The following is a 222622-nucleotide window of genomic DNA, read 5'->3' as shown; positions in this document are numbered from 1 at the left end:
AGCTGTTTAATTTGGTGGCTGACCTCGAAGAGTCATTCTCAGAGCTGCACTCTGAAAGCGTGCTTGATGTTTTGGACCATGTTAATCAAAAGCAGCAAACCGAGTTTGTTTGGATTCCCTGAGCACGCTCGAACCATAGCTGCAGAAATAACTGCATTTTACCTAACAACTCGTCTGCATTTCTTCACGAAGAGCATTCATGGAGCCAGCGACAGCAGGCGGCAGGCATCTGTGTTGTATGCGTCTTTCTCCTTGTACCGTTTTGCGCTACCTGACATACCGCGTCAAAACACCTTAAATTGAGTAGGTGCTGAACAAGTGAATGGCAGGGAAGTTGTGGATTTCTGCAAACAAGATTTTTTTCTTATCATTTCTGCACTGAAGTCTGTTGCAACTTCATATGGTGTTCATGTGTACATATCTGTGAAATCAATTTTATAATTATTACTAAATCAAAGACAACACCAAAACTCACATCACTGCGGTAAATGGATCATATTTACAAGCGCATTGACTTCTCTAAACCATATATGAGCTCAATATGCAGCATAAAATTTAGCTTAGACGGCTTACTTCTGAAAGTGTGTAAAGAATAAATGGCTGTGGGTATACACTCTAAATGACATTGCTTTCGAGTTTTGATCTTCGAATCACAGTAATGGTCGCGCAAATAATTTTCTCTGCATGTGATGCCGACAGCTTGGCATTCTGCGATGGCGTTTTGAGCTAGAAAATCACTCTGCAAGTCAGAATTTAGCCGACGACGCGACAGTAAGAACGTGTCTCCCTGCTTAGTTACGTGGTTTTCGGACACGCGTTTTAATCCTTAACAAGGCTAGTCATTGTAACTAAGAGGTGGAGAACCGCAAGAAGGAATAAATGAACGATTCTAATTAGTAAATGAGATGAAAAATGCAAGATAACAGACGAACTTTTCAAAACTCCGCGAATTCCGCGCCGCGCAGCAGCTGCGCGGCGCGGAGCCGCTCGTTGTGATGACGTCACGCCAGACGGAGAGAAAACTTGGGCCCCAGCTCGGCTCGTCAAAGTCGTCCCAGCGGATCCACGCCGCTTCTCTCGTGCTCTCTGTCTCTTGTGCTTTAAGGGAAGAGCTCGTACTGCATGGGTGTTTCAACCAGGCCATGTCGACCGACACGTACAAGTTGAAGCAATCAATTGTATAGCATAATGATAATGCCATGTAAAACAAATGGGCAGAACTTTGATAAGCATAAGCTTTACTAAGAGCACCACCAAGACACACCACCAGCCAAACCAGGCGCCGCCATGGCTATTGCTTTCGCAACTTACCGGGCTTAACCAAGCTAAGCCTCTGCCAATTTTTTGCGAGGCTTACTTTCGGGAATGCGGTTCTGTGCTTAAGGGTGGAAGCTCAGTCGAGAGTAGAAGTAAATCAGAGAGCTGTCGGAAGATTAGCACTAGGTGGCCACGGCAAAACCACCAATGAGGCAGTAGAGAGGTATGTGGGCTGGGCATCGTTCCGAGCACGGGAAGCTCAGAGTGAAATTCTATATAAAGAACACCTGATGAAATTGGATTGTAGCAGGTGGGCAGCTAAGGTATTTAAATACTTATACAGGAAGGGCGTTGACCAATATTGGCGGAAAAAAACTAGGAAACTAAGAAGTGAGTATGCCGACACGAGGACGGAGAAAGAAAGAGCATTAAACGAAATGTTAAAAACGCGGAAGGTAAACATTGGATTATTTGAATGGAAAAGAAGATACTGGAAAAGGCAGATAGGAACGAATCGTTCTATGATAATCAAGAGGCAGTGCCCTATTCTGCGAAGCTAGGTCACGGTGTCTAGAACGCGCAGCTACAAAAAGAAACTTAACAAAGAAGATGACACGTGCTGTGTGTGGTATATCTGTGGAAACAATTGAACACGTCATATTCAAATGTGATGGTATCCATCCGGATGTTGATGCAGGCACAGTCACTCTTCCCGAGGCCCTAATGTTTAGAGATAACAACGGTCATATAAATAAATCTGCGTTGGTAGTTAGCAAAAGCGATTGGAAAATTGCTGACTGAAAAGCAGGGAGGGGACGTGAGTTTAGCAGTGTACGTAACGGTTCTGAAAGAAAATGGTGAATTTTAATAATTTACAACACAGTTAAACACAAGTAAGGAAAAAAAGCTGAGCATGGTGGCAATTTCTACCATCCCGTTTCAAAGAGGACGCTGCTATCTTCCATCCATCCATCGTAACATCCTCGCGCCAGCTTGTCCTGTCCGGCCTCGTTGTTTCCCTCTTGCCCTGGCGTGGGTGAACGTTCGCTCGTAACCTTTCTTTTGAGTCGGACGTCCTGTATTCCTTAGCGTATTTTGTCGCTTGCTGGCGTTATTGTTGTTGTAGCAATAAACGACTATTTGTGTAAGCCAGAATGTCGCTCTTTTGCTCCCTCAGAGCAAGGGCCTCCGTGGTCGGTGTGCGCTCGTTAGCGTACGCGATCACGGGGTGGGGTCCGATGGTTTTCAACTGCCTCAGCTGCGGTCAAACGCGGAAAACGTATTTATCTCTCCCATTACAACCCCACATGGTTAAGCGCCCGACTTGCTCCAGCAGTACACCTGCTCTTGTCGGCATAGAGTTCTTGCACTAGCGCTTGGCATCTATGTGAGAGGCTGGTTCACCGGCGGGAGCAATCCATGCGGAATATTAAAGTTTCTTCGTACTTGACGGCTTGCACCGAACCGCACTCGTTGCCTGTGACAGCAGGAGCCTAAACTGGAGTTCCAGCGCTGGCGACTGGTTGCGATTTGAGGGACCGGTACACTGCCGGTGCATGGCATGCTGGGCGCCAAGGTAGTCTGCGTAGTCGTTTGTAGCTTCTGATCACGCCCAAACGCACTCGTTGCACTCGTTGAGGCAGTATCATATACCTGTCACGCAGTAGCCAGTGACGTTTTTCTGTTCGTGCCGCCCCAGGTTAGAAAGCCAGGCGCGGCGCAGTCGCGGCCATATTTACGGCTTCCGACAAACAGAAAACGGTTTTTTTTACTATATTCGAGCCGTTACTGCTAGCGCACTAAAATGGGCGACACCATCTGTCGGGCTAGTTGGTTGCGATCCATATGTTTTAGCAGCGCGAGCACCACACAGGAAGAAGAAGGAGAAGAAGGTAAAGAGCGCTGACCTTTACCTTCTCAGCGCTCTTTACCTTCTTCTCCTTCTTCTTCCTGTGTGGTGTTCGCGCTGTTGATACATAAAAATGGGCGTATGCTGCAAAGAATGAAACAATTAAATTGCGCCTAGATCAAAAATGTTGTTATGTAAGAACATGAAAAGGACGGAGAAGGCGCAGTGACGATTGAATCCGGAAACAGTTCCAGTTGTATATCGTGCGGGGGTAAAAAGGAATATTTAAAACATCTAGTCGGCAGTTATACTATCCATTTTTTTACAGTTTTCCACGCGGGCGGACACGATAAGCGGGCTCTTTTAAATATAAGCCAATTTTATTTTTAATAATGTTAGAAAGCGATGCTAGTCGTAAATACTTACACCAATCCGAGTCTCTTTGGGGATTGCTCACCGTGGTCCCTTCCTTGAGCCGACGCGTCCAGAGTCGCTTTGATGGCGGCGATGAGCGCGAGGTGCCGTCCACCTTGCTCCTTTTTCTTTGTTTTCACTGCTGCGGCGGAGCATCAACAATGGCACCAGCCGCGGTGGCTCAGTGACTGGCTTCTAATACCGGCGACTCGGCTTCAGTCTCTACTGCTCTAACCGCGCTCCTCAGTGCAGGCGAAATGCGAGATGTCCGGGTATTTTGAAGTGGCAGGGCATGTGCAAAGAACCACATACATCAAAACTTTTTCGGAGTCTTTCACTACGGCCCCTGTTCATCGCTTGCCCTCTTCCGTTCTTCTTTCACTACTTACTTACTCTCTTTCATCGCGGCACGGTTGAGATGTTGACCAAAAAGTGAGACTGTTACTGAGCCTTTCGTTCTCTCTAAGTAACTTTTATACGCTGGTGCTCTTCGGCAACGCCTTGCGCTACAACAGTCGTCTTCGTGTCGGGTGGAGCGCTGGCTCTTGACCAGGAGCCCACGTGTACCATTAATTGTTTTAGGCGTGCGAAATATGGTGACGGGGAGATGCGTTAATCATTCTGAAAGGCCTCCCATACAGAGATTTCCCTCCTAAACAAGGCCCACACGGACATCACACGTCATGCTACGGTGTTCATTATGTTCATACACATGGCCTCCAAGACGGCGACGACGTGCCATGATTTAGTCAGGTTCAACAAGCCATCTATTCCTTCCTGTTATGAATATCTATGGACTATAACTGTCGTCCCCTCCGGCCCCTCCTCTGACATGTCGGGCTAATTTCTTCCCCTTCGCTATCAGTAGCAGACGCTACTTATACGGAATCATCTTATACGGATGACTTGATAGTCAGAAGTGTTTATGAACTGACTTCGTTTTGTGTTGCGTTACAGAGTTACTTCGAATACTTTGCAGTGCGCCGTTTACCATTGTGCATGCGATATTTCGATATTTTTTTTTTTGAAACGCCTAGGTCTCTTTTGACGAATTCAGTTATGCGGGCTACATTTCAAGTCACTGCTTGACTGAATATTATGGCCATTTAGCCTAGTACCTAGGATTAGTGCCTAGAAAAAAATGATCGGTTTTAAAAAGCATGGAATAAAGACGACGTCGCGAAGTTTACTGTGCGCCTCAGAAATGCTGCCCGGTACTGTAGCTTTTTCCGTCTTTCCCGCGCTGGCATGTATCAGTAAAATATAGTGTAGCTGAGTTCTCGTTGCGGAAAGAGCTTTGAATGTTACAGAAGATGAGCAATTCACGATAAATGTGTTTTTATTTTTAAGAATAGGGCTGAAATTTGGTAGTCGTGGAGGTTGCTCGGCGTGCGTGAATTGTTAAAGCTTTGGAGCCACTCATGTCATTTTTACCAAAAAGGTATTAAATGTTCACAAATAAATTTTGAGATTTCGATCAATAGCAGAACATAATGAGTGTCTGATAAGGTTAAGGGTGTCGGCGGGCACAGAAAACTTTTCAAGACAGCAACTTTTTTCGTAAATGCATTCTGCTGTTGGAGCGCCCTTACGTAAGAGAAGCCTGATGAATACTGGCCCATCGACTGCTAATAAACAGATGCTTTGTGTGCCGAAGAACAGTACGGCTCAGGTAAAATCAGGAAACAATAAAGGAACATACCGCTGCGCTTGTGGTTATGATGGAATTAAATTACTGCCAAAGTGAGCGTCACAGGTAATATAAGTCTGCTGCACAAGCTGCCAATCCTGCAACGCAATCCTGCACTCCGTAAGACCATCGCGGCTTTGTTCGCTGAAACGCATCGTTCTGTATTAACAGTTGTTGCCATATCAGACTGCAGTATTGTACGAGTGCGTTTCAAACAAAAATTACATAAAAAAAGAATTTCGGGACACTTCTAAAACAGGCACGCTAGTTTCTGTTATGTCGCACGTGCAGGTAAAAAAACTTGCAAAAAATATTTTTCTGTTTATCACCTAAATACATGCAGTTTACGCAACAAAGAAGATGAGATCCACGCATAGCTTTTTTCTTTGGCTTTTGAATTCAATTTTCTGGCATTATGTGAGGTGTCGTAGACTAGCGTCAATGACATTATGCATTTTGAAGACTTTAAGAGGAAAGCTTTGCACCCGGAAGTAAAATGAGGGGGGGCGTTGCTCTCTAAATAAAAAAAAACATTTCATACGAGATTATTCCTTTGCACAACGTTATAAACCCTGAATTCCAATTTATTTTTTTCTCAGTAGTTCATAGACAATTGGTGTTGCTTATCGACCTACACTTGGTTCTCTGGACGAGTTCGTTTTTTGACGACCTCCGAGATCATCCTTCGCCGTTGAAGACGTACAGCCTTTGTCAAAAGTTTAGAGCCCAGGGGGTTCACTTGTTAGCCTTGCAGTGGGACTCCTGAAGCATTCTGGGAAGTCCTACCCATTGAAGGAGGCAGAACCAGAAATCTTCTTACCCAGAGGAAATTTGTAGCGCTGGAGATGCATCACGAACCACACAGTGAGGCTCGGAAGCAAACCCCCTGGGCTCCAAACTTTTGACAAAGGCTGTACGTAGTAATTTTGGGAGATTTTAATATTGACGTGCTGAAAGCGTCATCCATGGCTGACAAGTTTAGTGACATATTGTCATTAGCTGGTTTTCATAACTGATATTCCTACTCGTGACACAACTCACAGTAAAGCATTACTACACTTATGTCTAACTAACTGTCAGCGAAGCGCAACAAACACAGGTGTCCTTTTATTTGTTGACATTAGCGACCCCCTCTCATTATTTTGCTTTATTCCAAAGGATTCTGCGCAAATAAATAAACAAGAACGACTACCACGTGAACACTGAAAGAGGATAAGGTTGAATATTTTCGCGCACCACTATGCTCCGTAAACTGGTCAGAATTCTTAGTAGTGAGAAATCCTATAGCCCCGTGTGATAACCCGTGTTAAGCCATATGGATAGCTTTCGACCACATAGCACACTTCCGCTTGATTTTAAAACTATAATCTCTCCAACTATACTGGTCGACGTTATCTAGGCTTCGTAACTTCCGTTCGCCAACGGCTGATATTTGTCAATAATCTTTCCCGTAATCTTTCGCTGCTCATATCCGGTGTACCGCGGGGCAGAGTGCTCGGTCCTTTATTGTTTCTTATTGATATAAATGATTTACCTAATAACATACCTTCCTGTAAACGCATCGTTGCGGATTAGTGCATTATATATCGCCCTACACCACCAATGACCACCTTACACTCCAATAGATTTTCACCTTATTTAAGGCTGCTGCACCGCATTGGTAAAGACCCTGGACGTATCAAAATATAACGTCAGCTCATTCATCCGCAAAAGTAATAATTATAACTTTACGTACAATACTGATGATGATTTAGTGGGTCAAGTATCTCATTAAAGACCACGGAGTTAACCTCTGTTAAGAACTTTCGTGGTCCTTCCGTATTACATTCATATGCGCTGCCGCCTGAAAGTCTTTAGAGTACTAACGCCGTAATGTCAGAACTTCTCCTGCTAATATTCATAAACTATCTAACTTTGCTTTTATTCGCCCACGATTTCAGGTTAATCATCGTTTCCTTATCATACCAACTTGTTCACGATGTTAGAATCTATTCAGAACCCGGATGCATGATTGATTTCAAGAAACTGTAAGTAAAATTAAAGTGTCACTCAAATTAAACAAGCCTTTCACTACACTCTTTAGCAACACGCCATGACATCGCTCTGATAACATTGTGTCACCAGTATCACCACATCAATAGATCTTGCTCGCTTCACGTCAATGTTCCATCTCCCATGTATAAAAGACTGCACAATCACTTAGCTTCACATGGATAAACGGCGGCACATTATTTTCAATTCATCGCCAGTTCCTTGATGCATTAGATTATAGAATGCTTTACCAGATAACTCCGCTTCACTTTCTCATCCACATGCATTCTATTACCAACTCATGACACATTTTCCTGAAGTCATCGCTTAACATGCGTTTCGGTCACATCTTTTTAGTATCTTTTTTTTGCTTTGCTTCAGCTTTTAAGTGCCATTTTGATGCAATTCGCTTAGTAATGTTTATCTCTTATGCTTTTGATTTTCTTTTTTTAATGTCTGTTTGTAGTGTTTTGCGCACTTTATCATAAATTCAGCAATATCAGGACCTGCTGGATTGAGCACTGATAATAACGTCACCTACGTGCTTTTTATTTCGTTGTAATGTTGTGATTTAACCTGTATTTACGTATCACTGTTTCCTATTAATTTGTGGTTTGGTCTACCACTATGTTCTTTTTTCATGTGCTGAAATATTCTTGCTTTCTATTGCATTTTTTTTTCATTCCCATTCTGCTTATGCTATTACAATTATGTCGTTCGAAATTTGACACCCCCCTTACTAAATCCCTTACGGGTGTCACCCAACTTCGCGCACTTTTGCGCGGCGTTCCCATACACCCTTAGAACGTGTGGGGGTAGCGATCTCGGACTCAGAGGAGATGCCCTCGACTCAGCGTGGCAATCTCAGCGGAGACCAGCTACCAATTGACACGAGGTTTTTGGTCGTTTTGTGCCCAGCTTTCGCCGGTCGCAAGCCAGAGATTGGGTCGGAGCCAAAGGTTGACAAACGAAACAAAGTTTATACAGTTAAGAGACGATACAGAGGATTTCACAATCACTAGTACAAACACATACAAAGTGATTAACGAAACAATACAACTCGCGCAAAGTTGCACTCGAGAGAATACAATACAAAGAAAATATTGCACCTAAAACGCACTAGCACAAGAGAGAGGCAAACAAACAAAACACAATTTGTTCACCGGGCACGGCGACAGTCCGACGACCAGAAGCCCACGACGATGCCGTCCCGCAGACTGGCGTGCGCTGCCTCGTTGAACCGCGGCTGGGCGAGTGGTGTGGTCCCGGGAGTCGAGCGGGCGCATTTCGATGAAGCTTAAACGGCGGCTCGGGCTAAACTGACAGCGGTCAACGCCCTTTTTATATAGGCTCTCTCCACGTCTGTCTGTTCATCGCGCCAGGGCTGGGGCGCACATACCCACAGTATAGGCCGTGCAGTCTCCTTATTTATCTCGCGCTAGGCGCGCGTCTCTGATTGGTGAAACGCAGGGAATGGTTTCCAGGAGCTTCCCGAAAGTTCTGTCGTGGCGCCGCCGCCGACGTGCCAGTGAAGAGGGGGAGGACATCTCTCAGCGCACGCAGGGTTACGCCCTCTCCCTCAGCATCTAGTAGAAACGACTCGGACGGTATAGAGCAATCGACGCCATTCCTCCCCCGCCGCGTCGGTCGAGCGGTGGTGGAGGGGGCAGCCACGCACACAAGGCCAGTAGCTCTCCGGGGTTTCCTCTCCCCCGTTTTACAACCTGCGCTGGCGAGATGCGTCCGCGCGGCGCTGTTTTTTTTCTTTGTTTCAGAAATGCGCCTAATTTTGTGACAACGGGCCTTGTAATGTAATACGCATCATTAGAAATAAATTAAATTACTGAACACAATTATTTTTCTATATGAATACGACTTTCCTGAAGGAGTTATAAAGCAATGTAAAGGAGCAAAATAACGGCGGATAACTCGCCACTTCCTGAAAATAATAAAGGCACGAAATAAGCAGTTCTGTAAATTTATTAAATCTAAGTATATTACAATACTGATGGAATATAAGACACCTAAAAAAGAATTAGCGGCGGACATAAAACGCATTCGTTATTTTACAGGGAACGTTGCTGATATGTGATACGACCCCCAGAATACTTGGCGTGTATTGAGAGATTTATTACGATCTACTCACACTTGTACTCCAGCGAAATGAATATATCTAGAGGAACACGAAGCGGTAAGGCACTGGCTGATTAATTTAATCGCCATTCCTTAATAGCGGGGTAAACTAATGCAGTCAGTTGTGATGAATTACAATAACATGTGCACATTGATATGTCGCACTATTTCTTTTTTCCAGTAGACCATCAGAAATTACTAATACTATTAAAAAGCTGAAAAAGAGCTCAACCTTTGGTTATGATGGCATAAAAGCTGCTCCTGTTATTACGGTTTCTACCTTACTACATGATCCAATCCGGCGTTTAACGGATACCGAATTAAGTATGAGGATTTTTTCTGAAAACATGAAATTTTCTATGATACCTGTGTTGAATAAGGGCGGGGCGATTGATGACAATAATAACCGACAAATGTCCATACTCCCATTATTTTTTATAATACTAAAGAAGTCAATTAATAAAAGGATGGTTAGACATTTCCGGGAATACAATCGCGCATCTTCTTGGCAGTACGAATTTCAAAAGCGAAAATCTACAGAATCGGTACTACTGCATGTGAGGGAGAAGCTTCTCACGATTATATATAGAAAACTAGCTGTACTCATGTGGCCTTTTCTTGAACTTCAATAAACTTTGCATCCTCTATGATGAGATACATCTTATAAAAAAAGAAGATTACGGTTTAAAAGAGTCTCACTTTGCTTCGTAATTTTGTGACCGATCACCATCAGTTTGTAAGTAATACGATAATAACCTGAGACACACAACGCATATGATTTAGTGTGTCCCAGGACCCATATTTAGGCCGGTTTGTTTTTCTTTTTATATACCAGTGGCGTTGTATTAGAATCAAATACGTGACATATCTGTCTTTACGCCGATTATACGTACGCTTTCTTTTCTTTTCATGAAGATCCGTCTCTTTATCATAACGCCAATTTTTGGCTTAAAAACTTGTCCAAGTGACATGATAAACCTGCCTTTAGTCCTGTTAATAAAACAAAATATATTGTTTTTCAGCAATTAATCGGTCTTTCCAACATACTGGATATATGCTTTTCCAATCCCATTCCCTGAGCAGGGTTGCTGAACATAAGTTCCTTCGCGTAACTTTTCATGAAAATATAAGCTGGACATCCCATGTAAGCTATATAAGTACTCAATCAGAGCGAGGTATAGGCATGCTAAATAGATTTCGTACTTTGGTTTGGTTTTGGTTTCATGTGGATTAACGTCCCAAAGCGACTAAGGCTATGAGAGACGCCGTAGTGAAGGGCTCCGGAAATTTCTACCACCTGGGGTTCTTTGACGTGCACTGACATCGCACCGCACACGGGCCTCTAGAATCTAGCCTCCATCGAAATTCGAGCGCCGCGGCCGGAATCGAATCCGCGTCTTTCGGGTCAGCAGCCGATCACCATAACCACTGAGCCACCACGGCGGACAGATTTCATACTTTGATTCCTATAAACCTCAAGCTGTACTTCATTTTAGCGCTCACCAAACTAGACTGAAATATTATTTGCTCGTTCGGGGTGGGACAACCAAACTAATACGAGTGTTGTTTGATAAGTGTGGTAAAAATACAAAAGATGGCGCTACAATTGTGTTTTCTTCTAGGTGGCACGCGAGAAGCACACTGCATATGATGTCAGAACGTGTTTAGGCTTGTACCGACGGTTAGTAAGCTTCCGAAAGCCATTGGCGCAGAGCTTTGTGGTGATTCCCGCCAAAATGGAAAATTTCGAGCAGTGATCAAACATTTTATTTAAAGCAGTGGACGGCGGCCCAAATTAGTCGACTTAATCGAAGTTCATGGACACTCTGCATCATCACAGACGACCATTTACTACTCGATAAATGAATTCACACATGGCTGAACTTCGACGCAAGATGAAGCAGGTCCTGGGCGTCCAGTGGTAGTCACCACGCCAGAAATGGTGTCGAAAATTCATGGAATTAACATGGAAGACCGCCTAGTGAAGGTAAATGAGATAGCTGAAATTGTAGGCATCTCAGAAGAGAGAATTCACAATATTCTTCATGAAAAATTAGAGATGAAGAAGGTCTGTGCACGTTGGCTGCTGCGACTGCTGACGATCGACCAAAATCGCATGAGGACAGACAACTCAAAGGAATTTGTATCGATGCTTGATCGCAGTCCTCAGGACTCTTCGCCGAGATATGCGAGAGCTGAGGAGGCGTGAGTGAATCACTATACTGCAGAGTCTAAACAGCAGTCAAAGCAATGGACTGGGCCTGATCAAGTGCGCCAAAAAGGGCAAAGACTGTTTGTTTAGCGGGAAAGGTGATGGCGACCATCTTTTGGGATTCACGTGGAATAATCTTTGTAGACTACTTACAAAACAACAAATCGATAACAGGCCTACTATGCGACACTCCTAGAGCAACTGAAGAAAGAATTGCGGACTAAACAACCTGGGTTAGCGCAGAAAAAATTCCTCTTTCACCAAGAAAATGCTGCACCCCACAGATCACTTGTTGCAATGGCCAAATTGCACGAGTTATGCTTCGAGGTTGTGCTTCCTTCACCCTGTTCTCCGGATTTGTCCCCATGCGTCTCTTTCCTTTCTCCAACCCTAAAGAATTGGCTGGGTGGAAAAAGTTTTTCTTCAGATAAAGAGGTTATCTCTGTGGTGAATGACTACTTCAAGGGCCCCGCACCATTCTTTTTTTCTGAGGGAATGAAAAAATTCCAGCAGCCCTGGAAAAAATGCGCGGAATTGGAAGGGGACTATGTTGAAAAATAAAATATTGTTTTCAGCACACTTGCTATCTTTAATTGCGTTTTACCACACTTATCAAACGACCCTCGTACGTATTGAAAGCCTCCTCCTGATGAATAAATGCAAACCAGTGTTAGGTTTATCGAAAACATATCAAAATCGGACTCTACTTCAGTCTTCTTTTAAAAGCTTGAAATACTGACTATATGGAACCTCTACCATAAAAAATTGTAAGGTTTAATCTTCTGTGAAGTTGGAGCCGACCCCAAGCGCTTACTCTCTACATACAGACATACAAAACCCACTCATTTTCAAGGTACGGGCATTTTAAGAAAACTAAAATTGGTACGAACTATAGCATACGTGTACAATGGCTATCATGGCAGATGCCTGAGCATTTAGATCGCCATTCTTCATTACTTGAAATAATGGTACGGTCTGCTAGCATGCCTGCTTTTCGCAAACAATGAAGTTATACCGGGTGTTCCAGAGAAGACTCAAAAATTTTCAGAAATAGGCTTTTTGGTGTAAAATATGGCTTTTGCGGCGTAGTATTACCTCTGTTGGTGGACATCAGCAAACCGGTGAATCGTCTGAAGCAGCAAGCTGGTTAACTAATTTTTATTGATTAACTTTTAACTAGTAGAGCTAGGCCCCTAGTTGCTAAACAGAGATTTGTAGCCTGTCGTTAGCAACAGCCATATAAATTTATAGAATGCCGAAAACGCAGCTATCCTTTGGCGTTGTGGCTAAGGACGGTCTGGCTACATCGTGCCAAAATGCATGCGCCTTCGAAAAGCGTGTTGGTGAAGCAACCTTTCCAGTGCCTGTAATTAGTCGAAAACGCCAAATTTTGTCGACCTACAGAACCCATGATAATCGCGTTTTCGAAATTCTAACAACTGATACGACTACTACCAAAGACCGGCTAGACATCCCTGATTGCAACTGGGCACGTAACTCTAGTAGTTAAAAAGTTCGTTATTAAAAATTAGTTAACCAGCTTACTAGTTCAGAAGATTCACCAGTTTTCTGATCTCCGCCAACTCTAGTAATGCTATGCCGCAAAAGCTTTGTTTTTACCCTAAAAAGCCTATTAAAAAAAATTGTTAGTCCTTCCTGAAAACCTGGTATTATCTGTCTGACCAACGAGTGCATTTTCTTCCTTTCACGCGCAGTGAAAGCTATTTACTTTCGTCTCATGCACAAAAGTTTTGCTTTAATTGTGCACTAAAATTTCTTGAGTGTTTTCTTTGTAATGAATGCGTTACTTGTATCTCACTAACAGTAGAAGCGTGCATTATTTGTTGTTGCACTGAACAATAATATTTTACAGTTGCTTCTGCTGCTTGCGTTACGACCGCTGTATTGTGACATGGGCGTGATGAGGCAATTTATTTCTTCCTTAAATCCCCGGCACCTTGGCAATTGTCAAAATTGCTGTAAGCTCAAACTCAAGACGGGCTACGCATATAGAGACTTCCGTACCCTCATTACACGGCATAGTGCAATCTACAACAGAAAGAAAAAAACAAGTGTTCTAATGATGCGTTCAACGCAAGTAATCGTACGAAATAGTAAATATGGAAAAAAGCAATAACTATAATCGAGTTAAGTAACACACAGAGAACGTGGTATGACCTTTTAAGGGACACCATGCCCATTTAAACAATTCACAAATTACATGAATCCTACTCATAACAGAGCATCTTTGTATGTTGAAAAGTTATCTAAATTTTCTTCACTGAAATGTTTTCATATACTTTGCGATTTCTCTGTTTTTACGCTCTCTGTTCATTTCTGAGCACATTATCCGCGCACTTTTATCTTCATTGTTCAAAAGGCCTCTTGGGCTCAAGCCCCAAGCTAAGCAGCTCCAAGCATTTCTTTGAGGTAAAATAGAGGACGCCCATGCAAACACATTATTCCGAAATTTGAAAGTAAGAAAGCATTCGATTAAAAATGGCTTTCTTGACACGCGTGTTAAATAACGTGAATCAGCAAGAACACAGAAAATATTGCTGAGATTTTTGCACAGTGTCAAGCCAGCGATTAATTTGATTAGAACCATCTGCGGCCGGGTTGCAAGGATGATAAGTTACACTTCACTGTGAGTATTCATTAGTATTTTGCTTTCCGACGCCAACGCCTGATCTATTGATGTTTTTCCACGGTTTCATCTAGCGTTAGGCTCGCCTTACCATGGTCTGGAAGAAATTCTGCGATGTCCATAAAGTAGGCTAATTTCACACCACGTCACTGCCTCAGCGAGCGCCGACGGCTTGCTGCCCTGCAACTTCGTTCCCACATCACAGCGAATACCAAAAATTGTTTGCTCCCTCGTACTCTGCTGTTGAGATCCTTCTGTGCGGATATGCAACGTCCTGGAACTGACCTGCGTAGCACTAACGCGACAACGAAAAACACGCACCGGCGGCACTTTACCCTCTCTCTCTTCCGCACAAGTGAATGCTCGGCGAACGAGCCGTGATTGGCACGCCGGCCGAAAAGTGCGCTCCCCCCCTTCCCTCCCCTCGCCACACTTCTGCGGCCTGGAGCGACGCCTGGCGGTCGCTGCTGGAATCGTGACTGGACCTCTTTAAAAGACAGGGCCCGCAGCTCCCGGGATCGGATCGCAGGTGCTGCGCAGTTGGCGATACGGCGACACCTCTCACCTGCTTGCACCGCCGCCACCACTTCGCCGCTTGCATACGCGCCCTCTTCGTAGCTTTCCTCACGCAGCCTAGCGCCATGGTGAGCTCTCTGCGCCAGCAGCACGCATAGCACGAACGTGTGTTCTGCTGCAAAGCAGCTTCGTTTTGCGCCTTTTATGGCTCTTTTTGTAATCGTGGATTATACTGCTCTGCTGTTATGCCATTGACCAGATCGCATAATTCGCCACCATATATGTCTTCCATTAGGTGAAAAAAAGAAAATTCCGCAGAACTGCGACTACTACTCAACATAAACCTAGTAAGCTCAGTAGATTTTATGTTTAGTTGATTTAAAACTTCAAGATGTCTCTAAAAAGAAGAAAGTCACCAAAGCAACGCTCTTTTGGTTCGTCCCAAAACCGTGTTTGGTGTGAAGAAGACAGCACCAAAGCTAGTTGCCTTCTAGAGGCCTAATCCTGCGGTTTGTAATGGCCCCTTTTATTTTTATTTAAGCGTCAACGACATGCTTGAATAGAACTACACTTGGCTTGGCTAGAGACGTGGTGTCCTAAGAGCTAAAGTAAGTGCCACATAAGGAGGCAAAGTATTTTTAACAAAGCCAATGACAAAGCATTCTTGAAAAATGTCAGTTGATAGCAAAGGATCAGCGGACACAAGATGTTGGTCCAACAATGCCTGCTAATTCTCATCGGACGAATAAGTGACGCATTCGCTTCTCCGTCTTTCGGAGAGTTTTTGTGCTTGGTGCCTGTTTGGTTTGAAATTCAGCCGGTGTTGACATCATTTCAAAGTTTCCACTGCTTCCTTCTGACCTACGTGAAGAGTGATCATAACGCAGCCGACTCTCTCGCTTTTCGAAAAAGAAAAGGCGTTCAAATCCAACTGGTCTCGTGGGAGTGATTGACAATGATCATGTCACTGCCTTGCTTAGTAGTATTACGTCATGGCCACATCATGCTTTTTGTGCGTGTGGCAATGTCCTTTAGTGCACACTCAGAGTAGCACCTTCCAGTGGGCACACGTGAATGTTCGCATGAATACCTTCAAATGCCCATCGAGATGGAGCAGGAACACATTTCAATGACACCGGAACAGGAAGCCCTTCCACGTTGGAATATAGCCAGCAGTTGCGTTTATAGCAAGAAGCTGTAACACCAATTAAGTATGAGGTTTATTTGTTGCGAAAAAGAACAAAAAGAGGATGAGGAGGGATAAAACAAGTGCAAGTGCCAACTTAACGAGGTTTGCGATATCCATGGGCAGTGCAATTCAAATGAGCAATTTCGCTTATCTGTACAAAGGAAAACTAGTATGAAATGGCATGGCAGAACTTTTGCGAAATATTGTTAAACATGCTCTGTCTTGTGCGACAAATGAAGCCTTCAGCATGTTCTTACTGTTATTTTTTTACAAAATATTGTTATGAGGTGACGCTTTAATAAGCATTAAGATAACGACGCCCCGCTAAAATGAAAAGTGAAGTCGCTATCGCCATCTCTAATTCGACATTAAGCTGAGTTCAGTAGCTATTGGGTTTCTACTTAAGGAGACGTTAAACATATAGTATGAAAAGAAGACTGCTCTTTTTGAAAAATATTTGCTTTGTTGAAGCGCGTAAGAGTTTGAGTAAATTTTGGAAGCCCCCTATTGGCACGACTCTGAAATTGTTGCACAACAAAAACTTGTTTACAGTGCGCTTATATGCATCAGGCGCACTTTTGAAAGAAAACTGGACCGTATAGCATAAATGGACCCGCAACACGCGGAAAAACATCGGCAATAAAAAGAACACACGAAAAAGGGACATGGACTGGTTGTCAACTAATGATAACTGTAGAAGGAAAACAAACTTAGATGCCAAAAGGCGATAGTTTTAAAACAGTAACGAAGCTCAATCAACTATTTCAGCTTTTGATGCACTCTTATTACAGTTCGCGATAATTCGTCTGGAAAACAGGCATGCCTTTCTATGCTCTGGGGCGCATAAAAAAATTCAGCTAAAACCAATTACAGGGCAGGTCCGCGATAAAGTCGTTCGCCTCTCTTTTAACAGACATCTAAATTCGAGGAATTCTTATTTGTTTGGTCAGTCTGAAAGGCTTCTTTCAAACATATAGTAAGGTTGATTGAAATGGCAAAACAAGACGTAAGTTCCAGCAGGAACTGAAGCAAAGAGGAACCCTGATGTGAAAAGAAATTTATTCACATTAAAGCTTCTTAGTTTTATTTAGGTTGAAAGTGCTCTCCGAGCCTAGTGCTCGTTGCGCTCGGCCCGCTCAGCTCTAAAGGCACAGTGAGGAAAAACTGAAGCTTGCCTTTTCGGATAAAATACAACATTCCAACGACAAAGACACTACTCTCACTGAGAGCAGAGATTCTAGAAGCTAGAAAGGGGCAAGAAAGGAAACACAGGTGCCACTATCCCTGTCCGATTTCGGATATGAACTGCGGTGTGTGAGCGGCTTTTGTTCGGATCCCAGAGGCTTGGCTCCACCGGTATAGCCACTTCGCAACGGTAATCACGGAGTCCTATTTGGAGCGGACTCCATGAGTTTGAATTGAGTTCCCGGCTAATTTTTAAGTGCAATTTACCCCCAACACCGTTGAGTCCTTTTCTCTAGGACAAACACCAGCATCTTCAAAAAGAAGCATAGATTTGTTTTTCACTCGAAAAAAAAAAGTGGATGAAATAGTCCTGAGCGTTCCTTTAAAAATTTTGACGCCGTACTCGTTGTCTGGGAATCAAGTCTTCAAGGGTGGAAGAGAAACATTTGAATCGGACATCTAATTGCAATCGCCTACTGAACAGCGCATTTCGGTCCTCATATTAGGGGAATTTATTCAGACGATAACGCATTTAATAGATGATCGTGATTGTAGACTTGGGTATTCTGATTTTTCAAGAGTGTTTCAGTAAACTTCGACTACTATGTATGGAGCAAACCTCTCAGATTTACAAGGGGCAGTCAAAAATTAAGTATTTTTTTTTGTTTAGAAAATGCGGAGTTCGAATTAAAAGTATTTTTCTATTTTTTTAGACAGAGTAAATAGCTCGTTCAATGCACGTGCTCCAAAAGCTTTGCCGATGGCTTCGTTCCGGAAGAAAAAAATTCTTCCCTTGCGGCCATAAGCGTGTACCTCATCGTCCGTGCTGAACTTGTTGCCAGCGAGCCCGTCATTAAGAGGCCCTAAACTGCCGTAGGATCTAGGCCTTGGGTCGAGTGGTTACGCTAGGTTCAGAAGTGGCCTTCTCCGTAGTTGCAGAAGCTTTATGTGACTGTGCCCTACAGAGCTGCGACAAGCGTTCCAGAAGTCAGGAAACTGTTGTCTTTTCAATTGGTTGTAGGTTTTAGGAGGTTCTCTAGCAGGTCATAGTACGAACCACTATTCACACTGCGTGCCACGAGCACACTCCCTGAACAGTGCCAGTGTCAATTTTCCAGACGACGGTGTTGTTCGTAGCTTCGGTTCCGGTCACGATGGATGTCACACCTCACTTCCTCGTTTGTTATCTGGCTAAAAGTGATGCATCCAGCCTTCGACTCCTGTTAAGATACACTTTAAGAAGTCATTTTCTTCAGCTTTAAAAACGGCATAGCAGCGCCTCACACGCGTCCTTGTGGTGTTCAAACTATTGGGAGGGAGGGCTGTTGATGTCCACCTAGCGAAAACTTTCTTTCAGTAGGAGTCGTCGCAGATTAATTGGCAAGCCATGAAGTTACTATTCCCAATTCCTTTCCCCATCTCTTGGGTAGGCAGCCACCGCTGGTTTTGGAAGAATTTTGCACATCAAAAACATGCGGCGTAGTCGCATTATGGACGCGTCCTGAGCGTGTTATGTCAGCAATAGTTTTGAGTTATTTCAAATTTGATACTGAAAACAAATTTTAAAACAATTCCAAATTTAAAATTTTTTATGCCACTCCCACATCTGCTCAAGAGACAGGCAGGTGGCCACTGATGTGCCTTTATTCTTTCGTAATTGCCAGCTAAAAGTTTCAGCTTTACTTGTGAAAACACCAACTATCGCATGCTTCTCCTCTCTGGTGTGTGCTACCAAGGAGGTTATCACCTTAAGCATTCTCCAGTGGACCCATCCTTTCCACCATGGTAATCAACAGCGCCACACACCACCTGGAGGTGAGAGATAATAAATCTAGGGTCGCTGTACAGCGGGGCTGAGATTTTTCTACCTGCATAATAATGTTACTTTTGAGCTACTTTTTGTCTCAGTCTCGTGTATTCAGACAGTGTAAAGCTCTGAAAACAACCACAATGCCAATTTTTTTTTTTTTTGAAAACGTCTGCTGAAGATGGTTTTAATGAAGCCAGTGGTGGACAACAGAGGTGATAGTAACACGACGAAGTTTTAATAAAAGTTACGCTCATCGCTTAGTTTTGCTATTTTGAGCGTCCGGAATTTATTTCCGTTATAAATACCTCTAGCCTTTTACGTTATGACTTGCTTAGGTAGAAGCGCGGTTTTTTCTGGCCTGACGTATTTTAAGCTTGGGTTTGGGGTACGCTCTCTTTTTGCAGTCCCACTAATCGCTCCTTTTTCTACACTTTTCTTTCGGTTTTTTTTTTTTCGTGCCATATTGAGATATCACTTTAACAATGCTTCAGCAAGCCGTATGCAATTTAGTATATTAAATGCAGCCCCTTAGCACTTACAGGTCTTCCGTCAGCTTCAACGGCTACCCTTAAACCTTTCATGATCACTGTCCTAAGTGCGGTGCTACCTCAGCCGAATGCCCCTGTTATTCATGGCCATCAATTTCGTGTGTCTTCCTCCCGTTGTTTCATTCCTTGAGCGCAACACGTTGGACTGCGTTATTTGTATCATTCCTGTTGGATCTACAGTTCACAGGGTAAAAACCTATTTCTAGACTGACTCAGGAAACAACTTAGTTGACCATTGCCACCAGATCAGCCAGGAGAGTTGGCGAGTGCGACCCGGATACACGGTAGTAGCTCTTATAATTCCCATAATTTGTAGCAGTGCTAGTCTGTCATTTGCCCTAATGAATGCCGCCTCTGCTTTGACTCGTTTCTATCGTACTTCACATGGGACTGGGGAGGTAGGTAAACAAATATTTTGACTCATGGGAGAATCAAGTGGAGGGGAGAGAGAGAGAGAGAGAGGAAGCAGACGACGACAGGCCCTCGGGTCACCCTAGAGATGGCCGCCAACTTTTATGCTTCGGGGACCCCTCGGGCCGAGCTCACTTTCCGAAGCTGTAGCTCCGGCAGCAAGCTGTGCCGAGCAGCCTCTCATCGCTTCTGTTGTTCTGACCCTTGCCACGGGGTCTTGGGTTTGTTCGGGCTATTTATGCAGACTGGGCGGCTTCTATGAGCATTCCGGCAGATCCTACCTTGTTTCAAACCCGGAGTATTCCAGCAGCTGCTGTCGAAGGAACATTGCCGTTATCAGTTCCGCTTCAACACTCACGAGGTTGTAGTGACACTTCTCTAATACTCTGTCCACTCGTTTGCTTTTCGCTGTGACATACGACGAGGCTACAATGACCAACAAGCCCGCACCGAACACAGTTAAGAAAGTCTTCGCAACTTCAACAATATTGCAGGAAACAAAGAGATTAAAAAACAACAGCCCTCATAATGTAGGTCAGGTCTCAGATGCTTCGCTGCTTCTAGGGACCAAATGGGGTGTCTAAAATTTCTCCAAACATTCTTCTTCGGACACCCTCAGCCAATGGACAACTTAAAAAAAAACATATAAAGCCACCTTCCTAGCATAGCGGCGCGCTCATGTAATGGAGGAGAAGCCAATAGTTAATTAATCATAAACAGGCTCAGCCCATGTGGTTGATTCCGAATAACATCACGACCATAACACGCGCTTGTGTCAAGCTCTGACAGGCGTGTTAGAAATTTTTCAAGGCGCTATTATTGCTTGACGGCGCAACGGAAATCAGTAAAACTTTGTTCTTGGCGCTTTGGTTCGTTATGCTTTCTTTGAATGCACGCAGCGTGACAAAGGGGACAAAAGACGTCCTTTCTTCTCCTGTCTTCCGTTGCCGCTGACGCGCTGCATGCATTCCCAAACAGCGTAATAACGGATGTTTGTCCGTCGCCTTCAGCCCCTGCACTCATTACTCTGGAAAGCAGACTAACGTGCAGACTTTTAAAGAACTTCTCCACAGAAATGGCACCGTATTTTTTGCAGAAGCTTGCTATCTGGGTTACTGTCATTTACTCGTGGATTACGTACTATCATTCGACATTCATTGGTGATGTTAACAAGGGTCGCCCCGCTTAAAGCAAATATTTTTTGTGTCATACCTTCTCGTAGTACTGCTTGAGTGCCAAAATGTTTAAGTTACCGTTATTCTGTTTACATTAAACGCTCTCTGCTGTAGCACATTGTGCTTTCACTACACGAAAGCAGACTCGCAACGCGCTGTAATGGACACAAATATTGCAAATGAACCAGTTTTTATTTACTGCGATAGAAACTTGATACTCTTCTTTCTTGCAGAAAATAGCTCTGTCAGCTTCAGCACAGTCGAAAGGGCGATGTGCTATGGCTAGCAAACGAATAAAATTTTGTAACATTTTCCTAATAAATATCTTTATCTTCGTAATCAGTATACACTAGACTACGCAAATGCTAATCAAATGGGTTTTTAAGAATTCACTGTATTCCGAACAGCTGAAAACTAAATGTAACTTCTTCCGTGGAGTCCCTTAATTGATATTTTGCCTTCATTTTTGCCAGTATCAGCCTAGCCAATACCATTTATTTAGGGGCTGAAGATCTACAAACTTTACCTTTTTTTAAGTTGCTCCTTTATTTACGACCTTATACTGAATACGGCTAGAGCAAAAATCTGCTCAAGGTCTGCGAGAGCCTTGCAGACCGATAGCACGGGCCTGGCTTAAAAGGCATATTCGCAGCTGCAGTCTGCAAGAGGAAAAGAAAGTTACGCGCCAAAGAGCCTAAAATGACCTCTATTCATCACCGAAAAACGTCACGAACGCTTCCCGGGTCGTTCTCCAGCACGAAGTCGTCCTGTCGTTTGTGCTTTGCTTTTAACGCAACTTTTCCTTCCTTTGACGGCCAAGTTGTAAGTGAAACGCGGCGCCGCTGTGGCCGCTTACAGAATGTCGGGAGGGCACGAGCGTTTCAAGATGCGTGCTCTGCGAGGGAGTTAGTAGTAGATGCATTCAAATGGTGTGTCTCGAAGTGTATAAACTTCTTTTTAGTTGTTCGAATAACAGAATGAGTACGATTATATCACACCGGGTCAAAATGCAGCACGAAGAGTTCTGTGGCGCGCTCGAATTGACGCGGTCTTTCGAAAACATTTTCGAGCTGTACATGACGACATACTAGTTGGTGCCGTTTGAGCACGACGAAGAAGCATGACGAAAGAAGAAAATATAAAAAAATGATAACGCGCGCCTTTAGTCTAATATCTTCCAAGAAGCAAAAAATATCTGCAGCTATGAACCATCTGGCGCAATGCACTCTTTCTCGTCTAGCTTCTGGCAGGTTTTCGCTTCGGTACTCTTTCGTCGTCCCGCTTTGCCAAGATCATGGCCAGAAGCCTTCAAACCTAATTGGGGCAAAATGAGGTCCAAAAACATTCCATATTACTCATTGTTTTTGTACTTATGAGGACCATTACAGGAGATAGATCAAGACACCGGATAATAATAACAGGCCCCCAGAGCACATCAAACAGCATGACGTACCGAAGCCCAGAAGCAGCAGCAACGAGCAACAAAAGGCGACATCAGGAGAAAATTTTCTCTAAGCCTGCCACACGACTTGAATAAGCGCTGAAATCCTTCCACCTTCTATCAGCAACGGCGCAGTCCGGAAGGCCGTACCACCAGTGAATACAAGAGATAAAAAAAAAGAGTTCTGAAAATTCGGCAGGGTTAGAAAGGTTCTATGAGGCGGTAAGGTTCGAACCGATGCTGTGTTTCAGAGCAGGCTGGATATATCTATTCTTTTTTTTATTTGAAAATATGTTAAATAACAGTTTCGATCGTCGTTATTCTCGCCTTGTTTCTAACCATTCTAGACCACAGAATTTCGCTCGTCGCTAACAGATTCAGTTCCTCGATAGCGCGAACAAACCAAACGCACTCTGCTTCTATCACAGTTTTGCACTAATCTCACAAGGCTCCAGATGAAGGAGTCAGTAAATGAAGTTTCTCACATTGCAGGTCGATTTGCACCTCATTCGGCGTTTTGAAAAATGGGCGTCGTGCAAGCATAGTTCTGAAATAAGTGAGAAGGACTGTTATTTGTAGATTATTAAGCTTTCTGGTGATATAAAAAGTACAGCAAATTAGACTAAGGAGCCGCAATGCATAGGAAACAAACACGCCATCTACTGTGAAAAAAATCTTTGGTGCAGCTGCGCATGGCTTGCCATGATGTGGCAACTAATTGTGTGCCACATGTAGCCTGTATTGCACAAGGGTAAGCAGGTGCAAACACTCGTTACAGAAGCTAGCTGCCACACGTATGCACTGCAGTTGAAGAGCCCGCTGATTTTAGCAACTTTCGAAACATTTAAGTTTCTGGGAGGACTGCCGAACACAGTGAAAGATGGCAGTCTTACCCGAGCCTGCAGTGTTGTTGTCGAAGGTGAGCGGATTATAGCTGCCGACCAGCTAATCCTAACCCGGCTGGCGAACCACCCCGATGGCAATATCGAAATTGGCGCGATACGTGTAGAGATTTCTGGGCAGATTTCTTTATTTCTTTATTTCACGCACTTGCCAAGACCCGAGGCACTGCCTATAGTATTTACAAAAGTAATCACTAATATACTCAGGGCCACCTTAGACTTCAATCGATCAAATCATCATTCAGCCTTCCCAAGTGGGTGCACAAGAATAGACCATACTGACACAATCAATCCGGTGATACACGAGTGCGCAGAGTATAATGAACCCCTCTGTATATATACCCTTTGCACATTACCACAAAGAATTTGACTCAGTGGAAACTTCAACAGCTGTGCAGACACTGTGGAATTAGGGTGTAGAAGAGGTTTATGTAAAAATCCTGGTAGATATCTACAGCGGGTGCGCAGCTACCATAGTCCTCCATAATGTGAGCAATAAAATTCCAATAAGAAAGGGGGGTCAAACAGGACAACATGATCTCGCCAAGATGTTCATCGCCTGTTTCCAGGAGGTATTCAAATGCCTGGATTGGGAACAGTTGGCGATAAGAGGCCATGGAGAATACCTGCGATTAGCTGTTAACGCTGCCTTGCTAAATCCCTCAGGAGATGAAATACAAAACATGATCATTGAGTTAGACAGGCTGAGCAGTATTCTGGCACTAAAAATTAATATACAGAAAAGCAAAGTGATGCTCAACAGTCTGGGAAGGTCACACTGTTTACAATTGATAGCGAGACGCTGGAAGTTATAAGAGAATACGTGCACTAAGGGCAAGTAGGGATCGCAAATCCGAATTACGAGAGCAAAATAACCAGAACAATAAGAATGAGGGTTAGCGCACTTCGCCGGTTTTCTCAGATAATGAATGACAGTTAACCCTATCCCTCAAGAGAAAAAGTATATGATAGCTGTATCTTATGATTACTCACCTACGGGGCAGAAAAGTGGAGGCTAGCGAAAAGGGCTCAATTTAAGTTAAGGACTGTGCAGCGAGCTATGGAACGAAAAATGAAAGGTGTAACGTTAAGAAATTGGAAGAGGGCACTGTGAGTCAGGGCTGATACACGGTTCATAAGATCCTAGTCGGAGTCAAGAGGAAAAAATGGTCGTGGGCAGGACATATGTAATGCGGAGTCAAGATAATCGCTAGTCCTTAAGGGTAACGGAGTGGATTCCAAGAGGAGGCAAGCGTAGCAAAAGATGACAGAAAGCTAGGTGGGCGGATAAGGTTAAAAATTTTGCGAGGATAGGGTGGTCGTAGCTGGCAAACGACAGGGTTAATTGGAGAGATATGGGAGAGGCCTTTGTCCTGCAGTGGACACAGTTAGGCTGATGGTGGTTATGACGATGATAAGTTCTGTAAATAAATGACCCAGCCTTAAAAAAGGGAAGGCCAGGCCGCAGGAAGGTGTTTAGCATAGAAGTAATGCTGGCGTAGCGGCATGCCTACCAGGATTAAACAAGTCGTGCGGAGTTACATGCTTTGATGAAAGGACCAAGGTCACTGTTCCTTTTTTTTCTGAATCAAGTTTTTGATAGATAGGAGTTTCTAGGGAGGTCGTGTGGTTTTATCGGGAACAAATGAATGACAACGTGGACTTTCCTGCGAGAACAGAAAAAATGGATTGCATTTGAAATCTTTCGGCGTTCGCTCTTTCATTTTTCGCCCTTTACGCGGCGGGATCACGAGGAGTCCAGTGCTGAGATGGCATTTTACACGGCACGCGTAACGGAAAAGAGTGCGTTTCTATCCGGAGATGAATCAGCGGCATCTCGCGCCGGCCTGCTAGGCGACGATTAATGATCTGGAGTTGCGAATGGCTTTGGCGCTATCAAAGAAAGCAGGAGCAATCAAGTCTAAAGGAATGACTATAGCAAATACGCGTTAAGAAGTTACGGCAGAAATGGAAAGATCCAGTGTGACGTTGTAAGAGTTAAACTTAGTAATATGGATGAAACACGGATCTGTACCATTCATTTGGAATTGAAAATCGCAGCAAACAAGTTGATGGAACATCATGCGTTGACATCTTGCTCTATCAGCGTATCCCACCACCTGATAACAACTTGGTAAAATATTACTTATAGGCTGTTAATGGACAGTATTTTTTTTCGTTCAGACGTGTTTATTATACGTATTTCACTATACAGTTTGCTCTATAGTGTGCACCATTCAATTGAAGGGAACGCTCGCTTCGCATCTCGGATGAAGTTATTTGGGGTTTTCTCAATAGATGGCTTCGCAGTATTTCGCATTTCGTCGTATAGCCGCTAACCACGGTGCACTAAAGCAGTCCTCGGCAAGGCGCACGTTAAGTGCCGTAACACCTTTCAGTGCGAAGATTCAAATAAAGGCTACGGTATACCCCAGCTGTCGAATTAGTGTCTGGTGGCTGTGACAATAGGTTTTTAGTTTACTACTTTTGCCGGCATATAATCGCTATCGGGCTCGCTGATCATGGTTTCGAGCATCGGCATACCTTAAAGCGGCCGTACAGCTGATCGAAAAACTCTGGATAGAGATCTTCTGCGGCATTTCTATAGCAACGGTTGCAGACTCGAGCACCTTCTGCAATATCTTTACCGCTGTCCTTAAATACTCTTGTCCTCAAAATTTAGTTCCCGGTCCATTTCATCTGCCGCCATCTGGATAAGATTTTATTGATTCTATGAAGAGTAGCAGTCCGATAAATTTTTCTCGAGCTGGAAACTACCGGAATCGTTCGAATGCAGGACCTGTGCGTGACAAAAGGAAGCAATGCGTTCCCAACTGAACGGATCAAGTTCGCACGCTTGATATGGTACTTCGAAATTACGGTTAAAGGCGAAATCTTCAAATAATTGAAAACTAGTGGCAGCTTTTCTGTATTCGAAGCTTGTCGAACTGCCGACGCCTACATAGAAAGAGGCAGCAGAGAGAACGTGCATTAATACTCCGAAAGCCTCAGATTCATGAAGTGTAACTGCTAAAATAAAGTGTCAGCAAGCCGCTGCCTTGCACTTTGGCTTCGTAGACAACCGAGACAACCATGAAGACGATTAAGCAACTGTTAGAAAATGAAAGTACTCTTTTGAAACAATTTCTAGGAGGTTTGAAACAAATTATGGTAATGCAAATTCCGAAGGATGGAACCGTACGCCTAAAAATTACTGAGTGCAGTTTATTGCTTGATAATGCGTCCACGTTTGTTTAGTGCTCGGTCTATATGTCTTGGTGCAAACGGTACTCAAAGCCTCGTTGAACGCCTGTCCGCTACCATGGGCAGCTCGTGAAAAAACTATGCGAGATCGGTGCACGTTTGTAGGCTCCGTTGAGCGTTTTTCTCTGTTGCAAGAAATATGTTTTTCTTTTTTAAATTCCAGGCTTAACTGCGAAAAGTCTATGCACTGTCTAGGCTGCCTCTTCCAATGGCGCAAGCCCAGGTGATGCAGATTTCTAAGTTGTAAAGACGCCTGCTCTTAGATCTGAAGTTTATGGAGAACCACCTCTAGAACGAGCTGTTTCCGTGAGCTGGGTACGCTCACTGTTTCACCGTATTTCTTCGGGAAACACACCTATCGTGTTTTCTTGTTCTCTTCGCCTCGTCAACGCCTGTTGCATCCTTTCTGAGCTCGTCAGTAGGTTTGGCAACGCCAGTGTCAAGGTGGCAGAGCGGAGTGTTTGCGTTTCCTCATGGAAAAAAAATATCATCATGGGCGTTTTATAGAATTTAATGTTAATACAGCGCATGGCGAAGAATACAACCGAACAATCGCGGGAGTTTATCTGTTTCTAAACAATAATTTTTGAGGTCCCGAACGCGATCGGTACACAAAAAAGTGATGCAGCGATGCGTAGCGCCTAATGACCTCAACAACGGCAGCTGATGCTCATTAGCGGCCGAGAGGCCTTAAATGAAAAAAAAAACCCTGCACACCCTGTTCAGAGTTGTCCGCAGATAGGCCTCAAACGAACGCGGCGGCTTTGCTCTCTTTCCCGCATGTCATGCTTAGACATGAGCGCCCACAGCGACAACATGACGCACACCGTGAAGCCGTAAGCATCCGCAGCGTGACACGGTTGCGAAAGCGGCTCCGGTTACAGGCTCGGTCGACGTCTTTCAAAGACTACCTGCCACCCTTCTCCGACTCCCAAACGATCATAAAGAAACCGTATCACTAATATTTGAGGCGCCTTTTTGTAGGTAGCACATGCCCGCTCTCCTTCTACGTTCAACCGAGAAGCCGCCTGTTAGACGCCAAAATATACCTGTGGGACGCCAAGATGGTCCGATGAGATACCCTACCGGGCCGGCGCCAGTAAGATGCCCACATAGGCCTGTCAGACGCCCAATCAGGCAGTCGCCTAAGAGGCGCCAAAGGCTTCGTCGAGACGCCACGACGGGTCTCTAAGCCGGCCAACCAGACAGTCGCCTGTGGGACACCGTGCCAGGCAGTCGCCAGTGAGTCCAAATGGGCCGATGGTGCGCCCTGCCGGGCTGTGGCCAGCGACATGCCCAGCTGGGAAGTGGGCTGTGAGACGCCAAAACGTGTCCTGCTGTGCAGTCGCCTGTGAGACGCCCCAACGAGCCTATGAGTAGTAGTTGTATTAGTAGCAGCAGCAGCATCAGCACAACAGAAGGGGTTATCCGTGGCGCAACGCACACACACAGCTGCGGTACCGAATTTTCTCTCTGCCCTGTACGCTCTGACTCTCTCCGACGCAATCTGATTCTGCTGCGGCGTAGCTGTCGGAAGCTCCGCTGGACCACTCGGCACATTCGCCGTGGAGCTTTCTAGCCAGCTGCGACGCTCTAACTGGACCCCGTCGCAAATCTCAGCCCAGTTATGGCGAGGCCCGGCCTAAGCTGAAGCCACGTGCACGGCGGAGCCACCAGCAGCGCTCGATGTGACAGCCCTCGCGGTAAAAATACTCTGCAAATACTCCCAAGCTCTGCCTCTTCTTCATCAAGAAGGGGATGAACGAAAGCTATGCCAGAGAGCGGGTCTCTGTAGCGGTTGTCTCCGTTCTGCTGCTACATGCGTCAGATACTACCACTTCCCATGAAACAGAGGACGCGCAGGTAAAGAACTAAAGTGTACGCAAGTGTAGCTTGTCTTCTATATCATCAGGAGCGCAAGCTGTCCGATGGTGCCTCAGGCGGGGACTGCAATCATTATTCTAATAAACAATAAAGCAAGTTTACTTCATTGCTAACCGCACATAGTGAGCAAACTATTGATATCAACAGAAAACTACGAAATCAAGAAACCAAAAAAGACACACATGTTTATCGAAAAGGTGAATGCGTGGGAAGCTGATGCAATTGGCGTTGTTATTGGTAATGCTGTAGTCATTGCAAATCTTATTCCTTGGTTCTAGATTTTTCTCTTTTACGATCTGGCAGCTGCCAAATTTAGGAGCGCAACCGCTTTTTTTTGCGAACAATTGCCAAGGGGCTGCCGTTCCTTGCTTAAACATAATGAGCATGGTAGCCCAAGCGCTCAATAAGCCACCAGCCAGTTTTGCCGGTCTGCCCATTTTTCAGAGTCAAGAGGACCGTAGTCAACCAACCGCTTCTCCATACAGGGCCTCACCGTTTTTCCCTTTCACTGAGTGGACGGCATAGGTAGTAGTTGGTGTCTCCGGTTCTCCAGCGGCTGATCAATGCCGTGTGGCATGGACGGGCGCTATCGCAATCTCAGCAGGAGCGTGTGCCCAGCTTGCAGTCGACTGCTTCATTGGAAAGTTGCGTCTCGCAATGAAACAGTCACTTAAGGCACTAGTTACGCTGTGACATAGGAGAAAAAAGCGCAGGGGTTTGCTCTCACGGATACCTTTGGCGATTCGCAATCAAAGCACATTTCAATGCCCGTCTTATCGTGTCATGCCGAGCAAAAATTCGCGGCTTCTTGTCCGAGACCGTAAAGTTTGTTGTAAGGCGCTTATTATTTCGCGGCACTTGGAAGGAGAAGTGGCAGCGACTGAGATTGCCCTCGCGCTGCCGTGGGCATTTCTGCCAGTCGAATTACCCAGAAGGTCGGAAAGCCAGCAGTTTCTCTTTTCTGAAAACGCATGTGGCTGGGGGCTATTTCTTGAAATGAAGAAGTCTTCAAATGTAAATACCAGTGATGTTAACTGCATGCTGTCTCGTTGCAAGTTGAAAGCTCTTGTTAGAAAGTGTAGTCAGAGCTGCTGTTGTAATTCCTATAGATGTCACAGGCTCATGCAAAGTGCTCAGCTGATCTGGGTATCTGAATGAATGAAGGTTTATTCCACACAATAAATAAATCAGGTTGCTATCCATTAAACGTTATGATTGATATCAGGTGTAATTTATGAAGAATTGTATGCGATGTTTGAAACTACACACTACAAGGACTTGAAATGAGGCACTAAATCCCTATCGCATAATTTTTATTTGCCCGATTCTCCAACATAAATTTCCCTGGAAGCAAAGTCATATAGTAAAACAGTGGAATGTGATGTAGATCGGTTTGAATTGACAAGTGGGATGAGGTATTTATACTGGAAACATGATCTATGTCACTGGTTCATGTAATGCAATTAACGTGTGACGCAAACAAAGTTAGGGGAAAAACGGTGCAGCAGTAATTTTTTTCATGTTTATTCATTGAAAGAAAGGACATCAAGCAACACGCTTCCTATGGTCTGTACATTTTTTATAGACTTTTCCTGAATTTTTCTCGAGGGTGTGGGTAGGCGGGGATAAATGTGTGGTGAGTGAAATTTCTAAACGAAGCAGGTGGGGTAAAGAGATCTGTTGAAGTTGGCGATGGATATTTGGGCAGCCCCATTCTTATTGAGGCAGTGTTGGCAAGTTGCTGGTACGGGGAGCCTCAGAGCACAGCTGGCTTTCACAGTGAATCTCTGAATTCGATTTCGCGGACGTTTTTCAGTGCGAAAACAATGTATGCCTCATGCGAAGGAAAAACTACACAGAATGTTTACTACATTCGAAACGGAGCGAAAGCACGGATTTGTGCTACGTAGAAGACGACGGTGAGCCGGCAGTGCCGCGGGACGGAGAAGATGGAAATTGATGAAGACGACGCTCTCCAAGGCACAGCGCGAGAGTGTGGCGCAGTTTAACAGGAGACATGTTGGCTGCGGCGATAGCCTACTGGAGAGAACGGGTTCCGGCCGTTGAGAGTTATGCTCAGTTATGCTTGTCCCGCATCGGGTTTGAATTTTAGGTCAAGCCCAGGCTTGCAACACCTTTCTGTCAACCATAATTTATTACGTACTCCAGGTCCTTCACTGCACCAGACATTACATATAGCGTTTCCATCCCGTATTTACGAAGTTTATTTGGTCTTCTAATTTTAAACCCATGCGGCGTGATAGCCTTTTCAGGGCTGTTTGTGTAGGGGGTTCAGGTCTAGAGCACCTGTATGCCGTACAGTTGGGTGCCCGTTTCTTGTTTTTTCATGATTGTTCCCATCCGATTATCCGAGCATTCTTGCAGTTTAAGTTCATGTCTCTACTTCCGAACTTAGTAGTTTCTTCCAATTGTACTGTACGCCCCTGTTTACTAGGCTTTATGCAGGAAGTTTATTCCTCCGTGCTGTTTTTGACAGTTCGGTTTTCAAATGAGTACTTAGTCTGTTGTTTTTCAAGAATAAATCTGTTGTTTTTCAACATGACATCGCGAATTCAATATATATATATATATATATATATATATATATATATATATATATATATATATATATATATATATATATATATATATATATATATATATATATATATATAAGGGATAACAAAATCTTCAAGGCAACTGATTAAAAATATAATAAGTTGGGGAAGTCACATTGAAAAACTTAACAGATTTATTCAACGTTTCGACCAGGGACTGGTCTTTTTCAAGACCAGTCCCTGGTCGAAACGTTGAATAAATCTGTTAAGTTTTTCAATGTGACTTCCCCAACTTATTATATATATATATATATATATATATATATATATATATATATATATATATATATATATATATATATATATATATATATATATATGTGATTTCGGTACATAACCATGTAGAAGAAGTACCATGAAATAAAAATTTAATAGCCTAGTGGTCTCGCTTAGAGGCCCTTAAACGAGATCTGTTCGCGCAGCCGCAGGGGTTCGAATCCCAGTCATGGATATTGATTCAATTTCTTTTTGCATTTTTCAAGGTTTCCCCTCTAACTCATCTGAAGGTCAAAGCTAGGCACCCGGCTATCGAAGCACGAGGCCCCTAGAGAAGCTTGCGCTTCAGAACCCGTCAGCGGAAGTTTTACCCAGAAGTTGTCCGTAAAATGTGTCCATAGGAAGTGGTACCTCTCACGTCACCTCATTGGAAAAAAGAAGTTCGCCGGCATATGGGTTCGAACCCAGGCCCTCTTATGCCAGGCGGGCGTGCAACGCCTATGCCACGAAAGTTTTTTTTCGTACAGACACCCCCAACCGTAAAGAAACACCCGCAACCGTGTCGATTAGTATGACATAGAAATTCCAAAGCGTGATCAGCAAAAGAGCGCGAATCTCGGATGCTCTCTGAGCGAAGATGGGGGGGGGGGGGGGGGGGGTTAGAAGCAAGCGCCGAAGAGGCACCTGAAAGCCTGGCAGCCGGCCCAGTAGCAACACAGTCCGGTTATGAAGAAAATTGGTTTATTTGGTGAAGACTTGTGACAAAAGGCCTGTTAAACATAACCACTTTCAAAAAGACGGGGAGGAAGAGGTCGGATTCAGGGATCATTGTCTGGCCTGCTACTATGCACTGGGTAAAGGGAAGAAAACTGTTGCAATTATGATAGCACATAATGATATTTGAACTGACATAAAGACATCCAGCATGTGGCACAGAGCCTCAAGATGTACCGGCGACTGTGATGCGAAACTGCAGTTTAATCCTTTATTTTTCACGGTGGCGTCAAAAAGCAAAATAAATATACCAATTGCTTCAATTTAGAGGTCCTGCATATTTAAACAAATGCGTCTTCGGTGTCAGAACAGCGTCTCTTTTGGCATAGCATTTTCAACTATATAGCCCGTCAGAATACAGGTAAGACTTGCTCACTAGTAGGCTCGTTAAATAATAGTCAATAGTTAACTTTTTACCTAGTGCTGTTGGTCTTCTCACTTCTTTAGCGGAATGTAGCCGGCACAAAGTAATATCCACATGAGTTTTTAGAATTTCGAAAACGCAGTTAGCCTCGACGTCCTGGCCCAACAAGTTTTGGCTATTTTGACAATTTACGTGAACTTGAGGGGTTGCTTTGCCTGCAAGATTTTCGAAACTACATGTATTTTGGCTTGATTTTGGCAAAATTTGTAGCGCGACAGCGCCGAGAGTATCTGTGTTTTCAAAATTCTAAAAATTGAAATTGATATTGCTTACGGTGGGCTACGCACTTCTCAAAAACTAAGAAGACTAACAGGGATAGGAACAAGTCGACTATTTATGATTAGTCAACTAGCCTACGAAATAGCGCGTGTTAGTCGCATTGTGACGAGCAAACCGTTGACACCGCTATGCCGAAAAAAAGGGCTCTTCTTAAACAAAAAGTATTTTCTTTTCAATTTGCAGAGTATCTCAGGCTAAACGCCTGGGAAACACCTTGATAAATAAAAGTCGAGAACATAAGCACTTGACAGACGATCGTATCTCATTTTCAATTTTTCTAGGGTTGTGGCTCTTGAAAGAGAAAACAGTGTAATTAAATGTCTGATTGCTTTTCATATTAAGGCGACTTTATATTTTTACTCTTGTTATCATGCCCAGTCAAGATGTGTCATTCCCATCTTTTAAGAACGTTGCCGTTACATCAGAGGGATGATTTTCAGCCATGCCTAACTGCTCTTTTGAGCTATCCTTTATATAATGCTCACTTTCAAAGCGCTTGACAGGAAATGGCCAGTTTCGCTTGAGGATGTGAGCGTAAAGCCGCGAAGGATGCGACTTTTCTTCGAGTCGACTCGCGGGCAACGCTGGCGTGATCAATGCAGCAACTGCAGCGTTTTTTTATTGTTTGCTTTTATCACTGTGTAAGTGCTCTAGTGCTTCCACTCTCCCCACTAAAGCTTTAACTTACTTAAAGCAGAAGACGTTCCATTGTTTTTACTCGTGCTCTGCAGCGCGGTTCTCTCGTTTTTCACGTAGCGCGCGGGGTATTTCGTGCCACTTTCCGCTTCCAGCGGCGAGTCACGACTCGAATCTGTGCGCCTTGTACGGTCCTGATTGCTGCCACCCCTTCTGAACAGCCTGCGTCCCGAATTACTTTGTGAGTGCCACCAACTTCATTTAAAAGTGGGCACGCCACGTCACACGCTTAAGTCGTGATTATTTCGCAGAAGCGCAACAGCAAAACAAAGCAGTCTAAAAAAGAATGATAACAGGAGCCAAGCACGCACTTCGGTTGTAGCTACCCGAGCGCAGCAATAAAGCGAGCAGTAAATCGCGACGCTGTCTACCGTAACCCTCGCGTACAGTAAGTGACTTCCAGGCTGGTCTTAATCCCAGCTGATGAAGTGTGACGTGGCTGAAGAGAAAATGCCATGGCCAGAAAATTTCGGTAGTTAAAGTGTCAGCTTTCTGACTGACTTGCTTTTGGAGCAAGTAGCCTCAGTGTCGTATTCCTGACGCCTGAAGACAAACGAGCCTATTGTTAAAAAGGGCTCGCTTATTATTCCGGCTCGCTTAACTCCTAGACTGCACAACAACACGAGAAAGAATACACCTTTATACAGTTGGTAATGCAAAATCTGAAATAACAACTAAACAATGTGGCCCAGAGTTTCCGACCTCTGTGCATTTTTGCATGAAACAACAAACAAAAGTTTAAATGACTTTGAATATGACAGCATGTAGCTTTTGAAGACATTTTAAAGCTTATGTGATCTACACTGCTTTGAGAAGGCAAGGATAGACGTTTGTATTCAGAAAGATCGTGATTAAATACATCAGTGCTTTGGTTCTATACTGCTCTCTAGGCATGAGGTATAACGTGTAATAATCGGCAAGCGCAAGCCAGATATTCTACACGGTTGTAGTTAATTTTCATTCCAAATATGTGAAGCATGTTTGAGCTCCTATCACTGGTTGATTTTAGGGAAGTTATTTCCTAGCAGCGAGCTCCCCGAGCATTTCGAGCTCCCCAAGAGCTCGAAATGCAGCGGTCAGGTGCTGTTTTCATATGTATCAGCAGCGCAAACTCAACCAGGAAGATGATTCAGATAGGTCATAGCGCAGATAGGCTACCGGCAGATCGTGTTATTCAAGCTCATGTTTGGAGAACAACCAATGTCAGTCTGTCAGTGTTCGACTGCGTTGTTGGACCCCAGATCGGTAAACAGTAATAGGTGACATTTAACAAGCGCATAGTATAAATGACGCTTTGACCAGACAGGGATCAGTTCCTTAATTTTATGTCGCATGCTAACAAATACCCAACATTTCTGGAGAAAAGCGTTGTTCAACAAGGAACCGTTTAAAAGGCAGTTTTTTCATATGATGTAAGATCTCACGATATCAATCAATATATTGGCAGATTACCCGACGGCAGTCTTAGTTTCTTTCTGCTAACGTTTTGGCTATTAATTTTCTAAGGCAGTCTTAACTGTTCGATGAGATCGGTGGAAACACTTTAAAAGAAAGATTGTTTGTTTTACATATCAGAAGGATTGACCATTACTTCAGAAATGGTTTTCCAATTTTCTTAATTTTTTCCGAGAATGTTGGACGTTACTTGATACACCCGCATGTATATTATTTATCTGAGGCGTTCAGCTGAAATGCTTTTCGAAGTGGAGAGCCTGAAATTTAAATGTAGAAACCTTCACTATTATAGAGTAACTAAAAATACTGTTCACATTTCTGTATTGTGGGTTATTTCTTGATTTAAAGATTACGTATTTTCTTTTTTTTTAATGTTTTAATGTTTTTTAATGCGATAGGTTTTTAGAGCAAAAGAAAAAAGACTAGTGTCAGTAGCGTAGACAATGAAGTGTTGAGTAGTGGTATATGTATAACCGCTTTATTTAAATAGAAAACAAACAGGGGCCCAAAAATGTACTGATTTAGCAGGGAACGGACCACAATACGGCATGTGTATGGCAATATTCAAGATATATAGGTGCGAATTTACCTGAGCGCTACGCCCTGAATATCATAGAGCGGGAGTTCCTGGAACGGAGTGTGATGCTTCACTGAATCGGTGGCCTTTCAAATACCTAAATGCGGATCCGTTGTAAATAGGTTACTGTCAAAATTATTAAGCAGTTTTTTTCGCATCATAACAAAGCAATTCCATTGGATGTTTTGCCCTGAAACCGTATTGATATTCAACGAAGGCTTTCTTTTCTCCAAGGAAACTAATTAATCTCATTTTCAGGCAGACACTCGAAATCTTCTGAAAAGACAGGCAAGACTGAGATAGGTTGGTAGTTATCTAATACTATCACATCAGCGTCCAGTATGTACAACCATAACTTTGGCTATCTTCATGTAATGAGTAAAATTGCTGCTAATAAAAGCATATTTACAAATATGTCGCAAAGAAGTGCATAAAATATCGGCAGCTGTGATTGCCTCAACTGTCATGCCATTATCCCGAGCTGATGTGCTTCTTTTTAAAGAAGTAAGCAAGGCGAATATCTCAACTTCCGTGCAAGGTCGGGAAAAATAGAGTTTGGAGTATCAGCACATGTGTATTTTTCTATTTCTTGTCTAGTGCCGTAAGAGTCGCATGGTGTACCGGCATGGAAAAAAGGGTCATTGAATTTATCTCTTCGAGAAGTGCTTCTATACTCAGTGCGCTTCTCGCCAAGGGTTGCCATCAATGTGCGCAATGAATAGAAGAAAGGGATAACATGTGAAAAAGAGAGGAACGAGTCAGGGTACCTTATCAACGTTCTCATCGAACTAAATGCGAGAGCCCGTTCGCCTCAGGTTTCCGCACGAAGCACTTGCTGCCCCTTTGCAAGGCAAACTGACAGCATTTCTTGTTTTTGTGCCCAAATTCTCACTGCTTTAATGCTGCTGACTGGGATGATGGGCGTTAGATAGGTTAAACACAACATTCTTTCATTTCCACTAATATAACACGGTTTGTCCAATATATCGGCGTATCTTCCTGTGAGAAGTCAACACCTTTGACTTTTTCAATATGGCGATTTTTCGTAATAAGTGGAACTGTCACCAAGGCAATGTGTAAAGCACTGCCTCATCGCACTCTTAACTACCGTGATTTAAACCAGTTTTTGGAAGTGGTTCAGTGTTTTTCAACAAAATTCCGTGTACTTTTGAAAGAACTTGCGGTAGAAGTCACCGGGCGCAAGGAAGGTTTTTCCTAAACCTGGCGTTAAACTCCACACGAGCTGCTTACGTTGCGTGCAGTCTATATCAGGCTTCTTGCTTCGCCGCGAATTTCAAGCCGCGGCGCGCGGCAGCTGCTGCGATCTAGGCGGACGTATTCAAGCACGCACTTTTCTGCTAGCGAACGTGTGCCTTGTGCTGTACATTTCGTATTTCGCAATAGGCGCCGTGTCTCTGTCAAAAACGCTTTCGCACAGCCACACAGGTGCTGATCGATGCAATAAAATATTTTACGTTCTCAAAAAAAAAAACGCTCAAAATAAACACGAAGCGTGGAAGGAAATCAGTTTTCTTCGACGTGATGTATACATAGGACGGCAGAACATGCATGTAAATTCTGCCGGTACTGATAATGAGACGAATACGGCGAGCAATTTCCCCCTTATTGACGAATAAAGTTAGGGTTTTCGCGATGCGGATGCACTGACAAGCATCGTTCGCAGACATGTGTATCCTCGGCCTCTTCTCTACACGAAGTATAAAAAAGGCCGCTTGCTACATCGCGACAAAGGAAGGAGCCGGAGTCAAACTAAACTGGCTCTCGATAGCGCCTTTCGTCGTACGCTCGCTGCTGAAGCAGGATGATGCTGGCATGGCCGGCGAACAAGGGCGTTCTACGAAGCCCTGCTATTGTTCAGTACTTTCTGCACTGCAGTTTTCTGGGCCGCCAAAGCCGGAATTCATTAAAGATTGGCCGCGGCCTCTTCTCATTCACTCAGATCGTGCACGAGTAAGTTTGGAGGAAAACGCGGTCGGCCTGGTAACGTGGCACAGCACACGGCAAGGGGTGTCGCAAAAGCGATGGGTTTCAAGGCACAGTGCGTTGAGACAGACAGGTTTCAGAAGGCAAGTCGCGAAATTCACTTTCCTGTGCAAGCAACTACTGGCGTTCTGCCAAAATGAACAAAATCGAGCGGCTGGCTCGCGTGGCCACGTCTGCAAGTATTATTCCATCGTGAAAATTCGGAATGAACCAATAATATTCAGGGAACTGATGCGTTCGTAGTACACAACTGGCGAAATTACCAATAATAGGTATGTCTGAAATCTTAAGAACAAAGAGGAATAGCCCGGAAGAGCCTCCGAACAACGCGCAGGAATGAGAACGAGATCAAATCTAACATTCATTGAAAAGGAGAGTCCAAACCGCGAGCATTAGTTTGAACCGAAGTGACAGAGCGCTCTGTGCAACAGCAACTCTATTCAGATGACACACAATAAGGTGTCAATGTGTGTACAGAGTCGATCACACTTATGAAGAGTGCTCCTGTGGGTGCTGCGAATTGCGCATGCGACGCCTGGCGGCTATCAGTGGGATAGAGATAGTTCGGCCAATAGCGCCCCGAGCCTGGAGGCTGCAGAATTCGTTGCCGGCCAAGAGTCCAGCATGTGTGATTTGCGGGTCGCAAGCACCGGCTCTCTATGACTGAAAGAGCACACTGCCAGCTGAGCGGGAAACGTGTCGTCCTGCGCTCTGGCGGTGCGCTGTGGCCTCGGGCCATGCAGTAACGCCTGGAACATGCATGTTTGCGTGCCTTGTCATGAGCTGCTCACTCGCCGGTGCTCTGTCAGTGATACAGAGCCGGCACTCGGTACACACAATCCCTCCGGCCTGTATCTCAGTCGGCCACGAATATCGTAACATTCACGCTCGTGGCGCTTTTGAGCAAAAACGCCGGCAGGCGTCGCACGCGCGGTTCAAAGCGGCCGTTGGAAGACTCCAGAAAGTCTGATCGACTCTGTGCGGAGCTCCACACAGTCCCCAAAAGGCAAATGCGCATTACCACGGATACGTGGAGTCCTGCCTCACATTAGCCACTTGCGTCTTTACAGAACGAGTCGCGTGTACGGGCATCCACAGAGGGACACCACTGGTGGTGACATGTGTTACCATTGTCTTAGGCACAGTATACGCCACGCGCGGCTGTCAACTTCCCCGTGAAAGCATACGACCATGGAGTTGAGGTATAAGGACAGAAGCTACAAGAAGCTGATCACGCTGCTGGAGTTCTGGAACTTGGTTCATTCGGCCGAGTCAATACAGTCGCTGACTACCTAGCAGAGAACGTCCTTTGGAAGGGAGTAATACAGCTCTTTGATATCTACAGAGAAGGGCAAGCCTTCCAGAACTTTCGTTTTCTTTCAGAAGCCTCGAAAGTATCTGCGGACTTCTGACAAGGAACGGATCATCCACTAGCAATAGAGAAAGCGAGAACTGCAATTATCTGCTCAAGTGCGAGTGCAAGTGAGGCCAAGTGCTTCTTCCAGAGACAATAGTCCAAAACGGTCAACTTTCTTTGTTTCCTTGTTTTTGCGGTAAAGACACACCTTTGCCGCAAAAAAAAATACTTAAAACATGAGTCACGGGTGCCTACACACCTGAACCCAGTTTTTTCAACGCTGTTGAATCCCACTGCTTGGATTGCATCCGGTTTCATCTTTGGTGGTCGTATCCTTTTTGTGACCTGAGGTTCGAATCTTCTGCCGATAGCAGCGCGAAAGCCCCTTCTCTTTCTGACAAAAGAAGCTTCAGGTCCCCTTGTCTGAGCGAAGCTACCGCCTTGCGGCCGCCGCGGTGGCTCAGTGGTTATGGTGCTCGGCTGCTGACCCAAAAGACGCGGGTTCCATCCCGGCCGCGGCGGCTGGAATTTCTTCGGAGGAGAAATTCCAGAGGCCCGTGTACTGTGCGATGTCAGTGCATGTTAAAAAACCCCAGGTGGTCGAAAATTCCGGAGCCCTTCACTACGGCGTCTCTCATAGCCTTAGTCGCTTTGGGACGTTAGACCCCAAAAACCAAACCAACCTAACGCCTTGCGAGTGTTGATGCTTCTGGCGCTGTGTTCCTAGTCCTCAAGGTGCCGACGTAATCTGAGTGCACCTGTTTATTTCGTCGGAGCTGGCTTTTAAAGTAGTTTTACTGACAAATGATAGGAGCTCGGCCTTGTTAAGGTTCTTCTGCGTGCAAGTGATTCCCAGAAAAGCTGCTTGTTGAATAGCAAGGGAAGAAAGCAGATGACGGTACATGAATATTGGCAAGGTTGTCGGCACAGCCAGCACTCTGATGATTTGTTGTTGATGTGTTGCTGAATGATTTCCTGCTTTGTCATGCGGCCAGCAATAAAAAATGGTCTGCTAGCTTTTTTGCGACGATGACTTCGCTGACAGAAGAAAGAATAGATGTGTGAACCTGCGAGAGGAGGCTGCCTTTAGGTACTAATCTGAACTGAACTGTAAAACAACTTTTAAAATTAGCTGCTGAGAACGACTGTATATAGATGCCCAATTACGTTCTATTAAATCATTTAGAGCTGGGGTTTGCTTCCAGAGCAGCTAACCAACTAGAGAAAATGTTCTTTCTATACTGTGCGAAGTATTTCGAAATTAATATGCGTAGAATCTTCGTTTCGATAAGCGAATTAATGAATTTGCTCTCTTGCATTTTGCAGCAAATTTTCCATAATCGTCTGAAATATTTCGGATCTTCACAATATTTTCTGCAGAGCACTCACTTTAATCGCTGAAGGTACATTAGCCGTCAGCCACTGATAACCGAGGTAGAGCTTTTTACGATTACTTTCCTTTGGCAAGCTTCTGTTGAAGTTCTTTTGTAGTAAAGCTAAGTTTCATCCATCAGTGTTTACGATATTCTGATGGATGAAAGAAACCCACTTAAAGGAGCATATTGTATTTACGAATTTATTCTTATCTAAAAATGCGGTAATGGGCATGGTGTACTCGACTTATCGAACGCGTTCGGGCTTTGCCATGTGGCAAACCATATAACAAATATCTGCTAACTTTTGTATGATGGTGGCATCCCTGACAAAAGAAAGAATAGATGTGCGAACATTGGCATGATAAATACATGTACTGTACAGGTTCCAGCTCAAAAATTCTTCTGTAGGTCAAGCAAAACTACGGCTACAATGCCACAACCAGTTAACAAGTTCAGATAAATTTCCGCGGTTGATACCGTTGGTTTTAGCATATCACTATTTGTGTCCCTTGACGGACACATTACCGGCAGTGAGATTGGTTGTAAAGGCGTAGTGTAAATCTTTCAGAAAGTAGGTACTACATTAGTGGATGGCAAACGGTACACTACTTACTCGGAAAAATAGTCTAAACACTGCTGTTTTTGATTTTAAATGTTAAAACTTCCACAGACATGAAAATGGCATTGACCGTTTAGACCGACAGAGATTTGCAGCAATATGATGGTAAACCTGCGGATTCGCCAACTTTATGCCAAAATTATTCCGAGAGCCCAGAAGGGCAAAATTTTTTTGCAAACTCGCAATAAAAATTTCAGTAAATACAAATACGTCAGTTACATCGATGTGTTTTTAGCGATTACTCTTAAAGGGTCTTTATATTTTCTAACACTGTGAATACAAATGTGTCGAAACGGAATTGAACAAATGCGGAAATGCTCAAAAGTTTGCAGTAAAAGATTCAAAATGTGGAAGTGAAGCAATTCGAGCTCTAGAGCCTATGCTATTCTTTGAAATATCTGAGAGTGACAAATTTTTCAGTGCTGGAGCTCTCTGCGTCCTAGAAATCATCGACTAAATAATCTTTTCTAATAGCTTAGAAAACCGCGGTGAAGTGGATATAAACCTATTTCTTACGTTATTTCTTTGCTCGCTTTGAAAAAAATTATTACTTTAGTTGTCTTTATGTTTTGAGGAAATATGCCAGTGTACAAAGCAAGATTATAAATACACGTTTTACATGGAGTAAGGAGGTATGGGACTAATACTGGCGGTTACATTTTGGGAACAACAATGTGTTCACACTTGGTGTAGCACAACATTTTTCAGCTGGAGTTGGGAAAATGGACACTAAAAAGAACCTAAATAACCAAGTAAAACAGGAGCATGGAAACTGAAGAAGAGATGTAAAATATTCTTTGAATATATAGCCAGCTATTCTCCATTTAATGCTTTATGGCCTACACCTACCTCTTTCAATTGAGCGCTCGGTTTACGAGATGAGGAAGAGATGTAAAATATTCGTTGAATATATTTGCCAGCATTTCTCCTTTTAACGTTTTGTGGCCCATAGTTACCTCTTTCAATTCAGTAGTTGGTTCACGAGATGAGACAACTAAGCACATCTGCTGCCATAAATATTTTGTTTCTTTTATACCGTCAGACATGCCAGACAAGTACTTGCATTTACCACGGCTGAGATTGTTACTCACAATAATTTTGTATTCTTCAAGCTCCTCCTGCATCTAGTTTTTGATTTTTCTGAAACATATTCTTATGGACTTGAAGAAGCGGGCAGCGGCACGGGATGGTGCGCTCGCGCTCAGCCATGAAATCATGCCATCACCATCCGTTATGTCGTTCTGTCTTTATCTGCTTGCTACCACGTAACACTTGGTAGAGTTGCGAGCTTCTGCAATCATGCTGGCCCCGGAATTTCAACGCCCTGCGTCTGCCTTCGTCGTCGGCTGCATGTTCCTGGTAGGCGCCGTGCGGCTTTACGCCAGCCTTCAAAGTCAGAACCGACTTCGCCGTCCATTGAAGTATGGGGAAAAATATGTGCACCAGGCAAAGAATTACTGCACCAGTCTTTCTAGATAGCGTACTTGAATGATCTCAAGAACAGGTCATCAATTCATTCACAGAGAGAAACATTTCGCAATTACAGCATCAGGATTGTTTTTAACCGTTTTCTTTTCTCCACTTTCATCTCCAAACAATTTTTAGATGCATAAGTCAGGTTTCGGCCAAGAATAGTGAGAAACACCTCTTCTAGTGATTTTTCAAGAAAGCCAGTTATGACGCTTTCATTCATTCAGGAAACGGATGACACCCATTTCATTGGCTTCCTTAGATGGAAACCTGTGAAGTTCTCTTAAGCTAGTAGGGGTGAGTTCTGGCACGCCAGTGTTCTTGGCAACTTTCTGTACCTTGCTCAACAAGACCTCATTGCCTCTTTTAGGAATTCTATGAATTCCGACGTAGAAGCGTCTTCCTAGACATTTTGATATATTAGTAGGCGCCGGAAGCGCAGTAACATCCGTGTTGTCATTTTGGCCCTTTCTTTTCTCAACTGAGTTCGCTAAAAAAACCTGCTTTTCATTTTTTTTAAGTGCTAGCTCTTTACGCAAGAAACTTGGCTTTGACTCTTCGTAATGTTAAGAATTCTACGATACTTAAAAGACATTATCAAACTGAAGAATCTTGCATGGCATAGTCCATTCACTTTATCATGTAACACCTAATGTCTATCTTACCCCTGATATTCACCGATCAATCTGAAGTCAACACAGCCTTAATGTTAAGCCATACTTCGCCCGTATTAATAATTTCAAACACAGCTTTTTTCCTCGCACTATTGAACATTGGAACTTAATTCTTGGCATTACGCGGTCTCTTCCATAAACCTCATTTTTAACAGCTATCGGTGCCACATGTTGTTTTCTTTATGTTGTGTTCATTGTGAATTGTTTCAATTTATTAGTTACTGCCTATCACTTTGTCCGCGCTATGGATTCAACCATGTTAGATATAATCTTTTTTTGTGTGTGTGCTGTACATTGCTATTTTTACAAATCGTTAACCCCCACTCCTGCATCAGCCCCAATAGGGGCTGCAGTGTGTAAAAATAAATAAATAGATATTGTGAGCCTTCTGCTACAAGAAGCCCAGAGAATCTATCTTCGGGATAATTATGGCGAGTGTAGTTTGCACATCAAGCTCTTGACTTGCTTTGTAATTGGCGCCTCCGCACAATCTTCCACTGCTACAAGTAGGGCATGTGCATGAATATTTTGGCGAATATTTCTTTTTTGCTTTTATCATCGCCTCGATCAACAAGAACATTTCCCTGGGTGCTAACGACGATGTCACTCCCTGCACTCCAAGAAGCCGGTAACTGGATGCCTTATTTGCAGGCCAAACAGAAGTCTTCGTTTAAAGCACATGAAAATCAAGTGAAACAGTCAAAATAAAATAATGCAGCCACAGCGGATAGGTAGCAGTAGGAGATAAAAAACGAGGTTTGTTCGTGCACCACGAAAAAAGATTTTAATAACCATTAAAAGACAAATTGCCGCAGCACTCAGCAGTCTTCTTATTTCGCCACCTTCACTGCCGCAGTGAGATTCCATGGCATAACACCAGTGGAAAAGGTCGCGTTGCATAAACTTCGTTGGTGTGGCAGAGGGGCTGTCGATTCTTATGTAGTCGCAGTGATAATCTGTACATATTCGCTGACAGCGTAGAGCGCAGTAGACAATATCGGGCTCAAGATTGCGCTGGTAGAATGAGCCAGCAGCTAGGGCATCGCAAAAGGCAGAAATACGCGTGGAATCTGGCCGTGTCCTTTCGTCGCCGCCCCCGCTGCCAGAGTTTGACATGTGTTATATCAAAAAAAGAAGAGGACCACACGAGCTAAACCTTTTCTAGCTACTCGAAAATGGCTGCCCACACACTTTTGATGTAGTCTTTGGCCGCTTGTATCAGACTGATGATTCCGTTTGTTGTCTTTATCACAGAAAATACGGATGCACATGTTGCTAGTATCATTACCAACTGAACGATTCACTATGATCACCACAACAGTTGGCTTCTGTAAAATTTGGAATCTGAGTTTGTTTTTTTGCAGCGCTAGCTCTTAACGTGAGGGTTCCGGCCTTTACGTAGTAGTAGGGATCTTGTAACTTCGACGTTCGGCGGACGCCAAGACTACTCCGTGAGAGAAGCGAGTAATGAAGAGAGTAAAGAAGAAGACGCGAAATATACGTGGTAAGGAAGGACTCCAGATTGATTTTCATCACTTACCGTTCTTCAACGTGCATTGACATCGCACAGCAAAAAAGCGGCTTTTTACATTTCACCTCCATCGAAATCCGGCCTTCGGGGCCGGAACTGGCCTTGCATGGCGTCAGGGCGAAGAGCCGGATGCGACAAAAACAACAGACGAACACTTGATTCATAGCGTTGTTCTCCGTAATGGGAGGCCCACCTCACTTATTCAGCCACGGCACAGTCTGTGTCCCCCCTCTTTGGGATTGTTATAGGGAATTTTATTTCCTTATAATTACTGATAAACAGGACTTAGACGCGCACTCTCTGGCTTGAGCTTCCTTTCCTGCTATATGCAAACGCATGTAGACTGCGGAGAGAAAGTACGCTCGTGCTTTTCTACGCTATGGCTATGCTATATTCTGAAAGTTGCTTCCTTCGGTCACTAGGCTATACGGTAGGGCCCTGCCGTCAGCTTGGTAAGCTCCATTGCTGGGGAACACTGGCCTTTCGCTGCCCATCCCGGAGTTGCCAGGTGCAATTGCAGCTCGTGTGAGGAAACAATATTGTGCAGAAGCTCAGGTGAAGTTCGCGGCGTGCAGACAAGCGGCCAGAGCCCGCAAGCGGGAAAAGGCACGACAGGGCCGCGCATACATAATTGACTGCAGTTTCGCTCAACAATCATCTTGACTATAGGACTCAGGTGTCTGTTATTGAGTGTTTATTTAGAAAGGAATAGAAATGAAAATGGCCATGACCTATAAAGTTCAAAACACAAAAGACAACAGGTAATCTCTATTTGCGTAGTTTAATCCACAACCCAAGTGAAACAATGCAACGTTCACAGGTTCCAGTAGTCTTTTCCGCTCCATGCAAGATTTCTGTGCTTCGGCGTATTAGCAGTCCGCGGGCAAAGCCGAACGATGCATGGAAGGCAAAACAGCAAAATAGTTTGGTTCATTGCACGGAATGAATGTTTCATTTGCTACCGCTAGCTTGCGGAAAGATGTACTTGGAAAGGATAGAGTGTTGCCTGAAGACAAATTCAGGTGACAAAAAATTGACGTGCTTATTTCCAAAGACCACGACATTCGACTTTGTTACTCAGAATGCAGAAAATAAACACAAAAGAGATTGCAAATCATTGTGTCGCTGATGGTGATCTCTGCGTTCGCATCCCGTCGTATGCATTATCAGCGAAATAACTTAGGTACTGGTCAGTGGATGCAAACCACGAATAATATCAATTGTTTTCCTTGCTTGGGCACTGTAATTTTTTCCAATGGGTTGCGTATTCAGCCATGTAGCGTACACGTAATATTTTCGCAATAAACGTGGTTTAATGTCCGCCCCACGTGTGTCGCTTGGTCTCGTCCGCGCTATTAGTGCAGCTTGAAAAAGTTAGCACCGAGGCAGCGACTGAGACCATTGGAACCAGCTAAAGACATTCAACGATGATGTCAGGTAGCAAACGTTCTGTCTGCAGTAACATTTCTGGTGTTTCGTTCGCTGAAAGTTCTTGCAGGAGGGACGACGAGGGGTAAGCGGGGCGGGGATCGTCATTGCAACAACGAGGCCTTATCCTTCTTCAGCTATGTTTTTTTTTGGACACAAAAAGGTATGCTTTCTCTCCCCTTCAGCCCCTCGAACCCGTTCTCAGCAAGAACACCAGGGCAGCAGAATTTGGAAGGCACATTTCCTTTTTTCCCCTCTCGCTGCAGCCAATTTTCGCCACATTTAGTTAGGTTAAGTAAGCCTCATGAAAACTTCACGAACTTCATTCTGGAAGCTGTTTGCAAAAGGCAGAGACCCTAATGCCGATTTTGTAATCTGAGTATGTTTCCTTCTGCACGTGCAAGTTTGATCCCACTCGCGACCGGTGGTGTCTGAGTCGTGGTGCTGTTTTCAGGCACGGGTGAAATTAAATGTGCCGACTTTGTAATTAGAAAGGGAAAATTTACGATCTCGGCCAACTAACAGCGCTCCGCCGTAGCGCACGTCACCTAGCCACCTGCTGCTTGCTACGCTCTGGCCTCTTGCCAACAACAGCGCCTGCCGACTTCCTGACAGCTGCCACGCCGAGTTGTTTCAAAAGCCAACTTGCCTCGGGAGCTAAACCGCGTACTAAAAAAAATGCGAAGGAACCGAATGCCACGGCTAGGAAAAAATAAGAACTTTGAGCTGTTTAGCGTCTGCCACCCGGAGTAGTTTTTCGCTTGGGAACTCTGGCTGTTTCTCTGTGGGTATAATCCTGTAATCTTGTTTCACGCCCAGGAGACCTGCCTTCTGCGACGTCTACGTCATGTTTCTTCTTGTCCAGCCCTCTGTCTAGAAGAGGTCTGCTGTAAGTGAACTACGATAAAAAGACAGTGTCAGGTGTTTAGCACCGCTCACGATACACTTTAGCTGCGCTCTTGTTTGCACTTCATTACCTTCTCTACTGTCTATTACGCTAGATGCGTCCACGACGCGGTAGCTGCGATTTATACGCTCGTGAACTGTTTCCTGTAAGCTGTTATCAGAAAAGAATCGGCAGACGTTCCTTTCAACTGTAGTCGGTCAGCCGCCGGCTTTTGCTGCGGGCAAGGAATGCACGCATAATCTCGACAAAAGCGCATATCAGATTGTTGAACTTTCATCTAGAACAAGCTGGTGTACTGTACAAATTAGCTGCGTGTCGTATCTGTAATTCTACAACTTTACCGCAGAATGAAAGGTGCTACAATCAAGCCCTGCGTGTTGGCACCTCACGTACCGCGTGTGCTTGCATGATGGTCAGCGCCGGGAGGTCTTTTTATCTTTTTAATGAGCCAAACGCGAGAAGATGCATGCCTGAGGTACAGTCATGAAATTTATGAGCGTGAACACGGCAGCGCGTGGCAAATAGCCTCCAGCCCTACTTGTGGCAATACGCGGCGGCTGCTTTCCGCAACGTGGTGGAAAGGGTTATGCCGCGTTGCCAGCTTCCGGCAAGCCGAAGGACAGACCTCCGTTTCCACTTTGTTTACGAAAGCGGCCGCCGCGTATCGCCACGAGTAGGGCTCGAGGCTATCTTCCACGCGATGCCGTGTTCACGCTCATAAATTGCATGACTGTACTTCTCAGATATTTTAAGCACAGGTGGCAGAAGACCCGAGCAACAAGCTGTACAACAGTTGGGGACGACAAAATCAGCATTCGCCTCGATCGGCTGCCGTAACTGGCAACTGTGTGGCCATATATGTATATGCCCTCAGAGATGCCTCGAGCAGTGTGCTCGTGAGGGCTTTTAATAAAGGACATGTTTCACTAAAGTGTTTATGAAAGCATATCCGCCTTTGCACTGCGCCGAACGCAATGAAGACCATACGCTCTCGCATCACGCTCAACTAACACATCGCAAAGCACGTTCAGCACAACCATATGCGAGCGTCTGAGCGCGTACTCTGAGCTGGAGTCTGCGGCTGCTTTCGTGAAAGGCCTCGAACACCATCGCAATATCACCCGGGTGCACGACATTAACAACGAAATATTTTGTGAATCAGGAGTATGCGATCGTAATATGAAGCGAGCATTTGTGCTTGCTAGGTGGTGAGACGATCGAAATACGATCGCACATACGCACGCAAAACATATCTATAAACAGCGAGAACTACCGCAAAAGGTGCCATTGCAGGCAACACACACAATATGCACCGTGGCCTAGTCAAAACAAACGCCTGCATCGCGCAAAACATCGCACGCAGAACTGCGGTCCTTGTAAGGCCATATAAAAATTTGAAAAAAATTGAAAAAAATTGTGTTCGACCAAAAGATTCCCAGCTCAGTTCGGTGGCATTTGGTTCGATGACATTATAAGCGCGCGTGTAGTGCGGGGATTTGATGACGTAGCCTGTGTAATCGAATTGCGTATCAGCAACTGCTTTTGAAGAGAAAGAAAAGAGACAGAAAAAAAATTATGGCTGCGAGTTTAACTCGGCGGCATTGGCTGTCGAAGTATGTTGAGTTCAGATTGCAGTGTATCTGGAGCATGCCCACGTTTTGCTTTGTTATTAATGAGAATATTTAAATGCGCAGCGTCTCTACAGACAGGGAAGACTGTGGCTCTTGGAAACTTAAACAATGGTCTCACGGCGTGGATCCTTGAAGAGACTTCACGTCACAGTTAAGGAACGGCCATCCAAATGGAGTAGTGTATTCTATAGCGATAGCTGTTTGCTGTTAAAGCTATGGCAGAGGCGTGGTTACTGTGGAACAGCTTAGTATCTGTGCAAAGCTACATGCTTTGAAGCAGTGCCGAAAGTTGCGCTGTACTATCATCCCTCATGTCTCTGGAGCTTTGGAGCGTCTGACCAACCGTGTGCAATGACAAATGAACGGCAAAGTGACCATCTCTATACTTATTTTTTCTAAACAAGTGTCTACTAGCAACCATGAGGCATCATTGTAGGAAGTATTAACTACATGCAATGCCACTTCCAAACAAGCACTGTAAACGTGACAGCAAGGTAGTGCAACATACGAAAGGAAACAGAAAAAATTTTATGACTAGTAATATCAACAAAAGCTTACTTGGACACAGTGCTTGAAAAATACAATCTGAAGACCTGCAAACGGAAGATCGAAATACAGTTTCAGCAATTGTTTGCAAATTGGGCGCACAAGCCGCGTAATAGGGAACATTGATGCAGTCAAGAATGGTGATAGGGAGAAACAAACGCTTACGTATATTAATACGGCATTGATAACTGCAAATTTTCTTAGAATTGTCTAGTCTCTCTGATATGCAGTCTGGCTACTGTAGATTAGTGCTCTCATCAGTACCGGTACAATCGTTATACTGTGTGTATACTCCCTAATAATTTCAGCCAGTAAGCGTTTCGCCAGAGAGACAAAGTCTGCCAGGCAATATTGCCTCGAATTTTCGTCCTCTTCGACTAACGTTGTAATTCCTGATTATAAGCCTTGCAGCGCGTTCCTTACTCTTTTTTTTGAGACTGCATCATGCTTATTTATTTATTTATTTATTTATTTATTTATTTATTTATTTATTTATTTATTTATTTATTTATTTATTTATTTATTTATTTATTTATTTATTTATTTATTTATTTATTTATACATACTGCAGCGCAATTTATATGCGCTATTAGTCATGGAGAGTACCTATCAGATTATATTGTAACGTTTGCCTGACATTTGTCAAGTGCGGCGTTTCTTTCAGTACCTAGGGAGCGCTTCTAAAGTCCCTTTGAAAAATATACAGAAAGATCAGAAGCTTTTGCAGCTATCATATCAATGCGGCCTGTACTGTCTAGTTACGCTGTGAGTATAACAACGAAATATTTTGTCTTATTTCTGGTCCGGATGGCATCATAGTTAACAGGTATGATGTAATATATTTTTTGCTAGGAAAAACACATGGTAACAGTAGGATATAATCAGTCGAATGCCGCACTTCAGGCACCAGTCAAAAGCTTTGTAAAAAGGCGGTCTGCAATAAAATCAATTTATCTAGTCACTTGAGAGCGGCATAGGAATAGTAATCGTCAGCATGCAGTCTTACAATGCATGTGAGGCCGACAGGCAAATGATTCAACAATATGAGGAACAACAAAGGTACCCGCATGGAACCATCTGGCACTCCACATGAAAAATCGCAGACAAAGATGGCGAACAATTTTTAACCACTCGCAGCTGACGTCCGCTTAAGAAATAATTTAGCGAAAAAGAAAAGTATTCTGACTAAAAAGGCATGATAACTTCTACAGGAAGAGGTGCTCTGGCTCCACATCACAGTCCTTTTTAAAATTTAAAACTAGAAAAATGACACCTATTCGAAAACTATGGGCTCGAGTGTTCTTCACGAAACAGATGTCCAAGATCTGGACCGGAAATTGCCGACCTCATTACGGTCTTCATTCCTGCGGATGGGTGCGACATTCGCCGTATTTCAATGTACAGGAAATTTCTCGCACTTTAGAGTCATATGGAATCAAGGAAGCAGTAAAGGATTAATGTGATCTTATCACGACCGTTGTTGTGGTCCCACCTCGAAGTAAGACCCGCTGCCATCTGCAAGACGTGCCCCCTTCCGTTCATGCTGCAGACCTACGCACAAGTGGATTTTATAATAGAGCAAAAGCGAAACGCGGCCAATGAGAGCCAGAGCAATAGCCTCACCAAAGTACCCAACCATTCACTTTCTACTGAAAGGCATATAGGCAGGAAACATTTGCAAATCTCCAGCAGTCAACAGTGCTTTCATACCCTCCCACTTTATGACAGCGCAGACGGAGAACGAGTGTAAGCGATGGCACAGCGCAGGATAAAAGTAATTTTATATCCGTTGATCGTATATGTTGCCGTTAAATAGCCCCGTAGAACTGACAGTATGGTCTCTCACCTGAATCCTTAGTGAACAGCGCGTCTGCCAGGCGTATGAAATGGTAGCCTGAGCTAAATAAATTAATTTTTTTAAATAAATGAAATGGAAATTAATGAACTGTGTGTCGTATTGGTCTAGTTGGTCTGCATGCACTTCAAAGCGTTAGCGCGACAAAAACGAGACATAAAAAAGAAAGTCGACATGGGCACTGACTGGCAACTGTATGCTTAATAGAAGACTTACAATCATGTCAGGAACGGAAACCCGCGAAAGCAGCTACTAACATGAAAAAAAAAACCCATCACGTACTACTTTGAACTGACTGGAACTTGTCCAGTGAACTGTATGAACTATCTGCCGGTAGTGCTGTAGCAGCAGTAGCTACACACGTGTCCGGTTTCTTGACGATAGAATAGGACTCGAAGGTTTCGCTGTAGATCTGGTTGCTATGATTGTACATAGTCGTGATATACGAGGTCTGTTAGAAAAGTATCCGAATTTATTTTTTTTTGCGAACACCTGATGGATATGAGACAAGCGCGCTTGCATCAGGCGACCTTGAACCTTCATGCGCATGCATGAATTTTTTCCCGCCTGCCGATAGCGTCAGTCGCTGGGAAGCAGCGTTTGAGTGAGGCAGTGTGCAGTGCTCTCGTCGGTTTTTTATTGCAAGGAAAATGGCTGAGTGAAAGGAGCAGCGCTACTGCAACAAATTTTGCCATAAACTTGGCGACAGCCGAGTGGAAACCATTCGAAATATTCAGACGGCTTTCGGTGAAGATGCTATGAGCAGCACACAGTTTAAGCAGTGTTACATTTGTTTTAAAGATGGCTGCACATCGGTGGAGAACGAGCCACGCTCCAATCGGCCATCAATATGCCAAAATGACCAGGTCATTGCCGAACTGAACGCTATGATGATGCGGGACTGTAGCGTGACTATCCGAAAAATTGAGGAAGAGGTGGACATGAGCAATTTCTCCGCACATTCCATTATCACCGAAGATTTGGCCATGGAGAGAGTTGCGGCGAAATTCGTGCCGAAGCTGCTCACGGTGGAGCAAAAGCAGCTTCGTGTTGAAGTCTCACAGGACATGCTGGATTCCGCAAACAGTGACCCCGACTTCATCAACATCATAATCACTAGTGACGAGTCTTGGGTGTACAGGTACGACCCGGAAACCAGATCCCAGTCGTCAGAGTGGAAGCATTCCACGTCACCAAGACTTAAGAAGGCCCGCCAATTGCGCAGCAATGTGAAAGTGGTGCTGACTGCTTTCTTTGACACCCTCTGTGTGGCAGACCACGAGTACGCACTCTACAGGGTCAAACAATGACCAAAGAGTACTACAGGGATGTCCTCCGTTGCCTACGTGATGCTGTGCGGCACAAGAACCCGGAGCGGAGGTCAACAGGAAATTGGCGCACCCATCGCGCCAATGCTCCTGCACATTCCTCGCACTCGAATCAGATTTTTTGGTGAAAAACCAGACTCCTGTAGTTCAACAGACTCCTTACTGTCCTGATATAGCCCCTGCGATTTCTGGCTGGTTCCCAAAATCAAAAGGCCATTGAAAGGAGCGCGATTTCAGACAAGGAAGAACATTATGGCTGCAACGACAGCTGAGCTAAACTCCATTCCAAAAAGGGCCTTTTCGGAATACTTCCCACAATGGCAGCACCGCTGGGAGAAGTGTGTGGAGTCCCAAGTCGACTACTTTAAAGATGGCTAGGTTTGCAACGCTCCAGTTATGCAAGTTTTTTTTCAACGGCCAAAGGTCGGATACTTTTCTAACAGACCTCGTATAGTAATGCGGCGTGCATGCGTGTTTCTCGCGTTTGGTACACTCCCGACAGTGCAGCACGAGATTGAGAAGAAGCTATTCTTTTATCATTCGATTAGTTTGGTACTTTTTTAGCGGCGCAGTTATGCACCCTGCCGTTAGGGTACAAATGTTCTTTCTGCAAGACAAAAGAAGTCCGTGCACAACACCTTTCCTGTAAGCAGTAAATTTGGTGGCCAAATATTATGGCATTCGAGTTGGTCTATCTTCTAGGGAGTTAAGTCGTCAAGTCAAAGTATTTTATTTCAACAACACAGTTCAAGTTGTCTAGGGGGAAAACCAAAAGCCAGAAAAATGCCTGACGAAGAGTCTGCCCCAATCTTGCTACCATTTCAGAAGCACAGGACATTCTGCGCAGAAAACACAAACTAAAGACAATACAGACTGCGTGGTTTACGTTCTAATGCTTTATATTGCACAGCCATATGCCGTTAAACAAATTCACAAAAAAATGGGAGAGAACACTTAAGCTGCGCATTTATGGTATAACGCGATAGCTTTAACTGGTTAACACCCAGATATTCCCGAATAGGTCACTCACAATTTTACACTCGTAGGTCCCTGGAAATCCTCGTACCACTTCTGTCGCAGCGCATTAAGCGATGGCCCTGCGATGGCAGGTGCTGCCATGGGTGGTGCTTGTGTGGCCCAGGTTGCTCCTCTTGGGCAACGTCTCGCGACCAGTCATTAACTTAACTGCCACCTGCCATGGTGCCATTTCGCTCACAATGGAGTGGATATGTGGTGATGACGCCAACAAGGTCACGTGACCCAGGTGGCCCCCTGGGTTCTTTCTCCGCGGATTTTTCGCTCCCGAAGCTCACAAAGCCGGAATTTTTGCTCTACGGGATCCTTTACACTTTCGCATTAAAAAGCCACTTTTTCACTGCTGCGCAGAGAGTACCGGACTTGTGCACAGCAGAAAACACAGCGTGCACGTTGTGCCTCGCTATCTTTTCGAGCCAATATGAGACTCTGTGCAGACACAGGATGCGCACCACCTTCGTTGCCGCAACCAGCGACAACGCGCTGTATTTAGTGCGCTTTCCCGCAGTGCTGTCTCGGTGCACACGAGCACTGTAATCATGCAGAGAGTTAGGTGCGCTTCACCACAGAGCAAGCACTGTGCGCACTCGCGCTGTAGCAGACGATCCGAAGCACCGCCTCCAGGCCCGTGTGCGCCTGCGCTGCAAAGCTTCGATGCGCGACCGCGCCGGATGCGCTCGCGCCCCGCGGAGCGCGGCCACGCTGCGCCGTGTTCGTATTAGAGTGGACGACCCTGTACATTGCACAAACCGGAAGGTGCGTAAACAGTATATTAGGGGAACACGCCAACACGTGTCATCAGATAACGCTCTCCGGCAGTTTGGCTGCCCACTGTCACCATTGCAAAGAGAAGCCACGCCATGACAGCCCAACCATCCCAGGTCATGCAAGAACGGAAAACTAAAAAGGACACAAACCTGATCTGGGCGACACTGCCGTCCTAGGTAACGCAAAAACAGAAACCAATGGAGAGATTTTCGAAGCATTGAAGATAAAGACAGCCGGAACAGAAAATTGCATCAGCGCACCGTCAATATCCCTTCAAGATAGCGAAATCTGATGGTTGAGGTCATTGGCCAGATTATAGGTAGAAGGCTGACAGTGCTCCTTTTGAGATGCCAAAACAGTTCACTCTCTCTTATTTCACTCTTTCTAGTTCTGTGTAAAAACGCTGCATCCTATTCAATAAACTCTTTTGAAAGAACGCAATTCGTCTCTTCCTGTTCTTCGTATACGGAATCTGTATAAGCTAGCGCCCTATCTCCACTCTGAGGAAGTTGTAAACAGCACATGCGCCCCGAACGACTCTAGTGACAGGAGACACAGTTTCAAAGTACCCCGTCATCAAGCGAAAGCAAGCAAAGTGTCTTTTATTGCGAAAGCAATATCGCTAGCACTTTTCTGCCGTCGGCAGAGGTCGTTCCATCACTGTCACGTGGCACGACCACGTGACAGCATTACGTCACGACCAGAGGAGAGCAGGGGCCCTAACTCGTCTCTTCGGCCGTAGTCGTTCCTTCGCTCGGCGCGGCGGCTACCACGTGACGGCCTCCTCGGCCCGCCGCGTGAGGGCGCTCGCTAGGAGAGGATAAACGGGGCGCCGCAGGCGCGCTCCGCTTAGTCATGTCTGAGGAGTTGTACAAGGCGTCGCTGGAGCGACGTGCTGCGCGCAAACGCCGGCGCCGTTCTGAGGAGACAGATGAAAGAGAAAGGCAAGAGCGGTTGGCTAAGAAACGCGCCTATGCCGCAGAATGGCGAGCCCGGCGGCGTTCTACAAGTTCTCTTTCTTTCAGTCGCAACAACAAGGCATCGCGAACGGGTGGTGGCGTTCCTCCCTTCCTTTACGGTGCGATTAGGGTGTCCACCGAGATGACATAGAATTACTGCGCCATTTCCTTTCCTCAAAAAGCCGGTAGCCACGCGTGACCTGTAGACGCGGCGCACTGTGTTCCAAGACGCTTTCAGTCCTTGCGCAGCGCCGTCCGGTAGCCACGCGTGACCTGTAGACGCGGTGCACTGCGTTCCTTCAGTTGGAGGCGCTGTGCGCTTTCGAAACCTACCAGGCTTAACCAAACATGGGCCCCCGCCAATTTTTACTTGTTTCCGGCTATTAAAAGAAATTTCTCGGCAGGCGGTGTGTTCAAACCGACGGGAACATAATATGGAGGAGTGCGGTCTCCATACCTGGTGCGCACACGAGCCACCACATATAGATCATCTGGTCAAAGAGCTCGAACATGCGCATACTGAATTCAAAATCACTCTTGGGTAGCACTGTATCCAATTCCAAATGCCGGCAGAAATGTAATGGACAGTGTGTGACAAACGCTAAGGTTCATACGAATTTATTTGCTTTCCGAGGCAGCAGAATAATATTTAGTTATATTTATTTATTGCCGGGATTATGCATATATATAGCAATTTCCTCGCTAGCGTCCTAGAACCCTCCTCGCAGCGCCGCCCCTCCTCCTCCCCTCATCCTCCTCTTTTTTTCCCTTCTCCTCTTTTTTTCTTTCACGGCTGTTGCGCTCTTCGGTCTATTACTCCGGCGAGTCTGCCTCCGCGCACCGCCGCCGCAAATCTGCGCGTCTTCTGGACCACGCGGTCTGTGTTCTTTAATATTTTTTTATGTTTTTTAGTTTAATTTCTTTATTATTTTGTTTCTTTTCATATTTGAATTCTTTTATTTGTTTTATTTCACTCACGAAACCCGTGCGCTCACTAGATGTGCTTTTTCTCTAATATATTTCGTGTTTTATGATCTAATTTCTTAAAGTTTTGTTTCTTTTCATACTCGCAATTTTTTCATTTGTTTTATTTCACTGACGAAACCCGCGCGTTCACTAGATCTGCCTTTATTCTTGCTCAAACCGTGTTCGTGGCGGAATGGCAGCGATTACCCTTGAAGTGCCAAACGCCCTGGTTCGATTCCCAGTCTCAATAAAGTTTTTTTTTCTTCGCCGGAACTCGAACACACTTGCTAGCATTCCCTGCTCACGACAGTATGAGGCATTAAAGGCGATTCTAATAAAGCGCGATTCTGCTCGTATTTTCTTTCACAGCTGTTCTGCTCCTGGCGAGCTTCTAGGGCGGCCGGCTCGCGATATTCGCGTTGCCCTTCGAGCCATTTGTGTGGCCGGCACGTTCCTCGCGCAAAGAAGGCGACTGCGCACGTACTTAAAATGGCGTTAAAGGGCGATTCACACGACGGTCCGTCCGCCCGCGGCCCGCGCACTACCTGGTCTCCTTCCGTGATATTCTCTCGTATTACCGAGACAAACGAAGGGAATACGCACCCCCCGCTCCGTCCCGCACCATAGCGCAGGCTGCACATTGGCGACAACTACAAACCCGGACTGCTCAATAATACTGCTGCATGCCCGATACCCAGACCAATTCTCGTCATCATGCAAACTTTTGCGGCAAACCAGGCGCCCCTACGATTTACATCATTGGCAATAAACGTTTCCACCTCCACCTACGTGTTCACGCGTCAGCACATTGAGAGGCGCGCTGACCAGGCCGCGGTCCAGAAGACGCGCAGATTCGCGGCGGCGGTGCGCGGAGGCAGACTCGCCGGAGGAATAGACCGAAGAGCGCAACAGCCGTGAAAGAAAAAAAGAGGAGGAGGAGGGGCGGCGCTGCGAGGAGGGTTCTTGGACGCCAGCGAGGAAATTGCCCATATATCTATATATACGAAATTGGCAAACGCTTCATTTAGGTAAACATTTATTGCGAGACGACGTTTCCGACAGAGGCTCTCAATGTCGCATTTTACCTCTAGCAACCAAGTACGTTATCTTTCTGTGCTATATATATATATATATATATATATATATATATATATATATATATAAGGAAATAGTTGAAGTACACTCAACTTTACAATGATGAAGGACGGTCCACCGTCCGAAACCGTCGGTAAATAAATGTTTCTCTAAGAAGTGTACTTCAACTCTTTCCTTATGTTATCAGCAGTCGAGCAAGTTTTTTCATCGTAATATATATATATATAATCATGTAGTGCTGACTGCGGTGTTGCAGGCGAAGACGTTGTAAGGCAGCATGTCGGCGATGGTTTTGTTCAGGCACTCAGTCAGTCCCTGTTGGCCTGCATATGGTATGCAGTTGTCCTCCTGTGGCTGGTTTGGCCGCAACGCAGGATGGCTTGCGTCAGTTCCGCTGTAAACGCTGTTCTGTCCATGATGAGCACAGCGGGAGTACCGTGCCGCAGAATAATGCGCTCCACAAAAAATTTCGTGACTTCTCTTGGTGTTCCGTTCGGTAGGGCTTTTGCCTCGGCTTAGCGGGTCAGGTAGTCAGTCGTTATGACGATCCACTTATTTCTAGACGTTGACTTCGATAAAGGGCCAAACAAGTCCATGCCAATCTGCTGAAAAGGCCTTGAGGGGGGTTCAATAGGGTTCAGAAATCCTGCGGGTCGGGTGAGATGGGTCTTTCGTCACTGACAATCTCGGCATGATTTCACATTATGTGCGACATCGGCACACAGAAGGGCCAGTAATACTTGTCTTTTATGCGGCGGAGGGTGCGAGAAAGCCCCAGATGTCCAGCTGTCGGCTCGTCGGCTGAAGCCTGAAGAACTTTCCGCATACTTGCAGGTTCAACGAGACGGTAGGCTGTTTTGTTCGCAGCAACGTTCTTCTTCACGACGACACCATTCTGTACACATTTTTAGACAATCCTAGCTTGAAGCATGCGACGGATGAAGACATCTTGCCATCCAAGGAATCGATGAGGCGGTTTAGGTCGGGGTCCGAACATTGCTACTGTGCAAAAGGGCTGGAGTTGATGGGTCCCAGGAAGGCCTTCTCATCGTCGTCCGGTGGTGGTGCATGTACAGGGGCTCGTTACTGGCAGTTGGGGTCAGAGTGCTTGCGTCCGGAGTTGTAAACGACGGTAACGTCAAACTCCTGGAGGCGCAGGGTCCATCGAGCGAGGCGGCCGGAGGGGTGCTTCAAACAGGCAAGCCAGCAGAGTGCGTGGTAATCGCCGCCTACCTTGAATGGTCGTCCGTGCAGGTAGGGGCAGAATTTCGGCGTAGCCCAGATGATGGCAAGGCGTTACTTATCAGTTATCGAGTAGTTAGCCTCGGCCTTGGAGTGCGAACGGTAGCGTATGTGGTTAGTTTCTCCAGTCCGTAGGTTTTCTGAATGAGGAGAGCGCTTACAATCACGATGCTTGCGTCCGTACGAATTTCATTCTAGGTGTTTAATCAAAGTGCGGTAGGATCGATGGGGACTCTAAGCGTCGCTGAATTTCCTTGAAGGCTTCCACTTGCGGCGCTTCCCATTTAGATGGCGCTTCTGCCTTTGCCAGTTTCGTCAGAGCATCAGCGATGCACCAGAAATTCCTCACAACGCGTCAGCAATACGCACACATTCCGAGGAATCTGCGCACAGGTTTTGTCTCGGCTGGTGGTTAAAATATTGCGATAGCAGCTGTTTTCTGTGGGTCTGGCTGTTATATCTCCTTGCTAAAGATGTGGCCTAGAAACAGCCGCTCTTCACAGGCAAAGTGGCACTTCTCTGCTTTCAAAATTAGGCCGGACGACTTGATTATGTGTAACACTGTTCGAAGCCGTTTTTAGATGCGCTTCAAAGTTCAAGGCAAAGAAAACGACTTCATCTAAATATACCAGACAAATTTGCCACTTCAGGCCCGCCAGCGCTGTATCCATTGCTCGGTGAAACGTCGCTGGTGAGGAATGGAGATGAAATGTCATCACTTAGAACTCGAACAGGCCATCCGGAGTGATGAATGCGGCTCCTAGGTAGTGAGAGGCGACAGGGACATCCGTTAGCACCTCTACCATATGTCACGCGGTGGTGACTGCAGTGGGGAAAGCAGGAAAATAGCGAAAATGTCTTTTAAACAGAACTATATTTGGGCTGACTGGCACCCGTGAAGAACTTTATGACTCGGCGGTGGCGTACCAAGACTAACAAGTGTGCTCGGCGGTCGTCCAAAAGAATGCCCGCCGCTATCAGCCATGCGGAATTTAAAGCTGATAGCGAACTTTTGAGATACGCCGTGAACAGCCTGTCACTGCATGGTATTACAATTTTCCTTAGAAGACGATTATGCCTTGGCAACGTCTTCATTGCAGGTTATCATCCAATCCCTTGGTAGTTGGGTCAGCTGAAGTCTACGATATTATGAACTATCACTTCAAAGAAGCACGAAACAAGAATTTTAAACCTCGTTTAAGAAACACGTTGTGCACTTATGCAAGTATCAGAAGTGCAGCTTTGGATAGACGGAAACCGGTCGGAAGAAGCGAACAAAGAGCGGCGAAAAGAGAGCCGGCCCTCCATTATTACCCCCGAAAGCATAAATTTGATGGCTGCTGCCGTACAGAAGTTGGTAGAGCACCGTACGCGAAATTTAGAGGTCGTGGGTTCAGATCCCACTTGCGTAATGTTTCTTGCATTTAGTTTGTAATAAGTCATCTTTTCGCCATAATATTACACAATCTATTTCTCATTGATCAACACCACAAATCGTAAAGAAATAAACTTTCACCTATGCGTTCCTTGGTTTCGGTAACCGCTGCCTTCCTTTATTTGTATGTCATAATGAGCCTCGCAATTTCCTACCCTTATCTGCCCGTGTACACAGTGAGATATAGAGGAAATATGAAGCATATACGCTGCTAAGGGGCGAGCACGTACTACACTATCGTGGTGTAGCGTAGACAAAGGATTTCAGTGTGGGATTCTTGATCAGTCAGGACATAGCTGGCAACAATCAGGAATCCAACGGCGTTTAACAGATGGTGTCAATTATCGTACTCAAGCTTAATAAGAGGTAAGCATTTGAGGTGGTAGAGTCGTCGACGTCTTCAGCCAGCCAAGATGACCAGATATTCGAAAGCTTCTGTGAAAAGGTGGAATCGGCAACGATTAAGTAAAAACACTATACCCTACCGACGGAAGACTTATCCCATAGTGGCACAGTAGGACACATGCGTTACATTTTGTTCCCTATGCTAAACGGCTCTTAAGAGGCATTGGGGCGGAGAAATTCCACTTAAGCTGTGCTCCTACCTATATTAAGGTTTCGATGATTTGTTTAAAAATGGTTTTAGTGATATCCACTAGATCAGGTAGCTAGCCGAGAGCTTAGAACGTCTTTTTTTTCGGCGTGTAGCAAGTTTTTGGCTATATTTGATCTGGCAAAAGAAAAAACAAAGCGTCCGTTGAGTAATTTCTCTTTTCTGCGTAGAGAGGAAAAACTCCAGATGACAACGGGCACTTCCCATCGTGAAAATATTTGGGTCTTTAACGACTGATGATTGAGTGGTAATTCTCAAATATCGCATACAGAGTTGGTTCTTCGGCGCCAGATCATCAATAGCTAAACATTCAGAACCTCTAGCAGCAAGAAGCTCTTACAAATGAGCATGAAGGGCAAAAAATATGGCCATAGTTGGCGTCTCGGATGAACTTTGGCTCATCGGCAAAGAACACAACCTTTTGGAAGTGGAACAAAGGCGTAGACGTCATTGGCGTTCCGCGACGGAAGAAGCCGTGCGAACAAGGTGAACGGCAAGAGAACAAGTGCGAAGAAGTTGTGGAGTGGTTAGTAGAAACAAACACAGTGAGGAAACTCATGTAGGTCAATTTAACAAATATGTTCCATTTTCTTTACCCCCATTTATTTCCAACAGGAGAAATATGTCCCATTTTTTTCAACTAAACTAATGTTACTAAAATTGTGAAATTTGTTTAGAGCCGTTTCTGAGCATCTCATCAGGTTGTGAAAGCAAACATGTTTGATCAATTTTGTAAAAAAAGAGATGCTGTTCCACAAAGGGTTAAATGCCAAGTTCCAAGATAGGCAAGAAGCTGGCTGGATACCAAGCCGTTGGTGACTGTGTTATAGGTTCTAGGAATAATAGGGTAGAACTATTAGTAGAGTTCGCAGAAGTAGATAATTTGCGGGCAAAGAATACCTTCTTTCGCAAACGTGAGAACTGAAAGTGGACGTGGAAGAGCCCGAACGGTGAGATCAAAATTTAAATAGCCTTCATAATCGGCTCTCATTCTGGCATTGTGCCTGATGTGGCGGGGCTCAGCAGGGTGTGATACAGTGACTATAGAATAAGTACAATAAGATTTCGAATTGGTCTGGACCTATAGAGACCACAGGAAACTAGTAAAGGAAATAAGCCCACCAACGAGCTGGCGGTAAGAGAGAGAAATGGGAGGGATTGAGGATCTTACTCCAGAACAGATATTCCGCTTTAACGGAGGACGACGACCTTGGTGTTCAAGCAGTTCACCATAATCTTGCAGACATCATTACAGAGTGCGCAATAAAAGTAAGAAGTGACATAGATAGACGTGGTACTGTTAAACTCTAAAGAGGCGAAACAAGTTGCTGCGAAGCACCGAAGTGTAAAAGCCTCTAACCGAACAGACTAAAGATGGCTGTGATATCAAAGTTAATCAATAAGCGTAAGGTGCCAACATAGGGAAGTGTAAACTGGACAGAATCACGCTTGCTCAACAAAACAAAGGTAGCCTTAAAGCGGTGAAGAGAAAATTAGGTAGAGGCAAAAATGGGATGTTTGCGCTAAGAGACAGGCAGATAAATTTCATTAGCAATATGGATAAGGTAGGTAAAGTAGCCGAGGAGTTTTACTTTTGGGCCAGTGGGCTACTGACGTTAGCCCTCCGTCTTGGTGTCGTGCACGAGGAAGCGGACATGCGAAGTTGCTGGAATAGGTAGAGCGAAAGAGCTGGTACATGTTTGTGCGCTCTGTATAAATAGAGCAAATGTTCCACAAGTTGTCCCACAGTGTACCTTTCCTTTCACGTCGCAATAGGTAGCCGTGGGAGTATCAGTAGGACCGCTCAGGATTGAAGGGCAGCTTGGCGCGGGTTTGTTTACGAGCCGCGCAAGCGGCGGCTCTTCGTATGTGTCATGCCATCTGCTTGGAACAGATCGCGGCATGTCGCGTTCTTTCCGCCGCTCGGAAGACGGCCCTGGCTTGGCGGCTTGGCCGTGGCACGAAAAAAAAAATAACAGAGCAGAGCAGTCCTAATTGTCGCCTTAAACAAAGCTTCAGTCGTCGCCCATTAGCCAGCTTCTCGTTCTGGTCGAGATCACGAAGACAGTTATAAAATCATCAAACGTAGCCTAGAGTCGATCCGATGTGCAAGATGCTGTTTGCAGCAACTCCGTTGGAAACACATTGGGCAGGCGCCGCGGTGAAATCTCTGCCCGAGCATAACACAACCCAGGGCCATACAGTAGCTGATATAATCAGGACGATAATGAGTGAGGCAATAGTGCAGAGCAATCGGACACTACGCCGGTAAAAATCAGTCAATCAATAAGTTAATCAATAAAACTGCCGTCGTGGTCGCTCACTGGTTATGGCACTCGGCTGCTGACCAGTAAGACGCGGGCTCGGTCCCAGCCGCGGCGGTTGAATTTATATGCGGGCAAAATTCTAGAGGCTTATATAGCGTGCGATATGCCATTGCAGGTTAAGGAATCCCATATAGTCGAAATTTCCGAAGCCTTTGACCACGGCGTCCCTCATAGTCTGAGTCGCTTTAGGACGTTAAACCTCCATAAACCAAAACCCAATTACTTTATTTCGGAACTTGCGAAGGTGAAAAAGGTGGCCAGAGAAAAAGCTGCTTCAGTGCAGCCTGGCTGTGCTTCAGCCACCCTCCAGCTGTCGGAACGCGATGTATATGCATTAATTATCGCACCAACCATGTCTAAATGAATCGAATGAAATAAGAGTGCGAAAACAATACAGCAACACATCATAAAATAAGAATAGTTTTATATGAACGTACAGAAATTAAGAATATTAATGTGGTTACAGTGAAAACGACTGGGTCAAGAGGATTATATCTTATGCAGAAACCAGAAAAGGTTAGGCACGTGAAAAAAATGATATAACGGTGACAATCACTATCGTAGCAAGCATGGAATGGAGAAATGTACAAGAGACTGATAAGCGAAAAAACGGACAGGGCGTATGCAGATATCTTGAAGAAATGGGCATATGATAGCATTACCTCTCAGAATGAAATTAAGCAGTCTTGGTGTAATGAAAAACTTATTCACGCAAACAATAATATTTTTTTCTCACTACGTGAACAAGATTATTGCCTTTTTTTTTGGAAAATTAGATACGTCAATATGCAGCGAGTCATGATCATTTAACGCAGTTGGGCAGCAAATTCTGAATTTCTCGTTGGCCGTACTGTGCTCGCGAAAAACGAAGGCGGAAGTAAGGAAAGGCTTACGCGCAATGCGAAGTGGGAAAGTGGCTGGTGAGGATCAGGGAACAGCAGATATGTGAAAGAAAGGATAGGGGATTGTGCTAGAAAAATAAGGCCCTGTATACACTATGCCTAATGATGTCGACCGTTCCGGAATCATGGAAGAACGCTGAAATTCTCAGTCATTAAGAAAGCGAACGTCAAGAACTTCAAAAATTACAGACCGACCACCTTAGTCTCCATGTCCTGCAATGCATTCACTATGGTAATTGCTGATACAATTAGGAGAACCTTTGACTTCAATAAAGCAAAGGACCTCGAATGCTTTGTTAAAAGCTACTTGACAATAGATCATATTTGAATTCGAATTCCAATTTATGTTGATTTTGACAATACAGCCATGGAGCAGAGGCAAAAGGCGGTAACGAGGACCGCCTAACTAGGCCCCTGCACCTTTATAATTCAGTAACACAAGCACAAAAGCAGCCGTAACGTAGGGGTGGAACTAACATCTGGTACTCGACATAAAATTAACACAATACAAGAACATCATTTCACTTAAGAGGCAAGGGTAGCAAATTAAACGAGATCGAAGCATGCAAGTTGCTATATAACAATCTGTAATAAAACTCATTTGGTTTATACCGGTAGCTGTATAATATCTTCACTTTTCTTGGCCAGGGACATTGCTTCTGTTATGAACATAAAAGCTAGCCCTCCGAGTGGTCTCCTAGCAGACTACCGATGAAATGCTCCGTCTGCTGCGCCATTCCCCACCCTCTTCATAGCTTCGTCCTCTTTGCAACAAGCGGCGCTGCGGTGCCGGAGTTCTCATCAGTCATTCCGCGCGACACAGCGCCTTTCCTTCAACACCGCCCAACGTTGAGCGCGTCCCGTTTAGAGTGCACAGTCTAGTCTAACCCCACCCTGGCGGCCGCGTTTCTGTGGAAGCAAAACGCAAAATTTAAGAGGACACTTAAGCTCCGCTTTGAGGGTATGATGCGATAGCTCTAATGGGTTAATTCTCATATATGCAGAATTGGTCATTCTCGACTTTGCATTCATAGGTCCCCGGGAGTCCCTTATCATTCCTGTCTCAGTAGTGCAGTGGTTAAGCGAGGCGCCGCTGCTCTGCTATAACGTTACTGTATGGTACCTACAGTTTCGCGTAGGTCTGCTGTATTGCTCCCCCAAGCATCCAAATTATGAGGGAAAGCCGCAACTCTTGCAAGCAGGAGGCGGACTTGTTGCAGTGGTTAGAGCTTGTGGAGGCTGACTCGGCTTCATTCAGGCTGTCGAACTTATTCGAGGCAGAGTACTGCCGCATTGAATCACAGTGCTTCCAACTAATGCGTCTGGTGCACCAAGGCTTATCTCAACGAGTTACGAACAAAATACTCGCCATGTGGTTGATCAGTGGCGCCATCTGTTGTAAACGCCACAAATCAGAAGAATTTTCCTTTTAACAACTGCTGGACACTTGTGATAAAATTGCGTGTTATGCATAAGAAAACATTGTTTTCAGTGAACATGCTGCTAGCAGGTGCCGCGTCAGCCAGATGAACACAATCGAGTTGAGACATCATACAATTTAGTAAAACGAGCTTTTGGCCAAGCTGGTTACTTTGCTTCCACAAAACTGCAGCGTAAAAATGACGAGCACAAAGGAAGAAACACCTGCGACACGTAAAAAAAGCAGCGTTTGTCTGTGTCGTAGGTGTTTCTTCCTTTGTGCTCGTCATTTTTTACGCGGCAGTTATGTGGAAACATCATACAATGAGTCGTAGGACGATACAGAGGTAATAAATTAAAAAAAGGCGTGCTACGGTGATAAAGTAAACATAGAGCCAACTACAACTGCGAACCGTAGACTTGCCCATGGCACTTTCACAGTGTTCATGAACTCCCTTAAGGCGGACCTCCAAACCGATTTGGTCGCTTTTGGCAAATTTCTGTGGCGCAAAAAGAACGCCTGGCGGTTAAGCATTGCTAACCACAAAATATTGTGCGAAGACAATTTTTAGCATATGGGCACCACTGCCACGTATCTGAAAGTGCGATTGAGGTGTCCACTGACCCAGGGATTCAGTTGATGATGATGATGATGTCCTCAGGCTTAGTGACATATAACCACGGCGGGGCATTGGCCAGGGTGCATAGCGGTATGGTGTACTAGAAGATAATAGCGGATACAAACGCACTCAATGCGCGTCTTTACCTTCTTCATCCTCGAGCGGATGAAGGTGAATTTCGGTGAAGGTGAAATTCTGAAGTGCCGTGAGCTGTACGATGTCAGTGCACGTTAAAGAACCCCAGGTGGTCGAAATTTCCGGAGCCCTTCACTACCGCGTCTCTCATAGCCTGAGTTGCTTTGGGACATTAAACTCCATTAAACCAATCAATAAACCAATAACTTCTTCATTCTCCATTCCAATGCACGCCGGCGGCTCATACCCCAGTGCCGGGTTTCTGCAGTAATGTTGACGCCAGCGCATATTGCTCTAGTGCCGGGTTTCTGCTACAAAGTTGTCTACGCCAACGCAGGCAGCCCACTTGTCGCTGTCACTACTGCCACATGCCTCGAAACACGAATATTAGTTTTATAGTAGTATCAGTTGATGAAGATGAAGATGTGGAATGCTCAGCATGAGGGTGTGTTGCAGGCTAACACGAGGCGTGTTCGCCTGCGGCGATAGCGTAGCCCTCTCGCACAGTGGCCAGCGAAGCTATCTGTTCGCACCGCTGCGGGTTCGAAGCCTAGCCACGGATATTTGTTTTATTTATTTATTTCACTTGACATGAACCCGCAAACACCGCAAGCATACAAACATCGTAACATCTTGCTAGAGGTATACCTATCGTAATAGTGCTTTCGCAATAATAGCAGCCATAGTGACGCGCATCACACCTACAGCTATCAGTTACAAAAAGCTCGAATAGCTCACATGCTTTCGATGTACGCTCCATGAACAGCTGCAGTGCTATTCAGTCTAAGCGTACCCGTACACCCTTAGGACCCCTGCATCCTGAGAAGCTGAAACGCCCATGCACCTGTGCGCCCTTAGAGGGTGCACAAGGGGATTTATTGCGTCGAAGGGTTCAGCGCGTCTTTTTCAAGGAGAGAATAAGAAAAATTAAGGCTCCGTAAATGGTGTCTTTAACACTGTCTAGAGTCTAAAAGACATTAAAGGGGAGTGATAAGTCAGACTAAACTGGTGGCTTACCGTAAGCTACAACGAATAAGCCATTTTACCAAAGACAAGTTTTTACTCCAGAAAATTGCGTAAAATGATGTGAGCAGATACGTTTGATATTCAGAAAAATAACGAATTTGTATAGGCTCCTGTGCAGTCCCCGTTCTTTGTAATATTTGTTTTATCTGAAATTGACCAATCATTGAGTGAAGCTTTTGACACAGACTATATAGGCCACGTCTTTAGATATGTAGATGGTTACCTAGTATTGTCCAATGGAAGCGATTTTAGCCGTGAAGAAGCCGTAGCTTAAAGCCGTAGTCACCTTCACTCATGAACTCTCTAGCAGCGATAAACAGCTCCAGTTTTTATATATCATCATAGCATTTCACCCGTCACAATTTTGCTGGAGATACTGTCCACACGCAGGGAAAGCTTTGCTGCCATATCATTCCAATCATTCTAAGACTGTCGAGAGGGTTATCGCGTCTAAGTGTACTTTATCCTCACCTACTAAGTCCTGTCACCATGCTATGCACGCAAGCTTTATGTCACAGGCTTCCAGGCTGCACAAGGCAGGCTTGCCTCCTCTCTCATACGCGCCGTAACGCAGTCCTTGCTGAAAAGTTAAAAGCCAGCAAACAGAACAACCTTCCACAAGACTAAAGGAAGCGATCAAGGCCGGAGGTCGTACCTTACGTTCACCAAACCTCCGACAACCTCAAGAAGGTGGCCAATAGGTAGGAGATAGAGGTGGTAGTCTCTGCTCTGCGAAAGCTCGCCGGCATCTACTCACGCATCAGTAGGAAAAAAGAAAAAGTGCAAGAGTGCGTCGTAAAACATCAAAAACACCACGTAGCTTGCAAGGAAGGAGTTGTGAGTTCCCGCTTACATGCGGCAAGGCATACGTTGGGCTAACCGGACGTTGTCTTAATTATCGGCTGTGTGAGCACCAGAATTCAGTAGCAAAAAAAGGTTCCCATGTTCCACACCACTGCCTAGCTTGCGCGAAGGAGAATCGGGTCGCCTGCGGTCCTCGCTTAGCGGATTTCAAAGTGTTACTGAAGAGCTTCGTCAAGACAGAAAGCGAGCTTGTAGAAGCGTTTTATATCAAGAAAAGAGGAGACAACTATACCGTTGATAGTTTTGCTATGTTTCGCGGGAGTGAAATGGCGTTTCTTGTCACATATCTCTAAACGCGTGTAATGGCCCCTCCTCTTGATTCAGATCTGTTAACACGTGACTGTTTGGGGCCCGAGCCTTGGTGCATGGGTAGAAATGAAGCTATATAAGCGATATTGGTGATCTATAGAGCCTGTTGCAAGTAAAGCGCTCGTCCTTTTCCCTCAGTACGTCTCTGTTAACTTTTTCCACTACTGCTTCTTTCCTGAATATATACCCATACGCCCAGCTACAAGTGATAATCTCCCATTGATGAACACCACAGATTTAGAAAAAAAATCTCCAGTGCTGCTCGGTTTCGGTGACTGTTGACTTCCGTCATTTATGCCATAACGAGCCCCCCTTTTCCCATCGCTAGTGTGCTCAAAAGTGAGCTCGAATCTCGATTCTAGCAGTCTTGATGCCATGGGTAGCGTAAGAGGGTCGTCCCACAGCTTCCCGCCCTCCCCGTTCGACTACGTTCCAACGTGGCATTTGAGGTAATACTCGGCGTACTACGTCCACCGCTATGGACGAGGGTGGCGCTGAGGAATAAATATCCCAAAATCAGTGGATTGAAGAGCCGTCGTCGTAGATCAGTAGGTAGAGCACCGGACGCTCGGAGGTCTCATGGGTTCATATCCCACCGGAGGAATGTGGTTGTTCTTTATTGCGCTTTCTAATGAATTATCTTTAAAAATGATCGCCCATTTAATCTCCCAATTATGAGCGCCACAAATAAAAGCACATCCCTTATGCTCCATCGTTTCGGCGACTGTTGGCGTCCTTCATGCGTGTAATTACGAGCCCTTCTTTTCCCTTCCCTTGCCTTCTCAAGAGCGAGAATAGTTAGATGCAGGAACGAGCGCTGAATCGTTGGCCTTGCATTCTGCGCACTCAGGCTGCGTGTGGCCATTGCGCACGTGACCTGCTCTGAACCGCAAGCTCTCACTGGCTTTCACCCTCTGTTAGGCTTGGCAACCGGCCGATCAAGCAGCTGCCTTCTCACTTCAGGTGTTTAATCGGTTACTTTTGGCAAGCTGTAAGTTGACTTCGATTTCCGGCTGCGTTTTTGGTCTTTGGAAGTGGCGCATCTTATTGGTCGTAGGGCTCAACTGCAAATGCTGCATAGAAATTACGTAACTGGGGTGCTATGCTGGAAGACCCGAGTTTGCTGAAACTCGGAATCTTCCCGAGTTCTGGCGACGCCCTCAGATGAGTGAACTAATGGTAGCAAGACAAAATCCCACCCTCGTCACGCCTCCAGCTTCATTGGGTTATCTGGATATATTCCGTGCTTTATCATCACATCGGCGCCACCTCATGGGCTTCTTGGGCGGTCTACAAAGAACTGGTCACGTGAGCCAACCGCCGGTGCACTTTTCATTTGTCTATCGCTCCACCAAGTGCATTGCGTGTCCAATTATACAAACGAGGTTTGTTGAATTTTATTATGCACTTAGTACACCTTTATAAGCATTTTATAGTGTGCAAGATTTGGATTTAAAGCGCTTTAGTGTGATTCATGCATTATTAAATTTTGCTTTGTACCGCGAGGGAACGCTACCAGCGCTACATTATGTGCAACGCTGTGAAGGCTACGGAAGTAGTCCGCAAAAAAAAAATAAAGAGGCGTGTATCACTCCGCGCTGTTCTGTGGCCGTGTGGCCTAACGCGTCGCTCCGGAGAGTCGACAGGCAATGGCAGTGCGTGGGTTCGAATCCTGAATGGTGAAACGTTTTGTTTCGCCCATTTTTTTTTTTCATCGCAAGTTGAATTTCGCGTGACTTGAATGAGAAAACTCGTTTTGTTCAGAATCACTTAAATATTATGCCGTGTTCTGAAATGAACTGCATGCATCTGTTCATTTGATGCATACCGCGTTAATGTGAGCTGTCCGAAATTTGTTGTCAATGAGCTCGCACCGGCTTTTGGTCAGCAGTGGCGGTTTTCTTCCCGATTCAGCAGCATTGTGACTATACTTTTTAGATGCAAGCGAGAGGTTTGTGCGCAAGATGACATTCATTCGTCGGGTTTAATTAATTAGCACAGTGGTGAGTGCTCTGAAGTGGCCCGATTAACAAGTGGCCGTCTGCAACTTTCGATTTCGCCGTTGCCGAGGAGCCCACTTTTTTGTGGGCCTCTCTTAAGGTACCTGCATGTTATGAATTGTCCTGTGCAACCAGTTAGCGGCTGATCCAGTCTTCGCCAAAAGAGTCTGGGACAGACTTTGGCACTGTGCTGTAGAATAGCCCAAAGGACTTGGCGAGAACAATTATTTTTTACTGATCGCAAAGTTCAGAAGCAAGATGTCTGTTAATTTAGAATGCTGGTTTATCATGCAGGAGCGCAGAACACATGTTCTAGACTTCTTAATCGCCTATTTTCTGACTGTATATGTGTCACATTCTTGTGGTTATCTGCAATTCTTTTGTTTTTGTTAAGATATCTATCGTTCTTAAGCAAAGCGCGTTTTCCTTTGTGATTGAAGAGGGCTCTATAACTTGGCTATTATATGCGGCAAAAGAGCAGTATATTTTAGCTGATTGGTCAAATTATTTTTACACACACCACCTTGGTATGGCCTGTTTTCCCGTGTTAAGTGTTAAATTTTGAACATAGTGTTGATTCCCACAGTGACAGAAAATAGTACTGCTTCAAGAGTCAGCTTGGCTCGATTTCCCTGCTCTTCTAGAAGAGCAGCAGCTGCTCAGGCAGGATTTTTATGCAGCCAGGTAAAAAGAGTTCCAAGCTGTGGTAGCGTCAAGTAAGAATGAAGAAAAAGTTGTACAACGCTAGGAAAAAATATTTCCAAAGAGCAAACAATAAATGAGATAGGACAATAAAGAATGCTGACCCCGCAGTGTTTGCGAGAAATGGTTTATTCTGGAAACAGCCCGTGGCATGAATCACAGTGCATACAGATTAAAGGACACGTGCAGTGGATGTACACCAACACACAAAAAGTCAAGTGCTCCAAAACGGAAAAAAATGTGGAGCCATTGAACAACACTATTTGATAAAACGAAAACCTGACCAATGTACTAACAAAGACATGACTTGAAACAAATTCACACTCAACTGAGCAAGAGCCAGCTTGAAATCATTCACACCTCCGAAAAATTAAGGACAAAACATACAGTACTGGCTACCTCAACACTGGCACTGCATAACATGTCAAAACGACCAGAGATTGACAGTAATGCACGACAACACCAAACCAGAAATTCCTTTTCAGGACATGAAGATCAGACACCCATACATACCATTCTCAACCTCCACACACAAAATGAGGACAATGCCTAGGGGTTTGTGAATGTTCGAACTTTTTGAACAGCATAATTGAATAAATTGCTATTCAGTTAGTCGAACGAATCAAACAATATATGTTCAAAATTATTTTAAAGGAATCCAATTTGCTCTCACATTTTGAGATACTTTTCGAATAATTGACACCACGCTTGATTAAGCTCCGCCGTATTTTTCTGCTATTAATCTTCCATAAACTGCCCACATTGATGACGTGTACCAGTATACGTATTCTAACTGGAAAAAAGTACTATTTGCACTCCCTTACAAATTCTACTTCTATACAGACACTATTAACACGACCACCTCACCACCTACACAACAAGTTACTGCCCGATACAATTTGATGCAACGAATTACAATGATGCAATGATTTGATGGAAATATTACAATTTTTGATGGAAATGTTACAATTTCCTCCGTAGACTGATTAACACACACACCCACATGCACACATATTTCAAATTTACACCCACACACGCACAAAGGTGATCACAGCAAGCCGATGAGTCCTCTCTCTTTCCTCGGTAGCATGTGTATTACACATCAATTCGAAGTCAGACGTCTAAGTTCCTCGATGCCACTCAAATCTCCATCACTGGAATCAGTGCTCGACTCATCAAAGGAGGAGTTGCATGAGTCAGAAATGCTGAAGACAACCGGCTCAATTTCAGCGTCAACAATCATATCGCGTTGCCATGCTTCAGCCTCAACTTGCTCCACATGAACACAACAGTTTTGCCAGTTTTCCTGTCTTACAGACGCCAGTGCTTCCGGCAGGAGCTTTTCCACTTCAGCCAAAGAGAAACATTTATTGCGGCTTGCGATTATGAATATTGCATAAGAATGCAATCTGCCAAGTGAACAAATGCTACCGTTTAAAAACCCATCAAAATGCATACATGAAATAGTTGGAAAAATGCATGCACCTATTACGTGCGCAAACATGAAGTAAAACAAAAAACTATCCACACTGTGTGTAAAACTGCTCAGTTACTGATAAACGGAAGCGGTTTTTGAGGTTTAATGCCCCAAAGTAACTCAAGCGATGAGGCATGCCATGGTGAAGGGCTGCCAATAACTTCAACCATATGGGGTTCCTTAACATTCACTGACACTGCACAGTACACGGATCACTATCACTAATAAATGGGAGAACATTCCATTAACCATGACATGCAGGAAAGCAAAAACAGAGAATTCTTACAACCATTGTGTTCAATACATAATGTGCCTTCCTGGTGAAATAGTTGGCCTTCACCACGTCAGGGCTCGACTTCGAAGGGGTCTTTACGCCAATGTAGGTCCAGTCGACGCATCCCACGACGTCTGTGATGACGCCGCCCAGAAGGAAACGCTCCTTAACATACGCACGCTCGGCCGCAGTCGTGGGGAAAGCGAGCCATTGCTTCTGCACAGCCGCGTCGATAAGCGCGTCGGAGACGTCCCTAACACAGCGGCTCACAGTGCTTTGGTGGCGTCCAATAAAGCGGTCTGCGCCGACGCTCCCCTGGAACCTCCCGGTCGCGAAGAACCGGAGGGCGCGGAGGACTTGCTCTTCGACCGAAAGCGAATGAGGCCCCGGTACGCACTCTCCGCAGGCGTGGGTCGTCGCCTAACTCTTTACACAACCATCGTACCGATGTTTTGGAGAGGTGAAAATGTCGCTGGAATTCGTCGTCGGCCATGGCAGTAAACGGGTCCAGCCGGCCGTACTGACATTTGCCGTCAGAGGAAGCGATGACCCAGGCTGCCGCTGCTGCCGCCATGACAGTCCCGAGATGAATTCGGGGCACTTCACCGTTCACGAGTTTAGCTCCGAGTTCACCTGTCAATCAATACCATTGGTCACGCCCCCGGCGTGCCACACATAAATTATAGGCGTACGCGCTATGGGTGGGCCACTCCCAACATCCCTGCCGGCTACAGGTATGCTGCGCGGCTGTGCTGATTGCTGACAGACATCGACGATGTTGACCATCGAAATATAACCGGCAAAACGGACGTCATCGCTGATTACTAATCTAAGCACCTCTGCGAAGGACACGCAACGTGGCGACAGCCGCCGATTTCTTCGCTCGCATACCAAGATTGCACATTACTATAGCCTGTTGCAACCACGTAAGAGACAGCACAACGCTGACGGCGCGTCACACCTGCTTGCAAGGCGTCAAACACGGAGCACGACGACGAAACGGTGCTTGGAGCACGTCCTACTCCAACAACATGGCATCACGGGTGTTTGGCTTGGCCGTGCTTTCATCGGTGATAAAGCTCAGCATCAACGTGTCATACACATCCGAGATCGACAAACGGTCGCTGCTCTAGACCCAGTGCAATAAAGAGTTTGTAATTTCCAGCACGCAAGCATTGCGTACTTCACAACCGTAACACCTTTCTCTGTTATAAGTCCGATTCCATTATTACAAACAGGATCCCTCATCTGCCCGAACGATATTACTGCGATGTCACTGCGGTATACAACGGCGATCGACGTTAGTGACAAAACCAGCCCGCAAAACCTTGAAGTGCGCGACGTAAACAAATACTACGCAGATACGCGCGCCACCACCTTCACAGCTTTTAGTCAGTGTCTGATGACATAGGATAAGTTGTGTCGCTGAGTAGCACGCTCTTCGCATCCGCAGTGCACTAAAGAGGCATCACACACAACAGGCATACGAAATGAATCATTGAATACAGCCTAACAGCAATTTTTTTCTCACACCGCATCACAGCCGCTCGCACGGCCAATTTCTACCGCTGAGATTCGCCAAGAGCGTACTAAACGAAATGGTTGGCCATATGCATAGCGGGGTGCGGCAGCGGCCGTAGCAGCGGAGAACTCCACCTGATGTCACTGCAGAGAGCAGCAATGACGCGGGGGTGCAGTGAAGTTCAGTTTTTTGCTTTTGTGTATTGTGCAAGCCAGAAGATGCATGACTGTTATATTTTGATATACTACACAATAAAATATATTATCACAATGGCCGAAAAATAAGACAGATTCAGCGTGTAGTAGTTGCCCAGTCTTTCCAGTCGAAGGCAGCGCTACCGGCGGCGTGTCAGCGCAGGAGCTCCCTCGTTTTCGGCACGGTGGGCTGCCGCTCTATTTCGTATGCAAGCCACGCTGCAAGCAATGGCCTCACTATCGCCACTAGCGGCAGAAAGTGTCAAATATTTGTTAATTTCCTAAAGTTATGCTTTTCAACAACGCTTCATTGGATTCAGATTTTAAAATACATTTTGAAATGAACAAAATGTTCATAATATTATCTGTTGCCTTTTAATGTATTCGAGTGGAGAGAAAGGGTTGATACAAGAGTGCACCTAGTGCGCACTGTTCTTCTTCGGAAATGGAGAGACAGATAGAGCCTGAAAGAGAAGACACGCCTTTGACGCGCCCGAAAAGGCGTGTCAAACAGCTAGCGGCGAGTGTGCAGATAGATAGCAGAGAAGTCACGATTTCGCGATTGCTGATATGGCGCTGATAACTTCAGGTAGCGCTGCGGCTTGGTATTGCGCAGTGTATTGTGTTTGAAGTGTGAAACAGGCGCGCAGGGTGCGCTTGTATCGCCTTTACGTGGCTTTATCTCTACATTTTATTGTCCACTGCCTGCGCACGTTCCGCGCTATCTTCGTTCACTGACTGCCGTCATCGCAAACTCGGATGAAACTCGGGCGAGCGCCAAACTCGGGCCTTCCGGCATAGCGCCCCTGCTCATTTTTCATAGGCGACTTGTGTGTGTAAGGTGTTAGGGACTTTGATTTGCGATTTTCTCGGGCACGCAGGCGACGTCGGTAGCGTTTCCAAGGGATAATCGGTCTATATTGCTTAGTTTGTCAGTTCCCTACAGTGTGCTTTTAAGGGTGCAATTTTTTTTTACACTGTGGCGTCCCGCCCGAGGGCTGCATCCCGTTCGCGTATTTTGTCGGAGCAGCACATGAATGTAGGCGCCGTGTAGCATTCAATTTATTTTCATAGGCACATATTCATGAGTTTACTAGTGATGTTTCTTTAAGTGCGTACGTCTATATGTCCATATATTGCACTTTTTGGCGCACTATTTTCGGTACGGAATGTAAACTGAAGAGAGAGTCACGCGTAGCGTCCCTAGTTACTAGCGCATGCCTAAACTGCAATTTTTCTTCTAAAATGGCACGCTACAAACGACATGTTGTATGTTTGCACTGAGTGTGCAACATTATAATGAAATGAAATACGTCTAGGTTGGCTCCTGGTTGGCAGCAATTTGGGGAAGCGCTCAGGCGCCTCAGCTTTTCTTTAGTCCGTGGTAGCCTTGAATATTCCTGCTTCTCTTCTTATTCGGAGCTTATTGGTGCGCCCATTTATCTTTAAATGGCCATCACACACACAAAAAAAAAGAGAAATGTGCCAAGTGCGTGTTCGAGTGGTGCCCATCCCCACCGTGGATACCTCCGCCACGAAGTCGAGCATGCGTTTCAACATTTCAGGCTAGCCATTTCGGTCACGTACACTTGGTTCTCACCGTAGCCCCAGAGAAAAGAGGTGTGAAATCGGGAAATCTTGCCGGGTGCGGGAAAGGGCCATTGTATCATGTCGGCTTGCACGGCAAAGTGCCATGTCAGTACTTAGTAGTGCACTGAACAGGAGCACGAATGCGACGGCGTATACAGCTGCAGGGCGGCAAGTTGCTTGCGACCTGTTATACCGTATCATTAGAATTTTAGTGCCAACGCACTAGTTCACGCGGTTTCAACAAAAAAAAAATGCGTCAAGCCTCGGAGTAACTCGCATTACTTCATAGGCGCCTCGCGCAAGCTGCAGCCAATGGTTGAAAGCTCGGGTAAGTTCAGACGAGCGTCGCACTAGCTGTCGCTATTTGGAGGGTGTCCTTGGCCAACATGGAGAAATAAAACAGATATTGGCGCGACTTCATTTCCAACAAGCGGCGGCGCGAACAGCTTTGTTTTCTGGTCTCTGCACGAGAGCACTAAGGCTATCACCGCAGCCGAACACGCCTCGTGTTAAACTGCAACACACTCTCGCGCTGTTCATGGCACGCCGCCCTATTTAGCGACTTCCGTCTACTGCGCGAACAGATCAGATCAGCTTAAGCTCGATCAGAGCTTAACCACAGCCTAATTTCGCAGCCAGACATGCCGACGATTCCGCGAAGCAAAGCCAGGAGCCAAACAGGCTAAACACATACTTTCTCATGATGACCCCGTTTCACTACGTTCAAACCCTACGAATTTGTTTTTTTTTTAGTTTAAGGTGTCTTTCAGTGTTTCTTCAAACAGGCATGCTCCCACAATTCGAACGCCCCAGTATCAGGCGTTCACAGATCCCGTACCAGGCGTTCACAGACCATTGAGTTGGTGCTCATGTTCGTTCAGTTAGTGAGGGTTCACATCAGACCGATTCTGAGAAATTTCGCAGGATGACAAACGAATTTCGACAGAACTGGGACACCTTGCTCATGAATTCAGAGTCGTTAGCTGCCGGATTTTACGCTGAGTGCTGAAGTGCAACCACCTTTGAAAATCGATGCAATTTAGCTCCTGATGCCAATTCCCTAAACATTACGAACACATTCCGCGCTCTAAAAGAATCCTCCAGACGCGTGCGCGGTTTGCCTCAGAGTACAGTTAGATTTCACAGGCTGTCGCCTCCGGCGCCACACCCAGCAAAGCAAGCACAGTTGTTTCAAATGAGTATAAAACATACTGGTCCCACCCTTTCTCTGTGGCCACGGAGCCAAAATGAATATAATTTACATATACAACATCATGTGCGCGGAATTAGACGCCCTGCTTATACACCAGGAAAAAAAAAAGATGATACGATTTCGGCTGATCGATAGAATGTTGTAGAATTATACTCGATAGCCTTCTGCTTTGAGACTAATCAGGAATCACCCACACAATTGTTTCGTATCTGTTTTCATCGTGATTTTACAAGATTCCACCGTTTTGTGCTCGTTGCACATTTTCTTTCTTGGCTCCTGTATTTCTTAATACTTCGTGCGAAGACCCTGTGGAATCGCAAGGTGCTTCTAGTGACACGACTCGTCACACGCAGAGCATGCGTAGTCAAAGAACTGTTCCCAAAATCTCGAAACAAAAGCACTGTAGGTGCCTTGTCTACAAACCTGTTCACTGCCTCTTGTTCAAGCTTCCTACTTTGGGCGTCGGCCTTTGTTTTGTACAGCACATGATCCATTTGACGCCTACAGAGCGTTGCCGCTGGACTTGCCTGGGAACGGTTCTCATCTCTGTTCCATTTCCTGGCTTCTGCCTAAGCCTGTCACTGCACTTCACTCGCCTGACGAGCACGACCCTCAGATTAGGCGTCCTTCTCTAGGCGAAAACATGCCGCGCATCGAGTTTTCGCAGTGCGCATTTGGCGACGCCCTTCTGCTGCTGCAGCCAGATGGCATTGTAGTCCTTCTGCACTTTGTAGGGTTGTATTAGGGGGATAATACTTTCTCCCCGCTAAACTGCGGCTGGTACAGTTCGAAACCGCAAGACCACACCCCGTGAACACCCGCAGTACCAAGCGCAGGCCGACCACGCCCGGTCTTGCTCTGAGCGGAAAAAGTAATGACACTGTGGCTGACACAAACAAGGTATTTATTGATACAAAAACAGTAACGCCGGCTAGCAACAAAATACGCTAAGGAATCGAGGTCGTCCGACTCACTAGCAACGTTACAAGCGAATGTTCGCCTATGCATGCTAGGGCAGAGGAGGTACTCCGAGGCCGGGCGGGATGACCTCGCGGAAAACGTTCCCCCCAAGAGGCCTCGCCCCGATGGCGGAGCGCGCAGAGCCACTCCGGAACGTCAGCTCGGGTCGTGTTCCCGAGCCGAAGATAGACTGCGCTGTCTCCCGCGCGCGCGCTGCAATCATGCCGACCTTGGCGCTTGTGTCGCTGCGATGCAAGCACCCTCTCTTGTTAGTCAAGGTAACTAACTAGGGAAGATGCACTGCAGGGAAGAAAATGAAGGGGGGGGGGGGCGGAGGGAGGGAGTCCCCACATCCCTAATTTTAAACAGACCCACGCGCCTGGAAGTATATGCTATGGAGGCTTGCCCTCGTCTTTATCAACTTAAATCAGCTCCTGCAACGGAGGTCACGCCGATCGCGTCTACGCAGCCCACCGTGGCGTTCGGAAGGCGCGGTGAAAGTTTCTGCTTCGGCGACTCGCATGGCCTGTAGACTACGTGTCCACAGACCCGCGAAGAGCAGGCGGGTTGGAAACTGCAAGCCATGATTCTGCTGTAGACGCGAGAGTAACAGCAGCCGGACATGAATGCTGACGTCTCGCCATTCCTGCCCTGGATGGATGCGTCGAACACGATGCAGGCAGCTCAGTTGAGTCAGCCGGCCGCGAGCCGTTGTGCACTGGGCAGTACTCCTGGGCGGCTCCGGTGGATCTGCATGATTCCCAAAACGCTCTTTGCATGCCTCTAACTTGGGTCACGGGAGGGGACACGGCTTCCACAAGGGCCTCGTGGCGCAATGGTTAACCCGCTAGCAAAACCTGTCGGGCGTCTCTGGAAAGGTAAACTTCGAATGAATAGAGCCTTTTCTTGAGTTAAACGAGAACGTGCGAGGTTACAAAACTGGTGGGTAACAAGGGGAAACAAAGGAAGATACTTTGATAGATACAAACCAGACACTTATTGCTACAACGATAACGCCGGATAGCAGCAAAATACGTTTAGAAATCGAAGTCGTTCAATTCACCAGCAAGATTACGAGCCAGTGTTCGCCCACGCTAGGGCAGGGGAGATACTTTGAGGCCGGAAGGGACGAGCTCCGGGAAAAGTTCCCCCCACCAGGCCTCTCCCCGATGGCGGAGAGTGGAGGGCCGCACAGGAATGTGAGCTCGCGTCGAGTTCCCGAGCCGAAGAGAGAGTGCGCTGTCTCCCGCGTGCGCGTAGCAATCCTCCCGACCATGGCGCTCGTGTCGCTTCGGCGTGGGCGCCCTCTTTTGTCAGTCAAGGTAACTAGCTAGGGAAGACCCGCCGTGGGGAAGCAAACGAAGGGGGACGGAGCGGGGCGAGTCCCCACTTCCCCTATCCTTAAATTGACCCACGCGCCTGGAAGTTAATGCTACGGAGGCTTCTCGCATTGCCGCTTCTCTGCAGTTTCAGAAACACGTTTTTGACGACTTGCTTCTACTAAAGTTGCCAAACGACATTGTCGTTTTTCGTGGTTTTCCGCTGCACGCCTATTACGATCAGCTCGAGCCTTCTTGCGCCGTCGATCTACTGCTGCGTCCATTGAAGTCGTAGGAATCGACCCCGTCCGTGTCATACACGCAAGTGAAGATACTAGAGACGAATTGTCATGAAGTGTTTGTATTTTCTTTCCTCCCTGTCTTATTTTTACGTGCGCAGCGCTCCGCCTACATCGTATGCCGCCTTCATGCCCTGGCACTTGTCCCCAGCATCCTCCTTTCACAGTGCGCAGAACCCTTCCTCGAAACCTCAATTCCGCTTTTCATTATGTCCATCCGCTTACATTTCACTGACAGTCGGCCCCCACCGCAGTCCTTCGAAGCGACCCTTCTAATTCTAAAGTATTAAAAAATGAGTAGCGATAACCTTACCGGCTTAGCGCATTAATCAACGAAGGCTGTTTGCAATTAGCGGCGTTGTAGGCACGTAAGGTCGGTCTGGCGCATTCATGCAACTAGGACGGTAGCGCTGGCACAAGCGTATTTACAGACTTTTGTGTACACGACGAGCAAACGTGACACAAGAACAGATATTTGGTATTGCTTTTCTGTTTCACGCGCGTTTAGCTGCATTGATTCGCCTCGATTTTCTAGCATATTGTGGTACTTGGCTCTGACTTGTTTGTTTGGAGCATTTTTGGGCTACTTGGCTTAGCCTCTCTTCTGGGAACTCGTGGCCAATGGGCTTCACCGCTTTATGAGCCAGCACCATCACCAGCGGTGCGGTCTTGCCCGGTGAGCTCGGATAGCAGCACGTTTTCGACTTGCCCTTCGGAATGGAGAATATCCTCTTCCGCCGGCAAGGCGAATATAATAGTAACCCAGGGCGCACACTTTTCGCGAGCATCCATCGTGTCTCCTGTTCTTCGCAAGGTGCGTCAACGCAGCACTGAACTCCAAAGCTAACTCCTTCCGATGTTCGCAAGCGTCATGCGGCTGCTGCTGCTTGATAGGCTCCTCTGCCGTGTCTAGCGTCCTGTTCGTCGCCTCATTCAACCACGACGCTAGCCTCTGCATTTCCTTTCCGTGGGCAAGCAGCGGCACCACTTTCTCTCTTTCTTCTTTCACACCGGCCTTCCTGCCTACCGCTTGGCGCGGTTTTCTGTCCTTTATATCCTCCCTCCTCCTCTCTATACCAGCTGTGGCTGAGCAGGCTCTCTCTCTCCTCCTCGACGGCGTGCTCCGCTCGGACGGTGCCATAGCAACGGACGGTGGTCATTCTCGGCTTTCACTATCTTCACAGGAGAGTGACACCTTTACCGCAACGCATTATGGCCGCTGTTGTACCCGGTAAATGGCTTGTACTGAATAGCTTCTATAATGATATCACAGCTTTCACTCTAAAATCGCATAAAGCAGTAAACGACCGAGTTACATAATCGGCGTGCACCGGCCGCGGCTGCTGCTTCGCGCTCATGCTTCCTACGTTCCCCATTCAGCGCGACCCTCCTAGCACGAACCTCCTCCGAGGCGGCAGTCATGACGGCAGTTCCGAAATTGAAGCTTCGCTCTACACGCGCTGTTGGCTAGGCCGCTCTCGCTGCTGCTAGGTCTTCGCCGTTCGCCGTTCCTCGGTCTGGCTACGCCATCGATCTGCTGCTTGCTCGGTGGCGAGCACAACTCGATCAAGTCGAGGGCGAGCCTCGCTAGCATGAGCGCGATGGGCGTCTTTTTCATTTGTTGAGTAGGGACTTGAGCCCGGCAAAGCTATGCTGATTGATGCTGCCTCTCTCATATCTGTTTATAATGCAGAAGCATTTCTTGCCTCATGAGTGACGTGTACAGGACCTGTCGCCACAGTTTGTAGGCGGAAAGTATCCGCACGAAATCACTCATCCATTATAGAGGTAACTAAAAGAATACTTGATTAAAGAATTCTGTAATTAGCATGAATTAACAATAAGGCAGCAAATGATTAATTATATGGGCAATTAATTGACTGTAGTAATTAATAAGTTAAATGAGTCCATTACTTTACAAAATAATCTGTAATATAATCAAATTTATGAAGTAGTTTCTGTTTTAATTAAATGAACGACTAAATTTAATTGCATTCAACTAAGTCGCCAAATGACTAATGACTGGGGAACAAATAATTGGTCGAATTAAACAATTACTTCAATTAGCGAAGTAATTTACACTTTCATGTGTAATTTATTCGGAAGATCAATTAGTTAATTAATATAGCAGTTCATATCAATTATTTATTGATATTTTGGTGTGCTTACTAGACGCTCTAGCAACGAGACCGACGTCTTCGAATGTGGTAGAACCGAAGTTCGAGCGAAACCACGCCTTAGAAACGGCAAAGGCAAAAAGAAACGAACACGCAGCTACAGAATCGGCAGCAGAAAGAGAAGTGCTATCGCATTACTGCACCTAAGCAGACTAAAGTGCCCCTCTGGAATATTTTTAACTGTATCTTTTGAGTGCTAATAGATGGCAATACCAGGCAGCTGCTGTGCCATCCGCGCGCGCAGGTTTTTCGGTTCGTTACTTTGTTTCTCCGGCCGCTCACACAGGGAATATTGGCTGAAACCTCCTCTCACCGAGCACTCCCTTTACGAGCTGCAACCACTCGAGCGGAGAGAGATCGGACCTCCGACAGCCCGGCTTAGATAGCGAGTGGTGGCATCGCATTGACAGCTAGCCCTGTAGCTTCACATTCAGATCTCTATCACTCTCCGCATCCCTTGATTTTAATCCCGTGCCTTTCTTAGGCCGCCCTTATTGTTGTCTTCTTTATCCTTTCTTTCTACTTCGGCCAGTGTTTTTTTATCTCTTTTTTATTCTCTGTGTCGCCAACAGCTCCCCTCCAATTTCTTCCCCACTTCTTCCCTTCTTTCTCCCGTTGCCACCCTTCCATTCGATATCTCAAGTTCTTCTGGGCATCTCCACCGGTGACCTCAGACGGGCTTCATCCACGCCACGGCTGGACCAGGGCTCAAGATATGCGCTCACGGGGTAAACTTTAGCCACTAAACGTCCGTTTCTTTCCACTCCTCCATACACAGTCACCAAGTGCGTTTTTCCGCGGACGGAACACTTTTTCGCTCACCAGCGCCATTAAATGGTAAATATTTCCACACACAGTTAAATGTTTTTTTTTTTTTTATCGCAAAACGTAGGAAGCAGCGGAGCAGCCTTTGCAGGCAGGCAGCCAGCGCGGTGACAGGCCACGTCTGGGTCCAATGCACGGGCGATGATGCAGAGATGCCGGCAGTGGCAGACAACGCAGTCAGCCATAACGCGAGGCCAGCGTTTCGCGCTGCCGCCGAAGACAACAGTGCGGCGAATGCGGCGGGGGTCGACAGACGTTCGTCATCGGCACGACGTGCCCTAATATTCTGGTAGTGTTCCTTACAACTGCACTTCATATCAGTTGTTTTTGTTGGTATCGTTTTTACTAGTGTGGAGCTCCCCCTCTGGAAATGTTTGATGCCCACAAAACTAATAATCCGAACGTAAATGAATATTACTGTTGACATAATGAATTTTTGAATTGCGAGATTGAATGGGCCGCACTTCACTCTGTAATCTTCATTGTGTAATGAAAACTGCCTTGAGGAATGTTCAAAACTTTTGTGCGACGACAAACGCTGCATTCTTGCCTTGCTTTTTTGGATTTGTGCATGTTATTTCACAGTGGACGCCATAAAAAAAACACAATTTCAAGGCAGTGGGAGGAAGAATGCTGCTGGTTGTTCGGGGTCTAACATACCACGCATTTTGCGCCTGTAATAAAGAAGTTAGGGAAGAAATACGTCGACGCTTCCCTGCTCGCCTGCCTTCCCATCCTCGTCTCTTCATTGCGGCTCAAAGGCGCTGCTTGTTTGAGGGCAAGCTTAGCTTCTGCAAAATTTCTGACGGGCTATTTTGTCGCCGCGGAAAAAACAGTGTCGCCGCTCCTGTTTAAAGATTCACTGCATTGACCGTCTGAACAGAGATAAGGAGGGCAAAGAGTATCAAGGCAGAGAATGAGGAGAAAGAATTGTAGTAAATGGTAACGATCAACAAAACAAATGACAAAAAGGTCTAGGAGAGAAAAAAAACGAAAGGGGCACTTTTCTGCCTGGGCGCCCGTTTTCGAGCGTAGCGCCTCTCGCAGGTGGCCGACCGCACACACGACCGCGTCGCCAACTGCGAATGCCACTTCACCGACCGGCCCGCGTGACACGGCCGGGTGACGAAGGCGTCGCAATGTCACGTCCACGCGACTGTCGTCTCACACTTGCGCCGTCGACGTAGGCGGCGAAGAGCGCTGCTGCTCGTTTTCAGTTCGTGCCTCGTGCATCGTCGTCACTCGTCCGGCCCTTCTTTTCTCGCAGCCTCGTAGCTGTCGCGGGGCCGCCTTGTTTCGTACCAGGGAGTCGGCGTCGCCTTCTGCATTGGCGAGCTCGCCCCATTGACGCCCGCCTCGTCCGCTGCCACTTGTTGGCTGTCGCACTCAATCGCCGCTGGCGGGCCTTTTCTTTCTTTTCTCTCCGGTCTGGTTTCACTAACTGGCCAGGCGAGCCATAAAAAAGCCGGCTGCCGCCGCAGACAAGTCAGAGCTGGTTAAATGGCGATGGGGAGGAAAAATGTGTCGCGACAGAATATTTTATGGAGATGCAAAACCATATTTCTCTGTGTTACTTTCTTCCACATTTCCTTCTTTTATTCGTCGCCACAGCTTTCTTCCTTTCGCTTTAAACACATAAACGTTTTTCTCTCAATATGTCTCCTCTCGTTAAATTGAGTGAGAAGAGCATGAGATAAAAAAAGTTTAGGAACACCATTTTGCGTTGTATTTAAGTCCTCAAAGAACGAAGCTTAAGGGCTCTTGTTAGCTACTTCGCGCTAGGCGTTAGGACAATGCACACGGCTAACAATTGTTATAGCTCGGGGAAAACAAGACCACTTCCATTTCATGAATTACCGCTTTCCGTTCTCTGAGTTGCAGGATAACTGCAAACAAGAGGTACTTGGCTCACTAACCATTGTTTGCTATTTTTTTAAACATACAAATATTTTGCTCAACTTCAAGCCCTGCCTGATTTTCTCCATTTGTTGCCGGAAAACATTTGGGAGGTGCAGTGAGGGCCTCTTGATTACGGAATGGCAACCCATATATCTCTAATTCGGTCAATCGCAGCATCTGTCGGTGCCTGGCTTCTGGATATCCTGCTGGCGTTAGCAAATACAACAACCTCTTCAATGTTCTTCGCACGCCTGTCGGTTCGTAGAATATTCAGAAATTGCTTGAGCAGTATAATGCGCCGACGCTTTCACATGATGCCCGCCATCTAAAGAACGTGCTTAACTTCGCCCAACTGCGGTTTTTTAATGTGCAGAGAAACCTCAACGGCGTTTCCGCCCTATTGACTGCCTCCACAGCCAAGAATACAACCCGCGCTCTTGTGCTGGGTTGCGGAACGCCTCCAGCGTTACGCGAATGAGCGCAGGGACAGACAGGAAACCAAGTGTGCATTTGCGATGTTTTAATGGCTACTGCAGTGCACGTCTAGCTACGCGACACGAAAAATTCAGGGGGGGCCCTTTGTTGACCGAAAGTGCGGTGAGGAGAAAGCCTTAAGCGCGGTGTTGCTGCTTGTGTCACTGATGTGTGTTTAAGATGTTAAGCTTCGCCTCTGAAGAGAGGAACGCGACAGCGTCTTGCAACGCTGCCGGGAAGTCCACAGAACGCCATCGCCCGTTCGGCGGTACGCCTTGCTCGTCGGTAAAACGGTTTTTGAGGAAAGGAATTGTATCTGTCTCGCATATGTCGGTGGACACCTGAAACTCGCCGTAAGGGAAGGGAGGAAGATTGGAGTGAACGAAGACATCGTATTCACTAGACGCGCCTTTGTTCATTCCAAACCATCGAGCTGGCATGGCGTATTGGTTAGCGCGCTCGTCTCGCACTCCGGAGACCTTGGTGCGATTCCCCAACTCGAGCGATTTGTTTTTGTTTATTATTCTGGTTTTTGTTTATTATTTCGGTTTTGTTTATTATTGTGGTCTGACTAGAGAATTAGGTAAATTAGGCTAATTGGTTAATTAACTAAATGACTAACCTCAGTCCTGCTAACTTGGAGCATCACTATACCATCCTTTTAATTGGTTGCATGGTTACTAGTCAAAGTACTATTGGCCCAGTTTGAAATTCGCGCACTGCGACGTCATGACCATTTCAACCAATTTCAAAGCGTGACATTTCTGTCGACAACTCCTGCTTACAACGATGAGGCATTAAAGGCTTCTGCCTTAATATAGTTAGTGAAAATTACCCTGGCGTTACTCCTTCCAAGCTCATCTTTTAAGCCGACACCGACGGTGCTGAGCTGTGTTGTCTCCCTTAAGGAAAGACCGCCGTGCACGCGCAGAGGTGAAATATTTACGCGGCCCTAAACTGGGATTGGCGGATGTCAGTGGAGAATAATTCCAGCGACTTCTTTACCTCAGTAATATTCGGTCACGAAATCTCCATACAGCGTTCTAGGGTACTGAAAATTGTGCAGCTGCATATTTGTTATAAATATTACCGGCATGTCTTCCTTACCGGTGTGTCTTTTGCCTTTCATACCACCACGTTTTGTGGCACCAAAATGTACAGCGGCCATGTGATCACCGAAGGAAATTAAATGCTCCTCTGCCACGGCATGTCGCATCTAGTGTGCCCCTGTAGATGCTTCTTCAAAAAGTGGCTTCCTCCACTTAGAAACAGAGAGCTCAGGCCTCCTTTAGTAACTTCAATTATTTCATTCGCTTACCTCGGACCTCCAGAATTTTAAGCCTGAGGATACCTTAATGGCTAAGAAACTCGTCTACTGAGCCGGAGAACCAGGATTGAATGCCGGCTGCGCCGGCCGCGAAACACCGCAAAAGGGCTTTGTTGGTGCACAAGGACAAGACAAAGGAAGACAAACGCAGGCACGAGACAGGCTCGCTGGGCGCGAACTTTCAACAGCTAATCTGGAGCAGAGCCTTCCTTACGTCCTGCAGCAACGCCATACGTCGTTCATATATCCCTAAAAACACAAGCGCAAACATAAAAAAGGCAACCCTAGTGAACCCGACGTTCACCTTCATTGCTGCAGATGCGATTATAGAATCGTCTTCCATCATGCCAGAATCATCGTATGTTCACTAACACATTCTTCGCCTTTTACGCGCACATACCATGGTCTATACCTCATAAATCACTCGTTAATTCCTATGCCCGGAATATGGCAATACTTTCGTGCCGTGCTTCGCAATCGCATCCCAACACATGCATGGTTAAACTAACAGGGTGTTACTAATTGGCTCATTGCTGCACGCTGTATGTAAAATGGTAGCGTAACTTTCCCCACATGTCCGAAACGTGGCCCTACGTGGGGCGCATCATCGCCCCTTTGAAAAGTGCGGACAAATCACTATAACCGTAAGTTGCGTGACATCTCAATAACATTTTTTTTTGGCACGTAATGTTCAAGTCACCAACTCGTCTTTTGCTGTTCTCTGCGTGTTAGTCAGGCACATGTTAGTCAGGCTGAGACCCTTGCATTCTTAAATAGGGCAGGAGCAAGGGCCCCTTGTTAACGTATAGGCGTTCTCACCAGAATGCAACACGTTGGTTCGAAAAGTATAATATAGGCATGCAAATGTATGTAGGAAACAGAATTCAGCTAATAGTCGGACACGTAACGAAACGCTCACAAATCTAGATTTGTGTGGCGTCGGGACCAGGGCGGGGTGTACGCAAATACCGTTTCATTTCTTGTGAAGGAATTAGAATCCATGTTTTCATCTTCCAAGCGGTTTTCACCTGTCGTCACTTGTCGTGAGCAGTGACTCAGTGGTTATGGTGCTCGGCTACTGTTCCGAAAGACGTGGGTTCGATCCCGGCCGCGGCGGTCGAATTTTCATGGAGGCGGAATTCTGGAGGCTCGTGTACTGTGCGATATCAGTGTACGCTAAAGAACCCCAGGTGGTTGAAATTTCCGGTGCCCTTCACTAAGGCGTCCCCCATAGCTTCAGTCGCATTGCGATGTTAAACCCCCATAAACCAAACCAAACATTACAAATGTCGAATCTCGCACCTGGCCTCCCCAATACTTGATTTTCAAATTTAAATACAAGTTGAACTGAGCACCCAGCCAGCTATGGCTTGCATGCCAACTATACTGACGTTTATGGGCTAAAAATGAATGTTGAAAACTGAATTGGGCGTAGTTTTATCCTTTGTTTTCGTTTCGAGTCGATAGTCCAGTTCTTATTTATAACTAAGATCAACTCTACTTTTGGAAACAAACACGACAAAAAGAAACGCCTTGTGACATCGAGGTACTACGTGCCGACAGGTGAGAACCGCTTGGAAGATGAAAACATGGATTCTAATTCCTTCACAGGAAATGACATGGTTTTTGCGTACAGCCCGCCCTGGTCACGACGCCACACAAATCTAATTTTGTGAGCGTTTCGTTATGTGTCCGAATATTAGCTGAATTCTATTTCCTACCTACATTTGCATGCCTCTATCATACTTTTCGAACCAACGTGTTGCATCCTGCTGACAACGCCTATACGTTAACAAGGGGCCCTTGCTCCTACCCTATTTAAGAATGCAATGGTTTCATTTTCATCTTCCAAGTGGTTCTCACCTGTCGTCAAGACCTCGATGTCAGAAGGCGTTTCTTTTAATCGTGTTTGTTTCGAAAAGCAGAGTTGAACTTCGTTATAACTAAGAACTGGACTTTCGATTCAAAACGAAAACAAAGGATAAAACACGTCGAATTCAGTCTTCAACATTCACTTTTAGGCCATAAACGTCAGTATAATTGGCATGCAAACCATAGCTGGCTGGGTGCTCAGTTCAACTTGCATTTAAATGTGAAAATCAAGTATTGGGGAGGCCAGGTGCGAGATTCGACTTTTGTAATGTTTGATTTGGTTTATGGTTTGGTTTATGGTGGTTTAACGCCCCGAAGCAATTCAGGCTATGAGGGACGCCGTAGTGAGGGGTGCCGGAAATTTCAACCACCTGGGGTTCTTTAACGTACACCGACATCGCACAGTACACGAGGCGCTATAATTTAGCCTCCATGAAAATTCGACCGCCGCGGCCGGGATCGAACCCGCGTCTCTTGGAACAGCAGCCCAGCACCTGAACCCCTGAGCCACCGCGGCGGCTGTCGCATTTTTGCTTAGGAGCGCAGCTGTGCGATTTCCGGTGTCGTGAAGCCCTCTTATAACAGCCACAGTTGTAACTAACGCCGGGTTATTATGAACGAGGGAGGTGCTGCCATGAAAATGTGTTAGGGCAATGGCATTGCCTCTGAGGTACAATGATCACCTGTGGGTGCTCAGCTCTTGACTCGACCCCGCAGCCGAAAACCACCGCTTCTTGCAAGATCGCAGTGGAGCCTCTCCTAACATCTTTGTCACCCTCTCCCTACTTTCTACGCAAATAAAGCGGTCGCCCGAAAATGAAAAAAAAAACAACAAAAATAAATAGTACCTAAGAAATATGGGACGCACGGAATGCGAACGAAATGTTTTACAAGTTGCGGCCGTCAAAAACGCATGCCTTGAAAGGCGACACCTAGCGCCGGTGGGAAGTGCAGCAAGCGTCGCGTTAACGGCTTCTTTGCTCGGGCATGAACGGCAGCGACAGGCGGCCGCAGTTTGTCATCGGAAAGACTCACAAGGCGCAGCGCTTTGAAGGCTACGTTCTCGTACACTACATGCAAGACACAAAGGCCTGAATGGTGCGCGACTTTCTTTTTATTCGACGAGTGCGCTACAAGGCGTAACTTTAGAGAGCATGGAGATGACAGGCGGTATGCTCGTCGAGTGCCTTGTTGAGTTTCACCATAACATAGAAAAAAGAAATAGGAATGTCTCCGTGCTCGACAACCGTGCGGCGAACCCCGTCCTAGCTTCCCTCACTGCTGCGAGCACGCTCTTCTGCCACCCATCTTGAAGAGCAGGACCAGTCGCCTGAGGTGAGTATAATTCGCGTGCTCAAGGTGTCCTGTCGGCGGTGTGTCACTGGCGCATATTTATAGCAGTTGACCTACCAGGTGCCGCGACATCCCAGTTCGAATTTCTCTGCTCCCCGGCATGGAATAATAAGGTCCCGTAGCTGGAAATAGCTGTGGAGTGAAAAAAATTTAAACTCGTTTTGAGGAAAGGACGTGACGTAGTAACTGACTCACATATCTCGATGGACACCCGAACCGCGCCGTAAGGAAAGGGAAGAAGTTCAGATACCACTTAACTGAAGTGGTATCTGAACCGACCCGCGTTGCGAACATCCTAGATCTAATCCTGACTACCCACCCGGAAGCCCTCTCATCTCTCACTTATCTACGCGAAATCAGCAACCATAAAGTGATCCACGCCACATTTGAGTTCCACCCATCACGACGCCAAAATCAAAACAAAACTATTCGCCTCTACGACAAAGGAAACTATGAAGCCTTTAGTCTTGAATTAAGCCAATATAGCACAACATTTGAAGCATCTTTTCACGATCATTCAGTAAATGATAATTCGTCCCGTTTTAAAAACAAGGTTAGCGAACTGACCGATAGATACATCCCCAAAATAAGCTTCCACTCGGAACGCCAGAAACCATGGTATACCAAAACGATCAAAAGGCTCGATAATAAAAAGAAACGCCTTTTCCGTGCGGCAAAATTAAAGCAATACGACGAGTGCGCGTGGGAAAAATACTATGCAGCCGAACACACGTACCTGTCTGCAATCCGCAACGCAAAATACTCTTTCCTTCAAAACGACCTCCCAAATTGTTGACTTCCAACCCCAGAAAGTTTTGGAAGGTAATAAGTGAGCACCCGGCACATACCATCACTCTAACTAATGATTCTGGAGAAGAAGCTGATGACAGTCAGTGCGCTGACATTTTTAATAATGCCCTTTATCTCTATTCACTAATGAAATTCACCCACCAACTGCAGCTGTCGCCGTCAATGTAGAGTCCAGCATGCCTGCTAACGCGTTTTCTGAAGCCGGCATTTTCTCGCTCATTGAACACCTTAAAACTTCATTATCGGCCGGTGTCGACGAAATTAACTCCAAAATACTGCGCAACACTAAGAATATTTCTGCAATGTACTTATTGTTTTTGTTTTCACAGTCGCTTTCTACAGGTTCCATTCCTGATGACTGGATTGTGGGAAAGGTCATTCCCCTCTTTAAGTCCGGTAACAAAGATACTCCTTTAAATTACCGTCCGATATCATTAACCAGCATACCTTGCAAAATCATCGAACACGTCATCTATTCTCAAATCACGGACTTTCTTGACGCTAACAACTTCTTTCATCCCTCACAGCACGGGTTTCGCAAGGGTTTGTCATGTGAAACTCAACTGGCCGTCTTTCTTCATGACATTCACTCTAACCTCGACCTAAATTTACAAACTGACGCTATTTTTCTAGACTTTGCTAAAGCATTTGATAAAGTTCCCCACAGGCGTTTACTGCTAAAACTAACCATGCTAAAACTGCATCCTAACGTCTTATTGTGGATCGAAGAATTCCTTTCTAACCGCTCCCAGTTTGTTCACGTTAACAGCCACAGTTCCAACCCTCTTCCAGTAACATCAGGCGTACGCCAAGGTTCTCTACTTGCTCCCCTCCTATTCTTAATCTATATAAACGACTTACCCTGAAACCTGGTTTGCAATGTTTGTCTGTTTGCAGACAACTGCGTTATTTACCGCAAAATTTCAAACACCTTTGACCATTCACAGCTCCAAAACGACATTGACACAGTGCATGCCTGGTGCGATGACTGGCTAATGTCGCTTAATCCTAATAAATGTAAACTCGTATCTTTTCACCGCCGGCGTAACCCCCATGTTTTCACTTACTCGGTTGCTAACCTTGCGCTAGAATCCGTATACTTATACAAGTACCTAGGCGTCACCTTGTGCCAGGATCTCTCCTGGCGCTCTCATGTAACGAGCATCGTCGCATCAGCTAACCGGTCATTGGGTTTTTTTGAAATGTCATCTACGGCACGCCCATCAAAGTATCAAACTTCTCGCCTACCAATAACTCATACGACCAAAGCTAGAATACGCATCTGCTATCTGGAGCCCGCAACTAGCATATCTCCTCAGTTCACTAGAATCTGTCCAAAATCGCGCCACGAGGTTCATTCATTCTGCTTATTCGTACGACATCAGTGTTTCGTCACTTCAACGACAATCAGGTTTATCAACGCTTCCCCATTGTCGTCGCATTGTTTCTCTTAGTCTGTTCCATATGTTTGTTTTACAGTTCCCTCGGCAACTACCCTACATCACACCGCGAGCTCGCATATCTCATCGCACCGGCCATCCACTGCGTTTCATACCAACGCGCCCGCACCGTCACTTTTTGCGCATCGTTTTTTCTTCGCGCTGCAAAAGACTGGAATGGCCTTGCCCACGACGTTGATGCCACCACCTGCCAATCGAGTTTTGTTAACAATTGAAATATGCACTTCATAAATATCATGTAGGCAATCTTATTCAATCTATATTTGTGCTCCCACCTCTTACGCAATACCCCTAAAGTGGGGTGCTTAAAGTACTAAAGTAAAGTAAAGTGAAGTGAAAGAAGAAAGGAAGAAAGAGTTGCCATAGAAGAGGTCTCCGGAATAATTTAGACCACCTGCGGGTGTTTGACGCGCACTGACATCGCACAGCACACGGGCGCCTGTTGCGTGTCGCCTCTATCGAAACGCGGCCGCCGCGGTCGGGTTCGAACTAGAGTACTCCGGCTCAGTAGACGAGCGCCTAACCACTGAGCCACAGCAGCGGGTGGCTGGGGAGTGGGCCAAGAATTGCATCCGTAAGGCAGTGTTTAGGGACCCAGCGCTGTAAAACACCACGTTTGGGACGCATGTGGATTTTTGGCAACGCGTCGTCGAGGCTGAGCTGGCCCGACGTGATGTCGCCTGTTAAGACTTCGCTGGGGCGGATGATGACACCGAAAATGGTAATCCATACACTGTCGAAAACAATATTACGTAAAGTTCGAGAACTCTCGGAGTGTAAGGAATCTGACGGGGACGATGGTACGGAGGCCGACTTATCACCTGCTTCGGTGAGCGATTTCACCAAGTTTAGTTAAAAACAAGCTAGTTGGTAGCAAGGGTATGTGTGAAGGGCATGCAACTGCGCTGAAGGAGTTGGAAAGTGCTGTAATAACATCTACTTTGCATAAACAGATGAACATGAGGGACTTACACTTTCCAGATCTGTATTTTTGGCTGGTACATGGGCAGTCGAATTACTACAAGCCTTGGTCACAACGTACGCAATCCGCGTGACCATCAGGTTCGGTATAAATGGGCTCTACTGTATTGATCGGCCAGTTTACACCTCTCCGGAGACCGGGAAGTCATATCTCCTCGCCGCCTCCAAGCTAAGAACTTCTGATTCAGCATCATGACCCGCTTAGAGCAGCTAGTCTGTGAAGTAAGCTTATCTTTTGCATGTTTGACACTCACACGAAGCTGTACTTGAGCGTCACAAAAAAAGTGTCATGTTTTGGCCCCCGCGGCGACTGAGCGGCAGTTCCATCGCTGACATCAACATGTCATCCCTGAGTCCATGCACCCCGGCAGGCCAACAATAACACGTCAACATAGTTCACAGAAGTGAACTTCCTTGTGCGCTTCAACACTACAGCGTGGAACGTCCCGTTCGGTGGGAAGCGCAGCGTCCGCATTGGTCTAACTGGAAAGCCCTGCAGTTGAGTAGGGCAAGCCCAGGGAAAGCCCTGCAGTTTCAGCAGTTTCACTGAAATAAAAAAAGGGGTCAAGGGGAATCAAACCGATGTTCATGCGGTCAGGGGCAGGGTACGCTACCTCTACACCACTGAAGACCCTTACCGATATAAATGAAGACCTTTCGCGAGATGCTCAAAACGCACAGTAGGGGAATTACATTGAATTAACAATTAGTTCTTTGGGGTCGCTAACTGGTGCCACCAAATTATACGGGCGATTATGTGTAATAGAGCAGTATATGATAGCAACAAGGGAGTCGATGTCTGAGATAGGGTGTGGCAGAGGACCCCCAAGCGTCTGTGGGGAACCTCTAACGGTATCGCTTCACACTGCTATGGTGAACTTGAAAATTTTCCGTTTTATCGCTTTCCTTAACTTGCGTTCCTTTTTCAATGGCGAAAAGAATTCCTTCTACAAGCACAGCTGCTGAAAGCACGGCCATTTTATTGTTAATTATCAATGAATAAACTCTTCATGCTGACAACATGCCGAGATAGACTCTGAGCTACTTTGGATCACACTGGTTTGCCAAGTTAAATTATCGACAAAAGTTAGCAATTCGTGCGTCGAAGACAATATTCGCCCCGAAAAGAACAGAACTCGCATTCTAAACTAAACCCCGAAAAGCGGCCACCGCATTCTGAGATCATAAAAAATGAAACTTCCAGCAAAAAAAAAGTGATAACGATGTCGAAGTGCCCCGCGATTCTTTCGAGGAATTACAAGACCTTGCTTGCAACTGACGCATGCCAACGGTCTTACCTGTGACTCTGTACATCGAGAACAACATTACTGGCCTTTAGTGTGCCGCCGATATACGTTGCGGGGGCCTTCAGCACGCTATCCGAGGGCCCACCATACGACCTAGTATTACGTACACCCACCATATATATCTTCTTTGCCAACACTCACCAATTTCTTCTGCAGCCTCTAGAGGTTTTTCATGTATTGACGAATGAATTTACAAGCACGGCATAGTTGAGTTCCAAAATGAGGCAGGCATCTCCGTAGAAGGATTTTTAGAGCTACTGAAACTGTATTTAGAATCTATATTTACCTCCTGGAACGCCAAGGTTTTCTTGCAAAATCAAGGCGTTTATATCGGTTCCTGAATAGCGCGTGTGCTCAGTGACCTATACTTAGCAAAAAAAGAAAAGAGTGCTCAAAGAACAACTGAGAGGCTCCAAGGTTCTAGAATGCTTCCGATATCTTGACGATTTTCTTGTCATATAAGGAACTCATGTCCGTGATTTCAATGCTGTCTTCTCACAAATCCAGGGTATTTTTTGTTCACAACTGTTTTACTCTTAAATTAACTAGTGAATTGCCTCAAGATCATTCCATCAGATTTCTGCACCTGAAACTTTCTGTTAAGAAGAACCACACCTGCTGGTCGTACGAAGTGCGTGGCATAAGCCACTGCTTCTTTTTTCTTCGTGTCATCTTAAAATGGTAAAACGTTCCGTAGCTAAGTCGTGCTTCACCAGTGCACTAACTAAATTTTGCATTCACTCATTACGAGACAGTTTCAATCACCAAACCCCATCGTCTTTTGAGGGCTGGATACCCCAAACAACTGCTTATCTCTATATCAGAATCCATTCTTCGAAGTTTGAACGAAAAAGAAAAGCCGGCTGATTTCGTCAACAAGAAAAAAAAGAAAAGACCACGGCCCCGCCGCGGTGGGAGAAGTGGTTACGGCGTTCGGCTGCTGACCCAAACGACGCGGGTTCGATCCCGGCAGCGGCGGTTGAATTTCGATGAAGGCGAAATTGTAGAGGCCCGTGTGCTTCGCGATGTCAGTGCACGTTAAAGAGCCCCAGGTGGTCGAAATTTCCGGAGCCCTTCACTACGGCGTCCCTCATAGCCTGAGTTGCTTTGGGACGTTAAACCCAATAAACCAACCAAACCAAACCAAAAGTCCACGGTGGTTCCCTACATTCATCGTTTCGCGCACAGGCTGAAAAAGATTTGTAAGCGTGCAGAAGTTAGGGTTGTCTTCTCGGCTCCAGAAAAGCTAGGTAAGATATGTAAAAAGTTAACTCACAGTATGTCGCGCAAGAATGTACCACTAATCACGAGAACTGTTTCGTGGCTTGCAAAGAAGGTGTTATCTCTGTCATCCCACTGTTATGCAGTAAGCAATATGTTGGCCAGACGGGCAGATGCGTAAACCAACTCCGCAAAGAACACACCACCATGAAAGGGCATTTAGGCATTCATTCCAGAGATCGTGAGAGCAAAAATTGCTAGCCGGACTTCAAGAAAACCAAGTTGATAAGTAAGCACAAAAACCAACTAACGAGTGCAAACCATTGAATACGAACCAATCACCCTGTCAGCAGAAACTTTCGTCAGCAACCCCTCTTTGACAATTTCATCTAAAGAATCGCACTTTTTAACCACACGCAAGTGACATAGCGATAGGCTTCTTCAGTGTCATGATTGAATGGGCATGTAGTTTCTTTTTGTCGTTTGGTGGGCACCTATTTATTTCCTCGGTCCAAGCAATAAAAATTTCAGTTGCACAGCTCCTGCCTGTGTGTCGTCCTTAAGTCCTCGTCTAAGTTCGCGCCGTTCTGCAGGATAATTCGTTATCACCGTTTTGCTATAGTGAGATCTGCTGCACTAGAGCGTACAGAAGGCAGCCAATGCAGAAGGAACGAAGCGCCAATGTGATGAAGGCGAATGGAAAGCGCAGTCTCTTCAACTGGTTTTACTTTAATCAAGCTAAAAAAAAAGCGAAAGATCTTTTCGGAGCGCGTTGACGCGTGTGCCTGAGCGTATAAGCAGAAAAAAAAAATATATAAGCGATTGTCTCGGAGGTTGCCCCGGCAGCAGCCTAAAATCAATAAAGTAAAAAGTAGCATGTATAAAGGACGCCTCGTTGACGCATTTGTCTATAGGTTCAGAATGCCGGGACCAAATTGCAATCAAGCGTTCATTAGAGGAGCTATTCAAGGTCACGCCTAGCGAGGTCACCGCGCAGTTGTTCGAATGCCGCACAGAAGCCCAGAAGCCCAGAAGCACAGACGCTAACACAAGCGGTTGTCAGGAGGGCGCAGCGATAACAACGTTCTAGCGACACCCCGCATAAATTGTAATCGAGTTTCCGCAAACTTTTAGGCACGATGGACGAAATGCAACAAGATGTTTCGAGCGACGGATGAGGACTGCCACGTGGTTTGCTGGGCGAGCTTGACTTCGATCTTTCCTTCTGTATACCCTAAGTAGAGCCCCTAGGCGTTGAACGCCGTCATAGCCACCTCAAAGTTTGGGTTAAAAGCTATGTTTTTCCTACCGATGAGGATTTTCGTCTTGCTTTAACCATATCAAAAGCACTGCGACGTTTCCATGAACGCTGTTTATTTCGACTATCATTAGCGGACCGTTGTTTACACTGATAGCGTAAGAGTGAGAGTGCCTAGGCTAAACCTCATTGGCGTTGTATGTCGTAGCTGAAAGTTCTAACATTCAACTGTTCTCTGCGAGGAGGATAATGTATACAGCAGCACCTTGGGCTAGTTGGGGATGGCTCAGGATCGATAGAACGTGGCTGCGCTGCAATACAAGGTCTTCCCATATCCTGCTGTTTTTTCATGTTGTTTCCGCGCCTTGCAGTGCAATAGCATTCTATTGGCCGTGAATGTATACCGACCTGAGCCTCTGGAGGCCGGTCAGTGCGCGCTGTTTAGTCTTTTCGTAACCATACGGTTCATGGGGCAATGGCAGTGTCACGGAACTTCTCTGTTGGTATTTTTGTCTCCGCAATCGAATCGCCACTTCAGCAAGCGGTTGTCTGGAGCTTCCAATTCTTTGTCTTTGTTTTTACCCATATGGGATACCTGAAAACCAAATAATAACAATTACCAGTGTAGCATCTTGAGGAAAACAGCGCAGGAACAGGGACACGAGAAAAAAAGACGACGGGACAGGCGCTGACTAGCAACTGATGGTTTGTTGCACCGTGCAATAAACCTTCAGTTGCTAGTCAGCGCCTGTCCCGTCGTCTTCTTTTCTCGTGTCCCTGTCCCTGCGCTGTTTTCCTCAAGATGTAGCAACTCGCTCAACTCGCTGTTTTACCAGTGTAGCAGTCACTGCAGCTCACCGTCAGGCAGCACGGCAGGAAATCTATGAATGGGGGAAATTTTCTTCAGTGTTTTTCAGTTACACGGCTGCTTTCCAGCTTTCGTACACAGATTGTAGTTGAGGCATAAAAATGAATAAGAAAATTTGCCTCTCCCGCACCATCAGTAAATACTGCGAAAAAGAGTATTCCTGAAGGTCTGTGAAGAAAACATTGTACTGATGGAAAACGCGGAAGGAGAGTTTTGGCTTGGCAAAAAGTTAATGGCGTGAAAAATGAGGACGGCGCCAGGGAGGCCTACTGCATACCTGCTTGCGAATCCATGCGCCTACCGGTTCCAACAGCCACACCTATCGAGTTTCAGCGTTTTCTAGTTGGCCAAGAATGAGCCTAAATTCAAGCGCACATGTAAGTTAGGCAGGCTTTAAGGTGAAGGATAAGAAAAAATGTTACAAAACTTTTTTTTAATCTGAGAATTTTTTCCTCGCGACATTTGTTGGCGCACGAGTAATAGACGATTTATCATCCAAGGCATTGCATTGCCGCGCCTCAGCCCAAATTTGCGCGCTCTGTTAACCAGAATACAAATTGATTGCGTGCCGAAAATAGTGCGACCGATGACTCAGTAATGAAAAGCACTACGCTACAGAATATTGCCCTAACATCAGCTTGCTGAACGTGTACTGCTGGGCCAGTAGGCTAAACATTCCTTTTACGAAAGACCGGTAAAAGAGACATGCAGGCAGAGCAGAAATAGGCAAGACACTCATGCCGGCACCGAGGTGTGTGTCGTGCGTGTTTTTTTTTCTGTGTGTGTTGTTCCCTTTCACTGATCTTTTTGAAAAATTGAAATCAGGATATATGGGCAACTTGCTTCCACTTTTGTATTTACTAAGCATCTGATCTGTCAAATGTCAATCCCGCATCGCTCTTCTTGATAACCTTCTAGCATTAATTCTAAAATGTCTATATATCACTAACAGATCGTTTCGTTATTCATAGCGAATAAGTTGAATGATTTCGTTTAGTATCACTACTCGCATGCTGATTCCGCATTGCTATTAAGTGTCGAATATATTACTGATAACTTAGTTAATGATTAATTGTAAATTTCTTGCCATTGCAGGAAATAAGATTACTTTGTTTTTTTAGCATTTCGGCTTTCTGCCCGGTATGGCTAAGTTTGCCCTCGAATGATGCTTTGCATGCAGTCAAGGGGTATGACTCTTGCCTGTCGAACGAGGCCAAGGTGTTGTCATGACTATTTAACTGACAAAAAAATGAATGTTTTCTTGCGGTGAAACATATATCTGCTGAAAAATTTAATGGAAATGTCTCTGGAGTAGTCATATTAGGGTATTGAAAGATTTTTCTTTTTCATATGTGTAAGGGCGGTTATTTTTCACAACTTCACAGCTTCCTGGCTTATAGGAAAGTGGCGTAGTTGTCAGCGCCAGTGATTCTCGAAGAGGTTATCGGCCAATTATCTCTCTTGCCATCCATCTCGCTGTCATCACTTTTGGTTGCTCCATCATTCCACCGTGTAAACCAAGAGCAAACATCTGCGGCACTCCCCTCGGCTTCTGCGTCTGTGACGTGGTGGGCCTCGAAAATGTAGTACACGCTCACACATGGCCACGCACGCCGAAGCAATGGTACAGCCGCGGCCCCATCCAGTTCTTCTTACCTACACCCCTGTGAACGCCTATTCTCCTTGGCTCCCTACCTTAGCTTCACTGTCGCCACCACCTCCTCGTCCGGTGTCTCAGCTTCGCTCGACCTCTCTGAACCCGTGGCGCACACCGAATAAACGACCCATATGCTACGCATGCGGTCTCTTGGGACACGTGGCCAAGCTCTGCCGCCAGTGGGTGCCGATTCCTTGCTGTAGGGCTCCTGCACGACCGTATGGTTACAATGCACATACACCGCCATCTTGTGGTCCTCTTCTGTCGCTCCTTTCCTCGCACTGTGGCTCTTACGGGACCCGCCAGTCACCTTCTCCTCGACTCCGGTCACCTCCTCTCATGGTCGGTCGACCCACGCAAGTTGCTGAGGTAAACTGAGCCGCAGTGCCGGAGGCAAGCACTGCACTTTTGTAGAACTTTACAAGTGCGCCATTTTGCCCTGCCAATGGTTCTGCCTGTGCATGTATAAGGTATTACCATTTTTTCGCTCGCGACAACGGAGCTGAGGTGTCGGTTCTCAGCGAAGCACTCGGTCAGAAGCTTAGCAAGGCCACTGCACTTGTCTTTAACGTTCCCCCACGCACCGCAACTTAGTAGCACATAGACCTCATCGCCGCATGCACTGCCCTAGTGACTAATTAGGATGTTCTATATGTTAGAGTTTAATGTTTTTCCGCGCTGCTAACATGACATCATCTATGCTGTGACGAACTGCGCGCGGAAACTGTTGCCCCGTCTCCGCTTTGTGACCCACCCTCGAGCGACTTCCCTCTGTTTCCGCCTTACTAGTCGTCGATGAAGACACCGAAATTCCTCCGTTCTAATCTGCCCTCGTGCCTCCATTTTGTCCTTCTACCTCTGATGGCATCTTTATATTCAATCCACTGGAGCCTGGAGTGCATCGCCGGAGCCAACTACTTCCGTTCGCTATTCTGATGATCTTCAGTGGCTGCGCAGCAATGTACGTTTCCAACCCGTTCTCTTGCCCGTGGTGAATGCCTCGGCCGCATTGAAGAATTCGACCTCGTCTGTACTTTGCGGTCCCTGACGCCCCACATCCTCTTCATGTCGACGCCATCAGTCCTAGTGCTCCTATGCCTGCCTCGGATTCTTGTTTTCGACCACCATTAACGGTAGCCATTCACCCGTCACACGGCATCAGTTCGTCCTCCTACTTCAGCGTTTTCGCGCATCGTTTGCTCCCCGCAGACGACCTTGCGCCGGACGTCCGCCGTCATCCACCATATTTACACAGGTGCGCATGCCCCAATACGCCAGCTCCCATATCGCCTATCATCTGTGGCGCGCCAAGTAATCAACACCCACACCACCGATATGCCCGAGCGCTGTGTCACACAGGCTTGCCATACCCCGTCGGCCTGTCCGGTGGTCCAGGTCCACGTCAAGAAAAAAGATGGTTCCATCAGGTTTTGTGCCGAATACTGAAGGCTAAACAGGATTACTTGCACAGAGCTTTACGCGCTTCCGACTACCGACGAAGCCTTGAAGTGACTGCGGGAAGCCGAGTTCTCATTCTTGGACTTATTATCTGGCTACTGGCATGTCCCAATGGCAGAACACAACCACGGAAAAGCAAAAATTGTCACGCCCGACGCCTGATTCAACGTGACGCCACGACGGACCCTATTTTGAGAGGACTAAAGTGACACATATGCCTGTGTTACCTTGATGATATTGCTGTGTTCTCCAAGGACTTCCCTACCAATCTCTGTCGTATAGAACGAGCCCTTGCTTGCTTGACTCACACTGGGCAGCAACTAAATTTGAAGGAGTGTTGCTTCACCGCAGGGCAGCTCAATATATTGGGCAATTTAGTCTCAAATGCTCATGTTCTTCCCGATCCAGCGAAACTTCGTGTTTTTGCTGATTTCCCAAAACCATCAACTCTCAAGCAACTACACTGCTTCGTCGGTTTATGTTCTTATTTGAGGCGATTTATTCGACACTTTGCTTCGACAATAGCTCCGTTAAGACAAATCATCGCTAACAGCGACAACCTCTCGGCGTGGACACCAGCCGCCGATGAGGTCTTCACGGCCTTATGCCGCCTTTTCGTCTCACCCTCGATTCTAAGTAATTTTTACCGTACCGCACCGACCGAAATCCACACTGACGCCAGTGGCATGCGTCTGTGCGCAGTGCCCGCCCAGCTGAAACCGGGTTCTGGCGAATACGTGATAGCTTATTCGAGTAGCACACTGAAACAACCCGAGTCAAATTATTCGGTAACAGAAAAAAAATATTGCTTGGCCATCATTAGGGTGATTGGAAACTTCCTTCTTTACCTCTATCGTCGCCCATTTTGCGTCATAACGGATCATCACACTCCCTGTCGGCTGTCTTTTCTGAAAGATTCGTCTGGGCGTCTTCCCCGTTGGGCCGTCTGCCTACAGGAGTACGGCATTACTGTCGTTTACCGCTCCGGTCGCAGGCATCCCGATGCTGACACCCCTCCCGTTCGCTTACTCCACGTCACCCGCCTCAACAATCCGTCGCCGCTTGCGATTCGTCCTCCCTTTACATCTCGGACAAGCCGTCCGAACAGAAAAATGAGCCATGGATTGATTTCCTTATCGCTTTACTGCATGTGCTGCATTTCTGCGTCTCGGGCTCTCCAAGGGCAAGCTTGTCCCTTCGCCGTTCGGCATCATTTGCTCTACCCTCGTAACTAGCTCTCTGAGGGGTGAAAATGGCCGCTAGGTATTCCCCGTCGCGTACGCTCTGATATCTGCTCCTGTTTCCGTGCATATTCATAGTATTATCAAACCGAAGTGTTGAAAACATGCACGCTTGCGTCGGCGGTACTATTGGCGAGGCATGTACCGCTTTGTATATCAATATGCCCGCCCTCGAATCGCTGATGACATTGCCTTGGTAAGCCACTCAGGACAAGAACTGCAAAGCATGATCAATCAGTTAGACAGGCCGAGCAGAACGGTGGGGCTAAGAATTAACATGCAGAAAACCAATGTTCAACAGCCTAGCAAGGGAACAGCAGTTCGCAATTGGTAGCGAGGTGCTGGAAGTAGTAAGAGAATATGTCTACTTAGGGCAGGTAGTTACCGCAGATCCGGATCATGAGAGGGAAATAACTAGAAGAATAAGAATGAGGTGGGGCGCATATGGGAAGTTCTCTTAGATCATGAATGGTAGCTTACCAATATCCCTGAAGAGAAAAGTATACAACAGCTGTATCCTACCGGTACTCACCTATGGGGCAGAAACGTGGAGGCTAACAAAGAGGGTTCAGCTTAAGTTAAGAACAACGCAACGAGCTATGGAAAGGAAAATGATAGGTGTAACGTTAAGAGATCGGAAGAGGGCGGAGTGGGTGAGGCAACAAACGCGAGTTAATGACATCTTAGTTGAAATCAAGAGGAAGAGATGGGCTTGGGCAGGGCATGTAATGCGAAGGCAAGATAACCGCTGGTCCTTAAGGATAACGGAGTGGATTCCAAGAGAAAGCAAACGTAGCAGGGGACGGCAGAAAGTTAGGTGGGCAGATGAGATTGAGAGGTTTGCGCGGATACAGTGGCGGCAACTGACAAAGGACAAGGTTAATTGCAGAGACATGGGAGAAGGCCTTTTCCCTGCAGTGGGTGTAGTCAGGCTGATGATGATGATGATGACCGCCCTTCCCCAGCCTGCCAGCGCCGAAAAAACATTGCTTTGATTTCTCAGCTCACCCATAGAGTCACTCTCGTGTTCTGCCCGCCCATTAAACCGCGTTGAGATCGGCCTTTACTGTCCCCTTCCAACAACTCCTGACGGCCATCGTTTCGTCATCGTCACCATCGACTACTCACGCATTGTGCGAAAAAATTCGGTGTTGCATCTGCCTGCGCGAATGACGATGCGCCGTTCATCCTCCATCATCTCATCTTTCGATGCGGACTCCCCAAAAAAACTCTTTCGGACGTCGCGAGGGAGTCCTGAAGGAATGCCGAATTATTCATCGCACTGCCTCTAGTTACAATCCCCTGCTCAACAGCTTAGTCGAGCGTTTCAATCGAATTTTTGCAGACATGCTGGCTATGACCGCCACCATTGTAATTAGCACAGAATTCATCATTTTGTTAACTGATCTCATAATACTACAATGCAAGCTACAACGGAGTTCTCGCCATTCTTTCTCTTCTACGGTCGGTGCGTACTTTGCACGTTGGACACTATCCTCCACTGCCATCCAGACGTTTCCGAGTCGACGCCACTTTCCCAGGCGGCTCAGCACGCCGATAAATGCAGCCAGCTTCCATGTGCATTAACAAGAGACGCAGGACCGCCAGTAACCAGCACCGCCAGGAGCCAGTAACTAGCTCCCTGCTGCCCTCCAGATTCCCTCGTTTGGCTCTCGGTCGCTTCATCTACACCTGGCCTGTGGACGAAACTTCCTTCTCGCTATAACTGTCCCTACAGGCTCATTCAGCCAACCTCGCTGGTCAACAACCTCGTCGAGCCGCTCGCCTCCTCATCGGATCCACGTCGTCGTGGGCATGAAATTGTCCACGTCGAAAACATAATGCTATATTAGACCCACAGACTGTGTGTTCGCCTTCAGTCTCTAGGATTGCCCCTTCTTCGCCAGAGGGTGTATTTAGTGCAGCAGACCAGAGCAGACTGAGTGGAGGTATCCGCCCAAAAGGACGAGGGCGCAGGTGTTTCAAGTTAGCGAGTCCTGCCTTCTGGACCACCGCTAAAACTACCTCGACGTCGCGTTGCTGCCGCCTTAAGTGTCGCTGCCTTCTTGTTCTAACCCACTCCTCCCCAGGACCCTTACAACATAGAGTCGTTCGGTCTCGTGCGGTATGCTACACAGAGGGCTAAACGCGAAGGCGCCAACCCTTGCACCCTTGAGGCTGTAAACTTCATTCCCAACACTGGGCAGGCCCCAGACATCTGCAGTCTCTGGCCGACTGCGACGGCGTTGCTGGAAGCTTGAACGAAGCCTACGTTTTCTGACAAGAAAGGAAGCTTCCTTGTCGTCTCTAAAGAAGCTTACTCTGAGAAAACCAGAGCCTCCATGCAAGCCAATTTCATGGAATGCCTAAGCGTCATTCGCACCAAATTAAAAATTACTGGACTTTCACGCATCTGATGTAAACATTCTGTCAAAGCTGTGAGATTTCCCCTAGATGCATTGTTCGATGCTTTTGTCATACGCCTAGGCTTCACATAGTAGACAGAATTGATCTGTAGCGTGATCAATGACTGAAGCGAGTCGAAGGTGGTGGTGGATGGGTGAGCTGCCTGCTAAGGGGATGGGGTAGGGAAGTGCCTGCTGGGTGGTGTTCGTAAGGGCAGCTGCCACCGCATTTAAATTCGACTTGGCCGTCGCTGTTACGCTCATCTGCTGAGTGAGTGCAGGCATTCTGGAGGGAGGAGGCAGGTTGGTTGCTGCAGGACAACGCTGTGGAGAGTTGAGGTGATGGGCGCTGGATGGCGCTTGTGTAGGGTGAAGGTGGGCGGGGGTGGGACGGGTCTGTGAATCTAAGATGGCGGCGGATGGGTGGGAGCCCCTTATCCAGGGTGTGCGATTGAGGAGGGGTGCGTGGGCTGGCGCTGATGGAGGGGAAAAATAGAGGTGTCATGACAACAAACATTGAATTTATGGGGGCGGGGTGACTCTGGCACAGGTTTCACAGTAAAAGAGAAGCATACAGTTTCTCCAAAGGAGCTGGGCTCACAAAACTGGTAGCCTAAACCAAAGCCTGCAGCTTTGGTTTAGGCTAAGTCACCAATCGTCCTAGACGCTGAAAACGCTCAAGGTGTGCGCCATCTCGCGTCACCGTATCCTAGCGTGGCGCGTCAGAAATGCTGTAACCATCTACGAGTGCTTACACCTCGTGCACCCAGGTGGCGCTGGTACGTTTGGTGTGCACTACGCCGACATTTACCACTGCTTACCAAAAAGATTAGTGCGCGACGTGGCAGGAGGCTGCATCGATTGTGATGGGGTGTCGAAAATCCAGACTTCTTGCAGAGCTGTTGAGTTTCACTTAATTTTCACCTGTGTGAACCATGACGGCCGACTCCTTTTTACAGAAAGAATTTTTATTGGTTCGAGTCTCGCACAGGCACGAAGTAACCCTGTTTCGACCGGGTTTTATGGCTCCCCTTTCTCCCTCAAGCATAGTGAAAATGTTTTGCGGTGTCTAGTATTTCTTCGTGTTTCATTGCAATGACGACACAAAACTGAGCGTAACTACCGATAAGATTTTTTACGTTTTCCGCGCGGAGTTACAACTTCTTAATTAAAACTTCGCTGACAGCTAATTAACGCTTTCCCATGGGGAATTCTTCTGCTGTCGCATGTGGAATCTGGATCGCAAGTTTGCTCATAGCAGGCTCGGTAGCCCTTAAAAAACCTGCTGCCATTCACCTCCTCGCAGTCGAAGATCGCCAAGAGGGGCGTCATCAAGTCGTGTCTCGGAACCTCCCTAAGCAGGTCTTTCGCCCACCTGTTTGAAGGCAGCTTCTGCTGTCAGGTAAAAATGTTTGGTACTGCTCGCTATGCAAAAAGACTGCTCGCTAGTATGGCCGAATCAACCCTAACGCAAATAAAAACAGGCGAAACGTATTAATCCCCTCCGCGTCACCAAGAGAAGGGGGCAAGGCTGCCGTCATTTCATTAGACCACAAGGTCTCTCACAACATAAGGAAGATTTCTCTGCCCCTAACAAACTCGGCACGCTGTGCAGAGCAGTAAGTCAAGATGCCAAGAAACAGTCTTGCCCCATGCAAATGGAGTGTGTTTTCGTCAAATGTACCTCCCGCGCTTTGTATGGCACACCATCGTCACCCAGGCTCTGCTATATCGGAATTACGGGAGGATCTATCAACGAGTGAGTGGAGCAGAACACAAGATATCTGCAACGTGGCACGGCTGCCGCACATCTACGCACCGACCACGCCGGCACAACTTCATTCATCGAGTGCAAGCACGCGTGCATTGTCCCCATTTCCCTGTCTGGTTTTTTTCCCACATTCATTGTCTGTGGAGCAAGTTTGTCGCTTGCTTTTGTCGGCGTAGTCCTCAGCAGTTCTACGTTTTGTGAACTTTATGGAGTACGACAAGGGTAGAAAATTCCGGCAAGTTTCGGTTCGAACTAGTTCTGCGTACCTGGCGGTTGCAAAAGAACTGATTCTTAAAGCGCAATGATTCCTGCGCAGGCAAGTAGCGCGAAATGTACGGGCGGTGGAAGAGTTGTTTGAGGCACTCAGTTACCAAGATGCTTTAATTTCGCCGTCGGTGGTTTGAACCCCGCTTCGATATGATTGGCTTTGTTTAGTGCGGTTCAACATCCCAAAGTGGCTGGGGTTTGAAAAAATTCAGGGGCCACTTTATTGACCGAAAGTGCGGTGAGGCGAAAGCCTTAAGCTAGGTGTTGCTGCTTGTGTCACTGATGTGTGGTTAAGATGTTATGGTTCCCCTCTAAGAGTGGAACGCGACCAGGGACTCCAGAACGTTTTCGGGAGTGGGGGCAAGTATTGTCTTTGCTTCATCATCATCATCATCAGCCGGACTAGACCCACTGCAGGGCAAAAGCCACTCCCATATTCCTACAATTAACCCGGTCCTGTGCTAGCTGCATCCACTTGACTCCTGCAAACTTGTTACTCTTATTAATTCTTAATGTTTTAATTCATTGTAGCCGTTTCAATTTTCCATAATTGCATCCTCGCTTATTCTACATTGGTATATACACTTGAAAAATAGTTGGAAATTTCATTATTACTGAAACCTGCGGAGACCGCGCAAGTGAGTAAACGGATTCGAAAGCTGCGAAAAAAAAACATTTTTAAAAGTTCCAAATTCGCGCTCGCACTGAAGCAAATGTGAACTCATATATTTATGCCAGTACACATGAAAGAAGGCACTAGGTACAAAGCTATAGTATCGCAGACAGACGACCTTCAACGCTAGCATGACAAGAGGACGTTGGGCAGGAGAGGTTTTCAAAGGAGGCCGAAAGTTGCTGTTCGTTCTTACGTTCTAGATACGAACTCTTTCATAACGGCATCCAAATGCAGTTCCGCAACTCTCTTCTTGTGCACGTGGAGGAGGAGAAGGTGTGTCAGCCTCCTCTGCGTCATTCGATTGCGCAAAATGTTTTTACTCTCCTCAGATCACTGAAAGATCGCTCTCCTAAAGAAGCTGACGCAGGCACAGAAAACACGAGTGGCAGATAACGGACAACCTGGTCCATCAAAACGCGTTTAATTGCGACCGGACCCTAGTCATGGAGGAGCGTTGGGAGAAGCACGACTTGCGCTGAAAGCCTGCTGATGTCAAAATCTGCAGCGTGTGCTCCTAAAAGCTCATTTAGGTCGTTTGACGCGAAGTTTCGACCTTCAGCAGCGTCAGTCAAAATGCGCTCGAGGCTAATCAGCTGCTCCATGCCAGGCTGTTCAAATCGACGTCGGATCTCAGTGGTAATACGATTGATAGCGGGAAAAAACTGTTTTCTCTGTAATGATTTGCCGTCAAGCGCTGCAAGCTCCTCAGGCTTGTCTGTGAATTGAAGCCTTCTCGGCGGCTGCGAAATTCTCGGCGCTCGAGATTCCTTTAGACCTAACTTTGTTGCTCTTGAGTTCGTCCGCTGCCACAGGACGTCAAATGAGGCGTCAGACCACAGCCCTAACAAGCGGTCACAAAGCGCCTCTACTGCTTCTTTTGCTCCTGCAGCGCGGTAAAATGGGCGTTGAAGCATCCTCGTTGATTCCTCGCACGGAAAAAACAGAGCTATAGAAACGTTCTTGCCCAGTAAAGATTCGAACTTCTTTAATACTTTTCATATCCTTTTAAGGCTATCTTGCCGGAGCCACGGAGAGAGCTTTGAACTCGCATCAGTTCCTGCAAAGTTGCCTGCACCCTTTCATAGTTCTCAACGAACCTTTCCATTGATTTCACTCTTACTGTCCACCACATTGGACAGAGCGGTAGCAGTAGGGTGTTCTGCCTAGAACAATCTTGCTCACGGGCATCATTACCGGGGGAAGTACAACGCTCGAATAAAGAGTCTTCCTGTTCTTAGATTCGAGTATTGCATTGGAAGCATCCTTTACAATGTTGAGAGCGTCGCCGATGACATCGCAGTTCCTTGCGACCTCCTGGAGGGCCAGGTCTAGGCAGTGGTTACTGAGAGTGCACAAATATTGACCATGGTTCAGATTCCGTAATCCTATTCTGCACGCCAGTAAATTTGCCTGTCATGTTCGCTGCCCCCCTGTAAATAAGTTGGGGGAGCGGCCGCCCGTCCTCCCGATTCCGGAGTCCCTGATTACGCGACAGCATATTGCAACGCTGCCAGGGGCTCCACAAAACGCCATCACCCTTTCGGCTCTACGTCTTGCTCGTCGGTAAATTGGTTTTGGAGGAAAGGGAATGTATCTGTCTCGCTTATCTCGGTAGGCACCTGAACCTCGCCGTAAGGAAAGGGGGGAACGTGGGGGTGGACGATGACACCGTATTCACTAGACGCGCCTTTGTTCATTCCAAACCATGGAGCTGGCATGGCGGAGTGGTTAGCGTGCTCGTTTTGCACTCCGGAGACCCCTGGTTTGATTCCCAACTCGACCAGTTTCCTACTCGACTTTTTTATTTTTTCTGGTCTGACTAGAAAAGCGTGACACCTCTGCTGACAGCCTTCTCCTGAAAACCTTCTGTCGACAGCGGGGAGGCATTAAAGGCTTTCGCCTTAAAAACGGCGTACTGCGAGGGTATGGATAATTTCGGCTAACTGGGCTTCTTTAACGTGCACCGACACCGCACACAACACGGGCCTCTAGCATTTCGCCTGTTGTCCTTTGTTGTCATGTGTACTCTGCGACGCTGCAGCTTACTTCCCTCCTGCCGGTATATTAGGAATGGGCGCATACGTATGCACTGGCATGACAGTAGTGTGTATGTAAGTTTCCTACCCCTTGTATGGCGACGAAGGGGTCTCCAAAACGCTCGCGACTGCAGTCGTCCTGATTGTTAGCCGCACCTGTGTCAGCCCCATGGCTGTGAGTATGGTGAAAAGTTTGCTTTGTGCCAAATGAACATATGGAACCGCTGTCAGCATTTCACTCTCAATGACCACACGCGCCTCAATAAACGATTGATGTTCTCTTTTGCATTGAGCGCCAAGTAACGTTCCTCGACTAATTTCTTGGAAAACTGAGGTCGAGTCTTCTTTCAGTTCTACCCAACTTTCGCACCAATTTTCCTTCGTTCTTTTTATTCTGTTTAGCGAATCTGAATGAAAGGGCGGTATCATAGCTGGTATTCCCGGCCACGAAGATTCTATCGCGATAAGCAGAATCAGAAATTCTGAGTATTAGAGAAAGGTACGAGTGGAAGTGAATTTCGAGTTCAATACAGTTTGAAATGTTAGCCTTTAGACTTTTGTACAGAACTTATTGCATCGTTTCTGTTCTCTTATTTTTAGTCTGACTCATATTCGTGAGTTAGCGTGTGGATCACGTGAAAGAGCTAGGCACACGTTCGTGTGATTGCGTTCCGTCGTCATTCAGAGAACTGAGAAAATGGAAGCATAGTGCTTTTTCGCCCAAAAGCGGACGGAAAACTCTCACATACCGCTAGTCTATGCTGCTGAATACCACAGTGTGATCCCTTACTGCGTTTTGACTGCATAATAGTGTTCCCCTTACTTGTGACCTTACTTTTTCTTTTGTCGTTGCTAACATTTGTTGTTCTTTCAAAGCAAAAAGAAAATCATCCGCGTAGCAAACAAAGTCGCATATCGACACGATTTCAGCGACTAGTCACATGTGACCTGTCCTAAAGGCGGCGATCACACGGAGTGTTAGTGCCAGGTTCAGGAAAAAATATCTAAATTGTAACGAGGGGCTAATTTGTTACGAGGGGCTAATTACTCATTAGTGTCTGCCGAAGCACAGCCTTACCGCTACAAAGGAAATATATTATTTGTAGCCATATAGCTGCGCCTGAGTCGATGCCGATGAGGGATTACTCCCTTATTTAAGACAATGTGAAAGCTGCTTTTTTCTTGCTGTCGTTAGAAACTCGCCAGTGCAGCAGATAGCGTCACAATGCTAACAGATTCGATTATACATCTGAAAAAATGCACCGGTGGTGGTTTCAAGCCAAACTGAATCAATCCAGCCACCTGTGCCAGCGCCATATTTTTACGCCGAGTTGTGTTGCCTAGCAAGCAACGTGCGTATTGTGCATAGCACTCCAGACCAGCTTTCAATAGGATGAAATCAGGCCCTCCGCTCCCGGGTGGTTCGATTGATGGATGAATGTTAGAAGCGTGCGCTTTGAGACCGGGTGTTTCGCACCTTCATCCAAAGATGAATAAGTACAAACTGGCCCTGCAAGACGTTCTTTTAAATTTTTGATAAATTCGCAATTTTAGTTTGATATAAATTGTGTTTGTTTTAATTTTCACCAATTTCAAATCCTGAAGTTGCATCCTAAAGATCCCGCCCTTCTTTTCAGCCGACAATCTTCATATCGCGTTTCGCTAGCGTCTACCACGGTTACATTGACGTTACCTTTCTTATCTCTAAACCCTAGTGCCTTGGGAAGAGTGAGTGTGCCTTTATCGGCATCTGGATGGATACTGCCCCATTATATTAAAAAACGGACGGTCCATTGCTTAAACTATTTGTCACGCACTGGACATGCGTCATCTACAGGTTTAAATTTCTTTTTGTAGCTTCGCATTCTAATACACCCTGATCTGGCTACAAAGATTCGGACGCTGCCTATAGACTTATCATAGATTCATTCTTCGTGATTTTCCTTTTCCATTTTTCATTGAGGTTTATAGCCTGCCTTTTCTACATTGAATAATCCATTTCTGACCCTTTTCATTTCGTATCTCTTATTTAAAGCTACTTATTTCTCTCTCCTGGTTCACTGCACACATGCTGGTGGTCTTTCTAGCCCTTTTCCTGCAGTGTGAGCCGGCGCTCTTTCTGTACAAGTATTTGAATACCTTAGCTGCTCATATGCCATGGTACAATTACAGGCGTTCTTGATATAATATTTTATTCTGAGCTTCCTTGCTTCGAACGATGCCAAGCTCATGTTTTCCTCTACTGCCTCATTTTTGGTTTTGCCGTGGGCAGCTAGTGCTAATCTGCCAATAGCTCTCTGATTTATTTCTAGCCCCGTTTGAACTTCCGCCCTTAGGCACAAAACTGTATTCCCAAAGGCAGACCCTCGCACCACGACACCTTTGCAAATGCCTTTCATTGCCGGATACCTCTTGTGCCCCTTATCGTTTCATGTTTCTTCATTACTGCGGCATCTCTTCGCCCTGTCACTCTAGCAGCCTTCATGATTTTTCGTTTTCCCTTAGACCAATATATATGCGTATTCTGCCAGCCTGAGTATCACATGTCCTTGTACTGTAAGCACCTGATCTGTGGTCGTTAAATATCAAACCGTACGCAAATGCGCTGAACGTAAAGGCTAGAACATCTCCTTCGTCTCCACAAATTATTAATTAGAGTTCCTAAAGTGCGGTGAGGCGAAAGCCTTAAGCGCGGTGTTGCTGCTTGTTTCACTGGCGTGTGGTTGAGATGTTAAGCTTCGCCTCTTAAGAGTGGAACGCGGCAGCGTCTTGCAACGCTGCCAGGGAGTCAACAGAACGCCATCGCCCGTTCGGCAGTACGTCGTGCTCGTCGGTAAAACGGTTTTTGAGGAAAGCAAATCTATCTGTCTCGCATATCTCGGTGGACACCTGAAACTCGCCGTAAGGGAAGGGAGGAAGATGCGAGTGAACGAAGATATCGTATTCACTAGACGCGCCATTGCTCATTCCAAACCGTCGAGCTGGCATGGCGGAGTAGTTAGCGTGCTCGTCTCGCACTCCGGAGACCTTGGTTCGATTCCCAAACTCGACCAATTTCCTACTCTGTTTCATTTATTTTTTCTGGCCTGACTAGAAAAGCGTGACACCTCTGCTGACAACCTTCTGTCGACAACGATGCGGCATTAAATGCTTTCGTCTTAATGGTACAATATCTTCCGCATAGATTAAACTCGACAGTCTCTGCTCTAGAGGCACTTCACCTGATTTGTATTAGATATTATAACCTAGATTACTTTCCTGAGCCTTCTTTCCATATTTGCCGTATTAATCGTGAAGAACACTGGTCACAACGGACAACCCTGCCTTTGTCCTTTGTGCACCTCGACTGTTGTCGAACTTCTTATGCAATTCCGTCGCGAAGAATAAAAGCTACACGAATCGGGGGATCGCTTTGTGTACGATACGCAGACGCAGCACTTCTCCAATGCCGCCGAACAAGGAACGTGAATCGGGTCCTAATTGACTGAGCAGAGCGAGCAAGCCTATCAACCTCGTTCCTCAAAGACACCGCTGGAGTTGCGCGGTAGCGTCGATGGTAAAAAAAAAGCGTCGCGCCGGGTGTGCTGTGAAAGGCTCTGGTAGGGAGCCTAATGGGAAAATAACGAGGTTCTGGACGCCGCGAGCCCTTCCGTGCATCTCAATGCCGTGCCGTACCAAAACGCCCGTCCAGAAAATTAACCTTGACAGTGCACACATGTGTTTCGCCGTCGGCGCAGCCGCAAGGGTCGCACGCGCAGCCCGTCGATTAACTAAACGCCGCTTTGTTGGTGCGTGCTCATGCCTGTTCTCGTAGTTTTCCGTGACAAAAAATTTTCGCCTTTATTCCACCTTCTTCTCGCTCCTAGTTCTCGTTCTTTCATAGGACAATGATACCTGGAATGAAGCGTATGTAAAACAAGTGGTATTCATAACGCTCGCTTGCAGTCACCGCGCATGCTGCAGTGCTAGAGTGCGCCTCATTGGGAACGCCAGTCCAAACTTTCAAGTTAACTAGTACGCGCGCCGTCATTTATACTATCAAGTCGGCTGGCTATGAGAAGAAGAAAAGCGCAATAGCAATGAGAGCGGTCACACTCGTTGACCATGAGTGATCGTCGCGAAGAAACTGACAGCCCAATTAATGATTCATTTCACCGGGCGGCGGTAGCACTGCAGCGACGTGTAGACCTGAATGCTCTTTAAGGCTTGCTAAGGCACCCTATTTTCTGCGCTGCAGCTGACTGATCAGTTTCTTTCCTTCGCAAGGTTTTTCAGCTGCACAACTTCTGCGATCAAATTACGTCGTTTCAGGGGCTTGTCCTTGTCGTTTTATTGTTGCGACGTTTCCATTAAAGTACGCTCCAACGCAATACCTGATCACCCGCTGCTTCTGTCTGGGCTGTGGCACACATACCGAGAAGGACACAGTCTTAATCGTACGTGGCAGCATGTGAACAAAGCCCGTTGTTGTCAGTTGCTTGAAATCGTATAAAACGTTGACGGTGTGCCACCGGTACCCCTTTTCTCTCAAAAAAACTTTGCTTCCTCTATCGTCCACGATGTGATATCAACGGCTGGCATTGGAATAAAGCTATGATATATACCTGCTCGACGGCCAACACATTCCCAAAGTGCACAAGGGTGGTGAAAATGACGTGAAGTATGTCTTCCGTACCGACAGATTGTCCGCTTCAGGCTTTTCAGAATCAGAGAGAGCTCAATCCAGTCTATGTACCGCTGGGATGCAAAAATTCTCGATTAGCTTTATGGGCTCCTAAATTTGTTTCTCTTGCTAGTTTTTGTTCTACTTCTCGGTGGTTTACGTCAAGAATGTTTTGTGATTTTGTGGCAAACTCTTTGTGGTAGTCGCTGGCTGGCATTGACAGAGGTTGAGCAGAAAAAGATACCTACTTGCGAAGCAGCGTGGGCCGGAGATATAGGAAGCCGCGAAGAACTTCAACATTTTTTGTTGAAATGAAGAGAATACCTGCACGTATTTTTTTATTCCATAAAGTTTATGTTAGTGAATGTAGATAGAGAAAGGACTTACAGGGCGACAACTTCGGCCATTAATTACTGCACATGAAGTTAGGCGACCTTTTATTAAAGGTGGAAAATCAGGTGAGGGGCGTACGAAAAGCTGAATCGCAAAAAAAAATTAAAAATAAGAGTGTCCCTGCGCAAAACAGTCGAAAAGTGGGCTGGAGATAGATGTACAGAGGCCACGATTAAAGGGAAACGCTTCGACGGGCAATATGATGTCATTCACTGAGAAGTGCACAACACTGCTAGAAAAGAAAGTTCAACAGAAAGGAAAAGATGGGTAAAGATGGCAACTTCAGATGACAGCTTTAGAAGCGACACTGGAGGTCAAATGCCTTGTCGGGATATAAAAAATAGACAACTGTGCATACCGCGGCAGATAAAAAAATGTTTAAAAGATGTTTGAAATACATTCAACTGTATAAAAAAAGATTAGAGGGTGGGGACGTGACTTTGGATGTACGAGGGGGTACCCAAAAGAAACCGGACTTATTTTTGTTTGAACTTATTTGTTCACATTTTAAGCACAGACCTTCAATCTCCTTCAAAGTATTCCCCACTTGCAATGATACCCTTGTCGAATCTTTCATTCCATTTTTCAAAACATTGTTTAAATACATCTTTTGTGATGCTTAACAGTGCCTCCGTCGTTTTTTTCTTCACCTCAGCAACATCAGCGAAACGCTTCCATTCACCTATTTTTTCATTCTAGGAAACAAAGAAAGTAGCATGGGGCAAGGTCGGGAGAGTATGAGGGTTGAGGAATAGGGGTCATGCCATTTTTGTTCCAAAATTGTTGTAGAGACAGGGCTGTGTGAGCAGGGGCATTGCCATGATGGAAAAACCAGTCACCCGACCGCCACAAATCTGGCCGCTTCCACCGCACACTGTTGCCTAATCTTTTCAAAACATCCAAGTAGAAAGCCTGGCTAACTGTCTGACCCTGCGGAACAAATTCTCAATGAACGACTCCTCTCACGTCGTAAAAACACATCAGCATTGTTTCATTGTTTTGAGTTTTGGTTTCACCTGACGAGCTTTCTTGAGGCGAGGTGAATTTGAAGTTTTCCATTGGCATGATTGTTGCTTTGATTCAGGATTCGATTCAGGAACACTTGAGTTGTCCCCATAGCATCGTCCTTGTACGTCTTTCTTAATATTTCAAGAGTTTCCGTTCAACTTCTTCCGAGCAGAAATCATAATTTCACCGGCGCACGCTGTTCACGAGAATCAGCCATTGCAACAACGACATTCACACAAAACAGTCATCACTCTAAAACTCTGCCTAAACTAGTCTGACCTCCTTCAACGACGGCACTCGGCTTACTGACTCTGGAATGTTCGTTCTATGCGCTCCTAGTGGCAAAACGCGGTACCACAGAAGCTTTGCCGACCAAAAAATTTAGTCCGGTTTCTTTTGGGTACCCCCTCGTAGCCATTCAGAAACGATAAGTCTCAGAAAGAAACAGATGGCATGCAAACACACTATCATTTCCCTATAATAATTAAATTAACCTCTATCTGCTCCCTTTGGATTTTGTGCATAGCTTTAAATACAAATGCGTTTCGCCGAGTTTGAGACAGTGGTTTTTGTACTGTCGACCATGCAACGGAAGGTGTCCACCAGAGCTGTTCCTCGGAGTGAAAGTATGCTCTCGGGCGCGTTCATTGAAGCAATTCCCTGTCTTCCCCCAAAATATTTTCTCCCAGGTTATTTAATGCGATTTCATGCACCTCGTTCACAGTGGAATCTATAAATTCGATTGCATGTTGCCTGGAACAGGCCTATATAGCAGATAGCATCAGATATACTCTTGCCAACTTATAGGGTGCTGAAAAAAGCTGTACACCACGCTTCAAGCAACCCTTTTCAAAAGAAGAGATAGAGGATTGACGTATATTCAGTCGCGCAGGCTTCCTGTCCTGTGTACGCTACATATGGTCAGTTGAGTTGAGTTGGGTTTAATGGCGCATAAGCAACTAAGGCTATCATGCGCCAAGCTCAGCTACATATGGTCAGATGACTTTATCTTCTGAAGAAAGCCTTCACATGCTTTATTTCTTGCCTTTAATACTGATCTCTACTAGTGTATTCGTTACCGTTCAAAGTTATTTTGGTGCGTTTTTAACTTTTTAGCTCTTTTGTTTGCTCGCGATGTTGTGAACTTTTCAGTGCATACACTCGTGCTTTGTACCGAAGCATTTAAATTTTACTGCCCCTTGTACATGTCGCTTTCGCCCACTTTGATACAGCACGGTCAAGAAACGGCGTTTCAGCTGTTTTGCCTAGTCATCATTTCATACGACTACCATCTGATTTATCAGCTGATAAAAAAAGTTGCCTTACCATCAAGTGTAGTCGATAAAGCTGCAATTTAGGCCCCCATCCTGTTGTTGATGTTGCCTCTCTGTCTACGTCGACTAAGTCCATACATATTCCAAAGATCATTGACCAATTAATCCGCTAAAAATTCTTATTCCATTAAATGTATCTGATTTTGACTTCCCAGCGCAAATGTATGCATGCCTGCCCCAGAAAACCAGTGCACACAAATGTAAGCGACTTCACGTTTACAAGCATTACTTGGGCGAATAACTTTAGCTGCAAAAGCATGTGGGATGGGTGCTGTATGCGAGTTGCTGCCATTTCGCGTAACATACCCAGCAATTCTTAAGAAAAGCATCTTTAACGGGAAAAAGTTTATGAATACCATTTTTCATATACTGAAAGATTTTGCTATGACATTGAATATATGCGCGCGTCTCGAATCGGCTGACTCCTATTTTTTTTTTTTTTTTGCTAATGGCGTTTTTTCTATCGTTAAAAACATTCGCCCGTTGGTTTTCTATGGCAGCCTTAACTGCTCGATACGAGCGATGAAAAAGCTTTAAAAGGAAGATTTTGCTACGCATCCGGAGATTGGACTGTTCCTATACGATAACTGTACCTTCTATTGTTCCAATATTGGAAATTTTGCCAAGAATGCTGCACACATGTTAGTTCCCCGCTCGTCAACCGCCGCTGTATTCGCAAACGTAGCCTTACTCCAGCTCCACGATTACCACGCAGCTCGCGAAAACCGAAACCATCAGCCTCGACGAAGGTGCAGCCACATCTGCGAAATGCCTCAAAACCTGTTGTAACAAAGGACGTCGCAACAGAGAACCTGTCTGGAGGCGCAACACAAGATTTCGTTTATTCAGTTGCACCACAATTGCCTGAAAGGGCTTTTGTCTCTCGGGCGAAAAACAAGGGTATTCACGGGCTTGCCGGGGTTGATTTATCGCGGGCAACCAAAGAAACGTTTCGGTGTGCTGTGGGATGCGGTCCGCCGTGGATTGACAGCAGATGCCCCCCCTGGGCAGCGACACACATGCGGGTCGAAGACGTTGCTGAGTGGGTGGCGCCAGAATTTACGGTCTCTCCCCTTTTTGAGAAGCAGCTGCAGGAGCTCGCTTCATTTCCGCGAGGAGAACCCTCGCGCATTCACCTGCCCCTTGCGCCTACAAAGAAGCCAGCCTCGTTGTTGCTGCAAAGAAGGTAGTCACGATCGCCGACATGGCTGCCAAGACCGCGCGTTCGTTCGAGGGTTGGTCAGACTGCTAGACATAATCCGAGACACGGTAGGATTCTCCAAGGGAGTCAGGATCCGGTAAATGATGAGCAGCCCGGCAGGCACGCCATCCTTCCGTCGGCGTTGTTTTCGAGAAAGAAGCACAACTCCCCATGTCCGAGAAGTAGAAGTATCCAGTTCCCGTCGTTCTTTTCCACAAGCACAACTTTTGGTTCGTGTTCAAAGCAAAAGGGACCAGCCAACAATAGGTCGCTGCTTCAATAAAACCTCTGTTGGGACTAGTCCATGGTATTCTTAAGGATAAAGGTAAGCGCGAACACAAGACAACCCGCAAAGAAGTCACAAGGACAAGCGCTACCTTGTCCTTGTATATTCCTTCAGGGTTGTCTAGTATTGCGCCCACTTTTCACCGTAAGAATAAGTTGATGGTCGGCCCCTTATCAGCACTCCAGCGAAGATAGCGCAAGGAAATACCATCAGTGAATCTCAGACCTTCTACGATTCGCTGGTGACATTGCATTGCTATGACACTCAGGGGATAATTTGAAAAGCATGATCAGTGACTTAGATGGGCAGAGAAGAACTATGGGTTTAACAATTAATATGCAGAAAGCCAAGACAACGCTCAGCATGCTCGGAAATACACAGCAGTTCGCGGTTTGTAGCGAGGCGCTGAAAATCATAAAGCAATAGTTCTGCTTAGGGCAGGTAATTCAGCAGTGTTTTTTGGGGGGCTAGTTGGTTCATGCTTTAAAGGGGGAATTCTTTTTATTGCAGCACGAAAAGGGGACAATACAGGTAGTGGCAGGTTCTCTCAGGTCATTACTGGCAGTTAACCAGTGCACATCAAGATAAGAGTATATAACAGCTGTATCTTACCGGTGGTCACCTTGTGACAGAAACGTGGAGGCTAACGAAAAAGGCTCAATTTAAAATGACGACAACGCAGTGAGCTATGGAAAGAAAAATGATACAGCCGTAAGAGACAGGAAGAGGGCAAAGTGTGTGAGGAAACAAACACTACTTAATGACATCAAAGTTTAAATCAAGAAGAAAAAATGTGCTTCGGCAGGGCATCTCATCTGAAGGAAAGATAAGCGATGATCTCTAACAGTAACGGACTGGACACCAAGAGAAAGCGAGGGTAGCAAGGGGCGGCAGGAAGTTAGGTAGGTATATGAGATAGAGACGTTTGTGGGGATAAGGTAGCCTCAGCTGGCACAGGCGGGCGTAATTGGAGAGATATGGAAAATGGCTTTTTCCTGCCGTGGGCATAGACAGACTGCTGATGCTGCTGCTACTGGTGAGGATGACGATGATGAGCGAATATTTTCTCGCTTTCTCTGCATAGCATACGGCAAGGCAGAATGGCAAGCAATGTTTTCATATTTTTTCCTCCAAAACACTCCTTAACATTTATTGCAAGCTTTTCTTTTATATTTTCTTTTATACATACATTTTAGAATTTTTGATCATTCATTACAGAGCACTTCATTTTTCGAGTGAACCACTTTGGCGGCTTGTCCTTCATATGGGTAAAAGTTTATTACTTCTTAATGCCCGCCCCCCCATTTCTCCTTAAAACGTTTGTTTAACAACATCTGGTGCGTCGGGGTGAACAGATTAGGGTACCACAAAAAACTGCCGCTGATTCAAAAGTATTTAGAACAGGTGTCGGCTTCTTCTTACTTTGTCGTTGCTCCTATGCCCCGGCTAAGCTTGTCACTCAAGGCGTGCCTTCAGTTGCGGCTGGTGCGTGTACTTCGCAACACAACCGGTGTCCAGTGAAAGCTGTATTGCTGCTACGTACTCCAAACTGGAGACAAAACGATGAGCGTTTTCGCCATTGGGTTACTTACGGATTCCTGGCAGGGCAACCAGGTGATCGGGAATGTCACCGACGGAGATGGTAGAACACACACACAGAAAAATCTTAAAGAACATGGACGTCAGCATTATTTTTTGCCACCTGTCTTTTGCTGCTAGTGTGTGATGTATAGTAGCTCTTACTTCGCCCTGTTTTTCCGCGAGATTGTTCTAAAGAAAATGCAATACGAACTACTGCAATACCAACTACTTTAAAATAAAGCGCGTGTCCTGGTTTATATTTGAAAAGAACTCCAGAAATATCAGGCGAAAACCTTCTACCTGCCCTGCACCAAAGTCGAACAGAATTCGTCCATAGCTACACATGTTTCCGTAACCCAGAGTTTTGAGAAGTATGAGACCAGAGTACGAAGGAACACGTTTTTTTAGAAATGAAGGCTGGCTCTCGTGGTGAGGCTTGTGCAGTGTGTTTTTAGAGCAAGGTCGCCTACTTAGCTTTCTTATACCCATCGGTAAATATGTGTATGAAAAAAGCCAACAGAGATAACTACTCAGGAAGGCGAATGGGAATGAGACATCTTTTAATGCTACGGTGTTGTCAAGAGTGAGAAATAAGTTGAGTAATTGTCTTTCACCAGCCATGACATCATAGAAAGTAGATTGTAAAGAAAACCCTTATGCCCCCGTCGGGTCTGAACCTATGAGGGAAAGTTGGTAAACAGCACGAGACAGGTTTCGCTAATTGGGCTGCCAATTTTACTGGTCACTTTGAAACTCCAAACTGAGATAACCAATTCGGAATTGACAACTAGGAGTGCATCACACACCCTCGGCGCCATGCTCCAAGTATTGTTCAGCACCTACGAGAAGTTAGCGCGTTTCAACGGTGCTCTGTGCGCTCAGAGAACATCTTAATAGCACGTTCAGCTCTCTATTCCTGATAAATTGGTTGTTTGCTGCTTTTCCCTGTTGATATCCTGATTATAATAGGAACGGGCTATCAATAAAACGAAGAGAAAGGAATTCTGCAATAAATGCTTCACAGCCAATAAAGTTAACTCAAATGGCTTGTATAGAGGAAGCCGGAGCTTAAGAATAAAAACATAAAAGTAACGCACATCACTCATGGCAAGCACTATTTCACAATTAAGGTGACATTTTAAGTATTAAATAGTTCAAAAACGACTGTTCAAATATCGCATTTGTTAAAGGTTCGACTATCAGATTGCTACTAAGAATTGACACGTAGTTTTGAAGACAGGCAGTCAAGAAGGGACACTGCGCGACGTGCCTAAAACCTAAGCAGCTCGGCAAGTGCGATAACATCAAGTGCATACAACGAGAGTCCAAGAACAGTATACCCGCAGCCTTCATCATCGTCATCATCAGCCTGATTACGCCCACTGGAGGGCAAAGGCCTCTCTCATGTCTGTATACAGTCACCTCTCCTTTGCCAGCAGTGGCAACCGTATCCCCCGAACTTCTTTATCTCATCCACCCACCTAACTTTCTGCCCCCCCTCCCCCCCTACGCTTGCCTTCTCTTGCAAGCCACTCCACTACCCTTAAGTACCAGCGGCTATCTTTCCTTCGCATTACATGCCCTGCCTATGCCCATTTATTCCTCTCGATTTCGACTAGACTTTATTAACACGCGTTTGTTCCCTCACCCACTCTGGCCGCTTCCGGTTCCTTAACGCGACACCAATCATTTTTCTTCCCATAGCTCCCGGCGTTGCCTTTATCTTAAGCTGAACCGTTCGTTAGCCGCCACGTTTCTGCCCTATAGGTGAGCATCGGTACTTTTAAATTGAGCACATCCTTCGGCTGTGCTTAACTCAAGGTCATAATCGGATATTCGGAATAAGAGGCAGCTAACAACGACCGCCATCTGTATGAAAACTGCAGCTCATGGTAATCATTTTTCAAGAGCTCTTTCGTCCCTTCTTGCCTAGAAAACAAAGTGAAAAGCCATGTGCCGCTGGCGATCAGCAAAGTGCAAAAGTATAGGTGAGGAAACAATACAAAGTACGTTTTTGAACCATTACTTCATTCTAAAATAACCTCCTACCCGATGCATACAACGAAAATAAATGCATACGAAAGAAATTAGTGAAAAGAACAGCGTCTGTCAGGGTGCGTAGTAAGGTTTCAAACATATTGCATGCACCATTTGTGGACGTATACGCCATCGCTGGGAGGTAGTTCCTCCGATGGGAATGACTTCGTAGTTGAATCCAAGTCGCCAGAGGATCTTCTGCCTACCTGAACTGCTGCGTGATAGATTTTCACAGGGGTATCGGTGGTGAACGTGCGTTCACACCCATACGTGGTCAGCTGGCTTGCATTCCGCGTCGCCTCTCCGCAGACTAGCGTCGGGCATCGGCGCGTTGCTTGTTTTTAATAGGCAGGTTTTAGATTTGTCGGGCTTCACCTGCACACTGTAGGAAGGCGATGACGTCGAAGTACCCCAGCTGCGACGTTCAACAGCACAGCGTCGAGCGTGGTAGACTTCGCTGCCGTTCACAAGCTTGAATGGTATCGTCCGCACTGTATGCAAAAACACAATATTGTAGCCAAGCGCTTGGTAGGACAGAAGGATGTCCCTGACCTTGTGCTTTGAGTCGCCATGCAAGGCTAGCATCTAGGAAATGGTCGTGTTAAGGCGCTCGGGAAGGCCGTTGGTCTCCAGACAGGATGTAGTTGTGCGCCGGTGCCTTGTGTAACTTGTGGTGAAAAATGGGCTGGGTAAGCTAGGTCATGGATGTTGTTCCTCTGTCTCTCATAAACACATTCCGAGGAGCCGTGGCGGAAAATTATTTGCTCAATGAAAAATTGTGTGACATCGGCCGCAGTACCATATGACAGGGCTTTCGGTTCGCCGTAGCGGATCACGTACTCCACCGCCACGATTAATCAGATGTACACTGATGTTCCCACTTGGCCGAGAAGATCCACTCCAATCTATTGGAATTCATCGCATTCATTGTATTAATTTTATTGTGTTCTATTGTATTAAGCATGAAAGGCTTTTAGCCCCCGTTGTCGGCAGTGTGGTGACGTCACGCCGAGACCGAGAGCCATCATCCGGGCACTGTAACCCACTCATCCGGGCACTAAAATCCACTCATCCGGGCACTGAAATCCACTCATCCGGGCACTGAAATCCACTCATCCGGGCACTGAATTCCAGTCATCCGGGCACTGAATTCCAGTCATCCGGGCTCTGAAACGAGAACATCCGGGCACCGTACGAGACTTAACGAGATTTAACGAGACTCTCTAAGCCCTCCTACGCGTCCGGCATGCAAGCGCCGGTTGGTCTCCAAAGGAGTCACAAAAAAATAACTGCTGCCAGTGCCTTCTCAATGTTCATCAAGATATCAGTCGCTGTGCGTTTGATAATGCACGGAATTATAATTTCCGATTTCTAATAACGCGTGCAAAAAGCACATAAATGCCACGATACACTTCGTTATCATACGTGATCTCTTAGGGGCTTCGCGCATCGAAGCAAAGCCGCGCAGGCGCACAGGGGCCCTGGGGAGAAGCGCTGCGTTCAAAGGGCAAGGCATCGCGCCGAACGGGTGGTTGCGTTCCTCCCTTCCATTACGGTGTGGTTCGGGTGTCCACCGAGATGGCAGATAATTACTGCGCCATTTCCTTTCCTCAAAAAACCTTGCGTTCAAATGGCAAGGCATCGCGCCGAACGGGTGGTGGCGTTCCTCCCTTCCTGTACGGTGCGGTTCGGGTGTCCACCGAGATGACATTAGGCCCGTAAACATTTCATGCTTACTCTACTCTCGGTTACGGGAGAGGCAGAGATTTTTTGTTGTACTAATATTGTGCTTATTGTGCTCATTGTATCTTTAAACTGTTCCACTGGATTTTTATTTTTTTGTTTCCACTTCTTTCACTGTATGTTTCATGCATTGTACGATGTACAATGTACAGCGATGTACAGCTCTTAAATGCAAACTGCTTGCTCGGTTTTGATGTTCTACTCAAAGTGTATGCAGAAGCACCGGTGGAGACTAAGCAACACTGAAGTGCTCTCTATGCTTCAGGCTGCCCAGCCTTTCAATTTAATGCCACACGTGACTTCGTCCCTTGTGTTAGTGATGCTCTCTGAAATGCTCTCCTCAAACCTTCGCTAATGCGTCCAGTCCGAAGAATCTGCGCACAGGTTTCTTCTCTGGTGGCGCTGTAAACTGGCGATAGAAGCTGTTTTCTCCGGGTCGAGGCGTATGCAAGGCCTACCAACAATGTGGCCAATAATCAGTGCATCCTGGTGAGCGAAGAAGCGCTATTCTGGCTCCATGTTTACTGCTGCCCCCAGTACTGTCCGAAGCATTTACAGGCGATCGTCAAGGCTCTAAGAGAAGACGGCGATCTCATCTAAGTGTGCAAGACGAGTTGGCCACTTGAGGCTTGCAATTACTGTGCCAATTACAAGCTGTAGCGCTACACGGACAGAATAAAGCTGAAATGGCGTTACCTTGAATCCAAGGAGACTATCCGGTGTGATGAAGGCAGTCTTCCCTCGATCCCTTTCAGCGACTTCGATTTGATAGTACCCGCTCCTTAGATCCATGGACGCCGAGGTGTTAGCATCGCAATGGAGTCTGGGTGTCTTCGATCCGTGGTCCTTCTTACTGTGTTGACTCGGCAGTTACAGGCAGCAATTACTCGCTTTCCGCTCTTTCGGTGACACGCGGTTATAGTTTTGGGGGAGAGGTCGGGCGTTTTCATCAGTTCTATTGCGTTGCTTGGAAACAGAGGCTCTTTGATTATTTGACAAGGAATAGAAACAGCTGCTATGAGCAGGAAGGAGGTTCTGCAAAAGTTTTCGTCCATGCTGGTTCAGGACTTGGTGTATGTCGAAGGTAAGCTGCTGGGCCTCTGTCAGTGGGGCCGCTGAAAGCGAGCACGACAGTATGAATGTGTTGCTCTTCTCTCTATACTTCCTCCAAAAAGGTGGTGAGCGTGCATATGCTGAGGTGTCGGCACTCTCGGCAGATGTTTGCTACTAATATGGCGCCTTGCCCAATCCGTAACTCACTGATGCCTTTTGGGATTTCGATGGTGTGGTCCAACAGCCGCAGCAGCTGTTAAACAGGTTGCGGGGTTGTTGGTTAACTATTGTTTTCCAGGGACAGACAACTGTATTTTAAATACCCAACCGTTTTCGGCACAACGGAAAGCTTACTGTCTGAGGTGCTCGATCAGGGAACGGGCAAGTTCGGAACGCTATAGAATATTTCTAACGAGAATTATTCTATCTGTATAAGCACTCGTTTTAATGTATTCCGATGCGGCGAAACTTGATCAGGCAGTGCGATGGAGCTTGAACGCCGGTAAAAATGATCAACTAAAACTTATATGATTCCAACCACCACAAAGTAAATAAATAATTTTAGTGTCGTGCACTCTTCATTTCAGTTTACATACCCGAAGCGATGGCAGCCTTGTAGACGGCACATTTTAACGCCTTTGTAATCGCTTAAGTATCGGAATACTCCATGCCCAGACGAAGACAAGTCCCCTTGTCGAAACGTTGGCTCTAGCAACCTGAGGTTTTCCCCTCCCTTGTTCATTTTGTGATCGCCAAGGATCATCTACCACACCCTCTCTCTACCATAAAAGAAACATTGTACATTACGAATATCAGGCCAATTCTCGAATATGGATGCGTATGTTGGGACTAGTTCACAAATATTTTAAAAGACGAGCTAGAGGGAGTTCAGAAGCGGGCATCAAGGTTCGTAAATGGGAATTATAATTTTAAGGTTATAAGTTCTGAACTTCGGGAAGCTCTTGGTTGGAAGTTATTATCCCACCGAAGAAAAGTTTGCAGAATAAAGTTTTTGTATGACATTTACAATAATAAAACAGGATTTAACAAAAGCGTCTATTTAAGGCAGCCTCATTACGTTTTGAGTAGAAGGGACAATATCATGAAAATTAGAGGTTATAACTTCCGGATTAATACACTCAAATATTCCTTTTTCCCAACACAATAAATGTCTGGAACCAGCTGCCTAATGAAGTATTTGAGAGTGAGAATTTCCAGGACGCAATTGACAACGCAATAGTTTGATTATGCTGTCCTCAGTGCTGTTTCTGCGTCTAGGGTGTAATCGGAATGCTGTTGTCTTTGTTGGAAGTTCTTAACATTTTTCGTTAACTCTTTTTTGTTTTGTTCTATTTTGCTGTATTGAATTTTACAGTTAATGTACTGACCTCTCCCCCCCCCCCTACAATAGTACCTCTCAATGCGCTATGGGCACCTTGATTATAAATAAATAAACAAATCAATAAATGAAAAACATCCTGGCATCATCACGTAATATAACTCGAAGCTATTCATCGGCGATTCGAAGAAAGGTTCGCTTTTCATGAAAAGTCTCACTCCTTGAAGGAAAAATAAACAGTATGCACTTGACAACAAGCAATTGATATTTAATAATATATAGTTACTTTTTAGGATGCGTTGAAAATGGCAAGGATGCCGGTTCAGTTTGTTTAATGCGATTTCGATACCAAATTAAGGTTGTGAACCCTACTTTTTTCAATACAGCGATGGTCGCATATCAAAATATGAGGCAAGGTCTTCATTTCCACCATAATCTCAGGGCAGATTTCGGTCAGCATTGGTTCACCGAACATGCATGTGGAGACAGGGGCTGACTCCAAACTAGTTTAATCAAAAAGCCATCGTTTCAGCAAGAACGACATAGCGCGCTTGTGCACACGCTACACAGGGCAAATATTGCCTTGGAAACAGCCCTGTGAAAGATAAGCAGCTGAAAAAAATTTTACTGAAGGAATTCCTTTCTCAAAAGTTTTCGCCCCTTGAAAGTTATAAGCATGAAATGCTTTGATATCTTAGCACCTCCGCTTCGTCACAGATCTGACCGCCGCCTTGGTCAGTTGCTCCGCAGCCGCTGGGGACTGAGGGCCGAGGGTTAAATTGGCTTGTTCATAGAAGGTTGTGGGGCCAAGTACTACACCAGGGTGCCCATATCCTGTTCTGGTGAGGAAGTGCGTTGTCGGTTCTGGTCACCGAAATAAGGCCGCACTCCAAGCCTGGTTATGAAATTCCGTCGACACGCGGAGTTTTTTTTTTAATCCGGGGGAAAATTGCGTGGCACCGGGATTCGAACCCCGGTCCTCTTGCACGCGAGGCGGATGCACTACCTCTACGCCATCGCTGCTAAGCTAACAAAGCAGTGGATGCTAACAAAGAGGGTTCAGCTTAAGTTAAGAACAACGCAGCGAGCTATCGAAAGGAAAATGATAGGTGTAACGTTAAGAGATCGGAAGAGGGCGGAGTGGGTGAGGGAACAAACGCGGGTTAATGACATCTTAGTTGAAATCAAGAGGAAGAAATGGGCTTGGGCAGGGCATGTAATGCGAAGGCAAGATAACCGCTGGTCCTTAATTTTAACGGAGTGGATTCCAAGAGAAAGCAAACGTAGCAGGGGATGGCAGAAAGTTAGGTGCGCGGATAAGATTAAGAAGTTTGCGGGGATACAGTGGCTGCAACTGACCAAGGAGAGGCATGGGAGAGGCCTTTGCCCTGCAGTGGTTGTAGTCAGGCTGATGATGATGATGATGCTTTGATATCCCGCTGTCGGCGCGCCGCTGGTGACCTTGGCGCGAGAATGGAGAAAACAGCGGCGAACCTAAGCGAACTTTGGTGAAACTTTACGTGCTGCGCTGCCGCCGGAGCAGCGCATGCGCCAGCAATAGCCTCTGCGTGGACCCGTGGTGGGCGAAGCTATCGCGTGGCGCGAAGGAGCCTAAGTTTTGTTCTGCAGCCTAAGAGTCGCAAGCGTAGTCCTGGTGGCACTTGATAAGCTAAAGGACAGAGCCATGTGAGTAGCCATCATTACGTAATGCACGCCGACCCTAGAACACAGGACCCGTGGCGCTATCTATCAGCACGCCCTGTAACTAGCTCTAATTTGTTATTCGACGAGGTGGTCGGCGGAGGAGGTGTCGGAGGGTGGCGAAAATATCCCAGCGTTGTATGTCGCAACACGCATGTGCTGGCACCATTCCCTCTTCTTCGACACGTGGCAAGCGCTGGTGGTCCGGGTCGCCATACATAAAAACCGGTGTGAAGAGCTGCGTGCGCTGTCGCTCGTGAAGAAAAGCTAAAGGAAAGAAAAGTGACTGATGAGGGAGGCTCCCCAACACTCATATGCGGCTGTCAGTATCTGTGAGCCGTCCTAACATTACGGTATGCCATTCCTGCAGTGCATTTCATGCTTATATCTACTCTCGACGAGGAGATAGTTCGTGAGCTTTTTTTCCCTAAAACTATGGGAACTGTTCTTTTATGACTTAAAGCACCATGACCTGTTAATAATCTCAGTGAGAGATATTTTGTTAAGGAACCTCTGCATGATGTTTTGTAATGCAGTTGACGCGTGGAATGCCCCGGACAGCTGCGCTCCTCATTCTTGAAGCCGCCGAAAAAAGATACTCGGTTGCATGGTCCTTTGTTCAATTTCGCCGCGCAGCATAAAGCCAGACTCGTCAGATGATTCTCATGCAGCAGCAACATTTCTATAGAGAAGAAATGCGAACGCGCCCGTATGCTGGGCGACGTCAGTGCACTTAAGGAACCTAAAGTAATCGAGGTCAATCACGTTGGCAGCTGTTTTTCGTGCTATCTGTTTTGGACAGACGGAGCCGCAGCTGCCCTATTTATACCTTCGAGTCGACAACAGGGATGGGGGTGGGAGCACAAAAGAATTAGTGCACGTGTTTGGTGGCACCTGGCTTGATATGGGGATACTTAAGAAAGGAACAGAACTGATGGGGAAAGTGAGAAAAGAAAACTACGTGAATATTAAGCAAAAGTTGGGCATGTCTACGAACCCAATGCATGCAGGTAGAATAAAGGCGCTCTGCACAGAACTGGTAAATGTGCGCCGAACAGTCTCAAAAAAGTAGAGAGACAAACATTTTCGTACCGAGATTTTTAATCATTCGCGAGAGATTGCTTACATGGTTGATATGTGAAATCCGTCTACTCGCTATAAATATTTTTCAATGAATTTTTCTCCAATCTTGTTTCGCATTCACTACGAAAACGGTGACTCTGACGTAAGTGGGTGAGATTTGTAATATTCTCTATATAATACCCGCTTGTACATAGGTTATCGTTTCACATTTTCAGGAAGGCTTTCGTCAGTAATGGAAAGTAAACTAAGTGAGCCGGACTTGGAAATCTTCTATAAGATAGCCGCTTGTTCACGGGTTATCATTTTGCATTTTAAGGAACCCTTTCATCTCCAGCGGAAAGTAAAAGGGCGCTACAGCAAGCAATGTTTTCAGAAGAGTATTCTGGGGAAGAGGGGGAGAGTTTCTGCTTCTGTAGCACGCAGGCACATCACAAATATCCCCAGTGCAGGTGAGCTGTTTCGCTCATTTGCTAAGTTTACATGAAGCGACTGTGGACTGGGCTGCACAACCTTGTGGCAGCGCGAAATGACACTCCAACCAAATCATATTAGGCTTTGCCACTGAAGCGAGTCCGTGGAGTGTTGCAAAACGCGACATTTGATTACTTATTGCATTTTAACTTTTAAAACATCTATTTTAATAACTAGATAAATATGTTCTATGATCTGCATTATTTCAGCTACAGTTAAGTTCAAGGTTTAGTTCATTGACATTTCTAAGAAGAGAAAAATACTGACAAGTGGCGCTTGGTTAACGGGAATGCGCTCAAAAGTGGGCGAAATTCTGCACAACAGATTTTTCAAAACTGTACAGATCCATCAAGCTGACGCCATAGATTAACGAAAGTTTTGAATTATTCCAAATGGTTTCTGGTCTTCTAATTGGCTAACGCGAGAGAATTTTTTGGTTCGATTTATGAGGGTTTAAGGTCCCAAAGCGACTCAGGTTATCAGGGACGCCGTAGTGAAGGGCTCCGCAAATTTAGACCACCTGGGGTTCTTTACGTTGCGCTGACATCGCACAATACACGAGCCTCTAGAATTTCGCCTCCATCGAAATTCGACTGTCGCGGCCGGGATCAAAAACGTGTCTTTCGGGTCAGCCGCCGAGCGCCATAACCACTGAGCCACCGCGGCGTCGCAGAAGAAAATACCCGGGGACCAAAAGAAAGCGGAAATGAAAGAAAAAAGTGAAAATAGGGGCGGTGCAGAGAAAGCGCGAATGGAAATGATTAGAAGGTGTGTGAAAGGCAAGCGTGCCTGAGAAATAGCAGGATGGGCAGTGCGAAGACAAAAATAGAAGGATAACTTAAAAAAAACGGTAAGGGGTCAATAGGGGAACTGGGAAGAAGGAAGAGGACAGGAACGGCGGAGCGATAGGGGAAAACAAACGATAAGGCGGCGATATGAGCCATTTTTAAATAATTACGGCAGTAGCTGAATGTACCTGAGAGATTCTAAATTTCCTCTGATATGTTCATTCCTTGTGGTTGCAAGGCTTTCAATTTATGGATTGTCACTGCCTCTCTTTATTTTCGATCCCTTGCAGATTTGAAGCCTGATTGAAGAATGAATAGCTTAAGCTGATCGAAGTTGTCACCACGTTGATTCAAAATTTGGCACATACACTTAAGACTGCTCATGTGTGAGAAGGCGAAAGCCCGCCCGTTCACTTCGTGAACGAAGTCGTTCACTGTCCTTCGCACATGTTCACGCATAACCGGCCGCTATGACTACTTTCGGTGAACTGACATGACAAAGGGAATCGCGTTGCCACGCAGCCGGTAACTTCCCACCTCTACATAACTGTTCGAAGCACCGCCGCTGCGCCGCTGCGGACCTTCTGTTCCATGCGCTGCTGCCTGATGTAACCCGATGTCATGGAGCTTGCAATCCCACCTCTAAGCGGTCGGCACGACCCTGCGCAAACTTCGCAAACTCAGTCCTCGCCCTACCGCGGCCCGCGAACACCTGCCCCAAAAGCTTCCGTATCGGGCTGCATTCGGAAGAACCGGTGGTCTGCATGCGGGCGCTATATTTTATGGGTACCATCGACTGTTATCACTCATACAAACGGGTTTTCGCTGAATGAGGGAAGTAAGACTTTCCCCTTAACATCTTCCGACAATCCCTTCTGTACGTTCTTTGTTGTGCCATCTCGGTGAACTATTAGTCTGATAATCATTGATTGCCCGGTTTCTAACATATATTGTTTCTGTCAAGAACACCATTGAATCATGTGGATAACATAGACGACGCGAATTTAAAGCTGATGTTTATGTCGAAGACCTGTTTTCTCCTTCGTACGATGCGTACTGCTTGTCAAAATGTATTCATTTGAAAAAAAAAAAAAAAACTCGGTACGCTGGCTTGGCCATTCAGGAAGGTCCACCGTTCACCACATCCAGTTTTTCACAAGGGTAGAAGAGTGCTTCTGGTCGTAATTCCATGTCTTATATCCTCGAACAAAACATTTGAAACTTGGAGAATTCTATGATACTGATATAAAGAAATATTGAAGGTTGTAGTTCATTCGTATGATATATAGCAAATTTTTTCATTTGAATTGTTTCCATCGATCTCATCGAAAAGTTAAGACTGCCATTGCAAATCCAATGCGCAACGCTTTTGATGATTGCAGAAACGTTAATGCAAAAAAAATGGAAGACTGCCGTCGTGTGATCTGCGAATATCTTTATTGTTAGTGAAATTTTACATTATATGAAAAAAGTTCTTCAGAAGTAGTTTCCCATTAAAGTTTTTGCATGCTTTTGAAACATGCATACAAATTGAAAATTCTACCGCGCCTATGGAAGCATAGCCTTTTCAAGAATGCCCTGGTCAATGAATTCGCTCATGGTACATTGAATTAAGTCGCGGAGACAAACTCCACGAGCAGAGGACTAGCCCCGTGCTATTACACTGCCGCCTCTGTGGTTTAACGTGGCAACCTGATATAAGAGTCTGTAAAGGTTGCGTTTGGGATGACGTACAAAACGAATCCCATCATACCCGGGCGACGAGAGCTTCGACTGGTCTAATGAAATCTCTCGTCTCTATTCGTGACCTATCCACACTAAGTGTCCCTTTACCTATATAATCATGAAAAGCCCATCGTTTCTACAGATGTGGGGAGTTTCAGCTGGGCTCTTGTCGCTTAGTTCAGCACATTTCGTACGGCGCCTGCCAGTATGTGGAGTTTAGCCCTGATAACAGGGCTAAATCCCCGAAAATGTCGCTAACAGTCAGTCTAGCATTAACTCACGTTAACATAGTATTCTTTAGGCTCGCGCGAGCAATATCTTTCACGATAATTTGTTCAGTCCTTTTGGGGTGTGTCCTGCAAAAATCCGAAGTCCAAACCCTTTGTGAACCTCTATCGCTTCAAAACTTGTGAAGACGTGGACTGCGCTATGTGAAATCCAGTGAAAGCTAACGGTGTTTCATTCTGTACTTGTTTCGTGGGTAAATCCCTTTTGACCTTGATGACATTGTGTTCAATTCACACTGCGTCCACTACCTCCAAATGTATGCAGTAATGCATGTAGGCACAGAATACGTCACTTGAAAAGGACAGTAAGTTAAAAATCATTTATAAATGATATATAGTGAACGCATTGGGAAGCGCACTTGAACAGACAAAAGCGAAACACGAACTGCAGGCACGCAGTTACGCCCCCGACACCTGACTTTACCCGGTCAGCCGAGTCTGAATTTTCGGCCACTATACTGCTACACTGAACGCTGCGTCAGCCCCGCAGTTTATTGCCAAACCACAGCAGCGTTTATTTGGTGCCGCGGCTCTCTGATCGGAGCGTCTCTAGCGTCGCCTTCGTCTAGTCTCCGGCCAGAGTGAGGGGGAAGGGGAAGCCCATTGCGCACTATCGCCAGTTCGCACCACGTGACCCTTGTTGCCGGTGTAGTGCCGCCGCGACCGTCATCTTGTGTCTGCAGCTGCCGTCGCACCGTCGCGTTGGTTGACGGCATTGTTGCCACCTCTCGGGATTCGTGGGCTCAGGCCGGGGTTACTCGGAGGGGATGCACAGATATCAATAATGAACTATGATTTAGTCTCAGCTGTGAAAAGCTCCCCCTGCATTTTGTCCGTAGAAAAGGCGGCACACCGTGGGAATCGATTATGTGACCGTGTGTGTTAACTAAATTAAACTGGTGTCGCGTATTAGCTTGGACAGGGAAGGTTATTGAGTGACAGTGGTTTATTTTTATGCGCTTACATAAACACTAAAGATTTTTTTTTTGCAATTATCGACGATTGTAAGGTACATCGTGCATGCATTAAATTGCGTGCACTCACTGTGCACAGAATGATCCTTCAGTATCGCCTGAACTCGGTATGACTGGAATAATCATTTAGTATCGCGTGGACTACGTATGCATGAAATGATCGTACGTGCATTGCGTGAATAATCCAAGAAATGATGTACTGAAAGCGTCAGCTGCACAGTTTGAGATAAACGTAACATCTCTAGTGCATTGAGAGACATTATCTGTATTGTGGGTAATGTCGTAACGTAGACATGCAGGGTATTTTCACAAGTAATCTATCTTTTCGACTTAAATGAGAAGATGTCAATAAAAGCATGGAAAATATGTTATCTCTTCCTTCCATGTTGGCCCAGCGCTCTGATTATCATTGTTGACCAGCAGCGTGAACAATTTTACCATGTGCAATAACAATGAAAGGGTGTACGAAAACCCAACTAAAGCGAGGTGCGCGGCGGCGCCGCCGAGCACCTCGAAATTAACTATATACTACCCCGGGCGTAATATCCGCCTTTTCGTACAATCCAAGTTCAGATACGCCATCGCCGTATCGTTCAAGGTTTTTTAAACGAAACACAGCTAGAGATTTTAAAAAAGACGAAGCTTGTCGACGGTGGCTATATGGGCCGCTTTAAAGGATAAACCGCAACGTCCACTGTATACGTACAAAATAAGAACTATATATTTTCCCAAGTTCGTGAATGAGGTTAGCCAGTGCAAGATCATAATCGCGGTGAGATTAGAGGTTTTACTGATGCCTCTGTTCCTTTGCCATAGTTGGATCTGGTGCCCTCCTGCCTAAACCGCGAGTGTCCAACAAAGAAGTTTAGCACTACTCTGACCGTCCCTATCTGAATGCCCTATCACCATCATGTTGCTAATAGCATCTTAGCGAGCCAATCGAGACGCTTGTTTATGTACTGTTTCTTTCAAATGTTGCCAGGCTTCTGAGTTCACTTTTATGTCTTGTAGATTTCGTAAGACACCATAACTTCCCTGGAGCGGGAGAACTTAGCACGTCACTCCATAAGCGCTAAGGAGAAAGTGTCTTTAGTGTAGGGCTAAATAATCCGTTGCTGTCAAGCTTAGATAGTCCTCACCAGTTTAACGAGAGCTTCCTGGTATGTGTAGAGAAGCTGTGGCGTTGGAGCGAGCCAGCTTTGGTCATCAAATAGGGTGGCTTCAAGGGACTGGGACGGGGCGACTATGGTTTGAATGCGTGTGCAGCGCCCGCCAATGTATAAGGGCTATATTAGTATCCCCCGTAGTATTTTCAGCATGGGTGCGGCGGACTCTGCGGGATGTAGGCGATTCGGCGGTCAGAGGGAAGAGGTTAATTCGATCGCGTCGCCAACAAGTTGAGTAGCGATTGAACGGGGAGGCTAGACGCACTTCGATACACCGTTCGGGTTGCGGTTCTTTGAGGATGGTCTTGCGTTGGTCCTTAAGTAGGATTCCGGAGCCTTTCACAAGTTTGAGACGCCAGTGAGACCTGTGCTTCTCTATACCACGTGTTTTTGGGGGAAGCCCACCACTAATTTAAAAAAAAAATCAGCTTTTTAAAAGTGTTCCGCGGAGGCCAACCTCCCTCCTGCTACCATGAGTGCTTTCTTCGTGATTAGTTTGATCACATCCCCAAACAGGATTGTTGGTATCAAGGCTATCGTCGAATAGCATGTGACTGCGCTGGAGAGCATGGAAAGCTCTGTAATAGGGCTTAGGTTGAGTAAGCAGACGGGCGTAAAGGACTTCCACTGTGCGACTTTGTGGTTTTGGATGTTTTATGGGGCTTAACCTCCGAGAGCGACTCAGGCTATGAGGGCTGCCGTAGTCGAGAGCTGCAGACCACTTAGGGTTTTATTGAACCGCACTGACATCGCCGAGTAGACGGGTCTCTAGCACTTCGCCTCCAGCGAAATGCGGCCGCCGCGGCCGGATCGAACCCGAGTCTTTAAGGTCCGCAGCCAAGCACCCCAAGTACTGAGCCACCGCGGCGGCTTTGTTTTTGGATGTAACACGGGAATTCCACTTACAATGAGCGTCGGATACAACGAACGCAATCCTGGAGCGACCGTCATGCTCGTTATATTGGGCTTGACTGTATGTATAAGGACCTTACGCGGATTGCTATCATGTAAACGCCTACAACATAAACACTGCTGAATTAAATTTATTTGAGGATGAAAGTAATTGAAAGCCTTTTAAATTTCTCTCTGTTATGGTGATGACATCAGCATTAACTTTAGGCAAGTAAATCAGCTCTCTCCTCGACACATGGTTGAGAAACATTGGATGAACAAAAAGTAAATCTTAGTATTGGTCATAGGTAACGTGCCCGTGTGGTCAACGAAGTCTTTTTCACAGCGAGAGGTGCAGAGAAAGGGAGAAAGTACAATATATGGTTGCAAAATCTGCATTGAGCAAATCTACCGACGAGCGTCGGGCGCGCTAAATGTTGAGACGCAGTACTGGGTTAGCTATAGCTGGCCAAAGAGAGAAAATATTGCATGGGCAGGTGTTGTTGGATAATTTTTAATCGGGAATTTTTCTAGAAGCCTCTATCTGTAAACCACATTCTAGCTGCAGCGTATAGACTTCTAAAATAGCCCAGCGCATCAGTAACATGGTTATTTTAAGCAAGTGTGACATTTTCCCAAAAACTGCAGGCGTAGAGGTCACAGCGAACAGTTAGAACTGTCATTTAAGACTTCGTCTGTTTCGGTCGTATTGTAAAACGTAGTTCATTTTTCACTCCAAGGGGCTGAAGTATGAATTTCTTGGAAGCCCAACTTCAACGCGAGTAAGCGGCGCTGCTTGCTGTTGATAATACTATTCTATTTTATTGCCAATTTGATAACTATAATTTGTTTTGTCTCTCACTTCACAACAGGTCACCAAAAACGGATATGAATGGACAGAAAGACCGCACTTCTTTCTGTCTATGCTGCCTGTCTTTCTGCACTTTTTTAAGCGATTGCACTTCGACTATCTGGAGGCTTTTTCATTACAGATACTTCCTCCTCCTTACCGAGTGCTTTTGTTTGAGAATACGTATACCTAATGCATTCCGGAAGTTTCACGTAACCTCACTCAAGGGTTTTAAAAAAGCGGTATGCCACTGATAGGCAAAATCAAGGGCGTATTGTTAGCGTTGTCCGGTGCAAAAGGATTATTTATCAATTCTGCCTAATTAGTTAAATTACGTTGGTTTGGGCTAGTCGGTTCGTAGCCATGTTTGAAACAGAAAGACGCAAATGGGACGAGGACAAAAAAGCAACGTTCCTTCTATCTCCTCGTCCCATTTGCGCCTTTCTGTTTCAAAGATAGCGTAGCCTAAGCGTTACGGTGGCGATAGCCGTAACCTGGCCTTAGATTCGGCGCGCATGGACTAACATTAATTTGAAAGGTAAAAACGTAGCGCAAAGAGACAAGGACACAGAAAGACAGACAACACACGAAGACCGCAAGACCGCATGCTATTAATTCTGAAGAATTTAAAAGTTCCAAGTAGTACAAAGCGCGTTCCGTTCAGTTCTAGAGCTGTATGATTCAGAAACAGCTGGTCGAGTTTTTTGTAGCGATGTGCCTCCAACGTGGTCCCTATTGCTGCCAATTAAAGAAAGCGCGCGAATTGTGGCAAAAAAGAAAGGCGTGCTTGCTCTTTTGAGCGGTCAGCCTTTCCAATCGTGTTTTGAACGAATGAGTCATGTGGCCACCCAGTCGGGGTGGCTCAGTGGTTACGGCACTGGGCTGATGGCCCGAAAGACGCGGGTTCGATCCCGGCAGTGGCAACCGGATTTCGATGGAGGGGAAATTCTAGAGGCCCCTGTACTGTGCGATGTCAGCGCCCGTTAAAGAACCTCAGGTGGTCGATATTTACGGTGCCCTGCACTACGGCGTCCCTCATAGCCTGAGTCGCTTTCGGACGTTATACCATAAGAAACCAAACCGATTCATGTGCCCACCGCTCTCTGGAACAGGACGCACAAAGACAGCAAAAAAAGTGGAAGTTATCTTGGAAAACCTCACTTCGCCACTTCCACTTTTAATTTTTTTTTTTCTCTGTGATGACTGTGATGACCCTTGCCCTCACTTGCGTTTTGGCTTATAACTTATCTCAGACGATGACACGCACATTCCGTGCTCTACATGAAGGCGCTGGCGGACTTTCAGGGCGATGTGTCCGTCGTTCGCCCTGTAACCAGTTTAGCACAATTCCCAGCATCATGAACAACCGACTAGCCCGCATTCCTTACTTATGTATGACAGCTACGTCGGCAGCTCATTCCCACGCCGTCAGCGCGTGCGTTTCAGTTGTTCATAACACGGTTGAGGGCGCTTCAAAATGCTAGCCCAAGATAGCAATGAAGTGTTCTCTCTTTTTTTTGCATTTGCTACGGGTATTCTTTACAGTGGACATCCTCTAAGACGAGCATGAAGGAACCTGAAAATTTTTTCGTCGTATCAGAAGTTTGTCTTAACAAAAATGCCCCTAAAACAAAATGTGACCATGTTACATGTCTTCACATACAGGGCGTCCCAGCTAACTTTAGCTAGGGTTTAAAAATATGCCGCAAAGACGCGACCAAATACATGTCGCTGGCTATTGTATGGAGCAAGTCAGATTATATATTATATTGTGCTTAACTGCATGATTAGTATGGATGAATTAACCAACTTGGCCATCAAGGTGAAAAATTCTAATCAGAAAGTTGTAGAACGGTCCGCAAAACGTCCGATTGGACAGTTTCAAAATTTCCGTCTATTACGTCTATTTTTCCGCTCACTGCAGAAGCCCGCGAAATACACAAAAATACCACGTGGCACGCCCACTTGCGCACAGCGGTTGTAGTGCTCTCAAACGTTCCCCGTGTGAACAAACCGATCATTTAGCCTGGTGTGCTGCCGCTGAAAAGATGGCAGGGCTGCGACACAGCGGCTGGCTGTGGAGTGCGTTGCGCTCCACACAAATACGAAATCATTCAAGTCCATGGAAAATGCTACACGTCCCCAGGCTCGGTGGACATGCATAAAGAGGGTCACAAAATTAAAGAGGCGAATACTTCGGAGCTATAGCGCAAACAGGACAAGGGACTAAGAACGAGTAGACAAACACAGCGCTAACTTCCAACAACTTTATTAGAAACAAAAGCACAAGAATTTATACATCCATTTTTACCGTGTCATCCCAAAGCATGCGCAAATTCACTGCGAGCGTAGGTAAGCAATTTCTTTTTCTAGGTAAGCAATAGTGTCCGCATCCTTTCGCTGTGGGTTCAGAGCAACGGGTGGGCTTCCCGCTTAATCAAACCCCTCAAAACAACGCTGAACCAAATACGCCGCATCACCAAACACCGTGAAGGGATAAGAGAAGAGGACACGCTTAGGCTGGTGATTGCGCTCATAATCAGCCGAATCACCTACGGTCTCCCCTATCAAACCCTACCCAAATCAAAGTAGAAGCAGACTGATCCATTCATTCGGACTGCCTACCGCACGTCCTTGTAGGCCTACTCATCAACAGTTCTAATGACATGCTCTTAGCCCTCAGACTTCACAATGCTTTTCACGAATTACGGGACGCAGTCCTCAAATCACACAAGACCAGGCTCCAGACCACAGTGACGGGCACACAGATCCTCAAAAGGGTAGGAACCCCCGGAAGACCTGCGAGCGCCGGAATCCAAGCAATCCAGTAAAACGTCACAGCGTGAACGACAGAGTAAGACACACAGGAGCGCCGACTTCGCTGATCAGAGGGGCTCAGTTTTGCTACATCGGAGAGAGCTTCGCGAAGCATCTTATGCAAAAAGATGCTTCGGATTTCGCATTTGCGCGGGTACAGCACTTCAGCCGCGCCGCTTCTCCGGTGTTGCCGCGGTCGCTACCTCCCCCTTATTTGCATACACGCGCACGCATCGTGGAATGAATCACGGTTGATGTATGCTTCATGGCGCTGCAGTGGTGCCGACAACTGCGTCGCCTCGTTTACCTCCTGTGTCATACAGCTCACCTGCCATGTTGCGCTCGATCCTATATGGGCGCGCTCCCCATGCAGTCGTTTTTCGTGTCTGTTCTTTAAGTCTTTTATCTTGCGTTCCATAACGACCTTGTAGTGTGTATTAGTAGTGCATCACGGAAAGGGGTTAGTATGTCGAGTTTAACGTCCGGTACCTGCAGGTGAGCTAAGAGAGAGAGTGTAATAGAATGTTCTGGCTTAATTTCGGCCACCTGCGGCTCTTTAATGCGCAATTGACGTCACACTACAAGCAGATATTGTGCGTAATTGGGAAATTTCCGAAACTCAGCTTGACAGATACAGCATCGGTGACAGAACGGCTCTTCACTGCCGTGCGAACAACTTTCCTTCGTCATGTCCTGGTTTACGGCCAACGACAAAACAGTTCATCGCCTGCCCTCAGGTACGCAGCACCAGCATTCAAATAACACTGCACAGTAGCTGTTCTCACGGATGCCGTGCCGTCCCCTTACCGGCCACCATGCAGGTTCGTTTGTTGTCTGCGTGCCCCTGTCCAGTAATACTGACGGGTAGACGCAGACGACACCCCAAAAGGACGTGAGCAGTGTGCACACGACCAGGCATCAAGCGATATTAGCGGGCTTGTTCCTTCATTGAAACGTACTTAATACTAATAACATATGAAAGCAGAACAAGGGAACCGAAATGTGAACACAAATACAAACATTTATGAGGTCTAAGAGAAAAAATAAAAACGAGGTTTATTAACACTTCTGAAGCACCCGTATTGCACCCACAAAGTGAAATTTACATGCGCTCGTACCTAGCTTTTCACCGCTCAGGTCATCTCGTTTCCTTGTTTTTGATTAAACTTTGTCCACGTATCATTGGTTGCTGCTGGTGTATTGACCGATTCACGGAAAGAGGCCATCGTACGCTCAACGATAAACACGATTCCCTTTATGCGTTTCCTGGCTAGCGGACGAAGCGCAAATACGGCATCCCGTCTGCTTTTCGCCCGGTTGTCGCCCCAGCGTTTCGTTTCGTGGCATTGTCGACAGGTGACGCGGCGATGAGACTATTTCTGCAAGCAGGATAGGGTGAGGAGAAATTGTGCTCAAGTCAGCGCCGACAAGCGGAGGGAAGCGGGGAGAGGGAGTACAGCGCAATACTAAGCGCCGCAGGGCCGTCCATCGTTATATACGAGTGCGTTGCATATGTGGGCGTTGTATATGTGTACGAGCAGACGGTACACATATACCAGTGCTAAGCAAATGTTTAGGGGAATCCACCAAGGTGGAGTAGATTTGTAATAAGGCAGTAATTACTCATTGCCATCCACCCAAGCGCAGCCATACGGCTACAAAGGAAAGCTATACAGCTTTCTCAGAAACTTCGCAGTTAAAGAAAAATTCGTCCTGGTCCGGGGTTCGAACCCGGGACCACCGCTACACCGGAGCAGTCGCTCTACCAATTGAGCTAACCGGGACGGCAAGCTTATGGTAGGGCGAGAGCGAATTGATCAATAACTCGAAGTGGGAACAATGTTGGTCAAATGTTTAGGGGAATCCCGCAAGGTGGAGTAGATTTGTAATAAGGCAGTAATTACTCATTGACATCCACCCAAGCGCAGCCATACGGCTGCAAAGGAAAGCTATACAGCTTTCTCAGAAACTTCGCAGTTAAAGAAAAATTCGTCCTGGTCCGGGGTTCGAACCCGGGACCACCGCTACACCGGAAAGCTGTATAGCTTTCCTTTGTAGCCGTATGGCTGCGCTTGGGTGGATGTCAATGAGTAATTACTGCCTTATTATATACCAGTGCTAACTACAACCGATTTTATCCCTGGAAGGTGACGCCATATATAAGGCGAAGTGATGCGTGAAAAGGACGGGCAAGATATATAACAAGGATTTGTGACACAGCCAGCACGCAGAACGCATGCGCAGGCAAGCAGAAGCACAGCACACCAAATCTAGTTTATTTCGTTTTTCTTTTCCTTTCGTCAATTGTTAGCCGCTTCTAGAAAGTTAACCTAAGCGGCAAAGAAAGATAAAGACGCAGTTCTGAAGCACTCACTGGCAAGTTTCTTTATGTGATAGACTTATAAACTAATCCGTGCCGTCTCGTCTGTAATCTTGCAAAGAATCTTTGTCCCTTCGAATTGAAGCGCACATCGTTGGCTTTTACTGACGTGCTCAACTAAGTGTGCGCAGTTGTCATCTGGGTTACTTTAAATTTTTGGGCGTGTTCTGCGAAGCGGTCACTGAAGCAACGGTCAGCTTGGCCGACAATAAACTGCCCACGTGACATGAGGATAAAGTATACCAGTCCAATGGAACACCTCAAAGATGCAGTTTCATGATATCTATGCATCGATGTTGTTTGACACAGCAAGCGCGTGGGGAAAACTTTCACAGAGTGTTGGAAGCCGAGAACAGAACAGGCTCGCCGTGGATTCTTCCCGCTTTTTATAGACTGGGCTAGATTTGCTAGATGTAGGGGACAACCTCAGGCCTAGAGGGGCTTTCTGACATTTTTGAGAAATTTTCATGCAGGGCTTCCGACACGGCAGTCAGGAAAGAATAGGAAAACACTACAGCTAAAAGCCCGCTTATCTGATCATTAAAACCGCGAGCATTTTGATATGGGCACGCCTTTCAGAGAACAGATTCTGTACACAGCGACTCTATTGCCCATTTAGTTGTTTTTGAGAGCACCGATACGTACTGCAACAAATTCTTATGGCACGCAGGTGATAAGCATGGTAAACGTGTACTTCGCAAAGTCCTAGTTTAAGGTCTAAAAACTGTTAAGGAAGAAACGCCGGTTAGTTCATGGGTAAAACTCCATCCAAGACCATGTTTCTTAAAAGTAGCTACTTTAGGGGCGTAGGTGAAGCAGGCCTCCTACGTAAAAGTACAATAAAATTATCCACATACCTAAAAACCTTGAAAATGCGGCCCTCCATTAAAATTCCACTCGAAAACTTCTCTATCTTATCTAGTAAAATGCCACAAAAAATAGGAGCCACACATGACCCATTTCAGATACCACTGCGCTAAAAAAAAGGGCTTGTTGTAAAAAAAACAGTAAGAGTAGAACTGAACTAACTGAAAATAATGCTATAAACTTATCAGTGGACAATTCTGCTGCGGTCTCAGAAGACACATCGCTGCTTTGTTATGTTCATTCTTTAACAGACAATAGATGTTGATCTTGAGGCACGGATTAATACAGGTCTTGTGTGTCCACAGAAAAAGCTAATATATGCGTTCTACTTCAGAAACTGCGCGAGATCAATTCACTTCTTCTTGAGGAAGGTTGGTTTAGCTGGTAGGGCTTAACGTCCCAAAGCGACCCATGCTGTGAGGGACGCCGTAATGAAGGGCTCCGGAAATTTCGACCACTTGGGGTTGTTTAATATGCACTGAAATCGCACAGTACAGGGGCCTCTTGAATTTCGCCTCCATCGAAATCCGACCCCCGCGGCCGGCATCGAACCCATGTCTTTCGGGTTAGCAGCCGAGCACCATAACCACCAGGCCACCGCGGCGGACCAGGACTTAAGTTATCACCTCTGCTATTAGTGACGTCCCTGGCAAGTGTAATCGCTTACAAAAGTAAAAAAAAAACTTAGTCTTTAGGCTTAGTTCCCTTTTCTTAACAGGAACAAAATTCTTATTCACTGCAGCTAGCGCTTTCTCACTGTAACTTTCTTTCGGTAAACTACAAACCCACTGTCATTATCAGCGTCAACAAGCATCACGTCATTGCTGTTGAAAAAAGAAACCACACCGCTCAACTCACTCTCACCGAAAGTCCAGATCTTTCGCAAGCAGTCGGCACCTTCAAGAAGGCAGTTATCCCGGTCGTCATGTTTCGCCCGCAGGGCCACACTTCGGTCCATTTGTTCATGTGCTGGAACACCTGGCTACACACCATATCTAGGAGCCTTCTGTCGAAGACGCCATATATTCTCAGGCGGCACGGAAGCATCCCCCAGGACGCTACTTTTGTTTTGTCTTGCGTCTTTGTAACCTTGCTTCCTAAACGAAAGAGGAACTGGTTCAGGATGCATTTCCTCCTGCACTGCGTGAGTTGTGCGGCAAGTCGCTTCAGCGATATAAGCGTCCTGAAGGCGAGTCACTCAGGGTGGTCTTTTGAGCAAACCAAGCGCAGCCAGTCCTGTTCCGCAAGCTTCACTCTGCACAGCCTTTTGACATGCCCCCACGATGGTTTCACGGAGCCGAAGAGAGCACTTACTTAAAGTTTTATGCCGGCCTAACTGGGCGTTGCGTCAATAACCGTTTAGGACAACACGCTCTAAAATTGAAAAAAAAAATCTAGATGACAAGTACGCACTCTTAGTTACGCACCGAAGTAAGTGCCAAGGATGTGTGGTTCGGTTCGAAGGGGCTAAGATTCTTGGCAAGAGTACAGACAAGACAGCGTGGATTTGTTCAGAAGCCTGCCACTTTATGAAACATGGAGCAACCCCTGTTTATCTCTCTTTGCCGCTGCGTTTGACTTTCTTTAAGCGGCTAACTTTTGAATTTTTAATTTAATGAAAACAAAAACTGAAGGAACTTGATTTGGTGTATTATCCTTCTGCTTGCCTGCGTATGCGTTCTGCTATGTTGGCTGTGTCTTCAATCCTTGCTATACAGGGTATTTCACCTAAGACATTACAAAAATTTAAAAAGTAGGTTTTTTGAGTTAGAAGAGCGCTTCATTCAGTGTAGCATTGTTAGCGGTGAAGTGGATCAGAAAACTTCTGACGTGCTATCTAGCAGGCTGTTTAAGTAATATTGCGTAGTTAAATTTTAACTATTACGGTAGGGCTCTTTAGTTACTAAGAGGGGTGTAGCCGATCGTAATTAATATCCATATCAGTTTTTAGAATTTCGAAAATGCGGTTACCCTCGGCGCTGTGGCCCAACAAATTTTCGCTATTTCGACGAGTTGCGCGCGCTGGAGAGGTTGCTTCGCCTGCAAGCTTCTCGAAATCGCATGTATTTTTACGCGATATGGCCAAAATGTTTGGGCCACAGCGCCGAGGGGCCCATGTTTTCGAAATTCTAAAACTTAATATCGGTATTAATCCCGGCGGGCTAAATGACTCTCAATGATTAAAGAAGCTAACGTCAATAGTTAAAAAATAAGCTATTCCATATTAGTTAAACAGCCTGCTAGTTAGCACGTCTTAGCTGTATTATGATGTACTACACCGGTGGCAATGCTATGCAGAAAAAAACGCTCTTCTAACTCCAAAAGCCCATTTTGAAAAATTGTGGAAATTCTTAGGTGAAAAACAACGTATATTTTTCCCATCATTTCCATTCATCGCATTTCCTATACCGGGTGTGTAAACGAAAACTTCAAAAACTTGAAAAAAGAGGTTTTTGGGGTAAAAATAAGGCTTTTTCGGTATAGTATTACCAGTGTTGGCGGACACAGAAATACCGGTGAATCGTCTAAAGTAGTAGGATGGTTAACTGATTTTTAAAAATCAACTTTTTAAGTATTAGAGTTAGGCGCCTAGTTGCAATTCGAGATTTGTAGCCGGTCGTTAGAACTAGCCATATCAGTTTTTAGAATTTCGAAAACGCGATTACCGTCGCCGCTGTGGATCGACAAATTTTAGCTTTTTCGAGTAGTTACGTGCACTCGAGGGGTTGCTTTCCCTGCATGCTTTCGAAAGCACATGCATTTTTTCACGACGCAGCCAAATAAAATCAGTTGCCAGTAGCGCTTATGTGTCCCGTCTCCTTATGGTTAACTATGCGCTATAACTGGTCAGGGTTCGGCGCCTACTCAAAGAGCTGGAAAGAGATACCGGAGCAGTGTATATGGACGTGGCAGCCTACCCGGATGTTTTTGCGTCCGCGGTAGCAGCCCTGGACAAAAGTTTCTACGAGGGTCTAATGGCCTCTATACTAGCCGAGAGCCCAGCCACAGCAGAGGTTACTGTAGTCGCACTGGCTATCAAACATATGGATAACATCGGTGCTCTTCTTACATCGTCACTGTCTTTCAATAAGCCTGTCGTTATTACGCGACAGGCTTACCGCCCACTCGAGCGGCGATCATCTTGGGCGCCAGCCTAAAAGAAGATTATCACATTTCATACACTCAAGGTCACGAGGGCCTACAGCGAACAAGAGGGTTTACGCTTTAGCTCGGAATATTACGAACCGAGCGCAGCTGCCTACCCTCAACTTCGTGTCCGTACAATACATGTATTCAGAACGCCTCAAGACCCAGCGGCTTGACCGCCGCTTTTCTCCACCACCAAACAGGCGCCTCAACGCAGAGGAAGCCGACGCCTAGCGTCAAATTCAAAACAAGTACTTTTCCGAACCTTCCAAAAGATACCACAAAATCCATCCCATCGAATACCAAAAACATGGGCCCTTGGTGCAGCGCTACTCCGACACTATTTCATATACCATGGGGGTGTCAGGCTAAGCTGCCACAGTTACAGAGGTCCAACACGTTACCCGAGTAGTGGGAGGCACAACGGACCAGCGTCACCTTGCAGAGCCAACGAGCGCTCATCCAAGTGATGCGATCGTAGGCCAAGGCCACCGAGGTCCTGGGATGAGGACTCAAAGCACCAGCTCAGTCTGCACCCTCCTTTGGTCATTTAATGTTCGTGTTCCTTCTCCTACTGCTACCGCGTCTCAGCTGACGGCCCTGGTCCTTCTCTCCCTGCGACCTTGGCTAAGCGGCGCGCACGGACTTACGATTCGAGAAGTACTTTGGTTTGGGCTGGTTGGTTCGTAGCCATGTTTGAAACAGAAAAGGGGCGAATGGGACGAGGACAACAAGGAGCGTGAAGCAACAGGACAGGCGCCAACTATCAAGTCAGGTTTGTTGCACCACACCCTGCATTTATACGCAGCACTCAGCCCTGTCACCGGAGCCGAACACCAGGAAAGAACCAAAGTTAACAGCAAGAATCAACATACAGATTACAGGTGAACGATGAGAGCGGCAGGAAATCACATCAGTGCCATAGACACGACACCTAAGAAACCCCAAAAAAGCACCTAACGTGAAAGCTCCCTCACAAAGCAGAAGCGCACGTGTTAGAAGAAAACACGGCACACATTTGCCCTTAAATTTCTGACCTTCGTGCGTAACAAACCAAGACAAGTACTGTTTTATGCGACAAGTACTGTTTCAAGACATAGTACTGTTTCATGTGCACCGTTTTTCCCACCTTCTTGTTGGCCATTTTAGTTTTCCGTTGTCACTTGTTTTGTTTATGCACGAAGCTCAGAAATTTAAGAAGAAATGTGTGCCATGTCTTCTTTTGACATGTGCGCTTCTGCTTCGTGAGGCAGCTTTCACGCTAGCTGCTTTTTTTTTTCGTTTCTTAGGTGACGTGTCTATTATGCTGAGGTTTTTTCCTGGCACTCACCTGATTCGCCTGTAATCTGTATGCTGATTGTGGATGATAGTTTTTGTTGTTGGGTGCTCTCCTTGTGTTCGGCTTCTGTGATACGACTGAGTGCTGCGTATAAATGCAGGGTGTGGTGCAAAAATTACGAGGAACTTTAGCGGCTAAAGTGCTGAACGGCGAAAGCCTGAGTGCTGCATTCTGCTACGCGATTGTTCACTTCACATTCTGTTGGTGCATTAATTAACTGCCGATTAATGGCGCTTAAGCTTCGCCTTTAGGAGTGGAACGCGATAGCGTGTTGTAGCGCTGCCACGGAGTCCATTGAACGCCACCACCCGTTCGGCGCGATGCCTTGCCCTTTGAACGCAACGCTTTTTAAGGAAAGGAAATGGCGCAGTAATTTTTTGTCGTCTCGGTGGACACCTGAGCCACACTGTACAGGAAGGGAGGGAGTGGAGTGAAAGAAGAAAGAGGGGCCGTAGTGAAGACAATGAAAATTGTATTTGAAGAAAGGAAATTACGCATTGACTGTCTCGCATATCTCAGTAGACACTAGTCGAGAATTCTATTTGAGGAAAGGAAGTTGCGCAGTAACTGTCTCACATATTTCGGTGGACACCCGTCAAAATTCGCGCGTAGTGACATCACGACAATTTGGACCAATCTGAAACGCGGATAAATACGCTTTGCTCGTCAGTAAATTGGTTTTTGAGGAAAGGAAATGTATCTGTCTCGCATATCTCAGTGCACACCTGAACCTCGCCGTAACGGGAAGGGAGGAAGATGGGAGTGAACGAAGACACCGTATTCACTAGTCGCACCTTTGTTCATTCCAAATCATCGAGCTGGCATGGCGGAGTGGTAGCGTGCTCGACTCGCACTCTGGAGACCGGGGTTCGATTCCCAAGCTCGGCCAATTTCTTACTCGGTTTTATTTATTTATCTGGTCTGACTAGAAAGGTTAATTGGACTAATTGCACTAACTAAACTCAGTCAAACTTACTTGGAGCATCACTATACGATCCCTTTAATTGGTTGCATGGTTAGTAGCCAAAGTACAATTGGCCCCGTTTGAAATTCGCGCACTGTGACGTCACGACCGTTTCGACCAACTGAAAAGCGTGACATTTCTGTCGACAGCTCCTGCTTACAACGATGAGGCATTAAAGGCTTCCGCCTTAATAAACCTGAGTTGTTATAGGAGGCGCCTGTCCTGTTGCCTTACGTACCTTCTTGCCCTCGTCCCTTCGCTCCTTTTCTGTTTCGAATATGCTTACGGTTCGAGATGGTTCAAGCCCTGACGAAAATACAGGGAGCTGCAGCTCCGGATCTTATTCCCTCTCTCAGCGCTGCTGCCCGCTTCTGGAAATTTCGTGTTTGGTTCTTCGACAGCGCTATATAGTTAATACTCACGTTATAACGGCTTGATTAATGGGCTTCCGCATTTGGCGGGCGGCGATCGTCTCTTGACTCTGCCCCCATGTGGTCTGAATGAACCCCTTCATGGAATTATTATGTTGAAGGACCGCTGTGCCAGCCGTGGCCCGTGGCATTTTGCAGTGCCGTTCTATTTAGCTTATACCGAATCGCGCTTCCCCCGTTTGCTGTCATTTCAGCTATACAGCAGTGTGTGAGATTTTGTGTTAAAAACTGTGGCGTAAGAGCAAATGTTGTGTAATATTGTGTGTTACGAGAGCAGCTATGATTGCGCTTGATGGTCAATCGCTCAGAATTCAAAGAATCTGACAAAGAACAGGGGAGATGGCGAAAAAGGCCCTGAATCACGCTGCAGACCCAACTGAATTCCAAGCAACTGCATTAGCCCCCTGTCAGGCGGCAAATTTAATGTAATTTCCTACGAATTACATTAGCCTGAGTTATTTACTACGAACTAAATCAGCCTCAGTTGAAGTGCTTGCTCGTGCCGTTGTCACCTGACTAAAACAGAATGCCATTTGCAGATTTTTCCAGTGTGAATTAGCAGGAGGAGAGGCTCAGCTGTTAGCTCCGTGGCGGCTGATCGCTATGAACGCTGCCCAGCCTAAACCCATGTGCAGCCTAAACCCATGTGAAACACCCAGGTGTTTCGTCTGCAGGTCGCCTATGGTTTAAATACCGCAGGAGCTACGCTCCAAAATTACATTAGCGAGAAGCGTAATCGTCGGCCAATGTTTTAAGCCTCAAGTCAACGAGCAGTTGCCCTACGAGCCTTTTAGTCTGTGGGAGCGGACGCGTTGCACGTGAAGCGCACGATGACAAAATGTAACCATGTCAGATCTCTGTGCCTGCGAAGTGGCGATGGTGCCCTGCTTTTTCCTCACTGAGAAGCAACCTTGCCCCCAAGCCCCGCTTCACGTAAGATGGCTTCCTCACAGTATTCACGTAGATGCGCGGAAGCCATCTTGGGGGCTGCGCTTTCTTATTATTATATCTTAGTATTATATCTATTTTTTATTTCATTGCAGGGTAGCATACTGGGCATCGCCCAGTTAACCTCCCTCCATTTGGGCTCGTTTCTCTCTCTCGTTTCATCGGCAGTGTGGTGCGAATGCCCTGTGAGTGCCATTAGGTGGAAGCAGCGTGATTCGCGGTCACTCCAGGATCTAAGAGCACTTGATGCTGGGCTTGTTGGTTTTGGTTCATATTTAAATAGGTTTTAGGCGCAAAAAACAGATGAGACACATAGGAAGGTAACAGTACGAAGCGCCAACTTCCAACTGATCAGTTGGAAGTTGGCGCTTCGTACTGTTACCTTCCTATGTGTCTCGTCTGTTTTTTGCGCCTGAAACCTATTTAAGTATCACTGCAGGAGTTCGTCTTATCCGAAAAAACGCCCGAAACAGTCTATCTTAAGCGGATGTTTTAAAACTAAAATTTGTGTTTGGGCTAGTTGATTCATACTTCAAGAACTGCACGAAACACAGCAGAAACACAGAATATAGGACGGGCGCTCGCTACCGACTGCAAAGGCAGGTTACACGAGTCACCTGCTTGCGCAATGTTATACGCCTCAATTACTTCCATTTCGATTTTTTTTTACATTAATTCTGAAGGAAAACCAGCCAGATGTTCTGAAATTTTTATATTATCCAAGAATTTGTATTAACCGAGTTTGTCTGAATGAGAGGCTACTGTATATGCCGGAAAGCTGGACCACGAAGGAGGTCGCTGCAGAAAACACAATCGGCTCTTTCTGTACCCTCTCAAGAACTCATTGGAACGGGCTTGGGCACAAAATTAACTCTCAAATTTTCTGTAATTAATCAGACCTCATTGCTCAGAATTTTTAACAATACTCTTTATTGCCCCACACGACGCGGCACATTATTTCGTTGGCTGCAATGTACCAGTTTTTTTTTTTTTTCAGCCGGGCTCACGTTACGTGAACCACCCTTTAGAGTGGGGCAAGTTGACAATATCGACACGGATTGCAGATTAAGCGCTTTGTGATCGGGGCATTTTCTCGCTGCGAAACATTTTATCCGCGGCTTGTGGAACTGTCCAACTATTTATGGCCCTATACTTACCATGTGTCCTCTCGCTTTTTCTTGCACGCTTTCTGCACAGTAGCTGTAATTTGGAAATGTCTCGGATGTCGGATCTGTTTTGTCCACGTGTAAAGGTAATTTTTATGTACTATCGAGGTAAAAAGTCACTGACCCCTGCTTTGCTCGAGCACACGTTCCGCTGGCCTCTGTGGAAACCGGCGCCGTGCGCCCGCCATTGCGCAAAGCAAGCCCGGGCTCTCTGACATGTCGCGGCTTGCAGCATGATTCATCCTGGCTAGCCCGGCGCAGTCCCTTTCCCCTCTCCTCATTAGCGTCGCATCGAGACTCAACCGACGATTTGCCAGTCACCCTTTCCAGGCTGCAAACTTTCAACGCCCGAACACCTCTCGTCCAGTTGTCCAGTTGTAACGATGACCAGTGGTGTGACTTGATTCGAAGGGCCGGCTGCTGCAACCGTCACTGTAGGCTACTGTAGGTCACTGTAGGTCACTGTAGGCTATAAAAACAGAACCGCTGTCAGTCGGAGTAGACGACGGGTAGTACACGAGCCATCACGCCAGAGAGATGCTCTCCAGGGGCATCGCCCTACTTTGTGCTAGACCGTGGTGCTCCCGGCTCCTGTGTGCCGATTATGCAAAGCCCTTGTACATACTGTACATAAACATTTCGTTCACTCACTGTCGCCTCGACCGTTTCTTCGCTGAGCTCTGCGCAACAGTGGCAGCAGGCTGAGATGCTCCAGTCCGAACAGTGGTGACCAGACTCGGAGGCCCAAGCGTAACAGTGGTGGCAGCGGTGGGGTGTCCAATCCCACTACCCCCCTCCAAGTTCCGAACCATTCCGCACTGTACGCAGCCTGACAATGCACTCTTAGTGTCGAGGTCAGCGCTCTGGGGCGGTCTCCATACCAGTAGTGCATCGTCAAGTGGCATCCGCGTCCAGTTCGGCACGGTTCAAAACTTGGAGAGGGGGTCAGTCACTTTCGTCCGCTGTGGTACATCACGTTTTCAGGCACATCCAACCAATGTGCTAGGGCGTTATTGGAGGTGAATACTGCAGTTCCGATATTTTATTCGTACATAACGAATGGAACCCTGGACCGTGGGCAAGACCAAACGGGTACTTTGAGAAGAGGAGATTAACGAAAATAGCGTGAAAAGGTTTTGCCGATCATTTTTTAAGCAAAACAAATCGGCAAATCGGAGTAAGCCTCTCAGCTGCCATGTTTGGTCGTTGTAGGTAAAAGGGCGAAGACCTGGGGTGAAAAAGTCGCTTTGGCCTGCATACGCTCTCTCGAATCTTTTTCCCCACTTTACCAAAGTCACTGGTGAATTATCATCTGAAATACCTTCTCACCAACCATTATCACGTGAAATACCTTCTTAAATATTTGCGCCGGTGCCGGAATATAGCTAAGAAATTCCAAGTTTCATCTTGATATGCTGATTCCTGCTGCTTGTAAGGTTTTAAAATAATGGATTAGGGATGCTTGTCTGTATTTTCTATCCCTTGCGGATTTCAGTTCAGTTCAGTTTCAGTTTAGGGATGCTTGTCTGTATTTTCTATCCCTTGCGGATTTGAAGCCTGACTGAAGCATAAAGAGTTTAAGTGCGTCGATGTTGGGAACTCGTCGATTAAGATGTTCCGACACAGCATTCTGCACGTTCCTTGCTGTGTCAGCTCAATGTCCATTAAGTCTGGCGCTCACTGATTGTCCGGCTTCTACGATATGTTGCTTCTGAGAAGAAGAGCATTGAAGCATGTCGATGACAATAGACGACGCGCAGTTAAAGCTAGTCTCTATATCGAAGATGAAGTCGCTTGCCGTGCTTTTAACAGTAATGTCGCTTTGTAAATGCTGGCATGCTTTGCATTCTGTTCGAGATCATGAGCTCACTGTTCACAGGGGCTCCTTATCGAGCGTAGCGTCTACTACGATACCTCTCAGGTTTGTGTTGCGTCTGAATGTTACCCTTGGTGTATGAGGAAATATTTTCTTGAGACGATCGTTGCTGGTTAAAAAATTAACTATTTTAACAAAGAACCAACATCTCAAAACACAGTTCCCCATGTGCCAAGGTTGCCCAGACAAAGCCCTCTTGTCGAAACATTGGCGAGCACCCTGAGGCTTTACCCTCCGTTGCCCACTTTTTTAGCGCCCTCTCTCTACTAGGAACGACATACTATAATGTAAGGTCCTCAAATGTGAGGTGTTTGCTCGCTCTGTGTAGTAATTGCCACTGCACAAAATAAAAGCTCCTAATTGCACCATCACTTGAGATTTTTTTAGGAAATTGAGATTGGAACTTGAAGTGAATTTTAACAAGTAGCTCTACTGAGAAGTTGACTTCGACTGATTTCTCTTAGAGCGCAACATCATTGACGTTCTATGATTTCTTTCTAATGCTCATATGGGCAGAACATATCTGAGGTGCTCATTTTCAAACCTGCCATTTCTATCTTTAAGTCCATGCTGGCTTCCGATGCTTTCCGTGCCTGATATATTGGCAACCCCTTTCCGTAGTTGGTTATTCACTTCAATGCCTACGCAAAACTCATTAATGTAAAAATCTGCAATCCATTTTTTGTGTCGAATATAGAAACTTTTAGCCAATAACTTCTCAAACTTGCATTGATCACATACAGCGATGGGGCTTCCCATGCGTCCTGTTCACGTGTCCCCAAAATTCAAGCCTGTTTTCGTGCTTCGTAATGCCACACTCGCTACAGATCAGACTCTATGTTGTTGAGTTGTGGCTGCTACCGCTGCCCTTTTAAGCGGAAAGCTGAGGTCGAGTTTAGAACGTGCATAACAGTGTCTTCTTCCGCTAAAGTGTCAATTTCAGGTACTGCTTACATGTACTTTTGAATGCCCTCATAGCAGGCCAGCGTATTCACGTTTAATGGATTTTATTTTTGTTTTATTGCTTTCAGGAATCCTCGAAGGTTGCTCTTGTCGCAGTCCTGTTTCTTTGCCTTTCACGTAAGCATTCTATGTCTTTTCTGCTTAGTTTCACATACTGCCGTTAATACATGTCAAGCATATACCAAGCACGTGTGTTCCCCATTATGCCCGTGCTACTGACAAACTTTACTCTAGAACCTAGCCCGCTAGCTGACGGAATAAGATTGAAAGTTTTACTTTGCTCAGCTGTGTTACTCTTTCTTATATTTCTAGAGCCTCGAGGTTCTGGAAGCAGAATTAATGATACATTTGATCAGTCACTAAGAGAGTGTTATTGCATTTATAACGTAACTAGGATGTAATTTACGGGTACTTCAGTGGTCCATGCTGGGCCTTTTGTTATTTAAATTCATATTTTTTTCAATATTATCCAATTATTGCGCCTTGTTTTCCGTTGACTGCCGAATGCTCATGTTATAGTAAACCTTTAAGACAGGTTGGTCGAAGAAAATGTGAGAGAAGGTGTGCATGAAATGCGAAAATGAACATTCAGAAGACTGTTTATTTTGCGCGTCCACTATCTCTTGTGCGCAGCAAATGATGTTCACAGTGGGTCACGTACATCTATTGTAATTTAAAGCTTTACTATTCGGCTTAGCGAATTCGCGAAAGGCCCTGTTCACAGAGTTTTCTCGCGATGTACTCATTACTACATGGAGCTCGCATACTCAGTTTGCTGTTAACCTGTTCGCAGTAGCCAGCGCTTCCTACGTCAGAATTACTGATCTCTTAGCGAGCAAGCTATGAAGAAAAGAAATTTTGTCTAATGTAGCGATGAGATCGGAAGGCATTCGTTGGGGAAAAAATGTTTTGTATTCTGGGCCTTGAAGTTGGTTCAATACCTCCATTAGAGCTTTAAACAACTCGGACTAGGTGGATAAAATTGGCAAAACGCTCAAGGGTGACGTAGTGATTTCTCAAATATGAGCAGAGCTAATAAAATGCTGACATTGTTTTTGAAAGTAGCGACATTAAATGGTATGTAGTTGAGGTATTCATTTTTTTTCGCTTATTCCCGTGTAGTATCGGAACCAAAGGATGAACCTGAAAGCTTCACACCGAATACATCGCTAACAAAGGTGCAAATAACATGGAATCCTTAAAAGGCGCTTATAACTTCTGAACAGAACAGTAAGATTCTAGCTTATACCATCCAATCGCATCATACCATACGCTCCCATTTTATGGCATCTTTTCTATTTTAACGTTACTTGCCTGAATGAAACAGTTCCTAGAAACAATTTTGTCCGTCAAAACCACACTCACTGTCAGTGTGCCCATGCTGAACTCCTTACTATAGTTTGTTTGTGTGTATAAAAAATAATTTCACATTTTCCTGTTCTTTGCGCCCAGTACCTATTAATACGTTCACTGCCGTATCGTCTTGCATCTCACCCTTTAGCTCACTAAAAATTCAGGGGGCACTCTGACTGTCTAAACTCCGTAGAGGCGAAAGTGTTTTCCGCACTACTTTGACTGCCTCTGCGGCACTGGTGACGTCACCACTGGATGACGTCACACATACTTAATGACGAATTACTAAGTAATGATAAATTACTAATTAATTGCCAATTATTGATTAATGACCAAATGCAAATTAGCTGATAATTAATTGCGCTTAAGCTTCGCCTTTAGGAGTGGAACGCGACAGCGTGTTGTAGCGCTGCCAGGGAGTCCACGGAACGCCACCATCCGTTCGGCGCGATGCCTTGCCCGTTGAAAACACCTTTGAACGCAACGCTCTTTGTGGGAAGGAAATGGCGCACTAATTTTCTGGCAAGTGCATTTGGGAGACACTTTCACGAAATAAACAGCAGTTTACAAATATCCCTCAAAAGGAAGGTATAATTTAGCTGTCTCTTTCTTAGTGGTACTAACCCATGGAGCAGAAACTTTAGCGGTGACGAAGAGGCTTGAACTTAAATTGAGGACAACGCAGTGATCTACAGAAATAAAATTTAAAGGTGTAACATTAGTAGACAGAAAGTGACCAGAATATATCAGTGAAGAAGCGGGATTCAGTGGCACCTTAGTTTAAATCCAGAAAGTGGATGAGCATGGGCAGGCCATTTAATGCGAAGGAAAGATAACCGATTGACCCTTAAGGTAACGGAGTGGATTGCAAGGGGCGCAAGCGTAGCAGTGGGTGTCCGAGATTCAGGGGAGCGGATGAGATTGGTAAGTTTGCAGAGATATGGTGGCCATAGCTGGCAAACGAAAAGGTTGATTGAAGGAGTACAGGCCTTGACCTGAAGTGGTCATCGTTAGGCTGATGATGACGATGCTGATAAAAGGTGTCATTTTCCGAGGATGTGGAATTGCAGTCGGAAGGAGACAGAACATATAAAATGGATGGAGCATGGAAACAACTCCACTCAAAAGGTCGAAGTGGTCAGTTCAATTTCCTTGCCCCATCGGGTTTGTGCTGTGGACCTCTTCTATTGGTTGGAGAAAGTAGATGCTTTAAAACATAGTCCGAAGGTTAAGCGTGGAAAACGATTGCTCGACCAAGTGCTGGTCTAGATTCGCAATATGTCCTCGTAAAGCGGGTCATGGTATCCCTGAGAAACAGCGGCGAGGCGTCCCAAGATAAAGGGCCGTCCCAGCCAGAATGTGATGGCAGAACTGCATAGGCACTGAGTTTTCGGTGTGATCGCTAATTTGGAGCAGGAATTATATTGATAATATATAACTCTCTCGCTCACATATGGTCTAGGGAGCAATTAATATTGAAAAGGAGTGAAATGTGTAATAAAGCAGCTAAAAAACTGAAGTGCCTAAATGGAGGGACTCGAACCATGTGTGATACGGTCTATATCAACCAATCATAATCTTACACACATCTTTTCGCATGAAGCTGACAATGTACACAGTTATATAAAGCAATTTGTGCCAGCCCGAACTCACGCCCTTCCAAAGCCGATATTCCTTGAAACATTAAACGTGCAATGTTTTTCCTCTCCAATAAAGGCAACAGAATATTCTTGTAGTCTTCAATAGTTTTTGTTCATAGGAATGATTTTCAGGTAGTGATCTCCCAAATAAGTTAGAACACGGTCCTAAAGCAAACGGGCCCAGGAATCGCTTACGAGATCTATCTGCAACATTTTTTTTGAATTTATAAAAAACGCTTTTTGTCTAAGCTTATTTTGAAATTCAACGGGTATCGTTAGCCATAGATTACTTAAGGGAACTGATAGGAAGGATTCACTTTTAAGTATATATTTTCGAAAATTGAAGCCGAAATTTGTGCCTGAAAAAAGTTTTCGCAAAGTCTTTAGAAAGGGGCTGAAGAGGTTGAGGGATATGAACTACCTGCGATTCTTCTCGTCCTGTTCAGAATGGGCGGATTTACTTTCGAATAAATACACTCGCTGATGGCGCGGACATCAGTAGGAGAAACAGTTGATACTTTTACGAAGACCAGAAAATAGTAGGCAAGCTACGGTTGCCAGATTTTATGATTATTTTCTTCAAAGAAATTTCAATGTTGTATCAGGTGTTTCTTGCAGTGTGTCGGGAGGTAAATACGCATTCATTCTTGCTAACAACCACGGATAGACATGAATTCTAGTCTATACTTTTCAGTCTAAGGTTTTTATGCATGTGATGCTAATTGTGTACAGATCAGCCCTTGAAATATATTATTTATAAAGTAATCCCGGTAATTGCCCATATTTATAATCTTTGCATATCTTCGTGGTTATTTTCATGAGAAATGCAAGTATAACTTGTCTCCACCTGTGTAAAAAAAGGTGTCATCACGCAGCGATGGCCTAGTGGTCTGAGCATCCGCCTCCGCATGCGGGAGCTGCGGGGTTCGATCCCCAGTGCCGCCGGGTGCCCACCGGTGAAACAATGGGTACAAGCTTTCCCCTGGCCTGGTGCTCGCGTTCTTCAGAGCGAAATGCTTGGGAAATGGGTCTTTGACCACACCTTGCGAAAAAGAAAAATAACGTGTGCCATGGCGTTCTTTGGCCACAGATGCCTTTGCCATAAAAAATCCCAATCATCATCAAGTCAGCAACTATAGACGGATATGACTCCTTCTCGTATAGTCTGGAAGCCTATTTAAAACAACTAATTACCGATTATTTAGCTTCTCTAATAAACATGACATTTTAACGAGATCACAGTATGGCTTTCACAAGAATCGGTCTAGAAAACTGGCACTATTGGACTGAAAATAGTACATTTTATGACAACACTTTCTGTCATACGCATCATAGTTGACATTACTTGCACTCCATCGTTCCTTAAAGTTACGCTCTTTACGACACTAATAAAGCCTAAGCTCGAGTATGCATCGTTAGAATGGGACCCTGCTCTTGTATACCTAAGAAATTGTCTAGAACTTCCTCAAAATAACTCTGCTCGCTTCAGTTCTCCTCATGACATCCGAACAGCTAATATATCAACCATGAAAAGTAACCTTGCCCTTCTGTCTTTTTCGTCTCGCCGTAAAATGTGGGGCTTACCTTTATTCATTAAATTTTTTGCTTTCCGTATACAACAGCGAACCAATTCTTGAACAACTCTATTGCTCCTATCTCGTTGACCCCATTCGCAAAGTTAGTCTCGATCGTCGTAACAGAAAAACACTAAGTCATTTATCTCAATTCCATCTTGCGGGTGAAACCACCCTCCCGCCGAAATATTATAGTAATAGGCACATTATTATGAGGCAACTATTAGGCATGTTATATGACCTCTTTTGCTGAAATTTTTTCTTCAGAAACTGATTCTTGCTTGACGTATTCCTAAACCGAAGGATGGTTCAAGAGCGCTAGTTGATACTTTGGTATAATGCGCAAGCTACAAGCCAGTGTGGCGCACTAAACACGAGTATGCATTCTTTGTCTTTTCCAAGTGTAAGGAAAGTGATGGAGAGCTTCGCATACTGCGTTGGAAGAGAATTGCAATGTCCAAAGCTTAGCCGACAAACGCACTCCGTGTCTACGGAAATAATATATTCTGCGTCCGAATTTCTAAGTTAAGCTTTTCACAATATTTATTTCACCGAAACACATTAGCATTATTTAAATTTAGGTTTCTGCGCGATATTTGGCGAATATTCCTTTACCTAAAAGCTTTACTCCGGTCACCCTGGTTCAAGCGGTATTTCCCCGCGTTTTGTTTTGCCCGATGAGTGATAGGAAAAGAGTGAAAGCAATTTGACAAAACTTCGAGAAACATCACCACTGAAATGTCTGTTTTAACCAGTGATACCGCGGCGAACAACAATGAGTTTGTGAGGTTTATGGAGCTAATAATATCCGCCAGTAAACCTTCATGAACTGCGTCCCCAGCTCCTTTCGTTGTGGTGGCCACAGCTGAAGTCAGAGTTCAAGAATTGGCTTCAATGTTTATAGGCTCGTAGTAACTGTTGACTTTTGTGCCTCAATGTGGGGAAAGTGCAGTAATCTGAGCTGTTCAATTATGTTCCAGAACATACCAGCGCAGCAACAGGTAAGCAGACCAAAGGACCTGTTTCCTTATGCAGTGCTTGCCTTTTTTATATATGCGCCTCAAGAGATGTTACAGAATTACCGAATGTGTTCGAGCTTACATCAAACCGCATGCACGATGAAACACAGCTCACTAGCTCCTCGCGAGTTTTATTAACTGAGAAGTAGCAAGTCAGCTACAATATTGGCCGACGCTAATCGCCTATCCCGAGGCTGTGCCGAGACTACAATGTTCAGCGCAGTGAAAAATTTCGACATAAAATGATGTTTCTTGGATTACCGGAAGCAGTGCCATTCTTAGCTTCAAATAAAGTTTCCTATTGGACAAGGAATAAAGAAACTGTCTACGCAAAGAAGCTCTCCGAATCGCGTTTAATAACATGAGCGCGCCGCTATCATTTGCAGAGTTTTGAGCAGCGCCTGATGGAGTTGGGTTCAACAACAGTAACCAGTTACACGAATGCTTAGCTTGGCTCTCAAAATAAGCTACCATATATGAAACCAACGGCAAGAGGCGTTTACGAACTGCGATTACATATTCTTAACAAGATTGTCTAATGAAACCATATCGTGGCCAAATGCCGGAAGGCCGAAAGAGGTGCGGTACTGCATGCAGCGCCGGCTTGCTTAGGGAGGCTCCTTAACTAACGCGAACGGGCAATGCGAATGCATCCAACTACCATTAAGGTAGCGACGGAAAACAATTTCGACTATGCGATTGGGTCATCAAAACAAAGCTGGAAAAATTCGTACGGGGCAGTCAGTATAAAGATGTGCGCCCTTGAGCTCGCTGCTGGAGGGCAGACGCACCGCTTTTCTGCAGCAGCACTGCTACCTCAACCGATCAAAACATTTCTAGGAATTTCATCCAACTTGCGCGTAGTTGTATGGAGAAGCAACGAATACAATATAAAACCTCTGTATTCCTACAAACAATGTGCTTTGGTTTGTGCTTTGGTTGACTTGTTTAAAGAATTGAAAAAATTATCGAAGTTAGGCTTAAGATGTCAGTGTGGTATGTATGCGTTTTGCTTTTTTTTCTTCTCTCAACGTGAGTGGTAAGTGGGGTTAGCGGTAAGTAAGTGTTGCGCGAAGCCGTGGTGTCTTTTTTCTTCTGTAGCATTGCGTTACTTTTTCTGGGACGCTTATACATGTACGTGCTTACGTTCTTTTGACAGAAACACCCGGCATATGTTAGCATCGTGGAACTGTGCGAGATTGTTTAATATTCTCCTGTGTTTGATTTCTGAATACCTTGCAAAAAAATCCCGACGTAAAACTCATGGAGGCACCATAATGAAATGCTTCTTAGCCGCAAACTAGCGCAGACACATTGTGAAAGACACATCTCAGTGTCATAATAATCATGGTGTTTTTTTTAACGCTCAGGGTTCTCTACTTTAAAAAACCGGGAAAAGTACGTTGGTGTGGTCTGTGATTATGCAGCAAGGCACACATTGCATACGTGATAGAGGTCAATAAATCGTTGATTAAACAACTGAAATTTACAATCAGCCTTTCTATCTTAAACTTATGGACGCAAGGTTATAATATTGCGAAATTGAAGGGTGTCAATATAAAAGATGAGGCCTGTTTCTAAATTTTCTTAATCGACAATGTGCTTCGAAATATCGAACGTCAAAAATGCGCATTTTAAGGCTCGTTGAGTTGGCTTTCCCGCATTGCATATTACTAAATATCGTCCCTCGTATTTGCCATACACCAAATACAGGCGCCGCTTGGGTGTTTGATGATGTAGAAGAAGTTACGTTGATTTTGCCAAGTCTGTCATGCGCAGCACCGCCATTTTATAAATTTGCATTGCGGAAACGGCAGTTCAATAAGCTTTCAAATGCGCATATTTCACATTCAATATTTTGAACCACGTTGCCGATCAAGAAAACATAAAAAGTGGACTCACCTTCGATGTCGACGACCTTTGATTTCGCAATAAAATATTCTCCCATAAAATCTAAAGTAGAAGAAGTTAACTAATTAATTTCACTTAACTAATCATCTAACTCTGAGCTCTATTAAATCGTCTCCACCTAGCTGTGCAGGAGTTGTTAAGCAACGTTTAATAGTGCACGCAGCAAAAAAAAGTTTCAGAGCCAATGAAATTCGACTTTTGAAACTGTAAAACAGCCGGGAAAAGTGCGCAACCGTAACTATCACACCCTGGGGAAAGAGGGAGGGGGAGGGTATGACAGCAATAATATGCACCTTTTGGTAGGGATGGAAGGTTACGATTTATATAGAGGGTAATATACTCTTAAGGCTGCATATTTCTCTACAGTGCACGAGGGCCGCGCTGGAGCGCGAGCGTAGGAATCGTCAGCGCGAAGCAACCATGACGACCAGTAGGCTGCTCACATCGATTGCTGAACAACGCCGTTACCTACTATGCCATATTTTTTTCCATGCCTCACGTGAATTTAGCCCACCTTAGACGTCACAGGCACTATTTGGTTGTTGAGGCGGAAACCGAAACAACATTATGAAGAAATTCAAATATAAGTTATTTAGCGGTCGTAGGAGAAGACCACCGGGGGACCCATATATACTAATGCCCAACCCGTCATTTGAAAGAAGAAAATGAGCAAGCGAAAATTTGGTGTCTACATCTGTGTAAGAGACACCCTGAAATAACAAACGTTTAGTACTCTTAAGTGCATTGTATGTAGCAACCATTTGGCAGTGTTTAACACTTTGCGTTTCCCTTCATTGACACTGAAGGCAACTGCTGATGCAAAGAGCGCGTGCCGTGCTAAACCTAAGAGCTTCGCGCCGGATCAAACGGCGAGCGATGTTGCCGGGTTTTGCTTTCGACCCCACAGACATGAACGAGCGAGAGTGCATAAAAACTGCCCGCAGCAGCACGCGTGCCCGGCCATAGGCGAGTAATTTCCCTCACTAGCGGCGAAAAACAGCCGTGAAAGAGAAAGGAGCCGACGGCCGCTGCCTCTTTAAACACGCGCGCGGACCTGCTTTGCCTCGCCGTCTTCAAGAGCCGGTCCGGAAAGACGCAAAAGGAATCAGACCAGACATTGTTTCCCCGCCGAGGTGAACGAGTGCAGGCGCCACCTTGGCTGCTCTGCTCACGCTACATCTGCGGCTCTGTTGCGTCACGAGACGCTGCTCTCAGCGTAGGGCCGCTTGTCGATGGCCACGTCTACAGCTGCCCGGCCGAGATCAAAGGGCCCACCGCCTTCTTTTGTGCGCGCGCCGAAAGGAACCGCCCGCGCTGCTGCCGTCCGCTGAGCACGCCGCCTTCGCTGGCTACGGCTCGTTTCAATCTTTCCGGCGCTGCTTTGTGTGTCCCGAGGCACAGCTTGCGCGCATCGTCCTCACAAGAGAGGATCTCGGCGGTGCGGGCGCTGGTGTCAGTTGCACGAGGCGCCCTGCAACAAGATATCAATTATGTGGGCCGGCTTCCAAGGCCAGCTCCGGTAGCGGCCGCGGGCTCCATGCGGTTCTGTCCGGCGGCAGAAGCGACAGTCAGACACGCGTTGACACGTGCGAACAACTTTCGGCAGCGTGCTCGTTCGGGGCATGCAATGCTATGACAGGCACCGGCGCCGCAAGCACGCAGACGCAGTTATTAATACACCAACCTGTATTTGTGCATCTTTAATTTAAGCAACTGATAAAGAAGCAGACATTTGTGCAAAGTAACTACAGCACAGAGATTTTGTATTGACACTTGAGGACCTTGTAGTAAGGCTGTTCGTACCCTGCCAAATACTACAACCGCGGAATTTTTAATTGTAGTGCTCCCTACGTTGGGCACCAAATATGTTGCGGAAGATCACAAACCAGTGTTGGTAACAGACGCCGAATTACTCATAGGCATCACATAACTACAAGGACGCCAAATAGTTTCATATTATTAATCTAGACAGGGAATGTTAGCTGCTTTCGAACGGAAACAGAAGGGATCTCCAAAAAAGCAAGGAACGGTAGAGACGACGCTTCCTTAGAAAATAAATGCCTTGTCATTGAATGAAGTGCGACATTCATAATTGACTGCGAAATTTTGTAGCTGTGATGCAGGGGAATGCAAGGCTTGGTGGTCCGCACTCCTTGATTAGCATGGTTTCCTGAGGGGAAGCGCTCAATATATTTTTAGGAATCAGAAGTTTTAAGCATACCGCCCAAATCGCTAGCATTCACCTGAGAGTAGTCTTCAAGTAACTGGCATTTCAGTGAATTGAATCATAGGAAAACGTTTGAATCATTGTTTAGCTAACTGCAAGAAAGAAAGTTTTTCATGCGAGCGAGCAAAAAATAAAACGTTTGGTTAGATATCCCGGGCCATAAGGACTAAGAATTTTGTTTTCTTTGCTGCGCCCTCTACCTATATTTCTCTGTCAAAAATTCGCTGCCTTTCCCCATTTAAAGAAATGGAAGAAAATTATGTAGAGCCGCTGTGTCCATCTGCATGCATAAGCGCTGCAAAGATTTACAGTGTGCGAAAAGCGATTTTTCGAAACCGACTTGAGCACTAATAGTGTTGCTTTCTCGCCTAGAGAGATACGAGCAGTGCTGCCGAAAACCGAATCGAATACTGATCAAGTATTTTTGAGGATATTCGGCACCTGTACCAGTAGACAAAAAAACTAATAAAAAACCGTGCGATACAGTGAAGTGCGTGTGGAGGCGCTGCGGTAGTACAATAACATTGGAGCAATAACTGTACCTGTCAAAATACGCAACATAAATCTTCACTAGGGGTACGTAACCCGAAGACAGCGTATTATCGCTATTGCCCTCATGTCATAGTTCTGATTTTATGGTATATTGGGGTTCAACATTCCTAATCGTCCCTATGAGGACCGCCGTATTAGAGGGCTGCGGTTGATTGCGACCACCTGGTGTTCTGTAACGCGCACTGACATTGCACAGTACGCGGGAATTATGCATGTCGCCTCCATAGAAATGAGATGGCCGTGGCACGAATAAAACCTGCGTCTTCCGGGTCAGCAGCTGAGCACCATAACCCCTGAGCCATCGCACCGCCTCGTCATGTGATACGTATAGGAAAATTGACTTTTCTTCAACATCATAATCAACCTTTTGTGACTGATAATGAAAATAATTCATCTGGATCCACATCTCAGTACACAACAATGGCGATAATTCAAGTAAGCCACGCCATTTTAGACCAGCAAGAAAACAGGATTTGCTGCACCTGCCTCAGCCCTACCACGTCGCTTAATCGTGGAGGCCATACTAAGATTATTTCACGGCGTTGAGCCCTCCTTCCCGCTCAGACCAATCGAGGCAGCGCGCTGTGCGATATTTTGAGTGCTGCTGTTTAGGCGAAGGTTCCCGGGGTCAAAGCGTGTTTGTTGTCGTTAAAAAGCACCCGTGCTGTCAGAAAGAACCGGGGTAGATACCTTCTCCATCCCCGTACACAGAGGGCGTGCTTTGCGCTAATTCCTTTCCAGGTCCAAGCGTTGCGAATGCATGCCTGCGTTCGTAGCCATTTCGCGTCAGTGCAGCCGAGTGTTTGCCGGAGCACAAGGACCCAGTACGCACTGCGTCTCTATGTGCCCAATCATTATCACGTATCAACGAGCCCTAATTTTTGTCAGTACCAGTTATGCAGTCACAATACTTTTTAAAATATTCGCGCAGCTTTAAATTAAAAATCACACCTACAAGGAGTGCGGAAATATTGCCGTGGCGGCACTGTATCAATTCCTTTGCGGTAGCTCCTAAAACCGGCAGCCGCCTTTTTGTAAGCAGCCCGCCAGTTGTCGAGAAAACGAATTATCGATACAAAGCGAGATTCAGTGCGTTACAAATGTGTCATACCGCGATGTGTGCTGAGTTCTTTTCACGCCTTTTCGCAGCGACAAACGTAACCGCACCATCCGCCGCAGCAGCAAATGCGTCTGCAGTTCCAGCAGCGGGGAAAGCCGGTGAGTAGCGGCTCTTCTATTTAATTTGCAGCCAGCGACGTACAAGCCCTGTCAGTGGATTCTGTAAGTTGTTATAAGTGAGCCAAACGCGTAGCCGTTGTAGCACCTGTAGTGGTAGACAAAGAGCGGAGACATTAGAGAATAGAAATCCACTGAGAGAAAGCCATACCGTAATGTAGGACAGCTCATAAATACTGATAGGCGCATACGAGTTTTGGGGAGCACCCCCGCCCCCTCTCCCATCACCCATTTTTGTTTTCTTAGCTTTTCTTGACGAGCAACAGCCCACCCGGCTTTGTATGGCGCTTTTTATGAATGGCGTACCGCGCGACAAGAGGTCACCGCGTGCTGAGAAAGAGGGGATGGTGTCAGCACGTGCTGCGCAGAGCGCTGGGACATTCGCCGCGGCCGGAAGCCGCCATCACCGCATCGGCTGAACGCCACGTCGAAGAACTGCTGATTTGAGCTGGTCAATGGCCGCGATGACAAATACGGCGGTGGGACCTGTGTTTGAGAGTTCGCGCGCATTACGTAATCACGGCAACTCACGCGGCGCTGTCGCCTCTAGAGCTGCAAGGCCGAATGTAGGCTCCTTCGCGCCCCGTGCTTCCTTTGCCCTCCACAGAACTATAAAGTTGATGCATGTACTGGCGCCGTCAGAACTAAATGGAAGCCAAAATTAACGAAAAAGTTTAATCATTGCCTCCTCAATTCATGCATCCTTGAATACATTGTGCAGCCTAATTGCAATTTTGTGAATTGCACTGTGTACCAACGAACATGGACAATTAATTTTTTTTTAACAAAGTCGCCTTCCTTTTTTTTTTTTTTGATAAAGTCGCCTACCATTTACTTTTGACGGTGACTGTACTCCCCGGCGGCAGGGCAGCACGTAGCACGAGGGGCCGGTTGATTTGAAAGTCGCCAAAGTTCGTTCAGGCTGGCCTCGGTGTTCTCCCTGCGTCCTTGAGCCATTAGCACCCACGCCTAACGGAGAACGGAGCTAAAAGCATTTCGTGCTTAAAAACAGCTCTACGCAACGCGAACCCTAGTCTCTAATCTGTACCATCTTTGTAGCTGCTAATAGGAGACATACGGGGGGGATGGAGGACAGAGCGGGCCACGACGTTGTCACTGATCGAGCCTTAAGACAGAGAGACAGACAGGTATGCAGGAAGGCGGAATGTTCTTATGGACGGAAAGTTGGGCGAGCTGGTTTGTACTAGACATAGTTGGTCATCGTCAAGCAGCCGAAATACGCCTTCTGCCTAGCAAAGACCCCTCCATGTCACTCTCCCAGGCGGCCAATTTACGCCCAGAAACCTCCTGATCTCTTCAACCGACCTGACTTTCTCCGCCCCTCGCTACGCTTGCCTTATTTTAGAATCCAGTCCATTACGCTTAATGTTCATCGGTCAAGGCAGATCATGCAAGGCTTTCGCCTGGCATGATCTACCGATGCCAATTTCTTCTTGACTTCAACTAGGATGTCATTAGCATGTTGTCATTAGCATGTCATTAGCATGCTGCTCGACCCGATATGCTCTTTTCCTGTCTCTTAAGTTTACTCCCATCATTTTTCTTTCCATCGCTCCCTGCGTTCTCTTCAATATAAGCTGACCCCTTTTCGACCGGCGCGGTGTTTCTGCCCTATATGTTTGTACCGATAACATACATCCATAACAAACTTTTCTTGAAGGGTACTCGTGAACTGCCATTCAAGAAATATGCGAACAATGGTGCAAATGTCAGCAGATGAAGAAAGAGCAGGACAGCAGTGCCATGCCTTGTTGATTAAGAAGAGGCAAAGCAGCACAGCCAACATGGATGACACAAAGATGTCGCACGCGCTCACTTGTCCTTGTTCGTTAACCTGTTTTATTCTCATCTTAATTAAACGTCCAGCTGGCCAGCACTGCGATTCTACATCAGTGTCTTGCTCTTTCTTCGTCGGTTGTCATTTGCTTTACCGGACGGACGGAAGGATGGACGAATGAACGAACGGACGGATAAGGATGGATATATATATATATATATATATATATATATATATATATATATATATATATATATATATATATATAAGTGGAAAGAAACACATACCGATGGATGGATATAATTATTTCATGCATTCTTTGCTGTTTGTAATGCTTGTTCGTATTTATATCTCCGAAAGTCTCTTACCATACTTTGTTAATTTTTGTCGTTTCAGCCGTTGATGCAGCTGCCTGCAGTCCTAAAGGTATTTTTTACGGATTAAATTTATTCAGTGATTAACATAATGTATGAGTGAGCATGCGGAGCGGGGAGCCTGTGCGTAATCAATGTTAGTGATCGACGGTCATTAGCGGTAGGCTTATGAGTGCGTGAGGTATTGGCATATCTTCAGGAGTCTCTTTATTAGGAGTCTCAGAAGTGCAGAAAGTGTTTTAGACATCCACCGAAGTGCTCCAAGCATGCGTTAAATATGACGTAATTTAAGAATTTGAAGGCTCATTTAATCAATAATCAGCTTCTCCAGAATTTGATTTTCGTATAGTGATAAAACTGCATATCTCTGTTGCTAAATATCTCATGCGTAATATAAAAACCTTGAGGTGTGATATATGCGACTGCCATGAACACGGTGTATGGTTGACACTAATATGCAAAGATACAAGCTGCACTCCACTGCTTTCGAGATGAACTCAAGCAGGTTAGCAGATTTGTTCAAGAGAAATCCACTGTTATGCATGACTGCCTAAAGTTCGGCACATCTTACTTATATTCATCAGTTCAGTTCAGTTTTGTTCTGTAATGACCCCCATTCAAGGGGGAATTACATAAGGGGTGTGATTACAGTTGAGTATAAGAAAACAAACGGCGATCATTATTTAGCACTTATGATGATCAGTTACACAATCCTTGAAAGCAGATGCTGAAGAGATGGCGACAATGTCATAGGGTAGACCGTTAAAGTCTGTAGCTGCTCGAAAGAAGAAATAAGCTGAAAACATAGCAGTATGCGATGGCGGGCGCTCAACTTGAAGTGGATGACTGGTTTGGTGAGATATGCTCGCTGCAGCTTTGATACGCGGCCCTTGTTTGAGAGGGAAAAAAAAACTTGAGATAAAGGGCTAGGCCCACAACCAGCAAATAAAGACAGCGCTTAATGCACTGATTGTCTAAATCTCGCTAACATTTCCTGGTCATTATATGATGTAGGCATGGTCTTGTCGGTCTGGTGTGCCCATTTTCTTCACGACACTCCTGCCATGCGGCAAAGCGACTCTACAAGAAATTATTGCTATAATGTTTCACCTGTGTAGTTGAAAATCTTGCAGAAACCTTCACTGCCTACACAGTCGAACTGAAGACACATATTGTGTCTGCCATATGCGCACTCAACAAAACTTCATGCTGTCCAATTATCAGCTATTTCGTTTGCTCGGTTGTTTCCCTTCGGCATCCTGCGCTTTCAAATGAAGGTGTTTTGTGCAGCTTGCTTTCTTAACTCCATAGTCAACAAGTGCCTATTGCCAGACGAGGTTGTACTTTCCTTTCCCACGAGCTAAAACATCACAGTGTACAGACGCTGACTGAAGGCAGCGAAGCAATAGTAGCACATACTGCGCGACAGGTGCGAGGAACGAAGATTTAAGCTGCGTGATGCCCTTGAAAGACAAGCAAACTACGTTGTACTGCGTTTCAATTCGTCAAAGAGAGTTGAAAACATCACTTCATTAGCTATCTGAACCGGCATCATGCCCCATGGAAAGAGTTAAGAAAAGAGAACTAATACGACGTACCAGTGCATGCACTGGTCTGCGCTGTACCAGGACCAGCGGATGGAGTTTTCCTCTATGTTGAGCTCGCTCAAAGGAGCGTTTCGTAGTCAACATACGCTTATCGTGTTGCGTATACCACCAGCAAGAAGCAGCATTACTGGGATTTTTGCACCGCCTTAGCACGGGCAGCCAAGGCATGCGCTTCCCGATTACGGAGCCGACAATGCACGCAGCTGCACGCAGAAAAAAAAACCAAGGTCTGGGTTCATCTCGAAAACGGCACGTATGCCTATGAGAAGAAAAAATAACGACTACGCATCGCCGTCTTGTCACGTGACGACAACCCAAACGACATACTTGAGTCCAATCCCGGCGTGAAAACAAACCCAAAACTTCTCTACAGTCGCTTCACACAATTCACAATCGCTAGGCAGCGCTACGGCCGACGGAAGTGCGTCCTGTCACGGGATGCATTTTTGGGCTCTTGTGCTGGAGGGCGCCTATGAGATGTGGTTCGGCATTATACTCCCCGGTGGAACCACGGATAAAACCCCGCACCGGTCGGGTATGAGGCGGATGCCCAAACATTTTTGATCGTGCTGCGCTGAGCCGCGTAATCTACTATGCACACATAATACTTAGAGTGTAACTGAACCTGCCTCGCCATTAATAAAGTGCTGTTTCTCGCACGTCGAATGTTCTCGGGCAAAAATTTTGAGAATTGAAAATGGAGATACTGCTATGGAATTATTGAAGGCAATGATATGTAGCAAAATTTTTCTTTTAAAGTCTTTCCATTGATCAGATCGAACTGTTAAGAATGGCATAGAAAACCAATTGCGAACGCTTTCGACGATAGAAAAGACGCTAAGAGAGAAAAAAAAATGACTGCCGCCGGGTGATCTGCGGATATATTGATTGTTATAATGAAATCTTACGTTATATGAAAATATTTGGTTCATAAACGGTTTCTCCCTAAAAAAGCTTTTGTAGAGAATTGTTCAGTATGGAGTAGGCGGCAAGTTGTTTTTTAAGCAGGAAATGCTCTCTGCCCTACTATGGAGCTAAAGTCGTCTGGACACGGCTCCGAAATTAATGTCGAAGAAGGCCAAACATGACGGCAGAAATAAAGGCTAAGCTATCTGAAAACTTCTAAACTTTTCAGCCATAAAGGTAGCTGCAGAAAAAGCTCTACAACGTTCCCGCGAGCAGAATTGCAGGCAGCGGAGCCGTAATCAGGTCGTCTTCGTTTACCGATTCCTTAGACCAGCGGTCTCCCAACGTTTTGGGCTGAGGGCCACATTGGGAACTCGTCAAAGCGACCACCGCCAGGACATATATAAATGAACATAAGTAAGAAACTAATAGCAAAATAATATGCTCTCTGCGGTCTTTCCTCTTTTGTCAGGTAAAAAGTTTTCGGCAAAAATGAGCCCGAAGGTGACCTAACATAGCCCCGAGACACTGTTCACGATGAATCGCCCGAAAAAACGCTTGACGCAGGCCACATTTTTTCTGCGCTGCTAACGCGGTGCTCATTTGCAAGCGTTATACTCACCTACGGTGGTGAGCGTGGACGAAGTTGAGTCCTTGCATTCAGTCATAATGCTGTTGGCTCCTGAGGAAGACCGCATGTTTGCCAACTATACTTGACGCCTATCATGAAATTGTTTATAATCGCACTCGTCTTCAGAGAAGACCGCACTCTTTCTCGTCCTCACTAAGGACCAATGAGGCAGGAATCAACCGTTAGGCACTGACGGCGCTCGGGTTACGGGTGCAGGCGCGGTCTCTGCGAATGATGAAGCTAAAAACCGACTCTTTCTCGTGGTCGAGAGAAGACGCAAGCATGAAATGCTTTTCAGTATACCGGCGTAGCACATTGTAGGGACTGAACTTCGTTCAAAAGGCTATATCTCACCTCGGCCATACACAACCATCCGTACTCAGCGTCGCTCGGGTGGCAGGGGGCAACGTCCAGGACCAGTACCTTCCAGCGCCCTCACTGCTTCCAGCGGGTTCTACACCGCGCCGAAGGATGGCGCCATGGTTCCGCACGAAATAAGAGTGCCTGAATGCCAGCGCGGATTAAGCAACACGTGTGATGCTCTCGCTTGGATCACAAGTCACCAAGACTGTCAGTGCGGCGCTCGGGCTGCAGGAGAGAGCGTGCCATGCTTCGGGCCAAGCGCTTGCTTCGCCCACCACGGGACAAGGAGGGCGCTGTTGTGGATGCATGCGCTGCTTCAGCGGCAGCGCAGTGCGTAAGCATTAATTGGTGACTGAAAATTTCGTCAAAGTTCGTTTATGTTCGCCTCCTTGTTCTCTCTTGGTTTCGCCGCCGTGTTCTCCCTCCTCTGTAGCGCTACTATGTCCCCCGTGTTTCCTCCCTCCTTCGTCGCTTGAAGGTCACTCGCGGCGCGCCGACAACGGGAGATAAAAGAATGCTGTGCTGAAAAAGTATTGCCTAAACTACGCAACGGGCCATTTAAACAAGGCATGAAACGGCGGTTGCTTCGCGCAGACGCTTCCTGCGCTCTCACTCCTGCGCTGTCCTAACACGAAACTCGTCTGAGATGAGAGTTCTGGAAGTTGAAGGTTCGTCCGCTGTGTGGTGTCTGCCGGTGCCACTCTAGCGGCTGTGAGGACTTCGTCGGCCGCCGTTCCTTGACGGCCGATCGCCGTTCTGTCGATCGGCTGCTGGCTGGGCGGCGAGCACAACTGGGTCTTGGCGACGGTGAGCCTCGGAAGCATGAGGGCGACTTGCGTTCTTTTAATTTTTTTCATCGCCTCAAGCCTGGCAAACCTGTGCTAGCTGGGTTTCCCTCTCTAATTTATATTTTTATCTTTCACTTCAGGTAACTAATAGATGGGTAATTAAAGGGGAGCTTCTGCTCTATTCGCGCGCTTTGGTTTTTCGGTTTGTTATTTCGTTACTCTAGCCACCAGCAGGGGCAATCTTTTGCTCAGCTGTTTCTCACCAAGCACTTCGTTTGGAGCTGCAGCCGCTTGTAGACAAACACAGAAACGATTAAGCCGGCTCTCGTGGCCGATGGCTTTCGAATCTTCGATAGCGAGCGGCGGGCGGCATAGCTGTTTTATCTCTTCTTTCAATGCCTCTGGCAGCAACAGCGTCCCACGATTTTTCCCCCATTTATTCCGCCGCTGCGGTAGCTCAGCAGTTATGGCACTCGGCTACTGGCCCGAAAGATGCGGGTTTGATCCCGGCCACAGCGGTCGAATTTCGATGGAGGCGAAATTCCAGAGGCCCGTGTGCTGTGCGATGTCAGTGCAGGTTAAAGAACCCCAGGTGGTCGAAATTTCCGGAGCCCTTCACTACGGCGTCCCTCATGGCCTTAGTTGCTTCGGGACGTTAAACCCCATAAAATTAAAACCAAACACATTTCTTCGCTTCTTTCTCCCATCGTCGTCGCCCTTACATTTCTTATCTCCTCTTTCTCTCGTTGGTGCTTCGGTCGGTCACCTTCGACGGGCTTCATCCACGCGACATCTTGAGGTGGGCTGCATATAACGACTCACGCCGGAAGACAGAACATGCTCGGCAAGCATGGTCAAGTACGTGTCGGAAAGCATCATTCATAAGAGCTCCGACCTGATGCATGTGCGAAAGCAAGCTCTCCAGAAGCCGGGCGCCATTAGAGGGTTGTGCCCCTCCGCAGGCCGGTCGGAACGACTCCGCGGCCTGGGTGCTGCCCGCGCGCCGCAGTTTGGAGACGCATGCCTTAGATCGCTCGACCATCGGCATATGTGGGGCTGGGTGTTCTGACATCCTGTTTTGGTATGTGTAGGAAATTGTCTTCGTTATTGTTCATTCTTTGGTTCTGGGCGGCGAATATTTGCTAATGCTGCTGAAAACCGACAATATATATTGCGCCTTTCCAATATTGCGCCTTTCCTGGAATGCATTTCATGCTTACATCTACTCTTAGAAACAGGATCTAATGTTGCTTGTTTTGAAATAGGAATGAAGGCATCTTTAATAATGGACATTTTTCGTGTCATTTATACACCAACGTACCTTTTGGCAATAGTTCAATATTAGGCGCCCTTTTTATTCTTAGCGTACTTAAATGGTTTTCCTGTATATACTTGTTACTCGCAATGCGTTTGTACCCAAAAGGCTCCGCCCTCTTGTTACATGATCCAGATCACGAAATTATGATCTCAAACATATACGTGACTTAAAATTTCGTAGTAATAAGAATTATTTCTTAGTAATTAGACACCTGTGTGCACTTGCCTACAGGCTCTGACCTCGTTCTTATTAATTCACCTAGAAGCAATTTACAAACCAAGCCTCGAGTTTACAATGACAACCAACGGCTTTCCTAGCGCACCCGCGCTACATTTCTTCTCGTTGCAGTTTTTCATCAGTCAATTATATTATTTTGTAAGACAACTTCGTTACGGTATGCGTGCCTATCAACATCGAAAATTTAACGAGAAAATGCCAACTACGTCAAGCCAAGCATAAATCCTCAATAGCTTCAAAGTTGTACCGATCCTTTTAGACGCGCCTAATCTCTTGACTTCGCGCTGTTTCCTAAAAATTGGAATTATTATCTGCGGTTGGTTAATTTTTCTGCGTGATTATCCTGTTCTTTCTGGATATTTCTTCTCAAGGCCCACAAACACTGGTGTACTCTTCTTCAGCTGCAGTCCACTGTTGCTTCTTTCATTGCGCGATTAACGTCTCTAGATTCTCATGAGTGCAAACACCACATGTTTTGCATCCTACTGCTCTCTATTCTTGCCTAAAGCTGAGTTTTGCGGCACGTGGGCGCGCAGAAAAAAAAAAGGGTTATTGCTCTTTTGCCTCGTTAATCAGCTGGAATTCGTTCCAGTGAGAGCATTATGCACTCATCCTACAAGACTTTGCAGCGAAGTTGTTGACCGGGGCGCACAATTATATTTTCTTACATTCCGCAGCCGTACCCAAAAAATTCCGACTGCACGTGCACGAAAATTATGCCAAATTAAATTAACGACATTTCGCCTTTTTTTTCGCACAAGTTAACTGGTGGAATGCAAGAATAACGTATTTCCGGGCTTTCCAAAAGCGCATAAAGAATGCTCTTATTTGCTCCAAACTTTACTACCCCGTTTTCTTTCTTTATTTTGTTGTTTTTATTTGCGCTACGAACACACGGGGCTCCACCCTCCGTTGCGCAAATTATAGCCCTCTTTCTGTGCATGAAGCAATTCTGTTTGCCGTATTCTAAGAAGAGAGAGAACGAAACACAAGAACTTGGGGTAAATGTTTTGCAGGACTTGTTCCAGCAGCTGCAGCAGCCACGAACGGCACAGCGCCGCGCGCAGCAGGTAAGCCAGTCCCTTCGCACGCGGTCTTATGTCGCTGGCTCGAGGCTCGAGGAACGCTTCCTTGCTTTGTATTTCGTCTGCTGCAGATGAATCTTACAATGCAGCCTAGAAAAAGCAACCACTCTCCGGGGTGTGCACACACCGCAAGTGAGCTTTCCAGTCAGTGCAACTCATTGCGTCGTGCAGGAAATCTTAGAGAGCCGTAATAACGCACTCCGGCATACAGCAGGCGTAGTCATCGTCGCTTGCGAGAGTTCGCTGAAGTGGTGCGTTGCGCGAAAAAATACCAAAGATTTCTGTCTTCTGAACCAAACATGAGCTGTGAGCAGCGTGGAGCTTGGATTTTTTAAACCTCTCACACGCCGCAGCTCTAAAACTTTTACTTGAGTTCAGCTGACCGCTTCCTCAAAAGTTATTCAACCAATACCAAAACACTTTGCCTACAAACGCAAGTTGGAATCTGGTTTCTAAAAATTCTGATTTTTTGTTTCAAATTTGCTAGTGAAGTTTTCACTTGTAGCCAGATGTGGTTATCGTAAAGACTTCGGCGTTCAGATAGCTCTTCGGTAAAGTTCACTCTAGCATTCTAGCATTCACTCTAGCATTAGCACTCTAGCACCTCTAGCATTCGAGAATACGTCAAGGAAACTTGCACAGGTGTCCTGTAACTGGGCCCTCCGTCATATCGATAATAGCATGCCAGTAATGCTTTCTGCTCAGCACTCGCACGGTGAAAGTTTAGCAGCCACTGCCGTCAGGAAGCCTCAGGACCACATCCTTTGCGCGTCACTCTTTGGGAGAGTCCAAGCCAGATTTCTGAGTAGACGCCCCCATTCCGCGCAAGTATGTTTCACAAATTACTGAGAGTGCATCATACCTGGGCATGAATGTTGCTATCTTTCACCTTAATAAAGGATAATTTATGTCCTTACCTTGTAGCGTCAAAACCCGCCAATACGCTGTCTTTGTGCGCAGTGTTACATGATCGCACGGTGACTTGCATTCCGCACAGGTGGCTAGATTGCGACGCTTCCCATTGCTTGCTATAAAATGCAGATTTTGCTTTCTCTCTGATCGTAGCCAGCAGTTCGAAGCAGCTGAACGGGCAGGGACTGCATTTTAAGACTGGTTTTTCTCGATTTAATCTCTAGCCCTAATTGCCGTTTGATAGCTCGGCTGAGCCACATTCGACGATCTGTAAGGCACCAGAATGTTGGTGAGCCAGCGACCAATAGTGGAGCTAAATTCAGGGCGTGGGAGAAGCAAAAGAATGAGATGCTACAAATCGCGACGCATTTTCATCTATCCTTCAATCATTATTTGGCCCTCTACCGCTTAGCACTGCCCTGTGTGAAGTAAGGAATGCCGTTTGCCGGCTCCTGAATCAACAGCGGAGGTGCCCAGTTGATATCTGAAAAAAAAAAATAAATTGGCCCCCTAATCTCTGGCCAGGTACCGCTAACTAGAGCCGTCTTCATAACGCGGCTGTTTGTAAGGGTAAATTAATAATTATTTATTGTATTTTTCTCCAAGAACACGTCTTCGTTCCCATTACTGTGAATTCATAGATTTAATAACCGTGGTGGTCGAGAATTGTATAGATGGCGTTTATTGCTTCGTCTATATGCGGTAAGTATGCACTTTAGCGCGCCACACTGACGCCCAATGGTTTGTTGAGTTTTTTTCACGTTTTATTTTTCTGTTTCTAAATCGTGCTTTTCTTTTTCAGGCAAAAAAAATCATAGCTCCAAAACAATTTTGTGCACTACTTGACCACCTTGAGAAAAACGACATGAATGCTTGTCCAGAACTGCTTGCCATATTGACACACATCTGATTGTGTATTTTTGCTTTTCTGTGTTTTCTTCTGCAGTAAACGGAACGGTGTCAGGTCAGTGTGCTTGTATTTTGTTTTTTGTTTTTATCTTCCGGTAACTGTACCAATGGTAGGAAACAAGTGCAACTATGTATAAAAAATCACGAATTGTTTCTCCTATATGTGCAGAACCTGCATTTTTATTTTTTGCATAACGCACGCTGTAAGGAAGTCAGAAGTTATCTTTTTGGCTGCCCTTAAATATGCTTCGTCAAGAGCATTTGGCTGCCTGTTTTATGCAAAACATTTTGATAGTGCTGCATAGCTTTATCTGGCGTATTACAAGCAGCGTAGTTGATACATGTGACGTCGATAAGTACATAGGTCATATTATTATTTTCCTTACACTCGTAATGAGTACCAGCCAATTATAAATTAGAAACTCGGTATAGAAAAATCCAAAAAATTATTTGTTTGCATGCTAGCCTTTAATCTCATGCCAGATTTTAGTGCCTGCAGAGGCTGCTTCAAACTTTTTATCCTTCCGCAATACAGTCGTGCATGCTTCGAGCGGAAACAGATCAGGTGATTTAGTTAATTAGTATTCTTAGGCGTTTCAATAACGTTAGACATAATTAGGCAATCCGCAAGTGTGAGACCATCAGTCGCGATGGCTTAATGGCTTTTACGTTCGCCTTTGATTCCAAGGGCGCGGGTTTGAATTCCGGCTTCGCCGGCCGCAACTGCGGTCCAGGACAAATGCAAAAAAGGCAATTGTGCTGTGAGACGCGAGTGCGAGTTAAAGATCTTCCAGTACTCTAAGTCATTCAGGAGCCCTTGGCAACAGCGTACCCCACAGCTCAAAGGTCGCTTCGTGAATTGAAACGCTACACATCACATACCACAACTGTAAGGCTGAGCTCAGGCCCGATAATAATATTAGAGGATGAATAAGTATTAATGACGTATATATGCGCTATACACTATGCAATAAAACAACTTGCACACATAGGGAGCAATTTGTTCCCAGCAAAACACCGACGAGCAAATGTTACCAATATTTACCAGTGTTACCAATGACCAAACCAGCAGCCTTAAAATTAAACAAGTTTTACCTTTGATAGCGAAGATTTCTGCGGTTCACTGATAACAGAATAAGGGTAGGGCAAACTAGGGCGAAACAGCCAAATCATGATAGAACATAACTGCGAGCAACGCAGAATGATCAAAAGGAATCTAAGAATTAGAAGCAACAAATGATAGAACAAGCACCAATGAATAGTTGAGAATAATATTAAAATAAGCAATTGTCACGGAAGCACCCCTTCCCATACTACATTTTGCTGAAAACAAGAACCTAAAGATTATGCAGTGGAGTTTCTATGCCCTTAGCCCCAAAGGAAAATGCTATTTGAGTTTGTTCATTTATGACAAAACTTCCGATGCTTACTAGGGAGTGCCTGAACGTACGATAGGTCTAGTAATACAATCAGTTAAACATTCTTTTTCATATGTGCACTACGCCCTAGAGCCATTGGGGAGCTGAGTAAGGTAACAGTAATTAAACAAACCTGTGGTTTATCACCTTCCCTCTTGAACAAAACCTACACCGCCAGTGCCCTAAATATCCTCTGTCCACTGAGAGTGGCACCTGCACCACGTAACCAACTAGGAAGTATTCACCCTCAAATCCCCACTGCACTTTGATAAAATTCTCACGCTGCTAAGACGAGTCTGCCGGACATCATTAAGAAATGCATAGAACAAACAAGGACAAGACGGGAACAGAACCAGTGCAGACTCGCAGCTCAATTTTATTCGGGAGTAAACTCATTTTACAGCCTCATACCTGCGAAATCATGACTTCTGCGAAGTTCAGAAACCAAACTGCGTTCTTTCCGATACAAGGCCATACACAGATCGCTCACACGCTTGCCTTTGAAAAAAAACTTCCGCGGGTTCTCGCCCCAGCTGCTCATTGTTGCTCTAAGAAATTTTTTTGCCTACTACAGGAAAGGCGGCATGATTTGTAACGTGGAGCCCTATGGCACGCGCTGCAATGCAGGCGTAAATAAGGCTATGGGTGCTATGCAGGATGCCCTAGTTGGGCGAAACTCGGGATTCTGGGAGCTGTAGTGGCCCCGTCAGATGAAACAACTAATGTTATCAAGACGTAACACTCACCGCTAGGCACGCCTCCAGTTTCACTAGGTTACCTACAGTCAGTGAGGGTTTATCATCACTTGGGCGTCCCATCAAGCACTTCGAGGGAGGTGAACTAAGCACGGCTCATGTGATCACAAGGTGTTTTTTCACTTGCTTATCGTTGCACCGAGTGCAAGGCCTTTGAAAACAAGTTTTAGAAACGACGTTATGAGTGCATTGATATTCCGCACTCTATGCCATTTTATAAGCATTTTACACTGCGCAAGGTGCGCACTAAGTGCGCTTCGAAAGAAAAATTGCCATCGTCATCAGCCTGACCACGCCCACTGCAGAACAAAGGCATCTCCCATTAACCTCGTCCTGTGCCAGCTGCGGCCACCCTATCCTCGCATACTTCTTACTGTCGTTCGCCCACCTAACTTTCTGCCACCCCCTGCTGCGCTTTTCATCTCTTGGAATTACATGCCCTGCCCAAGCCCATTTCTTCCCCTCGATTTCGACGAGGATGTCATTAACCCGTGTTTTATCCCTGACCCACTCTCCCTGTGTCTTAACGTATGTCATTTTTCTTTCCATAGCTCGCTCTGCTTTCATTCAGCTGAATCGTTTTCGCTAGCCTCCACCTTTCTTCCCATACCTAAGTACCAGCAAGATACAGCTGTTATATGCTTTTCTCTTGAGAGATATTGGTAAAATCCCATCTGTGATCTGAGATAACCTAGAATTGCGCGCCACGCTGTTCTTATTCTTCTTCTTATTTCAATCTCGTAATACAGATGTGCGGTCACTACCTGCCCTAAGTATAGACATATTCCCTTACGACTTCCAGAAGCTCGCTACCAATTGTGAACCGCTGTTTCCTTGCCAGACTTTTGCCAGAATTTCTAGAATCACCGTTCTGCTCTGCCTTTGTAACACATTGGTCGTTCTTTGCAGTTTATCTCCTGAGTGACTTAGCAAGACATTGTCATCAGGGAATCGCAACTTACTTAGATATTTTCCGTTAACTCTTATCCTCAATTGTTCCCAATCCAGGCATGGGAGCACCTCCTGTAAGCAGGTGGTTTATAGCATTGGCGAGACCGTGTCTCCCTCCCTAACGCCCTTCATTACCGGAATTTTACTGCTGACTTTATGAAGGGCTATGATAGTTGTGCTGTCGCTATAGATATCGTCCAGTATTTTTCGTATTTCTTCAGCACCCTGATTACGCGATTCCTTCACGAATTCTGAAGTTCTGACTTAGTCAAATGCTTTTCCACAATTTCTAAAGGCCATATATAAGGGTTGGGTATATTGTGCCCATTTCTCTATCACCTGACAGAGTGAGCTTGATCTATCGTCAAGTACGCCTTCCGAAAGCCTGTCTGATCATTTCCTTGATTGAAGTCTGAGGTTGTCTTGACTCTATTAGCGGTTAACTTGGTAAGTACCTCACAGGCAACGGGAAGTAAGCTGATCGGCCTGTAATTATTGAAGTCCTTGAGTCTCCTTTCTTATGGATTTAGATGTTATTAGCGTTGTTCCAAGCTTCTGGTACGCTCGAGGTCATAAGGCATTATGTATACAGGGTGGCTAGTTTTCAAGCACAATCTCTCCTCCGTCCTTCAGCAGATCTGCGGTTACTCCATCCACACAAGCTGCTTTCGCCCTTTTCATTGTTCTTAAACCTTTTTTTGCTTACCCACTTGCTCTTTGTGAATGTCCCAGTGCGGTGCGCTACTACTTCTCTCACTAACGTCCTGATAACATTTACTACTGTACAGAATTGTGTAGAACTCTCCGGCTACTTTAACTATCTTATCCTTACTCCTAATGACATTGCCCTTTTTGTCTCTTACATCTGGTTTTTCACTACGCCTAGCTGCCTCTTCACCGCTTTCAAACCACCTCCTTTCTTAAGGGCATGCTGGATTCCCGTCGTTATGCCGGCTACCTTGCGCTTATTCATTGACTTTGATACCTCTGCCAGTTCTATTCTGTCTGTAGTGTTTGATAAATTCATCCTTTGGCACTACTTAATCAGATCTTTGGTCTCCTTGACTAGCTTGCCGCTATCGTGTCGGACCAACCTACCGCCCACTTCTACTGCGCATTCCGTAATGATAGTGGTGAGATTATCGTTCATTGTTTGAACAATAAGGTCGTTGTCGTCATTTAAAGCCAAATGTCGGTTCTGCAGCGATATCCTGAATTCATCTGCTTTCCTTCTAACCAGTAACCCGTTAATGGGCTTCCGCTTCTCTGCTTTCATGCGTTCCCTCTTCAAGTCTTCGCTTACACGATTCTTTACCATCCTGTTGCCGCCACAACGCACTTTTCAAAGGAAAATCGCATCCTGCAGGATGCTAGAGTGAGCACATAGTAATTCGTCTGCTTCATCTTTTGTCTTGCCATGGGGGCTGTTCCACGACAGTTTCCTGTTTTGTCGTTTCAGGAAGAAGGTATTCATGACCCGTAAATTATATTTTTCTGCAAAGTGTACTAACAACTGCCCTGTGCTATTCCTAGAGCCTGTGCTATAGTCCCGTACTGCCTGGTCTGCAAGCTGATTCTCCCTTACTTTGGCACTTTAGTCGACCACCGGTAAAACATACGATGTCTTTATTAAGGCGAAAGACTTTAGAGGATCATTCTCGCAGCCATGACTCTGCCCGTCCGTCCATCTGTTACAACTGAAGTGAAAGTCTAGGAAAAAAAAATCTTCGAATCTTGTGCACGGCGAGAATCGAACCACCGCCCTTCCGTTCCATACCCGAGCGTGCTAACCACTATGCTCCGGCGACTTCCTGCCAACGCATATGCAGTTCTCCTTGCCTAGCATAAGGACGCTGGAGAGCGTTGGGGGAAAGGCTTTCGCCTCATCGCACTTTAGATCTCCAGAGTGCCCCCTCAATTTTTTTTTTTTGCTCATTGCCGACCTTCACGTGTCACAGAAGCTTTCTACGATCTAGTCATCATAGCTTGATGTGTGCTCGTAGGCCTGTGAAACTCTCAGTTTGTACCTTTTATTAAACCTAATTGCGGTAAGAGCCACCGTCTCGTCAGTCAGCATTATACAAGTCCTCGATGTTGCCAGCTATACCCTGATTAATGAAGAATCTCACACCTAGTCGTCTGTCCGCTAATCCGCGATAGCACAGCACGTGTTAACACCTTAGAACTGTTTGCGCCTAATGTGTCCTCCTCACCTCACTAAGCCCTATGACATCCATTTAATACCCGGTAGTTCCTCTAACAGCACTGCTGGACTAGCCTCAGTGGTTAATGTTCTAGCGTTAAACGTTGCCAGGTACAGTTTCGAAAGGCGGCCTATCCGCTATTGGAAACTGTCCGCCGTGTAAGCCCCATCCCGCGACATCCGTCATGATATAGCGATGGAGGAACTATTCCTGAATATAAGCATGATCGACTGCAGTCTTTGTAGAAGCGAGCCCTCGCTTTTGCAGGGCGCATCACAGACGTCCCTTATGCAAAGACTCATAGTGGTCAGGGGAGGTGCAACGCACTGGTCTCAGTCGACTCTTTCCTTTAAACCTCTGCTCCTGCGGGGCGGCGCCTCCATCGACTCAGCGCAGTTGTGGACAGCCGAGTAGTCACCGCAGACGTAGGTCGTCATCTAGCTCGTCGGACAGCGACGTTTTTACAGGTTAAAGGCGAAGATGACACCTTGACTCTTCGTTGGTTATGGCATTAAATAGCCCCAGTCGGTCACATTGGCGTACGCCGTCGCTCGAAGGGACCTCGGCCATGCTTGTTCTGCGCAGTTCCATCCTAGTAAGGATCTCATTTTCCGACTGTCAACTGGACATCTCAGAGCATCGAATCCAAGTCACATTCAACACAGTCATTAGTGCATAATGAAGACAATACGCATTTCTACGAGCGCGCACACAATAACTCCTCATTTCCATTTATGAGCAGGTAAAATTGCTCGTTTACAGTAGGTACAATGCGATTCGGGCGCTGTTACTAACAGAAAAAATTCTTTCACGGTTTTTGTTGCTAAAAATTGCCACCACTATAAAAGGGCAACTGCTTTAATGGAAAAAACGAAACGAGAATGGACACAAGGTTGAACAAAGACAAAAATAAAAGGAAATGCTACAAAAGGGCTAGTTAAATAACAGAAGCGATCAGGACGTTCCACGCCTAACTTACTACATACTACAAGAAAGAAATTCAGTATCAAAGTCATACTTTTATTTTTGAAATATGCTTCCCCCCCCCACCTTCTTGAATATTAATGCACTTTACTTCCGAAATTACATATCTGCATGAACTACCCTTTTACCACCTATTTGAACTTCACCCACAAAAATTTAAATAACCGGTATTTTTATTTTCTTGCGCTTCGGAAAACATTGTTGCTATTGGAGCTTTACTTCATAAGTATGACTACGATTTCCAAACAGTTTCTAGAAACAAACTGCAGACGATTACTCAAAATGTGCCGTGAACGACAGCGGCTGACACGCATTGACACGTGGATTTGCCTGGGGTTTCTGTAACTTGCTTCTGATGTTGTGGTGTCGAAGCCTCACTGCGCCTCTCCTGCTCGGCGCTTCGAGCACAAGATTGCCGGTCCTCGGACGGCGTGCACACTTGTGTGCGCCTGGCCTGTGCACACCAGTCGAGAAGTGGGCTTCCTAACTGGGCCGGCTACGCCACCTATACAAAGAGCAGGAACTCTTGTTCTTTTACCTTTCTCTTTTCAAAGAATAAGCACGGCTTTTTGCTTTTCATAACCTCACAACAGAGGAGGGGGCGCAGGTTATAACAGAGATTAGATTGGGCTAATGAAGACAATTGCCCTGCACCCACCGTCTTGGGACTCAACGGGCGCAGGTTGTAACAGTAGGACTAGCTCTTGTACACTAATTGCAGTACAAGAGTAGAGTGAGAGGTTCTTCTCATTGCCTTGCGGCGAACGGCGGACGCCGCTTTTTTATTTATTTATTTATAAGAGCCTCGAGGGCCCCATTGAAAGGGTTTTACATGAGGGGGCACAATACGCAGTTGATTCTTTCGATGGACGATCTGAGGGATGACAAGCAGAGTTGGTTCACTATGCCATCTGGAAGGCCATTCTAGTCCCTTGCTTTATGAACAGAACAGATACGCAAATGTCCGGGCAGGGGGAGGGTGAATGGCCTTCTCGTGGTTTGTGTGGTTCGAGGCGCGGTGGGCTTGGCTGATGATTGGGTCAAGGAATGGATGGTTGCAGAACTTCTGAAAAAGACGGAGTCTGGCAGTTTTTCGGCTGTTAACTAAGGTTCTTGGGTGACCATCAAGTTTTAGTTAAGTGACGCTTAGGCTATAAGAACGGGCCGAGAAAATTAATCGTGCAGCACTATTGGGCACTGACTCGAGTATAGTAGAAAGGTTATTTTCATGGGAGTCCCAAACCGCGAATGCGTATTCCAGATTGCGACAAATAAGTGTTCAATAAGAAAGTGATTTTGCCGATGGCGGTGCTAGTGGTAGGGTCGTCGAAAGTAACCAGGAAAACGATTTGCATCGTTAGTAACCTTAGCTCTGTGGAAAAACCAGTTTGGATAGCGCGCTAAATGAGTGCCTAAAAAATTACGAGGAACTTTAGCGGCTAAAGTGCTGAAAGGCGAAAGCCTGAGTGCTGCATTCTGCTACGTGATTGTTCACTGCACATTTTGTTGGTGCATTAATTAACTGCCAATTAATGACGCTTAAGCTTCGCGTTTAGAAGTGGAACGCGACAGCGTGTTGTAGCGCTGCCACGGAGTCCAAGGAACGCCACCACCCGTTCGGCACGATGCGTTGCCCTTTGAACGCAACGCTTTTTGAGGAAAGGAAATGGGGCTGTAATTCTCTGTCATCTCGGTGGACACCTGAGCCGCACCGTACAGGAAGGGAGGAAGTGTGAGTGAAAGAAGAAAGAGGGGCCGTAATGAAGAAAATGAAAATTGTATTTGAGGAAAGGAAATTACGCATTAACTGTCTCACATATCTGAGTAGACACTAGTCGAAAATTGTATTTGAGGAAAGGAAGTTGCGCAGTAACTGTCTCACATATTTCGGTGGACTCCCGTCAAAATTCGCGCGCGGTGACGTCACGACAATTTGGACCAATCTGAAACGCGGACAATTACGCCTTGCTCGTCGGTAAATTGGTTTCCGAGGAAAGGGAATGTGTCTCTCATATCTCGGTGGACACCTAAACCTCACCGTAACGGGAAAGGAGGAAGATGGGAGTGAACGAAGACACCGTATTCACTAGACGCACCTTTGTTCATTCCAAACCATCGTGCTGGCATGGCGGAGTGGAAGCGTGCTCGACTCGCACTCCGGAGACCGGGGTTCGATTCCCAAGCTCGGCCAATTTCTTACTTGGTTTTATTTGTTTATCTGGTCTGACTAGAAAGGTTAATTAGACTAATTAGTTAAGTAAGCAATTAACTAAACTCAAACTTACTTGGAGCATTACTATACGATCCCTTTAATTGGTTGCATGGTTAGGAGCCTAAGTATAATTGGCCCCGGTTGAAATTCGCGCACTGTGACGTGACGACCGTTTCGACCAACTGAAAAGCGTGACATTCTCTGTCGACAGCTCCTGCTTACAACGATGAGGCATTAAAGGCTTCCGCCTTAATATTTGTACGATGTCTCTGCACCGATTTTCAAGTTTTCGATATGATATTGTTACGGGGAGAAATATGTACTTACAACAGGTCATTGCAGATATATATAGAACAAGAGAAAGCAAAGAAACCATAGATTAGGGCCAGCGTCCGAAGGCACTTCGTACTCCTCGTCCACCAGAGACGTGTCAGAGCTGTGGTATGGTTTAAGCCGAGCCACATGAACGACATAGTCACACGGCGGGTGGCTGACGTCACAGTAGAGACAGGACTAATTTCGTTCGGGATGTTAGTCACATGGCGGAGGACTCAGTAAAGCCGGTGTAGCGGGGCAGCAGCTTTTCACAGTTCGACGCGGCCAGAGGGACACCACAAGAAGGCGAGGGAGAACGAGTAGAAGTGGACGGCCCGACATTGGTGGCCGCAAATAGCCTTCTGCTTGAATTCAGGTGCGGAGAGACGAGCGTGTGCAACTTGGCGCGCCATGGCGGCGTGTGTAATGACATCCTGTCCGTACTCCATGGGGGTAGCGATAGCGAGCGGTAATAGTGAGTTCAAAGGCAAGTGAGGATGGCGGCCGAACAAAAATAGAAAGGAGAAAAGCATAAAGTGTCATGGCGGGACGAATTATAAGCGAATGTGATATAAGGCGAAACTTCGTCCCAATCGCAATGGTCGGGAGGGACGCACTTAGATAACATATCTCTGAGTGTTCGATTCAGGCGTTTTTATAAAGCCATCAGTCTGATGGTAGGCTGTGGAGAGTTTGTGTTGTGTACAACAGGGCTGAAGGATACCGTCCACGACTATGGACAAGATCAACAAGAAAAAGTATATGGTTGGCGCATAAATTCAGACATATTTTTAATCACTGACAATCATTTACTCCTCCGTATACCAGGAATAGAACTGTTTCGCAACGTTCTTACTCTGTAAATAGCATAGTACTTAAGGAGTCACTGGCTGTTAAATATCTCCTAGTTACTATTGCACACACTCAGAGTTGGGATCTTCATATTTATAGTCTGCACCAAAGCCTTGAAATCTCTCTTGTTTATTCGGCGCAAGCATTAAAAAGCCGCCACGCACGTGAAATTAGCAGCACATAAAGCGTTTATCCTGCCATGTCTGAATTATGCTTCATGTCTGTCGGACCCTTATACAAAAAAAAACTGTTAGAAAATTAGATAAAGTTCAAAGAACTGCGGCTACATTCATTTGCAACACATAGAAACCCATTGATAGCACGACCGAAATGATTAGCTTGGTCTTGATACACTTAAGGCTAGACGTTCCGAATGCAGATTAAAATATCTTTATATTAGAAAGTAACACAAATTAACAATGATATTTTCATTACCTGCCACACTACGCACATGCTCGCGTTTTGATAAAAGAAAAATGATAGAGTTATATAGCCTTATAAACAATACCTTTAAGTATTCATTTTGTCCGGGAACCGACGATCTTGGAATAAATTTCCTAAGAATATAGTCCACAGTCCGAGTGCTTAACGGTTCATTACAAACTTGGAAATGCTTGGCTGATGTTCTATTTGTGTTCTTGTATTGTTTTTTTTTGCAACATTGCATGCTTTGATTGTCCGTATTTGATTGATATTGCCTTTGTTGATGTGTTGTTGTTGTGTATTTTTCTCTTTGTGCCAACTCATGCTTGGAGTCAAGCGACTGTGCAGTATTCCCAAATAAATAAATAAATATCGTCAGCCTCTGATGGTGCGATATGGCAATCCCGCAAAGAGAAGAAAAAAGGGAACTGACGAATAAGAGACATTTAACGGGCCTTAGAACCTAGAAACCTTGCTTCATTCTTCAGCCACGGTAGCCCACTTTTTAGGCTGATTATATTCTGCAATTTCTAAATGCGTGCCTTCATTGAAACTCATTTGAATGCGAGGCCAACAACGTTTCTCTTTCTTTTTCATTCCTAACAGTGGCGCCAAAAGCAGCTCCAGGTATGTCGGAACTGCCTGTCAAGTAGACTGTGTCTCCTTGCAAAGCGAGTTTCAGAAAGACAAATGACCGTGGAATTGCATGCAGTAGCTCACAAATCGTGCCAGATAACTTCGCCACAACCTTCCCTTCTACAGGGTAGCTTTCAAGAAAGGCTGACACCAGGGCTGACAAGAAAGAACACCAGGGACAAGTCCTCTTGCGTCTGTGGGGGAACTTGTCTGAAGATTCGAATCCCCATAACTGTCAAGACTGAAGGGGCTGAGTTAGGCACTTTCATTCGTAGGGAAATTAACGACCACTTTTTTAAAGCAGGCTTTTTCTCGAGGAATTACTAAGGCAGCTCTTATAATAAACTGTGACAAGACTCGAACCAATTTTTGTTTTAAAGATGGCTCAGCTTTGACTGGTGTGACTGGGGACTGAGTCTATCTCCATTATGTATACATGGAGGGGTTACAATGTTGGGCTTGCTGCCCCACCATGTATACTTGAAGAAGCTAGCTCCCCATCACCACTGAAGAAGAAGCCGAGTCGTCTTTGAAATATTGGGTTTCAAACTAAAAGATCTTTGGATGGAGACGTGTCAAATTTTCTTATAAGTTATCAAAACCAACCAGACATGCAATTGTATCGATATGTTTAGTTTACAAAGCAGCTCTGTCTGCCTGTAAAGCTTCACCCAGCAGATTGCCGGAGACTTGAAGAGGTTTGCGTGTTCTGCTCAAAATTAGCCACGTAACATTGGCTGCATTAGCTAAAAGAACGTCCAGTAATACCTCCGATAAGTCTTGGTATAAATAACGCACCTGGGTAGCGCAAGTGTTAAAGCCTCTTCAGTGAACAACATTTTTCCGTTCTTAGGTATTTTTTGCATCGCACTGCTCCCATGAAAGAATTCAAATTTCTTGTGCATTACACAGTGGGCTTCAGTACTCTCGAAATTACTGTTCGCGAAATAATTCTCGATCTTAAAGCTGGACATTTGGTGGCCCAAGATAAGATGGTGTTCTTCGGTGAGACAACAGCACAGTACCGACGAAGTGTGTGCTGTTTACTTCTACTCCGTCTATTTCTAAGCTGGCGCACTGCCACCATCATAAAATGATTTTGAACTGCAACCGTCTAAACTAGTGCAGTTTGAATAATAGTTTATTATTTTTCCTTAATGAGCTGAACAGCGTGTATAACACAGAACAAAAACTTTTAATTACGTCACTGCTCTACAGTAAAAATTATATTATCTCAGTCCATAAGAGAGGGGGCGCTAATGACTTCAAGAACTATATATCTATCAGCTTACTGTCCATGGCCAACAAGATATTTACTGAGGTACTCGGCAATATAATTAGATCAAATTTGCACATCGGTGAACTAAAAGCACTAAACTGGCCGTGTGTGTGTGTATATATATATATGTATACACACACACACACACCAGGTGTCCCATCTAAATGAACCAAGCTTTTAAAAAACACGGGGTGTCCTAGCTGCCTGAAACCAAATGAGGGTTGTTTAGAGTCACGTGACCTAGTCTGCAGTATTTTTTTCGTTCCTCAAGGTTGACTAATCAGTTAAGCTTATTTAACTAACTTTTTAATTACTGACTTGAGGAACAAAGTGTCAACGGAAAAGTTGTAGATCGCTTTGAGAAACAGCTTACTGAGACATTTGCAGCAAAGTAATATTTACATAAAGTAGCTTTTTTACCGGCCTTTAACCCCAACTGGCACAATAAGAAAAAGCTTCCACATGACAGCTGTGCCACTTCAACGTCCCAAGATGCGCCTTAAAGAATAAAATCCATTTTTTCTGAAGTCCTCTCCTCCATGAGACTTTGGGTGCACACTGGGGCAGAGAAGTGAGCGAGCATCTGGACACGTGAACACTTTCTTTTAAGGGCAATAAATGAAGCTACGTAAATCGTAATTTGACGGAAACAGCACTACTAGCGGTTTTTCGAGGCGATCTAAAACTTTTACTTTGACACTTTCTTCCTGGAGTTAATAATTAAAAAGTTACCTAATTAAACTTAACTCATTAATTAACTTTGAAGAACGAAAAAAATACTCAAGACTAGGCCACGCGACTATGAACAACCCTCAGTTGGTTTCACTGGACTAGGACACTTCGCCTTTTTTAAAAGTTTGGTTACATTTAGCTGGGACACCCGGTGTGTGTGTGTGTGTAGATATATATATATATATATATATATATATATATATATATATATATATATATATATATATATTATGAGAATGTCGTCTATTATGAGAATGCCGTCGTCTATTATGAGAATGTATTGTACTCAGTGAAAGCCTCAGGAGCCATGTGCCGTAGAAGCCGTATGAAGGAAGTCAGCAGCCACCGAAACCAGGAAGCATAGGGGATTGTTCATATTTTTCAATCGTAGTGTTGGTCAATGGGAGATCAATAGTGTAACTATTTTCTCGATTAAAGGTAACTGATCGGAAACCAGAAGGTTGCTTGGTTTATGGGGTTTAACGTCCCACAGCGACTAAGGCTATGAGAGACGCCGTAGTGGAGGGCTCCGGAAATTTCGACCACCTGGGGTTCTTTAACGCGCACTGACACCGCACAGTACACGGGCCTCGAAATTCTCCTCCAAAGAAATTAAACCGCCGCGGCCGGGATCGAACCCGCGTCTTTCGGGTCAGCAGCCGAGCGCCATAACCACTGAGCCACCGCGGCGAAAAACAACGACATGCCATCAGTGTGATAAGAGGCCTCTGAAATTCGTTCAGTGCTTTACTAACTCAGCTACAGCGACGGCTGTCCAATTTTCTGGTTTCGGTGGTAATTATCTTTGCTCATAACCTGACCTTGAGAGTTCAGCGGACAAGCGGATGAAAAGGTTGTGATATACATAGGAAGGAAGCCAGCAGTCTTCGAAACCAAGAAGCACAGGGGATGGTTTTTTTATTTGGTTTTTCATCAATGGAAGGTTAATAAAAGCTGGTAGCACAGACCGAATTTTTATTTTCTATTCTTGTTTTCAGCGAATGCAACAGCGGCCCCCAAGGCTTGAAGGAGGTATGTGCGTGCTTTGTATTAATGGGTAACCTTTTTTTGCGAAAAAGCTTGCAAACGCCTTCTAGTACCACAGAAACATTACTTTTCTTAGAAATTATCACACATATGCATCGAAATAAAGGTATATTTAACGCTGCTCGCAGCAAAGAAAGAAAGGACCGTCAACAGATGAGGAAAACGATTTTACTCCAGCTTTTAGTGTTGTGGGCTGGTCCGTGACGTATTTCAACCTAGGGCGCATTTCGGACACTGACACGCCAAGCAGTGGGCTACTATCGGTTACGCAGTCAACTTCATGAACACAGCGGGCACAGGAACTTCGAGCCAGCGGCACGATTTGTTTGTTATGCCAGCTCGTTGCATGAGGCAAGGACTAATGGCTCTTTTTTATGTGAAAATAAAACACATGGCGAAATTGAGGCCATCTTTGGGGCCAGCATGAACTTTGGGACGGAGGGAGGCACACAGAACACACCGCTGACTATGAACTTCATTGAAAAGAGCGAAACGGAGCGGGAATGTATAGAGTGGGTAGAGGTAAGGGGACGAAAGGATAGAAGGCTATGCGCATGGCAAATGGGAGCGCGACAAGAGCAAAAATCGTGGATAAGGCCACCTAGGCAGGCGTCAGCGGGAGCACAGAAACCGTTGAAAACTAAGCGACCTGAGCCTGTGTTACATTTTATTCGTGGGTACACAGAATAAAACCAACAGATAACCGAGAAAGAAGTCTTAAAACCGAACATGAAATATGAGCAACGCCACAAAAAGCACACGCTGAAAATACCAAAAGCCGCATAATAAAAATGCATCATTTCACACCAACTAGCCCGGAAGAATTTTGTTTTGCGACCGTTAGGAATTGTTCCAAAGACCTTTGGATTCGCGCGTTGAAAACTCACACCAGTCGACTGCGCCGAGACGACTGAGGAATATGCGGACGCATTGGCTTATGGTCGTAGCACGTGAGAGTGGCCAACCCCGTCCTAAAAGATCAGTTTTGGAAGTTTTCTTTATTGTTTCGATGAGGGTGGCCTGTACAAACGCAGTCAATGCATTCGTGTCTCTCTGGACCGGATATCAATCCTCGCTGCGGCTGATCAACGCAAGCGGCACAGCCATGCAACTGCTTAAAACTTAATGAATAAACAGCGCTAAAGGCGAGGACGAAGACCAAACAGGACGAGCAGTCGGCTCTTCGTCCTCGTCTGTAGCGCTGTGTACTCATTACGTCACTGTACCAACTAGCCCAGATGTCTCTTCTTTTGCTTAAAACTTGCGAAGGAAGTTTCGCTACATGCAATCTCCCTGTGAAGACTTCCACCACCAGCTTTGTTCAAATCACTGAAAAAGAAATGTCCTTCGCGTTGCTTACATTCTCGGCTCTAATTTCGCTTAGCGACTTGGGCGCCACCCGCCGGTGTCAGCACGACTCCCATCAGGAAATCCTGGATTCGCTAATCAATGCGCCTTACCAGAAACACTTATAGCCGCACTGTGCCCAAGAAACACATCAGTCGGAACTTTGGACAGTGTCTAATATAGCGCATCTTCCTCATCCAACAATCAAAATTATATTGATGGAGCAGTGTACGTGTACCGATGAAAAAGCAGAGACTTATGCGGCAGGCGCTGCAGCATGTTCGGGTATTCGTTGCGAAGGAAACAAGCAGGAAAAATCATAATAGAAGGATTCAGTTTTTCTGGCAGTAACAAATCTAGCTTTGGGAAGGACACGCTGCAAAAAGCGCCACGTCACTGCTAAGAGTTCACATGCACAAGCGTTTGTAAGCATAAATTGCAATTTGTCTTCATGTGATGTCCGCGCAAGGTTGACGTTTTATCGTGCACTGCCTTCTTGGGAGTAGAAAAAGTTCTTGCTAAGATTGCATATTTGGCACACCTTCATCTGCTACTTAACATAGACGACACTTAGGGAGCACCGGTTGGCATGTAAACCCTCATATCTTCACGAAGGACCCTCTGTGAAGCATTATGATTTTAGGCTGACGCTTTCTAAAAAGGACTACACGGCCAGAACCGCGACTGCGCATAGCATGCAAGATGTGGAAGCGGACAGTGATTTTTTTTATATTCACTTTTCTTTTTTTGATTTCTAGTGATCTTTCAACTCGTTTTTTTCTAAAACATGGAAAAGCCTTCCAGTTCAAGTGTTCAGTTGAATTACAATCGCTTCTTCCTCGCGTTAAACGGGAATTATCTTAGGCCATATTCGTAGATTACACGGACAAGGAATTCTTCCATGCTGAAAGAACTGTCCGTTTCTTCCCTGCCAGTCTGTAGGTGATGTTCCTTTCTGTGTTGTTGCAACGCAGAAGCACAGTGTGGTCTTGCATTATTAAATGATCCAGCATGTACTCCACTTAGAGCAACAGGTGCATATATATCCTTCTGGCGGCTGTTTTGTGATACAAAGAAATTGGACATTTCTGTGAATCTTTGTACTCACACAACAGCCAAGCAAACAAACGCCCGATGCGCACAGGTGCGTTTGAAGTGCAGGACAAAAATACGTGTTCTCGGACTTAGCCACATATACCTCCGATGTAAAACTGCTACAGCCCTCGCTCTTACGCCAGGGAGAACTAAATGCTGAGAGATAAAACTTTGCTTATGTCGGAAGAGTTTAACGTGTTGCTGGTCCGCAAGCTTGACACCCTGTTATTTTTTTCTTTTTCAGGTGCATACAGAAAGAAACTCATCAATGTTCAGACGAAACACTTTACACTTCCAGGCTCCACAGTAATAAGCCGTCATAATATTTCAATGCAATAAAGGTAATTGGGAATAATAAATCGGTGAAGAATTTATTTGTACAAACCGTCCATTGCTGACAACTGGCATCGTTTTTCACTTCTTGTTGCGTCACTGCAGGTTGATTGTCGGCCTTGATAGTGGTGCGGTCCAAACCATTACACTCACGTAAGCAATCGCCTAACGTGTACAACAGCAACCACCGAGAGTACCACTCTGCACTCGTAGCTGTGAAATAATCATACAGGAATCATGGAACTAAGAACATAGAACAGATCAGCTTGCCAACAATGACTACAGCATGCAGTCTGTATTGGAGCACCAGTAGTATACAAGTTAATGAAATGGCGCTGACAGGGTATGCTTTTCTTACGATGCATACTTCGCCGCACTGATCAATACACTGTGGTCCCTGAAGTTCAGCGCGGTAGAATATTTATAGCACACGATTAACCTTTAACCTCTCTGCCTTTCCACTTCTTCCTCCTCCTCACGATTCAGCCTATCCAATCTCTGCAGACACTTTAGTTGAAGTGCCTTGAGCCGGCATTGCTGAGAGTGGCTTCGGGTGGTGAAGCACACCAGCTGCATACAGAACTGACGCTGGTGACAGGAAGTAGCAGTAGCAAAGCGAGTTTCTCAGAAAGCAAACTAAAATTGGTGGCCGCCGGTAACTGTCAGTACCAATAGTGGTTCATGAGCTTCTCCGTAATAAAATGTTGCAGTGCAACTAAGATAACATCTGCGCGAACAGGACGCCAGAACTGTAAATGCAGAGACAGTGTCTCTGAAGATTCAGTACTAGTGATTGCCGATCTTAAAACGGTGAGACGCTGATACGCCTAAAAAGTGTCTCGCGTGCATGATTTGGCGCGCCTTCGCCGCCGTTGAAAAATCCTATAGACAACGCACCTACCTTTCTGAGAGATGTGCCAGAGCGATAAAAAAACTTGTAGAGATGCAACAGGAGCATTAGGGCAAGAAGTTTTTTGCGTTCTTGTACAGAAGCTTTTACGTTATGAGACTCTGTCTAAGATATCAAGGAATGAATTTTTAACATTGCATTCCAACCAACGCGCACAGATGTGCGTTTCTTCTCAAGAACGACACAAATAAGAGTGACCGGCGTTAAAAAAACTTCATTAACAAGAAACATCACCACAAGAACACTTTTCTGAAGAGGAAAACAACAATTTTTTGAAATATAAGTAACCATAAGGGCTAGCTTAAATAACTTTACGGTCACTTCCAATGCCCTAAACAAAGAAAGCGTTTATTACAAAAGAAAAATTATTATTTTTGCTTTGTAAAAACTAAAGCAGACTGCTCTTCTCATGGAAGATGCAGCTTTAAAAAACTGATCAGCAGTCCTTTCAGTGGGTGCAGCGTCGTGTTGCGACGTCTGAAATAATTGGCTAACACTAGGTTCACAAGCTGTAACAATGCTCGCACATTAATCAAATAACCATAGTTTTTATTGCAAGTAAATAATGTTCCTCTTTGTTCAGAAGTTAACGTCCATGTGCTCCGGCTCGCCACAACGTCACATTCACGCGACTTCTCCACCCTACTGCGTCCGTCGAGCACCTCCAGAAAAATAAAAGTAAAATGGAAACACGTCAGGGACGTTACAAGAAATTCGGGCCAGCTGTCAACTTCGCCTGTTTCACACCACGTGGCGCTCAAGAAAATAGCGGCCGCACTTTTTCCTCTAAAACACGTTCACGACTCTAGGGAAGGTTCTATTCGAGATACTCTTCATGAGTGGGGTTTAGAGACGTGCTCGTATGTGGACGCATTGTCTGATAGCCTTCCTGCACAACATCGGGTAATTGTGCTATTGTAGATGTCCATTCTTGATAAGTTTTTTCGTTGTTTCGACAAACAACGTAATAAATAACGGAAAGCTAAGTCCATATTCTACACGACGCCGCTAAAAAAAAGCGACTGGTTCGGTACACTATTTCAATTTTGCATTTTTATTACCCAAAGGGCTCTAAATTTTCCTCAGTTCCATGCAGGCCCATTTTAAATACCTTAATATTTTGGGACCAACGTTAGTTGTGGCGTCAGGAAGCTTCTCATTTTCAAAAGTTTGACATCACCTAGAACTTGAATCTTGTGGAAAATCTAAGTACATTTTCTATATCATTAGCCATACCAAGAAACGCGGCTTTTCCTTTTGCAGCGCTTTAGGTTGCAAAGCATAGCGGCGCTAGCTATGAACTGTTCAATATTGCTAACAACCATCTACGCCATCCCCGCATAGTAAACAGAAATCTACCTCAAGCCCGGTCGCTCAAGAGACTAACCAAACCGAGACTGCTAGCATGCGGTAGGGCGCGAACCGATTGATCAACAACTTGAAGTGGCAACGTTGTTGTTCCGACGTGTGTGGTGAACACCTGAAGGGAGAATAGATTTGTAATAAGGCAGTAATTATTCATTGGCATCCACCCAAGCGGAGCTATGCGGCTAGACAGCAAAGCCATAAAGCGTTCACAGACACTATTATTTGAAGAAAAATCTGTTCTGCAGCGGCATTCCAACTCGAGGCCACCGACCTACCAGGCCAGTAGCAGTACCAACTCACCTAAGCCAGATAGCTAGCATATGGTAAAGCGAGAGCGAACTGTTAAACTACTGGAAGTGGGTACGGTATTGGCCCAATGTTTTAGAAACTCCATCAAGGCGGAGTTGATGTATAATTACAAGTAATTTATTTATATTGTACCCGGACGCCGGTACACCGTTCTCACAGTACTTGGCAAGAGCACTGAGCAGAGCCGACCGATCGTAGAGCTGAGCAGAAGACGACGAAGTCCGGTGCGTGACAAAGGACGACGACAGACCGCACGGGGACACCGGTAGAGTGTCTAAATTAAGTGTAGCAATATAATGTAGACCTCAAGCGCTCCTGAGAGGGGTATTTCATAATGGGAAATACAATACAATGCCAAATACTAGTACGAAATGAATGACACTGGGTTCAGAGCACAATATTTTCTATGGCTTTATTGAAATGAACGGTACTGGTATGGAGTGCGGCTTCGGCAGGCAGACCATTGTAGTGGACTGCTATTTGATTTGGACAGAGAAAGAATGTAGCTGCGCAGTAGCACGTGCGCGAGGTAGATAAACGGATGTCCCATTGCTGTGCGCTACTGCCTCTCTCATTACGTTGGCTACTGTATAGATTTGCGTGGAACTCGGCGGCTGTTTTACATACGTTATCCATATTGCGAATGAGATTAGACTCTTTGCCTCTTAGGGCATAAGCCAGGTTTTCACCTGTGCCTAGTAAAATTACTAGGTATTTACTCAAGTAATCGCAAATACCATCAGGACAACCTTATACTTCACTCAATCAAATGGTCAGGCAGGCTTCCTAAAAGATAGTCGACAAGAGATCACACTCACACTATCAATCAGGTGGCAGAGAAATGAGCACAATATAACCAACTTGTATATACAGCGTTCATCTATTATGAAAAAGAACTTCATTCAGCGGAAACCTCACCAGTCACACATGCATGGCCGAATCAGGGTGTAGGAGAGTCTTATGTGAGAATACTGGAAGATATCTATAACGACTGCACAACCAGCACAGGCCTTCATAAAGTCAGCAGAAAAATAAGAAAAGGTGTCAGGCAGGGAGACACAATTTCGTCAATGCTATTCACTGCTAGTTTACTGGAGGTGTTGCCAGGCCTGGATTGGGAACAGTTGGGGATAAGAGTCAATGGAGAATACTTAAGTAAGCTTTTATTTGCTGATGTAATTGCCATGCTTAATCACTTAGGACATGAACTGCAAAGCATGATCAATGAGTTACACAGGCAAAGCAGAACGGTTCGTCTTAAAATTAGCTTGCAGAAAACCAACGTATTGTTCAACAGTCTCGCAAGAGAACCGCAGTCCAGTCCAAAATTGGTAGCGAGGTGCTGGAAGTTGTAAGGGAATACATCTACGTAGGACAAATAGTAGCCTCTGATCCGGATCATGACAGGAAAATAACTAGAAAAATAAGAATGGTGTGGAGCGCATATGGCAGGTCCTCTAAGTTCATGAATGACAGTTTGCCAATATCCCTCAAAAGAAAAAAATACAGCAGCTGTATCTTGCCGGTGCTCACCTATGGGGCAGAACAGTTGGGGCTAACGAAAACGGTTAAATTTAAGGTAAGGACAACCCAGCGCACTATGGGAAAAAAATGATAGGTGTTAAAGACGGAGGTTTATTGAAGGCAGTGGGACCTCAGGAGCAGGGCGGCAACAGTCCGCGGTCAACCAAAGCGAGCCCAAAGCACGAGCACCGATGGCGATTCCGCCGCTACACAGAATGTTCGTCTTCGTCTTTACAATTGCCCCCGGGGAGAAAAGGAGACAACCTGGTGACTCAGGGCGCAGGCAGGATGGCTCGGTCGTAGAATGGCTTGAGGCGCTGGACGTGAACAGTCTCGCGTCCACGGCGGCGCCGATCAGAAGACGAGATGAGAGGTTCTATAGTGTAATTAACTGCAGATGTGCGCTCTAGGACACGGTATGAGCCATGCTACTTGGCAAAAAATGTTGATGACAGGCCCGGAGTATTTGTTGGTATCCAGAGACACACAAGGGAGCCATTGGAGAAGTGTGGCGTTGCTTGATTGAGGTCATGGCGGGATTTTTCTCTGCACTGAGTGTCAGCCGTGAGAGCACGGGCGATGCGACGACAGTCTTCGGCGTACCGGCCGGCTTCAGAAAGAGGTGTATACTGGGAACCATCAGGTTGGTACGGCAGAATGGTGTCGATGGTAGCAGAAGGGGGACGCTGCAAAGGAGAAAGAAAGGAGAGAAGCCGGTAGTGGACTGCGTTCCGGTATTGTACGCATAGGTTACATACGGAAGGACAAGATACCAGTTTGACTGGTTTGAAGAGACATACATAGACACCATATCACCGAGGGTACGGTTAAAGCGCTCGATGAGACCGTTGGTTTGCAAAGCTGGTGCGATGAATTATATTGCACTTGGTGAGCAGTGCTGTCACAACATCCGACAAGAAGACGGGGCCTCTGTCACTTAGCAATTCGCGAGGGGCGCCGTGGGTTTAAAATAAACGAGGCAACTTCGGAAGCTGTGGCAACCGGAAGGGCGGCGGTTTCGGCATACCTTGTCAAATGGTCAACCGCGACGATAGCCCAGCGGTTGCCGGCTGAAGTGTACGGGAGGGGACTGTATAAATGAATGCCGACGCGGTCAAATGGGCGTGACGGGCAAGGTGGCGGCTGCAGATCTTCAGCAGAACAATGGGGGGGGGGGGGGGGAAGGGGGTGGCTTGCGACGTTGACAGGTAAGGCATCACCGCACCTCTTTGCGGATAAGCGTGTACATGCTACGCCAATAATATCGCAGTCGGATGTGATCGTAGGTCTTGAACACTCCGACATGAGCACACTCCGAGTCAGCTTGAAAATGGACGCAGGCTTCCGAGCGAAGGTGACGGGGAATAACTAGCAACCACTTGCGGCCATCTGAGGTGTAGTTGCGGCGATAAATGAGCTTATCACGGATTAAGAAATGGGAAGCATGGTGGCGAAAAGCCCGCGTAGGCGAAGTAGCCGTAGGGTTGGTGAGGAATTCAATAAGAGAAGAGATCCATGCGTCGGCACGCTGCGCCGTAGGCATGACGCTGATGAGAAGCATCGGTGAGGAGGCGTCGAAGGTGGAAAAGCTGGAAATATTGACTGGAAGTGGGCAGCGGGATAGAGCATCGGCGTCTTGATGTTTGCGGCCAGTACGATACACGACGTGGATATCGTATTCCTGTAGGCGAAGAGCCCACCTCGCGAGGCGACCGGATGGGTCTTTCAGAGAGGAAAGCCAGCACAGTGCATGGTGGTCGGTCACGACTTCAAACGGGAGGCCGTAGAGGTAAAGCGGAACTTGGTAAGGGCGCAAATTATTTCCAGATACTCTTTTTCAGTGACCGAATAGTTAGATTTAGCCTTTGTGATCGTGCGGCTGGCATAGGCAACGGCGTATTCGACGAAGCCACATTAGAGTTGTGCGAGTACGGCGCTGAGGCCTACGCCACTGGCGTCAGTATGGACCTCGGTAGGTGCCGTCGGGTCGAAATGGCACCGTATCGGCGGTGCGGTGAGGATACGGCGCAAGGAATCGAAAGCGTTGTCACAAACTTGGGAGCATTGCGAAATATCGCAACTGCCGGACAGAAGTTGCGTCAAAGGTGCAGCAAATGAGGCGAAGTTGCGTGTAACCTACGGAATTAGGAGCACAGACCGAGGAAGCTGCGCAGTTCCTTGATAGAGGTAGGCCGAGGAAATGCAGCCACAGCACAAAGTTTAGCCGGGTCCGGACGGACACCGTCCTTGGAAACAACGTGGCCTAAAATGGTAAGTTGGCGAGCGGCAAAATGACACTTCTTTAAGCTGAGCTGGAGGCCGGCGTCAGAGAGGCAGGTGAAAACGTGCTTCAGGCGGGTGAGGTGAGTGTCAAAGTCAGGCGAAAACAGGACAATGTCGTCGAGATAACAGAGGCAGGTCTTCCACTTTAGCCCACGCCAAATGGTATCCATCATCCTCTCAAAGGTGGCAGGAGCATTACAAAGGCCGACAGGCATCACAGTAAATTCATATAGGCCGCCAGGGGTTACAAAGGCTGTTTTGGGGCGATTGGCCTTTTCCATGAATACCTGCCAGTACCCGGAACATAAATCTAAAGAAGAAAATATTTGGGCACCTTGCAAGCAGTCTACCGAATCATCGATGCGTGGCAGGGGATAGACGTCCTTGCGCGTGATCTTGTTAAAGGGGCCCAGAAACACAATCTTAGTTAACTGTTTTGCCTGTTGATTGCATACAGTGAGTTATAATGGTGCTATTAGCGTCGGTAATACCGCGTGCATTCCGTTCTTTAATATTTTAATGTCCTCCCAAAAACAACTTCATGGCTCTGATGGTGTCGCCACACAGTGGCGGGTTTTTAGCAGCGGATATGACATCACCTGGCGCGAGCTTGATGACCGGACAAACAGTAAATATACTGCAAATTGTGTGAATAAATAGAGACACATTTTGTCACCCGTCTGCGTTTTATATTAGATCAACAAAAACAACTTGCTTGTCTTAGATAAAAGCCCTGCAAAGCAAGTAAAACAAAAATACACCACCAGGGGCGCTCTGGCATGGAAACAACGCTGCCAGTCTCAGCAAGAACGAGTTACAGAGAGCAGGCAACCATGGAGTACAAACTTCCGCGACGTGCTCTGGCTGGCTGTTTTGATTGGTTGCGCCAGGTGCCGTCATTGGGAGAGCGAAATAGGAGTGGGAAGCTCCGCCAAAATCGAGTTGAGGGCAGCGTTTTGTTTGCTTGTATTTTGAAATTTCTTCACTGAATAACTCCCGTTCCTGTGCATCGATTCCTGTAATTCTTTTTAAGTCAGCATCTGTATGACATAAAGAACCCACCTGAAGTATAGCCGATATTCCCCCAGGCAGTGTTTCGCAGCCCCTTTAAGGCGGCGGTAGTCTACACAGAAACGGATGGAGCCGTCTTTCTTTTTGACAAGCATGAAGACGCATGAAGAAGAAGACGATGATTAGAGGGCCGGCTGTCTGACACCGGTCCGTAATTTTCGGCTTTATTTTCTCACTTCAAAGGTTTTCCAGTTTTTTTTTGGAGTGTGTCCTCGACGTGCGACGACCTGGGGGTCCCTGGCCGCCGGCAAAAGCACGTCAAGCGACCTCCTCGGCGCTGTGCGCCGTATCAACGCCGACACGGAACATCACCACCAGCTGAACTCCATGCTGCACTGATGGCAGCAACGGCAGCGGCGGGTCCAGCGGCCCCTGTAGTTGCGGCTACAGACCAGGGCCCGGCAAACAAGAGACTGCGCGACGACCAAGCCAGCAACGAGCCTCTGACCGACCATCCAGAGGACATGGATCAAGCATCATTTACAGTTGTATCGTACAAGAAAAAGAGAGCTACCGGTGTTCCTGTCGTCTTCAGGCCCACCGAGGAAGGAGGAAGCCTATGGAAAGCCAACCCCAACATTGTGGCTTCGGCGGTTGTAGCATCGGCTCAAGAAAAAGTCCTCAGCCATCGCATTCACAAGGATGGGAGCCTGATGGTTACAGTATCGACGCTGCCTGCCGCCAACCGTCTGCTCACGGTAACTAAGCTGGCTGGAGTGGCTGTAGAGGCCCGAGTCCCATACTCTTACATGGCAAGCTATGGCAAAATACAAGATGTACCTGTCACCTACTCAGACGAAGATCTGCACGAATATCTACGCGACCAAGGTGTCCTGTCAGCGAGGAGGCTAACCGCCTACACTCCTGAGGATGGTGGAAAGATCAAAGAGGTACGCCGTCGCGCAGTTATATTGGAATTCGCAAAAGATGCGCCGCTACCAAAACGAGTAACGCTTGGGTTCTGTAGTTACCCTGTAACTGAATACGTCGCAGCAGCAACTCAATGCTATAAATGTCAGAGGCATGGCCACATATCAAGACACTGTAACGGCCCCGTGCGCTGCAAAGTCTGTGCTGGCCCCCACTCGCACAAAGAATGCACTTCGAGAGCGCAACCTAAATGCGCTAACTGCGGTGGCCCACACCCTGCTTCCTATGGAGGGTGTTATAAAAAAAAAGCAGCCACAGTAGCTCGCACGGCAGAGCAAACACAAGGGAAACCCCCTAAGCGCCATGAACCACCACCTAACCCCGACGTGGTTTTCACGCCTACGGCAGCTCTTTCCGAGAAGCAGTCATCACAGCGTGGCAGAGCAGCTGACAAGACCTACGCAGATGCAGTAAAAAAGAAGCGTGGGAAGTCTGTTGGTTCTCCTCCTTCATCAAAGCTGCTGCAACGCACTGCACAAGACCCGACAAACAGCGGCGCTCGCTCTGAGCCTAAGGCGCCACAACATGACAGGAAGATCAGCGGCAGGCAGCAAACCGGAAGCTCTGAACAAGATGTCACATGCCTACTGATTCCGATGCTGTTTGCAGCCATCAAAGCTCTTATCCATGCAAACCCCTCGTCAGGAGGACTCCCAGAAGTAGAAGCTGTCCTTGCAATGGAGCCGTTGTTGTCGGTCTCCTACGCTCCGCAGGGGCGTAATACCACACTTCAGTAATCATGGCTTCCACAGCGAGAACTTCACCGCAGCTGACAATCAACAACATCTTTCGTGCATGCACCATTTTCCAGTGGAACGCTCGCGGGCTACGCTCTAAACTCTCAGATTTCCGACAGCTCGTGCGAGCGTACCGCTTCCCCTTCATAGTCATCTGTGAATCACGCGTCGAGGAAACTTTCCGACTCCACGGATACTATTTCCATCATTCACAACGACCAGATAACGTCAGCAGATTGCTGATAGGCTTTCGCAAGGATATCCCGGCCTCACCGGTTGATGTCCCGCCTCACAGCGACAGTGAATACGTGTGCGCTGTCACAGTTATTGCCGGACAACAGTACACTTTGATTGGAGTATATCTTGAGCCAGGCACGCCATTTGATGCTTTGAGACTTGAAAATTTGATATCAAGGACGCCCTCCCCGCATATTATTTGCGGAGACTTCAATGCTCATAATGAAATTTGGGGCAGCTCACATACATGTGCCCGAGGTGCCAAGCTTGCAAAACTTCTCTCCAAGCATTCAGTTCAGCCATTAAATGACGGCAGCATCACCTACCTCCGAGGCCCGACGACTACCAGCAGCATCGACGTGACATTTGTCACAAGTTCATTCGCCCACAACTTTGGCTGGTGCACTGATTTGGAGACACGCGGAAGCGACCATTACCCAATCCTCATATCGGCTTTCCATGCGCTGAGGAACCCAAAGAAATTCCTTATAAAATCTACAGACTGGGACGCATACAAGAACGCTGTAAGCAAAGGAGTTACTGCGGCAACTCGCAATGAGGAATTAGCATCGACAATGGCGTATTGCCTGAGAGCGAGTACACATATTACAGCTAAAAATGATAACCTACCTTCAAATGATGACACATTCCAAAGGCTTTGCGCTATACGCAGGCGAGCTGAAAGGAAAGCTCTGCGCACAAAAAGCCTCGATGACCTAAGTGCATGCCGACGGGCACAACGTCACATTCGACGCTACATGGATAAACTGAGTCGGCAAAAGTGGCGTGACTTTTGTTCTACGCTGGATGTGCGCCAACCAGTAACCAACATTTGGCGGATAGTTAGAGGTATGCGCACGCCACTTCAACAACTCCACCCCTTCGCTGCACTCTCCCTTCACGAGCAAAAATCTATAAAAGAAGTCTCAGAAGAATACTGCAGGCTACTGTCGACAGGGTCAGGGCATTCGACACACTCCGCAGATGGTCAAACAGGCATCCCCAAGGCGGCAGTGCCAGCGTTAGACCTGCCTTTCACAATGGAAGAACTATCCACAGCTATCGCGGAGACAAACAGACACACGTCTCCGGGTCATGATGAGGTGACCTATGACGCCATTGGTAAGCTACCCCACACCTCCCGTGTTCGACTCCTGGAGTATTACAATTCTTCCTGGATGGCTGGTGAGGTGCCCACGGAATGGAAGATGGCAAAAATTGTGCCCGTTTTGAAGCCCTGTAAGCAGCCAACAAGCTACGCATCATTCCGGCCCATTGCCCTACTGAGCTGCGTAGGTAAGCTCATGGAGCGCATGATCTCCAAGCGCATAATTTGGTTCCTAGAAAGCCGAAATGAGTTCCCCCAAGAAATGAATGGGTTCCGTCAAAACAGGTCGGCGACTGACAATATCATCGCCCTCGTCTCATCACTTGAGGAGTACCTTCATGCTGGGTACATCCCGACAGCCGTTTTCCTAGACATCAAGGCCGCCTTTGACTCTGTCTTTCACCATGCAATTCTCGCAGCCTTTGGCAGTCTTGGCCTTGGAGGAAGGCTATACAAGTGGATTGGGCATTATTTAAAAGAACGGCAAATTTTTATGTCCATTCCAGACGGTCCAACACGCTTTCACGCAGTGGAGAGGGGCGTGCCACAGGGAGCGGTGCTCAGCCCTCTCTTGTTCAATATTGTCCTTATTCACATAACAAGAAACCTTCCGCGAGGGGTCCGCATAACAATTTATGCTGATGATATCTGCATCTGGACCGCATCACGTTCGCGCTATATTACCCAGCAACGTCTTCAGCGAGCGCTATTGCACGTTTCGATGTACCTGGCTTCCAGAGGTCTCCGTCTATCGCCAGAAAAGAGTGTTGCAATGGCGTTTACAAGAAAAACGATGACCCGATATCCGCTGCTCCTAGGCGGACGATCGCTGCCATATGTACGATCTCAGCGATTCCTGGGTGTTGTAATCGACTACAATCTGTCATGGTCACCTCAGATCAAAAAACTCCGCCAGAGGATTACTGCAGCATCGCAAGTGTTCAGGTTCATGGCGGGAACAAGGTGGGGTAGCAACTGCCGATCAATGCTTCTGCTTGAAAAAGCCTACGTTGAAGGAACCTTGCGCTACTGTCTACCAGTGCTTCAAAGATTATCTACATCTAGCAATAAGACTCTCAATGCCGCACGCAACAACTGCCTGCGAATATGTCTTGGCCTCCCAAAAGGTTCCTCTGCGTCAGGAACCGTAGCGGAGGCAGGATGTCTCCCACTAGAGGTGATTTCCGCCCAGGAAACTATGCGTACCCATCTCCGCCATGTCCTGCAAGGGAAGAAACACTTCCTATACCGTGTCCATCTAACTCACAGCAACTCTAGCTTTGGCCAGGCAGTACATCTCCTGCCCCTTCCTACTATTAATCAGCCACAGAAGCTACTACCTCTGGCCTTTCCTCCATGGACACTCTCTCCTCTAAAGGTGAAGAAGTCTGCTCCAGGTGTGAATGCAAAGAGCCGCATGCCACAGGCAGCGCTTCTGCAAACTACTCTCGCCTACTTAACGGAGGAATATACGCAGCACATCCATATCTTCACCGATGGTTCAACTACTAAAGAAACCTCTTCTTGTGGCCTTTATGTGCCCTCAACAAACCATGCCCTTTCTTACCGGCTGCAGCGGAGGACATCCTCTACGACAGCTGAGCTTCACGGCATTAAGGAAGCTGTTTCTTACATCCTGCGCCGAACCGCCGGCCGTTGGGTTATCTTCACCGATTCAAAAGCATCTCTGCAGATCCTGGCCAACCTGCTGAAGAAAACGAATCACCAGCCAGTTTCCCTCGACATCGGGTATATACATCATTTAGCTATTGCCGCAGGCCACTGCATAACATTTCAGTGGGTACCTGCTCACTGTGGCATTCTGGCTAATGAAAAAGCAGATGAAGCGGCCCGTAAGGGCCATCAACATCGGAGATACATTCGAACTTTTTTCACGAAATCGGATGCGTCCCAAATGGCTAAAAGTTTTGCTTACGAAGAAACGTATCGGCTTTGGAGTTTGCCGACACATCAGTACCAATTTCTTCACTCAATCGACCCACATCTTAGATCAACACTCTCACCCAGAATTCCTCGACAACTGAAAACACTTTATCACCGACTTCGTCTGAATTCTGCATATACAAACGGCTTGCGATACCGTTTTGGACAAACGAACAGTCCGCATTGTGACAATTGTGCCTCTATAGAAACTGTGGAACATATCCTACTTGTGTGCCCTGCGTATGCTAACGAGCGTGCGTACTATGAACATTGCATGCAGAAGCTCTGCCCAGTGCCCCTAACAATGGACAAAGTTTTAGGTCCCTTAGCCTGCTTCAGGCAACAGAGACTTGCAATTAACTTTCTTTTTACATATTTAAAAGACATAGGACATCTTGATAAGCTCTAAATTCACTTGCAAGTTACCTTCATGCATTCTTCATGCAGTGAACTTCGTCAGCCCATTTGTCGGACTATGCGCTCCATCATTCCATAGGTTACATCAACACTCGCCATTGCATCCTTAGTACCCATTTCATGGCCGCATTTTATCTTCGGGGTTTTTTTTTACCTCTTCCACGCTGCTCTCCTTCTATCTTTTTCTCCCAAATTCCCCTTCCTACGCAGAGTAGCATGCCAGCGATTTTTAAACGCCGGCTAAATTCTCTGCATTTCATTAAAGAGTCTCTCTCTCTCTCTTTGACAAGCACAACTGGTGAAGCCAAAGGACTGCTTGAGGGCTGGATGGCGCTGCTCTTGAGCATTTGGTCGACTTGATCTTCAATAACTTGGCTCTCGGTTGTCGATATGGGGGCGCTGCCATAGAGGCGCGTGGGCACCTGTGTCGATGCGATGTGTGAGAGTCGAAGTTTGGCCCAGTGAGCTGTGATGACAGTCGAAGGAGGCGCGGAACTGGTGGAGCAAGCGAAAAAACCGCGTGCGCTGCAGCGGAGGAAGATCTGCGTCGATTTAGCGGAGAAACAGTTCTGTAGAGGAAGGAGTGGGTGCAAAAGATGGTGGGCTGAGCGAAGTGAGATTAATGTGCGATGCATTGGCAGTCTTTTCAAGGGTTATAATAGATGCGATGGGTTGGACACTGCCGACACATTCGCTACGGCGCAAAGCACTAGGGCAGGAGAAAGGGTTACAGACCCACAGTACGGAGAGGCCAGCAGAAATAGTTAATACGGCGTAAGGCAGGGGAAGACACTTGCGGTGGAGAAAAGTATGGGCTGGCGTGAAAAAAACAGTGGCATCACGGAGAAGGTCACAAGAGGGGCGCACAAGGACTGAAGAGCACGGAGGCAGGTCGATGTCTTCGGCGACGAGGGGTTTAACACATGGCGGTGAAAGAGAAGCGTCCGTCAAGGATTGGGGAAGAGCAGAGAACCTGACTTCAGCACGAGCGCAATCGATGACAGCAGCATGACGAGAGAGGAAAGCTCAGCCTAAAATAACACCGTACGAAGAAAACGGCAGAGCGACGAACTCAATCGTGTAGAGGACGTCCTGAATTAAAACTCCAGCGGTGCAAGCTGCTGACGACTTGATGTGCTGAGCGATGGCCGACTGCAGCGGAGATCGGCAATTCGCGTCTTAGCTTTCTTCAAGTGGTGACAAAGTTTTGCGTCTATTACGTAAGAAGAATAGGAATTTTAATGAGGGAAAGGTGGAGGGGTCGGCCGGTGGTAACATGGCCCTGGCGCCAGTGTCGACAATCGCTGTGAAAAAAATTCACTCGACCGTAACGTCAATAAGGTTCGCAGGTAACAGCTGACACCTTTGGTAGTTCGACAGGGACGTAGTTCTTGCCTCAGGAACTGCAGCATCTAGTTTTCATCTTGAGACTCATTTGGGCGGCGACGCATCGGAGAAATCGAGCGGCGTCGCGGCGAAGGAGAATGGCGGTCGGTAAGCGCTGAACGGTAGGGGGTGAAAGGATGAGTCGACGGAGGGGGCTCAGCAGACGCGAAGTGCTGGCACGCTGAAGGCCAGTACCTGACAGGTGGTTCCGGAACTAGTAGACGGCGACAACAATGCCGGGCTACGTGCCCACGCAGTCCGCAAGTGTAGCAAATAGACCGGTTATCCGACGTGCGCCAGGGATCTCGGTCTCGTGGAGAGGGTCGCAGAGAAGGTGCCGGCGCTTGTACGGGCACTGACACTGTAGGGTACGTAGGCGGCTGAGTTTGTGCGAAGACTTCGGCATAAGTCAGTGGACGGGTGACAGGTCTTGGGACGACGTTGGCATAATTCAGAGGGGTGACAAAAGGTCTGGGGTTGGCGTCAGCGTGCGTCAGCGAAGCAGCGACATGTGATGGTGAATGAGCGGGTGGAAGCGACTCAGCAACCTGTTCTCGAATAGCATGTTGGAGAGCCGGGGTCAAATATGGTGGCGATCCTTGAGGGCTAGGCAAAAGAGAAAGCTGACGCGCCACCTCCTCACGCACAAAGTTTTTTACTTACTGCAACAGAGAGGAGTTACCAGCTGCGGGTGTCAGTCCAGCAAGTGACTCTGCCTGAGCTGAGTGCTGACGAGTCAGGACCCTCTGCTTACGCAGCTCCTCGAAGCTCTGGCACAGCGTGATGACTTGTGAAACAGTGCGCAAGCCACGCGCCAGCAGCATTTGAAAGGCGTTATCATCAATACCTATCAAGACCTGCTTTATCTTGTCAGCTTCCGGTATGCTGACATTCACTCGGTTGCAGAAGGCAATTACATCTTCTATATGGCTAGTCAAGCTTTCGCCGACCTGCTGCGACCGTTCACGCAAGCGCTGTTCGGCGCGGAGTGATCTGATAGCCGGGTGACCAAAGATTTTGCAGAACTTCGTCTTGAAGGCCGACCAAGTTCCTACGTCCCCTTCGTGGTTGCGATACCATAAGTTGGAGACACCGGTTAGACAAAAAGTGACATCCTTCAAAAAGTGACATCCTTCAGCTTAGTCTCGTCATCACATTCGTTATACAGGCACACCCGTTCGTAAGATGCGAGCCAATCCTCCACGTCATGGTCATCTCTGCCGCTGATGATAGCCGGGTCCCGTTGGCGGAGCGAGCTGGCACAGATGACAGTCGGTGGGCCTGCTTGCACGGCTTGATGTTGGGTGTCCACAGGCATCGCAGGTGTCGGAAGAGTGCGGCTAAGGAGCTCCAGAGCCGATATCGTTACCCCGCACCTCCACCAAATGTAATACGGGGGTTTATTGAAGGCACTGGGACCTCAGGAGCAGGGCGGCAACAGTTCGGGGTCAACCAAAGAGAGCCCAAAGCACGCGCAGCGATGGCAATGCCGCCGCTACAGAGAATGTGAATCTTCGTCTTTACAGGTGGAACATTAGGAGACCGGAAGCGGGCAGAGTGGGTGAGGGAACAAACGTGGGTTAATGATATCCTGGTCAAAATCAAAAGAAAGAAGTGGGCTTGAGTAGGGCAATTCACGCGAAGGCAAGATAACTGCTTGTCCTTCATGGTAACGGAGTGGATTCCAAGAGAAGACATGCGTTGCAGGGAACGGTAGAAAGTTAAGTGGCCGGATGAAATTACGAAGTTTTGGCTGATGCGCTGGCCGCTGCTGGTAAAGGACAGGGTTAAGTGGAGAGACATGGGAGAGGCCTGTTCTCGCATTTCTCTCCATGATGGTTATTATATTCCATTCCATAACATCCACGCAAGCACAGATACACCGCTACAAACGAAAAGGACACAATAAATTCATCCTCGCGTTCGGTTCTAGACTAGGACCACTGCCTACCCAGGCCATTCGCTCCGCGAATTGAGCTGATCGGTATGGCTAGGATAAGTAGAGCGAGTTGATCAACTGGTACTGGGATCGATGTTGGTCCCATGTCTTATGGCTGTCTACCAAGATGGGGAGGTATGCAGTAAGGGAGTAATTAAGAATTACTCATTGTAATTGACCCAAGCCTAGGAATACAGCCACGAAGGAATGCAGGTGAGATTCTCCAGAAACTTCTTATTAGTAAAATAATTTGCCCTGTGCCATGGTTCGAACGGGGGTCACTGCCTCATGCACGGAATCGCTGTACCAAATGTGCCAACCAGGATCGCTAGCATTTGGCAGATTGATATCCCCTCGATCACCAACAGGAAGAGCAAGCGGGGTTGGCCTAATATTTTTGTGGGGATTCCCTAAGGCATAGAAGATTGCTAATATGTGACTAACTACGAACGGCATCCACCCAAGTGAAGGAGTACGGCTACATAGAAAAGCTACCGAGTTTGCACAGAAACTTCATATTTAAAAGAAATTGTATTGGTCTTGGGCTCGGGTTCGGGAAAACCACCTTACCGGGTAGTCGCTCTACCAACTCAGCAAACCGGGAGGGCAGGGATGTGGATGGGGTACATTAAATTGATGCAGCAGCCGAAACGTAACGACGCTTACCTAATGATTTAGGGCAGTCCAACAAGGTGAAATACAGTTGTAATGAAATAGTTACTACTATTTAGCATCCACTTAAGTGCACCCATTGGGCTACAAAAGAAATATATACAGCTTGCACAGATATTTGGTAGTTAAAAAAGGAATAAATTTCGGGGATTGAAAACCGAAAACATGGTACAGCTGGAGCGAATTGGTCAGCAACTTGAAGTGAGGGCGATGGTGTTAAAATGTTTAGGACAATCCACTGATATGGAGTTGATGTGTAATGAAGAAGTAATTACTGATTGCCATTCTCTAAAGCACAACCACATGCCTGCAATGAATGCGACACGGCTTCCACAGAAATATCCTAACTATAGAAAACTTCGTCTTCTGTCATGATTAGAAACCGAGACCACCACCTGACTTTGGCAGTCGCTTTACGAACGCAGCTAACCTGGAAGACAAAGTAGACCGAGAGCGCATTGGTAAAAAACTGAAAGTGGGAACGGTGTGGGTCCAATGTTCTTGCGGTGAATTCCCCTAGGTCAAGAAGTTTTAAAATAATTGAGTAAGTACTGATTAGCATCCACCCAAGCGCTGCAATACGGAGAAAGGAAAGTAACATAGCTGGCGAAGAACCTTCGCTGTGAAAAACATTCGTCTTGACCTTGCTCCTGAACAAGGAAGCGCCTCCTCACCAGGGCAGTCTCTCTACCAACTTAGCTAATCTCACTGCCGGCATATGGTGGAGCAAGAGCGAATTGTTTAAAAACTCGAAGTGCTAACGGCGTTGGACCAGTGTTCTGGTGAATCTTCCAAAGGTGGAGTAGATTTGCCGTAAAAAATTAATTACTCCTTAGCAGCACCCTAGCGCAGGCGTACCGTGCAAAAAAACGCTGCAGAGCACCAGCAGAAATTTCGTATTTGAAGAAAGATTCGTAACGGTTCCGGGGTTTGAAGAGATAACCACCTTATCATGGTAGTCTAAAAACTGAGTGAACCGCAAAGGCAAGGATTTTGAAGGGTTACAGTGAATTGATCTACGACTAATGAGCAATGTTTTAGGGCAGTACATCAATGAGCAGTAGATAGATAATAACTCACTGGCATCCGTCCAAACGAAGTTTAGGACTGTAAAAGGAATCTACGCAGGTTGCACAGGAACTGTGCTGTTGAAGAAAACCTCGTAATTATGTTGGGTACGAGCCCAGGACCTCCGCTGCTCCAGGGACAGTCGCTCAGAGGGTCGGCTAGTATATTAGGCTCCAATTATTGAGGGCTACAGTGCGTGATGACCGCTAAGGACCTTGAATTGTCATCTGCACAGGTAATCCACTGAATTTGGATAGAATCCAGATAATGACGAGGCATTCCTTCTCGGCCGTTGACCACTTAGCCTCGGCCTTTGAGAGGGGACGCCTGGCGTGCGTGATTAGTTTTGCTACAACGTCGTCTTTCTGAGCGTCGTCTTTCTGAGCAGTGCCACTGCTTGCAATGGTATGAAGTCTTTCGATTGCGGCACTTCAAATTTCAATGGCAAGTCTGCCTTTGTGAGCTGAGTGAGAGGTTCGGGGATACGTAACAATTCCTTGGCAGAGTGCCTATGAATGCACGTAATGACAGAAATATGCGGATGGCTTTTTTGTCGTCAGACTGCGGGAACTGGGTATTAGTGGCTGGCATCTGCATGGCGAGGCACGCGCTGTCGCTGGTGATGAGGTGGCCGAGAAATAGCACCTTGTAGACAAACAGGCATTTTTCAGACTTTAGGCTAAGCCCCGGAGGCTTGATTAATTTCAGTGTAGCCTTCAGCCTTTGCTGTTGTTCCTCGAAACTCGTTTTGAAAAGTAGAAAGTGGTCTGCATACACGAGGCAGGTTTTCCATTCTAGTCCTTCGAACATCTTGTACATTACTCCACGAATTGCTGCTGGTGCGGAGCAAAGCCCGAGTGGCATCACTTTGAAATTGTATAATCCGACCGGCATTAACAATGCTGTTTTTTTCTCCGCCTGCTTCGTCGAATTTAATCTCCGGGTACCCGCTTTTCATATCCATCGACGAAAACTGCTTCGCGTGGCAGAGTAGGTCTATTGTACCGTCGATACATTGGACAAGCGTCTTCGTTACGCTGTTCAGTCGACGGTAATCGATGCAGAACCAAACAGTGCCGTCTTTCTTTCTCACGAAAACAATTAGTACTGCCCAGGAGTTATTCGATTGGTGAATGATGCCGGCATGTAGCATTTCTTTCAGTTGGTCGCGGATGGCCTGGCGTTCTCACGGCAACGCACGTTAGGGGCGTGGGTGGAGAGGCAGGTGTGCTATTCGAATAGAATGTGGTATTTAGCAATCGATGTTTCTTGGACTTTTGATGATGACCAGAAGCACTCGCTGTAGCTTCGAAGAAGGCTGCGGGCCTGGTCTTGTCTTTTCCGGAGCGGGGCTGATTTGATGTCGATGACTGGCATGTGATTCTCCTTCCGTGGATATTCTGAAATTCGATCGGAGACGGCGAAGGCGTCTTGAACGTCTTATAGTTAGTCTAAGAAAGCTATTGTCGTTATTCTGTTGATATACCGCTACTTTCACTGACGTATGTCAGCAGCGTCTCAGGAGGATCACGCTGGCAGCGGGCGAGTCCTTCTGTGATGCAAATCCCGTGGTCCTTGAGCAATAGCGTGTTCGCTCTCCATGGTGCCATCGGTGTTCTTGGCATCCCTGAGTCTTACGGAGACCACGGAGCTTGACCAGGGTGGCAGGCTCACTTGTTTCTTAGGTTTGCTGATGTTCCTTCAGTTTGCTGAGACCGAACTCTAATGGTAGCTACGCATTAGAGCTCGGCCTCGGCTTCTTCGGATGCTGTATTCGTGGATGGGGTGCACCGATGTGATTTCTCTGAGAGGGGGCATTATTCTGAAGTCGGGTCGGTCGCATCATGATCGAGCTTGTCTTTGTATGGGGCGGGGTCGGGAGAGACTCTTAGGCCTTGCGCTCGTGAGCAGTCTCACCCCATAAAGACGCTGTCTTTAGTCTCCCCCTAGCCCACCGGAGGACCTTTCTTGCACCGCGACTGCGCAGCTACTGTGTGGCGACGGGAAGCCCTTGATTGACGATGATCGTGAGCGGGAAAGGCGGTTTATCACAGTTTCCTCTCGTCGAAGGTAGTCGATCATTTCTTGCAGGCTTTGGCCGGAGCTGGGTAGTCGGGCGCCGATGCAAAACCACGAAACCGATACGTCTGTACAGGCAAAGACAGAGAATAAGGCCAGCCTTCCAAAATGGAAGCACAGTAGGCGGCTGTCGGGAGTCCTCCAGGCGTCGTATATGATGGGGCTTAAGTGTTGCTCGCTGGCTGGGCGGCGGGTGCTACAGGGTGAAATTGCCTTGGCGTTATCGCGCTCAAGGCAAGGATAACGTTAAGGCACTTAGGTTAAATGGTAGCTCAGTAACAGAATAGAAAAAAAAATCGCACAGGCTTTCAATGAGCATGTTCAAAATTTTTTCATCTACCATCAACGTAATCTCTTAAATTCACAAAACACTTTTGAGGACGCACCTTCGTAGGGGCTGATGGAGTCTTAACTTTGTTACGTAAGCTCGACGAAAAGAAAAGTCCAGTTCCAGATGGCCTTCATAATTTGTTCCTAAAACGCTACGCAGCTCATTTGCACCTTTCCTGGCAAATATCTTTCAGGCTTCTCTAGAGACCAGCAGAGTACCAGCTGATTGGAACAGAGCTCGTGTCATATCACTACACAAAAAAAGAGATAAATTCAGAGTATCTAATTGCAGACCAATGTAAATTACATGCACGCTCTGCAAGCTATTGGAGCATACGCTGGCAGTTTATATTTGGTCTTATATAACAGAAAAAAATATTTTATCACCACACCAACATGAATTCAGGAAAGGGACGTCCACTGCTATGCAACCAGTGACAATTCTAGATGAATTAGCAAGAACACTTGATGACCCTGGTCAAGTAGACGTGCTATTATTACACTTTTGCAAACCATTCAAAAAAGTTGAGCACGGCAAATTATAAGTTAGAATGTTCTGGACTTCCTACTTATATCATTAAGTGGATAAGCTCATACCTCATGAACAGAGACAAAGGAGTAGAAACTGATGCAATATTTCTGACGTGTTTGCTGTAAGCTCCGGGCTGCCGCAGGATGGTGTTTTAAGCGCTCTCCTCTTCTATATATATATATATATATATATATATATATATATATATATATATATATATATATATATATATATACACGAGAGAAGCCAACGGCCCCAGAAACCAAGGGGCACATGGGATTTTTTTTCATTTATTTATTTATTTTGTGGTGTTGATCAATTTATATTACTGAATATGTTATCGCTTAAAGCTAATTGATTAGAAAAGCAGAAGAAAAAACAACCACATGCCGCCGGTGGGATACGAACCCACGACCGCCTAATTACGCGTCCGGTGCTATACCGCTGAGCTACGGCGACGGCTGTCAAACCTTCTGCTTTCGGGGGTATTTATGTTTACAAATAACCTAACTTGGGAATGTTCACCAGCGCCACCCACGTTCTTAAGCGGCGGACGTAGCACGTCCTGAGTTACCGTTGATGTCACGTAGAACGTCATCGAACGGCGAGGGTGGAAGCTGTGAGAGAACCCTCTTATGCTTCCTAAGGCATCAAGGCTGCCAGAACCGAGGCCCTCGTTAAGCAATTAAGCAGACGAGGAAAGGGGAATGAGCGGCTCGCTATAAATATTAGAGAAGCCAACAGCCACAGAAACCAAGGGGCACAGGGGATTTTATATATGTATATAAGAAGGGGGTGAAGATCGGATGGATCCGGTAGAACATAAACGTATTTCGGTTGACACACGGTAGAAAAACAGCTTTATTCTAACGTTTCCACCAGGGTCTGGCCTTCGTCAGAGTGAGCACGATAACGACGTGAGCACTCTGACGAAGGCCAGACTCTGGTAGAAACGTTAGAATAAAGTTGTTGCTTTTCTGCCGTGTGTCAACCGAATTACGTATATATATATATATATATATATATATATATATATATATATATATATATATATATATATATATATATATATATATATATATATTGTTTCTGTGGCTGTTGGCTTCTTTCATATATATATATATATATATATACACCGGGTGTTTTATTTAGGTCCAAAATTTAAAAAAAAAATGGTAAATTGCTTTAGATTTATTTTAGCACTGGGGCTATACTGGAGGCTACGGCGGGCGCCAGGCAAGAGGAAAACTGCTTTAATTAGTTCGCTGATTAACTAAATATGTGAATTAACTTTTCTAATTTTTGTTTTAGGGGATATGTTGTATTCGTAGAATTGGAGATCGTCCTCTAAGCAGTGCAACCGAGAAAAAACACTTTTAATTAAAAATTTTTCACGCACGTTACGAGGCGCGAAAAGGTCACCCTGGTAGGCATCTTCACACCGTAACGCATCGGCGGGAGCGCCTCTGACGTAGTTCACTCCGCCCTGCGCTTTGCGTCACGCGTCCGGGACTGGCGGCCTGCGCTATCACTGTTTATCTCGCTTCGCTCCGCGGCCTCACGGAATGCCGCGCTGGAACAAAAACGTATTGACACAAAGTGCAGGCCGGAGCGAGCTACGTCACAGGCGCTCACAGACGCTGTGTTACAGTGTGAAGCTGCCTACCAGGGTGACTTTTTCTCGCTTCGTTACGCGCGCAAAAAATTTTTTCATGAAAATCTTTTTTCTTGGCTGGACAGTTTGGAAGACGATCTCCTGTTCTGCTAATACAACATATCCCCTACAATAAAAATTATAAAAGTTAATTAACGTATTCAGTTAATCAGCGAAATAATTAAAGTAGTTTGCATCTTACCTGGTGTCCACCGTAGCCCTCAGTATAGCCCCAGGGTTAAAATAAATCTAAAGGAATTTACCTTTCTTTAAAAATTTTGGACCTTCTAAAAAAACACCCGGTATATATATATATACTACTGATTTAACCCAAGTATTTCCTGACTCTGCTTCCGTCACACTGTTAGCAGATGACTGCATTGTTTATAAAAATATAACTGCAGTTAATAACCATGAGCATTAATAAGAATCTACTTTTTCCATGGAACAGTGCTGTCATGATTGGGGTATGGAACTGAACACACAAAAAACAGTGCTGCTAAGTGCAACGCTTAGAAATCATGTCAGATCTTTTAGTACCACTCGCACGACTGTCTCATTTCTGAAGTAGAAATATCTTGATGTCACAAATAATCTGTCGTGGAGTGCCTATATTCCAAATATGTGTTCTGTAAAGAAGAACACGATCAGCGCCCGCAGTGGGAGCGCCAACGCCCAGCGCGAGACGAGAGCGCTGACTGTTCGAGCCTGGACGTGCGATTGTGCTTCTCCGCCTGGTCGCCCCGGTCAAGCGCCTTTTGCCAGTAAAGCCCGTTAAGTAAAGACTCTCCTGCTAACCTTATGATTGCCAACCACATTCCGCCATTAGACACCTTGGTCGTTTACTCTTTATATAAAAAAAATTTAAACAGCTGCAGCTCAACCTCAGCCCTCTGCCATGTCTCAAAGTTCTCAACACAAGAAACGTCATCGCCGAAAGCACTCGCTACAACCAATTTTGGTAAAAACAAAATCTTTTATGCACAATTTTTATCCACGGTCAATTTCTAATTGGAATTCCCTTCCAGAATCCGTAGTGGTATCCGAAGATTTTGACCAGGCACTGCAAAGCTATCTATTCTGCTGACAAGATGCATTGATTTTTTGTGATTGCACTGTTTTTTTTTTGCATACTTTGGTCATTTTGATGTACTGTTACCTTCTTTTTTTTTCTTTGTGCGGCTCTTGCTCTACTGAAATTTTGCCATTACGTTGCCTCTGTTTCGTAGTTTAGCGGGTGACTCGTGTTAACTTCCGTTTATTGTTTGTACGCAATTTTTAATATATATTCCACTCCTATTAGGGCCGAAAATGAGGCCTGGGATTGTGAAACAAAATAAACAAATAAATAAAAATTCTGAAACAGCTGTTTTACGTCGAAGACTTGGTGATGTCATCAGGGCAGAGGACTGAGTACTGCAGCGGCGTAGGTCATGGCTTGAGCTTTCGCTGGAATCATCCTACAGATTTGTTGCAACAGTGTACGACTATCAGAACCATTTCACGGTGCCTTTAACATAAGGTTGGCTGGTTTATGGGGTTTAACGTCCCAAAGCGACTAAGGCTATGAGAGACGCCGTAGTGGAGGGCTCCGGTAATTTCGACCACCTGGGGTTCTTTAACGTGCACTGACATCGCACAGTACACGGGCCTCGAATTTCTCCTCCAAAGAAATTCAACCGCCGCGGCCGGGATCGAACCCGCGTCTTTCGGGACAGCAGCCGAGCACCATAGCCACTGAGCCACCGCGTCGGCTCCTTTAACATAAGGGAGCAATCAAACTATATGCGAGGATCAGAATCAGTCTTTATTTGCTGATACATTTTGAAAGTACAGCATATCATGCAGAAGGAGGTCCCGAAGTCAGACACTGTAATGGGACCTCCTAATTAAATACATCTATTAAAACATTTAACAGCATAAGACAGATGAGATGAATATACGAAACTGAATTACACGTATGGAATACAATTAAAGCAGACACATGGGAGAGAAATAAAAGCTATTAAAAAGGACCACCGAAACAAATACAGTTGTACATAACTATACAAGCTGATAACATGCGGAATAATAACGAAGATCAGGAGACAGTGCCAAATGCATGTAGGAAGAAACAAATTAATCACAATTAGGGCTGTTTGCTAAGAATTGATCGTTTAAAGTGTGCTTTAAAGTTGAAAATTGAATGAGCATTTTTAAGTTCTGTTGGTATAGTGTTCCAGACAGCAACTCATGAGAAATGCATTACCTGTTTCTTCTAATTGGTGCTTACTTCAGGTAGGAATATATTGTTATTGGGTGCGAACCGAGTTAAGTTGGCGTTTACAAGACAACACTGTGGTATCAGAGGAAGAGAGATTAGATTATTAACAAGTTCGTACATGAGAATGCCAATAGAATATCTGACAAGCTCTTATACGGAGAGGATGTTATGTTGCTGAAGAATAAAGGCTGCATCGGTGTAATAAGAACTGTAAGTATACGAATGGCATGATATTGAATTATCTGCAATGATCTTAGATGAGTAGCACACATCGTTCCCCAACATACTTTACAGTTATATGGGGTTTTATGGCGCATAAGAAACTATGGCTATCATGCGCCACATACTATACAGTAACTGATGTGTGGGTGTATAAATGCATAATATAAGGATATTAATGTACAGTTAGAAAAGTATCAGCGGGCTTTAATAAGGATTCTCAAACCAAATGCATTTTTTTCTTTATATTGGTTATCTGTTTATGAAAGTTTAGATTGCTGTCCAAATGCACACCCAGAAATAAAGCGAAATTGCTAGCCTCTATGATATACTGACCAAATGAGAAAGGAGGAATGGAATGTGACTGCTGTTGATGCGAGCTGAAAACAACGACCTTCGTTTTGATAGAATTGATTGTCAAACTGTGTTGATCGCACCAAGATAGAAGATTTTCCAGGTCATAATTAAGTTTGGATATGAGATTAGTAACGCTTGAATCTGAGTTATAAATTGTGGTGCCGTCAGCATATAACATGCAATTGAGTTAACCGATTCAGTTTGGTAACGTGGTAATATAAATTAAATATAAGAGGGGACCCAGAACAGAACCTTATGGTACGCCTAAATCTGTAAACACAACATCACAGTAGACTTCCGAAATAGTGACGGTTTGTGATCTATTTTGCAATAATTTTGTACCAGTAATAACGAGGGGCCGACAATACCAATTTCTTCTAGCGTAGTGAAAAAAATTGGATGCTTAATGGCGGAAAAGCTTTTGACAAGTCCACAAGGACGACTCCTGCAAATTTTCCTTCATCTATGGCAATTCTTAATTTGTCTGTAATAGTTAAAAGAGCAAGTTCAGTAAAATATCTAGAACAAAAACCAAACCGATATGACGGTAATATATTAAATTTGTCTAAATATTTAACGAGATGATTCGCAATTAGTTTTTTAATTACTTTGTCGTCCCAAAGCCTTAGTCGCTTTGGGACGTTAAACCCCATAAACCAACCAACCAACCAACCAACCAACTTTGTTGAGACACGGAAGTATGCAAATGGCACGACAATTTGTCATTAATTAAAGAACTATCACCCTTCTTAAAGACCGCAGTAATCTTTCCACGCTTTAGTTCATGTGAAAAAATGCCAGATTTAAACATCAGGTTCACAATATGTGATAGGACATCACTAATTATATGTGTAATCATTTTTATAAGAACAAGATGTATGTTATCAAGGCCAGGAGTTATTTTCAAATTACGGATTATGTCAATTATTTTCTGGGGTGAGGGTCGAAAGAGAAAAAAAGAGTCTGGGAGGCTACTGGATAAAGGTGGTTGGAGAGCTTCCCTAAGAGGTTTGCTGCTATCATTAAAGAAGCAGTTAAAAGCAGTTGCAGTTTCTTTTGGGTTACTGTACTCGATACCGTTATGATGGAACAAAGTTATTTATTTGCGCTTTTTGTTTCTTCCTTAGAATGAGTGGGCTACGTCCCACTTTTTCCGCATATTGTTGCCACACTCCAGAAATTTTTCTTCATAATAATTTTTTTAGCTGTTTTTAATAACGCAGACAAGGTATTATATTTCTTTAACCGAGCAAAAAGTTTAAGGTTCAAGGGCTGTCTTTGTTTTTTGTACAGATTTTCTTTTTTGCGCATTGCTTTAAGAAGGCTCTCTGTGAGCCAACGGTTCTGTGGCGAAGCTAGTTTTTTCTTTACACTTTCTTATTTCTGAGTGGGAATCAAGTAGTGAGGTCAGAAGCAATAAGAACTGTGAATAGGTTTGTTGAGGATTATCCAATAAAATAATCGCCTGCCAGTCAGATTCAGCCACTGCAGTCAAGTAATTTTCTTTATCCAAGAAAATGTTACTGTATATCGTTCTGCTATGGTTTTGAGTTGTACTGGAAAAGCGCATAAATATCGGGAAATGATCTGTGATGCCTATTTCAAGGACGCCAGCTTCTGGAAGGGATAATAAATTTCTGAAAGCATGATCGATGAGTGTGTTACTACCAGAAGTGGAGCATCGAGTTAGAACCGTGATGATGCACTCGAAACCAAAGCTATGGAATGAGCTGCAGTTAATGCTATCAAGACCAGATTCATCGAGGAGATAGATGTTTATGTCCCCTACTATTACGACGTTTGCATTTTCAAATAAGAGAATACCTAATTTCGCTTACAGTACGGTACAGAAATCAAAAACTGGTGACGACGGTGACCGCTAGATACAGGCAAAGATTGATTTTTTATTATCGATGTCTAGGAATAAGGAATTAAATTCGACCCAAACAGATTCACAGTCAGGTACGTTCAATTCTAAGTCAATTCTTCGTTTATAAGTGAGCTGATGGGATATACATGTATATGAGGCAGCTCCATCTTGCTTATAGAATTGTCTGTGGGGAATTATCAGAGAGTAATGAATTAGCTTCACTTCACGCTCAATGCTCTGATGAAACAGGCAATTAACGTTATTACAGCCGGTATAGTCCAACAAATATTCACTTATCACGAACGAGGACGGCGCTACCATGAGAATATGCACTGGGGTATTGGCGTTGCATCTCTGATACAACGAACACCCCGACTACTGGGTTATAGTGAACGAGGAGTGTCGTCAACTTGCCCTCGATGTCGATACACACACGCTTCTCGCAAGCGTGGACACTGTAGAGTGTCTCCGAGTTGCATTGACGCCGCCTAGAAAAGAGTGTGGCGACCCAGAAAAGGAATAAAAATGGCACCATTGAAACTGTTAACAACCGCTGGCCAAGCAAGAGCCGACGGGCGAGAAGGCCCACGAACTAAAGGAGTCTATGTGTATTTGCCGGCTTGGCAAATTCTCTTAATAGGACGAGTAGCGTGGTAGGTGCTACGCATAGATTATTCCAATGCAGGAGCGCTGATGGTGATAATGGTGATGGATTTTTATGACGCAAGTGCATCGGTGGCCAAAGAATGCCATAACACAAGGTATATTCTTCTACACAAGGTGAGGTCAAAGACCCATTTCACAAGCATCATCATCGTCATCAATCTGACTACGCCCCCTTGCAGAGCAAAAGCCTCTCCCATGTCTCTCCGATTAACTCTGTCCTTTGCCAGTTGCGGACACCGTATCCCCGCAAACTTCTTAATCTCATTCCCCCACCTAACTTTCTGCCGCCCCCTGCCACGCTTGCCTTCTCTTGGAATCTACTCCGTTACCATTAAGCACCAGTCGTTATCTTGCCTTCGCACTACATGCCCTGCTCAAGCCCATTTCGCCGCCGCGGTGGCTCAGTTGTTATGGCGCTTGGCTACTGACCCGAAACACGCGGGTTCTATCCCGGTCGCGGCGGCTGAATTTCGATGGAGGCAAAATTCTAGAGGCCCGTGTACTGTGCAATGCCAGTGCACGTTAAAAAACCCCAGGTGGTCTAAATTTATGTTGCCCTTCGCTACGGCGTCCCTCATACCCTGAGTCGCTTTTGGGACGTTAAAACCCCTTAAACCATAAACCAAACCAAGGCCATTTCATCTTGATTTCGACTAAGATGCCATTAACCCGCGTTTGTTCCCTCACCCACCCTGCCCTCTTCTGGTCTCTTAACATTACATCTATCATTTTTCGTTCCATAGCTCGCTGCGTTGCCTTTAACTTAGGTTGAACCCTTTTCGTTGGCCCCATGTTTCTGCCCCACAGGTCAGTACCGGTACAGCTGCTGTATACTCTTATCTGGAGGGAAATACCAGCGATGGCGTAGAGGTAGAGCATACGCCTCGCGTGGAAGAGGGCCTGGGTCCGAATCCCGGTGCCGCGCAATCCTCCATCCGGTAAAAAACAAACTCCTCGCGTTGATGGAATTGCATAACCAGGCCCGGGACGCGGCGTGATCTCAGTGGCCGGAACCGACAATGCACTCCCTCAGCAGAGCAGAATTTGGCGACCCTGGTGTTGTACTTGGCCACAACCTTCTATGAACGAATGAATTTCCCAAGCATTTCACCCTAACTAAGCCGAGGACCAGGCAAGGGGAAAAGCTTGTACCCAGTGTATCACTGGTGGGTACCCGGCGGCACTGGGAATCGAATCCCGCACCTTCTGCATGTTGGCGGGTGCTCAAAAACTATGCCACCATGGCAATCCACTGCACAAATGCATGCATGCTGGAATATGTTTTGTTACCATGAACAAAGTACAGTTCTGGGGGAAACACGCTTTTAATCACGCCTGCGATCTGTGCTGTCGCGGAGGGCAGCGAGTAACGACGTAAGGTAACAGAAGTTAGAATCATATTTCATGCCGGTTACGTCGACGCGTCATACAAAGATCTAATAAATGCAAGATGCACTTCTGGTAGTGGCTTGAAGTGGGTTGTGTTGTGCTTGGGATGCCCCCCCCCCCCCCCCCCCCCCCCCCCGTTAGCCTAAGTGGATTAAGGCAGCGGACTACCTCGACCGGAGTGACCACGGCGGCGGCGAAGGCCGAAGACCGGCGAAGGCCGAAGGCGAACGCACACCACTCGGGCAACGACCTGCAGACCAGGGGAACGCAAGCCCCATGCACGACCACTTGCACAGCGGGGCAACGCCACTCGCGCTGTCTGAGCGACTTAGATGGCATTGCCCTCTTCCTCAATCTCATCACATGACAGGGAAGTGTCCAGTGGTGATAGAGTGTCTGATTAGTAGCGTAGTGAACTTTTCGGGACGCGCCTTCTGAAGCAGGCCCGGCCAGCATCCAGGGATCCTAAGGAATGAAGAGCACATAAAACTCGGCAGAGAGTGCGGCCACGACACTCCTGTTGACGAAAAAGCTCCCTTCCATTGAAAGTCACTCTCAGTGGCTCTTATTTGTGAATCGTGTAAATAGCCTGCATAAAGTTTTTCCTTGTTCTCTTCTTAACCACGTCTCCGACTTCCTCGTCCCCTCTTCCGGCCCGACCACGCTACCCGATCCCAGTAGTTGTTCATAACAGTTACCGCAAGTACTTGACGCATGAACACTCCCAACCACTGCGATTTCTAAGCGTCGACGCTAAGGTCACCGCAGATGATGAGGGGAGCGTCCGGCGCCCTCGCAATGCGTGCGCTCACATTCCAGTAGTTCATAAACGACACGCGATCAATGGCCCAGAGATACCGGATTTTAGGCCACCTTGAGGACAAGTGGCGCCAGCTTGCGCCATCCCCGCGATTCTTGTTGGAAGGGCTGTGTACCGTGAGGCGGCGGCAGTGCTTGGCGCCGGGATGCAAGCGCTAGAAACTTTCCCAGACTAACAATCTTGTGCCTTCGCAATGTCGTTATTGTACGTAGTAATTAAAAAAAATCCGTTCGCCGTTAGTACCACTTCACTTCCCAACTTTTGAAGCAATACTTACAACAAAGATACACGCGAATTTTCGAAACTCCTCTCAGCCTTACTAGGGCACCCATGAATGTCCTTTAGCCTTAGTGGAGGGAACTGTAACGGACATTGACAGTTGAAAATGTAGCCATTAAGTTAATTCCTGCAATAGTTTGACTCCTGTCTCTGTGAACCGTTCGCCTTTGAGCGGTTTGTATGCACGTTGTGCGCCGATGCCTTTCGGGGCCCTTATTATTTGCCTGATTTATGCTTAGACAAAGTGATGAAAGAGGCTATACTCACTCAAAATATCTGGCACAGCGGCATTTACGGCCTGTTAAATTGATGTGAAGAAAAGTGTTTGTTTAACGCTGAGGCATAGCGATTAAATACTGCATATTCTACAAGCATCTACCAAAGGGATCGACTGCTGGCTCAAGTGCATGCGACGAAAATTCAGGGAGGACTTTGCTGACCTAACGTGCGGTGAGGTGAACGCCTTAAGCGCGGTGTTGCTGCTTGTGTCACTGATGTGTGGTTAAGATGTTAAACTTTGCCTCTAAGAGTGGAACGCGACAACGTCTTGCAACGCTACCAGGGAGTCCACAGAACGCCATCGCCCGTTCTGACCTTGCTCGTCGGTAAATTGGTTTTTGAGGAAAGGAAATGTATCTGTGTCGCATATCTCGGTGAACACCTCAACCTCGCCGTAAAGGTAAGGGAGGAAGATGGAAGTGAACGAAGACACCGTATTCACTAGACGCGCCTTTGTTCATTCCAAACCATCGAGCTGGCATGGCGGAGCGGTTGGCGTGCTCGACTCGCACTCCAGAGACCCTGGTTCGATTCCCCAATTCGACCAATTTCCTAC

General features: G+C 46.0%; 1 long non-coding RNA gene across 1 annotated transcript; it reads left to right on the top strand.

Moving 5' to 3' along the window:
• The first annotated feature begins 14752 nt into the window (after positions 1-14752).
• Positions 14753-191444, top strand: LOC149356125 (uncharacterized). The gene is made up of 10 exons (XR_016289792.1): positions 14753-14877; positions 152472-152520; positions 157951-157971; positions 163829-163897; positions 166110-166139; positions 172954-173007; positions 174881-174898; positions 185564-185584; positions 188603-188636; positions 191338-191444. It is a non-coding gene; the product is annotated as an uncharacterized LOC149356125 (long non-coding RNA).
• Positions 191445-222622: the final 31178 nt, after the last annotated feature.

This window comes from Amblyomma mixtum, chromosome 3 (genome assembly GCF_055824585.1).
Source record: "Amblyomma mixtum isolate Tamu chromosome 3, ASM5582458v1, whole genome shotgun sequence".
In the NCBI taxonomy this organism is placed as follows: Eukaryota; Metazoa; Arthropoda; class Arachnida; order Ixodida; family Ixodidae; genus Amblyomma; species Amblyomma mixtum.
This window is presented reverse-complemented; position numbering and strand designations above follow the sequence as displayed.